This window comes from Bos mutus, chromosome 1 (assembly GCF_027580195.1).
Source record: "Bos mutus isolate GX-2022 chromosome 1, NWIPB_WYAK_1.1, whole genome shotgun sequence".
NCBI lineage: Eukaryota > Metazoa > Chordata > Mammalia > Artiodactyla > Bovidae > Bos > Bos mutus.
The window spans coordinates 142,376,455-142,662,390 of NC_091617.1; the positions used below are offsets into that span (position 1 = coordinate 142,376,455).

General features: G+C 50.2%; 5 protein-coding genes and 1 pseudogene across 8 annotated transcripts; 2 read left to right on the top strand and 4 right to left on the bottom strand.

The window, feature by feature from the left end:
* Positions 1-29,133: 29,133 nt before the first annotated feature.
* LOC102266701 (E3 ubiquitin-protein ligase RING2 pseudogene) lies at positions 29,134-32,175 on the bottom strand (annotated as a pseudogene).
* Positions 32,176-74,859: 42,684 nt separating this feature from the next.
* On the bottom strand, positions 74,860-162,946 carry HSF2BP (heat shock transcription factor 2 binding protein). Of its 3 annotated transcripts, XR_011465397.1 has the most exons (10): positions 162,809-162,946; positions 161,759-162,013; positions 160,871-161,021; positions 143,998-144,101; positions 137,502-137,651; positions 135,111-135,243; positions 126,353-126,470; positions 110,919-111,022; positions 77,518-78,858; positions 76,117-76,243 (listed from the first exon to the last, which is right to left on the bottom strand). XR_011465397.1 is itself a non-coding variant. In XM_005907577.2 (9 exons), exons 2-9 carry the CDS (start codon positions 161,792-161,794, stop codon positions 76,035-76,037), a joined length of 1,005 nt encoding a protein of 334 aa, XP_005907639.1. In that variant the 5' UTR covers positions 161,795-162,013; positions 162,809-162,946; the 3' UTR covers positions 74,860-76,034. The 3 variants fall into 3 exon arrangements, 2 of the variants coding, with proteins under 2 accessions (XP_005907639.1, XP_070232891.1); XM_005907577.2 differs by lacking the exon at positions 77,518-78,858 and having other exon boundaries at positions 74,860-76,243; XM_070376790.1 differs by lacking the exons at positions 76,117-76,243; positions 77,518-78,858 and adding an exon at positions 78,963-87,316.
* A 2-nt stretch (positions 162,947-162,948) lies between these two features.
* RRP1B (ribosomal RNA processing 1B) lies at positions 162,949-187,566 on the top strand. Its single transcript, XM_070376771.1, has 16 exons — positions 162,949-163,209; positions 171,373-171,455; positions 172,941-172,998; positions 174,193-174,278; positions 174,569-174,630; positions 174,962-175,091; positions 176,181-176,245; positions 176,695-176,876; positions 179,877-179,971; positions 180,520-180,617; positions 181,891-181,910; positions 182,500-182,631; positions 183,139-183,806; positions 185,341-185,487; positions 186,651-186,714; positions 187,304-187,566. The coding sequence occupies exons 1-16, from the start codon at positions 163,080-163,082 to the stop codon at positions 187,495-187,497; spliced, it is 2,214 nt and encodes a 737-aa protein (XP_070232872.1). The 5' UTR covers positions 162,949-163,079; the 3' UTR covers positions 187,498-187,566.
* A 28,535-nt stretch (positions 187,567-216,101) lies between these two features.
* Positions 216,102-246,740, top strand: PDXK (pyridoxal kinase). Of its 2 annotated transcripts, none has more exons than XM_070376805.1 (11): positions 216,102-216,355; positions 229,546-229,600; positions 233,147-233,251; positions 233,800-233,883; positions 234,620-234,666; positions 235,663-235,748; positions 236,812-236,857; positions 238,838-238,949; positions 239,840-239,976; positions 241,024-241,162; positions 241,410-246,740. In XM_070376805.1, exons 1-11 carry the CDS (start codon positions 216,269-216,271, stop codon positions 241,520-241,522), a joined length of 1,011 nt encoding a protein of 336 aa, XP_070232906.1. In that variant the 5' UTR covers positions 216,102-216,268; the 3' UTR covers positions 241,523-246,740. The 2 variants fall into 2 exon arrangements, with proteins under 2 accessions (XP_070232906.1, XP_070232915.1); XM_070376814.1 differs by having other exon boundaries at positions 216,106-216,355; positions 241,024-241,090.
* A 6,166-nt stretch (positions 246,741-252,906) lies between these two features.
* Positions 252,907-257,193, bottom strand: CSTB (cystatin B). Its single transcript, XM_005907578.3, has 3 exons — positions 257,004-257,193; positions 253,692-253,793; positions 252,907-253,245 (listed from the first exon to the last, which is right to left on the bottom strand). Exons 1-3 carry the CDS (start codon positions 257,076-257,078, stop codon positions 253,117-253,119), a joined length of 306 nt encoding a protein of 101 aa, XP_005907640.1. The 5' UTR covers positions 257,079-257,193; the 3' UTR covers positions 252,907-253,116.
* A 23,180-nt stretch (positions 257,194-280,373) lies between these two features.
* On the bottom strand, positions 280,374-283,907 carry LOC102287762 (cystatin-B). The gene is made up of 3 exons (XM_005907579.3): positions 283,663-283,907; positions 281,137-281,238; positions 280,374-280,713 (listed from the first exon to the last, which is right to left on the bottom strand). The coding sequence occupies exons 1-3, from the start codon at positions 283,879-283,881 to the stop codon at positions 280,585-280,587; spliced, it is 450 nt and encodes a 149-aa protein (XP_005907641.2). The 5' UTR covers positions 283,882-283,907; the 3' UTR covers positions 280,374-280,584.
* Positions 283,908-285,936: the final 2,029 nt, after the last annotated feature.

Consider the following 285,936-nt stretch of genomic DNA (forward strand, 5'->3'; position numbering starts at 1 on the left):
CCGCCGTCCACGGCACCTGGACGTCCAGAGCGCAGGCCGATGATTAGTGACGTTTGCTGTGTATCTTTCCCCTCTCTCCGGGGGCTTCAGGACCTGACTGCGTCCTCAGGGCGCTGCAACCAAATCCCCTTGATTTTCTTGGCCCTCTGCTTCCAGGAGGGGATGCTGACCAGCAGTGCTGGGGGAGGGAGTCTGGCTCCTGCAGCCGGAGGCCTTCCCCCACACCTGGCCGCTCCACAGGATGAGCCCATAGCCGGACACCCCAAGCCCCCTGGACTGGGGAGAGCGAGTCCCTAAACGTCTTTTCAGCACTGCTACCACCACCGCACCTTCACCACCACCATCACCAACACCTCACCGCCATCTCCACCGTCAGCATTAATACCACCATCACACGACCCTCAGCTCTGCAAGAGAAGCCTGGCACGTAGAAGTGCCCAGTGTTCATTTGTTTGCTCAATAGGGGTTCTCAATTCAACTTGAAAGGCTTCACAGCAAGGACTAGCTCCATTCATGGAGCTCTCAGTGGACCTGGCCCAGAGCCAAGCCCTAAGGGGCTTCAGCCCATGAAGATCTGAATGAAGAAGGAAGGGAGGAAGGGAGCAGAGAGGAAGGAGAGAGCTAGAGGCGAGGGTGGGCAGAGGAAGGAGGGAGGGAGGGAGGAAGTTCAAGGCTGCTTGGCCACCCATCCGTGACCCAGAGTGAGCCTGGGGTTGCTCAGAGCTCAACAGGAGGTCTCTGTAGTTCTGGCCTGTTAGTCCTGTTCGACTCTTTGCAACCCCATGGACTGAAGCCCACCAGACTCCTCTGTCCGTGGGATTCTCCAGGCAAGAATACTGCAGTGGGTTGCCTTGCCCTTCTCCAGGGGATCTTCCCAACCCACGAATCAAATCTGGGTCTCCTGCTTTGCAGGTGGATTTTTTACCATCTGAGCCACCAGGGAAGTCCTGAGGTAAAGAGTTCTGGCCTCTCCTTCCTTTAAAGCCAGGACCCCAGGGGCCCTTTGACCTCTGATCTATTTGAATGACAGAGAGAGACACCAGAGAAGAGAGGCCAGCTCTCCGCTCTCCCCACCTCAGCAGCAGCCTGTGTCCCCCACCACCTGTGCCCACATTGTCTCTGCAGCCCTGGCTGAAGCCACAGGGCCTTGGGCTCAGCGGAGTGGTAGAGGGGGCAGGAGCAGCCTGGGGCCTGCCTGAGGCAGGAACCCACCACTGGTCTCCAAAGAGTGCAGGAAGATGCCTCAGAACCTGGGAAGTGGGGGGCACGGGTACAGGGGTGGTCCTGCTCCACTGAGCTTCTCTGTGATTCCTGTGTCATTAGGGCTCTGCTCACCCTAAGGACCGGCCTGGGAGCCTGGGCAGGTGGGCGTCCGGAGCCTGCGGGTCAGGCTGGGGCAGCTGCCAGGCCTGGGCTGGGGTTCTAGTTTGGTCTGACAGATCACCATTTAGCTTTGTGGTGCCAAGTGTATGATTCACGAGAGAACAGGCAATGGCGGCTCCCAGAGTGGGGCCTGCAGGAGCACAGAATTCAGGGCATCCTTAGGGAACCGCCCTCAAGGTCATCAGTACCCGACAAGGACCGCTCAGCTGGCCCCCTGGAGCTGGGTGTCCGTGGCCAGCCTGGGGCAGGGCTGAGTCCAAGACCGTGCCCAGCATAGCCAGCACCATCTGGCCCACAGCAGCCCTCAGGGCAAAACTCTGCTCTTGACAACAGGGACCCAGTAGGACTGCTTCTTATTTCTTGCCTGAGGCCCCTCTTTCTGGATAAATTCATTTTTCCAAGCACGCACTCCCACACTCCTGAATATTTCTCACCCAAGCATCCCTCTAGCCAGCTTTTTGCAGCTGGAATTCCAGGGAACAGAGGGCTTACAACATGTCCTCTGAGAGGTTGTGTTTTCCCTGCACCCTGGGCAATGGGGAGCCGGCACCTTTCATGATCGGGGGGACAGAGTGACTCAGGGTCTCAGGGTATCGTCTGGCTCCCTCCTGGATCCCCAGGAGAAGGACATCAACACTTCTTTACTACCAGGTCCGTGGCGTCCTTGGACACGCTGGAACAAGCCCAGCCTCCACACACAGGAAGCCTGAGGCCCAAGGAGGTGAAGAACATGACCGCGGTCCTGTTGGCAAGGGCAGCACCTGGCCAAGGGGGTCTGTGTCACCTGCCATCCTCAGAGGGACCTAGTGTCTGCAGCTTCCGGTAATGGAGGGGCCTAATCTCTCTGGTTTACAGGAGACTCGGGGATCAAGGAGCCAGGGCAATGTCACCGCAGGGGAACAGCCAGGACATCCTGAGCTCAGGAGACTCTACTGGACAAATGAGCAGGCATCTTCAAGCAGTGAGTGATGATTCAGGGGAGGAAGGGGTGGGGGAAGGGAAGGAAACACAGCAGGAGGGGAAAGAAAAAATTCAGAGGGCTTTCCAGGTGGCTCAGTGGTGAAGAATCCACCTGCCAAGCAAGAGACAGAGGCTTGATCCCTGGGTTGGGAAGATCTCCTGGAGAAGGAAATGGCAACCCACTCCAGTATTCTTGTCTGGAGAATCCCATGGACAGAGGAGCCTGTGGGCTACAGTCCATGGGGTCTGTAGACACAACTGAGTGGCTGAGACGTGCACACACGCCAGAATCCTGTCAAGCTGTGGACCAGCTCTAAAAGATAGGTATTCTGTAGAGATACCTACTAAAGTCATTCTCTGATGAAATGAGGTCCAGGGGTTGCTTTAAAAGGATCCAGGGAGAGAAAGGAGTGAGCGGATCAGGGGAGGGGATACAGGTCACATAAAATTGCCCGTAACTCTCTTCACTCTAATGCTGTTTGAAAAGATTCATCATAGTTTTAAAAGTACAAGAAGTTGACAACGGCAAAAAGCAATCCTATCCTTCCTGGAGGCTAAACCCTCTACGGCGCTGAGCTCTAAACCAGGGCCAAAACACCCCAGGGAGATGCATGCACCCCAGGCACGTACGAGGAGACTCTGGTGATACCGACATTCCACTGCTCTGCGTCTCATCTTCCTGCAGTGTTTAAGATGCCTATGTTTTATAATGCTCAGCCGCTCAGTCGTGTCCGACTCTTTGTGACCCCCATGATCTGTAGCCTACCAGGCTCCTCTGTCCATGGGATTCTCCAGGCAAGAGTAGTGGAGTGGGTTGCTATTTCCTTCTCTAGGGGATCTTCCTGACCCACAGATTGAACCCATATCTACTGCATTGGCAGGCAGGTCCTTTACAGAGCCACCCGGGAAGCCATAGTTTATAACACCTATACTTTAGTAGCTGGTCCACGTGACGTGTAAAAATAAATGCATCTGCATATATTGGGAGTGTTTGCCCAAATACTCCTTATTGTTAAAAAATGAGATACCAGTGTCTTAGCTCCGGCCGCTGTGATAAAAACGCTGCAGACCCGGGGGTTAAACAATACATTTATGTCTCTCGGCTCTGGAGGCTGAGGGTCCACCCCCAGGGCCCTGCCAGAGCTGGCATCCCTGAGGCCTACATCCTGGCTTGCGGAAGGCTGTCCTCTTGTGTCCTCACCTGGTGGAGAGAGAAGTAAGCTCTCTCTGGAGCCCCTTCCTACAAAGGCAATGATCCCCTTCACGGGGGCTCTACCCCACGACCTCATCCCCTCCCAAACGTCCTGCCTCCCAACACCATCACATTGGGAATTGGGGTTTCAACATAAGACCTGGGGGTCACAAACATTCAGTCCATAGAGATCACAAGAACTTAGAGGCCACCATGCTAAAGAACTCACAGCAGAGCAGAACCATGGACACTGTCTGCGCTGCCCCAAGGCCATCTGAGCCCCAGGTGAGTTCAATCCCTCCGCAGCCTGACACAGCTGAGAGTCCTTGGTTCTCAGCCAGCTCTGACCCTCTGCCCACCGCCATCACTCTGGTGTTTCCCCCCAAGTCATAGTCTCTCCTGGAGCTGCTGGTGCCCCTGGGGTCCAGGTGCTGTGTCCCCAGCGAGACAGATGCCACGGTGGCATTTCCAGTTATGTTCCTTAGAAATCACCTGCCAGCAGAGAGCTGGGGACTAAAGCCCCCGACACGGCCCCCAGACAACCCCCCTAGGGAGACCTCGGGGAGATGGAGTGTCTCCAACAAAGTGATTCGGCCACACCCTACTGTCTCCACCCGCGGACAGAGCCCCAACTTGGACCGCATGCAATGTGGGCTTCTGTTAACACAGAGCCTCGGGGGAGGGGCCCGACTGTCACTTCTCCAGCACTGAACACTAAAGTATGTTAGGAATGCCAGGAATCAACCGCAAATTCCACTCCATGAGCACTTCCCTGTCATTTCTGGCCACAAATCATGAAGTCTGTGCCTGTTTAGTCTTTGGAAATGTGCAAACGCTCGAGGAACCCTGATGGGCCGGTTAACCCGAGTGTGGCCTCGGTTCCATAAACCGTCAGCTCTTTGGTGCGGTCGGCATCCGGCTCTGGGTGCAGCCAAGCTGAGGGATGAGGGATGCTGTGGTGTTTATTCACTGCAGGCCGCCTGGGTGTGCCCCCCACCCAGCATAGCAATGCCCGGCGTCCAACTTCCATCAAGTTCCAGGGTCAAGATTTTGTTTCATTCACTTCATTCTAGGCAAGAGCGCAGGGAAACCAGTTAGATAAACCCAGGGAAACCCGTGTTGCTAGGATCCTAGAACCATAGCAAACGCTCAGGACCTCACCTTACAGGGCCTGCGAGAGCTGTCAAGGGGACATCAGGCCAGCTGAGTGAAGGAACGCCACCCTTAGAGGAGGAACACAGCCCTTTTGTTTCAACCCCTGATGAAATCATCCTTAAATCTGCTCATTGTGCTCCCTGGCCTGGGGAGGAAATGGAAGGCCAAGTCAACTCTAGGGGGTCCAGGACATACCAGAGCTCTGGTTTCACTGCTCAGGGCCAGCAGCCATGCTGACCCTCAGGACGGCCCCTTAAAATGGCTAGCATTTTTTCCCTAAATCTTTTGCATTAAAAAAAAAATTAAGAGTTCCTGTGCCTGCCCTCTTAGTTCTCAAAACACTTACTTTGGGGCTGAAATCCAGGCATTCAGGCCTGGGGAATCCCCTCGCCTGAACTTGGCAGCAGAGCGAGTAAGCTGACGTCTGTACCTCCATCAGCAGGAGGAGGAAAGGGCTGAACTCCGGGGTGCCCCCACCCCGGGATCGCTCACACATGGGACACATGTACCTCATGCATGCACACCACTGATGCACACACATCACACACAGCCACTCACGTGCACACACTCGCCCACTCACACCCTAGTCTCCCCCGGCCTTCCCAACACCTGCAGCCCCGTCTCCAGGAGCCTGAATCCCTGTGCCCACCACCAGCTCCCAGGGCACAACCCTCAGGTCATGTGGCCTGCACACAATCCACACCCACCTCCCACCCACCCCAACCGCTCACCTTCCCAGCTCCTTCTGAGACAGTTGGGTATCCCCAGCTGGCAGAGCCTCCCTTGGTTCTTGGGGTCCCTGTATCTCCTGCTATAACTGCCCTGGCTCCCTGCCTCTGCCTCCCACCTTGGGGTCTCCCCTCTTTCCCCTTCACTGGGACCAGGGCTGGGGGCTTCTTGGCTCCTCATCACTGCACCAGACCACACTCCCTTCATCTTCACAAACCCAAGTGCTAATGCACATCTCTGCAGACCATACCACCTCCCTGGGACTCCCCACGGATCCCAGGGAGCCACTCACCCCTCCTCTGCACCTGCTTCTGTTGCTGTGGCCAACCAGAGCCATCTATAACCTGGGTCACCCCTCCCATGGATCTGACCATCTTTTCCGCCAGTCCCTCCTGGTGTGTGTTCTCAACCCCTCCTTTCCCAACAGAGATGCGTCAGAAAGGCCTTGGAGGCGGACAGAATCCCGAAAGACACAGTGCAAGGGGCACGATAAGGGGCTGGAGTGTGTGTGTGTGCATAGGTGTTTGTGTATGCACGCATGTCTGTGTATGTGTACGTGCCAGGCGTGTGTGCACACATGCCTTGTGCGGCGTGTGGTGCTCGGGGACACAGGAGCAAAGTGAGCAGTCTGGTCCCTCCTCCCTAATCCAGCGTCGCCTGGCCGTCCAGCCTCCCTGGATGACAGCCACCCTAGAAGAGCAAGATGTGGGTTACTGACCACACGTGGGTCTAGTTTATTAACAGCTAAAACTGGCAGGAGCACAGTGAAGCCAGGGCTCAGTCTGAAAGGACGCAGTGGTTTCCCAGGGCACTATCAGCCACATGAGGCGGGCTGCCCCCATTAGTGGGGGCAGATCACTCCCCAGGAGAGCAGGGCTGCCCCACAGGCCTGGCAGCCCCAGGTGTGGAGAGGCGTAGGTGGGAGGCCTCCAGCAGTGATGAGACCATGGAGAAAGAGCTGGAGACAGGTGAGGGGGGTTGCTGCTGAGGCCCAAGCCACCCCGGGGCCTCTGCTTGGTCGCTGAGCGGTGACAGTCCTCTGCGGTGGGGTCATCCCACACTGCCCCAGGCACTCGCTCCTGAGTGTCAGCTCCTCTGACCCCTGCTGCCTGGTTCCCAGCTGGAGAGGGGGCTTGGAGGGGGAGCAGTACCCAGAAGATGCTGGGCAGGACAAGATGGGAGGGCCCACCTGGAGCATAGCCCATCAGCAAAGGAAACAGGAGAGAGGGACAGAGGGAGCACCATGCCAGGGACAGGGGAACTGAGGGCACAGGGACATGGGGAGGCCAGCAGGCAGAGCCTGGTCCCCACTCCCTCACAGCCCTTCCCCCGCCCCACCGCTCCTCCCTCCACCCCCCAGCTTTCACTGCCTCTGTGAGCCCTTGCTTTTCTTCGTCTGTCTCCCCCAGACCCATGCTCTTCAGGGGCGCCCCTTCCCTTGATTCCATTAAAGCCAGTGTCTGGAGTTCAGGGGCCGCAGAGATAAGTGGAGTTAGAGTGAATCAGCCAACGAGGATGGACGAGAGAATCCAGGATGTGGGGTACGGAAGGCAGAAGGGCTGGCGGGGCGCCCCGGGTCAGGGTGGGATGGGTGTTGCAGGCTTATGGGTTGGGGTGTCCAGCAGACAGGCAGGGCCAGGCAGGGGTGCCCAGCAGACAGTCAGGGTCAGGCAGCGGTGCCCTGATGGTGGGACTCTTTCACTCACAGATGGGGAAACTCGGCTCCAAGGAGCCTAGACAAAAGAGAACTCATGGGCTTAGGTCCCCAGACTGTGAACAAGCATGACCACCACTGCGGGGACAGCTGGACAGGCCTGTCCATTCAGGAAGGCCACAACAATTTCTCCCGCACCTCCACCCAGCCCTCCCGCCTGCCCAGAGCCCATGATACCCGAGCCCTCCACAGAGCCCAGCTCTGCCAGGACAGCAGGCCCTCCTGATGCTGCACGGAAACCCCTACGGGCCCAGGGGCCTTTAGAGGGGTGGTTTGCACTGGTCTGAATGGAAGGGGGGCTGAGGAGCGTCTACCAGGGGCGTCCACCACCATCACCTGAGCCGGTTCCCCTGAGACAGCCCCTCCGCTCTGGGACGGGGGGACGCGTCCCCTGTCTGAGGATTCCCATCCCAAGTGAGCCTCAGCTTATTGAAGCCAGCTTTATTTACCTGCAAGTGGACTCAGTTACTGCTCTGTGCTCCTCACCTGCAAGGCCGTGGCTGTCAGAGGCCTTGACACAACAGAAGGATCTTCGGACGGGCACCTAGGAGCTACCTGGGACTTGGTCTAACTTGTTCATCTATCACCAAGGTCAAATCACCCTGGGGGCTGTGAAGACTGAGGCCTCTGAGTCAGAGGAGATTGTTAGGGAATCCGTCCTGGTCAAGCTCTCTGGGGACCCTGCTGGGTGGCCAGGCTGATCAGTGAGTGGACATTATTTGAAAACCCCTGGACTCCGAGGGAGAGGGCGACCAGGGTGGCCACTGGGCTTGTGTACTTGCTCTGGGCACACACCTGGCACACAGCAGCCTCGACCCCTCAGTGCTCATGCCCGGACCAGAGTGGACAGCGTGTGCCCAAGGCCACAGAATAGGTGTGCGCCCTGAGGACCATGCAGCATGGCGGGTTTTTCAGTTCTCACTTTGGTCTCATGTGGCCACGGTCATCGTCCACCCACGTGGCACAGCTTGTCGGGCATTTGCAAACACCAGCACAAAGTAGGAGAACTCGGTGGCTGCAAAAGCCAGGCAGGAAGGGACAGGAGAAGGGGTAGAGCAGGTGGGCGCAGCAGGGAACCGGAGCCAGGGTCCTGTCCATCCTGGAGCCTCGGTGGCCCCTTGCAGACTGGCTTCCAGGAAAGCTGGGTGTTTAGGTGACAGTCCCTCTTTTTAAACATAGGCAATTCATTTGTAGGGCTTCCCTGGTGGCTCAGATGCTAAAGAATCCACCTGCAATGCAGAAGACATGAGTTTGATCCCTGGGCTGGGAAGATCTCCTGGAAGAGGAAATGGCAACCCACTCCAGTATCCTTGCCTGGGAAATGCCATGGACAGAGGAGCTTGATGGGTTACACTCATTGCTAAGTGTTTAAAACCCTGGCGACCAGCATGTCAGGAGCCATAGCAGCGCCAGCTCTGCTCTCATCCAGCCCCTTAGCCCTGCAGATGGGAACTGAGGCAGGGAGGCGGGTGCCGTGATCACAGTCACATGGGTGCTTTCCAGCAAAGCTGGGCTGAGACCTGGCTCGAGCCCGCCCAGTTCCACCCGCATGATGACACCGGGCACCTGTGGATTCCGGGAGTCAGAACCAAGCGCTCCCTTGCCACGTGTTTCTTCTGAACTTTAGTTTTTTTCCCCTAAGAAAGTAAAGGAAACAGGGTTTCCTCCCATTGTGCTGGCAGTCGGTGTTCCTCCGAGTCTGGCTCTGCCAAGAGGAAAGTTCGAGCTGCGCCCCAGATCAAGGCTCCACAGCCTCAGAGGTTTCTCATGGATACTACATCCTCGCCACCATCTGGAGAACGTGTCTGCTGGTCAGGGGAGGACCCGGGTGGTCCTGCCAGGACTGTGCCAACTTCTGGAGCAGCAACTTGGTCCTGTGGTGACATCCACTGGGCGATGGACACGCCTGGCCTCCCTCCTCCACAGACCCACCTGGCCTCTCCTCCAGAGGCTGAACTGCAGGACCCTCTTCTGCAGCCCCCCAGCCGCACCTGCTGTTAACTGCCCACCTCCCACCTCCCTGCACACGGTGTCAGGCGCTGGCTGGTCTGTCCCGGGGCTTCACAGTGTTTCTCTGTCCACCTCCCCCTCCCACTCAGAATGCTAGCTCTGAAGGTCTGTGTGTTTCCGAGTTACACCCCAGGGTCTGCCTCTTAGCCTATAGGAGCTCAGTCTCTGAAGCCCCATCACCTCCCCCGACATCTGTTTAGTCTCCACAGTGACAGCCACATCCTCAGAGTTCCTGAGAGAAGAGCTGGCTGGAGCATGACTCTCAGGGGCCTGGGTCTCAGGGCCAGCCCCCTCTGGACCCCAACGTGCCAGACAGTACACTAAGCCATGTGGACGTGACTCATCTTCCTGAAGCTCCCTTCATATGGGAAGACTCAGGCAGGAATGGACTATTGCTGTGTAATTTATCCACAAGGTGATTAAAAGTAACACATCCCTCTGCCGCAGTAGAGGAGGAGATGGTTAGATAGCATCACCGACTCAATGAATATGAATCTGAGAAAACCCCTTGGAGATAGTAGAGGACAGAGGAGCCTGGCGTGCTGCAGCTCACGGGGTCGCAAAAAGTAGACATGACATAGAGACAGAACAATAACAACAACAACAAAACACACACAATCGAGGGCAGCCGGAACAGGCAGCCAGCTCACGGGATGACCACCAGCCACGGCACTGCCCCCACCCACGGCACTGCCCCCCACCCACCCACCCCAGTATGAAGCAAATGATGGGCTCGGCCAAACCCCACGACCTTCCAACAGCGCAGGACGGAGCCCACAGCGGGAGGTCGGCAGGAAGGATGGCTGCAGGCCCGGAGCTCCCAGACCACGAGGGGCGTGCAGGGCCAGGTGGACGCACGTGGTCATCTCTGGCCACCCCGCTGCTCTCCATCCCCTGTGGTGCTCTGGGAGGACCAGAGAGACCCCAGACTGTGGTCACCAGGGCAGCTTTGCAACTGAAGTCAAGCCCCTCGGAGCTGCCTCCAGAGCTGGTTGTGGGCACCCTGTCACAGCTGTCTGCAGGCAGCCCAGAAACTCACAAATCACCCACTGACCAATCTCTCTATTGCTGTTTACCAGCAGACAGGGGAAAGAAAACTCTAGATGTAATAATTCAAAGTACAAACGGCAGGAGACTTCCCTGGTGGTCCAGTGGCTAAGACTCCATGCTCTCAGTGCAGGGGGCTGGAGTTCCATCCCCAAATGCCACAGCTAAGAGTTCTCACGCTGCAACAAAAGATTCCACGTGTTGCTGCAACAAAAGATTCCACGTGTTGCAGCAAAGACTCTGCACAGACAAATAAATACAGAGTGTTTTTAAAAAGAAAGACTAAACCGCTTTAGAAAAATAAAACAATAAAGCACAAAAGACATGGCTTCCTTTAATTTGATTAATGTATTTCTTGCCATCAGTAGGAATGGAGGTTTTCAAATATAGGTGAAACCAGTTCTCTGAAGGATACAGACACAAGTTTTGCACACCTGAATCGAGTGATCTGAAAATATTGCACTGCTTACACCAGTCAAAATGACTTTGTACCATCAAGTGCGGGCTCTGCTCCTGGTGAAGGGAAAGCCTGCTAATCACGACAGCAGAGGCAGCAGCAGCTGCAGCTCTGGGAAGAACGCCATCCTTCTGGACGGAAGAAGCAGAAATGGGGTCCCTGTGGGCTGAAGACTGCAGGAGAAAGTCTGGAGAGGAAAGAGCTGGAGAAGAGGCTTCCTAATTCTATGTACGAAGCTGGTCCCGTCCTGGGCTCCCTGCTGAGCCCCGCTTGGAGCTGACCCATGGCCACATAGCAAAGACCTTGACAGCTGAACTGAAATGGAGACCTCAGCCCATAGGAGGTGACATGGAGCCTGTGGTCTTACCCAACTGGACTCACTGCTTGCATTAAAAAAAAAAATTTTTTCCAGAGAATTTTAATAAGACCCAGAGTCTACACAATGCAATGCAGAAAATGTCCAGGAGGCAATCCAAAATAATGCGACATCGAGGAACCACAAAATTCTCAAGAGAAAGACAATCGTTAGATGCCCCCAAGATGACCCAGAGGCTGGAATTCTCTGACAAAGACTTCAAGCACCTGTCGTAACTCTGCTCTATGTGATAAAGGAAAATACACTTAAGATGAATGGAAAGACAGAAAATCTCATTAGAGAAATAGAAACAGCCAAAAAGAACTGAGTAGAAACTGTCGAGCTGAAAGGTTAACTATCTGAAACTTCGAAAAATCACTGGATGGACTTTGATAAAAGGAAATGTTCATATATGGAGATGCAGGGAGGTGGTTCTGGCTTATCTGTGAGTTAGCTTGAACTTGGTGCTGACTAGAGCAGCCTGCTTGTGGTCTATCAAACATACGCTGTACATCTGCCTTCATTAGTAAAGAAAAAGGCACACTCTTCAGAAGTAGACTGTCCATGGTAAAAATAAAGGACTAAATGCCTCCTTCCTGGAACACCAGGGCTGGTTCTTTGATGGTAAGCCTCCTTCCCACGTGCCAAGGCCAAGCTAACTCACTGTGCACATGGTGGTCTGGTTTTTGAAACTGTGAAGGAAAGTTTCCCTGACTTGTTAGTGTTCTTTGTTCAAAGAAGACACAAACCTGTGCTGAACACTCTGCTTCTGTGGAGCAGCTTCTCAGAATACTCTGGGAAGCGGGCTTTGGGTTAGATCCCCGTTTGGCTCAAATACAATTATTGATTGTGTATTGATTGTTTTCATCCACAACTTAATAGCAGAATGGCAATGACAGGGAGGCCTGTGAATCTTAGAAGAGTTCCAACCTAAACAACAGAGAGGAAAATAAGACTGAAGAGGAAAATGAACAGAGCCTCTGGGACCTGTGAGACAGTATCTAACATGTGTGTCATTTGAGTCCCAGAGGAGAGGAGGGAAAAATGGTACGGAAAAAACATCTGAAGTAATAACAGCATGAAACGTCCCGAATTTGGGGAAAGACGTAAACGCAGTTTCCACCAGCTCAGCAAGTCCCAAAGAGGCCGAAGTCAAAGAACACCGCACCCAGACACATCACAAGGAAACTGATTTACAAAAAAGAAAAGGATAAAGAAAAAGTCTTCAGCTGAAGGAGAAATGATACATGATGTGTGGTGTGTGAAAGACTACACCATGTGTGACTCTAACACTTTGTTCTTAGTTGGTTGCTCAACCATGTCCGACTCTTTCTGACCCCATGGACTATATGTCCATGGAATTCTCCAGGCCAGAATACTGCAGTGGGTAGCCTTTCCCTTCTCTAGAGAATCTTCCCAACCCAGGGATCAAACCTAGGTCTCCCACATTCCAGGCAGATTCTTTACCAGCTGAGCCACCAGGGAAGCCCAAGAATACTGGAGTGGATAGCCTATCCCTTCTCCAGGGGATCTTCCTGACCCAGGAATTGAACCAGGGTCTCCTGCATTGCAGGCAGATTCTTTACCAACTGAGCTACCAGGGAAGCCTTGATGTGCAGGCAAACAGCAATTCAAGTGATGGCTGATTTCTCATAGAAAAGCAGAGGCCACAGAAAGACATGGAGGAAGCCTGAATGCATATTGCTAAGTGTAAGAAGACCTGAAAAGCCTACCCGACGTGTGATTCTAACACGTTGTTATCTAGTTGCTCAGTCGTATCTGACTCTGCGACCCTGTGAACTGCAGCACGCCAGGCTTCCGTGTCCTTCACTCTGTCCTGGAATTTGCTCAGACTCCTGACCATTGCCTCAGTGATGCCCTCCAACCATCTCATCCTCTGTTGCCCCTTTCTTCTCCTGCCCTCAATATTTGAAAAGCCAAAGGACAGATTTAAATGAACATGGAGAAACATTGAAGTAAGAAAGCAGGAGAAGGGGACAGAGGGACAGAGGCCAGGGGGACAAACAAAGCAAGCAGTGGAATGGAGACAAAACCCGGTCGGACTGACGGTCACGGTCAAAGTCAACGGTCTGAACTCCCAACCCAAGGTTCAGGATGACAGCCAGCGATTACTAAACACCATTCCACGGTGAGTCGGCAACCATGTTACCCAGCAAGGCAAGGAGGGAGGAGCAGGGCTGAAGGCAGGCGAGTCCTGGATCAGGGACCAGCGCTGACCCTGGGCTTAACCAGGGACCACGCGTGATGACTGAGCCTCAGCCCAGGGCTAGGACCACCATGGGCTTCCAGGACCTTGAAGACTGGTGGAGCTTCTGTTCAGAGGCCAGGGGGTCTGCTGACCACACTGCCCCGTGGTGCCCCACACCCCCAGGCGGGTTCCCTCATTCCCTGTGGAGGCAGCCTCGTGGGGCCCCATGTCCCTCCACTGTGGGGGAACAGGAGTGTGTTCTCACCCACACAGCTGGAAATCCCAGGTGGCCCAGTGAGCTGAGCAGCCCCAGAGCTCCCGTGAGTACCCCCACTCCCCATCCTGGGGTCCTCTGAGTACGTTCCTTGTCTGGCTACTTCCTGGGAAGAAAACATCCAGACTGCTTTCCAGCCTGAAAGGAAGAAGGGCTGCAGACTCCTGTCTGTGGCTGTGGACGGCATCCCTGCCCATCAGCTGGACTGTGTGCTCGAGACCAGGCCTGGGCTCCCCCAACCCCCAGGTGCTGCGCTGGGGCCGCAGGCAGAGCAGCAGCTGGGTGACCTCCCAGGGGCCCCTCCCTGCTCTAAAAAGGGACAGCGTGAGGCCAGCAGGGCAGGTGCTCCACGCCCACAGGGTCCCTAGGGAGGGCAGGAAGGGACACGGCCCCACAGGACAGGCGGCAGTTGAGAGTGGGTGAGGCCGACCAGCCGGGACAGCTGGGCCAGTGTGGACGAGCCACCCCTCTCTGTGTCGTCTGGGGCTTGTCCCGGGAAGCTGAAAGACAGGCTCGGCATCCCAAAAAAGAGGCCTGTGGCTTAGTAAGACGGAGCTATTTTTATGTATCTGCCCTCCAGGGACAGCCACAGAGGGGAGGGCCTGGGGGGCCCGGGAGCGCAGCTCAGGTCAAGGCAGGAAGGCAAAGGCCAGGGCGGCCTCCCTCCCAGCAGAGGAACCGAGAGCAAAACAGCCTCCTCACACCCCCGCCCCGCATCAGACACAGCCTCTCGGCCCCAGGGGGCCAGTGATGGAAGAGATGGGCAGGAAGGCTTTTGTGTCAGAGGCATGGGTGTGGTGGGCAGTGTGCTGCCTGAAAGGGGCCTGGTGGTGCTGGGGAGCTAATGCTGGGGATGGGGACACCCTGGAATAAGGCCTTAGGATTCTGGGGTCACCTTGGTCCCCTCTTCATCTCCTTCTTCCTCTTCTTGTCCTCTCCACTCCATCCTCAGTGCCTCCGAGCCTGAGAACAGGTCTGGGCACCCTGCCTTCCAATCCCGGCTTTGTCCAGAGCAGCTGGGGGACCAGTCGGGGGTCTGGGTGAAGCTCTGCATCCCAGGGAGGGAACCACCTGGGGCTCTCCTGAGATAAGTGGCCCAGGTGAGCTGAGTGAGGGGCAGGGGTGGGCAACCATGATCTAACTCAGCTCAGAGAGGGGTCATCAGTGTGTTTGGGGTTCAGAGGGCAACAAAGATGCTCACAGAGATGGGCCCTGGGCTGCTAGCTCTGTCCTGGACTGGGTTCCCAGGACCCCTCTCTGTGTTCCCAGCAGAGTCAGGAGTCAGGGGACCTTCCGATGTCAACTGGAGTGGGTGGAAGGGGGTCCCCCAAACACGTCTTTGTCCTGACACTTGGAACCGGAGCACATCACTTTACGTGGAAGTAGGGTCTGTGCAGGTATGACTGAGCTAAGACCCCAGGGTAGGATTATCCTGGGTGACCAGAGTGGACTCTAAATCCAGGCAAGAAGGGAGGGGCTGCCACAGACAAGAGGGGGCCTCCCTGGGGGCCCTGTCATGAGGGCAGGTGCCAGGCCTGCGGCAAGACCCAGGACACATCCAGGCCTGTCATGGGTGAGAGTGACGTCACGGAGGCCAGGGGCTGGAGGCTCAGACTCCGGATGCCACCTGCTCGGCGTGGGCCGCCAGCCTGGGAGTGGGTAGCGGCCTCCGTGCCAGTCTGTCTGTCCACCACTTTCTCCGGCAGGGCTGCTGGCCCAGACTCCCCTTCCTGTGGGACGGGGGCTTTCCAGCCCTTACTCATCACTTCCCTGGCGTTTGTCTGTCGAGGCCCCACCCACTGGCAGTGGTTCTGACTTGCCCGGGGCTTTTCATGTCTCTTCATGCCTGTTATGTAAGGAGCACTTTATGTAACCATGGGGCTGTACCATCCCAGGTCTGCGGGCCACACCAGCTCTCAAGGATACTGGCTCGAGTCCCTAACATTTGGATGGGTCCATGCAGTGGGCACCCAGCCTGCTCGTACCCCAATGCACCCCTACTTTTGCCTCCACCTTCCTCCTTCCTCTTGTAAGCAGGGAGCAAGCAGTGCTTGGCCAAAGGCAGGCCCACTCCACCCTCTGCCTGGGCAATGAGGCTTCAGGGACCCCAAAAGAGAGACGGGATGAGGCCAGATAGGGTGTTAAGGCAAAAGCAGGGGGCTGGCTAGGGCAGGTCCCCCAGAAGCAGACGTGCAGCCAGGGTTCCAGGACAGTTCACATGGGAGGTGACACCAAGAGGCCAGGAGATGAGCAGGGAAGGAAGGGAGCCACCCTGTTCCTGGGAGGGGGGCCGCCTTGACACGGGAGGGATAGGAAGAGAGGGTGCGACCAAGGGAGGCCGGGTCACACTGCACAGATTGCCAGAGCACCTTGCAGCTAGAGGCAGCGACAGAAAGACACCCCTATGTCCCCACCTCCACCTCGGGGCTCCCGGCAGAGTAACACCAGCCACACAGGATGGCAAGGCAGCGGAGCCTGGGACCCCCATCCTCGGGGGTCAGGTCTGCTCCAAGAGCCGAGCTCAGTGAGGGATCTGGGGGCGCTCAGGCCCAGCACCTCCCAGGACCCAAGAGGCTAGGATGGGAGCTGTCAGAAGGGAGACCGTGGTCAAGGCCACAGCAGGGGAGCCCCCCATGGACCCTGCGGAGACGAGAGCACTTAAGCCCGTGTAAGATGGTGGGGTCCTGGTTTCTGATCGGTGTGGGTGTCTGCAGGTGGGAGGCCCTGGCCTTGGTATCCAACCTGGTGAAGCTGCGTTGGCCCATATGCCCTCTGCTGCCTTCTGAGGTGTGTCCGGTCTGCTCCTTGCTGGCCATTCCAGAAGCCAGGGCTCTCCACTGTCTGAACACTCAGAGGCTGAGCTCCTTTCTCTTCCCAGGTAGGAAGACTCTGCAACCCTCTGGTCAGTACGTGGGGAGCTGATTTCACTCTGCAGGGATCAACTGGCAAGAAGGTCATCACCCAAATGGACAACGTTCAGTTCAGTCGCTCATTCATGTCCGACTCTTTGCGACCCCATGGACTGCTGCACACCAGGCTTTCCTGTCCATCACCAACTCCTGGAGCTTTCTCAAACTCATGTCCGTGGAGTCAGTGATACCATCCAACCATCTCATCCTCTGTCATCCCCTTCTCCTCCTGCCTTCCATCTTTCCCAGCATCAGAGTCTTTTCCAATGACTCAGTTCTTCCCATCAGGTAGCCAAAGGATTGGAGTTTCAGCTTCAGCATCAGTCCTTCCAATGAATATTCAGGACTAATCCCTTTTAGGATTGACTGGTTAGATCTCCCTACAGTCCAAGGGACTCTCAAGAGTCTTCTCCAACACCACAGTTCAAAAGCATCAATTCTTCGGCGCTCAGCTTTATTTATAGTCCAACTTTCACATCCATACATGACTACTGGAAAAAACCATAGCTTTGACTAGATGGACTTTTGTTGGCAAAGTAATGTCTCTGCTTTTTAATAAGCTATCTAGCATGGTCATAGCTTTTCTTCCAAGGAGCAATCATCTTTTAATTTCATGTCTGCAGTCACATTCTGCAGGGATTTTGAAGACCCAAAAAATAAAGTCTGTCACTGTTTCCATTATTTCTGTATCTATTTGCCATGAAGTGATGGGATCAGATACCATGATCTCAGTTTTCTGAATGTTGAGTTTTAAGCTAGCTTTTTCACTCTCCTCTTTCACTTTCAAGAGGCTCTTTAGTTTTTCTTCACTTTCTGCCGTAGGGATGGTGTCATCTGCATATCTGAGGTTATTGATATTTATCGTGGCAATCTTGATTCCAGCTTGTGCTTCATCCAGCCTAGCATATGCAGGATGTACTCTGCATAGAAGTTAAATAAGCAGGGTGACAATATACAGCCTTGACGCACTCCTTTTCCTATTTGGAACCATGGGAAAAACATATTGTTCCATGTCCAGTTCTAACTGTTGCTTTTTTTTTTTTTTTTTTATTATTATTTTTTTTTTTTTTTTACAATATTGTATTGGTTTTGCCATACATCAACATGCATCCGCCATGGGTGTACACATGTTCTCCATCCTGCCTCCCTCCCCTACCATCCCTCTGGGTCATCCCAGTGCACCAGCCCCAAGATTCCTGTATCCTGCATAGAACCTGGACTGGCGATTCGTTTCTTATATGATATTATACATGTTTTATAACTGTTGCTTCTTGACCTGCATACAGATTTCTCAAGAGGCAGGTCAGGTGGTCTGGTATCCCCATAATTTTAAGGATTTTCCACAGTTTGTTGTGATCCACACAGTCAAAGGCTTTGGCATAGTCAATAAAGCAGAAATAGATGTTTTTCTGGAAATCTCTTGCTTTTTCAATGATCCAGCGGATGTTGACAATTTGATCTCTGGTTTCTCTGCCTTTTCTAAATTCAGCTTGAACATCTGGAAGTTCTCTGTTCACGTACTGTTGAAGCGTGACTTGGAGAATTTTTAGTATTACATTGCTGGTGTGTTGGATGGGTGCAATTGTGCGGTAGTTTGAACATTCTTTGGCATTACCTTTCTTTGGGATTGGAATGAAAACTGATCTTTTCCAGTCCTGTGGCCACTGCCGAGTTTTCCAAATCTGCTGGCATATTGAGTGCAACACTTTCACAGCATCATCTTTTAGGATTTCAAATAGCTCAACTGGAATTCTGTCACCTCCACTAGCTTTGTTCATAGTGATGCTTTCTAAGGTCCACTTGACTTCACATTCCAGGATGTCTGGCTCTAGATGAGTGATCACACCTTTGTGGTTATCTGGGTCATGAAGATCTTTTTTGTACAGTTCTCCTGTGTATTCTTGCCATCTCTTCTTAATATCTTCTGCCTCTGTTAGGTCCATACAATTTCTGTCCTTTATTGGGCCCATCTTTGCATGAAATGTTCCCTTGGTATCTCTAATTTTCTTGACGAGATCTCTATCTTTGCCATTCTATTGTTTTCCTCTATTTCTTTGCATTGATCACTGAGGAAGGCTTTCTTATCTCTCCTTGCTATTCTTCGGAACGCTGCATCCAGCTGGGTATATCTTTCCTTTTCTCCTTTGCCTGTAGCTTCTCTTCTTTTCTCAGCTATTTGTAAGGCCTCCTCAGACAACTATTTTGCCTTTTTGTATTTCTTTTTCCTGGGGATGGTCTTGGTCATTGCCTCCTGTACAATGTCACAAACCTCTGTCCATAGTTCTTTGGGCACTCTGTCTATCAGATCTAATCCATTGAATCTACTTATCACTTCCACTGTATAATCATAAGGGATTTGATTTAGATCACACCACTACCAAATTCAGACTTAAATTGAAGAAAGTAGGGAAAACCACTACACCATTCAGGTATGACCTAAATCAAAGCTGTGAAAAGAAGAGAAGCAAAAAGCGAAGGAGAAAAGGAAAGATATAAACATCTGAATGCAGAGTTCCAAAGAATAGCAAGAAGAGATAAGAAAGCCTTCCTCAGTGATCAATGCAAAGAAATAGAGGAAAACAATAGAATGGAAAAGACTAGAGATCTCTTCAAGAAAATTAGAGATACCAAGGGGACATTTCATGCAAAGATGGGCTCGACAAAGGACAGAAATGGTATGGACCTAACAGAAGCAGAAGATATTAAGAAGAGATGGCAAGAATACACAGAAGAACTATACAAAAAAGATCTTCACGACCCAGATAATCACGATGGTGTGATCACTGACCTAGAGCCAGACATCCTGGAATGTGAAGTCAAGTGGGCCTTAGAAAGCATCACTATGAACAAAGCTAGTGGAGGTGATGGAATTCCAGTTGAGCTATTTCAAATCCTGAAAGATGATGCTGTGAAAGTGCTGCACTCACTGTGCCAGCAAATTTGGAAAACTCAGCAGTGGCCACAGGACTGGAAAATGTCAGTTATCATTCCAATCCCAAAGAAAGGCAATGCCAAAGAATGCTCAAATTACCGCACAATTGCACTCATCTCACACGCTAGTAAAGTAATGCTCAAAATTCTCCAAGCCAGGCTTCAGCAATATGTGAACCGTGAACTTCCTGATGTTCAAGCTGGTTTTAGAAAAGGCAGAGGAACCAGAGATCAACTTGCCAACATCCGCTGGATCATGGAAAAAGCAAGAGAGTTCCAGAAAAACATCTATGTCTGCTTTATTGGCTATGCCAAAGCCTTTGACTGTGTGGATCACAATAAACTGTGGAAAATTCTGAAAGAGATGGGAATACCAGACCACCTGACCTGCTTCTTGAGAAATCTGTATGCAGGTCAGGAAGCAACAGTTAGAACTGGACATGGAACAACAGACTGGTTCCAAATAGGAAAAGGAGTATGCCAAGGCTGTATATTATCACCCTGCTTATTTAACTTATATGCAGAGTACATCATGATAAACGCTGGACTGGAAGAAACACAAGCTGGAATCAAGATTGCCGGGAGAAATATCAATAACCTCAGATATGCAGATGACACCACCCTTATGGCAGAAAGTAAAAAGCCTCTTGATGAAGGTGAAAGAGAAGAGTGAAAAAGCTTCACTTTTTTAAGTGAATGTTAAATGTTCATTGTTAAACTTTAAAATGTTAAAGCTCAACATTCAGAAAATGAAGATCATGGCATCCAGTCCCATCACTTCATGGGAAATAGATGGGGAAACAGTGGAAACAGTGTCAGACTTTATTTTGGGGGGCTCCAAAATCACTGCAGATGGTGATTGCAGCCATGAAATTAAAAGACGCTTACTCCTTGGAAGGAAAGTTATGACCAACCTAGATACCATATTCAAAAGCAGAGACATTACTTTGCCAACAAAGGTCTGTCTAGTCAAGGCCATGGTTTTTCCTGTGGTCATGTATGGATGTGAGAGTTGGACTGTGAAGAAGGCTGAGCTCCAAAGAATTGATGCTTTTGGACTGTGGTGTTGGAGAAGACTCTTGAGAGTCCCTTGGACTGCAAGCAGATCCAACCAGTCCATTCTGAAGGAGATCAGCCCTGGGATTTCTTTGGAAGGAATGATGCTAAAGCTGAAACTCCAGTACTTTGGCCACCTCATGCAAAGAATTGACTCATTGGAAAAGACCCTGATGCTGGGAGGGATTGGGGGCAAGAGAAGAAGGGGACGACAGAGGATGAGATGGCTGGATGGCATCACTGACTGGATGGACGTGAGTCTGAGTGAACTCCGGGAGTTGGTGATGGACAGGGAGGCCTGGAGTGCTGTGATTCATGGGGTTGCGAAGAGTCGGACACGACTGAGTGACTGAACTGAACTGAGAATGGTCTAGTGGTTTTCCCTACTTTCTTAATTTAAGTCTGAATTTGGCAATAAGGTGTTCATGATCTGAGCCACAGTCAGCTCCTGGTCTTGTTTTTGCTGACTGTAAAGAGCTTCTCCATCTTCAGCTACAAAGAATATAAGCAATCTGGTTTCAGTATTGACCATCTGGTGGTATCCATGTGTAGACTCTTCTCTTGTGTTATTGGATGAGGGTGTTTGCTATGACCAGTGTGTTCTCTTGGCAAAATTCTTGAAGACCTACAAGACCTTCTAGAACTAACACCCAAAAAAGATGTCCTTTTCATTATAGGGGACTGGAATGCAAAAGTAGAAAGTCAAGAGATACCTGGTGTAACCAGCAAATTTGGCCTTAGAATTCAAAATGAAGCAAGGCAAAGGCTAACAGAATTTTGCCAAGAAATGGATGGTGAGCTGATAAGAAACCAGAGAAAGGCATCCAGCCTCTTCCTGGCAGGAAGAAGGGACAGAGCGTTGGGGTGAAAAAAAGGGAGAGTCCAAACTGGGCACCCCTCGCTGCAGGGGCCTGTCCTCCTGGCCCCTGAACAAAAACAGAAAAGCCCCCCTCCTCAGATATTCCTGCTTAAAAATACTACAGTTCAATCTAATGTTCCCATGATGGGGAAAGTGTTAGTTGCTCAGTCATATCTGACTCTTTGCGGCCCCGTGGACTGTATCCCTTCAGGCTCCTCTGTCCATGGAATTTCCTGGGGAAGACTATTGGAGTGGGTAGCCATTCCCTTGTCCAGGGTATCTTTCCAACCCAAGGATCGAACCTGGGTCTCCTGCATTCCAGGAAGATTCTTAACTGTCTGAGCCACCAGGAAAGCCCCATGAGAGGGAAAGTGTCCTAAAATGAGAAGTTTTCAGCACATGCATAGTTGCATTATCTTCATTCATCAAAACGTGGAATCCCTCCGTTTGCCCTAAGACATTAGATCTGATAACTTCTCAGTGCTGGGATGAGACTAAGAGAATACTAACATCCGTCTACATTCTGAGAGGCCCTGAAGGCAGCACCGTGACTCTGAGACCATGGCTACTGTCCCTCCCTCTGAATCACGAGTCCCTGTGCAGGAGTGGCCCTGAGTGTCCCCAAGGGTCTGATCAGGGAGGGAAGGGTCCCCACCCTCAGAGAGCCAGGCAGGCTTGTCCACACAGAACAGCATGGCCTGTTGCTCTTGTTACTATTTCTGCAGCCTGCCTCCCTGAGTTCCACTTTCTAACCTGGAGCCTGCTAACCCAGCGCTGTGGGTCCTGGCATCACCCACATCAGGCCCTTCCCTCCAGCACCCAAGGACCTCACTTGGCCCTCGGGACAGCAGCAGTGGACATAGGCACAGCTCTGGCACAGAGTCACGTGGTTGTATAGGAAACACACATGTGCTAGGGGGACACGGTCATCCAGTTGCTGGGCCAAACCCAGGCAGTATCCAAGCTCGGGGACCATTTCTCCTCCCCCACCCCCGCCCCGCCCTGTCTCCTCCCTTCTCTGTTTCTAAAAGGACCAACAGGAGAAAATGCCGTCTATGCCGCCCGGAAGCCTCTGGCCACAAACCCCCTCTTGGCTCCTGGGGTCTTCATAGAGGAGGGGCAGCTCAGAGACGGGGGTATAGGGGGTGGCAGGAATGAGCGATGGGCCTGGGGTGGGGCTGGCAGGGAGCATGGCGCCAGGGCCAGCGGCTCTGGAGTCCCTCTGGTGCCAGGCCGGCAGGACCTCAAGCATCGCCTGTCATTGCCCACAATGGTCTTGTGATGCAGGCAGGAAGCTGAACTCCGGAGATGCAGGTAATTGACCCCAACCCCGCCTTAGAAAGGACAAAACCAGAGCCCCCTCCCCCGCCCTGGCTCGACTGCCACCGCCTCTGTCAGGAATGCCCGGGGGAGCAGCAGGACAGCCTGGCTCAAGGAGTCCACAGCCTGTCCAGGGCCACACAGTGGTCAGTTGGGACCAGGCCTGAATGCCGCCCCTGACTCCCCTGAGACTCCGCTGTCGGGGGAGGACAGAGGAGAGGCAGCAGCTCCCTGAGTCCGGGCAGTGGGCACGGCCATGGGGGTGACAGAGCTTGGTCGGGGCCACCATCCCAGGTGGAGCTTCCACAGGTGAGCGAGTGAAGGCGGGGCAGGGGACGAGGCAGCTGGAGAGAGGACAAAGGCCTTGGGGCTTGGGGAGGGCACTGTGGCATCCAGGTGAGGGCTCAGAAAGGCTCCTGTCTGGGACAGGGCAGGGCTGAGCTCACCAGCCAGGCCAGGCCAGCGACCCTGTGTGGAGCAACAAGTGTGAGCTCACAGACACTTGTGTCACTGGAGCCTGCTTCCTTGCCTTTTTATTTCTGGGAGAAGCAAACCCCTCCAATTTGGGCATTGGGCAGCACGACTGTCCTGAAAGAGGAGGAGCCTCTAGTGTGTCTCGGGGATCTCAAGCAGCAGCACAGTCCTAGGCAAACTTCCTGCCTTGACCCAATGAATCCCCAGCAGACATCAGAGGCAGGACTCACAGGCCAGCATCCCAGGAGAAGAGACTCAGCATCTGACCAAAGGGAAGGGTTGTTGTATCTGCTTAAAAGCAGGAGCCAGGGAGGGCAGAGACATTACTTTGCCGACAAAGGTCTGTAGAGTCAAAGCTATGGTTTTCCCAGTAGTCATGTATGGGTGTGAGAGTTATGATGGCTTACAGTGAATGATGTCAGACTCATGATCTCCAAAGATTTAGCTTCGGGATCAGGGATCCAGGCTTGATCACTCAGGGCTCTTGTGTGGCATAAGTTTTATTACAGTGAAAAAAGACAGAGGAACCTTCTGAGATTGACATTGGAAGGGGGACAGAGAGTGCCCCCCCTCACTAGTCTTAGCAAGGCCTTATATACTTTACCAGACCCACTCCCACAACATGTGTCTTAAGATAACGAGATTAGTCAGAAGGTTCTTGTTCAGAAGGAGAAACATACCCTTGAGCAAGATACATTGTTGTTATATAATCATTAGTACAGAGCTTAAGGAAAAACATATCCTTGAGCAAGATGAGTTTTGTTGTCTCTCATTAGCTGTGGGCTTAAAGGAAATAATGTCTTATGTGACTAAGACAAAGCAGTGTAGAAAAAATGTTTGTTCTTTTCTCCTCCATGAGGGCCCTGGATTCCTTATTAACCTACCTAAGAATTAACTCTCTCAGTTAGACCATAAAGAAGGCTGAGTGCTAAAGAACTGATGCTTTCAAATTGTAGCACTGGAGAAGACTCTTGAGAGTCCCTTGGACAGCAAGGAGATCAAACCAGTCAATCCTAAAGGAAATCAACCCTGATGCTGAAGCTGGAGCTTCAATACTTTGGCCCCTGAGGTGAAGAGCTGACTCATTGGAGAAGACCCTGAGGCTGAGAAAGATTGAAGGCAGGAGGAGAAGGAGAGGATGAGATGGTTGGATGGCATCACTGGCTTGATGGACCTGAGTCTGAGCAAGCTCTGGGATATAGTGAAGGACAGGGAAGCCTGGCATGCTGCAGTCCATGGGGTGGCAAACAGTCGGACACAACTTAACAATTGAACAATGACCAGGAGGTCAGAAGAGAGAAGCTGGGGGTGGGAGCACACTCTGCCAGCCTCAGGGGGCCTGGAAGAGAGCTTGGGAGCCCCAGGCTTGAGTGGTGAGTTGGCTGGGTCCGGCCACCCTCCAGACAAGCCTCTCCACCAGGTGATGGATATGCCCGTGACTCCACATCCCTGGACCAGGGAACAGCTCTCCCTGAACATGGCTAGGAAGCCCATGGGGTCTCTGTGGATGCCCGTTGGGACCACTGATGGGATGTTCCACAGACATCACTTCTCTCTGGCCTCCCCACAAACCCACTAGGGCACCTCAGGGCATCCTGGGAAAGAGTCTGGATCAGGATATGGGAAATCGATTCTCTAAAAGTCAATTAACAAAATGACCTTAATTGACCAGTTTTCTGAAAGTCAATTCTTTAAATGAGCCATTTACCAAAATTTCAGACAGATATTTTAAACCTGGTCTGGGCAGCCGGCCACCGCTGCCCGCCAGCAGGGGTAGGAGTGGGGGCAGAAAATTCTGGCCAGATACCTTAGCCAGGGTCAAGGGCACATTCAGAAGAAAAGACAGTTGGTCAAGCTGGACCAATGCATGCTGGAAAACATGGCCACTGGAAGGAGAAACTTTTGGCGATGCCCTGGGTTCTTCACAAATAGACCACAGGGTCCGTCTGGCACTGGGCAGGTGGGTTGCAGCAAATGGATCTGGTTCTGAAGACAAGCAGAGGGGAGAAGTCAGGAGTGCGGTAGAGCCCACTGCCACTACAACCTCAGGCTGGTCCCTTGCCCTCTCTGTGCCTTGTTTTCCCCACCTGGCTGGTAGTGTGACAGCAGGGAAAGGGGCAGGGCACAACTTTTGAAAGAATGACGTAGCCCAAGGCCACAACATAAACCAATTAGAATCAAATGGGACCAAGAGGGCAGACGAGACTAGAGCTGGATCCTCAATCAGCAAGTGAAATGACACACCCAGAGGTGCCATGACAGTTCCAAGGCGCTGTCAAAAGACCGAGGAGTGCGCGGTGGCCGAAATCCTGGAAATCTCCACCCCTTCCCCAAAATAGTTGGAATGATCTTCCCACTTATTAGCATATGAAATTACCCAGCCTATAAAAACTAACCACACCACATTTCCTGGCCACAGTCGCCCTTTGCAATGGCCCACACTCTGTTAGTGGACTGCGCTTCTCTCTGAATCTGAATAAATCCACTTCTTACCTATCACTTTGTCTCTCACTGAATTCTTTCTGTGAGGAGACATCAAGAACCTGAGCTTCATTAGGCCCTGAAACCAGGAACTGTGGGTTGTGGCTGTGTTTGAGTCCCAGTTTTTCCAGTGGAGTTATGGTTTTTCCAGTGGTCATGTATGGACGTGAGAGTTGGACTATAAAGAATGCTGAGCACTGAAGAATTGATGCTTTTGAACTGTGGTGTTGGAGAAGACTCTTGAGAGTCCCTTGGACTGCAAGGAGATCCAACCAGTCCATTCTGAAGGAGATCAGCCCTGGGATTTCTTTGGAAGGACTGATGCTGAAGCTTAAACTCCAATACTTTGGCCACCTGATGCGAAGAGCTGACTTATTTGAAAAGACCCTGATGCTGGGAAAGATTGAGGGCAGGAGGAGAAGGGGACAACAGAGGATGAGATGGTTGGATGGCATCACTGACACGATGGACATGGGTTTGGGTGGACTCCGGGAGTTGGTGATGGACAGAGAGGCCTGGGATGCTGTGGTTCATGGGGTCGCAATGAGTCAGACATGACTGAGCAACTGAACTGAACTGAACTGAGTCCCAGCCACGTGGGTTCAAGTCCCAAACTGGGTTTTGACTGGGTTCTGGTCCCAGCACATGGGTGCAAGGCACAATCTGTGGTAAACAGTTTCAGCAGCAAGGATCCAAGGGACCCCAGAGCCCAGTAAGTGTCTGCAAGGTCACCGTGCACCAGGCTCCCCCTGCCTCTGCCATCAGACACTCAGGGCCACTTTTGGCTTCATTCACACGATGGCCCCTCAATGCATCGGGGCCTGCGTTCCAGGAGGAAACGACCTCTGCAGACACTCGCCTGCCTAGCCCTGGAAAAGGGGCAAGTAGAGGGGCTTCTGGATGCCCCCAGAGGTAGGTCTCTCCTTCCCGGCTTCTCCCCTGCTGTGTGGAGACACAGGGGATGTGCTAGCCACCTGTCACTAGCCGGTCACCGCTCCCTCCTGGCCCCCGTCCAGCAGGCCTTCTCTACCTCGCATCTTCCTTCCCACCCTCCTTCCCTCCCACCTTCCCTCCCTCCCTCCTCTCTTTTGGCAGATTCTCTGCTGCAGCCTCTCTTTCTGTCATTTCCAGCCCCATCCATGTCACCAAACTGCCCGGTCCACCCTCAGCCACATCCACTCTCCCAAAGCCCATCCAAGCCCTCCTAGCATCTAGTCTGATAATCAGAGAGATGAACCCGAAGAGGGTGGGGCCCTTATTCCTGGGGCAACGTCTTCCCCTGGGGCCTCCTCTGGGCTGGGGTTCCCCTGACAGTGCACATTCCCGCTGGAGACACGTGATGCTGGAGTCAAGGTCTCTCTCAGGGGTCCCCACTGTGCAAGCCAGTCATTGGCTGAACTCACAACCCACAGGGCACCCGCCTTTCCTGAGGCTTGATTAACCCTGCTGTGCACCCTTGAGCTGGTCACGAGTGTGGCGGAGCCACTGGAGCCCAGCCTTTCAACGGTGTCTCTGATTTTGACCTCGTCATTATTCCGCTGTTCACTGGCATCTCCATCAGCGCGTCCTGGAGTGTCATCAGCCTGTTTGCCTCCGCAGGGCTGATGGTCTGTTCCAAAGTCTTCTCTGAGCTCCAGCATGAACCTCCCATCCCCTCTTGATTGGATCCCCAGAGCTGGCCCTCCTTGCTCTATCCGATCGTCCTCAGGCACCCCAGCCACTGCAGGGACGGGAAGGCATTTGGATCCTGGAAGAGGAGCTCAGTTCCAAAGTCCAGCTCAGACTTTGGGTCCCACAGGCCAGTTGGTGCAGTTCGTCAGAACTCAGTCACTCACAGCCAGTGGCAAATGTGCCACCAGTGGCCACCGAACAGCCCCAGCTTCCAGTTCCACCTTCTGTTTCTACGCCTCCCCAGCCTCGCACACACCTGTGGGCTCTCCCACTTCTGCTGACGGCCCTTCTGTCTCCAACCTTGGGGTGCCCAGCTCAGCTGCCCCTTCCCTGAAGCCAGTGTCACAAGAGGTAAAGCAAACCCACACCAGGTGCCCCCAGAGCTCAGCACCACCTTCCATCTCCTCTCTCCTAGCTCTGCTGGCCTGAAAGCCCCCCTTGCCTCGGAGTCAGTCCGGGCTATCACAACTACTACTCACTTCCTATAGCCCAAGAGGCGCTAAGAGAGTCACACAATGAGTGAACTGGGGCCTCAGAGGAGGCCCCAGGGCAGGAGGTGGGGCAAGAGAGGGGGCAGGTGGCTCATCTACACCCACTGGGAGAAGATGGGAGCCCCTAACGTGGGTGAGCCATGCCTGGCACGTGGATGGGGTCCCTGCATGGTCCTGTGGAAGTGGACACGAGGATTCAGCCCTGAGTCCTGGGGCCTCAGAGCCCAGCAGGGCTGCAGGGGGGCTAAGATTGGGAGATGAGAGCCTTCAGGAGGAAGCCCTGGCAAGCCCTGTGCTCAGACAGCACGACAGTGCTCGGCACTCAGGCTCCGGGAGCCCGAGGTGCCTGCTGGAACGGGGCGGGGGTTGTCTCTGCCTGGTCAGCCAGCACCTGCCCTTTCCCCGTGCCTCCCCGGGCAGGTGGGCCCTACACAGAGACCACCTTCCCATGGGCCCTTTCTCTGCTTCGAGGTCCCCAGGCTGCACTTCCCTTGGTTCTCACCTGTCTGGGAGGAAGCCAAACCGATGGACCCACGCTGCACAGTCCCCAAGCCTCTCTGTGTCCCTGTTTTGGAGCTTTAGACATGGAGAGAGGCCTGAGCTGCCTCTTCGCTGCTGGCAGAGGGGCTGGGGCATGTCTGCTCTGCAGCGGCTCTCAGATGCCTGGAAAGCCCCGGCACAAGGTGGCACTCGGGGTTCTGCCAAGCAGATGCTGGCCCAAGGCTGGTCCCTGCATCTCCCAACATCAGACACACGGCAGAGTTGACCAGCTGCGTTGCGAGTCCTCCAGGCATAGTGCTCAAACTTTACACAGCTGGCCAGTGTCCATCCACCAGTCCTCCTCCACTCATCTTCCTTTGATGCATTTCAGGGTGAGTCTTGGCAACGCTCTTTAAGAGAGAAAACCAAAGTCTAAAAGTCTGTCTATGGGGGAGGGGTATCTGGATACGGAATGCTGTGCCATTTTTTTTTTTTTTTTTGCTTTGCTAATCATATTTATTTATTTTCAAGAGCTCATCAGTTTAAAAAAATTAAACTCATTTATTTCAAATAAGTAATACTTCCATAAGGTTCAGAAAACCAAAACAATATACAAAGGTTTACATTAAAAAGTTTTTTTGCAAAGAGCTCAACTGTATTCTTTGTTCTTATCTTTTCTACCTTATTTTTCTTGTTTTACAGATGCAGTACATTCTCAAACTTCTCTGTGAATACTACTTGGACTTTTATTTAAAACCTCCTTTAGTTCCCTGCATTAGCTCTGCTTGTTCCATTCATCTTGTGATTTCTCCTTATAAATTAGTTCCAGCCTTTCCTCTTGTGTCTAATGCTCCCTTTGCTTCCTGTTCATCTTTCTTTTTTTTCTTCCTGTCCATAAAAGTAATGACGGCACATCTTTAATATTAAGGAAAAAGGCTATAAAAAGTTCAATCTCAGAATTTGTTTTAGTAAAACCTCATTCGTGCTCCTTTGTGGGTGCATCATGAAGTTCCATGGGCTTGTTCACCTGCCAGTATTTCTCACCGACCAATTCCAAAGAGAGAGGGCCATTTAACACATCGAACTGGCCCCTGGCTGTGGCTATGTAAATGGCATATTGCTTCTTACTGGCTATATCAAGGTTCATCTGGCTTGATTCTCCTTTGCTTCAAAGTTCTTCTAAAGCTAACCTCACAGCCAGGTTGATAAGTGATCAACAGTGGCATTACCTGAGCTCTTCTTGAATCTTGTCTGTGTACGATCATCTTTTTTCCAAAAACGTGGGATGAAGCCTCAGTACTAATTCAGTTTCACTAGCAGGGTCCATTACAGAGTCAGATGTCACTTTTTCATTGCTGTTATCGAGTTCAAGCCCAGAATCATCAGATGTTTTGATCTGTTTGTTACCAGGTGCTGCTTCTAATTGCTGTACGTGGATGTTTTACTGCAGTGAGAGCTGTCTCCACTGACTTCGGCTCCACTGTAATTTTCGATCTGTTTCCCACCTCACTGTCGTCTGCTCACGGCCTGTTATCTCATTCCTTCCTTGATGCTCTGACCAAGTGCTTGCTGAGGGTTATGCTTGTTGATTCTAGCTAATGCTTTTTTCTCAATGAGCTTCATACTCACCAAGACTTGGTTAAATTTTGCTGATGAGTGCATCAAAGTTTAGGTCTGATCTTAGTGATCTCTTGGAAACTAGCTTTTCCCAACAGCTTGTTGTTGTTCAGTCGCTCAGTCGTGTCCAACTCTTTGTGACCGCATGGACTTGTGCACGCCAGGCTTCCCAATCCATCACCAACTCCCGGAGCTTGCCCAAACTCATGCCCACTGAATCAGTGATGCCATCCAACCATCTCATCCTCTGTCACCCCGTTCTCCTCCTGTCTTCAATCTTTCCCAACATCAGGGTCTTTTCCAACGAGTCAGTTCTTCTTAAATTTAAATTCAAAATAATCAGTGTGTCTCGGAGGCACATTTGGGGCCACCTCTGCCGGACCCCACAACGGGCAGAGAAAGGACCGTCAGTGACCGTCAGTGACCGTCTTGTATGGGGGAGGGGGATGTGGCCAGAAAGGGCTTCGGGGTGGGAGAGGGAGGGAGACCTCACGACCTGTCCTCTGCCCCTGTTCACACCCTTGGCAGCCGGTGGCAGTGGGGCCTCCCTGGATGACACCTTGTGTGATATGGGTGATGTCATGAGATGTCACCAGAAGGCTCTGGGTCACTCTGACCTGCTTTACATTATCCAAAGGTGGGGTAGAGTTTACAGGTAAGCGAGGGGAGAAGCCGGAGTGACTGGTGGACTTTCAGTTCAGTTCAGTTCAGTCGCTCAGTCGTGTTCGACTCTTTGTGACCTCATGGACTGCAGCACGCCAGGCCTCCCTGTCCATCACCAACTCCCAGAGTTTGCTCAAACTCATGTCCATCAAGTCGGTGATGCCATCCAACCATCTCATCCTCTGTTGTCCCCTTCTCCCCTTGCCTTCAATCTTTCCCAGCATCAGGGTCTTTTCTAATGATTCGGTTCTTCGCATCAGTTGGCCAAAGTATTGGAGCTTCAGCTTCAGCATCAGTCCTTCCAATGAATATTCAGGATTGATTCCCTCTAGGATTGACTGATTTGATCTCCTTGCCATCGAAGGGACTCTGAAAAGTCTTCTCCAATACACAATTCAAAAGAATAAATTCTTCGGTGCTCAGCCTACTTTCTGACAGGTAGTGCATTCTTTATTGCCACCTCTGAGGGCTGTGATAATGCAAACTGCAAAACACACTGATATAAATAGTCTTTTGTGTGGTGTTCTTCAACATATCCAAACAAACTGGGCACATGAATTCACTGTGTAGACTTGAGGTGAAACCACAATTTCTAAGCCATCTGTTATTGCCTCCTGAGGTGTTCATTCTAATTCATATAAGCTGTATTCCCATGTTTTGCTTAATGGCTGAGTTCCGTTTGTCTGCACAGCCCAAGATGCTGCGGCTCCTGCCCCAGCCCGGGCTCCACTAGCTGCAGCTGGAGCAAGACTCGGGTACAAGCCTCAGAGGCTGCCAGTGCTGATGCACACTAAGACGAGTCTCAGCTTCTGCAACGAAACTCTCCCGTTCATCTTTTGAAATCAGGCAACAAAGCCTCACTGGGAGCTGCGTGTATGAGCAGACCTCGTCCACCTGCAGATGTTGCTTAAACGGGATGGGAGAGGAGCTGGTTATGAATCTGGTGGAGGGTGGGGGTGGGGGAGAAGGGGCCAAACACCAAAGAAGGCCTTACTCTGAGGCTGCTGCTGCTGCTAAGTCGCCTCAGTCGTGTTCGACTCTGTGCGACCCCATAGACGGCAGCCCACCAGGCTCCCCCGTCCCTGGGATTCTCCAGGCAAGAACAATGGAGTGGGTTGCCATTTCCTTCTCCAGACTCTGAGGCAGTAACACCCAACTAGCTGTCCTCGTCCTGCCTAGATGCTTTACTCAATTTCTGTAAAGAAGAAACCTTTTTAGACTGGCAACTAAACATTTGGCTGCCAGATCATCTCCATGAAGGAGTCTGGGGTCAACGCTTCACCATATGGACCTTCAGTGGTTAGGCCTGCAAAGGAGGGATGTTGCTAAGAGAGACAGCAATGAGTGAAGACCAGCTCGGAGCAGGGAGCAGACCCCTCCCCTGTCTACACCTGCAGGCGGCAGGGAGAGCAGCTGGCGCTCCCAGGGTCAGCCCTCATCCAGGGGGTCGGAGTCCTCAGAGAAAAGCCCCAACCTCCCGCCCTTCGTCCTTGGAGGGCCTGTGCTCGGAGTGCCGGGCAGGACTGAGCCCCGACACCCTGATGAGCTCCTGCACATGGCCTTTCCCCACCTGCCCTCTCACACCCCCTGGGCCACCTCCCAGGGGTCCCATCAAGTGACCCACCTGCACCCACGTCTGCCTCCAGCTCTGCTTTCGGGGAACCCCCAGCCAAGACACATCTCATAAAATAGTTGACCAACCTGGATGGGAAAGGAACTGCGGGGAGAACGGATACATGTGTATGTTGGTCTGAGTCCCTTTGCTGTTCATCTGAAACTATCACAACATGGTTAATTGGCTATATGCCAATACAAAACAAAAAGTAAAAAAGAAAAAAAATTGACAGGCTTGGAAGCTCCCATGCCTGCGGTGACAGTGACAGCCCCGGGAGTTCACAGGGTATCAACTTCACTGCCCACTTTTCCGTCTATTCCTTCTGTTCCTTGCGAACCCTGTGTCCTGGGCATATCTGACCGACTCCAAAAGCACAACTTTAATAACAGAGACTCCTTCGATGTCTACATAAGAGAGATGAAAACGAAGATCCACTGAAAGATATGACAGAAATGTTCACGAATGTTCAGCAGCTTGACTACCAACAGCCAGGAGGCAGAAGTGACCCAAATGCCATCAGCAGGTGAGAGGGGCCAATATGTGTCCACTCACACGACGGAGAACCACTCCACCTTGAGAAGAAGTGAAGTGCTGCCTGCTGTCCTGGATGGTGCTGGAAATGTGTTGGGTGACTGACACACACGCTGGATGGTCTCTGTTACAGTAAATGTCCAGGTGACAAACCCACAGGCAGGAAGCTGCTTCGTGGTTGCTCAGAGCTGAGTGGGAACAGGAATTAGCTAAAAGGGGCAAAAGGGATATTTTGAGGTGATGGAAATATTCTAAAAGTGGGTTACCCAGATGGCTGTGAAAGTGTTAGTTGCTCAGTTGTATCCAACTCTTAGCAACCCCATGGAGGACTCCTCTGTCCATGGAATTCTCCAGTCAAGAATACTGAAGTGGGTAAACATTCCTTTCTCCAGGGGATCTTCCCGGCCCAAGGATCAAACCCAGGTCTCCTACATTGCAGGTGGATTCTTTACTGAGCCACCAGGGAAGCCCACTGATGGCTATATAATTTGGTAAATTTACTAAAAATTACCAATTAAACACATTTCAAACAAGTGAAATTTTATGTTTCTTTTTTTATTGAGGCATTAGTGATGTACAATATTATATACTTACAAGTGTGCAATAGTGATTGACATTTTTTTATAATTTTATTTATTTTTGGCTGTGCTGGGTCTTCACTGCTGCACGGGCTCTTCTCTGGCTGTGGTGAGGGGCTGCTTTCTGGGCGTGGCGCGGGGGCTTCTCACTGCAGTGGCTCCTCTTGTTGCAGAGCACAGGCTCGAGGGCGCACAGGTTCCAATAGCTGCAGCACGTGGGCTCGGTAGTTGCGGCTCATGGTCTCAGTTGCCCCGTGGCAAGTGGTATCTTCCCAGATCAGGAATTGAACCCATGCCTCCTGCATTGGCAGGTAGATTTTTTTTTTTTCACCCTGAGCCACCAGGGAAGCCTGTGATTCACAATTTGTAAAGGTTTTACTCCATATATAGTTACTATAAAATATTTGCTATACTCCTCGTGTTATACAAGATAGCCTGGTAGCTTATGCATTCCTAATAGTTTGTGCCTCTTACTCCCCTGTCTGTCTGTTGCCCCTCCCCCTGCCCTGTCCCCACGGTAACCACTGGCTTGTTCTTTGTATCTGTGAGACTGCTTCTTTTCTGTTATAGTCACTCTGTTATACTTTGTGATATTTTTTAGAATCCACATACAAGTGTCATCATAAAGCGTTTGTCTTTCTGACTTATTTTACTTAGCATAATGCCCTCCAAGTCCACCCATGGTCCTGTAAATGGCAGCATTTCATTACTTTTAATGGCTGAGTAGTATTCCATTGTGTATATGCATCACAGCTTCTTTATCTATTTGTTGTCAGTGGGCACTTAGGTTGCTTCCACATCTTGGCTATTGTGAAAAGCACTGCTATGAACATTGGGGTGCATGTGTCTTTTCTAGTTAGTTTTTTTTTTTTTTAACACAGATCAGATCAGTTGCTCAGTCATCTCCGACTCTTTGCGACCCCATGAATAGCAGTACGCCAGGCCTCCCTGTCCATCACCAACTCCCGGAGTTCACTCAGACTAACTTCCATCGAGTCAGTGATGCCATCCAGCCATCTCATCCTCTGTCGTCCCCTTCTCCTCCTGCCCCCAATCCCTCCCAGCATCAGAGTCTTTTCCAATGAGTCAACTCTTCGCATGAGGTGGCCAAAGTACTGGAGTTTCAGCTTTAGCATCATTCCTTCCAAAGAAATCCCAGGGCTGATCTCATTCAGAATGGACTGGTTGGATCTTCTTGCAGTCCAAGGGACTCTCAAGAGTCTTCTCCAACACCACAGTTCAAAAGCATCAATTCTTCGGCGCTCAGCCTTCTTCACAGTCCAACTCTCACATCCATACATGACCACAGGAAAAACCATAGCCTTGACTAGATGAACCTTTGTTGGCAAAGTAATATCTCTGCTTTTTAGTATGCTGTCTAGGTTGGTCATAACTTTCCTTCCAAGGAGTAAGCGTCTTTTAATTTCATGGCTGCAGTCACCATCTGCAGTGATTTTGGAGCCCAGAAAAGTAAACTCTGACACTGTTTCCACTGTTTCCCCATCTATTTCCCATGAAGTGATGGGACCAGATGCCATGATCTTCATTTTCGGAATGTTGAGCTTTAAGCCAACTTTTTCACTCTCCACTTTCACTTTCATCAAGAGGCTTTTGAGTTCCTCTTCACTTTCTGCCATAAGAGTGGTGTCATCTGCATATCTGAGGTTATTGATATTTCTCCCGGCAATCTTGATTCCAGCTTGTGTTTCTTCCAGTCCAGCGTTTCTCATGATGTACTCTGCATATAAGTTAAATAAACAGGGTGACAATATACAGCCTTGACGAACTCCTTTTCCTATTTGGAACCAGTCTGTTGTTCCATGTCCAGTTCTAACTGTTGCTTCCTGACCTGCATACAGATTTCTCAAGAGGCAGGTCAGGTGGTCTGGTATTCCCATCTCTTTCAGAATTTTCCACAGTTTCTTGTGATCCACACAGTCAAAGGCTTTGGCATAGTCAATAAAGCAGAAATAGATGTTTTTCTGGAACTATCTTGCTTTTTCCATGATCCAGCGGATGTTGGCAATTTGATCTCTGGTTCCTCTGCCTTTTCTAAAACCAGCTTGAACATCAGGAAGTTCACGGTTCACATATTGCTGAAGCCTGGCTTGGAGAATTTTGAGCGTTACTTTACTAGCGTGTGAGATGAGTGCAATTGTGCGGTAATTTGAGCATTCTTTGGCATTGCCTTTCTTTGGGATTGGAATGATAACTGACATTTTCCAGTCCTGTGGCCACTGCTGAGTTTTCCAAATTTGCTGGCGTATTGAGTGTAGCACTTTCACAGCATCATCTTTCAGGATTTGAAATAGCTCAACTGGAATTCCATCACCTCCCCTAGCTTTGTTCGTAGTGATGCTTTCTAAGGCCCACTTGACTTCACATTCCAGGATGTCTGGCTCTAGGTCAGTGATCACACCATTGTGATTATCTGGGTCGTGAAGATCTTTTTTGTACAGTTCTTCTGTGTATTCTTGCCATCTCTTCTTAATATCTTCTGCTTCTGTTAGGTCCATACCATTTCTGTCCTTTATCGAGCTCATCTTTGCATGAAATGTTCCTTTGGTATCTCTGATTTTCTTGAAGAGATCTCTAGTCTTTCCCATTCTGTTGTTTTCCTCTATTTCTTTGTACTGATCGCTGAAGAAGGCTTTCTTATCTCTTCTTGCTATTCTTTGGAACTCTGCATTCAGATGTTTATATCTTTCCTTTTCTCCTTTGCTTTTTGCTTCTCTTCTTTTCACAACTATTTGTAAGGCCTCCCCAGACAGCCATTTGCTTTTTTGCCTTTCTTTTCTATAGGAATGATCTTGATCCCTATCTCCTGTACAATGTCACAAACCTCATTCCATAGTTCATCAGGCACTCTATCTATCAGATCTAGGCCCTTAAATCTATTTCTCACTTCCACTGTATAATCATAAGGAATTTGATTTAGGTCATACCTGAATGGTGTAGTGGTTTTCCCTACTTTCTTCAATTTAAGTCTGAATTTGGCAATAAGGAGTTCATGGTCTGAGCCACAGTCAGCTCCTGGTCTTGTTTTTGCTGACTGTATAGAGCTTCTCCATCTTTGGCTGCAAAGAATATAATCAATCTGATTTCAGTGTTGACCATCTGGTGATGTCCATGTACAGAGTCTTCTCTTGTGTTGTTGGAAGAGGGTGTTTGTTATGACCAGTGCATTTTCTTGGCAAAACTCTATTAGTCTTTGCCCTGCTTCATTCCGTATTCCAAGGCCAAATTTGCCTATTACTCCAGGTGTTTCTTGACTTCCTACTTTTGCATTCCAGTCCCCTATAATGAAAAGGACATCTTTTTTGGGTGTTAGTTCTAAAAGGTCTTGTAGGTCTTCATAGAACCGTTCAACTTCAGCTTCTTCAGCGTTACTGGTTGGGGCATAGACTTGGATTACTGTGATATTGAATGGTTTGCCTTGGAAACAAACAGAAATCATTCTGTCGTTTTTGAGATTGCATCCAAGTACTGCATTTCGGACTCTTCTGTTGACCATGATGGCCCCTCCATTTCTTCTGAGGGATTCCTGCCTGCAGTAGTAGATATAATGGTGAGTTTTAATTCAGGTGCTGAAGCCACCCGTGGGCGCCCACCTGCTCCCTGGGGTGGCAGAGGGAGGGGCAGTGGGGCCTAGTGGGGAGCCCTTGGGGCCACAGTTACGCCCCTGTGCTCGAAGGCAGCTGGTAGGTCGTTGGCTTCCCACTGCCACCTGGGATGTGGCCTCATGGCCACGCTTTCCTCGCTGTCATTTCTGTAACTCAAACAAGAAGAACTTTAACAAGAGAAGGCAGCCTAGAGGGAGCCCCACACAGTGTCCGAGGAAAATTCTGTCTGGAGCTCCCGTGGCTCTCTGTTTGTGCAGGGAGGTGGTGTGACAGCCACACTCACAGCTGGCATCTGTGCCCCACAGGCACCCTGGATGGGCTGTGACCCCAGGGGCATGTCTGCAGAGAGGGGAGAGCAGCCCGGCTGCATTCTGCAGCCTCCCTGTGCCACCTCCTCCAAGGCCTGCAAAGTTCTCCTGCCCACCCCCAAGCCCACCCAGTGTAGGAAGCACCGAGGAGGTAGCCCCCATCCCACCCCCTCCTCAAGGCTGGACCGCTGCCTGCCAGTCACTCCCCACCACCACCACCGCCCATCACCCAGCCCCCACCTGGAGCAACCACCCCAGGGGCCAACGCCCCAACACATGGGAGGGTGGAGACGGTGATGACTGGTCCCAAAAGCACAAGGAAGAAAGAATCGTGAAGCGGGAGCTTGAGCAGCATCCTTCTATCTTCTTAATGTTATTTATCCAACTTTATATAAAAATAAAAGGAACTTTGAAAAGCAATTTTTTTTTTAGCTATTTAAGGCTTGATTCTAAGTGTAAGGAAATTCTCTCAGACTGTTAAAACTGCAATTACTGATTTTGTGTGAATGATTCTTCTAACACTTTAAACTTCTTGCACAGCAAAGCAGACAAAACACACCCAAGTATAATTATCACCAAAATTATGGCTACAGTTGCACAAAAATAGCTTCTAATCCATCGTGTTCACTTTCATTTTTGTATTTATTTCCAGACTTGTTTTTAAACCCTAACTTAGACCCCTGCTTGTTGCAAAGTCTTCCTGGAACGTGAGTAATGTTAGGTTGACACTTTCTGGGGTTGTGGAAGTCCTCCAAGACCCAAAGGAAAAGCATTACCTGCTCAATCAATATTGTGATCCTGGGATGAGCCATCCACCCATTGGTTGATTTTTTACTTTTCAAAAAATATTTATTTATGTATCTATTTCTTTGGCTGTGCAGGGTCATAGTTGCTGCACTTGTGATCAATCTTCATTGAAGCCTGTGGGATCTTTTACTTGTGGCATGCGGGATCTAAGTTCCCTGACCAGGGATCAAACCCAGGCCCCCTTGCATTGGGATCTCGGAGTCTTAGCCATTGGATGACCAGGGAAGTCCCAATTTTTGACTTTTTGTTAGGAAATTGTAAAATATTTATCAACGTTGACAGAAGAGCATAATACACATCCCAACGCCCATCACACTCACGGCCATTGTCAACACTGATCAATGATCCATGCCTCTGTCTACACCTGCCTGTCATGTGCTAAGATCCTGAGGCAGGAGTGGACCTGTGTGCGCCAAGCTTGGCTGCTGTGGGGCTCGGATCCTTGAGGGCCAGGGTGAATGCAGTCAGGACATCCCTCGGGAGGTGCTTTGAGTGTGCTATAAGCCACCAGAAGGCTCTTGGTCACCCTGACCTGCTTTACATTATCCAAAGGTGAGGTAGAGTTTACAGGTAATCGAGGGGAGAAGCCAGAGTGACTGGTGGACTTTCAGTTCAGTTCAGTCGCTCAGTCGTGTCCGATTCTTTGTGACCCCATGGACTACAGCACGCTGGGCTTCCCTGTCCATCACCAACTCCCAGAGCTTGCTCAGACTCACATCCATCAAGTTGGTGATGTCATCCATCTCATCCTCTGTTGTCCCTTTCTCCTCCTGCCTTCAATCTTTCCCAGCATCAGGGTCTTTTCTAATGAGTCAGTTCTTCACATCAGGTGGCCAAAGTATTGGAGCTTCAGCTTCAGCATCAGTCCTACCAATGAATATTCAGGACTGATTTCCTGTAAGCAAGGGGGGAGGCCGCAGTGACCCATAGAGCGTGGATTAGATCAGACACAGGGATGTAAACTCAGATGTGGCTCATGAAGATGCAGGCGGTTACGCAGAGAAATGTTCACAGATACGTGTCTGCACACGGGTCAGTGTTTCCTTGCTCAGTCAGCTCAGAGGGCCTAGAAGCAATGACCCCCCCAGCAGTGAGTAGGCTTTTCAGATGAGTCTCCAGTGAAAGGAACCAGGGCTCCTCCTGGAGAAACGGCAGAAGATAAACAAGATGAGCCTGGAGCATTTGCGGTGCCAGAAAGAAGGAACATGCTGAAAACAAACAGCAAAATCCCACACTGATCAAGATATTGGTATTGGCTCATTACTCTCACAAATGGGCCACAGTGATGCATGACATTAACAATAGGTAAGAACAGGGAACTGGCTCAGGACTGAGAAAGGATTACAACAAGGCTCTTTATTGTCACCCTGTTTATTTAACTTACATGTAGAGCACATTGTGAGAAATGCCAGGCTGGATGAGTTCCAAGCTGGAATCAAGATTAGCGGGAAAAATATCAACAACCTCAGATATGCAGATGATACTATTCTAATGGCAGAAAGTGAAGAGGAACTAAAGAATCTTGATGAGGGTGAAAAAGGAGAGTGAAAAAGCCGGCTTAAAAACTAGGATCATGGCATCCGGTCCCATCAATTCATGGCAAATAGAAGGGGAAAAGGTGGAAGCAGTGACAGATTTCCTCTTCTCGGGCTCTAAAATCACTGCAGATGGTGACTGCAGTCATGAAATTAGAAAACAATTGCTCCTTGGCAGAAAAGCTATAACAATCCTAGACAGCCCGTTAAAAAGCAAAGACATCACTTTGCATTTGTAGACAAATGTCTGTATAGTCAAGGCTATGGTCTTTCCAGTAGTCACGTATGGTTTTGAGAGCTGGACCATAAAGAAGGCAGAGTGCTGAAAAACTGATGCTTTCAAACTGTGGTGTAGGAGAAGACTCTTGAGAATCCCTTGGATGGCCAGGACATCAAACCAGTCAATCCTAAGGGAAATCAGTCCTGAATATTCATTGGAAGGACTGATACTGAAGCTGAAGCTTCAATACTTTGGCCACCTGATGCAAAGAGCTGAGGCATTGGAAAAGCCCCTAATGCTGGAAAAGATGGAAGGCAGGAGAAGAAGGGAATGACAGAGGATAAGATGGTTGGATGGCATCACAGACTCGATGGACATGAGTTTGAGCAAGCTCTGGGAGTTGGTGATGGACAAGGAAGCCTGGTGTGCTGCACGCAGTCCAGCATGGAGTCTGAAAAGTCAGACATGACTTGGCGACTGAACAACAATAGCAACAACAGGGAAAACCAGCACAGGGCAGACGGGAACCTCTACACCATCTTCACAGCTTTCGTGTAAATCTAAAATGTGAAGTCTATTTAAAACAAACGGTGGTTCTGACCGCTCTGGGCGTCAGATTGGAAACGTGGGGGAGGCGGGACTTCCACGGGCAGAGAAGCCTCAGCACCACCGTCAGGGCCTTCCTCTTGGGGTAGGGGAGGATGCGTAGATCTCGGTCCTGTGCTCCTGCTGTCTCTCCCCAGATGTCCCACACCAACAGAGCTGTGTCCCCACGTGTCACCAGAGGAGGCGGTAGTGAGCAGGCCCCTCCCAGCTCTTTGGCGCCAGCCCCAGGTGGGATGTCACGGGGCAGCACCTGGATCCTGGGCTGTCCCGGGGAGGTGGGTGGCCTCAGCTGTCCGCTGATATGACGAAGCATGCAGAGCGGGGTGCGGGGTGACCTGGGGCAGGAGCCCCTGTCACCTGGACCACAGACTGGTGGTCCAGGCTAATGGTGCACTCGAAGTCACTTTCAGGCCAGGCCACTCGGTGCTTCAGCTTTTATTTATTCTCAATGCTGCAACCCAACTTTGGGGTCTCACAGAGAAACACCAAAATATAAAGCATAGTCAAGCCCTTCCCCAGCCCTGAGCCTGCAGGCGACACTCCCCAGGCACCAGAAGTTCTGTCCCTGTCGGATATCCAGCCATAGGCCCCATCAGCCCTGGGTTCTCAGATGCTGGCAAAGACTCCAGAACACAGCAGCGGGACATGCCCACCTGCAGGCTGGGCCCCCAGGAGCATCCCAGCTTCTCTCAATCCCTGGGTCCCTGGCAGAGGAAAGCCAGCAGAGGCCCCAGCCGGGACACCTCTCTGCTCCCCAGGGTGCAGCCCCAACCTCGACATCCCAGGAGTGGCTGCTGTTGGGTCATCACCCAGCTCCCAGACTGAAACTTGACAGCCGGGTGGGAATAACCTTCCAGGCAATTGGCTTCTAGGCTTCTATGGGGTGGACTTACATCTGCTGTCACTGAGAGTGTTTGCTGTGCTCTGAGGTACTAGCTCACGAGAACACAGCATAGATGGTATTTATTTATTTGTTGGCTGTGCTGGGTCTTACCTGCGGCACAAGGGATCTTGGCTGCATCATGAGGGATCTTTTCAACGTGGTACACAGACTCTATTTTTGGGGAACGGGCTTAGTTGTTCCACAGCACGTGGGATCTTAGTTCCTCTACTAGGGATTGAACGTGCATTCCCTAAATTGGAAGGCGGATTCTTTACCACTGGTCCACCAGTTTATGTGGTAAATTACCACACACAGAAGTAATTTAAAGAGAAAACAAATTACTGAGGTGTGCTGATGGATGATCAAAAGAATTTCGCAGCTTCTGGGCTGGAAGGCAAGTCCCTCAGAGAGGCAGAGTGGGAGTCCAGTACAGCCCCAGAATTGCCAGCTCAAGCTGGGGCAGTGGGCAGGACAGAAGGCCCTTCCTCAAAACATACCCAGGGTCTACAGCCATACCACCCTGAACATGCCCGATCTCGTCTCAAAACAGACCCAGGGAGGGACTTGGGACAGGTGGCCAGCTGGCCACTGAGGGCCTGGAAGGGCAGGCCAAGAGGCCAGAGGAGGCTGCCTTGTGAACACTCAGTGGCGGCGTGCTCCTTGCAGCGAGGCCGCCCCGAGGGCAGCTGTGGACACTCCTGGCTCTCTACATGCCCTTGGAGGTGGGATGCACAGGGCTGAGGGGACACGGATGTCCAAGGTTGTGGGGTGAGGCACCCGGGGTGGGGTCCCTGAAGCAGCCTGTAAGGGCTGTCTCCCGTCTCCCCCACCACCCTCATCTTCCTCCTCCCCCCCCGTCTCCCCCCTCCCCCAACACCCCAATCTCCCCTCACCCCCAGCTACAGCAGGGTCTGCCTGGAGCTGCCTGTGACATGGGGCACGCACGTACAAGTGGCCAGGGCAGGACACTCAGGGCCCCCTGGTCCCCCCCGGCCAGAGCTGCGCCCTCACTGGCAGGAGTCCAAGTTCCAGCCTCTCCCCACCAGGCCCATTTTTTCCGTGGGGCCTGGTTCTGGTGGGAGTTGGGAGGAGGGCTCTATGGGTGTGGGGGGTGGGGGGCTCAGGGCCCAAGTGCTGCTCGTGGAACATGAGGGGCGGCCAGTGTGGCGTATGTGTACCACATCACCCAACCCGCTCGCTCACGTCCCCACCCCCGGGATATTCCTGGGGCAGGAGAGGGGGAAATAGGCTAATTCCGGAATTTCAGTGAGCGGGACCCTGGTGCCAAGATCCTTTCAAAGAGCAGGAAAGCCTCGGCCAGGGTGGGGCTTTCCTCCTGTTTCCAGGGCCTGGTGCCCGGCCACAGGCCCTACTCGTCTGGATCTTCAAAGGGACCCAGAGCTGCCCGAGTGCTGGGCACCCCATCTGGCTCCTTTGGGTCTCATGGTCTGAGGTCTGAGAGCTGGACCTCTGTTTTCACACCTGGACGACCCCAAGGCCTCCATGGGACAGGAGTCAGCGACTCTGAGCACCGAGTGGCAGTGACCTCTGTAGCCCCACCTGCATCCTGTCTGTGGCCGGCCTTGACCATCATGCCAGGTCTCCAGACCCAGAAGGTCGTGTGGCTTAAATGCCTCTTGCCCGAACCTGCCAGACTTTCCCATTGCGTTGGCCAAACCCTCCCAGAGCGCCAGCGGCCGCGTGCAAGGTTTCAACTCCATTTCACAGCTGGACCTCCCCCTAAGTGGCTGTTTTATAAGAGTCTGGCTAAACCTCAAGGATGCCGCTGAGGACAGGACTCAGGGACCCAACCAGAGGACGGAGGCCAGAGGAGGGTGGTGCGGGGAGACCAGCCCCCATCACAGCAGCTTCTCCCCTGGGGTGGGGGGCGCGCATTCTGATGAAGGACTCATGGCCATCAGGGAGGTTGGTTGGTGGCTGGCTGCCTCATCTTTGGGAAACAGCAGTGTTCTCACTGGAGCAGTTTGAAATCAATGGCATGGATGGCGGTGGCCAGACGTGGTAAACCGGGGCCTCACAAGCAGGCCAGGGGTGCTCTGTCCTTCCTTGTGGACACCGGCCTGAGCAGGGGAGTCTCCCTGCACCTCAATTGCTGCTGGGGCCTCTGAAGCCCCCCTCAACTCCCAGCATGCGTCTCTTGGCCCAGCAGGACTGTGCTCCGTGGGGATGACAAGGAGCTCGGGGTGGAATCCAGCCTCGCTCTGGACAACAGGCTGGGCCACGGCTGGATGGTGGGCAGGGGGCACCCCAGGCTTGTATCTTTCCCGACTGGAGATGTGAGGCCCACCCCTGCCCCAGCACAGCCCTGCACTCTCATGCACACATGAGAGGTGGGCCTCCCACCCCGAAGGGTAGGACTGGGGCCTCTTAAAGGCTGTGGCTGTGGGGTCCCTGCGCCAGCTCCCAGGAGTGAAGAAGGACACCCATGTCTCACAGATGTCATCCACAGAAGCCCTGGGGTGGGGGCGGGGGTGGCAGCTTCCCCTGGGCCTGACCCCTCCCCATCAGCACCCCAGTGGGAGCAGCCCCATACTCAGGAGACCTAGAGAGGCAGAAGGGGTCACCAAGAGCCTCTAACCCACAAGGGGCCCTCTGTGTGTTCAGTCTGCAAACGGTCACGGCAGGCCCCGTATCCAGGAGGGTCCCGCAACCAGGCTGGGGGTCAGGTTCTTTGTGGATGGAGGCAGGTGCTGACCATGTGCAGTCCAGAGGGGACAGGACTAATCAGGAGCCTGGGGTGGCCCTGCAGAAGACCACAGCCTGGACAGCTTGGACAGCAGAGTCATTCTCTCCCTGTCTGGAGGCCTGGAGTCTGAGGTCAGGGTGTGGGCAGGAGTGGTTCCTCCTGAGCCCGAGGCAAGTTCTCCCCTCACTTCTGGGACTTTGCTGACAATCTTTGGGGTCCTTTGGCTTGTGGGAGGATCACCCCAATCTCTGCCTTCATTTTTGCATCATGTCTTCCTGTGTGCCTTATCTGTGCCCAACTTTGTCCTCTTTATAAGGACACGGTCATAATGGACTAAGGTCTGTCCAACAGCCTCATCTTAACCTTGATCATCTGTAGAGGCTCTCTTTGCACATCAGGTCATGGACACAGCTGCTGGGGGTCAGGACTTCAGCCTTCTTTGGGGACACAATTCAATCTGTAACAAACAATAAATCTCAATATATATGTAACTTCAAGTTGCAAAGAATGCTTTGGAGGAAAATATGGAATCCCCAAACCAACCTGATTATGTTTCAAAATATTAGCCATGTACTGTGATGAGGACACTGTTCTCTGCTACTCCTCTGTGTTGTCTGCAGCTCACCTGGCTGTTCTGCCTGTTTTGGGGTCTCACGCGGGACTGGGGAGCATGAACACTGGAAGCCAGGCTGACCAGAGAGAGTAGGGGACCGGGGCCGTGACACTGAGCCCATCCTCCCCCCATGAAGAGATATTTGGTGCATTTCGTCTGTACTCAGAGCAATCAAGCAAGATGGCAGCATCGAGGCTGAGGTGGCCATGCTGATTGCTTCCCCTGCCACCTGAGAAAGCCCCTTGGTCCCTCTGACCAGTCGTGCCATAGCCCCGCCACCACCCGCCAGCCAGGCCTCGGACACTGGAGACACACGGAGCTACTGCAGAGGGCCTGGCTCCGGGATTCAGGCTCAAATGTGTCCTCCTGGCCACGGGGCCTGCCTGACCGCAGATCGTGCGTGGCCGTGTCCAGCAACTGCCCCCACCCCACCCCCTCCCGCCCTGTCCCTGGAGCTGCTCCAGGAGACCTGTCACCACATCTTCTGAAGAACCGGACCTGTGGGCCAGGGGCAGTAATTCCCAAAGGACGCTGCCAGCTTGAGGCCCCACATCCACTACCCACTAGAGAAAATGTGCTCTGAGGAGCCAGGGGAGGCAGGAGGGTCTGGAAGGGCACATGATCCCTCCCAGCCAGCCTGCAGCCTTTTAAACCAGGACAGGCGAAGAGCCGACTCATTGGAAAAGACTCTGATGCTGGGAAAGATTGAAGATAGGAGGAGAAGGCGGCAACAGATGGTTGGATGGCATCACTGACTCGATGGACATGAGTTTGAGCAAACTCTGGGAGATAGGGAAGGACAGAGAAGCCCAGCGTACTGCAGTCCAAGGGGTCACAAAGAATCAGACACGACTTAGCGAATGAACAGCACCAAGGAGAAGCCAGGGCCAAGGGGCCAGGGACCAGCTTCAGCTTGAGCCAGAAGAGGCTTTAAATTCACTTTCTGGTCCCGCGACCCTGAGCTGATTCCTCAGCCCTCGCAGCTGCTGCTGAAGGTGTGTGGCCGGCCCAGGTGACCGGCGGCCAACAGGGCTGAACAGGAACGCCTGCACCCCTGGGGCCCCTCTGTAGACCGGGACATCGTGTCCCTTTGAAACAGCACTGTACACATTTCTGGAAGTTCGGTGAATATTCTGAGAACACTCAGTGGATTCGTCTTACTTGTTAGGGGCTTTGTTGTTTGTTAAGATGCCCTGGAGAAGCAGATGGCAACCCACTCCAGTATTCTTGCCCGGAGAATCCCATGGACACAGCAGCCTAGCAGGGTGCAGTCCATGGGGTCGTGAAGAGTCAGATACGACTGAAGCGACTTAGCACGTACCCACTACATCCTAAACGGCTCTTTTGAGGTACGATTGACACACAGGAACTTGCACATATTCAAAGTGCGCAGTCTGACACGAATGCACATTGTGAACCTCTCACCACAATTGAGAGAATGAGCATCTCGGCGCCCCCACCCCCACCGTCTCCAGGCAACCACAGATCCGATGGCTGTCACTATGATGAGTCTGCATTTTCTGGAAGGTACAAGCGGAGCTGCACAGTACAGGCTCAGTCCTGCCGCATGTCACTTACTGCCTCGAGAGCCATTCACACGGTAGCATCGTCCTTCACGAGACGGGTGCCCACAGGCATGTCTCCACCCACCCCCTGGTGGACAGGGGTTCTGTTCCCAGTTTGGGGCCATTACAGACAAAGCTGCAATGACCACTCGTGTGCACGTCCTTGCATGGATGAAGGCTCTTGTTTCCTTAGGAGTGGAATGGCTGGGTTGAATGGGTGACCGTACGTTTAACTTTTAAAAAAACTTCCAGTCTGTTTTCTAAAGTGGGGGGACCTGTTCATACTCTCACCAGCAAGGACTGAGAGTTCCTGCTCATTCCCATCTCAAGGGCCCTTGGGATGGTCAGTTTTTTAAAGTCTCGGTTTTCTAATTAGGGCACAGTGGTATCTGGTTGTGGTTTTAATTTGCATTTCCCTGATGACTAATGCTGAACTTATTTGCCATTGTGTGTCTTCCTTGGTGAAATGTGTACTCACACTTCGTGCCTGTTTTTTAAATTGGGCTGTTTTCCTACTGGGGGTTATTTCAGGCAGTTCTTGGCTTTGCAAAGTTCTCTCCCAGGCTGCTGCTGGTCTTCCCAACTTGGAAGAGCAAAGCTCCTCATCTCATAAAGTCCAATTTATCCATTTTCTTTTATGGCTCATGTCAGTGTTGTATCTAAGAAATCTTTTCCTAACTCAAGGTTATAAAGATACTCTCCTATGTTCCCTACTAGAAATCTTAGTTGTAGATCATACACATAGGTCTGTGATTTCGAGTTAATGTCAGTACACGGTGAGAGGTTTGGATCCAAGTTCCACTTGTGTGTCCCTGAACACCCACTGTCCTCACACCACTTGTTGAAAAGACTATCTTTTCTCGGTTGAACTGCGTTTGCACTTTGTGGAAAATTGTCCACATTTGTGTGGACCTGTGTGCAGACCATCCATTCGTTTCCATTCATGTGCTTGTCCACTCCCAACGCCAACACCACACTGTCCTAATTGTGGTCACTTTGTAGTAAATCTTGAGATCAGGCTAGGTATGCCCTCCGCATTCATCCTTTGTTACCGGATTTGTGCTATGCTCACTTCACATTTCCCTGTGAACTTGAGAATCAGCTTCTGCAAAAACTCTGATCGGATTTAGGCTGGGGGTTGCTCTGAAAGACCACGTCGATCCGGGGAGACCTGATGTTTTAACTATACTGCATCATCTCATCTGTAAACATAATCCATATCTCCATTTATCAAATTCATCTCAATTTCCTCCAGCACTATTTTGTAATGTTCAGTCAGGGTTTGCACATTTCTTTGGTAAAGCTCTCTCCCTAAATATTTCATATTTTGATGTTACTTTTCCTTTCAATTCTGAATCGTTTGTTGCCTGTAAGTAGGATACAACCTATTTCTGCACGATAGTCATGTATTAACCTTAGATTGCCAGAAGAAATATCAATAATCTCAGATGTGCAGATGACACCACCCTTATGGCAGAAAGTGAAGAGGAACTAAAAAGCCTCTTAATGAAAGTGAAAGTGGAGAGTGAAAAAGTTGGCTTAAAGCTCAACATTCAGAAAATGAAGATCATGGCATCTGGTCCCATCACTTCATGGGAAATAGATGGGGAAACAGTGGAAACAGTGTCAGACTTTATTTTGGGGGGGCTCCAAAATCACTGTAGATGGTGATTGCAGTCATGAAAATAAAAGACACTTACTCCTTGGAAGGAAAGTTATGACCAACCTAGATACCATATTGAAAAGCAGAGACATTACTTTGCCAACAAAGGTCCGTCTAGTCAAGGCTATGGTTTTTCCAGTGGTCATGTATGGATGTGAGAGTTGGACTGTGAAGAAAGCTGAGCGCCAAAGAATTGATGCTTTTGAACTGTGGTGTTGGAGAAGACTCTTGAGAGTCCCTTGGACTGCAAGGAGGCCCAACCAGTCCATTCTAAAGGAGATCAGTCCTGGGTGTTCTTTGGAAGGAATGATGCTGAAGCTGAAACTCCAATACTTTGGCCGCTTGATACAAAGAACTGACTCTTTGGAAAAGACCCTGATGCTGGGAGGGATTGGGGGCAGGAGGAGAAGGGGACGACAGAGGATGAAATGGCTGAATGGCATCACTGACTCGATGGACGTGAGTCTGAGTGAACTCCGGGAGTTGGTGATGGACAGGGAGGCTGGTGTGCTGCGATTCATGGGGTCGCAAAGAGTCGGACGCGACTGAGCCACTGAATTGAACTGAACTGAACCTTGCTGCCCAGGTGGTTCTCATGGTAAAGAACCTGCCTGATAATGCAGGAGACATAAGAGACATGGGTTCGATCCCTGGGTCGGGAAGAAGTCCTGGAGGAGGAAATGGCAACCCACTCCAGTATTCTTGCCTGAAGAAATCCATGGACATAGGAGCCGGGCGGGATACAGCCCATGGGTCACAAAGAGTCGCAACGGCTGAGCGACTAACACTCTCACTTTCAATCCATACCCGGCAGCATGTCTCACCAGGTGTGTCGTTTCGGGGCTGCTCAGCCATAGTGCCCATCTCACCCACTGCAGTCACCGTGTGGATGCTGCAGCACGGCCCTCTCTGCTTGGGTGAGCTCTTCAGCCTCAGGCACCCTCAGGACCCTCTCTAGTCCCAGCTACCCAAGGCACAAAGTGCAGGAGGAGGGGACTACAGTCAAAGCTCTTTACGGCAAGAATGCAGCTTCCTCTCCCCGTCTGGATAGGCAAACCCCAGGCCTGATCGATTCCCCAGGCAACGTGTGGGCCACAGAGCGTGGGGCCGCCCTCACCCACCCACAGAGGAGGACATGTCATGGGCTGCAGAGCCCAGGCCTGCTCAGGCGAGCCGCAGCACTGACCATCGAGGAGAACCGCTGTGGGTGGGGAGCGAGCCGGGGCACTCGGGGAGCGCAGGCTTACCAGCAGCGCGAGGAGGAGTCTGAGGAACCTCCCAGGTCTCACCTGCCTGCCCTAGTGGCTCAGGGGCTGACCCCCAAAGTGTTCCCTGCGCCCAGTGTTCCAGAGCCCCGGTGTGGTCCCTCTGCCATGGCCAGGGGCCTCTTCTGCCATGACACTGGTGGGGCCTGGCTGGGGACCTGGGGGGACCCTTAGAACACTGAAAGGCTGCTTCCCAGGCTGCCTGAGATCGCAGCCATTCTCCCCTGCCCAGCCCCCACCCATAAACGTGACCTGAGACCCTGAGTGGTTTGGCTGTAGGCACCCCCAAACTCTCCCTCCTGCTGAGAGCCTCCTGCTGGCTGTGAAAAGTAGCCCGAATCCAGGCTGGGAGAGGGGAGCTGGGACTCCCCGCATCTAACAAGATCACGGGGCCCTGACCCCTGCTACCCGCCAGAAGCTGGCTTCTCCTGCGCCCCCCTCATCCAAACTGAGGGGGCCTGTGGGGGCCCCCACTCAGCCGAAGAACTTCCTTCCTCCTGAGAGCAGCAGAGAGATAGCATTTCAGCAATCCAGAGATGCCCTTAAAAGGCCGGGGCGTCCAGTCCAGCCGCCAGCTCCCAGGAGGGCGGGCAGGGGCCATGGGGGCGTCTTGGCGCCAACGGGGATTGCTCTAGGAGCAGGCGCCCTGGTCACCATGGCAACAGCCTCTCCTTCCATTTATAACTCCTGGCCCCACCCCCACCCCCAAGGCAGGGAGTGGAGAGCCTGCCCCACCCTCCCATTCCTGGGAGTCCGGGGGGAGGAAAGCAGATCCATGTGTTCCTGGACTGGTTTCCCAGAAAAAAAGGACATCCACACTGGCCAGTGACCACACTGCTCCGTCACTGCTGCCGATCGGGTCCCCAGGGTGAGGTCACTGGCCTCTGGTCACCCCCCTGGGGGGAGGTCACTGGTCACTGGAGAGGTTACTATCTGCTCACTCGGGGCCCGGGCGGCCGTGCTCCGAGCCTGCGCCACTCCGGGCCCCTCCAGCCCCACTGGCTTCCGGGTCTGTCCCCAGGCACCCGGTTCTCTCCCGCTTTGGGGCCTCTAACCTCATTTTGCCCACTTGTTCCACTGGTGTCCTCCCCCCATGGGAGGGGGGGGTTATTATCAAGGATTCATCCACTTGCTGTCTCCGCCCCCTTTGATTCTGCTGTGTCCTGCCTAGCCCCTGGGGTCCACCAGGGTGCCCAGCAGTAAGATGCTGAGTGGATGAGAGGGAGACGGCAGGGGCAGAGGGTCTGGGAAGTGAGGCTTCCGTGGCTCCTGGAGATGCGGCGTCAGGACTCCTGGCACCCTGTGGGAGGCACCCCCATGGGGTCAGTAGCGGCCCTAGTCTGTCCACAGAGCCAAGTGGGGCTCCCCACCTCTGCCTCCCCTCCTGCACAAACTGCCCCGTGTGCTCAGGCCCCCGACTTTCACTTGAGGCTACTTCTCTTCTATGAGGCCTCAGGCGGGGGAAACCCTGCCGCTGCCAGAGGCCCCTGCCCTGTCCTGAGGATCCCCCAGACAGTGGGCAGGACCATGAGGTCTCAATCCCCACCTGGCTCCACTGGGTGCAGCACTTGGGGCTAGCAGCCCCTACACGGCCCCTCCTGGGGGAAGCCTTGGGGGGCAGCCCCTACAAACCCACAGCCTTGCTGCTCCGGGTCCCCTGGAGCCAGAATCTCGGGGCAGGGCTTGGCCTCCTCTCACCACGGGCGACAGAGGCCTGCCGGGCTGCAGTCCTGCCCTGGATCCCAGCCAGGGTCCCTGTTCTGCCCCCTCCCAGCCCTTCCTGAGAAAAGACTATTGATCTGAGGCCAGGTCAGAGCCTGAATCTGATACTTCCCTTTTGAAACCAACAGATCAGCACAGGGTTCATGAGCCGGCATCTTCTGGAAGGCCAGGCGTCTGTCCTGGGGAACAGTTGGGCTGAAGGCGCTCAAGCTCTGGCCTGCCCGAGGCCCTGGCCAGAGCCCCATGCTGGGCTGGTTCCAGGAAGTCTGGTCCCTGCAGCTCAGGTCATCCTGGCCTGGAGTGTAGACGGAGCCTGGCCCTGGGTTGGGCTCCTGGGGAAGACGGGGAGGTGAGGGCTGGGCTGGCCTGCTCCCTGCTACCCAACCCCCTTGCTCCGCAGACTGTAGCCCGGCCTCCAGGCTTGTGTCCAGCATCAGATCTGGGCTCCCCGGGGCCTGTGCATTTCCTGAAGAAACTTCCTCAGGAAGCACAGCCTGCTCCCCCATCTCCTGTGTTCCCAGAACCGGCAGGGAGCAAAGAAGGCGGTGGGCCTTCACCGGGCAGGGGGGCGGGGCCATGTGCCTCACAAAGGACAGAGACCCCACACTAGCGCCCCCTCCCACCTCAGGGTTGAGCCAGTTGAGCCCGTTGGCCTTTGGGGACGGGGCTGCGTCAGCACTGATGCTCCCAGCTTCCCAGGTCCCCATGTGTGCTGCAGGCGAGGGGACAGCTCCACACGGAGTCGTGGTGAGGATGGAGGGCAGCCCTTGAAGGCCTCCATCCGCCTGCCTTCTGAAGATGCTCTGGACACCCAGCTACTGCCCCGCCTCGTGGTCCCTGCAGGAAAGCTCAGGCCAGAGCAGGGCGTCTACTGAGCACTCGGCAGGAAGGGAAGGGGTGGATGCTGGTGTCTGCAGGGTGCCCGTGCCCACGAGGGCAGGGGGGTGTTGTGAGAGAGGAAGGGGCCCATGGAGGCTGTGGTGAGGGGGTGGGTACCCCCCCCACCCCCCCCACCCCCCCCACCCCCACCCCCACCCCCACCACCCCCACCCCCACCACCACCCCACCGCCTACCCCATGGAGCCCAAGCCCGGCTTTTCACTGATTTCACAGGGGCAGAGCACTGTGAGCCTCCCCCGACCCCAAACACCACTGAGAGGACCAGGACCCAAAGCTCAGAACCCACCCTCACCCCTCACCCAGGAGCATTGTCACCTCACCCACACTGATGCCCAGCGGTCTACCTGTCTCTGGCTCCTTTGTGCAGCCTTGGAAGGGACCCCACCCTCTGCAGGGCCTCGGACACGTGCCCTGTCCCCTCACCCTGAGCGTATGGCTGTGGAGCTGGCATCCCTCATGCTCACCATGTCCCACCAGCTGCTCCTCCAGCGGTGCTGATGGAGCCCAAGGGTCTTACCTGATGACCTGGAGCTGGGACAGGGTCTCCACACGTGAAGGAGACCCTCCCCTCCCACATGTACTGACAGAGGCCTATGAGATGCCGGCTTGTGTCTGGCACCTGCTTTTCTGTCAGGTTCTTGATTTTTTTCTCACTGGTTCCTGGGTCTTTACACAGTGGCCTTGGCAACTGTACATGCCACAAACACCTCTCCCTCCCCCCCGAGTGCCACCCTCCTGGACATTTTCCTAAAGTTGTTTAATACACATATGTTCTTTTTTAACTTTTTATATTGAGGTATAGTTGGTTTACAAAGTGATTCAGCTACACATATACATATAGCTATTCTTTTGCAGAATCTTTCCTTGTTGGTTATTACACAGTATGGAGCAGAATTCTCTGTGCTATACACCAGGTACTTGTTGGTTCTCTACTTTATATATAATAATGAACCTGTGGTGCTAGAGAAGACTCTTGCGAGTCCCTTGGACTGCAAGGATATCATACCGGTCAATCCTAAAGGAAATAAACCCTGAATATTCATTGGAAGGACTGATGCTGAAGCTCCAATACTTTGGCCAACTGATGTGAAGAGTCGACTCAGTGGAAAAGATCCTGATGCTGGGAAAGATTGAGGGCAGGAGAAGTGGGTGACAGAGGACGAGATGGTTAGATGGCCTCACTGACTCAATGGACATGAGTTTGAGGAAAGTCAGGGAGATAGTGAAGGACAGGGAAGACTGGTGTGCTGCAGTTCATGGGGTCACAAAGAGTCAGACACAACTTAGCAACTGAATAACAAGTGTGTATACATTAATCCCAAACTAATTAACATGACTTTGCCAACAAAGGTCCATATAGTTAAAGCTATGGGTTTTCCAGTAGTCATGTATAGATGTGACAGTTGAACCATAAAGAAAGCTGAGCGTCAAAGAATGGATGCTTTTGAACTGTGGTATTAGAGAAGACTCTTGAGAGTCCCTTGGACTGCAAGATCAAACAAGTCAATCCTAAAGGAAATCAGTCCTGAACATTCATTGGAAGGACTGATGCTGAAGCTTAACTCCAATACTTTGGCCACCTGATGAGAAGAATACACTCATTGGAAAAGACCCTGAGCTGGGAAAGATTGAAGGCAGGAGGAAAAGGGGATGACAGAGGATGAGATGGTTGGATGGCATCACCGACTTGATGGACATGATTTGAGCAAGCTCCAGGAGTTGGTGATGGACAGGGAAGCCTGGTGTGCTGCAGTTGATGGGGTCACAAAGAATGTGAGTGACTGAACTGACTGAATTTATCCCTCCCCCATTTTTCTCCTTTGGTAACCATATCTGTTTTTGAGGGCTGTGAGTCTGCTTCTGTTTTGTAAATACATTCACTTACATCATATTTTGGATTCCACATCCTCCCTGGCGGCTCAGAGGTTAAAGCGTCTGCCTGCAATGCGGGAGACCTGGGTTGGGAAGATCCCCTGGAGAAGGAAATGGCAACCCACTCCAGTATTCTTGCCTGGAGAATCCCATGGATGGAGGAGCCTGGTGGGCTACAGTCCACGGGGTCGCAAAGTCGGACACAACTGAGCGACTTCACTCTCACTTTCACTTTAGATTCCACATGTAAGCGATATAATACAACATTTCTCTTTCTCTGATTTATTTCACTTGGTATAAGAATCCCTAGGTCCACCCCTGTTGTTGCAAGTGGCAATATTTCATTCTTTTTCACAGCTGAGTAATATTCCACTGTATATGTACCACATCTTTATCCATTCCTGTTGATGTACATGTAGGTTGGCTGTTTTGAATAGTGCGGCAGTGAACACAGGAGTGCATATTTATTTTCAAATTATGTTTTTCTCCAGATATATGCCCAGGAGTGGGATTGAAAGGTCATATGGTATTTCTATTTTTAGTTTTTTAAGGAGTCTCTGTACTAGACAAACATATGTTCTTAATGGATAAACTTGTTGTTGGGACTACCCATCCCCTGCCCCGTGGTCAGAGTTCTCTGACCCTGTGGATGAATCCCTCTGCTCCAGGTCTGCAAACGTTCACCAAGCAAACTTCTCCATGAGGCGACATGCTTGTCTCCTTCTGCTGGCGCAGCAGCTCTTCCTTCAAGTAGAAACTGCTCCAGAGCAGACGAGGGTCCCTGCCCCCTCGAGCTCTAAGGGACCATCCTGCCTGGTAACAACCAGACCCAGGAAAGGACGGCTGCTCGGGGTGTCTCACAAAGGGGGATAGGCCTCGAGGGATACCCCCAAACAAACAAATCAGACTAACATCAGCTCCAATCCACCAGGGTTTCCTCCTGGCTGAGCTGGGTAGAGACCCAGGAGTGGGGACCAGTGTGCACTGTGGCCTGAGGGTCTACAGGGCAGAGGGGGCATGAGGGTAGGGTCAGAGCTGACCCAGCTAGAGGGCCTTCCAGGCCAGGCTGGCCAACCGAGTCGCTGGTCGTATGGTCGGTGAGATGCAGGTGCAGCTCATGAGGACACAGGCCCTGCACTGGCCACAGAGGTCAGCTATGCAGAGGCAGGACAGCTCTACTCTATCCTCGCAGGTGTGTGGCCAGAAGGAGCACACAGCCGCAGCACGTGAGAGAACTGACCACGGAGGGGGCCCAGGAGCCCAGCCAGCCTCAGTGCGCGAGAGAACTGACCGCGGAGGGGGCCCAGGAGCCCAGCCAGCCCCAGCGCGCGAGAGAACTGACCGCGGAGGGGGCCCAGGAGCCCAGCCAGCCCCAGCGCGCGAGAGAACTGACCGCGGAGGGGGCCCAGGAGTCCAGCCAGCCCCAGCGCGCGAGAGAACTGACCATAGAGGGGGCCCAGGAGCCCAGCCAGTCTCAGTGCTCGAGAGAACTGACTGCGGAGGGGGCCCAGGAGCCCAGCCAGCCCCAGTGCGTGAGAGAACTGACCGCGCAGGGGGCCCAGGAGCCCAGCCAGCCCTGAGCCAGCACAGCCCTGAGACCTGCTCCCGGCGTCCAGCCGGGACAGCACGGCTCAGCAGAGGGACTCAGGGCTGCAGCCTCGGCTGGAGATGGAAAGGCATCAGGGATGGCGAGACGAGGGCGAGCACGGCGCAGCCCTGTTCAGAGTCACGTCCGTCCCAACAGCACAGAGTCACGTCCGTCCCAACAGCACAGAGTCACGTCCGTCCCAACAGCACAGGATGCCAGTGAGGAGGGCTCAGAGGTGCTGCCAACAGCAGAGCATGGCTGGACCCTCCACACAAACCTGGAGCATGAACAGAAGGTGCCAGAAGCTGTGGACTGGCACGCAGACGGCCACACTGTCTGGAGGTGGTGACCACGTGACACCTGACTGTGCCTGTGCTCCAGCACTGCTCACTTCCCAGGGTCCAGGGTTAGCAGAGACCCTGTGCTCACAAAGCACACCATCGGGGCATCCATGAGTCCCGAGGGAACGTGCCGTCAGGGTAACCGGCCCTTCCCTGTCCCCAGCGTCCTCCACACGAGCCATTTTTTTCAGCATTTTCATGTCGTGCTGTGGCCCAGCGTCCACATCCTCCCCTCTGCTGGACCCGCGTGGTCTGTGGACATGTCTCTTCCTGTCTTTGAGCTTCAGCCTTCCCACCTGGAAATCCAGCTGATATAGCTGCACCTCCAAGAAACGTGAGAGAGAAAAACGGGAAATGGAAACAAGCACAGTATCCCAGGTAAAGCAGTGCCCGCAGCGCCTAGAAAATGGGAGGGGCTCTGTGCGCCCCCCGATGTGTATGTTGGAGCCCTGGACCCCACACCTCAGGACAGGCCCACGTTTGGAGATGCGGTCTTTACAGAGGTGGCGGAGGGAGAATGAGGTCATGGTGGTGGTGGGGGGTGGTGTCCTGATCCCATAGAACTGGTGCCTGATTAAGAGGAGGGGGAGACCAGGACACTGGCAGGCACAGGAGGACCCCGTGAGGACACGGAGCAGACAAGCATCTATACGCCCAGCAGAGAGGCCTCTGGAGGAACAGCCCCGCCCGTACCCGGCCTCGGACTCCAGCGTCCAGCTTGGAGACAGTGTCTGTGGCTGACCGTCCCGTCGGTGGTGTTTGTCACAGCTGCCTGAGCCAGCGGAGACCTGGACACATGCACGCACTCTCCTGTGAGGCCGACTGGCAGTGTGGAAACCCCAGCCCACAGCTCCTTGCTTTGAAGCAGGCAGGCCCCCCGAGACATCCCCCTTGGCAGTGTCCTGTTCCTGCTGCTTCGGTGGGGAGGAATCCCCCTGGAGGCCACCAGCCTCTCTCTCCCCGGGCACTTGATGACCACTGTCTCCTCCCCAGCATCCAGCCAGGTGCCACCCCTCACAGCCTGGAGCCACTGGTCCCCATGGAAGTGACAGTGTCAAAGGGGGCTCCTTCCTATGAGTCTGATGTCTGACCAGCAGGGACAGATTGGCATCCACGGCTTGGGGGCCAGTGCACCTCCAAGGAGATGGGGTCAAAGTCATGCATTGGGGTGACCCGCTCAAGCACCTCGCTGCCCTGGCTTCTTCACTGGCAAAGATGGAGCTGAGGATGGCCTCCCTGAAAGGAGGCAGGTGGCATGCATCAGGCATCTCCCTGGGAAGCGGGGAGGCTGGAGGGAGTTCTCAGATCACAGGGGAGGTGTGCCACCCTCTCCCCGCAAAGAGCCCTGGCCTCTCCTCTCCTGTCACCCGCTGCCCGGCTCCCCGAGTGAGACGGTGCGAGGACCCAGGCAGGCGGATTCCACAGCCACTCACCCACTTGCACAAACTGCGTGTGCACACGTTCACACGAGTGTCAACATGCACAGCTCCTATTACGCGGGATGCGTGAGACACACTGCACACAGAAAGCCTGGAGGGACTCAGGGATCAAACACCCCGGCCCTCTGCCGGACTGGAGGTGTCCAGGGTTTAATCTGCTGCCCTGGTGCCTCCCACGTGGGGGGAGTGCACGGCCAGCCATATGTCCAGGCAGAGGGGTAGGGGACCCACCAGAGTGGGGCGGAGGCCTGTTAAAGCCTTTCTTCTTTCCCACCTGCACCCCCTCCATGCCCTCTTCTGCCCACTGACCCCCCCCACTGTGCACCAGGTGGAACCCCGCGCAGGCAGCTTTCACAGTCCAGGTTGGCAGGCATGTGCCCTGCTCCAGCACCAGGAAACCTCTCAGGGTGGCGCCGACCTCATTTCCCAGCAAAGCCAAGAACACCCGCTTTCCACCCCCACCAACACCCATCTCCCTGTGTGCTCCGGGGAGACGCTGGAGGAGAGTTCAGTTGGGAGTTTGGACAGAAACCCTACATAAGGCAGGGAGGCTGATGGTGACAGCAGTCTGGGGGGACAGTCCAAGGGAGGCAGCCCCTGCTCCCCACCCCCCCACCCCCACCCCTTCCACTGGTCGGCTGGAGCCACATTTGCAAAGGGATAGGAGAGAAGGGCTCCATCAAGCTGGATTCAGTCCACACATACATGTCTACACACACGTCCACAAGCATGCTCACATACATGCAGGCACGCACAACCCCCACCCCTGCTCAGCCCATGTTCCACCCAGACCCAGAACCAGACACTCTCAGGACCAGGGCCCTCGAGTGTGCAGGGCTCCGCTGTCCACCACTCTCCTCCCCCGCCTTCAGATCTGAACCAGGGACAGTGAGGAGAGGGGCTGGGACGAGAGCCCAGGAGTGTTGCAATAGCCCTTTGTTGCCAACTCAGATATGACGCCAGGACAGAGTAGCGTCCATGCTCTGCCCTCCTCGTGTTTCCCAAGAATGGATGTCTTGCAGGAAAGATCTGGTAACCAGCTTTCTAGGAAGTGCAGGCCTTGCTGACGTCTGTCTCCGGGAGCGGTGGGGGCCGGTGTTCACAAAAGGCAGAGCCCAGAGAGGCGGGTCCAGGGTGGTGCGATGCTGGAAGCTTCCCCCACCAGGGAGCAGGCCTGCCCCCTCCTGCCCTTGGCACCCACACTCGGATCCGTCCCCCTCCTTCTAGGACACTGCCCTCCATGCCAGCTCTTACTGCCTGCTGGCCCTGAAAGGCCTGTGTCCACACCTGCCAGCCTCCCACACAGGGCCAGGGTTGCACCACGGTCCCTTCTCACCCGTCATAGGGACAGGAAAGGTGTTCATGCCAAGAAGATTTTTGTCAAGAAAGAACACTCCCATAGGGCCCGTTCCCGTCACCCTGCAACACTGACCCGGTCAGAGCGTGTGGCCCACGGCTTCCAGGCAGCCTGTGATTTCTGGAGAAAGCTCTGGCAGGTGACCTCCCTTCCTGGCCTCCCCGCCGCCCGCCCCCGAGGAACGACTCAGCCATCCTTCTGTGTGTGTCATCCCATGGTGCGACCCTTAGGCCGGGTCCTTATCCCCACAGCCGAGCCTCCACAGACCAGCTGTGGGCCATCCATTGCACAACCGTCTCAGACATTCCAAACACAAGCCCAGCGTGTGTGTCCTCGTGTCCCGACGCCCCCAGGATGGGCTCCCCCGAGAACCGTCCTTCCAGGCTAGGCGGCCCTCACTTGAATGCAGCACCATTTGCCAGACACAGGGACCCAAGAGGACAGCCTGGTGGGGAGACGAGACACACGAGCTGGGAGACCACGCTGGCCCTGAAGGCCGTCCACGCCTGGGGACACCCTCAGCCCTCACGCCCCTCCAAGAGGCGCCCCGTCCTCTGAGCCCTTGGCAGAGCCTTGAGCACCCGCAGAGACCGGCTCAGGCAGCGCCTGTGCTCCTTCCGACCCCTAGTTCCTCCGACCACATATGCCAAGGCTCTACCACCTAACTGCCCAATTCAAGTCCCACCCGCTCTTCCTAGAAACATGACCTTGGACGCAACACCTAACCTCTCAAAACCTCAGTTTCCTTGCCTGTGAAAGAGTAACTGGCAGTTTAGTCATTGCCTGGAGGGTCTCAGGGAGGTGGCCAGGGCCCGGACTCGGCCCAGGTATTGGGGGATGTGCTGAGCTCAGGGAGTGCATCTGCCTGGGTCTGGGGGAGGCGGCCAGGGCCCGGACTCGGCCCAGGTATTGGGGCATGTGCTGAGCTCAGGGAGTGCATCTGCCTGGGTCTGACCAGCAGGGCAGCAGGGCTAGCCCAGGGCCAGAGCAGAGGCCCGGTGTGGAGGATGCCCAGCATTTTGGGGGAGTCCTCGGGGAGGAGGGGATGCAGAGATCAGGTCTCAGATGGCCTGCCTGTCTGTGCGCCTGCTGCCGCACCTCACTCCAAGTGTGAGCGCTCAAGGGTTCAGGCACACTCCAGCGCCAGCGGGCAGGACAAGGGCGTCTCCTGGACTCCCTCTGCCCCAGGACAAACAGGGCTCACGAGCAGACCCGGAATGTTTCTGAAGAAGGCTGAGGAGGGGGGCCGGGGACCAGAGGGCAGCAGCCGCACGTGCATCCCCATGGGTCATTTCTACCAGCCACTGACTGGTTCCCATGGCGGGCGGCTCACACGACAGACACTCACTCCTCACAGCTTGGGACACTGGACATCCAAGATGTGGGTTCTGGTGAGGACCTTGTCCTGGCCCAGAGATGGCCGCTTCCTTCTTGCTGTGTTCTCACCAGGGAGAAAGAGGTCATCTCTCTCTCCAAGGACACTGTCCCGTCACAAGGCAAAGGTCCCACCTCCTGATGCCATTATTTTGGGGGTCAACATGTGAATTCAGGGAGACCCAAACATTCAGACCATAGCAGCGACTAAAGCTCTGGGGCCCCCAAGGAGCTGGGGAGAACGTAACCCAGCACCATCGACCACCCCAGCCGGCAGCAGGCAGGGCACACTCAACCCTGGAGTGCTGGCCAGGCAGCCCCAGGGGCCTGTCAAGGAGCCTGGGGAGAGGGCAAAGGGCTGGCAATGGGGGCACCGCCAGCCACACCTGTGCACGGCAGTGGGAATGAAGATGAGCCAGGGTCCAGGGCTCAGAGCCGCACCCCATGACAGAGCTGCTCAGGGCCACGCGGAGGAAATCCCTGCGCTGAGAGGCTCGGATGCCAAGCTGGAAATCACCAGACCCCCAGGAGCCTGTCCCTTTGGGAGACACGAGGGCCGACAGCAGAGACACCGGACGGGCGGGCCTCTGAGGAACTGGGCAGAAGTGAGGAGTCAAGTGAATCTCAGACAAGACTCTCCACATGGCCGCGCACAGGCCGGGAGCCAGCAACGCGGCAGGGGCGTGGGTGGGCCACCCTGCTGGTCAGGCTGTGGGGTCAGGGCGTCTGTCCAGTGTCCTTGGGGTCACTGCCTGAGGACAGGCTTGCCCTGCAGGCAGCATCAGCTGCCTCTGACTGCTCGTGTGCTTGGGGCGTTCTAGAGAAACGCAGACAGGCTGCAGCAAGAGCCCAGACAAAATGCACTGGGGAGAAATGGAAGCTAGACCAAAGACACGTTCCAAATGCAAAAGTGAAAGCTGACTTGGACGCGACCCGAAGCAGCAGCGTGGCTCCAGGGCCCCACCCTTTCTGTTGTTGCTCAGTCAGAGTCCTGTCCGGCTCTTTGCGACCCCGTGGCCTACAGCACACCAGGCTTCCTGCTCCTGCACCGTTTCCCAGGGCCTGCTTAAGTTCATGCCCATTGAGTCGGTGATGCCGCCCAGCCACCTCATCCTCTGCCACCCCCTTCTCCTTTTGCTTTCAATCCCCATGGAAAACCCCATGGACAGTGTGGAAAAGCCCCTTTCTGTTAAATGGCCCCATTTGAGGGATTTTCTAAGAATGAAAAACTGTCACCTGAGGTCAAGTTTGCACTTCCCTGACCTGGTGGGCGGAGATCAGGGGGTGGAGTCGGAAGCAGAGTCCTGTGGGAGGCACTCTCTCCTCCCACACCCCCCCCCACCCCGGGTGGGGACCAGCCCAGTGCCCCTCTCCCCCCTTGTCTGCGTCTGGGCCCTAGGGGGGCTGGCCACCCACTGGGAGCCTGGGTGCCGTGGGCGGGAGCCACATGAACCAGCCGCGGGCATCATCCAGCTCTATTTCAGAGGCCACGGTCTCAGGGGATTCCACGGACGCCCTCACGAAAGAGCAGGACCCAGTGGAACTTCTGCCCGTTTGCCTTCCTGTTGAGCACACTTCTCAAGCCCCAGGAACCCAGAGCGGGGCGAGTCCCTTCACCTGCCGGGGGCTCGGGCTGCCCCCTAGCCCCCCCAGCCCAGCCTCTCTGGCTGGGGACATGGGAGCAGTGGCTCTGCCCGCCGCAATGAAGGCTGCCCCTCCCAAACAGGGCAGAGCTTGGCCCAGGCCAAAATGTTACGGGAGGGCTTGGAAGAGGAAGTGCGTGCCCAGTGGGGCAAGGGTGGCAGGTTCCCGGGAAAACAGAAGCTATCCTGCCCTCAAGGGCTGATTGTGCAAGCCCAAGGCGGGGCACTGGGGATTAACAGGCCAAGACAGCGCGTCCTGGTCACAGTCGCTGTGACTAACTGCGGGACAAACAGGAAGGCGCTCCACCTGCCAGAGCCCAGCCAGCGCTTCCTACATGACCACAGCATCAGGGGCCCTGTGTTCCTGGGCGCTGAGTCTCTCAAGCTGTGACGTCAGAAGTCAGTGGGGTGACGGTGGCATCCGACCCCAGGCGGGAGGGGCCGGCGGGCAGGCAGCTGGGCCTCAAGGCGGACCCTCGCCCCAGAGCGTTTGTCTGCCTCCAGCGGCGGGACCTGGTCTGCTCGTTTCCTGTCACTCCCACCCCTGACGACACATCAGGGCTTTTCTCCGGGCAACTTCCAGGAGCGGGATTTTTCCGGCACAGGTGGGAAGCCCAGGTTAAGAAAGGGGCTTGAGGTCTCAGGACCGAGGGGAGCAGAACAAGGAGCAGATGGGCTTCTGCCTCAGGCCGGCCTCCAGCCCTGCATACTGCTCACTCTGCTGGGTTCAAGGGGAAGTGCACACCTGACCGCAGAGAGTTTGTCCTGCAGGCTCAGGGGCCTGTCATCTGTCACCGTCGCCACCCCCTGAAGCCTGTCCCAGGGTCAGAGCACGGTACACTTGGTCCACAGCCAGAAACAGCTAACCAGGTATATACAGCCCCAGAGACACAGGTGGTCTTCACTTGCCTGGAGACCTGCAGCCACAGCCCTTCCATAAACACACAAACCCTAGGCCCCACCCAACCTGGGGTCACAGAGCAAGGGGGCAGGAGAGCAAGTGTCCAACCTGAACCCTAGTCCAGCCCCTTCGGCAGAGGCCCTGGCTCACAATGGGCTTCCTGGGCTCGGCGCTGGAAGCTCCTGACTGCAACGTCAGACAGAAAATAACAATCCCTCGGTGACAGGTCCATGCAGACAAAACATGGGTGATGGTCAGCCCCGTGATCAGTCCCCAACCAGTCTGTGCCACTGACTTGAGGCTGAGGCCATTCCCTGGAGGACAATCTCCAGGGACGCAGTCCCCAACCAGTCTGTGCCACTGACTTGAGGCTGAGGCCATTCCCTGGAGGACAATCTCCAGGGACACTGCTGCTTCTGGATTTCCACCCTTTTACATGCATCCCTCCCACTCCTGGAAAGAAATCTACACCTTGAGGTTTGGGTTTTCTTAATTTGTGGCCAAATTCCTGCCAGATTTCATGGGCTTGGAGACCAGGTGTAACAGGGTAATCAGGGCCAGGCCACCTGCTCAGCATCGCAGAAAGGAATGACAAACCCCACTCAGATACACACATGCACACATACATATAGATCGCACACCTGGATCCACACGCACACAGATACACACGCTCCCAGACAAGAACTGTGGCTGCAACCACTCATGGTCATGCCAGGGCCATCATTACTGAACTTGACCTGTATCCACATGTAGTCCAGGCAGGAAGTGCCAGGGGGGCAGGGGCACGAGGAGACTCCAAACTGGTATGCACATCGGGGGAGCGGGCCGGGGGAGCAGAGCAGCTCAGCAGCAAGAGTAGAGGCCACAGAAAAGTGGGCATCGTGGCTTCAGCTGCAGCGTCCCACCGTCTGATGCACATGTGCCCCAGAGGAGGATAAAATCCAGGGCAAGAGGACATCTGCAGCCCAGGCCTCGCCACAGAGGCCTTCAAAGGGCTGGCTATTCCTCCCCACCTGGGGAGCCAGGTGAGAACCAAGATGGCAGAAAAGCAAGGGCTGTGGCCCAGCCAGTGGTGGGTGGGGCGCAGTACAGGGGCGTCAGGCACGGCCTGGGTGTGGGCGGTGCAGGCAGGGGCTCTGCTGCTCCCCAGAGCACCTTCCTGCAGACCAGGGGGTCTGGAGGGAGAAGCCCATGGTTATGGGCCCATGTGGCAAGTGTAGAACCAAGATGCCAAACTTGCTCCCTGGCTGGCGAGGGCCTTGATCCCTCAAGAAGAGTTAATGTGCCAGGTACAATATCCAAAGGCAGCAGGTTTGGGATGTGTTGTTTATATAAGAATGTCAGGGTGACGGGTCACCTCGAAAAACAGCACTGCTGCTGAAGAGGTGAGCTCCAGGGCCACAAAAAATGCGCTTGTCATGTATTTCGTGCCAGCCCGAGGGGCTTGCTCTCTGACCCTTAAGTGATCTTCCAAGCGTCAGCTACCCTTTATTTCTCCTCTGCTGGCATTTGGTTAAAGAACAAAAAGAAAAAGCCCCAGTGCTTCCTGCCAGGGGTCACCTCTCCCTGGGCCTGCAGCCTTGCCCCTACAGCAGGAGGCAGGAAGCTAACGATCTCGTCTTGGGGCATCTGGAGCTGGCTTTCTGGCCGAGAGCAGGTGGGAGGTTCTGTCTGCTCCTGGCCTCCCCTGCCTTAGCTCTATGGATCTCAAAGAATGTTAAAGACAAGAATGTTAATCCTGCAAATCGACCTGCAAACACTGAACAGAATGTTTTTAAAATCAACACTTTTAACACTGATGATTCATCTGCGTCTCTCCCTACCTTTCTAAACGGTACCATGTGATCAGACAGCCACAGGAGCCTGTGGCATGCCAGCATGTGCTGTCTGAAAATCACATGGGGGTGGGCTGAGGGGTGACTGGTGGGCGTCTGGCCACTGTCCCCTGCCTCCCTTCTTTCCCTCCCTCTACCACCCTGTGGGCCTGCCGGTGGCACCCAGAGCATGGTGGCCAAAAAGGATGCCAGAGGGACCAAAAATGCTGGTTGCCAGAATGGTGAAGGCCGGAGAGCAGGACAAGACTCTGATCTGGAGCACAAACGACCAGACAAGGGTGGACACACGCCCTGGGAGGGGAAGTGACTGCACTGTGATTAAGGGCTACTGAAGAGGGAGGCAGGCTTGAATCGTGGCTGGACCACGTGGGCAGGCAGCACAGCTCTCTGGGCTCGTCCCCTCACCTGCAGAAAGTGGCTGTGAGCACCGGGCTGGTACAGACACAGGCCCTGATGGCCACCAGGAAACTAAATGCTCTCAAAAATGGAATGGATCTTTTTTACATTTTCAATGAAAATCAGATGTTGCTCCTGCTCCCAGGTCCCCAACAATCTGCTATCACACAAAGCGAACCCTGAAGTCATCCCGGGGGCCCGGCCTGCACTGGGTCTTCACTGTGTTGCAGGCTCTTCTTTGCAGCACATGGGCTTGCTCCAGCTGCAGTTAGTGGGGGCTTCTACTGTTGCAGAGCATGGGCCCTAGAGCACATGGGTTCAATAGTTGCAGTGCATGGGTTTAGCTGCCCTGTGGCATGCGGGACTTTAGTTTCCCAACCAGGGATGGAACCCGTGTCCCCTGCATTAGAAGGGTGAATACTTAACCACTGGATCACCAGGGAAGTCTCTCAATGCTGTCCTCAACCAGTCCCAAAACAAGTGTCCTGCCACCTGGACTCTCCTTACAGGTATTCAAGAGCAACAGTCTGCATTAAGTAATTTATTCTGAAAAGCTGGGCTGCAAATATGACTTCAATTAAAAAAACATAATAAACTAAGGCTGAGAGTCATTTTTTGAACAATTACTTTGTATGTTCTAAGACACAGATAAGTTGATTTACCTGATAAAGAATTCAAAGTAATATTAATAAAAATGCTCACTTAACACAAAAGAATGGATGAATACAGAGAACTTGGACAAATAGATAGAAAACTATAAGAAAGTAGCCAATAGAAGTCTCAAAGTTAAAGAGTAGAGTGACTGAAATGAAAAATATACTAGAGGGACCCAACAGCAGGCTAGATGAACAGAAGAAAGATCAATGGTTTAGACAGGGCAGAGGAACTCATACAAACACAGCAGCAAAAAAGACAAAAGAACTTCTAAAAGTGAAGAGGACTGAAGGTGCCCACGGGACAACCTTAAGTAGAATAACAGTCACATTATAAGGGTCCAAGAAGGAAGGGAAAGAGAGAGAAAGGGGCAGAAATCTTATTTGAAGAAATATTGGCTGAAAGATTCCCCAACCTGGGAAATAAAGCAGACATCAGATTCAGGAATCCCAGAAAGACCCAAACAAGATGAACCCAAAGAGACCCACACCAAGACACACTGTAATTAAAATGTCAAAAGTTAGAGAATCTTAACAATAGCAAGAGAAAAACAACTTCCTGTATATTATTGTTGTTGTTTAGGTCACAAAATCATGTCTGACTCTTGTGACCTCTGTCTATAGGATTCGCCAGGCAAGAATACTAGAGTGGGTTGCCATTTCCTCCTCCAGGGGATCTTCCCAACCCAGGGATCGAACCCACATCTCCTGCATTGGCAGGCAGATTCTTTGCCACTGAGCCACCTGGAAAGCTGTTTCATATTGGTTTGACAAAAAAAAAAAAAAATGGGGTTTTTCCATAAGATGTTATAAGGGAGCCACCACAAGACTTTGAGACGATTTCCTAGCAGAAACACTGCAGGCCAGAGGGACTAAAATGAAAAAAAAAACAAAAACAAAAACAAAAAAAACGTCCATCCAAGAACATGACCCAGCAAGGTTATCATTCAGAATCAAAGAAGAACCATTTCCCAGACAAGCAAAAGCTAAAAACATTTCATCATCACTAAACTGGCCCTACAAGAAAAATCAAATGGATTTCTTCAAGCTGAAAAGAAAGGGCACCAATTAGTAGCAAGAAAACATATAAAAGTAAAAATCTTATTGGGAAAGGTTAACAGGTGCTGGGAAAGACTCTTGAAAATCCCTTGGACAGCAAGGATATCATACCAGTCAATCCTAAAGGAAATCAGTCCTGAATATTCATTGGAAGGACTGATGCTGAAGCTCCAATGCTTTGGCCACCTGATGCAAAGAACCAGCTCACTGGAAAAGACCCTGAAGATGGTAAAGATTGAAGGAAAAAGGAGAAGGGGGCAGCAGAGAATGAGATGATTAGTTAGCATCATGGACTCAATAGACATGAATGAGCAAACTCTGAGAGAGTGAAAGAGAGGGGAGCCTAGCATGCTATAGTCTGTGGGGTTGCAAAGAGTCAGATATGACTTAGCGACCAAACAACTAAAAGGTTAAGTATATAATAAAGTAGATTATCACTTATAAATCTAGTACAAAGGGTAAAAGGCAAAAGTTGTAAAAAAAAAAAAAACAAAAAAAAAAAACAAAACAAAACCCTATAACTACATTTCATTAAGGGGTACACAAAATACAAAGGTATAAAATGTGACATCAAAAGCTTAAAGCATGGGCTGGAGAGTGAAAATACAGAATTTTATTTTTAAATTTTTAAAATATTTACTTATTTGGCTGTGCCAGGATCTTCAGTCTGTGTTGCAGCATGCAGGATCTTTAGTTGCAGCACGAAAACTCTTAGTTGTGGCATGTGGGATCTAGTTCCCCAACTAGGAATAGAACCTGGGCCCCTGCACTGGGAGCGTGGAGTCTTAGTCACTGGAGCACCAGGGAAGTCCCCAGAGTTTTAGAATGTGTTCAAACTTAACTTGTTATTAACTTATTATTAACTTATTAACTTATATATATTTAAGCTGTTTACATGTGAGCCTCATGGTAACCGCAAGGCAAAACCTATATAGTTCAGTTCAGTTCAGTCACTCAACCATGTAAGACTCTTTGTGACCCCATGAACTGCAGCACGCCAGGCCTCCCGGTCCATCACCAACTCCCGGAGTTGACCCAAACTCATGTCCATTGAGTCGGTGATGCCATCCAACCATCTCATCCTCTGTCGTCCCCTTCTCCTCCGGCCCTCAATCTTTCCCAGCATCAGGGTCTTTTCAAATGAGTCAGCTCTTCACATGAGGTGGCCAGATTCATTGGAGTTTCAGCTTCAACATCAGTCCTTCCAATGAACACCCAGGACTGATCTCCTTTAGGATGGACTGGTTGGATCTCGTTGCAGTCCAAGGGACTCTCAAGAGTCTTCTCCAACACCACAGTTCAAAAGCATCAATTCTTTAGCGCTCAGCTTTCTTTATAGTCCATCTCTCACATCCATACATGACCACTGGAAAAACCATAGCCTTGACTAGATGGACCTTTGTTGGCAAAGTAATGTCTCTGCTTTTGAATATGCTATCTAGGTTGGTCATAACTTTCCTTCCAAGGAGTAAGTGTCTTTTATTTTCATGACTGCAATCACCATCTACAGTGATTTTGGAGCCCCCCCAAAATAAAGTCTGACACTGTTTCTGCTGTTTCCCCATCTATTTCCCATGAAGTGATGGGACTGGATGCCATGATCTTAGTTTTCTGAATGTTGAGCTCTAAGCCAACTTTCTCACTCTCCTCTTTCACTTTCATCAAGAGGCTCTTTAGTTCTTCACTTTCTGCCATAAGGGTGGTGTTATCTGCATATCTGAGGTTATTGATATTTTTCCTGGCAATCTCGATTCCAGCTTGTGCTTCCTCCAGGCCAGGATTTCATATGAGGTACTCTGCATATAAGTTAAATAAACAGGATGACAATATACAGCCTTGACGTAATCCTCTTCCTATTTGGAACCAGTCTGTTGTTCCGTGTCCAGTTCTAACTGTTGCTTCCTGACCTGCATACAGATTTCTCAAGAGGCAGATCAGGTGGTCTGGTATTCCCATCTCTTTCAGAATTTTCCAGTTTATTCTGATCCACACAGTCAAAGGCTTTGGCATTGTCAATAAAGCAGAAATAGATGTTTCTCTGGAACTCTCTTGCTTTTTTGATGATCCAGCAGATGTTGGCAATTTGATCTCTGGTTCCTCTGCCTTTTCTAAATCCAGCTTGAACATCTGGAAGTTCACGGTTCACGTATTGCTGAAGCCTGGCTTGGAGAATTTTGAGCATTACTTTACTAGTGTGTGAGATGAGTGCAATTGTGCGGCAGTTTGAGCATTCTTTGGCATTGCCTGTCTTTGGGATTGGAATGAAAGCTGATGTTTTCCAGTCCTGTAGCCACTGCTGAGTTTTCCAAATTTGCTGGCATATTGAGTGCAGCACCTTCACAGCATCATCTTTTAGGATTTGAAATAGCTCAACTGGAATTCCATCATTTCCACTAGCTTTGTTCGTAGTGATGCTTCCTAAGGCCAGCTTGACTTCACATTCCAGGATGTCTGGCTCTAGGTGAGTGATCACACCATCGTGATTATCTGGGTCGTGAAGCTCTTTTTTGTACAGTTCTTCTGTGTATTCTTACCACCTCTTCTTAATATCTTCTGCTTCTGTTAGGTCCATACCATTTCTGTCCTTTATTGAGCCCATCTTTGCATGAAAAGTTCCCTTGGTATCTCCAATTTTCTTGAAGAGATCTCTAGTCTTTCCCATTCTATTGTTTTCCTCTATTTCTTTGCATTGATCACCGAGGAAGGCTTTCTTATCTCTCCTTGCTATTCTTTGGAATTCTGCATTCAAATGGGAATGCAGAGTTCTGTATTCTGTATATCTTTCCTTTTCTCCTTTGCTTTTTTTGCTTCTCTTCTTTTCACAGCTATTTGTAAGGCCTCCTCAGACAGCCATTTTCCTTTTTTGCATTTCTTTTTCTTGGGTATGGTCTTGCTCCCTGTCTCCTGTAAATGTCACAAACCTCCGTCCATAGTTCTTCAGGCATTCTATCTATCAGATCTAGTCCCTTAAATCTATTTCTTACTTCCATCAAATAAGGGATTTGATTTAGGTCATACCTGAATGGTCTAGTGGTTTTCCCCACTTTCTTCAATTTAAGTCTGAATTTGGCAATAAGGAGTTCATCATCTGAACCACAGTCAGCTCCCAGTCTTATAGTAGACACACCAAAAACAATGAGAAAGAAATCTAAGTATAACACTACAGAAATCATAAGGGAAGAAAGCAAGTGAAGAAAAAATTGCAGAGGAACTGCAAGACAGTTGAAAACGATGAACACAATGGCAATAAGTACGTATCTATGAATAATTATATTAAATGTAAATGGACTAGATGCTTTGATCATAAGACAGAGTGGCTGAATGGATTAAAAAAACCACTCATATCTATATGCTTCATATAAGAGACTCACCTCAGACATAAAAACACACACAAGACTGAAAGTGAAGGGATGGAAAAAAATTTTTCATGCAAATGGAAACCAAAAGAAAGTTGGGATAGCTAACTCCATCAGACAAAATGGACTTTAAAGCAAAGACTAATAAAAGACAAAATTGAGCATTAAATAATGATAAAGAGGTTGATCTAACCAAGAAGACATAACATTTGTAAACATTCATGCACCCAACATAGGTACTTAACAGACCCAAAGGGAGAAACTGATAGCAATACAAAAATAATAGAACTTTAACACCTCAATTATATCAGTAGACTGATCATCCAGACAGAACATTTATAAGCAAATTTTGGCCTTAAATGACACACTACACCATAAGGACTTAGTATATATAGAATTTTCCATTCAAAAGCAGCAGCACATTCTTCTCAAGGGCACAGGGAACATTCTCCAGGATATATCACATGCTAGGCCACCAAAAAGCCTTGGTAAATTTAAGGAGACTGAAGACATATCAAGCATCTTTTCTGACCACAATGGTATGAAGCTAGAAATCAATTACATGAAGAAAACTGAAAAAATTACAAATATGTGGTGATTAAACAACATACTCCTGGACAACCAATGAGTCAACAAATAAATCAAAGGAGAAATTAAAAAAAAAAAAATACCCTGAGACAAATGAAAATGGAAACACAACCTACCAAAATCTCTGGAATATGCTAAAAGCAGTTCTAAGAATTAAGTTCATAGTGATACAGCCCAACCTCAAGACACAATAAATACCTCAAACAATCTAACTTCACACCTGAAGGAACCAGAACAAGAACAAACAAAATCCAGAGTTAATAGAAGGAAGGAAACTGTAAAGTTCAGAATAGAAATCAATGAAATAGAGACTAAAACAGAGAAACTAAGAGCTGTTTCTGTGAAAAGATAAAATTGACAAACCTTTAGATAAGCTCACTAAGAAAAAAAGAGAGAAGGCCCAAATAAATTCAGATATGAAAAGAGAGAAATTGCAACTGATACCAAAGTAATACAAAGGATCATAAGACTATCGATGATTATATGCCAACAAATTGGACGTTAGGATTGGCCCAATTTAAAAGAAATGGATAAATTCCTAGAAACATACAATCTTCCAAGGCAGAATTATAAAGAAACAGAAAACCTGAATAGACTGATTACTAGTACAGACACTGAAGAGTAATCAGAAAAACTCCCAATGAACAAAAGTCTGGTACCAGACAGCTTCACTGGTGAATTATGCCAAACACTCAAAGAAAATCTGATACCAATCCTTCTCAAACTCTTCCAAAATCGGGGATTCCTGAAATCGGGGAATGTTCTCAAACTTATTTTACAAGGTAAGTATTACCCTGGTATCAAAACCAGACAAGGGAACGACAACAACAAAAAGAAATTACTGGCCAATATACTGAGATAGTTAGATGGCATCACCAACTCAATGCACGTGAATCTGAACAAACTCCAGGAGATAGTAGAGGACAGGGAAGCTCGGCATGCTGCAGTCCATGGGGACGCAAAGAGTCAGACATGACTTAGCAACTGAGCAACAACATTCAGCAGCCATGAAATTAAAAGACACTTGCTCCTTGGAAGGAAAGCTATGAAAAACCTAGAGAGTGTATTAAATGCAGAGACATCACTCTGCCAACAAAGATCCATATAGTCAAAGCTATGGTTTTCCAGTAGTCATGTACAGATGTGAGAGTTGAACCATAAAGAAGGCTGAGGGCCAAACAACTGATGCTTCTGAACCGTAATGCTGGAGAAGATTTTTGAGAGTTCCTTGGACAGCAAGGAAATAAAACCAGTCAATCCCAAGGGAAATGAATCCCTGAATATTCATTGGCAGGACTGATGCTAAAGCTGAGGCTACAATACTTTGGCCATCTGATACGAAAAGCCAACTCATTGGAAAAGAAGATCCTGATGCTGGGTAAGATTGAAGGCGGGGTGGCAGAACATGAGATGATTAGATAGCATCTCCTCAATGGACATAAATTTGAGCAAACTCTGAGAGACAGTGGAAGACAGAGGAGCCTGGAGTGCTACAGTCCATGGGGTCCCAAAGAGCCAGACGCAACTTAGCAACTGAACAACAATCCCTGAACACAGATGCAAAAACCCTCAACAAAACGTCAGCAAACCAAATTCAACAAGAATAAAAAGATCATACACCATGATCAAGTGAGATTTATTCTAATATGCCAAGGACAGTTCAAAATCTATGAATCAGTCAATGTGATATAAAGGGAAGTCACTCAGTCGTGTCCAACTCTTTGCAACCCCATGGACTGTAGCCCACCAGGCTCCTCCATCCATGGGATTCTCCAGGCAACAGTACTGGAGTGGGTTGCCATTTCCTTCTCCACAATGTGATATACCACATTATCAAATGGAAGAATATAAATCATATGATCATCTCAATAGGTGCATAAAAAGTATCTGAAAACAATCCAACATTTATCATAAAAACTCTCAACAAAGTGGGCCTGGACGGAACATTTGTTGTTGTTTAGTCCTTAAGTCGTGTCTGACTATTTTGCAACCCCACCAACCGTAGCCTGCCAAGCTTCTCTCCTCTGTTCATGGGATTTCGCAGCAAGAATACAGAAATGGGTTACCTTTTCTTTCTCTAGAGATCTTCCCGACCCAGGGATCAAACCCACATCTCCTACGTTGAAGGCAGATTCTTCACCTCTGAGCCACAGGGTACTTCAACACTATAAAGGCCACAAGCCCAGTTACCATCATACTTAAAGGCAAAAAAATTAAAACCTTTCCCCTTAATATTAGGAAGAAGGCTCCCACTCTTGCCACTCTTATCAACAGAGTATTGAAAGTCCTAGCCAAAGCAATCAGGTGGAAAAAGAAATAAAAGGCATCCTAATTGGAAAGGAAAAAATAAAACTATCATTATTTGCAGACAACATGATGTTATATATAGAGAAAACCCTAGACCATATGATACAACCATTTCAATTTACGTACACACCCAAAAGATTTGAAAGCAGGAACTCAAACAGATACATGTACACCAACATTCACTGCATCATTCACTACAGCCAAAGGTTAAAACAAGTGTCCATCAACAGACAAATGGGTAAACAAAACGTGTGACAAGGACATAGCGGAATATTAGGCATGATGGAAAGGAATGCAGTCCTGACACAGGCTAGAACATGGATGAACACTGCACTGCTAAGTGAAATAAGCCAGACCCAGAAGGACAGATATTTGATTCCATTTATGCAAGGTCGGAGAAGGCAGTGGCACCCCACTCCAGTACTTTTGCCTGGAAAATCTCATGGACGGAGGAGCCTTGTAGGCTGCAGTCCATGGGGTCGCTAGAGTCGGACAGACTGAGCGACTTCACTTTCACTTTTCACTTTCATGCATTGGAGAAGGAAATGGCAACCCACTCCAGTGTTCTTGCCTGGAGAATCCCAGGGTCGGGGGAGCCTGGTGGGCTGCTATCTTTGGGGTCGCACAGAGTCGGACACAACTGAAGCGACTTAGCAATAGTGATAGCGAGCGATACAAGGTACTTGAGAAGTCAAACTCAGAGAGACAGAGTAGAACAGAGGATAGACACTGGGGCTGGGAGCAGGGGAGATGGAAGATGATAAGTTACTATTCAATGGGTGCAGAGTTCCTGTCTGAGTCAATAAAAAGTTCTGGCAATAGACAGTGGAGATGGTTACATAACACTGTGAATATATTTAATACTACTGAATTCTACACTTAGAAATGGGTTAAATGGTAAATTTTATGTTCATCATCTACATTTCTGTGGTGAATTTTACAACAATTCAAAAAAACTTGAAGGACTACAAATAACAACAAAAAAGACAGTAACAGTCTTTACTGCGTAACATGCACTAGCACATTCGTTCTACATCTGGAGACAAGTTTGAATGTGCACGTTCTCAGAGCAGAGAGAGCTATGGGCCGTAAGGATAGGCCTTTCCTCCTCACCGAAGTCTGGACTTAAGAAGTATCCGGAGACTTTTCAGTGGGTCATGCACCGCACCTTCTGAGGCTGCCCTGTCCCCACAGAATGCTGCATCCTATCCCGTGTCATACACTGTCCCAGGGTCTAGGTCAGAGACCCTACGTTGGTTAGAGGCCCTTGGGAAGCTGTCTAAGCATCTACTTCTTGGAAGAAGAGCAAAACAGTGCAAACTTCAACTTCGGAACTTCTCAGAAAATCAGTACGCCTACAAAAGTACTGATCAGCCTTTCCACTTGTATTAATATCATGGCAGTACAGATACAGTGTAATGGCCACATTTACAACTTTCGTTAAAAACCCTCCTTGCTTGTGGTCTGACTACAGGCCTTGGCCGATTTCCTTCAAGTCCCAGACTTGTGATGCTATGTTTAATACTCTAATTAATTTTAAAGGCCTCTGGAACAAGTGAAAGACACGGGGCTGTAAGAGGATCTGGGATGAGACTAACTCAATATACCATTATGCTCCTCCGAATTCGTGCCACACACAGACACACTGACCTGTATCCTAACAGGACGGGCTCCTTTCTAACCTCTGAGAACACAGAGTAGACTGGATGGCAAGAGGCCTTCCAGGCTCACCGGCTGGGGGGTGGGGGAGAGATTGGAGAGGGAGTGAGGTCTGTCTGTGGGCCTGGCAGGTTTCACGCCTTTACACACTGACAGCACCAAGGAGAAGAAGTTCCTTGACGTAATAAATAGAAAAGGAATTATTTAAAGCTTAAATTTAAAAAACAGATACCATTCTACTGCTGTTGTTTCTGATTTTAAAATTCACAAGCAACCTCAGACACTGCCACATATATACTTCAGTTACTTTTTAAAATGGGTTTTCTTTATATTGCAAAGTAAAAAAAAAAATAAAGAAAAAAATAAAAATAAAATAAAATGAGTTTTCTTTAGATCTTCAGATGCAAAAAAAAAAAAAAAAAAATGAAGATTCCATGTTTTCCCCTTGACCTTCATAAGAAAAGTAGAAATATTAGAAAGGCTAGTCACTCCTTAAAATTGGCCTTAAGTACTTTTCCTGTGATATACATTCAAAATATGTATTTGACACGTTTCTTTCTGAAGGAGTTTTCGTAAGAACCCTTGCTATCTTTAGCACTTTAAAATTAGGAGGAAAAAAAAGTATCCTTCTTAATCACATTCATCTACTAATTAGCTAAACTACACGACAGTCACGGGCTTGGCCCAGTTCCATTTTTCTCTATATGCCACCGATCCCATTTTTGGCAGGAAAAAGACCCTGCATTTCTAGAGACAGCACAACTAATTACAACTAGTTTATCTCCCATTACCTTATCAAGCAAATAACCAAAATGAAAATGATACTATGCTAGAAAAAGAACAAAAACACAACGTCCTCAATTTTATTTGCCAGTCATCAGGGCCCACAGCACCACACAGCACAGATGGACCAATGTCTGCCTCCGTGAATTTTAAATTGCCTTTTACAACTTTTCTCTGCTTTTGATGAGCCAGGTTCCACAATATGTCAGCTTGTGAAATTCAAGCAACTGTGTATATATATAAGCTCCTTCATTCAGACTCAGCCATAAACTGCACAAAGCCTGTAAAATCTGCTTAAAAGGAAAATAAAGTTATTCCAAACTGCCACGCACACAGAACAGCATACACACGTGCTTGGGGCTGCCGCGGGACAGGACACTAGCCTGTGCTTTTGCAGATGCAGGGCTCCCAGAGCCCACGGGCCTGCAGCATCATCCTGATGGACACGCCACACGCTGCCGTGCTCTTAAGAGTGACAGAGGGGACTCTGCCCACATATCGCAGCACCCACGAGAAACAGACAGCACCCTCCTCTGTTCTCTGCCACAGGACCAGATGCAGTTGAGAAGGACACACACCTGTGCACATCATTTAAAGAACTTCAAGCAACTGTGTGAAGGCCTGTTCCATGATAATGTTATATGAAAAACTGGATCCCTGAGTTTATAGCCAAAGGGCCCAGAACAGTGCAAGGAGAGGTTTTCTCCAGCCACATATATGCATTGTAATATGCAACTTCCTAATACCAAGTTTATAATACTTCAGAAAACAATGGTTATAGCACATCAATGACTCTGCTGGCTTTATTTATTCAAAAACAAAAGAGGCAAAAAAATACAGAACTAAAATGTCCAATGTCATCTGAAATAATAGGTTCACCAAAAGGTTGAAAGATAAACTTGAACTGGGGGGATTAACTGTAATCATTAGAATGAATTGTTTTTCAAAAAATGTATCTTAGGAAAATGCTGACCAATGGGGTAGGTGGTTATTTAACCTCTCGCTTTCAGAGGGAGCCAAGAGGTTTCAGAGTCTCCTGGGCAGCAGGAGCCGCTCTAAGAAGGCCCTCTTCCGGCTGCAGCTGACATGGGCCTTTCTGGAAGGACAGATCCTTCCTCAGGCTCCCCTTCTGGCAAGGTTAACCAACCACCCACAAGAATTTTTACTTCCAAGAGGAAGTCCTGTAGATACATATCAATTCACACCCATCGCTAGTCATCACATCCGCATGTGTAACATGGCACACGGCTGGTGACTCTGGAGGACAAAGTGGGGACCCGGGGAGAAGATGGTGCGTGAGCACCCCTACACATCACGCTCCAGAGCACGCAGGTCCTCCAGGAGCTCCTGGGCCACAGTCTGCAGGTGGGGGTTTCGGCTCTTGGCCATAGCCAGGATGCGCTGCAGGGGCAAGGAGCTCCGGAACTCAGAGGCTGACCTGGAGAAGACTTCTGGCTCCAGCACCACAGACTGGACGAGGCGCAGCACGTGGAGACACACCTCTGCGTCGGGATCTGGGAAAGAGGCAATGGTCCAGTTAGAATAAAACCTTCCAAGGGGACCCTGGGCAGAAGCCACCCTCAGGGCCTCCTGGTCTTTGGGAACGATGGATTGGACAGTTTACTGAACTATGAACTGACCCAAAAAGGTGTCACTTCTTGACATAAAAGCTGAGCTCATGAAAGGCACATAAAAACAACATCTTCTACTTAGTAATGTTCTACCTTTGACTATTACTCACAAGCATGTAATTTTAAAATGCTGAACTAAAAATACGAGGGCTTTTCATGTAGTCTGCTGTAATCCTGTTCACTTATACGAGCACTTTCACTCCAAGTTCAGCAAACCCGAGAGACCACATACTGACGAGGCATCGCTCAGGCCACTGAGCTCCGCAAAGTCACGGCTGCAACACTCCAGCTGCCTTCTGTTTTCCACGGGAGGCTCCCTGGAGTTACAGAGCTGGCAGCCACGGACCACAGCAGGCACGCAGAAGCAGCTGGACCGAAACAAGAGCCCCAAGCAAGCTGTAACCCTGACCACCACGGATCCCCTTCTCCTCACCATGGCTCTCCAATGGGAACGTTAAACATGCCACAGACTCATTTCTTCATTAGACTGTGTAATAGGAACCAGACTCAAAATCTGTACCTCTTTCCTAGCACTACACTTTAAAAACCTTTAAGCTGTAAGTGGATTGAAGAGAGTAGACTAAACAAGCGTTCAGTGGGTACTGCCATGGAACACACACACACACACACACACACACACACACATCCCTGCCCCGAGCCCTTCTTTACTGAACAAAAGCACCGAGACACATTAAGACTGCTGTGCTGGGAGGCAGAAACCCCCCGGGGTCCAGACCATGAAATCCTTCTGTCTGAGGGGACGGGAAGGAAACTCTCTGGCACAGAAACAACCAAAGACACAATCAGAGCGGCTGCCACGGGAAGGAGGACAGGATCTCTGTGGAGGCGCCCACTCCGATGCAGGCACAAGAGGGAGCTCCCCCCACTCACCCCATGACCTGCAGTGGCCCAGCAGCCAAGGAGAGCAGTCTACAGCAGGGAGCAAAAGCACGGAAGGGGATCCCTCTGGGACACAGACCAAAGGGAAGGCCCTCAGCTGAGGGTGGAGACTGCTCTGGCCACTCAGTCCGCACCGTCAGCACAGGAAGGAGATGTTCTGAAAGCAGCAGTGCAGAGGTAACCACAGCAACAAACCCCAAGCCCAGCCCAGCCCCGACACCGCCACCCCAGCAGAATAGGACCTGTGAACACTTTACCTCATTCTCTCCTGCAGAGGCTGGCATGGAGGCCAAAGTCAGCCCATGTTTCCACACAGGCTGTGAGTTAAGGGTGGCTGTTACCTTTTTAAAGGGTTATTTTAAAAGAAAACAAACAGAAGAATAATACACAACAGAAACCACACGTGATTCTCAAAGTTCAAAATAGTTACCAGCTGGCTCATTACAGGAAAAGCCTGCTGACCTCCACTCTACTGCCCTATACACAAGGCACACCATTCAATCAGAAATTACAGTGACAAAGCAAGGGGATTAAAACTCCACTGAAGTAATAATCAACAGAACCAGACTCAGAGATAACCTAGATGTAGAAACAATTAGAAAAGGAATTTGAAATAAATATGATCAATAGATAGGAAAACACTGTTTTAGGGTTCTTGCAATATACTTGAAGCAGTACATTATTATTTAAAGATTTTAAATGCTTTAATTTAAAATCAACTCTGATTAATTAATACAATTAATAATAATTCAAGTCAATTTAGTTCACTCAGTCATGTTTGACTCTTTGGAACGCCATTGAGTCGGTGATGCCATCCAACCGTCTCATCCTCTGTCCTCCCCTTCTCCTCCTGCCCTCAGTCTTTTCTTTCCCAGCATCAGGGTCTTTTCCAATGAGTCAGTTCTTTTCCTCAGGTGGCCAAACTACTGGAACTTCAGCTTGAACATCAGTCCTTCCAATAAATATTCAAGACTGATTTCCTTTAGGATTGACTGGTTTGATCTCCTTGCAGTCCAAGAGACTCTCTCAAGAGCCTTCTCCAACATCACAGTTCAAAAGCAGCAATTTTGTGGCGTTCAGCCTTCTTTATGTTTCAACTCTCATATTCATACATGACTACTGGAAAAACCATAGCTTTGACTATACAGACCTTTGTCAGCAAAGTAATGTCTCTGCTTTTTAATATGCTGTCTAGCTTGGTCATAGCTTTTCGTCCAAGGAGTAAGCATCTTTTAATTTCATGGCCTCAGTCACTATCTGCAGTGGTTTTGGAGCCCAAGAAAAGAAAGTCTGTCACTGTTTCCATTGTTTCCCCATCTATTTGCCATGAAGTAGGATCATGAAATAGGATCAATGCCATGATCTTCATTTTTTGAATGTTGAGTTTTAAGCCAGGTTTTTCACTCTCCTCTTTCACTTCCATCAAGAGGATCTTTAGTTCCTCTTTGCTTTCTGCCATAAGGGTGGTGTCATCTACATATCTGAAGTTATTGATATTTCTCCCAGCAATCTTGATTCCAGCTTGTGCTTCATTGAGCCTGGCATTTCGCATGATGTAATCTCAATTAAAGATTGTATTATAAACCCTAGGGCAAATACTAAAAAAAAAAAACTTTTAAAATGTAAATGATAAGTGAACAGTGCAGATAGAATAGTAAATACTCAATGCAACAGCAGACAAAAAAGAGGGAAAAGAAACAACTACAAGCATTTCTGTATTTCTATATAAATTAGCTGAAAACTGTATAAATACATTGATTAAAAGACAGAAAATACACAGGATGAATTAGGAGATTGGGACTGACATATTTTGTTGTTGTTCAGTCGCTCAATCATCTCTGACTCTGTATAAAACCAATAACTAATGAGAACCTATAGCACAGGGAACTCTACTTAGTGCTCTGTGGTGACCTAAATGGAAAGGAAATCTAAAAAAGGTAGATATATGCAGATGAATAAATGATTTACTATGCTGCACAGCAGAAACTAAACATTGTAAAGCACCTATACTCCAATAAAAAATTTTTAAAAGATATAAAATGCATAAAACATCAAGACTCAATTATACATTGTCTACAAGGCACCTAAAATAAAGACACAGGTTAAAAATGAAAGAATATTAAAAAAACATGCCAGGCAAACACTAATTAAAAGAAATCTGCAAAGCCTGTATATCAGACAATGTAGACTTCAGAACAAAAAATATTACCATGTGCTTAGAAGGGTCATTGTATAATTATAAAGAGGTCAGTGGATCAAAAAGACACAGCAGACTTAATTAGATATGTACCTAACAACAGAGTTTCAAGAGAAACAAAGCAAAATATGATAGATGCTGTTGCTGTTATTCAGTTGCTAAGTTGTATCTGACTCTTTGCCACCCCATGAACCATTGCACGCCAGGCCTCTCTGTCCTTCACCATCTCCCTGAGTTTGCTCAAACTCATGTTCATTGAGTCAGTGATGCCATCAAACCATCTCATCTTCTGTTGTCCCCTTCTCCTCCTGCCCTCAGTCTTTCCCAGCATCAGGATATTTTCTAATAAGCCAGCTCTTCACATCAGGTGGCCAAAGTATTGGAGCTTCAGCATCAGTCCATCCAATGAATATTCAGGACTGATTTCCTTTAGGATTGACTGGTTTGATCTCCTTGCAGTCCAAGAGACTCTCAAGAGTCTTCTCCAGCACCATTGTTTGAAAGCATCAATTCTTTGGTGCTCAGCCTTCTTTATGGTCCAACTCTCACATCCATACATGACTACCGGAAAAACCATAGCTTTGACTATATGGACCTTTGCCGGCCAAGTGATATCTCTGCTTTTGAATACACTGTCCAGGTTTGTCATAGCTTTTCTTCCAAGCAGCAAGCGCCTTTTAATGTCATGGCTGCAATCACCATCTGCAGTGATTTTGGAGCCCAAGAAAATAAAGGGCTGTTCATTTTCACTGTTTCCCTATCTATTTGCCATGAACCAGACCACTTGATCTGCCTCTTGAGAAATTTGTATGCAGGTCAGGAAGCAACAGTTAGAACTGGACATGGAACAACAGACTGGTTCCAAATACGAAAAGGAGTACGTCAAGGCTGTATATTGTCACCCTGTTTATTTAACTTATATGCAGAGTACATCATGAGAAACGCTGGGCTGGAAGAAACACAAGCTGGAATCAAGATTGCCGGGAGAAATATCAATAACCTCAGATATGCAGTTGACACCACCCTTATGGCAGAAAGTGAAGAGGAACTAAAAAGCCTCTTGATGAAAGTGAAAGTGGAGAGTGAAAAAGCTGGCTTAAAGCTCAACATTCAGAAAACGAAGATCATGGCATCCGGTCCCACCACTTCATGGGAAATAGATGGGGAAACAGTGTCAGAGTTTACTTTTCTGGGCTTCAAAATCACTGCAGATGGTGACTGCAGCCATGAAATTAAAAGACGCTTACTCCTTGGAAGGAAAGTTATGACCAACCTAGATACCATATTCAAAAGCAGAGACATTACTTTGCCAACAAAGGTTCGTCTAGTCAAGGCTATGGTTTTTCCTGTGGTCATGTATGGATGTGAGAGTTGGACTGTGAAGAAGGCTGAGCGCCAAAGAATTGATGCTTTTGAACTGTGGTGTTGGAGAAGACTCTTGAGAGTCCCTTGGACTGCAAGAAGATCCAAACAGTCCATTCTGAAGGAGATCAGCCCTGGGATTTGTTTGGAAGAAATGATGCTAAAGCTGAAACTCCAGTACTTTGGCCACCTCATGTGAAGAGTTGGCGCGTTGGAAAGGCTCTGATGCTGGGAGGGATTGGGGGCAAGAGGAGAAGGGGACGACAGAGGATGAGATGGCTGGATGGCATCACTGACTTGATGGACATGAGTCTGAGTGAACTCCGGGAACTGGTGATGGACAGGGAGGCCTGGTGTGCTGTAGTTCATGGGGTTGCAAAGAGTCGGACATGATTGAGCGACTGATCTGATCTGATCTGATGGGATGGGATGAGATGCCATGATCTTTGCTTTTGAATGCTGAGTTTTAAGCTGGTTTTTTTCACTCTCATCTTCATCAAGAGGCTCTTCAGTTCCTCTTCCCTTTCTGCCATTAAAGTGGCATATTAGATATGATAGATAACTAATTATAAATTAATTCACAATAAGAGTTGGAAATTTAATACTTTTATTTCCATTACTGATTTTAAAAAAGGAAGAAAGAAAATCAGTGAAGATACAGAATCCCTGAACAACAATATCAACCAATTTGACCAAATACACATTCAAAAGAATTCAAAATATGTTCTGTGATCACAAAAAATTAAGTTAGAAATACAGAAATACATAATAAATAACAGAAAATATGTGAAAAAAAATCTCCAAATATTATTCAGAATTTTTTTCTAAATAATCTGTGGATCAAGAAGTCATAAGGAAAACTAGGAATTACTGTGATTGAAATGAAAATAAAACACATTATCATAATTTGTAGACAAGAGTTAAATCACTGTTTATCAGGGGAAATTATAGCACTGAATGCTTGTGTTGGACGAGAACAAAGGTCTCAAATTAATTTCCTTACCTTTCACCTTAAAAAAAAGGCGGGGGGGGACTTCCCTGGTGGTCCTGTGGTTAAGAATCTGCCTGCCAGCGCAGGGAACATAGACAGGTTCAGTCTCTGCTCTGGGAAGAATCCACACGCCACGGGACAACTAAGCCTGTGCATTGCGACTACTGAGCCCACAGGCTGCCAGCTAACAGAGCCCAAGCTCTAGAGCCCGTGCTGCCCAATGAGAGAAGCCACACAGTGAAGCCCATGAACCGCAGGACAGAGCAGCCCCTGCTCACTGCAGCTAGAGAAAGCCCACGTGCACCAACAAAGACCCAGAGCAGCCAAAAATAAATACATTTTTAAATAGAAAAGTAAAAAAATCAAACCAAAAACAAGCCAAGGGAAAGTAAAAATAAAGAACAGAAATCAAGACAAACGAGGACAAACAAAAAACTAGGGGAAAAAAAAATTAACCCCAAAGCTGACCCTGCTAAAAAGATACCTACAAAACTGAAAAAATTCTAGTCAGGCCAAACAAGGAAAGGAGGGGGAAGAAGAGACAGACACAGATTACAAGCGCTGGGAATGAAAGAGACTTCACTACAGAACCTACAGATACTAAAGAAATAATAAGGGAATATGGGCTTCCCTGGTGGCTCAGACAGTAAAGAATCTGCCTGCAATGCAGGAGACCCAGGTTCAACCCCTGGGTTGAGAAGATTCCCCTGGAGAAAAGAATGGCTATCCTCTCCAGTATTCCTGCTTGGAGAATTCCATAAGAGGAGCCTGGTGGGCTACCGTTCATGGGGTCGCAAAGAGTCGGACACGACTGAAGTGACTTAGGAGCAGCAGGAGCAAGAGGTCTGACCACAGAATCCTGTTAAATCACAAGAATGGTTAAAATACGACTTGATTGTTAATCACTCTCCATGACACTCTAATCTGCTGAATGAAACAAAACCAACAGAAGGAAACCGGTGCCTCCATCAGTGTGGCTGCAGGCAGCACGCGAGGGCGGGGGCCAGCAGCTGTCGGAGGGAACTGCCAGCTCTCCCTCCAGGGCAGGCCTGGCCGCACGGCCAGCCCAGGGCGTCTCCAGAGCATGCAGAGCAGGAGAGGGGCCGTTCTGCCGAGCTCCAGAGCTCTTACACCAGAGGCTGCTCTCCACCGAGCGGTCACCTGTGAGGGCCACCGCACCAGCAGACACGCCACCGCTGCTCAGCAGCATCCAGAACGCCTCCTGCAGCTGCCTTCAGAGCCAGTCCGGAAGCCATTCCCAAACACCAGGGTCACTGCCTGAGACACAGCAGGATGCTGACACCTGGCGTGTACCGAGTCGGGCCGCAGGCTTCCCTCCAAGCCCCTCAGCCAGGCCTTCTCCCCTCCCGGCCGGCAGGCTCTCTGACTGCTGCTCAGCTTACTCACAGTGTCTGGCTACTCGGTCTTCACAGGAGCTGGAGGACACCGCAATCTCCGGGTTCTCCTCCTCTTCGTCCTGCCTCATCATGGTCCCCCTCTCTCCCTGCTTCCCCCTCCTCCTTTTCCTCCTGCACTGAAAACGCTGGTGCGGCCCAGGCCCAGCCTCAGACCCTCTCACTCGCTGTATGGTGTCCATGGCTGCAGCCACACAGGCGTCCTCCACCATGACGGCTCACAGGGCGGCCTCCAGCCCCGGCCTCTGCGTGACTCAGCTCACAAATCCAACTGTGCCCTTCACGTCTCCCTTTGAACATGGAACAGGCCTCCCGAATTTAACATGAGAAGAATTACTGTTTCTCTCAAGTCCCCCCAACAGCACCACCAGGGACAAGATTGTTGTTTGGTCACTCGGTCATGTCTGACTCTTTGTGACCCCATGGACTGTTGAGTCCGACTATCTGTGACTCCATGGACTGTAGCCTATCAGGCTCCTCTGTCCATGGGATTTCCCAGGCAAGAATACTGGAATGGGTTGCCATTTCTTTCTCCAGGGAATCTTCCCAACCCAGGGATCAAACCCACATTTCCTGCATTGCAGGTGGCTTCTTTACCACTGAGCCACCAGGGAAGCCCAGGGACCAACTACTCAGCCTCAAACCTAAGCATCAACCTGGTTTCCCCTCCCTCATATTCCCATCCCTTCAAAATGGATCTTGAATCCAGTCATGCCAATCACCGTTACCACTCCTGCCATCCCCAGACTACCACAACCTTCTCACCCACACCCCACACCTGCCCCGTCCCCCTCGCAGCACCCAGATGGAGCCTGGAGACGGCCCTTCAGCCCAGGGCCACCCCTGCTCTGCCTGCACAGGCCACTCCAGCCCAACGGGTTCCCTGACCTCCTCTCCTGACACTCCCCCACGCCTCTCTACCACACTGGCTGCTTCACCTCCACGTCCTCACAGCTCAGGGCCACTGCACAGCCTTCCCGCACCACCCCTCATCACAGAGCTCTGATGGCTCTTCCTCCGCCTCACTCAGGTCTCCACTGCCCACAGAGAAGAACCACTTGGCCCCGGGAGCCCTCTCACCACCCAGTCTTTACTAGAAGATTTCCACCACTCTGCTGGTCATCAGGTCTCCCGAACTGAACGTAAGCTCCACGAGGGAAGAGCTTGGCCTGGTCACTTCTGAACCTCCAGTTCCCAGGACAGGACTGGCGCTCAGGGACACCTGTAAGACAGGCGCTGCTCGAGCGCTCCTGGCTGTAGCGCACCTGCCCATGGTGTCTGCCACCCTGGGGGCAGAGGAAGCCCCTCCCAACTCAGCAGTGAAGTCTGCAGAGGAGATGCCAAGCGCAGCAGTGTACTTTGTGGGAGACAAAATAAATACAGCCTCTAGTCTCTACTCTCTTACCTAGTTAGAGATTTTTTTTTCAGTAAAGTAGTTGCAGGCCATTAACAAGTAACAGATGAGAAAGTACAAACACAAGTCTGTTGGTAATATTCGTCATGACACCCTAAGGAAGGAATGATCAGTCTGGGGGGTGGGACATCTGGAAAGGTTCCCTAGAGAATGCTTTCAAGTTGGATTTTGAAGATCTGGGAACATAAAGCATCTAATCATTTATCCTATTTCTCATTTTTTCTTTCCAAAATCCAAAAACATGTTATAATGTCAACCTTTACCAATTACAGGATGTGAGGATCTTGGCTCCTTCCATCAGCTCATCTGTTTCTGGATTGCCCTCCAGCACAGACTCCTCACTGCCCTCTTTCCAAATCACTTCTCAACTTTCTCCATATTCTTAACACAATACTTCAGACAACAAATCACACACAGAGGGAAGTGGGAAAAGGTCACCTGGCCCAGCTAGGAACCTGCTCCTTTTCTAAAACACACTCGCACAGCAGATGGGTCAGCTCTGACACACACGCAGAGCCTGACTCACACCCAAATTAGTCCCACTTCAACACTCGTCAAAACACATTAAAATAAGCAGATGTCAGTAACCATAACAGAAGTATGGCCGGAAAACACAGAATTCTCAGAATGGTGTATCATCTCTTAAATGAAGGTAACACACAATTTTCACATCTCAAATTAAATGTAGGTTTAAACGATAATGACAGCATGGCCCAGGAGAGAACACACAGGCTCAGGAGGGGAGTGTGGAGTCAGAGGGCCAGGATGTGACCAAGACACAGAGTACCTTTCTAACTGTCCAGCCTTGGCCAGGAAGGACTTCTCACTCTCTCTGAGTCTTGGCCCCAGGACACACGCCCATCTCAGAGGGTTTGAGAGGCATGTGAGATAACACATATAATAAGCCCATGCTGGGTGGAGCAGGAGCCCCATAAGCGTGGCTGCTAGACTCTGACTGGCTGCCGTGCTGCCTCCAGCTGTGACGATTATACACAACTATGGCCTGTCAGGATTCAGGCCTCTTACCTAAAGGAGCTTCCAAGGGTTACCTTTTGGGTTATTTTTCTGGGAAGTTTAGCTTATGGATGGTCGATCTGAAGCAAGAGGGTTTGTGCCAGCAGCGGTGTCTGTTTCCGGAGATGATGCAGCATGGGGGGAAGCAGTGGCGGGGAAGAGAAGACGAGGCTGGGGGCTGGACGCACAGATGGCCTGCTCCCAAATGCTTCCTGAGGAGGAGCGCAGCCACACCACACACCAAGGGAAATACAAAGCTACCAAATTCACTCCTGCTGTCATTTTCTTTGTTGAAATTGTGCCCTCACACAAAGAAGAAAAAATACTAAAAGAGAAAAAAAAAAAGCAAAGGGCAGCAGTGACCCGTAGGATAACACCAAACTTGTTGTTAAGAGTCCTGGAAGGAGAGGGGTTGGAAGACATGAACACACTGTGAAGATACAACAGCCCCAAACATCCAAATGTGAGGTAAACCACAAACCTAGAGAGCTGCACCAAGGCTTGTCTTGTCTGATGCACCATGATGTCTGAACACCAGTGACAAAGAGAGACTCACAGAAGGGAAAAGAGGAAAAACCACGTGAGGCGGAGGAAAGGCCAAAAGGACAGCAGACTCCTGGTGAGAACACGTGAGGGCCAGAGGGCAGGGGCAATGTCTTTAAAGTAATGAAACTTGGAAGCCCACACCCAACAAAGTATCCTCTGAAAATCGTGGCAAATAAACACTTTGTAAGACAAACAGAAATGGAGAGAATTCTACCCCAGGCAAGCCTGCGCCCCAAGAAATGGCAGAAGTCCTTTAGGCAGGAGAATGCTACAGGTGGAAACCAGGATCCATACAAAGGAATGGGAGCACCAGCAGTGGGAATCACACACGCTTTTCTTCCTATCTTTTCAATCTCTTTACAAGGGAGTTGATTAAATCAAAAATAATAAAAATGTATTTCTAGGTTTTCAACACACATACAACAATTTTAAGAGAATGGAAGGGGGAAAAGAAGTATACTGTTAACACTACACGTGAGCAGTTGGAAGGTGGACTGTGATAAGTATATATCTTATGCACCAGAGTAACCACTATAAGAAATACTTTTTAAAAAGAAAAGTAGCTAATAAACCAGTAACGGAGATAAAATGGAATCAAACAAAACTACTAAATTCATCAAAAAAAAAGGGTGAAAACAAACAAAGAACAGATATGACAAGTAGAAAGCAAACAGCAAAATGACACTTAGTCCCAAAGAAATTAATAAATCAAATTATCTAAACATTACAATTAAAAAGCAGAGATTTTTCTAATTAATTAAAAAAATTCAAGGCCCAACTATAGGCTGTTTACAAGAAATCCACATTAAATATAAAGAAACAGGCAGGTAAAAGAATGGAAATACATTTTTTAAAACATTTTATATACATACAAGTGTATTTTATACATGTATGTTTTGCATATGTATTAAAATATACTAATACTAATCCCTGATGGCTCAGACAGTAAAGAACCCACCTGCAATGCAGGAGACCCAGGTTTGATCCCCGAGTTGGGAAGAGTCCCCAGAGAAGGGCATGGCAATCCACTCCAGTATTCCTGCTTGGAGAATTCCATAGACAGACCATGGGGTCTCTAAGAGTCGGATACGACTGAACGACTCTCCGTCAGTTAATACTAATCAAAAGAAAGATGCAGGGGCTGTAATAACCTCAAGTAAAGTAGCATTCAGAGGAAGGACTCTTACCAGGGATAAGGAAGGACATTTTGAAATAATTAAAAGAAAACTCTACCTATTAACAGGACATAACCATCACAAATGTTTACATACTGAATAAGAGAGCTTCAAAACACATGAAGTGAAAATGAACAGAACAGAAAGGAAAAATAAATCCACAGTGATGGTCAAAGATTTCAATATTCTTCTCTTGATAACTGATAGAAAAATTAAAAATCAGTATGGATATAGAAGACTAAACAACATATCAACCAACCTGAAAGTTGCTGCTGTTGTTACTAACGTTTATAGAACACACCACCCAAAAACAATAATATACGCAATCTTTTTCAAGTATGGTGGAACATTCACAAGACAGACCACACCTGGCACTAAAAGACGAGTCTCAATAAATAAAAAAGGACTGGGATCAGACATGTATGTTCTCTTACCACAGCAGAATTAAATTGCAAATCTATACCAGAAACACATATAAAAATCCCCAAATATTTGGAAATGTCAACTTAGCTTAGAACAGGCACCATACAGCACACACACTGAACAGTGTCATGTGGCGTCACAACCCCAGAGTCAGACACACCTGCCCTGCTACACCTCATCCTGCGCTCTGTCAGTCAGGCCGAACAGACTTCTGTGTATATTCAAAACTACAGGTGCCTTAGCATTCTCTTCACTGCAGATTACCCAGGGTCCTCAAGAGGCCACCAGACAGCACTACAGACCCCAGAAGGCCCAAGAGGTCCCACAGGCCACACCCCTTCCCTTCACTGCCTCTCCCTCCCATGGGCTCCCCGCTCCCACCCCGCCCCCACAGCTCCCGGGGTGCACCCTCCACCTCCACCCCAGTCCTCCCACACAGCTTCGTCCCACAGCTCTCCAGGTCTGCCTTCCCGAGGAGTCCAGGACATCTGGACGCTGGTCTAATGGCCTACTCAGAGTCTGAAAAGACCCCTGGCACAGCTCTCCTGCCCCCCCTAGGGCAGGTCTCCTGGCTACTGCCCAGCAGAGAAAGCACACGTCAGGGCTCAGCCCTCCCCACCTCACCTCCCGGGCCAGCAGCCCGCCTAGTAATCAGCAGGTGCTCAACAGCGTCTAGAGGATGGATGAGTGAATCTGCAAATGAGAGATTATGGGGGTGAATGTGCTCTCCAAGCAGGCACCTGCCACACGCCGCGTGGGGAAGCAAAGCAGGTTCTGACCGGGGTTCCCCTCCTTGCAAGCAGTGACTCCAGAAAAAAAACACTTTCTGGTGACACATTTGTGCCCAAGGTGACAGATGGAGCAAACACAACCCGCTCTACACATGGCTGTGAGAGTCAGTCCCATGTGCGGTGGGCTCGTGGCTCTGTAAACCGGCCACGTGGTGCACAGCCCAGAGGACATGGGTTCCGCAAGGACTGGTCTATAACGCTCCCCTCTCGAGTGAGGGAAATGAGGGAAACCCACACACTGAGAAGAGACAGACTAGGAACCTCAGCAAAAACATGAACAGAGAGCCAGGGACCTTGCAGTAACCTCCAGAGACCAGACCCAGGTCCCTCCTGTGCTGGACAAGAGCTGACGGAGCTCTGGTCAGGCTGCAGATGATGGCCGAACACCATGTGGGGCACAGACCGTGTGCCTGTAATGGCAGGCACCCTGGCAGACTGACGGGGGAAAAGGGGCTGGCCAGGTTCCAGCAAAGAGGCAGGGTAAGTAGAGTCTTCACACAGGACGTGGGACACACACAGGAGCCGAGTACCACTGAGGGACGGGTGACTCCAGGCTTCCTGGCTCGCCTGCCTCTACGCTCCACACATCCTTCCCCTGCTCTCATGCCCACGGTTTCAGGGCAGCTCTGAGGAGGGCAGCTGGGCTTGCGAGGTACTCAGCAATTAGGAAGAAGGTGCTCTGGACGCGGACAAAGGCATCCCACAATGGCCACCCTGAGGTCAAGTACTCCCCAAGCCCCTGCTCTATAAGCTGCTTGGGCCCAGCTGGTCTCTGAGCAGACTGCCTCTAGCCAGCCTGCCCTGGAAAACATCACAGTCACCTCACTGTGCCCCTTTAGCCGACGAATCTATGTAGCACTTTAATTCGATAAAAACCAGTCCACCGTCCTCTTATCTGGAGAAGGAAATGGCAACCCACTCCGGTGTTCTTGCCGGAGAATTCCATGGACAGAAGAGCTTAGTGGGCTCAGTCCATGGGGTCACAAAGAGTCAGATACGCCTGAGAGACTGACATACCCTCTTATCAGTCAGTCGGCTGCCCCATACCTCCCGACTCTTCCCAAGACACCAGCAAGTCGACAAGTTGGGTGTTTATCTTTGGAGCAACAGTTCTTATCATCTTTTTTAAAATTAAAGAAACCTTCTTCAAATTCTGATAGAAACTGTGAATTAATCCTCTCCAACACCCTCCCACACACACACAACCCCCCGACACACACACCCACACACACCCCCTACACGCTCACACCCCCCACACACATCCCACCATACACACACACACACCCACACCCCACACACACACACCCTTGAAGACCCCAGAGTGCGAGACTCTCCTCTGCCTCCAGGAGGAAAGCTCGCAATCTGCTGGATGGATCCTGGTTTCCCTGCTAGGAGACAAGAGGCCCCCTTGGGAAGGCCAGGAACGGGCCACACCAGAGCTGCCCAGACTCCCTTCTCTCAGGGAGCGGCTAAGGGGCTAGCCTCTTCCACAAGCCTCTTATCCTCATCCATCAGAAGGCAAACAAAATGAAAACCACAATCACAGAAAACTAACCAAACTGATCACTTGTTCCATAGCCTTGTCTAACTCAATGAAACTATGAGCCATGCTGTGCAAGGCCACCCAAGACAGACGGGTCGTGGTGGAAAGTTCTGAAAAATGTGGTCCACTGGAGAAGGGAATGGCAAACCACTTCAGCATTCTTGCCTTCAGAACCCCATGAACAGTATGAAAAGGCAAAAAGATATGACACTGAAAGATGAACTCCCCAGGTTGGGAGACTCCCAATATACTACTGGAGAAGAATGGAGAAATAACTCCAGAAAGAATGAAGCAGCTGAGCCAAAGCGGAAACACCCAGCTGGGGATGTGTCTGGTGGTGAAAGTAAAGTCCAATGCTGTAAAGAACAATATTGCATAGGAACCTGGAATGTTAGGTCCATGAATCAAGGTAAATCAGATGTGGTCAAGCGAGAGATGGCAAGAGTGAACATCAACATTTTAGCGATCAGTAAACTGTAAAATGAATGAAATTTTAGTTCACTAAAATGAATGGGAGAATTTAATTCAGATGACCGTTATATCTACTACTGTGGGCAAGAATCCCTTAGAAGAATGGAATAGTTCTCATAGTCAACCAAAGAGTACAAAATGCAGTACTTGGGTACAGCCTCAAAAATGACAGAATGATCTCTGTTCATTTCCAAGGAAAACCATTCAATATCATGGTAATCCAAGTCTATGCCCCAACCACTAATGCTGAAGAAGCTGAAGTTGAATGGTTCTATGAAAACCTATAAGACCTTCTAGAACTAACACCCCTCAAAAGATGTCCTTTTAATTATAGGAGACTGGAATGCAAAGCAGGAAGTCATGAGATACCTGGAATAACAGGCAAGTTTGCCCTTTGAGTACAAAATGAAGCAGGGCAAAGGCAAACGGAGTTTTGCCAAGAGAATGCACTGGTGATAGCAAACAACCTCTTCCAACAACACATGAGATGACTCTACACATGGACATCATCAGACGGTCAACACCAAAATCAGACTGATTATATTCTTGGCAGCCAAAGACGTAGACGCTCTATGCTATGCTATGCTAAGTCGCTTCAGTCGTGTCCGACTCTGTGTGACCCCATAGACGGCAGCCAACAGCCTTCCCTGTCCCTGGGATTCTCCAGGCAAGAACACTGGAGTGGGTTACCATTTCCTTCTCCGGTGCATGAAAGTGAAAAGTGAAAGCGAAGTCGCTCAGTCGTGTCCGACTCTTAGCGACCCCATGGACTGCAGCCTACTGGGCTCCTCCATCCATGGGATTTTCCAGGCAAGAGTACTGGAGTGGGGTGCCATTGCCTTCTCCGAGACGCTCTATACAGTCAGCAAAAACAAGACTGGAAGCTGACTATGGCTCAGATCATGAACTCCTTATTGCAAAATTCAGACTTAAATTGAAGAAAATACGGAAAACCACTAGGCTATTCAGGTGTGTGTGTGTGTGTGTGTGTGTGTGTGTGTTAGTCGCTCAGTTGTGTCCACCTCTTTGTGACCCCAGGGACTATAACCCGTCAGGCTCCTCTGTCCATGAAATTCTCCAGGCAAGAATACTAGAGTGGGTTGACATTTTCTTTTCCAGGGGACCTTCCCGACTCAGGGATCGAACCTGGGCTTCCCATACTGCAGACAAACTCTTTATAGTCTAAGCCACCAGGGAAGCCCATTCAGGTATGACCTAAATCAAATACCTTACAATTATACAGTGGAAGTGACAAATAGAGTCAAGGGATTAGATCTGATAGACAGACTGCCTAAAGCACTATGGATGGAAATTCATAACATTATACAGGACGCAGTGATCAAAAACATCCCCAAGTAAAAGAAATCCAAAGAGGCAAAATGCTTGTCTCAGGAGGGCTTACAAATAGCTGAGAAAAGAAGAGAGGCTAAAGGCAAAGGAGATAAGGAAAGATACACCCATCTGAATCTAGAGTTCCACAGAATAGCAAGGAGAGACAGGAAAGCCTTCCTAAGTGAACAGTGTAAAGAACTAGAGGAAAACAACAGAATGGGAAAGACTAGAGATCTTTTCAAGAAAATTAGAGACACCAAGGGAACATTTCATGCAGAGATGGGCATGATAAAAGACAGAAGCAGTATGGACCTAACAGAAGCAGAAGATATTAAGAAGAGGTGGCAAGAATACACAGAAGAACTATACAAAAAAGATCTTCATGACCCAGACTGGTCACCTATAGCCAGACATCCTGGAATGCGAAGTCAGGTGGGCCTTAGGAAGCATCACTATGAACAAAACTAGTGGAAGTGATGAAATTACAGTGCAGCTATTTCAAATCTTAAAAGATGATGCCGTTAACGTGCTGCACTCCATATACAAGAAAATTTGGAAAACTCAGCAGTGGCCACAGGACTGGAAAAGATCAGTTTTTATTCCAATCCCAAAGAAGGGCAATGCCAAAGAATGCTCAAACTGCTGCACAGCTGTACTCATTTCACATGCTAGCAAGGTAATGCTCAGAATCCTTCAAGCTAGGCTTCAGCAGTACGTGAACCAAGAACTTCCAGATGTACAAGTTGGATTTCGAAAAGGTAGAGGAACCAGTGGAGAAGGCAATGGCACCCTACTCCAGTACTCTTGCCTGGAAAATCCCATGGACAGAGGAGCCTGGTAGGCTGCAGTCCATGAAGTCGCTAAGAGTCGGACATGACTGAGCGACTTCACTTTCAAGCATTGGAGAAGGAAATGGCAACCCACTCCAGTGCTCTTGCCTGGAGAATCCCAGGGACAGGGGAGCCTGGTGGGCTGCTGTCTATGAGGTCACACAGAGTCAGACACGACTGAAGTGACTTAGCAGCAGCAGCAGCAGAGGAACCAGAGATCAAATTGCCAACATCTTTTGGATCATAGAAAAAGCAAGAGAATTCCAGAAAAACATCTACTTCTGCTTCATTGATTACACTGGAGCCTTTGATTGTATGGATCACAACAAACTGTGGAAAATTCTTCAAGAGATGGGAATACCAAACCACCTTACATGCCTCCTGAAAAATCGGTATGCAGATCAAGAAGCAACAGTCATAATCGGACATGGAACAACAGACTGGCTCCAAACTGGGAGAGGACTCTGTCAAGACTATATATTGTCACTCTGCTTATTTACCGTATATGCAGAGTACAACATGTGAGTACAAATGCAGAGTACAAATGCCAGGATGGATGAAGCACCAGCTGGAATCAAGACTGCCGGAAGAAATATCAATAACCTCGGATATGCAGATGAGGCCACCCTTATCGCAGAAAGCAAAGAGGAACTAAAGAGCCTCCTGATGAAGGTGAAAGAGGAGAGTGAAAAAGCTGGCTTAAAATTCAACATTCAAAAAACTAAGATTATGGCATCTAGTCCCATCAGTTGAGTTCAGTTCAGTTCAGTCGCTCAGTCGTGTCCGACTCTTTGCAACCCCATGAATCGCAGCACGCCAGGCCTCCCTGTCTATCACCAACTCCCGGAGTCCACTCAGACTCACGTCCATCGAGTCAGTGATGCCATCCAGCCATCTCGTCCTCTGTCGTCCCCTTCTCCTCCTGCCCCCAACCCCTCCCAGCATCAGAGTCTTTTCCAATGAGTCAATTCTTTGCATGAGGTGGCCAAAGTACTGGAGTTTCAGCTTTAGCATCATTCCTTCCAAAGAAATCACAGGGCTGATCTCCTTCAGAATGGACTGGTTGGATCTGCTTGCAGTCCAAGAGACTCTCAAGAGTCTTCTCCAACACCACAGTCCAAAAGCATCAATTCTTCGGCGCTCAGCCTTCTTCACAGTCCAACTCTCACATCTATTAATGACCACAGGAAAAACCTAGCCTTGACTAGATGGACCTTTGTTGACAAAGAAACCTCTCTGCTTTTGAATATGCTATCTAGGTTGGTCATAACTTTCCTTCCAAGAAGTAAGCATCTTTTAATTTCATGGCTGCAGTCACCATCTGCAGTGATTCTGGAGCCCAGAAAAATAAAGTCTGACACTGTTTCCACTGTTTCCCCATCTATTTCCCATGAAGTGATGGGACCAGATGCCATGATCTTCGTTTTCTGAATGTTGAGCTTTAAGCTAACTTTCTCACTCTCTTCTTTCACTTTCATCAAGAGGCTCTTTAGTTCCTCTGCACTTTCTGCCATAAGGGTGGTGTCACCTGCATATCTGAGGTTACTGATATTTCTCCCGGCAATCTTGATTCCAGCTTGTGCTTCTTCCAGTCCAGCATTTCTCATGATGTACTCTGCATATAAGTTAAATAAGCAGGGTGACAATATACAGTCTTGACGTACTCCTTTTCCTATTTGGAACCAGTCTGTTGTTCCATGTCCAGTTCTAACTGTTGCTTCCTGACCTGCATATAGGTTTCTCAAGAGGCAGGTCAGGTGGTCTGGTATTCCCATCTCTTTCAGAATTTTCCACAGTTTACTGTGATCCACACAGTCAAAGGCTTTGGCATAGTCAAAAATAGATGTTTTTCTGGAACTCTTTTGCTTTTTCAAAGATCCAGCGGATATTGGCAATTTGATCTCTGGTTCCTCTGCCTTTTCTAAAACCAGCTTGAACATCAGGAAGTTCATGGTTCACGTTTTGCTGAAGCCTGGCTTGGAGAATTTTGAGCATTACTTTACTAGCATGTGAGATGAGTGCAATTGTGCAGTAGTTTGAACATTCTTTGGCATTGCCTTTCTTTGGGATTGGAATGATAACTGACATTTTCCAGTCCTGTGGCCACTGCTGAGTTTTCCAAATTTGCAGGCATATTGAGTGTAGCACTTTCACAGCATCATCTTTCAGGATTTGAAATAGCTCAACTGGAATTCCATCACCTCCCCTAGCTTTGTTCGTAGTGATGCTTCCTAAGGCCCACTTGACTTCACATTCCAGGATGTCTGGCTCTAGGTCAGTGATCACATCATCATGATTATCTGGGTCATGAAGATCTTTTTTTGTACAGTTCTTCTGTGTATTCTTGCCACCTCTTCTTAATATCTTCTGCTTCTGTTAGGCCCATACCATTTCTGTCCTTTATCGAGCCCATCTTTGCATGAAATGTTCCCTTGGTATCTCTAATTTTCTTGAAGAGATCTCTAGTCTTTCCCATTCTGTTGTTTGCCTCTATTTCTTTGCATTTATCACTGAGGAAGGCTTTCTTATCTCTTCTTGCTATTCTTTGGAACTCTGCATTCAGATGCTTATATCTTTCCTTTTCTCCTTTGCTTTTCACTTCTCTTCTTTTCACAGCTCTTTGTAAGGCTTCCCCAGACAGCCATTTTGCTTTTTTGCATTTCTTTTCCATGGGGATGGTCTTGATCCCTGTCTCCTGTACAATGTCACGAACCTCATTCCATAGTTTGTCAGGCACTCTATCTATCAGATCTAGTCCCTTAAATCTATTTCTCACTTCCACTGTAAAATCATAAGGGATTGGATTTAGGTCATACCTGAATGGTCTAGTGGTTTTCCCTACTTTCTTCAATTTCAGTCTGAATTTGGTAATAAGGAGTTCATGATCTGAGCCACAGTCAGCTCTCAGTCTTGTTTTTGTTGACTGTATAGAGCTTCTCCATCTTTGGCTGCAAAGAACATAATCAATCTGATTTCAGTGTTGACCATCTGGGGATGTCCATGTATAGTCTTTTCTTGTGTTGTTGGAAGACGGTGTTTGCTATGACCAGTGCATTTTCTTGGCAAAACTCTTTTAGCCTTTGCCCTGCTTCATTCCGTATTCCAAGGCCAAATTTTCCTGTTACTCCAGGTGTTTCTCGACTTCCTACTTTTGCATTCCAGTCCCCTATAATGAAAAGGACATCTTTTTTGGGTGTTAATGTGATATTGAATGGTTTGCCTTGGAAACGAACAGAGATCATTCTGTCTTTTTTGAGATTGCATCCAAGTACTGCATTTCGGACTCTTTCGTTGACCATGATGGCTACTGCATTTCTTCTGAGGGATTCCTGCCTGCAGTAGTAGATATAATGGTCATCTGAGTTAAATTCACCCATTCCAGTCCATTTGAGTCCCATCACTTCATGGCAAATAGATGAGGAAAATGTGGAAACAGTGTCAGATTTCATTTTCTTGGGCTCCAAAATCCCTGCAGATGGTGACTGCAGCCATGAAATTAAAAGACGCTTGCTCCTTGGAAGAATAGCTATGACAAACCTAGACAGCGTATTAAAAAGCAGAGACATTACTTTGACGGCAAAGGCCATCAAAGCTATGGTCTTCCTAGCAGTCATGTATGCATGTGAGAGTTGGACCATAAAGAAGGCTGAACGCCGAAGAATTGATGCTTTTGAACTGTGGTGTTGGTGAAGACTCTTGAGAGTCCCCTGGACTACAAGGAGATCAAACCAGTCAATCCTAAAGGAAATCAACCCTGAATATTCATTGGAAGGACTAATGCTGAAGCTGAAGCGCCAGTACTTTGGCCACCTGATGAGAAGAGCTGACTCATTAGAAAAGACCCTGATTCTGGGAAAGACTGAGGGCAGGAGGAGAAGAGGACAACAGAGGATGAGATGGCTGGATGGCATCACTGACTCAATGAATATGAGTTTCAGCAAACTCCAGGAGATGGTAAAGGATGAAGGACAGGGAAGTCTGATGTGCTGCAGTCCATGGGGTCACAAAGAGTCAGATATGACTGAGCAACTGAAGAACAGAATAAGGGTCTGGGAGGACCAGCCAGAGACATACAGGATCTGGGTGTCCTGCTCTGCACTCTTCTAGGACTGAGGAGCCCTGTGCACCGGGTGGTCCAAGCACAGGAGCCACAAGAGGGCTTCCCGCCCCTTCCTCACTTCTAATGAAGTTCTCACCGTGCTTTTAAAACAGCCTGTTATTTTCTTTCTGACTTAAGAATCAGACTCAAAATGTTTGGACCTCTGGGGTTTAGCAGTTTTCAAATGCTACAGTGTTTATATCACAGTCCTAGTAGTAGGCGGTCAGCTACTGACAGAGGTCAGAGCATATGAAAACACAGTGCTTTCTCAGACCCATGAGGACCTCATCATTCAGGGTTGTGGAACCCTCCCTGTACCCTGAGAATCAGAGCAGCTTCTTTCAGAGTCTGCATTTCCATAGAGAAGCCGTGACCTTCTGTAAGGATGCCATGTTTCACCTGGGCTCTCAGACCAGCTTCAGGAATGAAGAAAACGTTGATCTCTCCAGTCGTGAGATGGGAGGAACAGAAATCCAGCTGCCATGGGACTACATGTAGAACTGACCACCTACTGCAGGTCTGACCCTTTCCAGAAGGAATCATGATAAAAATAACTCACATCTGACGAGCAATTCACCACATACAAAGTGTCTTGACATACGTTACTGCCTTTTTTACTTTAAGGAAAATCTCCTTAGGCCAAAGGGAAACCAACACTCTGCTGTCAAGCAACGTGGTGACTCAGAGGTAAAGAACCCGCCTGCCAATGCAGGAGACACAGGAGACTCGGGTTCCATCCTTGTATCGGGAAGATCCCCTGGAGGAGGAAATGGCAATGTGCTCCAGTGTTCTTGCCTGGAGAATCTCACGGACAGAGGACCCTGGCAGGCTACAGTCCATGGGGTCACAAAAAGTTGGACATGACTGAGTGAGCACACGCGCACGAGCGGCACACACAACCTGAAGAGGGAAGGGGTGCTTCTTCCCTGGCTCAGAGGAGGTGTGGGCTGTGAGGATCACGCTGCAGAGGAAGAGAACTCCTCAAAGAGCTTTCCTCCTCCTGGAGGGAGAAGAGCGGCTGAGATGAGGGCCATCTGAAGACAGGGGCCAACCCCAGTGAAAGTCAGAGGGTGTTCAAATCCTAACTCAAAAGCCCCCTCCAGAGTCCCACATGAAATCATGTGAGGAGACCAACCTCAGAAAGAGCCCCTGACCCCCTGGGCCCAGAGCTCAGCAGCTTAAATTTCTAAGTGCAGAAGCAGGGAAGCTTTTCTATGCCTCTGTGGCCATCCCCAGCACTAAACTCGCATGGAATCAATTCCGCGAAAACACCACAGCCCTAGCTGTGCAGCCTCAGAGCAACCCAGGCTTCCACGAGCCTCAGCACCTTTGTGTATAAATGTCCCTCTTTGAAGAATACACACAGCACAGTCAGCACAGGCCTCAGTCCAGGGGCTGTCACGTAGTGAGCATGCAGAGAACAAGCTGCACGCACGTGTGCTCTCCACTCTGTTCACCATGGAAGCACCGTGAGTGTGGGCTACCAGATTAAAAATAAGCCAGTCACATATATTCGACAAAATAGTACACAGAAGGCAATCTCCCACTACCATGTCTCACAGATGAAAACCCTGCCGTGGCGATGCTGAACCTTTAAAGAATGAAATCATTAAAGTCTGTCTTCCTGAGATTTAAGCACTCTGCATGGCCTTGAAAATTAAATGTGTAAGTTACTTCTTTGGCCGAGGTTTTAAATCATGCGAAGGAGAACACAGCTAACTCCATGAAACACACACACAACTTTCCCTGAACACTATTTGAAGCCAAAATAATGCTTTTAGCTATCCTGATGACATGTTCAGTTCCCAGTTTTCACTTATTCTTAATAATAATAGCTACCATTATTAAATGAGTTTGAGCAGGCTCCAGGAGTTGGTGATGGACAGGGAAGCCTAGCGTGCTGCAGTCCATGGGGTCGCAAAGAGTCGGACATGACTGAGCAAGTGAACTAAACTGACTGACCATTATGAAAAATGTGTTCAGCAGAACCATATGAAATTGCTATTTCTATATGTCCAAAATGGACAGATTTCAACAATTCTATGTGACCCAGTCCACCCCCAGGCCCAGGCACTGTGCTGGGTGCCGTGTGTCCATGGACGGACTAACTGAAGTCTTGTAGTCACTCCGAAGCAAGTGTCAGTGTCACCATTTTACAGACCAAGAGTGGACACAGAGGCTGGTCAACAAACTCACTCAGGGTCAACAGCTAACAGGTAGGATTTGCACCCCTAATCTATAACCTGCACTTCTCCACCACACACAGGGGGCTCTTCTAAATCTTCACATTTTATAAAGGAGAGAAAAGCAGGCACATTGATGCTGGCAGGATACACTTTCAAGCCAGTGCAGATGTCACCTCCCACTATCACACCTTCTTTATATGCCTTCATTCTGCACGTCCAGAAACTTGGAACTGATTTAGGAAATGTTATTGTATTCACTACACAAACGGTGAGTCAGAACACTTCAGCTAAAAATACAATACTACTCCTCAAACTGGCGTAAGCTACTAATCACACTTATGACATCTTATCAAGTCCAGACTAGAGCTGGATTCACTGGCTCAGGTACATTGTCAAAGACCTCGGTCCGCTCTTCGCCCCACCCTGCCCTCCACTGCCTCACTGTAAGGCAAATGCACTCGCTCATGCTTCAGGGCTCCATGCCTCCTTGTTCACATCCAACAAGGGGAAAGCCTCTCCACCCTCCATGGGTCTAGCCCGGCCTCATTAGCTCATGCGTCCACTTCCAAACCAGTGACTGAGGGCCATGCACTGAGTGGACTAAGCCCTGAATCCAAAACCAATCACTGACACAAGGCCAGGACTGCCATGCCTGCCTCAGACCACTAATCCCAACCCTGTCCTACACAGTACAGTCCCCTGGAAGGTGTGAAACCTCAACACCCAGGCCCACTCCCAACCAGTTACATCACAGCTTCCACAGATAGGGACCCAAAGCTGACTATCAGTGACAGGTAGGGTGCACTGAAATTAAAAGACGTTTGTTCCTTGGAAGAATAGCTATGACCAAACGACAGCATATTAAATTTAGAGCAGAGACATTACTTTGTCAACAAAGGTCCATCTAGTCAAAGCTGTGGTTTTTCCAGCAGTCACGTATGGATGTGAGAGTTGGATATGTGTCTGTGTTCTCTTTAGTTAGCAGTTCAGTCACTCAGTCGTGTCTGGCTCTTTGCGACCCCACAGACTGCAGCACGCCAGGTTTCTCTGTCCATCACCAACTCCCAGAGCTTGCTCAAACTCATGTCCATCAAGTCGGTGATGCCATCCAACCATCTCATCCTTTGTTGTCCCCTTCTTCTCCTGCCTTCAATCTTTCCCAGCATCAGGGTCTCTTCCAAGGAGTCAGTTCTTTGCATCAGATGGCCAAAGTAAGAGTTTCAGCTTCAGCATCAATTCTTCCAATGAATATTAAGGACTGATTTCCTTTAGGATTGACTGGTTTGACCTCCTTGCAGTCCAAGGGACTCTCGAGAGTCTTCTCCAACACCATAGTTCAAAAGCATCAATTCTTCGGTGCTCAGCTTTCTCTATAGTCCAACTCTCACATCCATACATGACTACTGGAAAAACCATAGCTTTGACTAGATGGACCTTTGTTGGCAAAGTAATGTCTCTGCTTTTTAACATGCTGTCTAGGTTTGTCATAGCTATTCTTCCAAGGAGCAAGCGTCTTTTAATTTCATGGCTGCAGTCACTATCGGCAGTTGGAGCCCAAGAAAATAAAGTCTATCACTGTTTCCATTGTTTCCCCATCTATTTGCCATGAAGTGATGGGACCAGATGACATGATCTTAGTTTTCTGAATGTTGAGTTTTAAGCCAACTTTTTCACTCTCCTCTTTCACTTTCATCAAGAAGCTTTTTAGTTCTTTGCTTTCTGCCATGAAGTTATTGATATTTCTTCTGGCAGTCTTGATTCAGCTTGTGCTTCATCCAGCCTGCATTTCACATGATATATTCTACATATAAGTTAAATAAGCAAGGTGATAATATACAACCTGACGTACCCCTTTCCCGATTTGGAACAGTCTGTTGTTCCATGTCCAGTTCTAACTGTTACTTCTTGACCTGCATACATATTTCTCAGGAGGCAGGTAAGGTGGTCTGGTATTCCCGTTTCTTGAAGAATGTTCCAGTTTGCTGTGATCCACACAGTCAAAGGCTCTGGCGTAGTCAATAAAGCAAAAGTAGATGTTTTTCTGGAATTCTCTTGCTTTTTCTATGATCCAAAGGATGTTGGCAATTTGATCTCTGGTTTCTCTGCCTTTTCTAAATCCAGCTTGAACATTTGGAGTTCTTTTCTTCCCCACAAAAGCCCCTGCTGGAGTTTAGGATCTCTTTCCTGATGTCATACGGTCCACAGAAGGGACATGACCTAGGGTGCTGCATAAGTCATGCACAGTGTCCAGAATGCACAGACATGACCAGATACATCACGAGAGAGAGGAGGTGGCTCCTAACCCGGCAGGTGCCTCCTAACCCAGCAGCTGCAGCTCAGGAGCTGAGCCGCCTCAGTATTGTCTGAAGCACAGTCGAATGTCCTATAAAACAGGGATGACAATCTTCAAGGGCTGTGATCTGACCCAACTGGAAGCCATGATTCTGAAGAATCCTGTATCCCTCATGGAACAGAAGCAGAGCTCTAAGGGCGCCTTCCCAGGCTAACCAGTTGAGGAGCCGTGCCTTCCATGCTGTCTCTGAGTTGCAGTCATGGTGGCTCCTGGTACTCAGGCCTTTCCCCCAGCCCTGAGAGCCAGCTCTGCTATATGACAGTCTCCACACCCCAGGCCTCTGCTTCATCATCACTCCTCTAAGAACGACTCCCACACCTATGCCTCTGGCCCATTATGTGAACCCCAAGCTTCTCATCTCCAACGATCTCTTGAATAGGTTCCTTCAGACTGTACTTTTACTGTTACTTCAAACTGAGCATACCCCACACCAAACTCATACATATATATATATATATATATATATATATAAAATTTTATTTATTTATTTTTGGCTGTGCTGGTCTTTGTTGCTGCACGGGCTTTCTCTAATTCGGCAAGCAGAGGGCTATTCTCTAGTTGGGCTGTGCAGGCTTCTCACTGCAGAGGCTTCTCTTATTGCACCCCATGGGCTCTAGGGCACGCAGGCTTCCATAGTTGCAGCTCCTGGACTCTTAGAGCACAGGTTCAATAACTGCAGTGCGTGAGATTAGTTGCTTCATGGCATGTGGGATCTTCCCAGATCAGGGATCGAATCCATGTCTCCTGCATTGGCAGGTGGATTCTTTACCACTGAGCCACCAGGAAAGTCCCCAAAGCTAATCTTTCTATATCAACTATCTCCCCTTTCTAAATCGTGACCATGAATTAATTATACTTACACTTTGATCACAGACTACAGTAATTTTCAACTGTTCTCAGCTTGCTGGATTTGACCCAGGTAAGCCAAATGTTTTCTGACATCCTTCAAGATATAAAGTAGTCATCTGACCACTCAATTCCATCAACAACTGAAAATCAAACATTTAAACTATGTTTCCTATTAAAATCGTTGTGTAAGGTCTGATTAATCAAAGAGAACAGACTCCCTGATCTCCTGTGGAAAGGTTGACTTATTTGTCCTACTGGACCTTCTGAAGGCCAAGTGTCAAGTCAATAACGTTTGAGAGATTTTTAATGCTTTTTTTTTTTTTAAAGATAAATACCACATCCATTGCACTAACAGTTTAAACACTGTGTTAATGCAAAGCATTAGGAGAAATATTAGGAGAAAGCATTGGCGAAGGAAATGGCAACCCACTCCAGTGTTCTTGCCTGGAGCATGCCAGGGACGGGGGAGCCTGATGGGCTGCCGTCTATGGGGTCACACAGAGTCGGACACGACTGAAGCGACTTAGCAGTAGCAGGAGAAATATTTAACCAACATAATAAAACACTTATATAGAAAATCTTTGTAAATAAAGACCTTAAATATTTTGCTTCTTGATCACGTGTTATCATCACAGTTCATGTAATAAAGATGTAGCTTACTAGAATCATGACTCTTGCAAGGCCACCTATTGGGCTGATAGGAATGTTGAAAACATGTAACTTAATTTTCACCAGCACCCAAACCTCTCAGACTTTCTCTGTGCATATAACCCAAATATATATTCCCAAATGTCAAGTATTCTCTATGATATAACCAAATTACAGACAGAGCTTTGCATCTTTGTGAGATGACGGACTGCTGCACACTAGCTGAAGGGCTTCCTTCATTGGCTGGAGATGTATCTTTGAGCACGTCCTGTGGATTACAGGTGCCTGGGGTTACCAGTGAGCCAAACAGGACTGCTGCCCTCTTGGAACTCTCATTCCCGTGTGGCAGACGAACAGTCAACAACAAGCGGACCAACCAGGGGACTACAAAGAATATCAGAAAGTGGATGGTGCCTCCGCAAAGGAGAACATGAAACCACAGCGAGGAGACAGGCAGAACGAAGGTATGCTGCTCTCACTGAGGGAAAACGATACTTAAACTAACTCCAGAAAAACAAGAGATGCTCCTCGCAGAAGACGTTGGAGTAGCTCAAAATCTGAGAACAAGCTAAAGAGCCAAGACTTGGGAAGGGCAGAGTGAAGCCAACTGCAAACTGGAGGACTCCCTTCTGTATCCCTGTGTCAGCACTCTGAGCTGGCTGCCATGACCGACAGGTGGCCAGGCAGGTAGCCACAGGGCAGCCCTGGGTCACACCTAATAGTTCCAGGGCCCAGACTGGGAAAAATACTCTTCTTCAGCAGCTCCAGCTAGAACACACCTAGAAGATGACTTTGGTCTGGTTCAGGTTGCATGCCCATCACTACAATCATCACTGAGGCACTGCTAGGCCCCACACTAACCAGAAAGTGAAAGTAAAAGTCACCCAGTCAGGTTCAACTCTTTGCAACCCCATGGACTATACAGTCCATGGAATTCTCCAGGCCAGAATACTGGAGTGGGTAGCATTTCCCTTCCCAACCCAGGGATCGAACCCGGGTCTCCCACATTGCAGGTGGATTCTTTACCAGCTGAGCCATAAGGGAAGTCCAAGAATACTGGAGTGGGTAGCCTATCCCTTCTCCAGCAGATCTTCCCAACCCAGGAATTGAACCAGGGTCTCCTGCATTTCAGGCAGATTCTTTACCAACTTACACTAATCAGGGTCCAGGTAAAAGGCCCACTCCAGGGAAGAAGGCAGGAGGACCATGCTGAGCAGACCCAAGCAACAGCCCCACAGACACTGAGTCAAGGCTAGCACTTCTAGCCCAAGCATGCCACAAGCTTCACTGAACTATGGTCCAAGAAGATATCCCATACAGTTCTGATCATATGAAATTGAGATCTGCTTCAAAACCCAGAAAATGATCACCTTCATAAATTTCCCACATGTGTCTGAAACAAGCCAACAGCTGGAGTCTTCTATGCATTTGGGGTGGGGGAGGGGGCAGACTGACTGTGCTTTTCAAACCATTCACATCCTTACTGGGTGTTCGTGCTTTTCCAGTTATAAAGCATGGAGTGGAGTGGGATAAAATGCCCCTGACCGTGGGTTTGTGAATCCCTTCTCATGAGTACCTCTGGGAGCCCCGCCAGGCTCCTCACTGACGGTGGGAATGGGCTCTGCTTCCTGTCCCCAGGCTCCGGGAGGACACAGGAACTAAAGGTCATCTGGATAGATGCCCTCAGAGTTAGCTCGGGTCCCCAGTAGCCTCTCCACCATCAGCTTTCACTCAGCTTTTGTGCTCTGGGTATAATTACTATTTTTCTAGCTCAGAGCAGGAGTTTAAAATGTTTTTGTTTTAACATCTCACTCGACATTTTGACTGTTTTCAGTGAGGAGAGTTGTCCAGGACCTATTCCATCACCCCCCTGCCTTCTAATCCATGGCCTGCGAGGATGGACTGTGGGGAGATCTGCAGGAGGTGACTGAAGGCCTCTAAACAAAAGACAGTGGAGGCTCACAACCACGTGGGAGTGGTGGACTGTGGTCAGCCTATGGACGTATTGTGAAGGCAGGGCCACCAGATTTCCTAACAGACTGCATGTGGGTGTCAGAGAAAAAGGAGACAAAAACCACTCCACGTCTTTACAGGCTGGAGAAACTGGAAAGAGTCAACTAAAGCCGGGAAGGCCATGGTAGAGGTTGGTGGGGAAAGGTTGGGGACTTAGTTAGCTGAGTGTGAATGGAGATGTCAAACAGTTGGATAAGTGAGCCTGGTGTTGGGGAGAGAGTCTGGACTAAAGATACAAACTGGGCAGAACTATCAATATTTACTATCACTTAGATAAACCAAATACATGCAGGACAGGAGTCCTACATGCCTTTTCAACACTGTCAACAAGAGCAGAAAAAGCAGCACGGAAAGCTAAAGGTGAGGCCTTCACGCCAGTGCACATTAACAGTTACAGAACATACGCCCATCATCCCCACTCGCTCTGTCCCATCAACTAAGTGCTAGGGTCCAAGCCAGCTCTGCGGCTTAAGAGGAATGTGAAGAATCTGCAGAAAGCCTGGGAAAAAGCCAGCCACATAGTTGAATAAAGGGAAGGAAAGTGCAACCCAGCAAAGGTTAAAGGAAATGAGATTATTTAGTCAGGGATAATAAATAGCAACTGTCCTGCACCCTGGATCAAAGAAGTCGGGAAACTTGAAAGCAACTTGCTACCTTTAGGTCAAACAAACTGAAAGGAAGTGTGCTTTCACCACGGCATAAAAGATTTAGATTATAAGTAAAAAGGGAAACACCTATTTAACACCTACCATACCAAGTGTTGGCCCGGGCCCTACTGTGTTTTAATACACACTGAGACCCTTGAGGTAGAAATCCCCATTTTGCAGATCGGAAAAGGGAGATCCTAAAAGGTAAGTTCCCAAGTAAAAGAGCTGTCATTTCCCCAGGTTTAAAGAATCCCAAAATCCATGTTCCTTAAAACATATCAAATTTCCTAACATGAAAACTGATAAATGTAGGAACTAATTACTGGAAGAAGTAATTAAATCTTTTTCTTTTACAAATTAGGAGAGATTCTTATTTTCTAGTACAATATCATACAGCAGATCTACCTAAAAGCAAAGGGGCAGAAAAAAACAGTTTTAAAATTCTTAGTCCTGAGCAGTTATGACAGTCTAGAGTTATGAAAACAGCCACACCACCACGACCAACAGTGAGAAGGACATACTGCTTCTCAGAGGATATTTCTGTTTTCTCATTCTGTAATAAAATATATATTCATCTTCCTAAAACACACACCAAATTCTGTAACAAATTTCAACTTTTAAGTTAAAGCAATTTTCAACATAATTCAGAGGACAAACATCCTGGGCCTTGTTTTTAATCTGCCTGTGGTAACAAATAACTCTAAGGACATCAAGAAGATGACCTTTGAGAAGTCTGATTAGGCTTGGGCTGTACTCACTGTGTCAAAAGAACCATCACTGTCATCATGAAAAGGAAGCCTGCCGGCGGAGACAAGAGAGACTTTAAGGCGTCTTCGCCCCATCCCCCACTGCACGGGACCCGCAGTTCAAGCAGGAACAAACCACCCTGGTCAAAGAACACCACCTCTGGTGAGTGTCTGGAACTGACAGACACTGATGGGTTGTTGGCTACCTGCTGCTGCTGCTACCTAGAGCAGCCTAAATGAAAACAAAACTCAGAAGGACTTTCACTTGGCCCTGGAACATTCCTGGAGCACCACAGGTAGAAAAGACCTTCTTTTTATAGAACAACTAGCAGAAGGTGCTGGAAGATCACTGGCTGCAAGCGAGCTTAAACAGAGACGGTGTGTGGTTTCAGGACATCACCTCTAAGGCCGAGCCACGCCAGATCTGGAGACAAGGGAAGGCGACAGGTCACTCGGAACTAAGTGTCCATCTTAGGGGCACTTCCTGCAGGGCAGAGGTCCGCAGAGTGGCTGAGAGACGGGACCTGGAGCTCAGCTGCCCAGACTCCCACCCAGGTACGACCTTGAGGAAGTCACTTCACCCCTGCATGCTTCACTTTTCCTATATACAAAACATAAATGATCATATTTACCTAATATGAGTACTTAGAGAACTAGATCTGTGAACACACATAAAGCACTTAAGCAGTAACTGGCACTCAAAGAGTACAAGGAACTCATTTAATTATCCTCTCCCTTTTCCCACCCCACCTCCAGCTGGGACCCTCTGCCTGCATGTGGCCCACACCAACCAGCCTCGACAGTGACACCCCTTCCCCTCCAAGTCCAAGGCTGACCTCTGAGTCTATGGGTTCCTTGGTTCACATTCTCAAGAGGAAAAAAGCTGTTTGGTCAGGTTTCCAGCCCTTGTGGGCAGGAGTCATCCTGCACTATAAACACGGTCCCCGCCCCCGGCCACCTCCTTCCAGCTCTGGAAGGTGTGGGGCTTCACCTGACTGGCAAGTTTATGAGCCAGCATACTGCAGTCTACCAGACGCTGGTAGGAGACACAGACACCAGTGTCCAAGACCAAGAACAGTGCTCCTCCACAGCAACAGCCACATCCAGGGGGTCGGCACAGGCCAGGGAGACCCAGCTCCACAGGGCCAGCCACACACCATGGGCTGCGGGCTCAGGGAAGCCACATCCTTTAAAGGAGGAGTAGCCCTGCCAGAGCTCTCCCCTAGAGGGAAGCATGACCTGTCCCGCATGAGAGTCAACAAGCCCACCCTTCCTTCTGTTCTCATGGTGCTCACGGCACATGCAGCCAGAAAAAAGGAGGTCAGATCCTCTACTCTCCCAGAGATATCTAAATAGATGGATGTGTATATACTATTTCACTGATTGCAAGACTCAGTATTGCTAAAATGCCAAGTCTCCCCAAGATGAACTGTCGATTCAACACAATCCTAACAAAAATACCAACAAGATTTTTTTTTTAGAAAGTGACAAGCTGATCCTCAAACTCGTATGGAAATGCAAAGGACTTTAGAAACAGTCAAGACAACTTTGAGAAATAAGAAGAAAGTTGGAGGATTTACATTACCTGACTTAGAGATTTCTTCTAAAGTATGGTACTGGCATCATGATACAAAAATAGGTCCACAAAACAGAATAATAGAGCCCGAAATTACACGCTCTCATAGAAGGTCATCAGATTTTCAGCAAAGGTCCAAACACAGCCCTGCTGAGCAGGGAAAATCTTCCAGACAAATGGAGATGGATCAGCTAGGTGGTGGCTTCATGCAAAATAGAACACACACAACTTGGAGTCCTAGCTCTCAACACATACTAACTCAAACTTATCACAGACCTAAATGTGAAATGGAGAAATGCAAAAAGATAGAAGAAAACATTTTAAAAATCCATGTGACCTTCAGTTAGGCAAAAATTTCTATACCAAGAGCATGATTCACAGAAGAAAAAGAATAATAAATTAAACATCACCAAAATTAATAACTTCTGTTCTTTAAAGATGCTATTAAGAAAATGAAAAGGCAAGCAACAGACTGGGAGAAATTATCTGCAAAGTAGATATGTGACAAAGGATTTGTATGCAAAATACGCAAAGAATCAACGTTCAATTGAAACAACTTTATTTTCTTTTAATGGGCAAAACGTGTGAACAGACATTTAATCAGAGAAGATATCAGGATGGGTGAATAAACATAGGAAGAGACGCTCAACATCATTAGTCATAACATAAATGCAAATTAGTAATGACTAAATACAAATTAGTAATAACATAAATGTAGTGATCTACAGTCATGAAATTAAAAGACGCTTGCTCCTTGGAAGAAAAGCTATGACCAACCTAGTCAGCATATTAAAAAGCAGAGACGTTACTTTGCCGACAAAGGTCTGTATAGTCAAAGCTATGGTTTTTTCAGTAGTCACATATGGATGTGAGAGGTGAACCATAAAGAAGGCTGAGTGCTGAAGAATTGATGCTTTTGAACTGTGGTGTTGGAAAAGACTCTTGAGAGTCCCTTGGACTTCAAGGAGATCAAACCAATCAATCCTAAAGAAAATCAGTCCTGAATATTCATTGGAAGGACTGATGCTGAAGCTGAAACTCCAATATTTTGGCCACCTGATGCAAAGAACTGACTCCCTGGAAAAGACCTTGATGCTGGGGAAGACTGAAGCCAGGAGGAGAAGGGGACAACAGAGGATGATGGTTAGATGGCATCACTGACTCAATGGACATGAGTTGAGCAAGCTCTGGGAGTTGGTGATGGACAGGGAAGCCTGGCATGCTGCAGTCCACAGGGTCGCAAAGAGTCGGACATGACTGAGCGACTGAACTGAGACTGAGTGAGGTCTGTCACCCACCACTTCCCCACCCCCGGAACATCTACAATTAAGCAGAACGAGCACAGAGAGCACTGACAAAGACGCACAGCCAGCGCTAACCCTCTGCTGGGGCAGGGGAGGGGTGCAGGGAGCATGTGCAGAACAGTGCCACCGGTGTGCCGTGTGTGACAGCTGGGCAACTTCATCAAAACGGGCGTGCACCTACTACACAAGCCAGACACTGTACTCCTAGGTATGTACCCAGGAGAAATGGAAGCCTATGTCCACACAGAGACACACAAGGTGCTCACGGCAGCTTTACTTATCATAAGTCCAACCTGGGGACAATCCACATGAACGTGAAGTCGCTCAGTCGTATCCAACTCTTTGCGACCCCATGGACTCTAGCCTACCAGGCTCCTCTGTCCATGGGATTTTCCAAGCAATAGGACTGGAGTGGATTGCCATTTCCTTCTCCAAGGGATCTTCCCAACCCAGGGATTGAACCCGGGTCTCCCGCATCGTAGACAGATGCTTTACCGTCTGAGCCACAAGGGAAGTCCTGTGGGACAACCCACACCTGAATAAATAAAGCAACTGCAGTTTATCCACATAACAGGATACTTATTATTTAGCAATAAAAAGGAATCAACTACTAATACACAAAACATAGATGGCTTTCTCAAAATAATTATGCTGAGTGAAAAAGAGGCAAAAAAGAACGCAAAATGCATGGTTCCATTTATATAAACCTGGAGAAATGAAAACTAACCTGTAACACAGAGAGAAGGTGAGTGATTTTAAGAAGAGGAACACAGGGGTGGGAAAGAGAGCTCCAAGGGGCAAGGGTACCTTTCAGGAGTGACAGTGATGCTCGTTATCTTGACTGTGATGATGCTTTCACCATGTACGCTGCTGCTGCTACTGCTAAGTCGCTTTAGTTGTGTAAACTTACCAACTGTTTGCCTTAAACGTGTATAGTTTATTGCATGTCAATTATACCTCAAAAAGTGTTACCAAAAAAATAAGCAGTTACTACCAACTGAAGCTCAAAAATAGAGACTGATCTGAATTACAAAAAAAAAGGGAAGTTAACTATTTTGCACACTTGAATGAAATACGTTTCTACTAAAACCATTAAAAATTATGATGAACGGATGGGGGCAAAATTTTAGGTTCAATTGGAGGTAAGGGAGAAGAGGAGAAAGAGTAAAGAAATTTTTTATTCCAAAGAAAATGAAAAACATTATATATACACATATATATTGATATGTATGTATACGTATGTGTGTATATATACACATATATATTGATATGCATGTGTATATACATACATGTACATACAGATATGCGTGTGTGTGTTTGTGTGTGTGTACATGGACTTCCAGCGCTGCAGTCTCTCAGACTTCTTTCCCCCCAACTGCTGCTTAATGACGGGATTTCTCTACACCTGGTGTTCAGAGCCACAGACAACATACATGGTGCTGTATCATTCACAAAGAAAGCAACAGGTTACTGCCACTTACTAGCTGTTTTATTAGGTAATTTTTCTCTGTGTCACAGAATCACAACTAAATTGAAAGCAACACTTCAGAATCAGAACTAGAAATAACTGAGCACACCAGGGAGTTTTCTGTAATCTAAAATCTGTTTTTTAAAAAACTGGTAACATCTTGGGATAATCTACTCTCACTTCTACTACTTTACCACTCCCTCCAGCCACAGAGGAACAGGTACACCAGCTGCACGAGGAACCTACAGGTAGACCCCCTCCTTACCACTCAGAAGCCACCACAGCAAAGGGATGAATCCTGGGCTCTCACTAATGTACTTCAAGCCTTTCAGATTGATGCTCACGTTGTACAGGGACATCAGCATTAACCTGAAATATAAAAGAGAATGGTGTTGAAATGCTGGCCCCCCAACACAGTTTCACCCTCAATGTATCTCCTGGTTCACAGGACCCTAACACATTTAGGGGAGCCCTTACACTTGAGATACCCAATTCTACTATCTGGAAGACAGGCATAGTAAGTAGAAGGTATGCAAAATAATACTTGTCTCTGTGAGGCTTCATGAAAGGGAGGAACAACAGTGCCACGTAATCCCACCTTTTATGAACTTCCATAATCAAGAGACACAAATGAGGGCACAGGAAACCTCAAAGCTGTATTTACCTTTTATGAACCTTTTATTACCAATCCTGCATTTACATACCGGCAACCCTCAATTCCTAAGTATACTGTACTCTAAAGGTTCAATTCACTGTTTAAAATTTAATCCTACCTTTCAGTCAATGAATGTTACCCATGAAGTCTGGGTGGCCGCGTCAGGCCATTCAACCCTGTTTAATCTACCATTTAGGGATGAAGAAAGACACAATCCAACCATCGCTAACAACCGACAATCCTACTGACCTGGAGTTAAACAGGGTTTTACAAGTGGTCTTGGGAACGGACCACAACTAGTAATACAGAGTCAAATAAAAACTGGAAAGCTATAGGATTGACTTCTGACAGTATTGCAGAATAGAGAGAACCCCAAAACTTCATACTGCAAAGTAGCAGAAAAGGCTATACAAATATTTTGCAAACTCTTGAAAACGAATGGGCTTGCAAGAAATGAAGGGAAACCATCTCTTACCAGGAACTGAATGAGAGCTCAAATTCAGGAAGGCCTAAAGATGGCTGATTCCAGAGACACGGAGCATCGGTGTCAGTGCCTTTGTGCAAAGGGACAGAAAGAAGAGCCTCTGACCAACACGAGACAGGGCTTCAGAGCATAGGCCGCTTCAGGAAGCCAGAAGAATGTGAACTGCCAAGTTTGGCATGAATGCATACTTTCTGTATGGCCTGAAAATCCACAAGTTGATAAGAAAGTAGACCTGGGACAGGAGCTGTTCCAGCCTCTTAAAGCAAAGGGCCCTCGACTGGGTCGCCAAAGAGTTTCCACAAACACACTGCTAACAACTGTAAGTTCCTAAAAAAAGTCACAAAAAACGTGAACAATAAGTCCTTAAAGTAACAGCACAAAGAACCAACGACAGCCAGAATTTAAAAAAAAAAAATTCTCAGACACTAAAACTATTAATTGCCAAATAGAAAACAGCTGTGTTTAACAGGTTTAAATAATTCAAAAAGAAATTTAAAACGAGATCAAGGAGTTACTGGGGATTATAAACAACAAAGGCAGCTCTAAAGAGAACCAAGCAGAATATAGAAGAAAACTTTAATAATCAAACTGTAAAACTCAAGGGTAACTGACAGCTGGGAAAGGAAAAATACTGAACAGAAAAGAAAGCTAAAGAAATGACAGCAAACAGAACGAAGCTGGGAAAGAGGAAGTCGAGAAAGGCAGGTTCCAGGACAAGGGGAGCACTAAGGCTCAAGTGCAGATCTGCCCAGGCTACGGCCAGCTCTGAACCGTCCACTGCACAAGGCAGACAGTAAGGAGCCCGGTGGAGAAGAAGAAAACCACAGATGGAGGCACAGATCTGGCTGCTGACTGCCTATGGGGAGCCAGAGTGGAGAAGTCAGGTGGAGTTAACTCGGTAGTTAGGACAAACATTGGTTCTCTTCAGAAAAAGGAATCAGAGCCCACAGCCTGCTCCCGAAGTGTCTGGAGTGTGTACAACTGAACATTTAACCCACAGACCAGCGGGCGAAGAGCGAGGCGTGTGTTCTGGATGCAAATTTATGGGGTGCCAAAAAAGCTTACTAATCAAAGTTTTTAAAATATATTGTAATGCAGCTTTTACAAGTCAAAACTATTGCAAAAATTCCATAATAAGCAATGTATCAACATTTAATATCAAGATGAGATCAGTGACAGTACTGTGCCAAGATCTAATGGAGCCTGAGGCAAAAGGAGAATCAGGGATTGCGATCGGCCCATTAAGGGATTAATTACATAAATTATGGCATATGCATACATGATGCCATGGAAATGTGTATTACAGTTTCCTGTTAAAATAGCTGGCTTCCCCACTCAACTTGGCTTGTCGAAAGCAAGCTTCATGGCTGATGGGTCTTTATAGATACACAGGCTGGTGTGGTTCCTGGGACATGACAAGCACTTGGAAAGTTCCATATGGAAACTGAACAAGCTCCACACGATCGAGAGCCTAGCAGGGCAGCACGCAAGACAGTCTGTCCTCTCCTCCTTCAGAATAGCAATGCCCAGTTCTCAAATTACCATCTTCTGCCACCTCGCAGGCCACACAATGAGCCAAAATTACAAATCTTTGCAAGTTTTCCTGACAACTTTTACACATATCCAAAATCTATACACTGGTAACTCATTTAATGAGTTATTAAGAGATGTTCAAATAATGTATTCATGAGGAAGACTGATTCAACACAGTATTTAGAATTTTCTGAGCTCTCTAATCCAGAATCTCAAGAAGAGAAATGTTCAGGTCACCAGCACAGACGGCTGGAACTCCTCAGACTCCAGTGTGTTTCCCACATTGCTTTCCGGCTAGAGCAGCAGGCTGAGTCACTGCAATGGAGATCCTACGGCCCATAGGGCCTAAAACTTTTCTATCTGGCCCTTTGGGGAAAGCTTGCCAAGCAGTGCTTTAGAGCCTAAAAAGAAAACAAGCCACTCTTTCTTCTCTAGATTTTAAAAGGCTATTAATATCTGGGTGGTGACTGAAGTGTGGGGCAAACCCCAGATAATACGTCTAGTTGAAATTCTTCCACTGACTCCGTTTAAAGTGACAAAAACACAAACTGACAACTATCTCTAAAATTTCACACTTGGTCATCATCAGCTCCATGCCAAAGAAGCTAGAATGGAGCAAACGTAACCGCCACAGCACCACGTGACCTCCTGCTACTGCCAGGCTACCTCACTGAAGACCAGACCGCTCCCAGGTCACAGCACCACTTAGTAAACAACAAACTCTGAACCACTCACTAGTTCTCATGTAAATGCTTTCTGTTCCAACGTTTCTACTCCAACCAAAAGTACTGTAAATAATCTATCAAATTTCCAACAATCAGGTCAAAAGAGACTTTCCGTTCAATTCACTCCTCTGGTTGGTATTGTTCAGCCGCTCAGTCGTGTCCGACTCTTTGCGACCCCACGGATACCAGGCCTCCCTGTCCTTCACTATCTCCTGGAATTTGCTCAAACTCACGTTCACTGAGTCAATGATACCATCTAACCATCTCGTCCTCTGTCACCCTCTTCCTTCTCTTCCCACCCTCAATCTTTCCCAGCATCAGAGTCTTTTTCAATGAGTCAGCTCTTCACATCAGGTGGCCAAAGTATTGGAGCTTCAGCTTCAGCATCAGTCCTTCCAGTGAATATTCAGGGTTGATTTCCTTTAAGATTGGCCAGTTTGATCTCCTTCCAGTCCAGGGGACTTTCAAGAGTCTTCTCCAACACCACAGTTCAAAAGCATCAGTTCTCCAGTGCTCAGCATTCTTTATGGTCCAACTCTCACATCCACACATGACTACTGGAAAAACCATAGCTTTGACTATACAGACTTTTGCTAGCAAAGTGATGTCTCTGCTTTTTAATACACTGTCTAGACTTATCATAGCTTTTCTTCCAAGGAGCAAGGGTCTTTTAATTTCATGGCTGCAGTCGCCATCCACAAGGATTTTGGAGCCCCAGAAAACAAAGTCTCTTATTGTTTCCACTGTTTTCCCATCTATTTGCCATGAAGAGATACAACCGGATGCCATGATCTTACTCTTCTGGTACTTCAGTATTAAAAGGAAATGTAGTTTCCCAAAGTACTGCAATACTGGGAGTCATTTTTCTTCCAATGACAAAAAAAATAGGCAAATTCTGTTTTTTCCCATGAACCTAAGCAGAAGATAGGTTACAAATTTCCTTGTCTCCAAAGTCTCGAGACTGAGACACATCCTCCATTGACGGCGAAAGGACTGAAGCAAGGCTGAGATAAAGGATGAGTAACCTGCACACTACAAGAGTAACTCTTCTGCAGTGAAAAGGCCCTCTCTCCATCTGAAGCAGAAGGCTCTCCCAGGAAGAGGCCCGAGAGCCCTCCAGACAGTCTGCCGTCCAAAGCTGAGTCACCAGAAGTCAAGTGATGCAACTAACTACCTTATTCTTCATTGTAAAAGAAATGGTAACCTGTAACCTGGAAGCAACAAAGAACACACCCAGGATTTCCAAAGAAACCAGCCATAAAAACAAACCAGAGGCATGACACATCAGTCACCCAAAACTGACTAAAATCTAAAGTAGCCAAATTAGCACAATCAAATAATTCTAAGGATCAAAGAGCAATAAACTTCTTAGAAAAGGCTGCATATGTTGTGTGAGAAAGAAGTAACTGGCAGAGCAATACAGACACTTCAGACTGAATGACAGATAGAAACTCATAGTTGGAGGCCCATCAGTTTTTAAAGAGGAACACAGTGACTGATTAGTTAAATGCTGGTTTGACTTGCCCTGCTTCACTCAGGTTGAGCCTAAAAATCTTGTTGCTCAGTAGCTCAGTCACGTCTGACTTTGTGACCCCACAGTCTGCAGCACGCTGGGCTTCCCTGTCCTTCACATCTCCGAGTTTGCTCAAACTCATGTCAGTGATGCCATCCAACCATCTCTTCCTCTGTTGCCCCCTTCTTCTGCCCTCAATCTTTCTCAGCATCAGGGTCTTTTCCAGTGAGTCAGCTCTTCCCATCAGGCAGCCAAAGTACTAGAGCTTCAGTTTCAGCATCAGTCCTTCCAGTGAATATTCAGTGTGGATTTCCTTTAGGTATTTTTTTACTCAAGTACCTGCAGAGTACATCATGAGAAACGCTGGGCTGGAGGAAGCACAAGCTGGAATCAAGATTGCCGGGAGAAATATCAATAACATCAGATATGCAGATGACACCACCTTATGGCAGAAAGTGAAGAAGAACTAAAAAGCCTCTTGATGAAAGTGAAAGAGGAGAGTGAAATAGTTGGCTTAAAGCTCAACATTCAGAAAACGAAGATCATGGCATCCGGTCCCATCACTTCATGGCAAATAGATGGGGAAACAGTAGAAACAGTGTCAGACTTTATTTTTCTGGGCTCCAAAATCACTGCAGATGGTGATTGCAGCCATGAAATTAAAATTACTCCTTGGAAGGAAAGTTATGACCAACCTAGATAGCTTATTAAAAAGCAGAGACATTACTTTGCCAACAAAGGTCTGTCTAGTCAAGGCTATGGTTTTTCCAGTAGTCATTTATGGATGTGAGAGTTGAACTACAAAGAAAGCTGAGTCCCGAAGAATTGATGCTTTTGAACTGTGGTGTTGGAGAAGACTCTTGAGAGTCCCTTGGACTGCAAGGAGATCCAGCCAGTCCATTCTGAAGGAGATCAGTCCTGGGTGTTCATTGGTGGGACTGATTTCGAAGCTGAAATTCCAATACTTTGGCCACCTGGTGCGAAGAGCTGACTCATTTGAAAAGACCCTGATGCTGGGAGGGATTGGGGGCAGGAGGAGAAGGGGACGACAGAGGATGAGATGGTTGGATGGCATCACCGACTCAAGGGAAATGGGTTTGGGTGGACTCTGGGAGTTGGTGATGGACAGGGAGGCCTGGCGTGCTGCGGTTCATGGGGTCACAAAGAGTCGGACACGACTGAGCGACTGAACTGAACTATGTAACATAGAAGCCACACAAAAAGAACAACATCCACCTCCCTGGTTAAAAAAGCAAATCCCCTTAGTGAACTCCATCTGAACTCGGACTTCGTAGAGGTGGGACCACTATCCTCACCTGATGTGGGAGTAAGGTGTGAATCTCCACAGACCTTGACATACGCGTGGACCCCACCAATCCTGCTCTCTGCATGTGCACCAGCAGCAGTCGACTGCTCTGATGGTCCCCATCACCACGAGAAGTTTGGTTGGGTTGATCTGAAAGGCTCAAATGCATTTTCACTGCTGTGTCCCCGCATACTGTCACAATCTGTTTATTCTCCAGCTGACAGAGGTTTCATTACTTTGCTGCTGTGTGCTGTGACGTTTCTACACACCTGTCATGGGGTTTATGGGCAGCACCTTCCCTGGAGTAGGTATGCAGAAGTGGATCATCCGTCCCAGGCACATACAGCTAACAGATTCAGCCCCGCCGTTTCATCTCCCTCCCACCCACAGAGCAGACAGGACTCATGTCCTCCCCAAAGCTCAGAATTGCCAGACTCAAGACTGTTTTCACTGAGATGGAATGAAATGGCATCTCGTCATGGTTATGATTTGCTCTGAAGCTGACGTCAAGGATCTGCTCCACATTCATGAAGTTCAGCACGTCTTCTGTGAGGAACTGACCACCTCCTCTACCCCAAAGTGCACTGTTATTTACCTTTTTCTTACTGAGAAAGCCAAATACAGGCTTGTTTTTTTTTTTTTTTAATTGACTATGCCAAAGCCTTTGACTGTGTGGATCACAATAAACTGTGGAAAATTCTGAAAGAGATGGGAATACCTGACTGTGTGGATCACAATAAACTGTGGAAAATTCTGAAAGAGATGGGAATACCAGACCACCTGATCTGCCTCTTGAGAAATTTGTATGCAGGTCAGGAAGCAACAATTAGAACTGGACATGGAACAACAGACTGGTTCCAAATAGGAAAAGGAGTTCGTCAAGGCTGTATATTGTCACCCTGTTTATTTAACTTATATGCAGAGTACATCATGAGAAATACTGGGCTGGAAGAAACGCAAACTGGAATCAAGATTGCCGGGAGAAATATCAATAACATCAGATATGCAGATGACACCACCCTTACGGCAGAAAGTGAAGAGGAACTCAAAAGCCTCTTGATGAAAGTGAAAGTGGAGAGTGAAAAAGTCAGCTTAAAGCTCAACATTCAGAAAACGAAGATCATGGCATCCGGTCCCATCACTTCATGGGAAATAGATGGGGAAACAGTGGAAACAGTGTCAGACTTTATTTTTCTGGGCTCCAAAATCACTGCAGATGGTGACTGCAGCCATGAAATTAAAAGACGCTTACTCCTTGGAAGGAAAGTTATGACCAACCTAGATAGCATATTCAAAAGCAGAGACATTACTTTGCCAACAAAGGTTCGTCTAGTCAAGGCTATGGTTTTTTCTGTGGTCACATATGAATGTGAGAGTTGGACTGTGAAGAACGCTGAGCGCCGAAGAATTGATGCTTTTGAACTGTGGTGTTGGAGAAGGCTCTTGAGAGTCCCTTGGACTGCAAGAAGATCCAACCAGTCCATTCTGAATGAGATCAGCCCTGGGATTTCTTTGGAAGGAATGATGCTAAAGCTGAAACTCCAGTACTTTGGCCACCTCATGCGAAGAGTTGACTCATTGGAAAAGACTCTGATGCTGGGAAGGATTGGGAGCAGGAGGAGAAGGGGACGACAGAGGATGAGATGGCTGGATGCCATCACTGACTTGATGGACGTGAGTCTCACTGAACTCTGGGAGTTGGTGATGGACAGGGAGGCCTGGCGTGGTGCAATTCATGGGGTCGCAAAGAGTCGGACACAACTGAGCGACTGATCTGATCTTTTTTTTTTTTAGTAAGTATTTATTTATTTTTGGCTCTGATGGGTCTTCATTACTGCACGGACTTTCCTCTAGTTGCAATGACTGGAGGCTGTTCTCTAGTTGTGGTGTGCAGGCTTCTCCATGTGGTAGCGTCTGTTGCAGGGCACAGGCTCTAGGGCACACAGGCTTCAGCAGCTGCAGCTCATGGGCTCAGTAGCTGTGGCTCCTGGGCACTCACGGGCTCAGCTGTGGCGCACAGGTTTAGTTGCTCTGGGGCACGCAGGATCTTCCCTGATCAGGATCCAACCCAAGTGTCCTGAATTGGCAAGCAAATTCTTTACCACTGAGCCACCAGGGAAGCCCTGCTTGTTTCTTTAATATACATAGAATGATCACACTTGATAGGCTAAAACCCTAAAAATGCCTTTCAAAAGAACTGAGGTTATACTCAGCATTGGTTACCAGGCTCTAATGTAGTCTCAACAAATGGTAAACATTTTGTGGCTGAAAGCTCTGCTGCCTAGAAAATAATATATATTAGTTCCAGACCCGAAATGTTGGACATAAACTTTTCAGAAGTTGGTTAACCTTTTTAATATCTGGAAATGCTGATAACGCCAAATTAAGGAGTTTGAATATATTTAAGTTTTGTCTTTAAAACATACCTTTCTTTTCAAAACATTTAACTGTTAACCAACATCATGATCAATTATTTATAATGTCCTTAATGATAACTTTTCTACCATCCCATATTACTAAAGTTTTGACTAGAAAACCATTTAGAAACCTGATCATGTTTGAAGATTTCTTTTCAATTGGCATCAAGCCACTCCTAAGTGAAGAGGTGTCAGGCCACCCGAATGCACAGTAACACATTGTATAACTTCTAACAACAAACAAGTATGACCATAACCCAGAAAGTGAGTATTTGCCTCTCATTTGCTCATTCAGCAACATTCACTGAGCACCTCTGTGTACCAGGCCTTGAGGACACAGCCTGTGCTGTCTAGAAGCTTACAGTGAACGGAAGACGATGACAAAGCACTGAACACACCCTGACGCGTGTGCTCAGAGCTCCCTCTCTAAGCTCAGTGCCCTAAACTCAGTTCTAAAATATCTCTACTGTTTTAAGACGTTTTATGGAAAAGCCTCCAGAATCACCTTCCAAGAAGTACAGTCTGCATTCTGATTATCCCAGGTCAGTTCTTTCCCATTTGGAGGCTGGGTGTCTACAGGCAAAGTCAGCCCGTCAGTCCTGACAGTGAATCGTCACTCGCTGAGGCTCCGATCTGCAGGGCTGACACAGCCACTTGGAGCTGCCCCTACTCAACAAGCAGTAGGACTGATCTGGTCACACAGCAGGGACGGGTCTTCCTGCGGTGCTCACGAGCTGGTTCTGCACCACAGGACCTGACAGACGTCCTAAGCGGGGCTTCTACCTCACTAAACTGTTGGTAACAACTGGGCAGCCCACAGCTGGGGGTATAAACCAACAGTAACTGCAAGCAGGGGGAGCAAGCACCCCATCCCCAGAGGAATTTCTCAAGCCCACTCTGCAGAGCCGCTGCCCACATGCTGTGCGCTCAGGGGCCCCTGCATGGTGAAGCATGCCGTATCAGTGACCAGTGCTGCTACAGATTAAACCTACTGCATGGAGCCGAACCCCAGGTCCGGTGGGGGGGGCGGGGAGGGTGTGCATACCTTATGGAGAACTAAGCAGTGGCTGAAGAATTATGGAGAACCCCTCTCTGCCACTGCCCTCCAGCTCACCCCCCAGGACTTCCCTCTGTCCATCTTCCTGCTCATCCCCCAGTGGCCCCCTCTCTCCAGCAGGGACTTTACCCAACCCATTCAATGACACTCTCAGCAGGTCTGGCTCCCACACTGACCCTAAGAAGCAAAGACAACAAGAGCTCAGAAAGCTTCCTATGGCTTGTGTCAACAGGACTGGTAAAATCATAATGAAGGTTGGGCAATAAGACAGTTGTGTATAAAAGACTCCGGGGAGAGTTTAAAAGGCTGGAAGTAACCCTAATTCCTGAAATCCAGATCTCCAATGTGAAACACAAAACAAGTTTTTCCAGCTGTTACTGAGCGTCAAGGAGAGTGGCAGCACCAGTGTCAGGTGACTCCAGTGGGCAAACAAGACACAACCAGGAGTCTCCGAGGGTCCACCGTGCCAGACCCAGGGCCGGCACGACGCCTGGGGGCCCCCAGCAATCCCAAGATCAGGGCACAGACTCTGCCTGTGCTGAGCACTCTGCGTGACAGGCTGATGCCCCATGGCTGGAGATGGAAGGGTAAGGTCTGATGCTGTGAGGATGGGGAAATTCCAGACACTTCACACCCTGAGGGCTGGCTGCATGAGGAAGAGGTGGGCAGGATCTGCCCCCAACCCAGTGGCTCATCACCACCTGCCAGAACTCACTTCCCCAGCCTTGACAGACAGAGCCTGGCCTCGGGCCGGCCTGGAGCTGCCCACAGTCCTATCAACTGGCCACATGGTGCAGACGCCAAAGAGGCTGATGAGGATGTAAAAATTATCAACAGAGAACACAGTCCTGGTTGGTGTAGCAAGAAGGTGTACCCTTGGAGGTACAGATGCCGAGGCTTAAACGATACAGCCAACAGCAACCCCGCCACCCTGCCATCAGCACAAGCACCTTGAAAAGCCCCAGGGCCCACTGGTGTCCAACCACCAGATGTCGTCAGAAGTTTCTAGACTTGGAGAGTTTAACAAGGGTCTTCTAAAAAAAGGCAGATAAACTGGAGCTAGTAAGAAATTAAACGGCCTGAGAGGACATAACATTGAAAGAACTCACGGAGGCCAAGTCACAACAACGTCCCATTTGCCAGCGAAGAGGGGCTCCTGGGGAGAGTCAAGTCTGTTATATGGCCACTGACCCCCAGGGTCCATGGGGACTTCAAGAGAAGCAAAAGGAACACGGTGCCATGAACCAGCCCTTCATTCCAGGAAGATGCGCCACGTCGTGGAAAAGTCAAAGCCATCCAGGTCCTAGCAGAGCTGGCCAATACGAACCCCAGGGTCCTATGGACAGTGGTCAGAGCACAGCTGGGAGAACACAGGCTGAGAAGGAGCCAGTGGGGAGGATAACTCAAAGATGCCAAAGCAAGAGACGACACCTAACTGAGCAAAGTCCCAGAGAGCGACTAAGCAAAAGGGCAGCTAGTGAAAGCCCTCCAGCCCCACAAGGCCACGTGAGAGACTGCTGGTGAGGCGGGTGAAGAGTGAGGCAGTGAGGCGGGTGAGCGCAGGCCACGCCCCTCAGGTTTCCCTGGGGAGCAGGCAGGAAGGCACCTGCTGGGACCCCCACACCTATGCTGCAGGGAAATAAAGGACAGATGAGGGCTGCAGAGGGCTCAGGACCAGGGGAGGGTGAACCAGCATGACTGTGCATCTGGAAACCTCCTCCAGCACCACGGCAACCAGGAAGGGAGCAGCTGACAGCTGGTCCAAGGTCAGCACTCAGGAGATGGTGGGGAGGGGCCTGGGGCCGCTGACAGAGGAAAGGAAACCCCAACACGCCTCACCAGCGGATCCAAGTGAGCTGGGCGGCCAACGGAGTGACTGGAGGAGAGAAAAGCAGTGCGGAGCGGGAGTCTCAGCAAGGTTTGGAGGCAAAGGGAGGAAGGAGCTGAACAGGACAGCAGTACGTGTCTGAGGACCAAGACGGAGCTGCCCACCTCATAGGCTGACAATGCACACGAGGACCAAGTCCAGGACCCTCTGCATGCTGTTGTAACAGTGAACGTGGGTCATGACATATCTGCCCAAATCCACACATGGACCACAGCTGGAGCGAACGCACACGCATATGCTATGGTCTCTGGGCAATTACGATGCATCAAAGCAGGTTCAGCCTTGGTAAAAAAAATTCTCATGAGTCATGTTGATAATTGGGAGAGCCGTGATGAGAAGGCGATGGCACCCCACTCCAGTACTTTTGAATCCCATGGACGGAGGAGCCTGGTGGGCTGCAGTCCATGGGGTCGTGAAGAGTCGGACACAACTGAGCAACTTCACTTTCACTTTTCACTTTCATGCATTGGAGAAGGAAATGACAACCCACTCCAGTGTTCTTGCCTGGAGAATCCCAGGGACGGAGGAGTCTGGTGGGCTGCCATCTATGGGGTCACACAGAGTCAGACACGCCTGAAGCGACTTAGCAGCAGCAGCAGCAGCAGCATGTGGAGCAGGGGCAGAGGTTTATGGGGAAGTTTTGTATATTCCTCTCAATCTTGTTGTGAAACTAAAAACTTGCTCTAAATAAAATTTTTTTTTAATCCCCATCTCTGGCTCTAAGGTACCCAAGCTGCTGAAAAGGAGCAGCCTTTGATCACGAAGGTGGAAAGGAAAGTAAAATCCCCAAGAAAAAGGCAAGATGCAGTCAAGTCGAGGAGAGGTCAAAAAGCAAAGGAAGTGCTTGCAGAACGAGAGGTCCTAGTTCAGAGCACTTGGGGCCGGACTTCAACAGCGATGCAGGATGTAGGTGACAGTGTGCGTATCAGGAGGCAGCTGGAGAGAACCAAGCGGGGGACCTGCTTCAGTGACCCCAAGAGGGCTCGAGGCTGACAGCTGCTCACGCTGTGCTCAGGAGTCAGAAGGAAGCCTGTCAAGTAAGCAAGCAAACGTCTCTGCAGGCAGTCCTCCCACCTCCCGCTGCAGTGGACAGGAGCCCATCAGGACGAAGAGGCAGAGGGTTCCATGCACCAGATCCAGAGAGGCAAGAAGAGACCCAGGCCCCACACCATGCCACAGAAACTGGAGGAGGGGCTTGGCTGGCCCTGCAAACACTGACCGTGTACAGACACAGAAGCAGGAGACAACAGAATGATAACAAATCATTAAGAAAAAGACAACCCAACAGAAAATGGGCAACAGGCATTCATGGAAAAAAAACTCATGCTATGAACATGTGAAGAGAGTCACACCCGCACTGGTAAGTTAAACCTAAAGACAGAAACAGAGATAACATGAGTGTTCTTTACAAGAACAGAACCATGAAGAACTGACGAGGGAGTGGGAAGACAGAGCTCTGTGCAGTGTGTGTGCAACTGTGCACTCTGGTGACCCATGGGGCAGCACTTCATAAAACTGAATGTGCGTGTCCTTTATCTCAAACACTGCACTTCTGGGAAAACTCTTCAAAGAACTCTCACACAAGTTAGCAAGGACATGTTTGCCAAAGATTTTCACTTTAACATTACATTGTAGAGTAAAACATGAAAATAACATACATGTCCATCCATAGTGAGAACATAATTCAAACGTTACATTTTCTTTGATGCAAAATACTTACAAGGGTAAGAAGATCCACATACAACTTGTAAACATACACACACCACTAGGTAAGTTACATGTCACGTTGTACTACATGTACTGCTCATGTACACACACACTTAAGTGGACCGGAGAGCTTTGCTCCAGAGAAGACCGAGTCAACACACCCGCCCTCTCGCTGTCTCTGATGCAGCTATAAACTCTGGACAGAATACAAGGAGCAGCTAGGTTAGGCCCCAGAAAAGGAAACAGAAGCAGGTGGATTGTGAAGAAGACCATAACTGTAAGAACCACCAAACCAGCAGTTCACCACTCAGCCCCCAAGCCCAAGGTGGCCCTGACCCACACAGAGCATGCCAGTAGAAGCCCAGGGCTCAGGCTTGAGGAGATGAGGGGGAGCACTGACCAGGCTGGCGGTGGGAGCCCTCGGGTAACGCAGACTCTGTGGGAAGGGAATCATCCTCACCACCCAAAGGAACTGGGATCCTCTTCACTCCAGCACTTGCCCTGGGTGTGGGCACAGTGCAGGAATGTGACACCTCAGGACACAGAGAACCAGCCTTCCAGGGGAAGGACTAAAGAGGGCTCCTGAGAACAAACAAGCACCAAGACATCATGGAGAGTTAGGAGCTCAGGAATGTGACCCCACGAGGTCGCCTATAGACTCCAGGCCTCACCCCAGCTATGCATGTGTGGATCTGATCATAAGCAGCATGTACTAGACTCTGAGAACTAAAACATCACATCATCCAGGTCTTGGACAGGGACACATGAGAGGGGCAGACCCAAGAGCACTGCCAAGGCCTCTTAAAAGTGGAACTGACGGGAGTGGTTAGGATTTGGTGGTCAGGATTCAGCACTTTCACTGCCATAGCCCAGGTTCAATCCCTGGTCAGGGAACTGTGATCCTGCAAGCCACGTTAATGTGGCTAAAACCAAAACAACAACAAAAAATGGAACTGACATGGAAGTCATAAACAGAGAAGGCTGGTCAGAACTTGTGACCTGACCCCAACCAGGCTGACTGCCTGCTGCAACAAAACATCAACATTTCCCATAAGATTTAAGCAAGACTCAGGACCTCAAAGCATAATATTCAAATGTCCAGGATACAATCCAAAAATTACTCAGCCTATAAAGAAACAGGAAAAATCCCAACTCATGTGGAACAAGAGAATCAAAACATACCAAAGCCAAGATGACACAGATATAAGAAGTATCTGACAAAGACTTAAAGAAGCTATTAAATAAAGAGCTCCAAGAAGTAAAAGCAAACACCCAAAATAAATGGTGCAGTGGCAGAATCTGAAAATGGATCAAGGTTTCCTATCCTAATCTCTGCGGCCAACACGTAACACCCTGGTCATGTTAAGCTGGGCTTCCCTGTGTCACAACAGTAAAGAACCTGCCTGCCAGTGCAGGAGACGTGGGTTCAATCCCTGGGTTGCGAAGATTCCCTGGAAAGAGAAATGGCAACCCACTCCAGTATTCTTGCCTGGGAAATCCCAAGGACAGAGGAGCCTGGCAGACTCCAAAAGAGTCAGACATGACTTAGCAACTAAACCACAACAACATCGTGTTAAGTCACCTGGTCCAGGCAGTGAGACTCAGCAGATACAACTAAGGTCACTAATCAGCTGGCTCTGAGTTAATCAAAAAGGAGTTTATTCAGCTATGCCAAATGTAAACCTATGACCCCATCGAAAGCATAGTGTTTTCTCCAGCTGGTAGGAGAAGAAGAAATAGAAGAAGTTTCAAAGTGAAGTAAGATTCAGGGAGTTGCTTTGATCTGAAGATGGGGTGGGGGTCAGGTGATAAGGAATTCAATCACCCCTGGAAGCTAAACATGGCCCCACCTGACAGCCAGCAAGGAGACAGGGACCAGACTCCTATGAACACAAGGAATTGGGTTCCTCCAGCAACCTGAATGCATGTGGAAGCAGACTCTGACCCAGAACCTCTTGAAAGAGACCCAACTGGACCATCCTTGATTGGGGCCTCGTGAGGCCCTGTTGGGATACCAAGCAAGCTCACTCAAACCTCTGACCTGCAGACCCTGAAGCAGGTGTTGTTTCAACCACTCCGTGCGTAGTAACTGGTCACACACAGGTGAAAGTGAGGCCAGGTTCTGGTCCCTGGAAGTGGGGTGCTGCCACAGCCATCACCTAGTCTAAAGTTCACCCACGACAGCATCTGGGACTCAATGATTGCCCTGAGATAGGAAGATTCCTTTTGCTTGTATTATTTTTCTAAAATAGTATCAAATAGAGAGTGCATCCCTTAATTCTCCAGGAAATTTGTTTCTTCTATTTTTTAGACCTATAGCTAAATTAACTGTGTTTGCTTGAAAAAGAGGCCCAATCAGCAAATTCTAACTCATATGTAAATAAACGTGAACTTTTCAATACTAGCCACCGTACACTTTGAGTTTGGTACACTGTCCGGGCTTCAGGTCCCCTAGAAGCTGCAGTATGGTGTCCAGGAGCACCCGACTCGAGTTAACCAGGAATTCACGGCCACTGGCTATGGCGGCTACATCTGCAACAGAAAGAGGACACAGAGCATCAAAATCATTGCTACTTCAAAACCTAGAGAAGTCTGTCCAAGACAGAGGAGTGTTGCTGTCTTTCTTCTAACATACCTAATGAACGCAGAATAGTTAGCCACAGAGCCAACAGCCAGAATAGGGTAACTGAGAAGCAGAGCAGTCGTAAGAAGGTGAGCAATGTCCACTGTGATTAGCAAAGGGCTGGGTGGTGGAACAGAGCGCTGGGTCTAAATACAGGTGCAGTCTGGCCACAGCACAGCAAGTGGACACCAGGCTCCGGAATACTGGATAAACAGCTATGAGCGGTCAGGGTCCAAACAGAAGGTCGGGGCTGGGGACTTTATCTGGGACCAAGGACACTAAAATACACCTTCCACCCTAGGAGTGAAATCCTGAGGACTTTAAAGTAGAATACCAAACTGAAATCATGAGGTCAAAAGAGACCAGGACAAAAACTGATTACAAGAAAAGTTTTTTTATAAATTGTACACACCACTGTGGGTCAGCGAGTGTCACCTTTCTTCATGCTTGAGGTCCCACAGAACCAACAAGGAAACCAGACCAAGTCATCACCCTGCCTCCCCAGGGACACTGTGGAGCTAACACTGGCTCCGTCACACTCCCAGATACCTACAAGGACACGTCAGTAATCCAGAATATTTATTTATGTGCCGGTATGATTTTTCCTTGGCTAGGTCTAACAATAAAGCATGATTCAGAGTGACTGAAATTCCTAACCCACATGAGCCGGTCTGGCTGGAGGAGACACGGGGCAGCGGCACCCGGAGGCCTCTGGCCTCACCAGATGCACTTCCAGTTAAGTGTGGTGTTCACGGGACGGTTCTGGCAAGATCCTCTACAAGTTTAAGGAACTGTTCTATTTTTCGTTTGCTAGTAACTATCAAGAATGGAGGATAAATTCTATCACTGACTTGCTCTGTCTTTGATTAACTGTTATCTAATAGCAGAATATAAATTTCATCTATGCTACCAGGCCAACCCTATGGAACCAGACACTGGACATTCCTGATCAAACGAGAATATTAAAGTCTCCTAAACCTAACAGATTTGTTCCCATTTTTGCTTGGTATTCCAGCAATTTTTGCCTCATAATTGCCTCATGCTATTTAATTTGGAATATCATTTCATGACAGCGATAACTTTACTGAAGACAGGACCCTTCACTGACAAATGTGATGTTATTTGTTCAATAAATTTGAACCTGATGCCTATATTTTCTATCACAAGAAACACTCTAGTTTTACTATAGAAATACCTTGGGGGAAATGAAGCATTGGGCATCATAAACTCAAAGTCATTCTAAGGAAGTTTTTGGAGATGACATTCTTCATATTAAGAAAGGAAACACACATTCTAGCTACATACTTCAGTAGTTTCCAGAGATGACTTGCCAACAAACCATGCCTCTGGTCTGCAGGCCTTGTGTTGTTCCTGACTTGGGTATGAGCAGCAGAACGCAACCCACCTGCTGCACAACTCTCAAGGCAAGACAGAAAGAACCTGGCAGCTTCCACCTCTGTCCCTTGTCAGCTGCTCTCGGAGCCCTGGTTGCTAGGAAAGAAATCTAACTCTTGCTGAGATGCAACTACATTCAAGTATACCATGGAGAGGCCCGAGACTCCACAAGGAGAGGAGGAGTCCTGCTCACCCCCGGCTGTGCTACCCACAGCAATGTGAGTCAGCCCAGCTGAGGTCCCAGTCAGAGCAGAGCAGCAGCAGATCCTGCCTGCCCAGTCCAGAGCAAACTGCAAGTTCTTGAGAGAAATAAATGACTGGTAGTGTTTAATGACAAGATTTGGGGGCAGTCTGTTACATAGCAACAGATAACAGAAACATCACTAATATGTCACTCAAGAAAAAAGTTAGAGCAAAACGTACATTGTACCAGAGCAAGCAACACCACCCGACAAGACGCAGCAACTTTACTGGCGCGTGAGGTCCCTTCCCACGTATCCAGTATTGTAAGGGTGAAGGCCAATCCTCCCTTTCACTAAGCACAGGTGAAGGAGCAACTATGAAGTAAAATAAATGTCAACAAAGTTCTACACTGACAGCTCCGGGAATTATCAGTCTATCTGCGATACGTGAGTTAGCCCCAGGACTGTGAAGGATTGCTGGTTTACTTTTCTGTTAAACTGCACGTTTTTTTCTCCTCTAGGTTCATTTTTCTTCAAAGTTTATAGGTACTTCTAGAAGTTACCATAGTAATTATATAATTTAAGAAATGAAACTAGTGTGAATTACATATGCTGATAAAAAATATAAAAAGTTGAGGGGTATTATGTATGATACTTTTGCTTTACCTTGTAATTATTTTGTCTTATTTTTTATAATAGGAATCATAATAAAGGTACAGACATAATAATAGTAACACAGATCAATGGTAGAAGTGAGAGTCCAGAAATAAACACTCAATTTATGATTAACTGATTTTCAAGAATTGGGATCAAGACAATTGAATGGAGACAGGATAAAAGAATTATCTTTTCAACAAATGGTGCTGGGACAACTAGATAGCCACATGCAAAGAAAAAAGACTGAACCCCTACCTTATACCATACATAAAAATTAACCCAAAATGGATCAAAGAGACAAATGTGTGAGCTAAAACTATAAAACTCTTAGAAGAAAACACGGGGTAAATCTTCATATTCTTGAATTAAACCAATGACTTCTTATATATGACAACAAAAAAGCAAGTAACTAAAGAAAAAAATACACTGTTGCTGCTGCTGCTGCTAAGTCACTTCAGTCGTGTCCGACTCTGTGGACCCCATATACGGCAGCCCACCAGGCTCCCCGTCCCTGGGATTCTCCAGGCAAGAACACTGGAGTGGGGTGCCATAAATACACTGTATATCATCAAAAAGGTACCACTTTTGTGCTTCAAAGGACACTACCAAGAAGCGAAAAGACAACTACAGAATGACAGAAAAGTTTTGTAAATAATATACCTGATAAGGGGCTGGTATCTAGAATATACAAAGAACTCTAACAACTCAATAATAAAAAGACAAATGACTTAATTTTGAAATGTGCAAAGGACTTAAATAGACATTTCTCCAAAGAAGAGACACAAATGGCCAATGAATACATGAAAAGATGCTCAACCTACTGCACTGGGTTAGATAAATTTCCACCATGGAAGAGTGTGTGTTCAGACTGTTAGGGCACCCAGTCAAAGAGAAATCAAGGGCCAGGCCTATGCTGGCAGAGCTCCGCTGCCAGCCAGGTGCTATCACCTGTTGACCCATCATGAATTAAAGAGCACCAAGCAGATCCCCCGACTTTCCAACAGCCCATCTACAAGTGTAATTCCTTTCTTTCTATTTGTTCAGATTCCTTCCCTTAACACTCAATTGCACTCTCAGGAAAGACAGACTCCAAGCACCTTCCGTTTCTCCCAATCTCTAACTGTTATTCTGGGACCATCATCACCCCTGCTCTCTGGACACAGCTCCTGCAAAGTTTAACAGATAGGCGTTTATTTTGTAAATGAAATGGATAGGCACTACAGAAGGAAAATTTTTAGAGTCCTAGAAAACTCTCCTACACACAAATTACAACCAATCTGAATATTATTTGCCCATACTATGTATGATTCAAGAAACAACCACAAAATTAACTATAATCCCAGAGCCCCTATCAGTGAAAGGTTCTATTGTTGTGTCCAACTCTTTGCAGCATACTAGGCGCTTCCCTGTCCTTTACCATCTCCCGGGTTTGCTCAAACTCATGTCCATTGAGTTGATGCCGCCATCCAACCATCTCATCCTCTGTTGTCTCCTTTTCCTCCCGTCCTCAATCTCACAGTCCTCCTCTTACATTCCATCAATCTGGAAAACTCTAAGACTGACTGTGCTTAAGTGAAAGAGGACAGTAAAAAAGCTGGCTTAAAGCTCAACATTCAGAAAATGAAGATCATGGCATCTGGTCCCATCAAATCATGGCAAATAGATGGGGAAACAGTGGAAAGAGTGGCTGATTTTATTTTTTTGGACTCCAAAATCAATGCAGATGGTGACTGCAGCCATGAAATTAAAAGATGCTTACTCCTTGGAAGGACAGTTATGACCAACCTAGACAGCATATTAAAAAGCAAAGACGTTACTTTGTCAACAAAGGTCTGTCTAGTCAAGGCTATAAGTAGTCATGTATGGATGTGAGACTTGGACTATAAAGAAAGCTGAGCATCGAAGAATTGATGCTTTGAACTGCGGTGTTGAAGACTCTTGAGAGTCCCCTGGACTGCAAGGAGATACAACCAGTCCACCCTAAAGGAGATCAGTCCTGGGTGTTCATTGGAAGGACTGATGTTGAAGCTGAAACTACAATCCTTTGGCCACCTGATGCAAAGAGCTGACTCATTTGAAAAGACACTGATGCTGGGAAAGATTGAGGGCAGGAGGAAAAGAGGACAACAGAGGATGAGATGGTTGGATGGTGTCACTGATTCAATGGACATGAGTTTGGGTCAACTCCGGGAGTTGGTGATGGATAGGGAAGCCTGGTGTGCTGTGGTTCATGGGGTCCCAAAAGAGTCAGACATGACTGAGCAACTGAACTGAACTGTCTGTGCTTATCTTTTAACTGAGCCAGCTACAAAAGGGACATGAGTTTCAAGGAAACACTCCAATTCCACAAAACAACAGCTCCTTATCTTGGTCACACTCTGTCAACTGAAGGAAGGGCATTATCTAAGGAGAGATTACAAAGTATCCCCAATTATCCAAGACAAACCACTGAAAGACGACTAAGACAATGTCTGTGATTAACTGGATATTGTAGATAACAGGTATCAAATTCTCCTGAATTAGCAAGACCTCTATATAGATAGATGACATCAAACATGTCAGATTCACGCCCAGGGGACACAGAAACCAAAACAGTTTTCAGCATGTCAAAACAGCTCTCTGCATTTACCTCTAACATCCCAGATTATCATAAACTTTCTGTGTATAAGACAGGTTAAGGCCATGATACAGGGCAGTGGTTCTCCAAGTGGCAAGGGAGCACAATTTTGCCACCAAGAGACACCTGGCAACCACTGGAGACACTCTTGGCTGTCACCCCAGGGGCTGCTCCTGGACTCTCAGGGCAGAGTGCAGGGATGTTCCTAAACCCCACAATGCAAAGAACACCCCCAAACAGAGAATTTTCTGCTGAGGCTGAGAAACATGCTCTAGGGACAGTTACTCAAGGACATGGCACACAGCAAAGGCTAACTGGCCTCAGAGGCCACCACCTGATCCCAGAGGCAAGGCCCACAGCCTCCTTTCTCAGAGCACCCGCAGTCCAGGGCTGGGGCAGACCTTCATCCTCATCTGGGGGCCTAAGCCTCTCTTTTCAGAAGACGAAGCTGGGGGTCACAGTGTAAAGAGCACAGGGCTGGTCAGCGGTGGAAGAGGAACTGGACTCTGCTCCCCTGTGTCAGTGCAAGCGCGTGAGGGCGGGAATCAGGAGGCAGAAGCACAGAGGGGCCTGGAGCAGCGCTGGTCACTGACACAAGGGCGCACTGCTATAAGCTCTGTCCAACTATTACGTCCATGACAGATGAGCTGGATCCAGTCCTGCCACAAATTATCAACAACCAAAAAAGTAACTTGGGGGAGTTCTCTGACAGTCTAATAGTTAGGATTCGGCACTCTCACTGCTGGGCCCGGGTCCTCCCTGGTTGGGGAACTAAGATGCCACAAGCTATGAGGCATGGCAAAAAAAACAAATTTTGATTCGTTAATCATTACCTAAGGGCTTCCCTGGTGGCTCAGTGGTAAAGAATCCACCTGCCAGTGCAGAAGACATGATTTCGATCCCTGGGTCAGGAAGATCCCCTGGAGAAGAAACTGGCAACCCACTCCAATATTCTTGCCTGGGAAACCCCATGGACAGAGGAGCCTGGTGGGCTACAGTCTATAGGGTCACAAAAGAGTTGGACACGACTTTGAGACTAAACAACAATCATTACCTAACACTGTTTGAATGAATAAACCCAGAATTTAGAGACAAGGAGTGCAATTATAACTTCCAAATAGTCAAAAAGTAGAAAAGGTAGTCAGAAAAATAAGTTTTCCATTTGTAAGCTAAGCAAGTTAAACTTCACAGGGTTGCGATAACAATTTGCCATCTCCTTTTAAGTTCTATATGTGTCCACTTATAAAATTGTAGAAAACCACCGCACACCCTTTGTTAAACAAGACCTTGGGTTACAATATGTTGCCACTTACCCAAAGCTCAGTAACATGCACAACACTGTGTGAGGTACTGAGCAAGCATTATAAAAATAAAGAGGAAATAAAGTCCAGAGAACTGACATCCCAGGAAGTGGACTAGCTGGGCCTAAAAATCCATACTTTGTGTTACTATTAACCTATTATGAACAACAGTGACTATGGATAAGAAAAATTCACTAATTTCACAGTTTAAACCAATCTCTGACAGCCAGCTTTTGCTTAGGACACAGTAAACTGAAAAGAGCGACACCTCCATTCTTTAAAAAGAGGCAGGTAGATAATTGAAAAATCACAACTTATCCTGAACACATCAGAGTTGAGGTTGCAGAATCAACCGACTGACAGGAAAAAATAGGAAAAGGCAGGCGCTGCAAGGAGAAATGGGAGGCCAGCACCTGCTCCCCTAGGGTGGACACTGGACACCAGACAGGCCAGCCAGGAAAATTCAGCTAAAAGGTGCAGCAAACTGCCAGACGAGCAGCTGCGTGGTGCTGATGGTGGGCGGAGGGGTGGGCTGCAAAAGGAACGGGGAGGAAGCGGGGGGACAAGAGGGAGGAAATGGAACCTTTCCATGTCTTCACTGTGGTGGTAACGTGACTGCATGCGTTTGTCAAAACTTGCAGGACTGCAACAAGGTGAAAAAAAAAGCTGTAATGGGAGCGTTTCCCACAGGTAAGTTTAAAAGACAGAGGATCTATCTGACAGCTAACCAAGGCATCTGCTGTCCTGCCTACTCCCCGTGGAACAGTCTTGGGATCTAAGACACGGAAGGCCCCGAGGCCTCAGGAGAGCAGCAGTAAACACCAACACAAGCGCATAAGCACTGCATCACGGTCATCAGCCTGTAAGTGGAATGCAATGCAGACACGCCCACTTCTGACTCTTCATGAGGGCTCCTAAGTGAGCCACTCCAGGCAGGGAAAAACAAAGCGAAGTTGAGCCTGGCTGCTGAGCAACAGGCTGACCTTGCCCACTGGCCCACGACCTCACCACTGCACACCAGCTGGCAACTGAAGCAATTCAAAATCACAATTCAGCAGAATGGAAAGTCACATACATCACAGACTTTTGGAGTCACTTGCACACAGCAGAAAATCTAATCATCAAATTTGCAAGTATTAAACATTCTGCTAAAAAAGAGACCCCAGGAATCCCTGGTGGTCCAGTGGCTAAGACTCTACACTCCCAATGCGGATGATCTAAGTTCCACCCATGATCAGGGAACTAAATCCCGCACACGGCAACTAAAGATCCCACGTGCCACCAAATAACTAAACTAAGACCTCAGGCAGCCAAATACCTAAGTATTTATTTAAAAAAGAAAAGAAGAAAAGATATCTTACAGCAATTTTAGAAGGTGGAGCAGTGCAAGCCTCAACCAGCTGAAGAGGCTATGATGAAAGTGCATGAGGCAGTCCTCCAGCAGACAAAGGCCAAATCAGGACTGGACAACACCCGGGTCTCAACATCTGCCCGTGAAGAATATCACCGGCTCTTAAGGGCTTATGAAGAAATTGTCTACATGAGATCCACTGCATTAGGATTTCAGTAGATGAGGAAAAATAACATTTCCCCTCTATTTAAGAGCAGAGAATCACCCTAAGAGGAGCATAGCATACAGCAGATGAAAGAACAATGTAAAAAAGTAAGTCATAGCACTATAACTATTTCACTGACTTCAGAACAAAGAGCCTTAATACTCACTAGTATATACCATGTTCTACTATATTAGCATTAATTATTTAGTCATTTGGCTTTATCCTTTGCAGCAGTTTTGCCATTAGAATTCTATCTAATCGTAACTATAATCTTTGGGGAAAACTCACTAAAGAGACAATTTAGATTTTTTGGAATTCTTTAATTACAATAGCACATTGATGGATGTGAGTCTGAGTGAACTCTGGGAGTTGGTGATGGACAGGGAGGCCTGGCATGCTGCAATTCATGGGGTCGCAAAGAGTCGGACACGACTGAGCGACTGAACTGAACTGAATTACAACAGCAAAACAAGAGCAAGAGCCTACCTGAAGCTCTGCTTAAGGCTTTTACTTTAGGTAGATATAAGTAAATGACGATGACGCCAAACAACAAGTAGCTAAACATACAGTTTTGACTTCTGTCAACGGACAGAACTGAGCAGAACATGCAGCGCCGTCCTGTTTCCTAAGGTGAGCTGCTCATACTCACTGATGCTTACTTATCAGAATCACTGGGTGATGCTCCACAACACACACCCAGTCCCTACCCCGTCCACTGAGTCAGCGCCTCCAGGGCAGGAGCCTATCTGAACCAGAGGTGTTCATGCGCACACACCCTAACTGTGATCACTGCTCTGGAATATATCCCGGAAAGTCACTACATTCACAGGGAATTACTCACTTGTTACGATTCCGGCCAAAGCAAAAACAAATTGATTTTCATCAGAATCCAGCTCCTTAACATCCCCATCCAGCGACTTCACAAAACTCTCCATTGTTTGACCAGTGATGTTGAAAAACTTCAAAGCTTTATCCTGAAAGTTTAGAAATGAGAACGTCACAACCTTTCAGGGCTACCAGCAGGAAAACACTTTCAAAGTGAAGGACACAGAAGACTCCAGTTTTAATTACAGAAGCAGTATTTTAAAATCTGTTCCCTCGTTAAAACTTCCTGTTGAAAAGGTCAAGAAAAAAAGAGGTTTGGGGCATGTAGAAAAATTACCTTGAAGACTGATATAGTAGTAGTAGTAGTAAAGTCGCTAAGTTGTATCCAACTCTTGGGACCCCATGGACTGCAGCCTGCCAGGCTCCTCTGTCCATGGGATTCTCCAAGCAAGAATACTGGAGCGGGTTGCTATTTCCTTCTCCAGGGGATCTTCCCGACCCAGGAATCAAAACCGGGTCTCCTGTATTGCAGGCCGGTTTTTTACCGACTGAGCTATAAGGGAAGCCCATACATATGGGAAACAGTTCAAATTTATACAGTGACAGAAGTACTTGGACAATTCACCCAAAAATATACTAGAAATAAACCAGAAAAATAGGTTATCTATTCTAGGCATGAAACCAGAGGTTTTCAAACCTTTGGCAGAAATTATTTTTCAAATAAAATCTTAAATGAAACCTCAACACATAAAAGACAGCAAACAGGCTCATCTGGCATTTAAGACTCTTTGTGACCCCATGGACTGTAGCCCACCAGGCTCTTCTGTCCATGGGATTTCCCAGGTCAGAAGACTGGAATGGGTTGCCATTTCCCTTCCAGGGGATCTTCCTGACCCAGCAATCAAATGAGGATCTCGTGCATGGAAGCCCATTTACGTCTCCATTCCTCAGCAAAAAGAGTTTCCAAGTTCACAGAGCCTTGAAAGCAGTTCCTTGGGGGAAGGAGGAAGAGGAGGCAGGGTTCTAAGAAACGGTCTGAAAACCAGAGCCTGTACAATGGCACAAGAGAACTACATGAGGTGATATAAATATCCTTACTAGATTGTGGAGATATTACACACCTCCAAAAATTAGCTGAAGAACAGTAAGTTGTACACCTACAATAAATGAATTTTATGATACATAAGTTATACCTTAAGAAAGCTCAATAAACTTTAAAATACACTTAGTCCCTCCACCATTTCTATCTCTACAACTGACGAGTAAGTACTACATTGGCCCTCCCACCAACCATGCACCCTGGGTGTTTATTTCCATTCAGGACCACACGATCCCCCAGAGTCAGAGCACAGTCTTCCTAGGCCGTCATCCTCTCGGCTGGGGAGGCCATCCTGTCACCAGTCACGCTTAGACCACACAGCTCCCCCACTTCCCATCCCCCTATTCTATCACTTGGGGGGACGGGGAAGGGGCGGCTCCGATGTCTTCCTGGCCAGTCTCCACATCCACAGCCTCACCCCCCTCCATCCTCATTCACTGTCAGGTTGAGCTGCCCAAATTCTCTTGTCACTTTTTCATTCAAACAGCCTTAAGGAATCTGTCCTGGACTGCTCCATCAACACACTAACCCCTACCCTGTGTCAGGAGACTCACACACCCTCCCTGCGTTTCACTCCAGGCCTGAGTACCCTTCCCTCCTCCTGAGCCACCCTCCTCACTTCCTGTTACTGCTGCTGTGCCAGTGAATCAAGGTTCATTTCAAATCTCTCTTCCTCTGTGAAGTTCCTTGACTTGTGTATGCACATGCTATTAACATCTATTTTACATATACATATATGATAAATGACACAAGGGCTTCCCTGGTGGTGCAATGGTAAAGCATCCGCCTGCCAATGCAAGAGACGCGGGTTCGATCCCTGGGTCAGGAAGATCCCCTGGAGAAGGAAATGACAACCCACGCCAGTATTCTTGCCTGGGAAATCCCATGGGCAGGGGAGCCTGGTGGGCTACAGTTCATGGGATTGCAAAAGAGTTGGACTCGACTCAGCAACTAAACAACAACAAAATAATATATAACATTCAGGCAATGAAATATTGTATTACCCCTGGAAATAAGGTATGTAAAAGCACTTAAAAGTCTGTTATACGTTCACAGATGTCAAGTAACGATCCTGACGTAGAGCTACCTCCACAACACCATACCGACTCTGGGACAGAAGGGAGCTCACTCCCTTCATCTGACACACCCCTGGATCCAGGTTACCTCAGGCTCTACACAGCTGGGATTCCAAAAGTACCTGACGAGCAAAGCAAAAGGGTCTAGTCTGGAGGCGCCCAAACAGAGGCGCTGTGCCTTCACGTTACACAAGCACGAGTCAAGCGTCCAGCCAGCCCGTGGCGTGCTCACCCCGCCCAGGATGGCCTTGACCACCTCCTCGCTGCTGGAGACACCCCACAGGATGGTGCAGGCCGCGGCGCCCAGCTCCGTGCAGTACTCGGCCTGCTGCAGCAGCTGCTGCTTCGCCTCGTTCAGCTGCTGGCGGAGAGCCAGTTTCTCCTGAAACCAAAACAGGATAAAATCAGAGAAATGGACAGCATTCAGCCTCAAAGCACCTGTACTGTGTTCCCCCTTTTGAAGACACTCTTAAAGAAATGAACACAGGATATAATAAACAGCAAGCGAATGAAAACTAGCCCAGGGTGAGGCACAACTCATATTTTTTTTAAATTGCAGGGGCAAAAAGAACACTCAAAAAACATGCCACTGCACTGGAGTTTATAAATACTGCCAAAGACATGAATTCAACTTCTTCTAAGTCAGATGGGAAACGCAGCATCTCAGGTCCCAGGGGCTATACCCAGGACAGCACTGCCTAGCGCACTGCTTGTTGAGAGTAGCAAGCCAACACAGCAGTTCTCTCATAGAGAAGTGTTTCTATACTTCTGTATAGAAGTATTCTATACTTCTAAGTTTCTATAAAAATGCCAGGTGACACAGTCAACACCAGGCAGGAAAGATGGGAGCAGAAGGAGGAGAGGAGAGAGGAGGAAGGGCCTCCTGGGCATGCTCTGACCCAGCAAGCCAAGCCCAGAGTCACAGGAAGATGGAGTCCAGCTTTCTCAATCTCCCACAGCCCCGAAGGAACAGCTGACGAGTCAGCCAGGGTTCTCACCAAGGCAGCCGTCCCCCTGACGTCGCCTCTGTCCACACAGGCATTCCTAAAGGTTCACCTTCGGGTGAATCTTGGCTGCTGTGGGCCTTCCCGCCACCCCCACCCCCAACCATTAATGCCAGAGTCACTCTTCCATGTTTCCTGAGGTTTCCTGACTTAGTAAGTGTTAGTCACTCAGTTGTGTCCAACTCTTTGAGACCCCATGGACTGTAGCCCACACCAGGCTCCTCTGTCCTAGGATTCTCCAGGCAAGAATGCTGGAGTGGGTTGCCAGGCCCTCTTCCAGGGGGTCTTCCCAACCCAGGGATGGAATCCAGGTCTCCCACACTGCAGGTGGATTCTTTACCAGCTGAGCCACCACATAGTCATATTTACATGAGAAAAATGGTCCCTGAGCCTAGGACACTTGCTAAAACTGCTTTATGTGATTTATTAACTCTGGGTCTTTAATATCTGCCTTCATCAGGACAGAAGCCTGGTTCCTAAATGTGCACTTCAGCCACTCAAGCTGTGGTGACATATGCAAACACTGATTCACAGCCTTTCCTTCAGAATTCCAGCTTTTCTCACAACTGAAGCAGGATGCACTGTGATTAGTCTGGTTATCTTGGCTCTTCGGTAAGATCAACAAGAACTGTTGGGAATGACCATCAGAACTGTCTTCTGTGGTCACATCTGGCAGTTGCAGGCAGATATGCCCTGACACAGGGCTGTACAAGCTGTACAATGATATCAAGAACTCAAAGAAAATAATTCCATTCACAGTAACACTCTCCTTTCATCTAGAATATATCGAGAGCACTTTATCTTTTAATTATATTTAATCAGAGGATAACGGCTTTACAACATTGTGTTGGTTTCTGCCAGACATCACCATGAATCAGCCGTAGGCACACGTGTGCCCTTCCTCCTGAGCCTCCTTCCCACCTCCCACTCTACCCCATCCCTCTAGGTTGTCACAGCACCGGGCTGAGCTCCCTGAGTCACACAGCACATTCCCACTGGCTGTCCATTCTACATGTAGCGATGTATATGTGTCCACACTGCTCTCTCCATTTGTCCCACCCTCTCCTTCCCCAACTGTGTCCAAAAGTCTGTTCTCTATGCCTGGCTCTCCACTGCTGCCCTGAAAACAGGCTCATCAGTATCATCTTTCTAGATTCCACATATATGTGTTAATATACAATATTTGTATTGTATACAATACTTTCTCTTCTCTGTATACAATACTTCTCTCTGTATAACAGGCTCTACGTTCCTCCACCTCTTTAGGACTGACTCAAATGTGTTCTTTTTTATAGCTGAGTAATATTCCACTGTATATATGTACCATAATCTCCGTATCCATTCATCTTGATGGGCATCTGGATCACTCCATGTCCTAACTGCTGTAAGTAGTGCTGCAATGAACACTGGGGTACGTGTGCTTTTTTCAATCATGGTTTCTTCAGGGTATATGCCCAGTAGTGGAATTGTTGGCTCATATGGTAGTTTTATTCCTATTTTTTAAGGCATCTCCATACTGCTCTCCATAATGGCTGTATCAGTTTACATTCCCACCAACAATGCAAGAGGGTTCCCTTTTCTCCATACCCTCTCTCCAGCATTCATTGTTTGTAGATTTTTTTGGTGATGGCCATCCTGAGGTGACATCTCATTGTAGTTTCAGTTTACATTTCTCTAATAATGGACAATGTTGAGATGAAAACACATCTTTTCATGTGCTTATTAGCCATCTAGATATCTTCTTTGGATAAGTCTTTTTAGGTCTTCTGCCCAATTTTTGATTGGGTTGTTTGTTTTTCTAGTATTGAGCTCCATGAGCTGCTTATATATTTTGGAGATTAATCTTGTCAGTTGTTTCACTTGCTATTATTTTCTTCCATTCTGAGGGTTGTCTTTTCATCTTGTTTATAGTTTCCTTTGCCATGCAAAAGCTTTAAGTTTAATTAGGTCCCCTTTGTTTATTTCTGTTCTTATTTCCACTATTCTAGGAGGTGGGTCATAGAGAATATTAGTATATATCAAGAACGCACCAAATTTAACAGTTAAAAAAAAATCCAACTAAAAAATGGGCAAAAGACACAAACAGATATTGTATGGGAAAGAATATATAGACATCAAATAAGCACATGAAGATGTTCAGCATTATTAGCCAACAGGGAAATGCAAATTAAAACTACAACACATCTATCAGAACAGCTAGAATAAAAAACAGTGAGAACACCAAATGCTAATCAGGATGTGGAGGAAGTGAATCACTCAGCACTGCTGGTGATGAAACGGTATGACCACTCTGAAAAACAGCTGGGTAATTTCTTACAAAATTGAACATGTACCTACCACGCAGCCCAGTAATTGCACTCTTGGGCATTTAGCCCAGAGAAATGGAGACATACATTCACACGAAAACCTACATACAGATGTTCATAATACCTTTATTCATAATACCCCCAAAAAATAGAAATAACCCAAATGTCCTTAAATGGGAGAATATTTAAACTGTGATATTTGTGAGGTTCATTTCTGATTGTAACTGAACTATATTATCAGTTAACTTTTGTTTAAAAACTTTCCTGAAATAATATACAATGTTTGCAACAACTTCCCGTTTATTATCGGAAAAGTAGTGACTCTTTCCTAACAGGTTAAAAACTAAATATAGATAACCAAAACTATATTTCATGACTGCAGCCATGAAAGACACTTGCTCGTTAGAAGAAAAGCTATGACAAGCCTAGACAGCATATTACAAAGCAGAGATATTACTTTGCCTACAAAGATCCATATAGTCAAAGCTATGGTTTTTCCAGCAGTCATGTACGGGTATGAGAGTTGGACAATAAAAAAAGGCTGAGCATCGAAGAATTGATGCCTTCAAACTGTGGTGTTAGAGAAGACCCGAGAGTCCCTTGGACTGCAAGGAGATCTAACCAGTCAATCCTAAAGGAAGTCAGGCCTGAATATTCATTGGAAGGACCAATGCTGAGGCTGAAACTCTAATACTTTAGCCACCTGATGCAAAAAAACTGACTCACTGGAAAAGACTCTGGTGCTGGGGAAGATTGAAGGAAGGAGGAGAAGAGGACAACAGAGGATGGGATGGTTGGATGGCATCACCAACTCGATGCCCATGAGTTTGAGCAAGCTCCGGGAGTTGGTGACGGGCAGGGAAGCCTAGCGTGCTGCAGTCCACGGGGTCACAAAGAGTCGGACACAACTGAGCTACTGAACAACAAACCAAAACTAGCAGTCTGAATTTAAGTTAATTTAGTATGAAAAGATGCCAGCCTAAGAAAACACACCGAGAATGAAGCCATAAGTAAGCCACAAACACGCAGCTCCTTGGTGGGAACACGAGGACTCCGCCCATTGTCTGTGCCAGTCCACACACACGGGGAAGCAGGGTCAGGCACTAAAATCTCAGCCAGCAGAGACATGGCGGGAAGCCACAGCTGGCTTTATAACAACAGCACAAGCCTTCCAAAGTCATTCAGAGAGATATCCCCCAACAATTCACTGGCTCTTTCTTCTTTCAAGTTCAAAGGCTGCCACTGCCAGAACTCTCCCAGCCCGCCTCCTAGATCACATCAAGACCCATCGAGGCTCCTCCATCGACTCCACTGAGGAAACACCTCAACGCGGGGCAGGAGCCAACCTGTGCTGGTCCCTGGGACTGAGTTCTGGGGGTCAGCGCACGTCTTTAGAATTCTGAGTCCACACTCTGACTTCTGGTCTTTCCTTACATGCTGGTTTGAGTGCCATCTGCATTCTCCCCATGACTTTTCCCCAGACTGAAGTCTTACTAGCAACGCTCTAATTCAGGATCCAGTCCTGCATTCTTTCCTGGTTCCTCAACTCTAAAATAAGCCTGCAGAGTCTAGCCACACGATCTGTTCAGCCCTGGGCAGAAAAGGCAGTGGCCAGCTCCCTACAGCAGGAAGAGACAAGCCCTGTCACAGAACACTCGCAGGGCCTCCCACCCATGTTAAACAGGAGGGACTATTAAACAGGAAACTTAACTGGAAATAGTTTAACCTAAAATATGCCCACATTTTAACTAAGGTCAAAGTGTCTGGGCAGAACCATGCTGCGACCTGACACTACTTCACTGCAGCCATTTGTCCTTTATTCTGGCACTTTCCCAGGGTGGCTTATTTTTAGCGTAACATCTAAAATGCCAGCAAAACATGAATTTTTTCCTATGCTTATTAATTTAAGAAACAAGAAATCTAAGATTCTGCCCAATTTAAGCTTCAGCCTTAGCAAAGATGTCCCGGCATTTCAAGGAGTACTGAATCAGTGGATTGCATTGTTCACATTTATCCAATTCCTTCTTGCCTGCAGGTCAACTTCTTTTAGACAATGAAACTTTTAGGTCCAGACAAATTAATCATGTACCCATCTTAGTCTATCATGATCTAAACCGAGTATGACTGAGCCAAAATGTCAGCTTTCGGTAAGTGACACACGACCTAACAGTTCTGAGACTGAAACTCTTTCCCTGATCCTCCCTACTTGCTTGATATTAAACTCTATCAGTCTGGAAGGATGTCATCATTGAGCAATCAAGGAGAAAAGCTACCAGGGCTCCCAGTTCTTTGACGAAAACTTCAGACGCATGGTCCTCTGGCCAAGCATCTTCGATCTCACATTGCTGGAGCACTCACTGTACCCCTGGGAGTTGCAGCTTTCTGTAAGCTTGCTTAGGCTGAATCACAAAAGAAGGCACATGCAGAAATTTCTACAGACAATCCATAAAAGAGTTTGCAGCAACGAGGAAGGCTGCAGTCTTTCAGAGTGCAATGTGATTCTGGAATGTAAGCAATGTCTCCGGGTTGAGTTCCACGCAAGTTTGTCACTTACCTGTATTCCTTAACTATGAAATCATGAATATCTGGGCTAAGGAACAGTTATTCTTGATAAATAAGCAATTAAGTGCTGTGGGGAAAAAATGAAGTCTATACAAAATCCACCAGTTTGGGGAACCCTCCACTTTGGCCACAAACACTCAGAACTCGTCCACACAAGGAGGAGGTGTGAAACAGAGCTGAGCACACGGGCGGTAGGATCTAGCCAGGCTCCAAGCATCTCTCCAGGTTCACAGCACTTGCTGACCCAGCTGTGCTGCAGAAACCAGTGAGCGGCGCGGCAGTCACAACACCTCCCAGCACACAGGTAACACGGGCAGCAGCACGCCCTGGACACTGCCACGAGTTTCTACCGTGCTGTCCAAAAATAAAAACACAATCAAGCCCCAAATTTCAGCAGAAGTGCCCAACAGCTCTAGCTTTATAGAAGAGGAAATAACTTATTCCATGAAAAGAATATGCATAGCTTTTAAGAAATATTATGTCTCCCCAAATATTAAAATGAAATGCAATTGGTTATTTCCAAAATATCAGAAGTGACCTCCTAATTACAGATGTTTCTATTTATAAATCTAACTCTAATTACAAATCATTACCTCATGATTTTTTCAGGATTATTATATTATGAATTTTAATGACATGCATTGGTCTTTTAACACAGAAATTAACAGTAATTGACTATCAAAAGGCACCAAGTAAACAGCCTCCATGTTAAATCATTGTCAAATCCAAATGATCAACTGTTTTCCAAACCATTCAGAATAAATACATTTAAAAATACAGTGTCTTGAGGCATAAGGGCTAGACTGTGGCCACAAGCATGGCGCGGGCGCTTCCCGTGGCCTGGTGAGCATTGTACCTTCTTCTCCCTCACGCTGTCCGCTTGCACAGACTCCAGGCGGGCTCTGAAGTGCTCACAGTCCATCCTCAGTTGCTCTAACTCCTGCTCCTTCCTCTCCAGATCTACAAGAGACACAAGAATACTCAGTATTTCAAGTCACTGATCTCTCCTGACCATGCATTTTGCTTAATTTTCTCTTAGGAAAGCCTGATTTCTTAGGTAGGATTACTCACATAACCAGTGTTGGGATAACCAACATTCTAACGTCCGGCTTTTTGAGTTTTTGTCACCTTTTTGCCCATAGCAGAAACCACCTTTGTTTTCTGCTTTTTTTAAAGACTTCGTTTCACCACCAGACTTGCACTCAAGGTTCTAGGAAAGTGTGTTGTTTAAAGGAGTGCAGGCAGGGCTGGGCAGCCCGACTGTCTCGTGGCACACACTCCTATGTGCTCCATAAAAAGCAGAAGGCGGTTCAGCAAGGAGATGGTGCCAGCCGGGCTGATTCACACGCTCGTCTCACCCGCTGGCAGACTGGCTCCCCGACAACAGCTGCCGCCGTTGTCAATGGAGCAGTGAGGCAACAGCCACAGAGACGAGAAGAGAAAAGGCCACAGTGAGAGGCGAGGAGGAGGGCACGCTTCCTCGCCACCGCACTCGCCCAGACAATGAGTCACATGGCCAACAAAATTCCCAAAAGACGTCCATGTTCATGAATCTGAATTCATGAATTATCAACCAGATAATCACGTTTAAATAAAAAATAGTATGCTACAGAAACACTGACATTCTGAAAGCCAAGAAAAAAGGTAACTCCAAGTTTTAAGTGCCTCCGGTGAACAATCACTGATCTCTGTTTGCCAGGGCCCAGAGCTCAGGGTGGGGGGTCTCGCCTCACTGGCACACAGCAGAGTGCTCATGGCATGCTCACTGACATCTGTGCATAGCCGCGGTCGTCAGTACGAGGCTGCATTTGGGGTTCACCTTTCTTGAATACAGGTTTTAAGTACAGAAATTTAAATGGCTCATTAGTCTGCTAATTGGTTGCCTATGAAAACAGTCTATTATTAAAGTGTTTACCATTTAAAAAACAAAAAAAGCTTTAAGTGCCTTGATCCCAAAGACTAAGATATCACGTTTCAAAGCTAACATATACCAAGACCTGAGTGGACGTGTGCTCAGAGCTACTGGTGTTAACTCACTGAAGTAGGAACACTTCGGGACATTGATTCTCAGACTTTACAGCACATCAGAATTCCCTGGGAGTGGAAATTGCTCAGTTCTGTCTGACTCTTTGCGACCCCATGGACTGCAGCCCACCAGGCTCCTCTGTCCATGGAATTTTCCAAGTAAGAATACTGGAGTAGGTTGACATTTCCAGTCACAGAGTCATGGGGTCACAGAGTCATGGGGTCACAGAGTCAGACACGACTGAGCAACTGACACTTTCATTACGTTTTACAGAGATCCTTTGCCAGAGCAGGAGATTGAGACCTAAAGCTAGATATTCAGTTAATGATTGTGAAGCCGCTGGCAAAGCTTCTCTTAAAATGAGTTTCTTAGAAACGGGTGAAGCAGCGTGGGACCCCTTCTTCTCCTTCACATCAGGTCTCTCTTCTGTCATTTCAGGATGTACCACGCGCAATATGACTTGCACTGGAAATCTTTATTTTGTCCCACTAGTCCCGGCCACCCAAGAAACCAACTATACTGAACAAGTGCTATGTTTTGAAAACTACATATCTGCGTTCTGTAACGATGTTAAACGAAAACATAAATAATTATGAATGAAATGTGAACTGCAAATGGTCGCAGACAAAAAAAATTTAAAAAAACTGAGACAAAATTATTAATAGCATAAAACTTTTTCTTTGCAGTTAACTTTTAATGTTTTCTTCTATTACTAAACTGTATATTTCTCAAACACTGTAAAGAAAATAGGAAATCACACTCCTACAAGTCTTACGTGTAAAACTATGGAGGAATTAAGACCACCCAGAAGACTCTTTACAATAACGTCATAATCTCTCACTCCACATAACTGCTAATGACCTTACTGTAGGTTAACACAACAAAAGGATGAGGTTAAACCGTCCCATTCCACCCCACAGTATTCAAAGGCTGTGTCAGGGCTGCCACCCACTCCCAGCTCTCAGGAGGAGGCTGCCACCTGGTGGCCAGACTGGAGCACTGCCGCCACCTCCTGACAAAACTCGCTTGTTCAGTTTGGCCCCTAAAGCAGGTGGGCATGCATCCTCCTATGTGCTGATAATCCCACATACTTAGAACATGTGCGACATGCCTAGGACATGGCACCTAGTGGCACTTTATAAATATTTGTCACGTAAACGAACTTTACTTCTTTACACGAAAGTGAAGTCACTCAGTCATGCCCGACTCTGCGACCCAATGGGTAGTAGCCTGCACCAAGCTCCTCTGTCCATGGGATTTTTCAAGGCAAGAGTACTGGGGTGGGTTGCCATTTCCTTCCCCAGGGAATCTTCCCAACCCAGGGATCAAAACCAGGTCTCTGACATTGTAGACAGACACTTTACCGTCTAAGCCAACAGAGTCTTCTGCTAATCCTTGAATAGAGAAAAAGCTTGGCTATTTTATGTCTCATTCTCCTACAGTTTTTTTTTTTTTTTAATCAAAGACAGAAATAATACACTAATACATACAGTGCATCATATGGTCTTCCCTGGTGGCTCAGTGGTTAAGAATTTGCCTGCCAATGCAGGAGACGAGGGTTCAAACCCTCATTTGAACCAATATTCTTGCCTGGGAAACCCCATGGACAGAGGAGCCTGGCAGGCTACAGTCCATGGGGTTGCAAAGAGTTGGACATGACTTAGAGACTAAACAACAGTACGTTATGGTCAAGACATTACCTTACCCAGTCTCAGTATTAGAACACGAAAGAGGCTGCCACCCAGCTTAGATTGGATTTCAACTGCTAAGCTTTAGCATGCAAAATGAAGGAATAAAAACCTGCTAACCCTTAACTGAGTAAAAGGATGGCCAAGACAACTGACATAGAAACAACCTAACTCACGGGCCAGTTCAACATCTATTTATCTTCAGAAACTCAGAATTCTTCTTTGATAGCTTTAATAACATGAGAATGACTATCAACTTATCCACAGGAAAGATACAAACAGGCTACAGTCCATGGGGTTGCAAAGAGTCAGACACCATGTTGTCTCATAGTAAGAGTCCATCCTTACATGAGCCAAGATCTGGATGGTGTATTAGTTCCCTAGACCTACCCTAACAAAGCCCACAGACTGGGTGGCTTAGACCAGAAATGCATCCTCAAGTTGTTCTGCAGGCTGCAGCTCAGAACTGAGGTGTCAGCAGGGACACACTTGCTCTGAAACTTGTGGAGAAAGGACCCTTCCCCGCCCCTCCCACCTGCTGGTGGTCCAGGCAGCCCCAGGTTGTGGCAGCAGAATCCCGCCTGCCTCCCCATCTCTTCACTCCACCTTCCCTCCGTGTACGCCGACCTCGGTGTCCAGCTTTCCTCTTTTAATAAGGATACCAGTCACACTGGGCTAGGACTTATTCTAAAGACCTCATTTTAACCTAATCAGCCTGTCAAAATATTTAAGTTGAAAAAGTGAAAAAATGAGAATATACTAGGATTCAAAAAAAAAAAACCCTCAGTTAAAGATTTTAAATGCATTTCTAGCCAAACAACACTTTAATTAGCTGTCCAATTTTTTAAACAAACCAAAAGGAGTAGGGGAGGAGAGCTGGAACAAGAATATGGAAGTAGCATTTTTTTTCTTCCTGCACTGCCAAAAATCTGCTGCTTTTTCTAACGTAAAGGCCACTGGAGCACTGTTTCCTAAGAAGAAGACGTGACTAATACAACTCTCTCCTGGGCTGGTGCCGCCACCGTACTTGGCGCTATCTTTTCACATCTCCACGCAGGAGCTCCTCAGTCTACCTGTGAATTTACCAAGGGACAGGATCTGACTTTATCCTGTGTATATCCCCAGGTCACCTAGCAGAGCTTAACAAATACCCAGCATACAATGAATACCTACCTGATTGAATATCAACTTAATTCTATCACCAAAAAACTAAGATCAATCTTGTTGAACTCACATGAATTCTAATAAAGTACTTCCCTAAGCAAAGAGTTAGGGACTTTTGCTTTTCATTTATTAGCATAAAGTATGTTAACAACTGGGTAGTCAGGAGTGGTTTGAAAGCAGAGAGGAACTAAAGAGCCTCTTGATGAAGGTGAAAGAGGAGAGTGAAAAAAAGCCAGCTTAAAACTCAACATTCAAAAAACTAAGACCATGGCATCCATCACTTCATGGCAAGTAGATGGGGGAAAAGTGGAAACAGTGACAGATTTTATTTTCTTGGGCTCCAAAATCACTGCAGACAGTAACTGCAGCCATGAAATTAAAAGATGCTTGCTCCTTGGAAGAAAAGCTATGACAAACCTAGACGGAATATTAAAAAGCAGAGACATCATTTTGCCAGCAAAGGTCTGTGTAGTCAAAGCTACAAGAAAGACGGTAGGTGTTGCCAGAGGGCATCAGAGGGCAGACACACTGAAACCATAATCACAGAAAACTAGCCAATCTGATCACACGGACCACAGCCTTGTCTAACTCAATGAAACTAAGCCATGCCGTGTGGGGCCACCCAAGATGGTGGGTCATGGTGGAGAGGTCTGACAGAATGTGGTCCACTGGAGAAGGGAATGGCAAACCACTTCAGTATTCTTACCTTGAGAACCCCATGAACAGTATGAAAACGCAAAATGATAGGATACTGAAAGGGGAACTCCCTGGGTCGGCAGGTGCCCAATATGCTACTGGAGATCAGTGGAGAAATAACTCCAGAAAGAATGAAGGGATGGAGCCAAAGCAAAAACAATACTCAGTTGTGGATGTGACTGGTGACAGAAGCAAGGTCCGATGCTGTAAAGAGCAATATTGCATAGGAACCTGGAATGTTAGGTCCATGAATCCAGGCAAATTGGAAGTGGTCAAACAGGAGTTTGACATTCTAGGAATCAGTGAACTAAAATGGACTGGAATGGGTGAATTTAACTCAGATGACCATTATATCTACTACTGCGGGCAGGAATCCCTCAGAAGAAATGGAGTGGCCATCATGGTCAACAAAAGAGTCCAAAATGCAGTACTTGGATGCAATCTCAAAACGACAGAATGATCTCTGTTCGGTTTCCAAGGCAAACCATTCAATATCACAGTAATCCAAGTCCATGCCCCAACCAGTAACGCTGAAGAAGCTGAAGTTGAACAGTTCTATGAAGACCTACAAGACCTTTTAGAACTAACACCCAAAAAGATGTCCTTTTCATTATAGGGGACTGGAATGCAAAAGTAGGAAGTCAAGAAACACCTCTAGTAACAGGCAAATTTGGCCTTGGAGTGCAGAATGAAGCAGGGCAAAGTCTAATAGAGTTTTGTCAAGAGAAAGCACTAGTCATAACAAACACTCCTTCCAACAACACAAGAGAAAACTCTACACATGGACATCAACAGATGGTCAACATCAAAATCAGACTGATTATATTCTTTGCAGCCAAAGATGGAGAAGCTCTATACAGTCAGCAAAAACAAGACCAGGAGCTGACTGTGGCTCAGATCATGAACTCCTTATTGCCAAATTCAGACTTAAATTGAAGTGGAGAAAACCACTAGACCATTCAGGTATGACCTAAATCAAATCCCTTATGGTTATACAGTGGAAGTGAGAAATAGATTTAAGGGCCTAGATCTGATAGATAGAGTGCCTGATGAACTATGGACTGAGGTTCATGACACTGTACAGGAGACAGAGATCAAGACCATCCCCACGGAAAACAAATGCAAAACAGCAAAATGGCTGTCTGAGGAGGCCTTACAAATAGCTGTGAAAAGAAGAGAAGGGAAAAACAAAAGAGAAAAGGAAAGATAGAAGCATCTGAACGCAGAGTTCCAAAGAATAGCAGGAAGAGATAAGAAAGGCTTCTTCAGCGATCAATGCAAAGAAATAGAGGATGGGAAAGCCTAGAGATCTCTTCAAGAAAATCAGAGATACCAAGGGAACATTTCATGCAAAAATGGGCTCAATAAAGGACAGAAATGGTATGGACCTAACAGAAGCAGAAGATATTAAGAAGAGGTGGCAAGAATACACAAAAGAACTGTACAAAAAAGAGCTTCACGACCCAGATAATCACGATGGTGTGATCACTCACCTAGAGCCAGACATCCTGGAATGTGAAGTCAAGTGGGCCTTAGAAAGCATCACTATGAACAAAGCTAGTGGAGGTGATGGAATTCCAGTTGAGCTATTTCAAATCCTGAAAGATGATGCTGTGAAAGTGCTACACTCAATATGCCAGCAAATTTGGAAAACTCAGCAGTGGCCACAGGACTGGAAAAGGTCAGTTTTCATTCCAATCCCAAAGAAAGGCAATGCCAAAGAATGCTCAAACTACTGCACAATTGCACTCATCTCACATGCTAGTAAAGTAATGCTCAAAATTCTCCAAGCCAGGCTTCAGCAATACGTGAACCGTGAACTTCCAGATGTTCAAGCTGGTTTTAAAGTAGAGGAACCAGAGATCAAATTGCCAACATCTGCTAGATCATTGAAAAAGGAAGAGATTTCCAGAAAAACATCTATTTCTGCTTTACTGACTATGCCAAAGTCTCTGACTGTGTGGATCACAATAAACTGTGGAAAATTCTGAAAGAGATGGGAATACCAGACTACCTGACCTGCCTCTTGAGAAATCTGTATGCAGGTCAGGAAGCAAGCAACAGTTAGAACTGGACATGGAACAACAGACTGGTTTCAAATAGGAAAAGGAGTACACCAAGGCTGTATATTGTCACCCTGCTTATTTAACTTATATGCAGAGTACATCATGAGAAACGCTGGGCTGGAAGAAGCACAAGCTGGAATCAACATTGCCAGGAGAAATATCAGTAACCTCAGATATGCAGATGACACCACCCTTATGGCAGAAAGTGAAGAGGAACTAAAAAGCCTCTTGATGAAAGTGAAAGAGGAGAGTGAAAAAGTTGGCTTAAAGCTCAACATTCAGAAAACTAAGATCATGGCATCCAGTCCCATCACTTTATGGCAAATAGATGGGGAAACAGTGGAAACAATGTCAGACTTTATTTTTGGGGGCTCCAAAATCACTGCAGGTGGTGACTGCAGCCATGAAATTAAAAGATGCTTACTCCTTGGAAGGAAAGTTATGACCAACCTAGGTAGTATATTGAAAAGCAGAGATATTACTTTGCCAACAAAGGTTCGTCTAGTCAAGGCTATGGTTTTTCCAGTGGTCATGTATGGATGTGAGAGTTGGACTGTGAAGAAAGCTGAGTGTCAAAGAATTGATGCTTTTGAACTGTGGTGTTGGAGAAGACTCTTGAGAGTCCCTTGGACTGCAAGGAGATACAACCAGTCCATCCTAAAGGAGATCAGTCCTGGGTGTTCATTGGAAGGACTGATGCTGAAGCTGAAACTCCAATACTTTGGCCACCTCATGTGAAGAGTTGACTCATTGGAAAAGACCCTGATGCTGGGAGGGATTGGGGGCAGGAGGAGAAGGGGACGACAGAGGACGAGATGGCTGGATGGCATCACCGACTCGATGGACATGAGTTTGAGTGAACTCCGGGAGTTGGTGATGGACAGGGAGGCTGGCGTGCTGCAGTTCATTGGGTCGCAAAGAGTCGGACACGACTGAGCGACTGAACTGAACTGATGGTTTCTCCAGTAGCCACATACAGATGTGACAATTGGACCATAAATAAGACTGATCGCTGAAGAATTAATACTTTCAAATTGTGTGGTAGAGAAGACTCTTGAGAGTCCCTTGGACTGCAAGGAGATCAAATCAGTCAACCCTAAAGGAAATCAACCCTGAATATTCCTTGGAAGGACTGATGCAGAGACTCCAATACTTTGCCACCTGATGAGAAGAGCTGACTCATTGGAAAAGACCCTGATGCTGGGAAAGACTGAGGGCAGGAGGAGAAAGGGGCAACAGAGGATGAGATGGTTGGATGGCATCACCAACTCAATGGACAAGAATCTGAGCAAGCTCTGGGAGATAGTGGAGGACAAGGGGGCCTGGCATGCTGCCGTCTATGGGGTTGCAGAGTCAGACACAACTGAGCAACTGAACAACTACACGTCTCTACCGCTTCCACCTTGGCTAGCTGTCTGCTCCTCAGCCCATAAGCCCCGAACGGTCAATTTTCTCCTTTCCCATTCCGTGTATTCTGGACAGTCCCCATGTGCCCTTCAGATCTCTCCAACCTGCTCTGGCCCAACAGGTAAGAGGCTTGAAGTCAACATCCATAGCAACCAGCCTCCCTTGCTTATGGATTCCTGTTGAATTTGGAAAGTGGGCCTCCCCCAGGAAACAAAAACAGGAGGCAGGTTGGGACATCTGCTTCCCCACCACATGGCCCCTGCCAGGTTCAAGCAGCTGAGACTGTGGCCATGCCAAGCACCCACCGTCCTGCCAACCTGCCCGCTCTCTGGGAGGCCACAGAGCCCCACTCCTCCAGGTCCTGGGCCTTTGCCTCCCAACTCCTGGTGCCCCAAACCTGGCCACCTTGGTCTGTCCTCACGATACTCTGTTTACATCTTCTGTTTCCTGCCAGGACTTGGACTTGATACATTCTGCTAATACTTCATCTGGACCACAATAAAGGAAAGTGTTAGTCACTCAGTTGTGTCTGACTCTTTACGACCCCATGGACTGTAGTTCACCAGGTTCCTCTGTCTATGGGATTCTCCAGCCAAGAATACTGGAGTGGGTTGCCATTCCCTTCTCCAGAGGATCTTCTCAACCCAGGGATTGAACCCAAGACTCCCACACTGCAGGCAGATTCTTTACCAGCTGAGCCATCAGGGAAGCGAATAATAAACTTCTGATCAAATTAAATCTCTTTTGGGGTGATTCCCGTACTGGTCCAGTGGTTAAGAGTCTGCCTTCCAATGCGACAGACTTGGGTTTGATCTCAGGTCAGGGAACGAGGATCCCACATGCTGTGGGGCAACTACTGAGCCTTGCACTGGAGCCCCCAGGACACAACGAGAGAAGCCAGCGCACTGCAACTGGAGAACCCCACGTGCCACAGTGAAGACCCAGCACAGCCAAAACAGAAAGTGGTGATGTATCATCCTGCTTTAAAAAGACATCTCTTCTTGGCACTCACTCACTAATGATTAGACTGTGCTCTAATGATTCTCTCTCTAGTTCATATTTCTCTGAGCCAGAATCATTCTACTCTGAACAGAAACAAAGGTCCCTCCTCTTATTCATATCAAGCTCCTGGGAAATTAATCTCAAAACAACCCCACAAATGCTTTAGAAATCATGGAGTGCAGTGCTTTCCAAACCCCACGGCTAAGAACCCAAGCACCTCAGGAATGCTTATGGTTCTGTAAACATTTAATTAGTATTTCCATTTTATAATATGTTTTTTCAATGTTTTATTTGGAAATAATTTCAAACTTACCAAATGTTGCATGGATTAAAATAATACAAAGAATATCCATGTACCCATTACACAGACTTACCTACAGTTAACATTTCACCACATTCACTCATCATTTGAACCATACACAAGCACATACACACTGTATTTTTCAGCCAGTTAAGGGTAAGTTACATTAGCACAATTCTTTACTTCTGAATACTTCAGGGAATATTTTCCAATAGGGATACTGTCTTAGACACCCAGTATAAACAGTTGTCAACTTCAGACAAATTAATACCTTTATCTAATCTACCATGGACATTAGAATTTTGTCATTTGACCTACGAGTGCCCTTTATAGCATTTTTTCCTTCAAGGTACAGCATCGAGTCTAGCTTCAGGTATTGCATTTAATTGTCATGTATCTTTAGAACGTCTCCATAGCCTGTATTTTCTGTATGACATCCCGAAGTATTTGTAACAATTTAAAAATCATAACAACATACATGGAAGAACTTCCATTTCCAGCCAGCACAGTGACTGAACGGATCAATCTTCCTCCAAGAACAAGTAGGAAGTAGAATCTGAACAAACCACAAAAAGCTGTTTCAAAGTGTCTGAGTCACCACACTACACAGGCCTTGAGAGCCAGGACCCTCCAGAGGAGAGGGAGCGCACTGAAGGAGCAAGCCCAGCCTTCCAGCCCCTCTTCCCCAGGCACCTGCACACTCAAAAGCAGCACAGGCAGAAGCAGCAAGGCCAGGAGGAGCTTCTCACCAGGCAGAGGGAATCGAGCACAGAGCTATGAGACAGCTGAGACCCCACAGGCACTCAGTAGCATGTAAGGGTAGAGCGGCTACAGAGGAAGGCAGTGGGGGTGGGGGGTGGGGGTGGGAGGAGGTGGGGGGTGCGATGGAGAGAGCCCAGGAGGCCACACAGAGCTACCAGCAGTCTTATGGCACTGGAGAGATCAGAACTGAAGGTCAGGGCCTCCTGGACAGAAGGACTCTGAGAAATGACTCAAGCGCTCAGTTACATCCCCTAGAAGAAGCAAAACCCTAAGAAGGAGAAAGAACTAGAAACAGGCCAGCTCAAACCAGCCGTGAACCAGCTCAATCCGACTGGGTTACAGTGATCTACTCGGACTCCATCCTGAGAGAAGCTGGGGGGAAAATCCTTGCTGGAGAAAAATATCACTTTCCAGAGGCTCAACACACTCCATTTTTAAAAACTCCATTAATCAATAATAATTAAAAAAAAAAAAATTACCAGGACCACCAAGAGGAAAAATAGACAATATAAGCAGATCAACAGGTGATTCAGAGAGTAGATTTATCAGACTCAAACTCTGAAATAACTGTGATCAGTATGTTCCAGAAGCAAGTAATGAGAGTTTCATCAGGGAGCTAGAGTAAAAACATTACCAAGTAGAAAATCAACACAAAAACTAATAAATAGTAATATCTAAAAATAATTTTAAAATAAATCATAAAACTAAGAAAGAACTGAGACTCAGACCCGTACATAAATAGCCACCATGACAAAAGACACTAGCACAGGAGGGAAAAACTGTCTTTCCGATAAAAGGCACTGGGTCAGTTTGGCACAGGCGGCTGGCAGCTATTTGTAACACAGACACAGACAGCATAGATGATACAGCACCGCCCCCACCACAGCAAGTGCTACTGCGCTGTGCTCAGAGGCAAGGTGCTGCTGTACAGATTTTAAATCATACAAAATTATTTTTTCCACTGCTAAAAAACTAGTCAAATAACTCTTCAGTATATCATGGCTGCACTCCTTTGTAGTCACTGCTGAGAGTCAATGTACAAAACAAGTTGGCTCACAGTGCTGGCATTTAAACATACTTATTTAAACAAGGAAGTTCATAAAGTTAAAACTAATGCTGCAAATTTTAAAATGTCAGCAGTGAGACTGCAGTTTACACCTGGTGTCCACATGTAAAATTAAATACTTCGGATGACTCTGACAGACCACCACTGAGATGGCAAGCTGTCCTCAAAGCCTACTGTTTAGCATCTCAAGTACAACAGAATGCATCTGGAGAGTGTTTTCTATAAGACAATGAAAGTTTCAACAGGCTGAGTGGCCTTTCCATCATCTCTCTCCAAAATGAACACCAGTCAACTAGGAAAGACAAGAAATTAGACTTTGTGACTTAATTGAGAAACATCTGATTCCAAGCTTCAAGATCAGTTTAATTGAAAACCATCCTGATGTTGCAAAGTGAGCTGTTTAAAAGCCTTCTCATTTGCAACTCACCTCTGAGATTTGTCTTTTTCTTGCTACTTAACAACCAAAATTAAAAGTGAAACTGGAGAGAATTTCCTGGCAGTCTGGTGGCAAGGACTCTGAGCTTTCACTCACCAGGAACCACAATCCGACAAGCTGCACAGTATGATCAAAAATAAAAAACCAGCAGCATGAAAATAGAAATAGGACACTGAGTACTACAACTGTCTTCCAAAATCTCTAGTAGTACACTTGTTTTCATCAAAACACCTTCACTGTACCCACTGGTTTTAAAAATAAGTGTTACGAAACTGAATTTTTCAAATAATTATGCATAAAATACAACCTCCATTTATTTTACAGGTTGAACAACCACATACTACATAAACTTTAATTTTAAAAAAGCAGGGCTCTCCCAGTTTAAAACAAATTGTTGACACCCATTGATGTGGTAGTAACTCCTTCACTGCGGGAAGAATAAGCCTGGGAGGGATGGGAGAGAAGGGGCGAGCTCACTTCCTCTGTGCACAGCAGACCCTGAGCCACAGGGGAGCCAGAAGGGCTGACCCCACCCTACCGGAGCGCGACTCTGCAGCCAGCCGCCACACCCGCAGCGAGGACTGTGCAGCTCCACAGTCATTACGTGGACAGTCAGGGCCCCCTCCACCTGAGGGAGGGCGTCCCAGGCACACCTAGGTCAAGCACGTGCCAAAGAGGACGGCACTTTCAACCCCGACGCCTGCAGCGAGGTGAGCGCTGCCACCCCCGCTGTAGACGTTTGTGAGCAGCAGCTTGCAGAGGACTCCATCCTCAGATTCCTCCTGCTGCGCTTGGCCCCCAGTTACTCTCAACCAACCACTTCCCCTCACATTCTATCACAAGGCAGAGTCCATACCCTCACATAAAGTTGAGACCTTCCTTGACTAGCAGTCTACATTAATTCTCCATCTGCCAACCAAGTCCTCAACATGTCCTACACTCAGATACAAAATCATTCCCCTGAAAATGTGCTTTTGATCACTATTTAGATATCATTTCCATGTGCTCATTTCCATCTGCCTCTCCTTTCAAACGTAAAATAATCCATCATTATTTTGTCTTCTATAAACTGCTCACATTTTCTGACATCTGCACTACCCCAACCTCTATTCCACCTGTCAAGCAGGAAAATGAGCTTAACTCTCACCCAACCCTGCTCACACCCATTTGTGACTTTCATACATGCTGCATCCTAGCCTAAAAAGTCTTCCCCTTTTCCTTCTAATGTTGCCTCTGCCCTCGATACTCATCTGTTCCCTAAAGATTCTCAGGCAATACCCTTGCCGAAGTATTCCAGCCTCTACCACCTACTTGCCTAGTCTCCCACAGGAAACTAAGTTCCTACGCGAAAGGCAGACCTGACACCCATCACGCCATCCTGAGTTCCCTGGCTGGCCTGTGCAGCCTGAGCCCATCCCAAGCATCCAAAACCCACACCTGTTCTCCAAAGAAACCTGCCCTAAAGTCAGGTGTGTGGCTTCTCCCTCCTTCTTCCCTGCCGGCACTCATTCCTATCTTCACATTGCCCTTGTCACTGGTTAAGATGGGAGGCACACAAAGCCAGGAGCTCCCCTGGACCACAGGCCAGGGAGATGGGGGATAAACACATGCTACACAGCTCCTGCTGCTGCCCTGCGATCCTTGGACAGGCTCTGAGGGACCTGTTCCTCAGAGCTCCAGCTCATGTGATTCCTCAAGGAATCAGCCAGGCTCAGAGAATATACCAACTTACACTGGAAGAGGGGGCTAAAACCATACTGTCTGATGGAAAAGTACAGCATATTGTGAGAGCATCTAACAGGAAGACAGATAACAGTTAGGCGGTTAGATAAGAAGTGAGTCTGTGTAGGAGGTTAAGTCCAATAACACAAAGCCTTTCAAGCTGTGGTACAGTGTTAAGGTTTAAGCTGGGAGAGGTTTTGGGTGGGGGTTTGATTTTTTTGGTCTTTATCTGAAGAGCAAGGAGAAACCATGATAACTGATGTAAGCAGGGGAATGACAAAATTGAACTGAATTGTCAAAAACCAATCAGGCTACAGTATTCAGAGTGGACTGGCGAGTGGCAGCGAGTGACAGCTGTTGGGAAGCAGGGATTCAGGCAAAAGGCCATGGGTGGTGGCAGTGACAGTGGAGGCAGCTGAGGAACTCTTGATGCATCCACGAGGAAAAAAGTACAAGACTCCCTGGGAGACAGGTAAGGGGTGGAAGGGGAGTGGAGAGTGAGAGGAGAGGCGGGCAGCAAGGAAGATCCTAGGTCTCTGGATGGCAGTGCCCTGGGGAGGCTGCCAAAGTCCAGTGTCCGGGGGGTGGGGGAGGGACAGCACGCGTCAGATGTGAGAAAGTAACACTGCCTCCCTCTGAGAACGTGAAAATCTGTCCTGCAATCTGCTGGGCTTGGAGAACAGACACAGAAAGCTGGCTGCCAAGTTAACAGCAAACAATATTTCTACCAAGGACATGCTGCAAGAGGAAACTGTCATGATGACCCCTCCTTCAGTGGCGGCTGGTTTGTTTTATCCTGTAAAACCCCGGACTACCAGAACTTCTGCTGTTTGGACTTATACTGGTGAGAAGGAGGAAACACACGCACTCGCCTGTGGGATGGCAGTTGCTGTGACAGGGAGCCCAGCCTGAACAGCCAGCTGGCTGCAGGGCTTCAAATAAAAGGTTCCTAGACCTCATGTTCTTCTATCTACATTTTGTAGTTTCCAAGGAAACAGGACCTGGGGCCACTGCGGTGAGACCCGGTGCTGACCCCTTCACACACAGCCTTACTCCACGTGGAGCCCATGAGAACACAGCCTCGCCGCATGCCACCTACACTCCGCCCCGTTCCAAATCCTAGAGCAACACTTGTCTCTTCCTCTGGTGGCAAGAGGCCCACGGTTCCTCTGCTGCAGTGAGTGGTCCCCCTCACCTCAACCAGCCAGTAACCTGACCTCGTCAGAACACAGGTCCTTCCTGAGGGCTGCAGGCCGATCACACTAGAATCTGAAGTGAATGTGAAACAAGTAAGAAGAAATGCCAAGTATGAGTTAGAAACAGGCCCCGACCCTGGAGAAGAGGTGAGGCTAGAGGAAAGCCTAGGAGCCACGGGCATCAAGATGGCAGCTGAAGCCACCAGTGTGCAGACTGCCCTCGGAGAGGCCATGCGGTGAGGGCAGAAGAGCCTGAGCGCCTCCACTAGCTGGACAGCTGCTGCAGAGGACGACGAACCTGCAGAGCAGACTGAGAAGACCGATGGGAAAGGAGGTGACGACACAGCTGGGGAGGCCGAGGGCCGTGAGGCAAGACCTCCTAAAGTCTGCCTGTGATCGTGTCACCACGGATGCAGTTACGGACCTTGCTTTTGTAACCACTAGTTTGATTCTGACAGAGAATTAATCTCCAAAAATTGACTTGTGCTAACCAGCTCATGAGAAGTTCCTGTGTTTTTCAGAATGCCAGTGTGTTAATCTGCAGTGAGGAGTATACCTACCCAGCGGGCTAACATCCTCAGCTGCTCGTCAGCACTCTCCTCCCTAAAGACACAGGCACACAAGATGACTGACTGCTCTTCTGAGGCTGCTGAACGCACGTGCGGTCGACAGCGACCTGGAGCTACGGTAACCAGTGATGGGGGGCATACCTGGCAACATCCCAGGCGGAAACAAAGAAGCCCTGCTGTGGACTTTATGGAAAGGACTACCTACAAAGGGCAGAGCAGGGGCCAGAGACCCGACAAGGATGGTAAGGCAGCTGGGACTGACAGCAGGCCTCCAGCTGAAAGGAGGAGAGGGGACAGTGTTCCTACAGCCTGGTGAGAGCTGGGAACGTGGAGGAGGCCCCTGGCCAAGGGTCACGGCTATGGAGGGAGCAGGAGGAAACACCCCCAACTCCTCCTGCCCATGGCTTCCTTCTCTCAGTGAGTCTTCACTGGCAACCAGCAAGGAAGTAAGAGGCACGCAATCTGCAGGAGCCCGCCTCGCGGAGCACACCACGGGCCAGGGAGGGTGCATCTGAAGACTCCTAAGGCAGAATAAACAGGCAGGGTCCCATGGGAACATAGCACTCTCGCTTCTAACTGGATGCCAGCCCCTTGACCAGATGCTCTTCCACAAACCAGAGACATGTACTGTTGAGTCCAGACAGCTTCTTGTCTGGACTAGAGCTAACGATATGATGTGGCCCCCAGACACACCTCTTCTAGAGGCTAGGTAGTGATAGCAAATGGTCAGTGTAACGGTAAGTTAGCCTTAACCACTGACAGCTGATTTAACAGTAACTCAGCCTCTGTCAGGAAAGTAACTGAATCAATCCAAAACACCCCCAAGAACTCCAACAGAGGCTTCTAGACCAATACCTGACGCAATGGCTGAGCTCAAATCTCAGAACCTGAACTGACAAGTTCTAGCAACTTAAATCGGTGCTAGAACTGAGCGGTTCCTCCACCGAGAGAGACCGTACCTCTAAACACGCCTGAATCCATGCAAGGTTGCTAAATGGCAAGATCCTTTTACAAAGAAGGATCCTTGCATAAGAGGATCTTGTATAAGATTGTATGTATGTATACAAGAAAGGACTTAATTTTTAGAACAGAGCTTTTAAATAATAAAAGTATAAAACCCTTCTGCCAAAGATAAAAGGTAAAGAGCTAGGAACAGATACTAGAAAGTTGGCAACCCTTCCTCCAACAGGAACCTACACAAGGCCAAGTTACTCATTTGTGGGCCCCTCCCCTTCTTATGGAGCTTCCCTGGTGGCTCAGATGGTAAAGCATCTGCCTGCAGTGCGGGAAACTCGGGTTCGATCCCTGGGTTGGGAAGATCTCCTGGAGAAGGAAATGGCAACCCACTCCAGTACTCTTGCCTGGAGAATCCCTCGGACAGAGGAGCCTGGTAGGCTATACAGTCCATGGGGTCGCAAAGAGTCGGACACGACTGAGCGAATGCTTTGCCTTTTGCCCCTTCTTATAAGTCTTATCTGACTCTCCCAAAGGTAATTACAAAGACTGTAACAGTATCTTAAAGTTTATTTACAATCACTTCCCAGTTTCCCAGTTATTTACATAAGGTAAACCTGCTGAAACACACTGCTGTGACCATCAGTGACTACTGAAGATGAAATATGACTCACTTTTTTCTACAATCTTTAATTTCTGGAAGGTTTCCAGTACTTCCCCATTTAGTATTCTGGGTAAGAAGTCCCGTATTTGCATCACTTCAGTTGTCAGTCGTTCAAGGTCCTTCTTTCTGACTTTAACAAATTCTTCTTTAGTTCCCATGTGCTAGAAAAACAAGCAGATCTCAAGATTACAGGTCTCCTCAGATGACTAAAACCAGCAGCCCAACTCAGCTTGCTTCCTTTTCTTTAAGGCCTCGTGTGCTCAAAATAGTTTCAAAGCACGTCTTTACCTAATGTACTGTTTTCTATGTATATTACATCCAGAGAGCTCAAGCCCCAGCTTTCACACTATGAGCCAGTTTTTTTTAAAGTGCCAACAAGGCCCTATTCCAGAACGCCAAAGAAAACGCGGGCAACTTTTTCTTAATGCTCCGGCAGCAAGCTATCAGGCGAGAAAGGCATCGGGATGGATGTGTACTGGGTGCTCCAGGCCCTTTATGGGCCGCCCTGCTTCGTACCGACCACAACCCTGGGAAACGGGGAAACAGGGAAGCCAGGTGACTCTCAAGAACCCCAGGACCGCGGACACAACCTGGATCTGAACTCGACAGCTGGGCACCAAAGGCTGACAGGTCCAACACGGCCAGGGCCTCGCGGGCGGCCAGGCCCGGCCTGGCCCGGGGGATCACAGGAGCACGCCCACCGCCCCCTGTGCGGCCCCCTGGACCCGCACACCCGAGGATTGGGACAATTTTCCAAGGCAGGGGTTGCCATCCCCTACCCAAGGCACGCTGTCTGCGGACGACGCCCAGGGCCCTCCCGAGCACACTGGACGGCACCCAGGAGCGGTGTGGGGGAGCGGGAGAGCCCACAGGCCGAGACCTGGATGCCCGCACTAACCCGACAGGTCTCTTCAGCGCCACCAGCCTCGTTCATGACTGCCGCCGCCTCCGCTCTAGCGCCTGTGCGGCGGCACGCCCTCTGACCCTCACGCCAGAAAGCGCGGGAACGCGTCCACGCCGAAAGTCAGGTACGGAGAGCCGCGAGGCTCAGGCCCCGCAGGTGTCGAAGCATTCTCGGCTGAAAGACCCAGAGTGGGTCCGCGGGATCCCGCCTTGGCTCTTCTGGCTTAACCAGACTCGTAAACTTTGTTAACTGCAAAGTACAAGGACAGTGAGACCCTCGAGTAAGTGTCCGGTGAAATAAATCGAATAGGGCCTTTCCCGTTCGGCGAGGGATGTCAGACCAAGGGGTGACAGGTTCAAGGGAACCAGCAGCCGGCCGCCTGGCTCCCGCACTCAGCTCCCAGCTCCATGAGCATAGGCCAAAGCTTTCTGACAACAGACTGCTTGGGAGGTCTGCCCTCGATCAGATCAGATCAGATCAGTCGCTCAGTCGTGTCCGACTCTTTGCGACCCCACTTAGTCCAGTCCGCTGGTACGTAACTGAAACGGCTACCGTAAGCTGGGACACATCGCCCAGTCCATTCAGCTGCCCCTCCACGTCCACTGAGTTCGCACAGTGCCCATGCGTTCAAAGGTACCAGTTACTGTACCACTAGGACTTCGTCTGTCTGAAGCCGGCCGCGAGCTGACACGGCCAAGTGCCCAGCGTGCGTGCCCTCCAGGCCCGCGGGCGGACCTCAAGATCACGCCCCCAATCCTCGCGGCTGGGACCTGGGCACCGGGGGTCGCCTGTCGCTGAGACCAGAGCGGCCCTCGAGGGGGGCTGCCCACAACATCCCGCCAAAATTCCCAAGGGCAGCCTCTCTCCCCAGCCTCCACCCCGCCCTGGCGGCCAAGGAGTCCAAAGCGATTCAAGACTCGGTGCCGCGTCTCCCGGGAAAGAGCTGCCAATCGGACCAGGATTTACTGGAGTGGGAGCAAAGATTCTAGACCACATAAAACTGGCTATCGGACTCTTCCCGGCCAACACGCAACGCCGGCTAACCTCGCCGTCAACGGCCACGAGCTTTGGCTACCGAGAGACGGCAGAGGCGGAGAGGCGCGCAGCTAACCAGGGATGCGCGGCTCAGCCGGCTGCCTAGGCAGCCGCGCTAGCTCCCAGAACGCGCTGCGAGCGGCGGCCGGCGCCTTTGTGACGCCATCAGCCCGCGCGCCGCTGCACGCGCCATAGCCTTCTGCGCAGTCGCGACCGGGGCGGCGAGGCGGCGGGCGCTCTGTGGCGGCGGGCTGCGGCGGGGGATGCTCCAACGGACACGATGGCCCCCGCCATGCAGCCGGCCGAGATCCAGTTCGCTCAGCGGCTGGCGTCCCACGAGAAGGGTATCCGGGACCGGGCGGTGAAGAAGCTGCGCCAGTACATCAGCGTGAAGACGCAGAAGGAGACAGGTGGGCGCCGGCGGTCCTCCGCGCACATGGCGGCCGGGCGTGGGAGCCCGGGGTGGGCCGTACTGAGGGGGGGGAGGTGCGGAGGGGGACGGTCGGAGGTGCGTCACAGGGGACGGGCCGGGGGAGCCGCGGGCGGAGCGGGGAGAGCGTGTGGCACCGTGTCGCACTCCCGCGTGTGCTTTTGTGTCCGCTTTCTGCTGGGTCTCGTCCAGTTCTGAGGTTGAGGGGCTGCGGCCGACAAGGTCGGGTGGTCTGTTGAAAGTCACAGTGGGTGGTGAAGCTTAGGATAGACCCGTTCTGTCCACCCCCGAGCCTGGACGCTGGATCATTATGCTCACCCGATAGATTCTGGTGCGCTCTTCTTTGAGTCACGCCTTCACTTGACTAACACGTTTAGGAGCTGGGACTGCAAAAGAGAAGTCAGAATCCCTACCCTGGAGGGAGTTGTCCCGGGAAGTCTAGGGAGGAATTTATAACTGAAACAGAGCTCTTTAAGCAAAGTAAAGGAAACGAAAACCAAGGAAAGAAAGCCATCCTCTACATGGGCCGTTGACGTTCAGCAGGTCGGAGAGGAGGCGGGCTAGCAGTGCCAGAAGGTTAGTAAGTAAAGGAGGGTGAGGGAAGGTGAAGTTGAACAAGTAGGCAGTGGCCAAGTCACACTGGGCTTTGTGATTTGGGTTTAAACAGCAGTGGGTACCGTTGAAGGATTTCATTAACTGATCTGTAAACTCCTGAAAGAATGAGCTACAGTGTGCAGTGGAGGTTTGTATGGCACTGAGATAAGTCTGGGCTTCCCTGGTGGCTCAGACGTTAAAGAATCCGCCTACAATGTGGGGGACCTGGGTTCGATCCCTGGGTCAGGAAGACCCTCCTGGAGAAAGGCATTGCAACCCACTGAAGTATTCTTGCCTGGAGAATCCCATGGACAGAGGAGCCTGGTGGGCTACAGCCCATGGAATCCCAAAGTCTCAGACTCGACTGAGCACACAAGATAAGTCTGATTTTTTTTATTGCTAGTTCTGGTACATAGAGCCTCTTTCAAAAAATTGATGTTATCTCTCCTTGTGCTGACTTCCTTAGTTAATGTTTTATTTTAAGGAGAAACCACAAAAGACTACCCAGGGGAGAGAAAGTACCGTTTCATGGGAAGTCTGCTAGAAAGACTTTGACTGTTCAGTGTCTCCCCAGCAGATGTAATTTACTCATCCCATATATGCTGGAGGTTTCTAACCCTGGTCTTCTAACCCAGACCTTTGCTGCTTTCAGCTCAGATATGCCCTTCTCACCTGTCAGTGTCCACCTGTGTGTCCTCAGACCAGAATGTCCAAAAAGTGATTCATTTTTCTTCCCACCCCCCAACCACCAAACCTCTTCTGCTGCCCCTGCTCTTTCATTTTGGATGCTAGTTCCCCTCCCCACCCAGACTCTAGCTGGCCTCCTCTCCCCGACCCTGCATCCAGTGTCCTCTGGTCTCTACTCTCCCCTGTCTGAAGCCCCACTCCCACCCCCGCCTCGTCTCATCTAGACTTCTGTGGTTGTTTGCTTCCTCGATCATCTAAACTCCAGTTGCCCCCAGTGAACCCCTGCTCTGGAACCAGTCTGGCTCATCTTCTTAAAACAGCTGGACAGGTCAGAATCCCAGGTCTGCGGACCATGGTCTGTTCTGCCTTTCTCTCCACACCTCAGCCCCTCTTCCCCATGTGACTGCTCCACACTGGTTCCTGGTGTTCAGTACACCAATTCTCACCTCTGCCTTCACATCTCCCGTTCTCTGAAAAGATCCCCACACTTCTCCAACTCTCAGCACTCAGTTCAGCATCACTCGCTCCAAAAGGCCTTCTGTCTCACCTCACCCTGCCCCACAAGGATCCCGGGATACCCTGTGTGTCTCTGTTGTGGCACTTAGCTGCCCTGCTTCTTAATTATCAGTCAGTGTATCACTGTCTCCCCAAAACACTTTAAACTTCCATCTGTTTTCCTACCTGGAAGTGGGCGCGCATCCAGACACGCAAGGGCCGGCCTGTGTACAGAACAGAAGAAGGACCAGATGCAGCGCCTACGGGTTGAGGCGACCAGACAGAGCCTGGTGTTCAAACCCCTTTGGTGAACAGGCTCGGGGTCTGAAATGTTGGGGTGGTCCCAGGGCAGGATGCCCAGGGGGCGTGCAGTGCCCGGGGTGGTCTGAGTTACTTGTCCTATGCTCCTCACAATGCAGGGAGTGTAGCAGGCCTTCAGAAAAGCGACAGTAAAGTGCACGTCTAGACAGGGGTGATGGGACAGAACGGACATAGTCCCTGCCACAGCTGTGCCTGTCGGAAGAGAAACACACTTTCGGAAATAACTTGGCCTGACGGTGGAACCTCACTGATCCAGTCAATTGTGTCTCGTCCAGGCATAAAAAAGAGAGTCTGAGGTGTCACTCTACTGTCCATTAGTAACTTGGTTTGAAAACAAATTGAAAATCTTTGTAGAGCTTAAAGCAACTAAGTGTTGCTGTACCTGCTTTAAGTGTTGATCATTCACAGCCGTGAATAACCGCAGTTTTGCTCACAAGGGCTCACTTGTCCCTATTCACTCACTCGTGTGTGTTTCGCACACCCGTGGGGTGCCCACTGCAGGTGTGCTGTTGCTGTTTGGGTCACAGCTTTTGGTGCTGGGAATGCAGCTGTGAACAGAATAAATATCTCTTCCTCTTTTTATCGGCAACTCTCAGCCTTTAGCGCTTCCCTGTGGCTCAGCTGGTGAAGAATCCACTTGCAATGCAGGAAACCTGAGTTTGATCCCTGGGTTGGAAGATCCCCTGGAGAAGGGAAAGGCTACCCATTCCAGTATTCTGGCCTGGAGAATTCCATGGATTGTATAGTCCACGGGGTCACAAAGAGTCGGACTCGACTGAGCGACTTTCACTTTCACTCGGATACGTTTTAAAATCAACGTGTGGTAGTTTGGTTGCATTTCTGCTTTCTCTTCTGCACGTAAAATAACAGTGCATTTGTGGCTCCTGGTGTCTTAGAGTCAGTGCAGTGGTGAGGGAGTGAACACATCTTCACACTGGCAGGGTTGGGGTCTCTCGACCCAGAACTTAATAGAATGGCTGGAGCTGAGGTTATTTCCACACAGACGTGGGGTCGAGTGTTATTGAAATGGCTGGAGCTGAGGTTATTTCCACACAGATGTGGGGTCGAGTGTTATTGACTGGAGCTGAGGCTGTTCCCACACGGATGTGGGTGGAGTGTTAGGGGCTCAGCAGGCTCCTGGGCTGATCTCCCCATGAGAGGAGCTGTTGGATTTTCTGTGTCCAAGTCTCACTTTGATGTTCATCTTATTCATTATGAAGTAAATAAACCTGTATTGTTGTTAGAAACGTAGTTGCATTACGTTTAAGAAGCTCAACCCCCAGAAGAGACGAATCCAGAAGCAGCTGTGGGATGAGTCTGCTTTTAAAATCAACGTTGTGACAGTTTGTGTGTGGGTGACGTACAAACGTCACACCTCGTGTGACGAGGGTACGTTGTCCTTCACCTGCAGAGCACTAAGACACATCAGATGGCGAGCATTCTGTTTGGCTTTAAGTACTTCAAAGATTGGTGCCTTGTTTTTCCCAGTTAAGTTCCTGAGTGAAGACGAAGGACTTCTATACCTGTACTGAGAACAGGTGTTTTAAAGGGAGCTGTACCTACTGGAGGAGAAGGCAATGGCACCACACTCCAGTACTGTTGCCTGGAAAATCCCATGGACAGAGGAGCCTGGTAGGCTGCAGTCTATGGGGTTGCTAAGAGTCAGACACGACTGAGGGACTTCACTTTCACTTTTCACTTTCATACATTGGAGAAGGAAATGGCAACCCACTCCAGTGTTCTTGCCTGGAGAATCCCATGAACGGAGAAGCCTGGTGGGCTGCAGTCCATGGGGTCGCACAAAGTTGGACACGACTGAAGCGACTTAGCAGCAGCAGCAGTACCTACTGGACTGTGGTGGAGGATGTGGGACAGCAATGTGTGACTGCCACACGCCTCTCACTTGTGCACTCAGTCTTGACCCCGAGTGTGAGCCTCACCTGTGTCGCAGGCCTTTCCAGGAGGGCCCAGCCGGTAAGGAGCGGCCCGGGGCCTGACCAGTGCTTTGTCTCCCTGTCCTTGGTCACTTCACGTAGGATGAAAGTCAGAACCTGTTTTCACTCCCAGCTCCCTTTCCTGCCCGCGCTCCAGGATCTGCTCTCCCGGGTCGTTCTGTGGATATCTCTTGTTTTCCCTCGCTAAGGTCTCTAGCGCATCCTCGCCAGCACAGGTGGGTTGCCTAGAGGTGCTAGCTGCCCGCCATGATCTCTGAGCAGCGGTCCACACACTGCTGTCCTGGAGAAAGCACCCGGAGAGGAACGTGCATTGTGCCCTTTTTAAGTGAACCGGCTTCTGAGCCTCGTGCACACGCAGCAGTGTGTTTCTGCGTCACACATGAGTGTTGCAAAACCATGCACAAGAAAGATGCCCCCAGACCTGGAGCAGGGGCCCTCTGGGAAGGGACTGGCTTCAGGAGGCAGTGAATAAGGACTCTCTAGTGTATGCTTTGATTGGAGAAGGCGATGGCACCCCACTCCAGTACTCTTGCCTGGAAAATCCCAGGGACGGAGGAGCCTAGTGGGCTGCAGTCCATGGGGTCACTAAGAGTCGGACACAACTGAGCGACTTCACTTTCACTTTTGACTTTTATGCACTGGAAAAGGAAATGGCAACCCTCTCCAGTGTTCTTGTCTGGAGAATCCCAGGGACGGGGGAGCCTGGTGGGCTGACGTCTATGGGGTCTCACAGGGTCGAACATGACTGAAGCGAGTTAGCAGCTGCAGTGTATGGTTTGATAGCGTGTCTGATTTTTCTTGCAGTAGAAATGTGTTCTTAATGCTTAGGGTTCTTTTTCAGTAGAAACCTGACAGAATGTCCAGGCCCCACCAGTTTTCAGGGAAGAAACCAAATCTCAGCTTTGTGCTGAGGCTCCGCTGGTGTTGCCAGAGCCCTGCTCCTCCCCAGACGGCTCTGCCCCCAGGTTCTCCCATCCTAGACAGGCTCCTGGGCATGTGGCCGGCTCCAAACTTCCGTCTTCTCTTCAGATCTCCCGGGAGAGAAGAGAGTGCTTCCTGAGACCCTCGAGAGGGGATCTTCTTTCCATTCTCACACCAGCACCCTGCCCCCGGGACTCCTGCCTTCCTCCCAGGCCCTGCCTTGAAAGGGGGCAGCTCTGGAGGGGGGCAGACAGTGAAGCTGCCGAGCGGAAACAAGGATGCCCAGTCCCAAGCTTTGTGCAGGAACTGGTGTCGTTTAAGTCCTATTTCGTCAGTGTTCTTGCCTTTCAAGTTTCATTATGATGAGTTTTCTAAACAGTTTAAAAAAAAAAAGAGGAAAGAAAACAGCCCATGATAACATTTTCATTTTGATACTCTCATGCAGTTCTTTTTTTCCCTTTTCTTTAAGGAATATTTCAAATGTGTCATTTCAAATACAAGTACTTTGCTTCAGTATTTATTAATTACCTGGCCAGGTCATTTGATCGGCCCACTTCCTCCTTCCCATGAGATTCTTGGGAAGCAAACCCCTGGTGTCTCATTGCACCTCCTGATACCTAAGTATGTACCTCTGAGATAAGGACCCTGCTAACGTAACCACATTGTCACACCTTTAGGAAATTTTTCCTTAATATGAAGTATCAATCTAGTGCATTCCCATCATTTCATACACTCTTAATGACAAATCAGAATCCACATGAGACCCACCGATTGTGTTTGGTTGTCACGTCTATAGTGACTCTTCAATTCTAACAGTTCTTATCCGGCTTTTCTTTTCCTTGCACTTATTTGTTGGAAGAACTGGGTCATTTGTCCTATGGAGACCCCCCCACTATTTGGGGTTTTGCTGACTGCATCCCATGGTCTCATTTAATCTGTTTTTCTGTCTCCTATAGTTCCTGCAAACTGGTATTAAAAGTTAACATTTGAAGCAGTGTAGGTTCAGTTTTTTGTTTTTGTGAGAATACTTACCAAGCAGTTCTGTGTTCTTCCTGCTGTGTCACGTGGGGCATCCAGTGGGCTTGGTGGTGTTGGTCTGACGCATGCACTGTGAAACCCGTCACTAGCCTTTCATCTGCTGTTTCAACGCCATTGATGACCCTGCTCAGATAGATCCATGATTCATTAGTCTGAACATGGTTGGATGTAAACACAGGAGCCCACGCCAGAGATACTGCAGTCGTGACTAAGTCAGTGTGCTCTGGTGGAACCCACCACTCACGTGTAGCTGTGTCCTCAGTGGGAAGAGCCCCAGGTATGTCTTATTTGTAACAGGCAGGTGAAGGAAAACCAGTTTGCTTAACCCCTAAACGAAAGGCACTTTAATAAGCCAGTTTCACTATCAGTTCAGTCTCTCAGTCGTGTCCAACTCTTTGCAACCCCATGAATCACAGCACACCAGGCCTCCCTGTCCATCACCATCTCCCGGAGTTCACTCAGACTCACGTCCATCGAGTCGGTGATGCCATCCAGCCATCTCATCCTCTGTCGTCCCCTTCTCCTCCTGCCCCCAATCCCTCCCAGCATCAGGGTCTTTTCCAATGAGTCAGCTCTTTGCATGAGGTGGCCAAAGTACTGGAGTTTCAGCTTTAGCATTATTCCTTCCAAAGAACACCCAGGACTGATCTCCTTTAGAATGGGACTGGTTGGATCTCCTTGCAGTCCAAGGGACCCTCAAGAGTCTTCTCCAACACCACAGTTCAAAAGCATCAATTCTTCGGCGCTCAGCTTTCTTTACAGTCCAACTCTCGCATCCATACATGACCACTGGAAAAACCATAGCCTTGACTAGACGGACCTTTGTTGGCAAAGTAATATCTCTGCTTTTCAATATGCTCTCTAGGTTGGTCATAACGTTTCTTCCAAGGAGTAAGCGTCTTTTAATTTCACTATAGTTTCTGGCAAATGAGAGCCTATCACAAAGAATCAAAATACACTGTGATGAAATTGTTGGCATGGGAAAGGTCTTTAGTAACTTGGAGATCAGTACCTTATACAGCTCTTCAGCTTCCTCCAAATGAAATAAGTAAAGCTCATTCTGTCAGAAGGGACCTCTTCATCACTCTGAACTAATCCTGTAGGGTCCTGAGATCACATTGATTCTAAATACATACTTGTTTATATTCACCGCATCTGTCCTTTGCTGCACCACAAGGTTCTTCCCAGGACCTTCTAGTGAAGGATTATAAAGATCGCTGTAATGGGCATCAGGTTTGAGGGTTCTGTCTGTCCTCTGCAGGCTTGGAGACTGCAGGAATGTGCACTTACCTGATCTCGTGAGTCCTTAGGTTACTCCACAGTCGTTTGGTGATGCCTAGGGTCGACCCACTCCAGTGTTCTTGCCTGAAGAATCCCAGGGACGGGGGAGCCTGGTGGGCTGCCATCTATGGGGTCGAACAGAGTCGGACACGACGAAAGTGACTTAGCAGCAGCAGCAGCAGCAGGGTTGACCCAGGAGGCGGGAGTCTGTGTACAACTTGTGGCTTGGCTGTAGGGGGTTCAGGTAGAAAGGCAGGCTAGAATAATAAGAACAAGGCTGACCTGGATGATGCCACTTAAAACTGCACATACCTGGTAGGTGAAAACCGTAACTGGGAAAGAAGAGGTCAAGGTCCAGCCCAGCCAAGGTCCCAAAAAAGTCATCTTTGCAGAAATATCCCAAAGCCTGGCCTGTTCCCCTGGGCCGGTTGTAAGGACTTGGGCAGACCATCTGCAGGGTTTTCGGTCTAACTTGGCCAGACCAGTGACAATGGTGGTGTTGCAGGGGTGGAGGGGGTTGCTGATTTCAGGCAGAGGACCACTTGAGGGAACTCCTAAATGACTCGTGAGCTAAATTAATTCTGTATGTGGATGACGTTTGCTTTCCTATGCTAGTCAGATCGTGAGAACACTCTCCGCCACCGCCCTGCCCCGTAGCTGACAAAACTAAAGCATTTATGTCTTTGTTTTGTAACAGCAAGAAAATGTGTGCTTCAAATAAAAAAGACATTTGCAAGTTAAAGAGTGAAAATGTGCTCAGTATTATTCTCACTGCTTCTGTGGCAGCTGTAAACTTAAGGAGGAAACGTGCAGACTCTGAAATAAGACTTTTCTGGTCTTTTGCATTCTAGGAGGTTTCAGCCAAGAAGAACTTCTAAAAATCTGGAAAGGGCTGTTCTATTGCATGTGGGTGCAGGATGAACCGCTTCTGCAGGTAACCTACAGTTCCCTGTGTCACGTTGCTGGACTCGGGGCACCAGTGAACGAGAGACCTGCCCGCTTTATGCTGTATCCACCCCTGATGTACGGAAACAGATGGATAACCATTGCTTCAAAGGTTCACTTTGCCACCACTTGTCCATAGAGAAAGGGATGCAAGCATTGAGGTGAAATCTTTTCAAAGACAAACGACACATAAATTAGATTTATTATTTCTCTGTCACAGTTTCATAGGTTCCATGGTAGGTTTTACATTATAAAGTTTCTGTTTCCTCCTTTATTATTCATGGTCAAAAATAGCATGACACTAGTCTAAGATCCTGTGAGCTACCCGGCTCTGGGCCTAGCTCTGCCACAGTTACGTGGGGTAGAGTCTTGTGCCGGGGGCAGAGTCTTTGCAGAATGAGCAGTGGTCCTGGAGCTGATGGTCTCATCACAAAGGCAGTGGAGACCTGCCCAGGTGTGCGCACTCACCTGGACCCCTGTCTGCTGAGCACACCAAGCCCTGCCTCCAGAACCATCAAAGAAAGTGGTTTAGGCTCTTGAAGAGCTCTTTCCTGATGTGTGAAAGCAGGCCTGTCTTTGTAGCAGGAGAGGGTCAGCTTTGGGGGCACTGTTTGAAGCCCCTTGATGTACAAAATGCAAGGGTAGGTTTTTACTTGTCTGGCTTTTACCTGCAGCTATTCTGCTTCCCCTGAGCCCTGTAGTGACTCACTTTGATTTCCTGCCTTTACTCCACTGAACATGTTTTGAGTAGGACAGCAGAGCAAAATATTTTTAAGTTACATTCAAAGTGACAACCAACAGCTTTAGTGGAGGAAGGAAACAGATGAATGGGAACATCACTTTCAAGTCCGGGGTTCATTTAACATGGGTGAGAAAGACTTGAGTCTAGTTGAAGGCCCCATGATAGCAGTGGGGATTATTCTTCTGTGGACACTCCCAGAGGCAGGTTTCTTCATAGACCCAGAGCCCGAGTTCTCCCCCAGACAAACTTGTGCACCTCAGTAGGATGGCTCTTCCGCTTTCTGCCGCCTTGCCCCCGCAGCCTGTCTGCCAGCAAGCCAGCAGGAGCCACATGGAGTGACAGTCCCGGTATCTCACTGCCAGTGATGCCCCCTTGTCGCAGTTGGCATCTGCGTTTCCATTATTTGGGGGGATTCGGATAGAATCTCAACCCGAGTTATATGTTGAAAGCCAGGAGTTGAGAGCTGATGTTTCTTGTGTGGGTCAGTTGAACTCACCCCAGGGATAGCGTGTGTGAGCACACAGCCTGGTTCTGAAGGCACATTGCATTGGCACAGTAGTCCGTTGAAACTGGGGATTTCATGTGTGGTGCAATCCAGGTGTTCAGATACACTCTTGTTAGTGGAGGTAACAGTGAGAATGGAGGGGATGACCCCCTCCCACAGGCCGTGATGCGGTCCTCTCATGGTTCCACATAATAACCCCGCTGTTTTTCCCCAACCCCACTTTGCAGGAGGAGCTAGCGAACACTATTTCCCAACTCATCCATGTTGTTAACAACTCAGAGGCTCGTAAGTCCTGATATTTTCGTGACTTTCAAAACCTGCTCATCAGATTTGGTAACTTGCCTAAGAAACCTACTCAATGTCGTTTCTTCTCCTTCCTTCAAAGTTTCCATTTTCCGGGGGGCTAGCGTCACATGAGCCTGGGCACCTGGAGTGTGAATGTCGGGCGACAGACCATCCCATGGGGAACCTGTGTCAGGCTTAGATACTGACAAGTGGGAGGGTGAACAAAGGCGGTGTCCTGGGGGACGTCACAGTCGGCGTCTCAGAGGTTTCAGAAGAGTCTTTAAAAAAATAGCAGTCCTCCAGGGTTTCCACGTTCTGAGTTACTTTAACGCTCTCAGAAGCTGCGTGTGACTGTGCTGGTGACCGCGGTGACCTCTGGATGCTGGTTGTCCTCCCTGGGACTAGAGCCATTTCAGGTCATCACTGGTAACAAACTGTAACCCCTCAACCAAAACGAATAAACAAAGGGAGAAATTAATTATTAATGTTTCTGAGACATTCAGCTTTGATTACTTACAGAAGCAGAGAAGGCAGAATTCACTGCTTTTGCCCAGCCCTCCTCAGAACAGAACCACCCAATGGCCTTATTAACTCTCAGTGATTCTCTGGATTTTAGCAGGCTCCCTCGTAAGGATCAAAATTCTATACATGGAATATACTGTAGCTTTTCATATATCAAGAGAGAATTGTGCAAAAGGAAGTAAAGCAAAAAACAAACCATTTTGGGATAAAAAAGTGCTGGTTTCATGGCTCAGAAGAGAAAACCAGTGTTTTGTTAAAGTTCACTCAGCTGACACTGAACATGAAAACGGAAGGCTGACTCTCTGCGTGGGTCCCCCAGGTGTCTATCAGGTGGATGGCTTAGGGCTGATTGTTAAGTGTATTTGGACAAGAAGGGCCAGTATCTGGCTCAGGACGTCTTTTGATTTTTAACAGAATCATGGCTTTACAATGGATAATGAAACACGCTCCAGAGAGCTTTCTAGTCAAACATTAAGATGTTACCACTTCTTGTTAAAATAAGCTTTTATTGAAATATAAAAAATTATCAACCATACTTAGTTACCAACCAGATTTTCTAGCTGCCCAAGAATCCTTGAGAGATCCTAGTCTGTCTCCCTCTGTGAACTTTCTTGTTCTGTGGTGACACGGCACCTTGCGAATGGAGCATTCAGAGCCTCTTATTCCCTGCAGAGCACCTGTTCATCCAAACCTTCTGGCAGACCGTGAATCGCGAGTGGCCGGGCATCGAAGGGCTCCGTCTGGACAAATACCACATGGTGAGGGTGGGGCCGCAGCCCCTTCCCTGGAGCTTGGGGATAGGGAGGCGGCTGTGCGGTGCGTTGTAAGGTGACTGGCAGGGGGCGCTAGAGGACGTGTTCAGAGGCGTCGGTTTTCTCTCTTCACCTGTCAGAGTGAGTCTGGGGCTCCTTAGTTAACTGTTTGATCTAGAAGCTGACTGTTACTGTAGGAACTTTTCACTTAGAGGATCCAGGCTGTAGCTGTTGTTCTGCTAAGCTGATGGATGTTTGTCACTTTCCCTTTTGTAACAAAAGTTATCTGTCTCTAGCTGATTCGTCTGGTCCTGAGGCAGTCCTTCGAAGTTCTGAAGCGAAATGGCTGGGAAGAAAGGTTGGTGAACCCTCTGGATTAGCATTTGGGGGCCTTAAAATTTTTAAGGCAATGGCGTGGTTTTCTAAGTGATTCAGTTAACAAGTCTGAGTCACCTGATCCATGCCTTCCACTCTGAGTACCAAGAGCCCAGCATCCTCATGCCTGAAGAACTTCAAATCCCGCAGAACTGAGCACACACAACAACACTATACTCATTTCAGTGATTGTTGAACTTCCTCCATCGTGCATTGCTTGTTTAGCAGGTGGGCACAAGAGTGTCACGTTCTCTCTGGGGATGGAGAGGATGTTGGCAGCAGGGGTTGTATAGCTGTGTGTGTTTTTCCTTTAGCCGCATCAAGCTTTTCCTCAACGTCTTGATGAAGGCGGTCCTGCATCCTGAGAGTCGGTCTCCAAATGGAGTGAAGTTACTCTTCGTCGACATTTACCTGGACGAGCTGTCCAAGGTGGGCGGGAAGGAGGTAAGAAGGGCAGGCCCCCTGCCACAGTGCGCGGGGCCAAGGTGCCCCTGAACTGGCAGGGCCTGGGCCCTGCTCTGAGTGCTCCACGGGCTGGAGGTAAAATGCTGTTGGCAGAGCCCAGGGTTACATCGGCTGCAGCAGCATGAATGGGTCAGCCTGTCCTTTGACATAGTTCTTCCTCATCTAGAAGTGTGTCCTAAACAGGCAGTGGATCGTGTGGGCAGATTTGTGCGCTAACAGTGTACATGGAAGTCTGATACCCGAGTCAAAAACAACTTCCATAGTCCACTGAAGAATTCTGTAACGCAAGGAGGTATTCATGAGGTTGTTTTTAAAAGTCAAGGGACTTCGCTGACAGTCTCGTGGTTAGAAGTTCCGCCGCAGCAGGCACTAGTTCACTTCCTGGTTGGGGAACTAAATTCCCAAAAGCTGCATTGTGTGAGATGGATAGATAGATAGCAGTACGGAGGAACTTCCCTGACTGACTGTCCAGTGGTTAGGACAGCTTCCACCTCAGGGAACGTGGGTTTAATCCCTGGTCAGGGGACTGAGATCCCGCATGCTGTGTGGCGTGGCCCAGAAAAAAAGTGGGGGGAAAAGAGGTAGACAAAGCTGCACAAACGGTATGGCCTGTTCAAGACGCAGGTCTAGAGAGGAAATAACACAGTTTTTAGCAAGCCAGTGATTATCTGAATTGGGGATGAGGAGCAGTGATTTACTCTTTTCTTTCACAAGTGTCTGCAGTGAACATGTGTTTGTTTTTTGTTTCATAATTAAAGTGTATGTTGTTTTTTAATTCCTTCACCTTGGTGTCTGGGAGTGTCCTGTCTCCGTGGAGGACGGAGTCTCTGTCAGGAATGTAGGATGGAACAGTGCCGGGTGGGGTGGGCTGTCCTCTCTGGCCACTGCGCCAATAAGATGCTTGGATGATTGGACCGTGGCCATGACTTTTAGCAGAGTGCATTTTGGGCATTGTGAGAGATGTGTGGGTCTGATTCAACCTGTCTGAAAAACACCAGTGGTTCCTTTTTCAAAGACACATCTGAAAGGCTCTTTTTTTTCCCCTCATTTTTTTTTCCTTTGTTACAGCTTTTGGCAGATCAAAATCTCAAGTTTATTGATCCATTCTGCAAGATCGCTGCCAAGACTAGGGAGTAAGTGATTCATGTGTTTCTTCTACCACTTCAGTTGGTACTTGTTTATGGGGGCTGGTGGTAAAATTGTAGGTGAAATATGATGCACGGGTCAGCCAGCACTCAGAAGCACCAAATTCTAACGCCTGTCAGCTCTGAGTCCTGGCTGGGCTCTCCCAGCTGTGTTCCCCAGGGGCTCCATGGCTCCCCCTTCCCGCACCCCTCCTGCGCCCACGTTCCTTCTGTCCCGGGTCCCACCACTCCGTCACACAGCGCTTAGCAAATGGCCCCTCGTGGCTGCAGTGCGTCGGCACAGGGTATGGCTAGAATGCAGCTCTGGTCCACGGGTCCCTGGTGGGCTGGACTGGGCGAGCAGGGGCGTGCTCTGCCTCTCGCCCACTGCGCTCCTTGAGGGAACAGAGTCCAGGCCATCCGCTAACACGCTCTCTCTGCTGTGCTTCCGCCCTCAGCCAGACTTTGGTACAGACTATAGCTAGGGGTGTTTTTGAAGTCATTGTAGATCAGTCTCCTTTTGTACCTGAAGAGACAGCCAAGGAACAGAAGACACAAGTGGGTGGCGGCGGCCTCTCAGAGGAAGAGGCGTCTGGAAACGAGATGACCTGGAGAAAAGCGGCCAGGAAAAAGAAAGCAGGTGAGAAATTTACTTGAAGGGTCTTTCTTAGGTAAAATTCACGTCACAGGAACAGTTTTCAGTGCATTCGTTGGCAGCTCACTGACCACCACCTGGAGTTCATCACCTTGAGCATCACCCACGGAGGGGAGCACGGCTTTGTTAAGACACCTGCACAGTCCGGAGCCTGGTCCCCCTGCACATACACATACACACTTTCTGCGTCTCCCAGGTCACGAGGCTTTCTTCCAGGGTTTCATCATTTCCATTGCTGCTGTTTTGGGTTTCTGTGTGTTTTTTGATGTTGCAGCTTTTAAAAAAAAATCCTAATCTGGCCTCATGCCTGTTGAAGGGTCCCTGATCGGAGACCCGATATACAGATGTGTTGGGAATGCAGTCTTGTGTCTGTAGCTCTCTTCTCTGTCTCCTCCTTCCTCCAGGATTCTTTTCCTTAGGGTGTGTAAGCACCCACCATGCATGCACCTCGCTCTCAGCACTGTTTAATGTCCATGGGACTCACATGGGGCATTTAAATTGCAGCCTCATCAGAATTTCCTGTGGTTGATAGCATCTCAGTGCCTTAAGCAGTAGGTGAAGGGCTAGTTCAGGGTGTACCCATGCCTTTGAAATGTCCTGGAGTCGTTAAAAAGGAAAGCTTTCAAAAATTAACGGCCAGGGAAAGATTTTTATAGCAAGACATAAAAACTTACAGACAACATTTTTAAAAAGCAGAGGTGTCACTTGGCTTACAGAAGTCCATATAGTCAAAGCTACAGTTTTTCCAGCCCTCATGTACGGATGGGAGAGGAGAGCCATAAAGGCTGAGCACTGGAGAACTGCTGCCTTCAAGTGGTGCTGGGGAAGACTCTTCAGAGTCTCCTGTACTGCCGAGGAGATCAAAGCAGTCAATCCCAAAGGAAATCAACCCTGAGTATTCATGGGAAGGACTGATGCTGAATCACCAATACTTTGGCCACCTGATGCAAAGAGTTGACTCACTTGGAAAAGACCCTGATGCTGGGAATGATTGAATGCACGAGGAGAAGCGGAGAGCAGCAGAGGAGGAGATGGTTGGGTGGCATCACCGACTCAATGAACATGAATTTGAGCAAACTCTCGGAGATAGTGAAGGATAGGGAAGCCTGGCGTGCTGCAGTCCAGAGGATCGCCAAGAGTTGGACACAGCTTAGTGACTGAACAATAACAAGAACCCTGTGTGGGAAGTGCCTGGTTTTTATGTTTAGACATAGACATATATAAACACGTATGTGTGTATCTGGAAGAGTGTATAAGGTGGTAGGAACTAGCCTGCATAGCAAAATTGTGCGTGATCTCTTATTTTCCTCTGTGCTTTTGTCTGTTTTTCTAAGTCTTGTTCAATGATGTTATTTTATTATTTCGTAAGGAAAGAAATCTTTAAGAAAGAAAAGACAAGATATTCTCATTTTAAATTCACCGCAGGCGACAGCATTAGCTGAACAGCCTCGAGCGCTTTTGTGTCGTCTCTGGACCCTCCTGCGCCACGTTTCTGTCTGAACCAGAGCGCCCCCTTTCCCCAAGCGCCTTCCAAGATTTCCTCCCAGGTTTTCCATCAAATGCTTGGGGGACCTGCCCAGGCTTTTGCCTGAGGCCACACCACTCAGGAGCTGAGAGTGTGCCAGAGACAGGACACTTGTGAGCGCTCGTGAGATCTCCGTAGCAATGTGCATCTGCTTCTCCATGGCTGTGATGCTCAGTTATTTAGTACATGGCGAAAGTCACGTTAGCTGTACTTGTTGGTTATCCATTTTGTTTTGTTTTTTAATAATTTATTTTTTGGCTGTGCTGGGTCTTCATTGCTGCTCAGGCTTTTCTCTAGGTGCGGCAACTGGGGCCTTCTCTCTAGTTCCGGTGACGGGCTTCTCGTTGCTGTGGCTTCTCTTGGTGCGGAGCATGGGCTCTAGGCCCAGGCTTTGGCAGGTGTGGCACGTGGGCCTAGTTGCAGCTTCCAGGCTGGAGAGCGCAGGCTCGGTGTCAGCAGTGGTAGTGCACAGGCTCAGTTGCTCCCTGGGATATGGGATCTTCCCAGGCCAGGGATCAGACCTGTGTCTCCTGCATTGGCAGGCAGATTCTTTAGCACTGAACCACCAGGGAAGCCCTATCCGTTTTAAATACAGCAGTGTGTACATGTTGATCCCGAACTCCTAACTGTCCCTTCCCCCCATTCTTCTCCCTGGCAGTTATGAGTTTTCCAAGTCTGTGAGTCTGTTTCTGATTTGTAGGCTTATCTGTGTCATTTCTTTTTAGAGCCTGCATAGAAGGGATGTTATGACATTTCTCCTCCTTTGTCTGACTGACTCACTCTGTGACAGTCTCGAAGTCCATCCATGTTGCTACAGTTGGTATTGTTGCATTTTTAATGGCTCAGTAATATTCCACTGTGTATGTATACTGTCGTCTTTAACAGTTCCTCTCTTGAGGGACACTTAGGGAAGAACAATGGGAGGAAGGAAGGAAGGACTTACTACACAGCACCAGGAACTCTGCTCAATGTTACGTGGCCACCTGGATGGGAGGGCACTTTGGGGAAGCATGGATACATGTGTATGTGTGGCTGAGTCCCTTTGCTGTCCACCTGAAACTGTCACAACATTGTCAACTGGCTGTATCCAATATAAAATAAAAACTTTTACAAAGTCGTGTTAGCATTAGGTCATTGTGTTTCCTGAGGTGGCCCCTGGGGGTCAGTGTCCTGCTGTGGAGAGTTCGCCACTGCCCCAGCTTTCCTGAAACGGGACAGACTGTCCACTCCTCCCTCTGGCTCGAGCCCCTGGCCCACAAGTTTGCTGTCCTCCTCCACTGCAGTTCATGGTGGGAGTTTTGTCTGTGAGGTAATTAAAAGGCAAAATGTATGAGGTTTGTTTTTTGTTTTTTAGCATCTGGAGGTTGAAAATACCAAAAGACACCTAACTGGACAGTGGCTCCTTTGGGGGAGCCGTGGTCATGTATCTGAGTTGTGTCTATGGATGTGTCTCTTGATAGCACTAGGCAAATGTCACCCCGGAAAAGAGGAGGGCAGCCAGCAAGGTGGACAGGACGGCAGCGGAAGTGTGGAGGACACCGGGCCGCTTCTCCAGGTTGGTAGCAGTTGTCTCTCTCTGTAGAGAGCTGCCTGACTAAAGGGGAATTAAACCACAGAGACGATTAAACCACAGGCCTAATGCATAAGGTTCTTTGTAATCTCTGGGTCACTGGTGTCACTTTTCTTATAACAAGCTTATTGGAGACAGGTTTAAATACTACGGCATTTTGAAAGATGTCAGTCTTTGTTTTGGCTTGAATAACTGAGATTTGTTGTCTTCTATTTAAGCCAGCCCGATGGTACTTTTTCAATAAACGGAATTTACTATGTTACCCATTACAAATTGAACATCTAGATTAAATTTAGAGAACAACACAGCCCTCTAAATTTTCATGAAGAAATGAAACAAACAATAGCTTCCCCCAAGAATAAGTGGAAGAAAGTTTTCGAAGGCAGTGGCTATCAGGCTCCTGGTGGGCAAGCCTTAGACACACTGTGGATGTCCTGTGGGGGGCGCTCTGGGCTGCGGGTCTCCAGTTGGCATGATTCCGGGTCAGGCGGGGCTGTACTTCCGGCAGACATGTAGTATTTCTTCTCACCTAGTTTGACTACAAGGCGGTTGCTGACCGACTCCTGGAAATGACCAACAGGAAAAACGTCCCTCCCTTCAACAGGAAACGTCTCTCCGAGCTCATCAAGAAGTAAGTGACGGGGGAGGAAGGTTTCACCTATCCATCCTCCACCTTCAAGCCCCGCCCTTCTGTTTCACTCCGAGCAGGAGCTCTCAGCCACTCACCTCAAATGCTTCTGCCCTTCACCTTGCACACACGTTCACTGGAAGGCTCCACGGAGAGGTTCTTGCCTCTCCATTTCCCCTCTGCCCATGCAGCTGCACTCACCCCCTAGCTATGTGGTAGAGATGGAGGAGGAGGTCTGTAGGTCAAGACGTGGCAGCAAGGGTCAAAGAGCAACTCAGTTACCTCCTCCCCACCTCCCCGGGAGTGTGCCGGGAGCATGGTTCTGTCACCTGTGTGACCACGAAGCCCCGCGGCTCGTTGGAACTGACGACAGGTAGCAGCTGAGCCCGATGGCGCTCTGTGAGCCGCCCTGTCCCGAGCACTTACACAGAGTATTTCACACTCAGGAGAGCCCACAAGGCAGCTTCTGGGATTGCCCCATCTGACAGATGAGGTAGGCGGGGTACAAGGATCGCCTGGGGCTGCAGCTGCCAGACCTGGGGCTGGGCTCGGCCTTTCTGCTCCCCGGCGCTGCCCCCTCCCGGCACACGCCTCCACGCTTGCTTTTGTTCTAACTTAGCACAGTCATGTAGAACAAAACACAGCTGGCCGTCTCTGCTCGCTAACAAAGAGGGACTAGAATGTAAGGAGAGGTGGAAACTTTTCCATCTCCAGTCTCACTGGGATGTGCCAGGACAAAGCCTTAGATCTTCATGTCTTGCGTGTGATACTTGAGGGCAGTTTCGTCCTTGGTTTTGCCTCACACCTCCGTCCTTCTCCACCACCCTTTCTGGAGAAGAAGGAAAGTGACTTCACAGACTCCAGGTGTCACTTACACATTAATTTCTTACCTAGCGAGTGGAAAACGACGAGGTCCTAACGTATAGCACAGAGGACTGTGTCCAATATCCTGCGGATATTCTCTCCACAATGGAGGAGAATTTGAAAAATAACTTTATGTGTATAATTGAATCACTGTGCCATCCAACAGAAATTAGCATTGTAAATCTATACTTCAATAAAAATACATTGAAAATTGGAAAAGAAAAAACATATATATTGATAATAGAACATTCAATTGTACACTTTAAATGGGTGAATTGTTTGGTATGTGAATTATATATCTCAATAAAGATTTTAAGGGAAAACATCTTACATCGTAAAAGGTTAGTGCATGTGTTTATGGGGGGCAGGAAGACGCAGTTTCTTTAGGAGCCTTTGTTGTTTTTTTTTTCAGATTCCGAGGCCTCTCTGCAGGTGAGGAAAGTCAGAAGATCGTAATTGGTGATGTTCTCAGTGAACATGGGCAACGTGGAGCCGGGCGCGTTCTTCCTGTGGGGTGGGGGGCGGGGGGGGGTTCACAGGCCGCTTCCAGCTCAGCCTTCCTGAAGGAGAAGCATCAGTCTCAGAGTCCCTCTCACTGGGATCAGTCGGCCTCCATCCCTCCCCTCCTCCCTCCCCTCCAGGCCCCCCGGGGTCGGGGAAGGGAACTGCTCCTTGGAAGCTGGGTTACATTTGAGCAGGTGGATGTGTATGCTACCCCTGCCTCTTGTGCATTTGGGGTGCGTCGAATTGGGGGGCCCCACAGACCTTGAGATGTGGAGATGGCACAGCCGAATCCTTGGGGGGTGAGCTCTAGAGGCTGTCACCCTGGGTCTACAGTCCCTGACCTCGCCTCAGCTGAGAAACTCACAGAGCGTAGTGTATAATTCCTGCATCAGCAACTTTTCAGGTTGGGGGTGGAGAAACAATAAGGGACTCAGCAGGAATCAGGGTTAAAATTACCCACATGGTGGGCAGGGCCGTGCTTGTCTCAGAAAGCTGACCAGACGTCTTTGGTGTCCAGCACGCAGTCTCTCTCGCCTCAGTTTTGCTGAGGACACCACTGCTGACGAAGATGACCAGACCCACAGTCAAGGAACACACAGGAAGAAAGGGAATAAACTTTTGGAGAAGACAGACATGGCAGGAGAGAAAGGTGAGCTGCAGAGCTCTCGGTCAGCACACGGTGGGCCAGCACGGCCCAGGGAGCGCCTTCCATGTCCACACGGGTCACTGCAGAGTGAAGCCGTCACTCTGAAGAGCTGAGATGTATAGAGAGCGTCTGTCCAGCTGTTGTTTTCTGGGGGACCGTGCTCCAGCCTCGCTGAAGCGGAAGCATAGCTGACTCCTGATGCAGGAAGAGGGTGGGGATGTGGATGTCCTAGGTGGACATTGCCCTTTGGGGCACTTGTTTTATTACCAGATATGGGCCTGAAAGTTAGTAGGGATCTAAATACTGTTTCAGATCCATTTACATCAAAATAGGCCTCAGAAAGGTTTCCAGGCATGGTTGGGGAGGGGAAGAGATGGGCAAGTGAGAAAGCTTGTTGGGTTCGAGGACACAGAGAAGGACCTGGCGGGGACTGGCAACTTGCTGTGGGTACCCCCAACCTTGGCAGGTCCCCTGGGCACCGGGCACTTGTTGACTGACTTGTGTCTCTAGGAACCACGTTCTCCCCTGCCAAGGAAGAGGAGAGCAAAGGTGGCATTCCAAAGAAAAAGAGGAAAAAGAAGAAGAAGAAGCAACTCCAGGCTGAATGCACAGGGCCCAGTGGGGAAGCCACGCGCCCAGAGCAGAATGGGAGCCAGGAGCCGGAGGCCAGTCCCAAAAGAGCCCCGGAGGCGGGTGGGGCTGACCTGGGAATTTTGGCCATGCCCTGCACCCAGGAGCAGAGCAGCTTGGAGCGGCCCTCCTTGCACAACAGGAGGAAGCGGCCCAGGAAGAGAAGCCCAAGGATCCAGGTGGAGGGCCTGGAGCCGACAGCGTCACCTCTGGAGGGGGTGGCCCCTCAAGCGGCCCCAGCCAGCGGTGCCCCGGTCTTGAAGAGGAGGCGGGAGCTAGGAGCTCTGCTGGTCAACGGCAGTGGCCCGCCTGTGCTGGCCTGGCCCCTGCCCCAGAGGGAAGGGCCCCCAGCCAACCCAGCAGACAGAAGGGACTGCCCTTCCTCCCTGCCCCTGGGCGGGAAACTGAAGAAGAAGAGTGGGGGGCCCAGCGGCCTTGACCTCTATGACTCGTGTGCTCAGAAAGCTGCCATTTTGAAAAAGAGGAAGAAAATGAAGGAGATGTCAAACTTGGTGGAGCCCAGAGGATTGAAGCTCGTCCCGGCCCTGGTAAGGCACAGGGGGGCTCCCAAGCAGGAGTGTCAGGGCCCCGCCCCCTCAGCCCCAGGGCAGGGGGCAGTCAGACCCTGGACCAGGAGCCGTCATGGCTCCTAACACCCTCTACCAAGGAGTAAATAGTGACCTGTCTTGGGGGCATCCAGTGCCTCCCCTCCCACCCCCACCCCCAGTGATCAGAGGTGTGACGGGCCCAGCATCAGGCTGGGGGATCGCCCCAGTGGCCCATGGGGCGCTCCACCTCCATGGAGTGAACAGGCAGGGTGCCCCCATCACGTGTGGAGCTCATGTTCCTCCAGCTCCTGGCCAGTCCTGGGCTCCATTGGCAAGAGAAAAAGCCCCAGACTCTTACTCCTGTTCTTTTTCACTAGAAGCTTTTCTCCCCTTGGATCTCTGGAGCAGATAGAAGCAGGAGCCGACTCTGGGTGTGCAGCTCTCACCCTCCTCCCTGTGCATGCGTGTGGCTGTGCCCATGCAGGGCAGCCGTTGTCTCCCTGGGCTGCTTCCACTCCTTGCACAGGCGGTCCTCACGGCCTGCAGGGCTGGATGCATGACCCCCCAGGCCTCCCAGAGCCAGCTTGCTGCCCTGCCTAGCATGCGTGCCCACGGCTCCTGCTTTTTGCAGCACTTCTGACCCGAGGGCCTTGTTTAGGGAGCCTGCAAGGACACGGGCACAACTGGTACCAGGCCTCACAGTGCAGGACCCCCGAGGGGTCAGTGGGAGGTCTGAGGGTGGGGGAAACATTTCAGCTGGGATCCAGGAAGTCCACTCCCACCTCAGACCTTCCCTGACACCGGAGCACCTGTGCCACCTCCCGGGCTCTGCAGCCTCTGCCCATCACCCACTGGTCATTGCTGCTCATCTTCCTTAACTGATGAGAAGTTTTCTTCTTTCCCTGGCAGCCCCTCTCGGAGACGATTGGAGGGTCTGGGGAGGTCTTCCTCCACAAGGGGCAGGGTTCTGGCCCAGGTCTGCAGCTCCAGGTTCCCTCCAGGGGAAGGTGGCAAACTTCTGAGCCAGGAACACCAGGGACTTGTGCAAACCACTGTGCGGCAGGGGCCGCCTTGGGCTTCCCTGACCCCTGAGGCTCTGGGACAGGAGCAGGTTCTGCTGTGGCCAGGTGTCAGTGTAAAGTCCCGGGGAAGGTTGTGTGCCTGCCCGTCCCAGGCCCACGGAACCTGACAGCTTCACACCTGCCCTCAGTGCAGACTCTCTGTGGGCAGTGGGATCTGTTCAGAAGTGAGACAACGAGCTACAGCTTAGCACACGGTCTCTGAAAGCCAGAAACCCTCCAACATGGGCACAGGTTTGTAGATGGGTAAAAGTAGGTTCTTGTGGCCGAGAAGACAGGAGACCCCTGGCTGTGGACACGGAGCCAGCACAGGGAGACGGGGGTTTCTGCAACGTCTGCTCCAGAAGCAAGCTGTTGAGGGGCCTGGGGTGAGCCTGTGGGTGGGTCCTCTGTTTTGTCTGCTCCCTTCCCACGCGCATGGGTGGGAGTGACCCCATCTCATCCCCCTCACACAGGGCAGTGGTGGGGCGCATGGCCCTTTGAAGAAGAAGCTGAGGACGGAGAAGGACTTCATGGCGTTCGACACTGCGTCCTCCCCGAAGCCGCTGTTCTTCAGGAAGGCCAGGGGCAGCACCGCTCCCTCACCGGGCCCCACCCTGCAGGTACTGGCCCCACACCGTTACCCCCACACAGGCTCAGCTGGAGCCCCACTGCTGCACCCTGACCCCACCGTCTGCAGCCAGCCTCTAGCCTCTGCTGCTGTCCATGGCCTACAGGCCCCCGTTCAGGGAGTCAGGCTGGCCTGAGGCAGACCAGGGGCTTGGCCAGGGAACTTGAGGTGCTGTTGTTGTACATCAGCAGGACATGGGGGTCATCCTCGAATTCATGCGTATAGGCAGTGAGAGGGAAAGTCGGAAACTCTGGAGAGCCTGGGTCTGTCGGTCTGCCCAGGACATGAGGGGAGGGTGGGAGGGGTCCCATTGGTGGCAGGGGGACGGGGCTGTTCTCAGGTCAGGAAAGCAGGGCTGGCTCTGCCGAGTGCTGCTCAGAGTGAGCAAGTCCAGGCCAGGCTGCTGGGCTGCGTCCAGTCTGCCTCCAGAAGACACGGGTCCTGGTGGAGCCATCAAGGTGGGCGTGCGTGCTTGGCTGGCCCTGCCAGGGCACCCACAGCAAGTGGACATTTAAATAGCACCCACTCGGAGACTTCCCTGGTGACCCTGTGGTTACGACTCTCGCTCTCAGTGCATGGGGCACACGTTTGATCCCTGGAGAGGGAACTAAGATCCTGCATGCCCCATGGTATATAGCCAGAAAAATTAACAAGCACCCACTTGAACCAGCAGAGTGACTACTATCTGTGTTAGTATTTATGTGTTCTTTTAAGATGGTTTGAGGATATTAGTTCAGTGACTCAAGACTTGTGCAAGCCAAGTTTCTGTCCTAAGATGTTGGTGATGTTAAAGCAAAAGTGGACAGGACTGTGGCGTTCTAAGCAGGAGCTTGTCAGGTGCTTCAGAATGCAGGACAGGTCCCCTTCGGAGGCCTGTCACAGGACGTTGGGACGCGCATGTCCGTCGCCCACAGGAGCTAGGTTCTCTTGCAGGGCGCCCAGTACTCCACTCATGAGGTGAGCTGTGGGGTCTGGACAGGTGTTCCCCGGAGGTGTCAGCCGTCCTCGCTCTGCTCTCTCTCCCCGGGACCCCGTGACGGGCGGTCCTTGCAGAGCGGGGCTGGCCTGCCAGTGCCATGCCTGGAGGCACCGTGGGTTCTGGGGACGGCTTAGCCATTGTCTTTTCACTCCTTGCCCTGCCATTTTTTCCTGTAGCCACACACAACCCCGTCCAGCTCCAAGAAGGTGACCTTTGGGTTGAACAGGAACATGACTGCAGGTGAGCCTGGGTTAGGGTTAGGTCTGTCTGTGGGTCTCTCTGTCACCGTGGCTGCCTCGGTCCAGGCACCCAGTCCAGGGTCAGGGAGGGTTGGGGGGGATTGTCTGACTGCTTTTAGTACAGGTGTGATTGTTTTGTTTCTTCAAAGGAGGAAACCAAGCATTTTAGGAGTACATAGTGAGTTTAGGTCCTGGCTGTGTTTAGGGACCACAAGGAAGGGTGTGTGTGCGCAGAGGGGAGGGACTATCTGGAAGGGACCTGAGAAACTCTGGTTTTTAGACCTAGAGAAGACAGGAGGAATCAATTGCCATGAAGGAAAGGCTCCTCCTGAAACTTTAAAACTTGGGGTTCACCAAGCATCCATGTTCCATAACTACCCCATGGCCCACCAGTGCCCCGTCCAGGTAGCCTGGGGCATTTTCCATGGAGGAGGAGAGGCATCTGAGGGCAGGAGCCTCGCTGACGGCCCCTCCTCCCGGGCTGAGGGCCCGTAGGAGCCTGCGGAGGGTGGGGCAGCACCAGTGGGGCCAGTGGGCAGATAAGAGGAGTCGTGCCCTGTTAACTGTGGCCTGGCTTTCATCCGAGGCAGAGTTCAAGAAGACAGACAAGAGCATCTTGGTCAGTCCCACGGGCCCCTCCCGAGTGGCCTTCAACCCTGAGCAGAGGCCCCTCCATGGGGTGCTGAAGACCCCCACCAGCTCGCCGGCCAGCACCCCTCTGGGCCCCAAGAAGCCGCTGACCGTCACACCAAAGAGAAGGCCAACGGCTATGGACTTCTTCTAAGATAGTCAGAGTTCTTTTAAAGACTGTTTTTGTATAGAATGTTCTATAAATTATAACGTTTAAAAGGCAGGGGCCTTTGTATTGTTTTTATAAATTCCCACGAATTGTGCGTATGGGGCTCTGGGTGAGCCTCGGCTCTGCTCCCCGGCCCTGTCTGCAGGGCTGCAGGCAGTGTTCACACGTGAGCCGTCCACTCTCCACCGCCCTGGCTGCGGGCGCTAGGCCATGCGGCTGGGGGCTTGCTGCCAGCGACCCAGCACTGCTGCTGTGCCTGGTGGTGTCCGGGGCTCAGGTTGCCTCCAGCCCCTGCGTGTGCAGCTGCGAGCGAGGCTGGTTTTCTGATGGTTTGTAGTCTTAAGAGTCTTTGTTTTTCGAAGCACGATTCCCACATTGTGTGGGTATTCAGCAGTCCTAGGTAGATGACATAGCTGCATCAGCAATGCTGTGCTTTCTCTCCACACACTCAGCGGGGTGACCCTGCGAGTAGGGCATGGGGGGCGGGAGAGGAGAGCCTCTGCCCTCAGGGCCGGCTGTTTCCTCCCTCCCTCTGCCTTGGCCTGGTCTCCTCCCTGGTTTCCTACCTCTAAGCCAGCCTAGGGGGTCCTCCCAGGCACCGCACACCCGCCCGCGTCCAGGTCCTCGTGCCAGCTCTGCGCCTTGACCCCCGCAGCTGGCAGCCCTGGGCAGCACCCCCATCCTTGACCCCCACGGCTGGCGGCCCTCAGCAGCACCCCCATCCTGAGTCCCGGCTCCTTCCTTCAGAAGCGCAGCCGCCATGGCTGGTGTGGCTTCCTGCCGGAAGGCCAAAGAAGCAGCCTTTAAGAATTGTCTGTGCTTATTTATTTGTTTGTAGCTACCTTTTTTCAGATGTTGAAGCTTGCACTTACAGATTTTTATAAAGTTCTAATTTTAGTTAATTACAGCATTCGGGGTGGAAGACACTGAGAATTCAGTCGGAAAAACAGGAACACAGCTTAGAGCAGTGCTGGCCAGGTGTTTGCTCAAGCCCTGGGAAACGGTGTCTGCCCCTTGGGCCTGGGTGATGGACGGGACGCTGATCTGAAACCTTGGAAAGCCCCTGGGCACCCCCTTCCCGGCCCCGTCATGAGCTGACAGTTCTCAGGAGGGGGCAGAATCTGGGGAAGACGTACTTTGAGGTCTCAGCTCAGGGTATCTCCACCCTCCCCAGCAGAGAACCTCGGTAGTCCCAGCCGCGACCTGGGGTGACGGGGACCCACTGGGGCTGCAGGGCTGGTGTGACTTCAGTTTCCTTGATCACGTGATCAGTATGGGCCTCTGCCAAGACCCGGGTCTGGTCAGGGGGCCCTGGTGAGGAGGAGGGACTTTGTGCTCGACTGCTGTCTAATAAAGCTGTGTCACGTCAGGCCACAAGGAAGAAGTCATCGCTGCTGTGCTGTTAAATAGTCAATGTAACGCGAGGTCTCACGCACCAGGTCACCTTGTGGTTGCATGGTTTTTTGTGTGCTGCCTTTGATATAATCTTATCGAAACCAAAACTGATCGTATGAAAAGGTTAGATTTGAACAGGCAGATATTTTTAAGTTTTTATTTAGAAAAAAAAGTCTCATTATCCTTGGTCAAATTATTTTTCTAACAGTTCTTATTTCAGCGTTAAAGATGGGTCGTGTAGCCAAATGGGCCGTCTGATCCTGCGATGCTAAGACTGGTCTTATCGAGGCATCCGGTGGCGAGAATGGCTCGTGTGTCCTCCAGTCGAGGGCAGGAGCTTTTCTCCTTCCGTGTGGTGTGTCAGCTGTCTGTCCTGAGGCCCCAGCAGAGTGTCCTGGGGGCGGGGCCCAGGCGTGACAGTGTGTCTTGGGTTCCACCTGTCTTTCTCTGAACCTGTTCTGACTCACTCCATTTTGTGGGTAAACTCGGTAGGTTTACTGCAGCTTATATTTAATGCATAAATTTGGGCTACAGTTTTTAGAAATTCTCATTCCATACGTTTAACAAGAATGTATCCATAATGAAAATGTCTTCTGAATGCCAGTTTTCTATTGGGTGCATGTCATTTTCCTTGGTAAATTGCCAGGGAGACTTGAACATCCAGAAAAGGAAATTACTTAAATCAGTGCTGGTGATCTTTCAGTATTTTGTAAAACGATCATCTTCCCTTGAACCCCACAGGATTGATCGATTTTGTACAGTTTGGTATCTCACTTTGCAAACATGTTACCTTTCGTAACTTTTACTAAAGCGAAAGCACAAAGAGAAGCATAAAAGCGGAAAGCCCTCACAGTGTGGGAAAGAACGTGAACCTGACTTTGTGTCTCAACTTGTGTGTGTGTTTTCTCTGACTTTCCTGACTCTGCTGGCAAGGCTTGTTTGTTTACAATCGTTTTGTATTCGTGTCTGCAGGGTTTGTCAGTACTCATCAAAGCCAAATCCAAAAAAAAAAAAGTGTTCTCTGCCCTCAAATGTATACTTGATCTTGACTGTCAGCCTATGTACAAATACACATCTTTGGGGACTCATATAATGCGACCGGGGTTAGCTGATGGGGTGAGGGGTAAGTGTTTGAAAACAAGTGTCTTTGGGCACCTGTCCTTCCTTCCTTTTGTGCATCCACTGCTCAGGGCCAGTGAGGGGGCAACTGCTTACAGATGCCCTTGGTGCCAGGCTTGAAGCGTCCGCTCCTTGGGCCTCGACCTGTGAGGATGGCCGGGGGTACCCCCACCAAGCTCCACCCAGAGAAATGCCTGCCACTGTCTGTTTTCCCCACACGGGCCCTCTTCTGGGGATCAGCATGGCCCACCCTGGACAAGCAGAACACATGTTCCCCAGACTCCTCACTTGTGGTTTGGACCCCAGACATGTCCACAGAGGGTCACTCAACCCATAAAATAACACCTAAACAGCAGTGAGGCCCCCCCGCCCCTCACGCGTGCTCCTTACTGGGCTCAGCAGCCAGACCTCAGGGAGCTCTGTCACGAGATGCCTGTATCCGTCCATTCCTCCAGCACCGGGGTTTGGAGTCAGGCTCTTGCTGTTGTACATGGAGCTCAGACCTCGGCTGAGGTTTCCAGGCTGCGCTTGATGATACAGTCGGGGCTCCTACCCTGCACCCTTGAGGTGAATGCAGGGTCTGAGTCCTCAGGACACCCGTGCCCGACTGTCCACCTCTGCCCACATTTTGTTCCCATCCCTTCACCCAAGTGTGGGGCACAGGGCCTGGCCTTGGCCCACACACCCCCAAGATGCTGCAGGCACCAGCGAGCAGGCCCATTCCTGAAGGTGCAGGGTTCTGTGACTCGGCCACCACAACCTAAAGGCATGCTTAAAACAGCAGTTCTCAGTGGGATTTCTGAGGTTCTTAGCATCTCTTCGCCTATAGCTCTGAGCTTGGAGCTGCCAGCCCATGCCAGTGCCCTCACTCGAAGGTTTATCAGTTTAGCTCCTTCCAGTCCCCTGGGTGCTCAGCACCCCCTCTCCCCTCTCCTGTGTGGCAGACAACAGGGCTGCACGGACCACCCTCCTTAGAAGACAGACCAGGAGTTGCCTGGTGGCCCAGTGGTAGGATTCCATAGCTGGTCGGGGAACCAGGATCCTGCAAGCTGCCGTATGGCATGGCCAAAAAAAAAAAAAAAAAACCAAGACTGCAAAATGGGTATTTTTCCCTCCAGTACTGACTGTGTTCTCCATAGCAATCACTGGTTCAGCAGATGCCGAGTACCTTCTCGGGGCCAGGCCCTGCTCTGCTGCAGCAGCAGTGAGTGAACAGACAGATAAGATGCACACCTGTGAGCTGGGCACAAGAGCTCCGTGTGGGAAAAATAAAGCCAGGAGTGGATGCATTGGGAAGATCCCCTGGAGGAGGGCATGGCAACCTACTCCATTATTCTTGCCTGGAGAATCTCTGTGGACAGAGGAGGTTGGGGGGCTACAGTCCATGGGATCACAAAGTCCGACATGACTGAGCGACTTTAGAAGATTGCTCTCCAAATTCTCAGAAGGTCTCAAAAAGTAGACCTTTTGCGTGTCTACTGAACTTGAAACGCAAAGAAATGAAAAGACAGTCTACATGCGGTTGATTATTACCTGTTGCGAAGGTTGAGTTGAAACCGAGTTTTAATTTTTAATGTTTTTCTTCATTAACCTGACTGCTAGCAAGAAGGTAACATTTGAACAGGGACAAAAGAGATGAGCATGTGAAACCATGGTTGGTGAAGAAAGTGTGACCAACAGAAGGAACAGCAGGTACAAAGGCCTCGGTTTCCCTGAGCTCCTAGCTCTCTGAATTCAGAGAGAGCTCTGAATCCCTGCCTCCTCCAGAGTATCTTCACAACCCAGGGATCGAACCCAGGTTTCCCGTATTGCAGGCAGTCTTTACCATCTCAACTACTAGGGAAGCCCAAAAGGTAACACATTTATGAATTTGGAGAGCAGTCTTCCAAAGTTGGCCAGACTCTGAATTCAGAGAGCTAGGAGCTCAGGGAAGCCACTCTCAGGACAGACCTGAGAAGCCAGTCACAATCAGCAAAGAGCTATGCAGAGTCCCTGGATATTGAGCAAAGGGCTCCGGACAAACTGAGAAGTGTTTGTTCCATACTACATACAGAACCTTGGTGAGAACAGAGACTTGGTGTTAGAGCTAGGGCGCCACCCCCACCCCCACCCCACGCCTCGAGGGCTGGCTTCATTAGGTCAGCAGTAGCCCTGCATGTCCCAGTGGTAGCCCATGTGACTTAGAGGTAAATGATCCGCCTGCTAATGCAGGAGATGCAGGAGACACAGATTTGATCCCTAGAACAGGAAGATCCCCTGCAGAAGGAAATGGCAGCCCACTCCAATATTCTTGCCTAGGTAATCCCATGGACAGAGGAGCCTCGCAGGCTGCATGCAGTCAGTGGGGTTGCAAAGAGGCAGACACACCCCACTGGCTGGGAGTGGAGGAGCTTTTCCTCCTAGATTCTGCAGTAACGTTTACCTTACCTTCCTGCTTCCACAGCTCCAGGGAGCAGGGGGAGGGTCAGGGCTGGTGTAGGTGCTCCGGGGGGGTCACACCTTCTAAAACTCAGATAGAGGGGGCTCTGCCACTCGGTGTAAAAGCCTTGGTCTCCCTCCAGCCCCAGGAGGCGTAGGAGCTACTCTGTGGAGGCTCTCTCTCCTAGCAGGCTCTGGTCCTCAGCTTCCTGGCAGGTCAACCATGATGAGTCCCCGTCAGAGACAAGGAAGCGGGGCCTGGAGACACACGTGCAGAGCAGGGGTCTCCTCCCAGTTCACTCGTCTGAAGAGCTGTGGTTCCATCCAGTCCCCCACACCACCGAGCCCCACAGCGTAGACCCCAGCCCCACTGAGTCAGCACCAGTGAGTTCAAGCTCACCGGGAGGCACTAAAAGAGCAGCATCAGCCCCGGGCCCTCGAAGCAGATCAACAAACACACTGACCTGAGTCGACCCTGGCTGCAAACCTACAAAAGCAAAGCGGTTTTCCTCAGCTCTGCATCCACCAGGTCCAGGCTGGAGAAATCCCGCCAGCGTCCTCGGCCTTCCTTTCAGCCTTTTAAGTTTCTGAGCTGCATGAGATAAAGGTCCTTTGACTGTGGCTGCCTAAGTCAGGCACTGGAGTGCTAAGTCACTTCAGTCATGTCCGACTTGTGAACCCGTGAGCTGCAGCCCCGGAGAAGGAAATGGCAACTCACTCCAGTTTTCTTGCCTGGAGAATCCCAGAAACAGAGGAGCCTAGTGGGCTGCTGTCTATGGGGTCTCACAGAGTCGGACACGACTGAAGCGACTTAGCAGCAGCAGCAGCAGAGCTGCAGCCCACGGGCTCCTCTGTCCATGGCATTCTCCAGGCAAGGATACTGGAGGGGGTTCCCATGCCCTCTTCCAGGGGAGCTTCCCGACCCAGGGATGGAACCCATGTCTCTTACGTCTCCTGCATTGGCAGGCGGGTTCCTTACCACTAGCACCGCCTGGGAGTTACACTAGAGCAGAACAAACAGCCCTACAGACATCCCGAGATCTGCTGTCTGGACTGAACTGACAATGACATTGGCTTCGGGTTTATGTTCTTTTGGACAGAATCCTCTCAGGTGATGGACAACATGACATCTTAGCCAAAGTCTCCAGCTGCTGTGCCAGAGACTGACACTGTCTGCGAGCACATCGCCGCGGTCCCCCGACCGAGGGAGATCTCCAGCATTCTCTCACACAAATCCATGACCAGGCTCCCCCTAGTTGCCCCCACACGTGCTGTTTCTAGCCAGGAAATCAGTGACCACACACGGCCTTCGCTTATTGTGTCATAAACGTTCTTACACTGCGGCATCTCCTTCCTTTTTTCTCATCACATTGCATTTGGGAAGAGTGCCTAACCTTGATCTGCAAGCCCCCGGGGGGACTGTGATTACCCTGGGGTTGGCCTAGCAGGGGTTGTGACCTTTCTGCTTGGTCTCAGGACCCCAAGGTGGGAAGACTCGCAGTCTGACACCCCTGACATTGCTGGCCAGATGAAGCCTCGAATGGATGGGCTAGCTGCTGTGACCTCCACTGTCGCCTTCCAGCTGATACAGTGCTAAGTCGCTTCAGTCGTATCCAACTCTGTGACATTGTGGACTGCAGCCCCCCAGACTCCTCTGTCCGTGGGATTCTCTAGGCAAGAATACTGAAGTGGGTTGCCATGCCCTCCTCCGGGGAGCTTCCCGACCCAGGGATTAAACCCATGTCTCTTGCATTTCCTGCATTAGCAGGCTGGTTCTCTACCACTGGGTCACCTGGGAAGCCAGCTGATACAGAGAGGTACCTTATTTTTTAACTCCAGGAAAGAGTGAGTCCCCTAACTGTGCCCAGAGCACAGACTTGTTTTCTCTGAGACCTGGGCCCCAGAGCAGCCCAGTGCGGGCACACAGTCTGGCCTGGTCCTGTCTCTCTGGGGAAGTAACCCAAGGAGTCTAGTTCTCACCTGGCCAGGTGCTGAGCCAGGCACCCAGGGGACATGGCAGACATCAACAGGGCATTATCTCCCCAAGAGGTCGTGCCTCTCACACACAGATCATCATCTGACTTGCATCTCTAAGCTGTGGACATACCTAGGACCTCAGAGGTCCGTGAATCCTGGTTTAGCACAGAGGGCGGCAGGCCTGGTCGTGGCTGGGTTGTGTAAGGAGTCGACAGAACCCTAGAATAAATTTGATTATGTTACCAACACCCCGACTGAATATCACTTTTCTGTAAATGAAACATAACCCAAGTCAAGTTTTTGTTTAAAAACACAGTGGGGGAATTCCCTGGTGGTCTAGTGGTTAGGACTCCACGTGTTCACTTCTGAGGGTCCAGGTTCAATCCCTGGTCAGGGAACTAAGATCCTATAAGCCACACAGCATGGCCAAAAAAGAGAAAAGAAGAAACAGAAACACATATAGATGCAGAGAAGTGATGAGACTTAGCTGTGTTTTCTGAACCTTCAGAGCTTGGTCTGCACACCGTGGTATAAGCCTTCTGTAGTGACCCTGCCGGGGGATCAGACAGGTGAGAGAAGGCCACCACTCCCCCAGGCAGTGCTCTCTCGCTAGAGAAAGGGCCCTGCAGAAGATGGCAAAGGGGTGGACCCTCTGTCTCCACTGGGACCACCTTTCCCTTCCTTCTCAGAGGACTAGGAGCCCGGTGGCAGGCAGTCCTGTCCTTACATGACTTACAAAATGGATTGGCCTTTCAACTGGGCACCATCGGCTCCCAATCTGGCTGAGGAGCTGACCCAAGGTCACCCTGGGAGCTTTTGTGGGATAAAAATCCATGTTTTATGGCAAGACAAGAAAAATTTAAACATAAAAGTTCTTCTCTGCCCTCTGGCCTCCTCCGTCCCCCACACTGTGCTTCCTGTTTTAGGCATCGACCAAATCTCCCCATTGGCAGGAACACCTGCTCAGCCAGGAAGAGCAACGTTCTCGAAGCATCCACAGAACAGTCCTTAAAGATCGCATCCCTTCTGGATCTGCTCAGGGGTCACGGGACCCACCGCGATGCCACTCAGACCTGAATTTTTAATCTGTCAATGATACATCCCTTGATGTGCAGCCTCTGTCTCAAAAACTGTATCTGCCTATGCCTTGACTTCTGGCTGGTGCAGCGGTCTTTAGAGATTCCTCATGTTGACTTAAAAAGATGCACAACGTGAGAGTTTGAGTTCACTTGTATTTGGGGCAAAAGAAGGGGACTGCAGCCCGGGAAACAGGGCCTCAGATAGCTCTGAGAGACTGCTCCAAAGAGGCAGGGGCGGCTAGGGTGGGGGGAGGTCAGTATATATGTGATTCTGGTGAAGAGGGAATACATGCAACCCAGCACACATCTTTCCAGAAGGTTTCTGCTAGTCACGAGGAACAGTCGTCACCATGAAGGATTTTAGAGCTCTCCTAGATATGAGGAGATCAAAGAATTGGGCTTATAAAATTGGCTCCTAAAAATATCTACCTGAGCTCTGTCCTGCCAGAGCACAGAGGGCCTCACTTCTGCTCCCCACCCTGAACTCCTCTCAGGTGATATTGAAAGTCGGCATCTGCAGCACCACGTGGTTTAATCCTTGTAGATGGCAAGTGCAATGTGTAGTTGACACTGAGATGCTCTTCCCAGGTTACAGCCCTCACATCTGGCTTGAGTAAAATTTCCCATTTCTTTCTCAGATCAGCTGATTTATTTTTTGTTAACAGGCTAGAGGAGAAGTGACAGGCAAGGGGCCTCCAGAGCGGGGGTCCCCTTCAGGGACACAAGTTTACGCACCATGGTGCCCTCTGACCCCCTCTGGGAACAGCCACCTGGAGAGGGATATCCCCATGCTGCCCACTCGGACGGGCCTGGCTGCCTGGGGGCTGGTGGGGACCGGCCCTTGCAGGGAAGTGGAGGAGCGGCTTGCTCCAGGTGGGGCCTGTGGTGGGGGGTGGACTCTGGCTGACTCAGCCCCGCCCCCTCTGCAGTTCTGACTACCTTGTCCCTTTTATGAAGCCGCTCTCGCTGAGGCCCGAGCTCAGCCCGTGGATGTGAGAGACACAGGGGCCTACGTTCTGACTCAGTTCAGCCTCGTGTTTGTCAGACGCCCGAACAGCCCTTTGTTCCCAGGACCCACGGCCTCTGCAATCGGTCCTGGCTTTAGTCACAGCCGGCTGACTAAGGCTTCAGACCGCCCATCTGGAATTCCTATCAGTACTTCCTGAGCTCAGTTTTAAGAAGAAATGTTGAAACGGACAGCTCCTGGGCTGCCGGCCTGTTTTACGGGCACCTTCCTTCTGCGCCGCTGATGCTTCTACTGCACCCAAGACCTGCACCGAGGCTCGCCCTGACCGTGACGCTGAAAAGGCAGTAGATTCTAGCTCAGACTTACTCCAGTAACTGACTTCCTGTTCATGAGAGGAGACACTGGAGCAATTCTGGAAATGCAGTTTGTTTTTAACACAGTAGAGCCGGCAACGGTTATCTTAAATGATGGGTGGGTGAAGACGTGCTGAAATCTGCCAATAAAATTGTGGCAGAGAATGGAGGTGAGACCCGACAGGACTTGGGTGTTGTGCGCGAGTTTTTCCCAAGGTGCTGGACAGACTCCCCTTCTTTGCCTTCAGAGCTGCTGACCTCCCCACCTTCTATCACAGCCCTACCTACCCTATTCTAACCACACAGCTTCCCTTCTGTTCCCCAAACATGCTCTGCTCTGTACCCACCTGGTTTATGGGGAGCCCTTGGCTAGAAAGCCTTCCCGCCCTTCCTGGCCAGTTCTGAATCCCAGGACCACATGGGAATGCACGGTGAGCTACCTGGGCACCTCCCAGCTGAGCATCCTGTGAACTGTCCAGATAGATGCATCTCAGATGACATTTGTGAGCCCCGAGAGCCCGTGGAGTTAACCTGGGCGTGTGTCCAGCATTCGGATCTTCCATTTCATCCCCTGTATTATTAACCCTATGTTGTACATTGAATTGTGTCCCCAAAATGAGGCTGAAGTCCTGACCCCAGCACCCATGTATGTGACCTGATGTGGAAACAAGGTCTTTGCCAACAATCAAGGTAAGATGAAGTTGTTAGAGTGGACCCTGCTCCATCATGGCTATGTCCTTATAAAGGGGGGACATTTGGACCCAGACAAGGCACGTGCGGAGATACCAGGTGCCGTGCAAAACGAAGGCAGTGATCAGAGTGATGCTTCTAGAAGCCAAAGAACTCCTGCAGGTTGCCCGCACAACACCAGAAGCCTGGAACAAATTCTCCCTGAGTCCTCGGAAGGAACCAGCCCTGCCCTCACCTTGAACCTGGACATCTAGCCCCCAGACTACGAGAGAAAAAATCTCTGCTGTCAGCCACCCGGCTTGTAGCACTTCGTCATAACAGCCTGCAAAACTACAGGCCTCACTTTTACAAATGAGGAGACTGAGGCAGAGGAGGTGATAGAAGCTATTAGGTGGTGTGGCTGGTTTTGAACCCAGACTATGGCATAACTGTCTGTTGGCTTTCCGTCTTAATGGAGATTTGCTGAAATGTATCAGAACAAATTGCATTGCATTTGGGATGGAGCCAAATTCAGGAGGTGAGCTTCTTAGGATCTTGTGTCTGATGGGTAGTTATTTCTGAATAAAATATCTCCCTCATCAGACCAAGGCCTCCTTATGACAAAACCTGAACACCTCCCTCCGGAAACGAACCTGCAACGTTCACATATTTTTATGCCCTGACTATAATATAAAGGAGAAATACATTTATAATTAGATCAACTTCTTTCAACACATGCACGCCTAAGTGAGGGCCAGGCGTGGGCTGACACAAAGAGCCATGAAAACAAATGATTATATGGGGCTTCCCTGGTGGTCTCGTGGTTAAGAAGCCACTTTGCAATGCAAGGAACACCAGTTCCATCCCTGATCCCGGAAGACCCCACATGCCTCGGAGCAAGTGAGCTCATACACCACAACTACTGAGCCTGTGCTCTAGAGCCCAGGAGCTAGAATTACTGAGGCCCGTGTACGCAGAGCCCACGCTCCCCCACAAGAGAAGCCACCGCAATGAGAATCTCGTGTACTGAAACAAAGAGTAGCCCCTGCTTGCCGCAAGTAGAGAAAGCCTGCGTGCAGCAACAAAGACTCAGCACAACCAAAACATAAAGACGAAGAATAATGATTACAAAACCCAGAAACATGGATGCACAGAATCGGCCACACAAGTCCCATCTGATGTTGCCATTGGAAACAGGATTTTATGAAATGGTGAGCAACTCTAGGTAAAGGTCAGAACAAAGCAAAGTGTAATCTTCTGTCAATTGGCATGGCATTTGCACTCCTGGAAAATAATGTTAACACCATGCCAAAATGTCTCCATGTTTATATTGGTCAGCTTGGGAAGCCAGAACAGAATACCACAAACAGGGTGTCTATAAACCACAAAGGCTTACATCTCACAGTTCTGGAGGCTGGATGTCTAGGGTCAGGATGCCACCACATACAGGCTCTGGGCGAGCCCCTCCTCCTGGCTTGTGGATAGTCATCCTCTCCTGGTAGAGGGAGCGGGGACAAGAGCACTAATGCCATAGGATCAGGGGCCCCGCCCTTATGATCTCACTTAATCTTACTGTCTCAGTCCAAATACAGAACACTGGGGTTTCAGCACCTCCACATATGGATCTGAGGGACACCGTTCCGTCCACAGCTGTGCTTAGGTATAAAACACATTTAGGATCTAGGCTGTGCGCACATGTGTGTGTGCTAAGTCACTTCAGCTGTGTCCAACTCTTTGCGATCCTATGGGCTGTAGCCCACCAGGCTCCTCTGTCCATGGGATTCTCCAGGCAAGAGTACTGGAGTGGGTTGCCATTTCCTTCTCCAGGGGATCTTCCTGACCCAGAGATTGAACCCAGGTCTCCCACATTGCAGGCAGATTCTTTACCAACTGAGCCACAAGGGAAGCCCAAGAATACTGGAGGGGGTAGTCTATCCCTCCTCCAGCGGATCTTCCTAACCCAGGAATCGAGTTGGGGTCTCCCTCATTGCAGGGGGATTCTTTACCGGCTAAGGCACCAGGGAAGTCCCAGGATCTAGGTTATGGTCAAAATTAAAAGTTATTTGCAGACTTGAAAGCGTGCCAGGGTCTTCTGTGTGTTTTGAGACTTCCCTTCATTTTACTAGGTGGAAGCCCCCAAGATGGGGCTGAGCACCACTGTCCACAGGAAGTCAAAGAAGACCCTCTGTTGGGGTGGCTGGGATGGGGAGGATTTTTCTAGGGGGGACCTAGGGATAGTTCCTATTTGTCCTGCCTGGGGATCACTGTGTTTCTTCACTTGATCAGTTGTTGTCTTTTGGAAGCGTCTCAGCTGTTCCCTCCTCTCCAAGTGGGACTCTTAACTCATGCGCTAGGCTTATTACTTTCCACATGCCATTTAACCTCCTCCTTTTTAAAAGCTCTATTTTCTCTGTATGCTTGGCGTGGACGTTTCTTGCTAATCTGTCCTTCAGTTCATTCATCCTACCCATGTCTAATCCCCCGACAAACCCATTGCTGAATTCATTTCAGATGTTGCCTTTTTCGCATGATTGTCAGACATAGCTGGTGGGCATTTCCTTGACACACATTTATACAAGTGTGGTATGGCAATATCCATCCAGAATCTCAGATATATGCATGCCCTCTAACCCCAAAATCTTATTGCCAGAAATTTGACATCAGATAATACTTAGGAGTATGTGCAAGGCTGTGCAGTTTGCACTCCTGGAGCTGTTCTCGTGTAGGGGCTGAGTCTACAGTTGCCATGCTGGTGAAACTTGGGTGAAGCCAGAATTGGCCTGGGAGCTCCATGAAGGCTGTCCATCCAGTGTTGGGGATGGGGGCATTAGTGCTCTGGTTGATGGCCAGAGAAATGTCTGACTTGTGTTTCCAGGTCATATTGCTCAGAAAAATTGTCTGTGGTTGTGAGAGACTGGCTGTTCATCTGTACTCCCCTTGGGCAAACGGCGGAAAGGAGAGGAGCTGAGGATCGGGGGGTGGCACCGAGCCCCACCCCAGACCACCAGCCACACCCACACCCACTGCCTTTACTATTTTTTTTAAACTGAGGTATAGTTGATTTATAATGTTAATTTCTGCTGTACAACAAAGTGATTAATACATATTCACACATTAAAAGTGAATTAGTTCTGTGTGAAAGTGAAAGTTGCTCAGTCGTGTCTGACTCTTGGTGACCCCATGGCCTATACAGTCCATGGAATTCTCCAGGCCAGAATACTGGAGTGGGTAGCTTTTCCCTTCTCCAGGGGATCTTCCCAACCCAGGGATCGAACCCAGGTCTCCTGAATTACAGGCGGATTCTTTACCAGCTGAGCCACAAGGGAAGCCCACTTGGTTTTTATATATATATATATATATATATATATATATATATATATATAACTTCTTCTTTACGGTTTATTCCAGGATATTGAATGTAGTTCTCTTGCGATACAGTAGGACCTTGTTTACCCACCCTATGTATACTAGTGTGCATCTACTAATGCCAAACTCCAAGTCCATCCCTCCCTCACCCCCTCCCACTTGGCAACCACGAATCTGTTCTCTATGTCTGTGATTCTGTTGCTGCTTCATAGATGTGTTCATTTACACCATATTTTAGATTCTACATATAAGTGATATCATGTGGTATTTGTTTTTCTCTTATTTCACTTAATATGATAATCTCTAGGTCCATCCATGTTGCTGCAAATGGTATTATTATTATTTTTTTTATGGCTGAGTAGAACCCCCCTTTGGAGAAGGCAATGGCACCCTACTCCAGTACTCTTGCCTGGAGAATCCCATGGACGGAGGAGCCTGGTGGGCTGCAGTCCACGGGGTGGCTAGGAGTCGGATACGACTAAGTGACTTCACTTTCACTTTTCACTTTCATGCATTGGAGAAGGAAATGACAACCCACTCCAGTGTTCTTGCCTGGAGAATCCCAGGGACGGGGAAGCCTGGTGGGCTGCCGTCTATGGGGTCGCACAGAGTCGGACACAACTGAAATGACTTAGCAGTACCCCTCTTCAGAGAAGGCAATGGCACCCCACTCCAGTCCTCTTGCCTGAAGAATTCCATGGACGGAGGAGCCTGGTAGGTTGCTGTCTATGGGGCCGCACAGAGTCGGACACGACTGAAGCGACTTAGAAGCAGCAGCAGCAGCACAGCACAGCATATTCCACTGGGCTTCCCTGGTGGCTCAGTGGTAGAGAACCCACCTGCCAGTGCAGGAGATGTGGGTTCAATCCCTGCTCCAGGAAGATCACCTGGGGTAGGAAATGGAAACCCACTCCAATATTCTTACCTGGAGAACCCCATGGACAGAGGAACCTGGTGGGCTACACAGTCCATGGGATCACAGAGTTGGATACAACTTAGTGACTGAACAGCAAACATTCCATTATATTTTGTGCGACATTTCCTTTACCCACTCATCTGTCAATGGACATTTAGGCTGTTTCCATGTGTTGCCTTTCCTTTTGTTAATGGGTGCTTTCACTCGCTTTTCTTTGGCTGAGCACTTGTAGTTGAACTCATGTAGCTTAAACAAAACTATTCTTGTGAAACAGTAGCAACTTAAACTTGTGAAACAGTAACAACTTAAACACCCATTAACTGAAACTAGGATGTGCTGAAGAAAAAAACTAAATATTCATCCATTCAAGTAAAATATAGTCATAAGAAATGATGATATAAAATAATTATTGATATGGAAAGATGCACACCACCAGACATGAGTTTGAGCAGGGTCCGGGAGTTGGTGATGGACAAGAAAGCCTGGCATGCAGCAGTCCATGGGGTCGCAAAGAGTTGAACACGACTGAGTGACTGAACTGAACTCATACATCAGTGAAAATGGCAGGGTATAAAATAGCAGGAGACGGACTTCCCTGGTGGTCCAGTGGCTAAGAAAATTCTGCACTCCCAGTGCTAGAGGCCCAGGTTGGATCCCTGGTCAGGGAACTGGATCCCACATGCTATAGCTAAGGATTCACATGCAGCAGCTAAATATGCCACATGCCACAACTAAGACCCGGCACAGCCAAAAATAAAGAGTAAATATTTTAAAAATAGCACAAGAGATCTGACTCTTCCACCCTCTTTTTTTTTTTTTTTGCCACACCTCAAGGCACTTGGGATTTCAGTCCCTGACCAGGGATTGAACCCAGGCCCTGGCAGTGGGAGAGCAGAGTCCTAACCACTAGTCCACCAGGGAATCCTCCGACTTCTACTCTTAAAAAAAAGGAAAAAACCCATAAAAAATCTAGATTTACATCAAAATATTATCAATGGGTCATAGAATTGCACACAATTTTTATTTGTAAGCTTGTGTTATTTTAATTCATAGAGCTTGTTTGCTTAGAATAGTTCTGACAGTAGAGAGAATTTCTCCATACTCCCTTGCACATACAGTTCAGTTCAGTTGCTCATTCGTGTCCGACTCTTTGCAACCCCATGAATCGCAGTACGCCAGGCCTCCCTGTCCATCACCAACTCCCGGAGTTCACCCAAACTCACGTGCATCGAGTTGGTGATGCCATCCAGCCATCTCATCCTCTGTCGTCTCCTTCTCCTCCTGCCCCCGATCCCTTCCAGCATCAGGGGCTTTTCCAATGAGTTAACTCTTCGCATCAGGTGGCCAAAGTATTGGAGTTTCAGCTTCAGTATCAGTGCTCCCAATGAACACCCAGGACTGGTCTCTTTAGGATGGACTGGTTGGATCTCCTTGCAGTCCAAGGGACCCTCAAGAGTCTTCTCTAGCACCACGTTCAAAAGCATCAATTCTTCGGCGCTCAGCTTTCTTCACAGTCCAACTCTCACATCCATACATGACCACTGGAAAAACCAAGGGTTCCCCTATTATTAACCTCTGGAATTAGTGTAGCACTTTGTTACAATTAATGAACCAGGGTTATAACATTGTTATTAACTAAGTTCTTGGTTTACAATAGGGTTCACTCTTGGTGTTGGACATTCAGTGGACTGCAACACATTTGTGATGATACAGTACTGATAGTCTCTTACAGGGTAGTTTCTCTGCCCTAAAACTGCCCTGTGTTCTGCCTATTCATCCCTCCCCCTTCCCACCCTTGGCCGACTTTTTCTTACTACCCTGTAGTTTTACCGTTGCCAGAACATCATTTAGTTAGAATCGTACAGTTTGTAGATTTTCAGATTGGCTCTTCCACTTAGCAACGTGCATTTAAGTTTCCTCTGTGTTTTTTTGTTTAACTTCTGAATAACAGCCCATTCTATGGACTGACCTCACTTTGTTTACCCATTCATCTACTGTGGGTGTCTTGGTTGTTCCCATTGCTGACAACTGGAATAATAATTGGAATAAAGCTGTTATGAATGTCTGTGTACAAGTTTTTGTGTGAATATAAGTTTTCCACTTCCTAGGTAAGTATCAAGGAATGCGATTACTACATTATATGGTAAAACTATGTGTAGTTTTATTAAGCTTTATTAGCCAAACTGTGTTCCAAAGTGACTATACCGTTTTAATTCCCACCAGCAATGAATGAGCTCCTATTGCTCCACACCCTCATCAGCATTTGGTATTGTCAAGGTTCCAGGCTTTAGCTGTCTTAATAGGAGATATTGTTTTCATTTGTGGTCCCTGATGATGTACAATGTTGAGAAATTTTCACATGCTTATCTTCATATCTTCTTTGGTGAGGTGTCTGTTCAGATCTTTGCTGCTGCTGCTAAGTCGTTTCAGTCGTGTCCGACTCTGTGCGACCCCAGAGACAGCAGCCCACCAGGCTCCCCCGTCCTGGGATTCTCCAGGCAAGAACACTGGAGTGGGTTGCCATTTCCTTCTCCAATGCATGAAAGTGAAAAGAGAAAGTGAAGTCGCTCAGTCGTCTCTGACTCTTAGCGACCCCATGGACTGCAGCCCGCCAGGCTCCTCCGTCCACTTTGATCCATTTTTAATTGAAGTGTTTATTTTCTTATTGAGTTTCAAAACTTCTTTGTGTATTTTGGACGCTGGTTCTTTATCAATGTTTCATAAGATGTGAAGATGTTATTTGGTGGTGGACACAACACGATGACACTCACACAAATGAAAGGCAGGGCTCTGTTGCTCAGAGCTGCACACAAGAGGCAGCTGCCCTGCAGGGCCACACAGACAATGCGCCTGAGACGTCAGTAGGCTGATGTGACCGAGGAGGGACTCGACAAACTTGAAGATATGTCAGTAGAGACCAACTCAAATGCATAGAGAAAAAGGAATGAAAGACACTGGACAGAAGAGCCAAGACCTGTAGGACGACTGTGTACATACTGTGGAAACTGTTGGTTTAGTCGTGTCCAACTCTTTCGGCCCCATGGACTGTAGTCTGCCAGGCTCCTCTGTCTATGGGATTCTCCAGAAAAGAATACTGGAGTGGGCTGCCATTTCCTCCTCTAGGGGATCATCCTGACCCAGAAATTGAATCCAGGTCTCCTGCATTGCAGGCAGATTCTTTATGGACTGAGCTATGAGGAAAGCCCATATATGGAAACACCAGGAGACGAAAGAAACAGATGAAATGACTGAAATAACGGTGGCTGGTAACTTTCTAAAATCAACAACAGACATCAAACCATAATCCAAGAAGCTAAGAGAACACCAAACAGGATAAATGCCAAAAAACCTCTATACCCAGCATATCATATTCAAACTGCAGGAGATCAAAGACAGAGAAAACCTTAAAGAGGACAGAGGAAGAAACCACCTTACCTATGGAGGCACACAAACTGGGATTACATCTGCGTGTCCTCAGAAACCACGGGAACAGGGGGGTGGAATGAAATAGTCACTGTGCTCAAAGAAAAACCACCAAAGAGATCCATATCCGGTGAAATAAACAAAACCTGGGGGCATTTGTTGCCGGTAGACCTGCCTTGCAAGAAATGTTATTTATTTATGCATGTATTTCTTTTTGGCTGTGCTGGGTCTTCCTTGCTGTGAGAGCTTTTCTCTAGTTGCAATGAGCCAGGAGCTACTCTCTGGTTGCGGTGCATCGGCTTCTCGTTGCGGTGGCTTCTCTCGTGGCACACAGGCTCTAGAGCACAGGCTCAGCAGTCGTGATCCATCGGCTTAGTTGCGCCTCAGCATGTGGGATCTTCCCAGATCAAGAATTGAACCCTTGTCTCTTGCACTGGCAGGTGGATTCTTTACCACTGAGCCACCAGGGAAGCCCAAGAAATGTTAAGGGAAGGCCCTGGGTATCAGCTCAGAAGCATTTCTGGATCTTTTCTTCCTCTTCTCACCTGAGTCAGCAAGCTGGGGGGCTGCCCTCCCTGTCAGTCAGGCAGGCACAAGAAAATAAAAGAGAAAGAAAACATTGTTTTAAAAGAATGACCTCCCCTGTGTATCTATTTTCTTCTGTATTTCTCTTTGAAGCATTCAGTTTTCTTCTTTTTGTTTTGCTTTGAATGTCATTTTCTTAAAATTTTTAAAAACCAACTTTATTCAGATTTTAAAAAATTTTATTTATTTATTTGGCTGCTGTGGGTCTTAGCTGTGGCATGCAGGATCTTCTCAGTTGCAGCATGTGGGATCTAGTTCCTTGATCAAGGATTGAACCCAGGCCCCTTGCACTGGGAGCGCAGAGTCTTAGCCATTGAACCACTGGTAAAGTCTCTAAAAACAATTATTGAAATATTCACATGATAGAGTTCACCCGTTTAAAATGCACATTTTGATAATTTTTAGTACATTCATAGAACCATGCAATCTTAGAATAACCCAATTTTAGAAATTTTTGGCATAACCCTCTGAAATCCTGTCCTTATTTGTCATCACTCCCATTCTCTGCCCAAACCCCAGCCATGAGCAACCACTCATCTGCTTGGGGTCTCTAAGGACCCGTGGATTTGCCCATTCTGGATGTTTCATAGGACTGCAGTCCCGTAGTGACAGGCATCGGTGTTGTCTGGGGAACAAAACCATCTGCTTCCTGCCTGCTCAGTCTGCTCTGAGGGGCAGCACCTGGCTGGCCCAGCTCTGTCTTGGCATGATCCTCACCCAGAGGCATGGTGGCTTGCACACAGCTGCTGAGCTCCTGGTTCCTCCTGGACGGTGCCCAGCCAAGCCTGAGAGTCCTGCTCACAGACATGTGGGTCACAGGGGCACCACCAGGTGCTGCCTGCTAATGAGGACAGCCTGCCCGGGAAGCTGTGAGGGTGCCCTGGAGAGCCAGACAGCAGGAGAGTCAGCAGAGGTCAGGGGAGGAAGGTGGAAGGCCAGCGGAGGCCAGGCTGAAGCATCCTCTGAGAGAGGCGGGAAGAAGGTGGGGAAGCCGAAGGGAGGGAGGTTGGGGATGCAGCTCCCATGATAACATCTGGGTGCCCCTCTGTCCTGGGGCCTCACAGGAGAGAGACCCTCTGGGGACTGGCTGCCCAAGAGGAGCAGGCATGACTTTGCCTGGTCCAAGCACCAGGCCACCCCAACTGGGAGCTTCTGGTTGGCATGGTGTCCTGGCCCCACTCCACCTGTCCAGCACCTAGATAAACCAGAACCCTGTTCTTAGTGAACATTATGTTTTACCACCCTTGGCTTGTCACTGTGTTTGTTTCACTAAAATCTGATGTATCAGCTCCTAGAGTAGGGAATTTGCCTTCATGCTGTTTGATAATGCATTGAGCTTGCTTGCCCATTTTTTCCTATGGTAAAATATACAAAATATAAGTTTGTCACTTGTAAGTGTTCAACTCAGTGGTATTAAATACAGTCATAATGCTGTGCAGACATCACCACGGTTCCTCTCCCTACCTCTTTTCATCTTTTGTTTTTCAGCATTTAATTTTTGGCTGCAGAGTCTCATTTGCAGCATGTGGGATCTCTTCGTTGAGGTGGGAGGGCTTTGCTCTAGGTGTGGCACACTGGCCTAGTTGCTCTACGGCATGTGGGATCTTGGTTCCCCAACCAAGGATCAAACCCAGGTCCTCTGCACTGGAAGGCAGATTCTTAATCAAGGGGTCACTAGGGAAGTCCCAATGCTTTTCACTTTGCAAACTGGAAACTCTATACCCATTAAATACTAACTCTCCATTCCCATCCACTTAGGTCCTGGCACCCACTGATCTGCTTTCTGTCTCTATGATTTTGACTAATCTCAGTACCTCATGTAAGTGGACTCACATAGTATTTGTCCTTTTGTGGCTGGTTTATATCACTGAGCATAATGTTCTCAAGGTTCATCCATGTTGTACATATCAGGATTTCCTTCCTTCTTAAGGCTGAATAACATTGCATTCCATGTATACACCACATTTAGTTTATACAGTCATGCTTTCATGGATGTTTCCACTCTTTTGTTTTTGTTTAAACACTAAGTCCTGTCTGATTCTTCACAACCCATGGACTGCAGCACACCAGGCTTCCCTGTCCATCACCATCTCCCAGAGTTGGCTCAAACTCATGGCCATAGAGTCAGTGATGCCATCCAACCTTTTCATCCTCTATTGCCCTCTTCTCCTCCTGCTCTCAATCTTTTCCAGCATCAGGGTCTTTTCTAATAAGTTGGCTCTTCACATCAGGTGGCCAAAGTATTGGAGCTTCAGCTTCAGCATCAGTCCTTCCAATGAATATTCAGGGTTGATTTCCTATAGGGTGAGCTTCCCTGGTGGCTCAGCTGGGAAAGAATCTGCCTGCAATGCAGGAGACCTGGGTTTGATCTTTGGGTTGGGAAGATTCCCTGGAGAAGAGAATGGCTACCCATTCCAGTAATCTGGCCTGGAGAATTCCATGGACTATTCATGGTGTTGCAAAGAGTCAGACATGACTGAGCGACTTTCACTTTCTTTTCCTTTAGGATTGACTAGTTTGATCTCCTTGCAGTCCAAGGGACTCTCAAGAGTCTTCTCCAGCATCAGTTCTTTGGCGCTCATCCTTCTTTATGGTCCAACTCTCACATCTGTACATGACTACTGGAAAAACCATAGCTTTGGCAATATGGACCTTTGTCGGACCTTTTCCACTTTTGGCTATTGTAAATAGTGCCGGCATGGAATATAAGTGTGCAAATACCTGTTTGAGTCTCTGCTTTTAGTTCTTTGGGGCATGTACCCAGACATGGATTTGCTGGTCATCTGGTAATCCTATGTTTAATTTTTTGAGACTTGCATTTGTTATTACCAGCTGATTGATTTACCCACCCTTCCCTCCATCTAACACCTGACTACTGCTGGCCAGGCACAGTACGGATACCAGGGTATAGGATAGCACTGGCCTCTGCCCTAATGGAGTTACAGTCTAGTGGGAAGAGCTGATTTTACTAACCAGCAGCATTTATTTGCCCCACATGTATAATCTCATGTGCTTGCATGTATGCTAAGTCGCTTCAGTCATGTCCAACTCTATGTGACCCCATGGACTGTAGCCTGCCAGGCTCCTCTGTCCGTAGGATTCTCCAGGCAAGAATACTGGAGTGGGTTGCCATTCCTTTCTCTAGAAGATCATCCCAACCCAGGGTCATCCCAACCGAGTCTCTTACGTCTCCTGTTGTATTGGCAGGCAGGCGGGTTCTTTACCTCTAGTGCCACCTGGGAAGCCAGTCAATATGTTGTGTTAGTTGGTTCAGTGGTGTCCCACTCTTTGTGACCCCATGGACTGTATCTCACCAGCCTCCTGTCCATGGGATTCTCCAGGCAAGAATACTGGAGTGAGTAGCTGTTCCCTCCCTCAGGGGATCTTCCAGACCCAGGGATCGAACCCAGGTCTCCTGCAATGCAGGCAGATTGTTTACTGTCTGAGATACCAGGGAAGCTCCGGCGAACGTGATTCCCCTGGAAATATGCCCTCGGGATGCTGTTATTACCCATGTTTTCCAGATGAGGCGCTGCTGAGCTGAGGGAGCATCTTGGCCAGCACAGTCCTTAATAAGCGCCCTTAAGTGTGTGCACCAGTAGCTCTCGTGGCCTCTCCTGCTGCATGCCCAGGTCTGGGTGAGCCCTGGGCTGAGGAGCACTGGCTCGTTTAGTGTGATTATCAGAAGCACCCAGAAGACCAATACATCTTTTTTTTAATTAATTAAATTTTATACATTCAGTTTTGGGTGTGCCCTAGCTTTCGCTACTTGCGGCGAGCAGAGGCCACTCTCTAGTTGTGGACCACCAGCTTCTGACTTTCATGGCTTCTCTGGTCATGGAGCAGGCCTCCAGGGCACTCGCGTTCAGTAGCTGTAGCACACAGGCTTAGTTGCCCTTCAGCGTGTGGAATCTTCCCAGACCAGGGATTGAACCCACGTCCTCTGCATTGGCAGGCAGTCCAGTGGTTACTGGACCACCAGGGAAGTCGCCTTATACCTGTTGATGACACATTCAAAATCATTCAAAAGCCTAAATGGGGTAACTTGGTTCAGGCATGCAGGATGGAGCCGGGTGGCCATGGTGGGTGTGGTTTCAGACACATTCCTGCATCACCAAGAACCTGTATTTTCTGAACGGGGTCAGACTTGGGGACACTGCAAACCATTTCCAAAACAGCATTTCCCAGCAGCTGCCAATGGCAACCTTGGGGTGTCAAACTCCCGCCCCCGCTTCTCAACTATATAATCCTTTCGAACCCCAACCAGTTCTTATTTAACAAGCACCCTTAGTTTCACCAGCTCCAGTCCCAGTTCTTGGCAAACAATTTTTGTAATCTTGCATTTTTTTTTTTTTTGACTTTTCTAAGTCTCCCATTGTATGGTCAGTCCCGCAGGACACAATTCAAGTGCTTCTTGAGTCTGTGTCTCCCAGGCTGCAGTCCCAACACACCCAAAGAAACGCCTCCTTATTTCAACCACGCGTCCATTCTTGGAATACTTGGTTAGCACTCTAAAAATTCAGCTTCTACAATTAGATCAATTCCTTTTAGTTGCATATATAGCTTCTATAAAACTCACCTTACACAAGTTCTTATCTAAAAATGTCTCCTGTTGGAATTCCCTGGTGGTCCAGTGGTTAGGATTCCAGGTTTCCATTGCAGGGGGCATAGATTTGGTCCCTGACCGGGGAACTAAGATCCTGCATGCCATGCAATGCACCCAGATAAAAATCTGTTTTTTGTTTTCCAGTCTTCAAGCATCCTTTAAAAAGATACTTAGTCCTGATAAGTCTGTGCTAAAAATATTAGTCACTAACAGGAGTGCCAATCACACTTTCCTAGAGTATAATTTGGCAAATATGTTAGGAATCTAATATAAACTATCTTTTTATCTGCCATTCCACTTCGAAGAATCTATGATAAGAAAGTAATCAGACAACAAGTTTCTACTGTAGAGCACAGGTGCCTATATTCAATACTCTGACAAACTATAATGGAAAATAATATGAGAAAGAATATATATACAGGTAAAGCGGGCTCTTAATTTTAGTTAAAAGATGCCTGCTCTTGGGAAGGAAACCTATGACAAACCTAGACAGCATTTTAAAAAGCAGAGACATTACTTTGCTAACAAAGGTCCATACAGTCAAAGCTATGGTTTTTTCAGCAGTTATGTATGGATGTGAGAGTTGGACCATAAAGAAAGCTGAGCACTGAAGAATCAATGCTTTCAAACTGTGCTACTGGAGAAGACTCCCGAAAGTCCCTTGGACTGCAAGGAAGTCAAACCAGTCTATCCTAAAGGAAATCAACCCTGAATATTCATTGGAAGGACTGATGCTGAAGCTGAAGCTCCAATACTTTGGCCACCTGATGCGAAGAACTGACTCACTGGAAAAGACCCTGATGCTGGGAAAGATTGAAGGCAGGAGGGGAAGGGGACGACAGAGAATGAGACGGTTGGATGGCATCACCAACTAGATGGACTTGAGTTTGAGCAAGTTCCAGGAGATGGTGAAGGACAAGGAAGACTGGCATGCTGCAGTCTATAGGGTAGCAAGGAGTTGGACATGACTTGGCAACTGCACAAGGACAAAAACAAGTCCAGTGAAATATTTTTAACACTGAGAAGCTGGAGACAGACTGACTATCAAATAATAGATGATTAAACAAATTCTTGTAACTCCATGTGATGAAAATAATGTTGTCATGAAATACCACGGAGAAATACTGGAGACAACCTTGAATGTATGAAAATACAATATAGTACATTAAATCCCAATGTTTAATGTGTCAAACATTAGTAAATTTCTTGAGCGCTGGCCATGTATCAGATACTTTCCAGGTATGGTGTAAAACCAGACAGATGGGCATAGAGTAAAGAAAGCCACACACTCTCGAGACACTGGGACTCTGACCAGTTTCTGTTTTCTTCTTAATGTTTGTAACCTCCCCCAGCTTTCCACAGCACTTATTTCTCTTACAACTAGAGACTCGGTGAATGATGTTTAAGAACCTCTGTGGGGCGCAGGGCAGGGAAAGAAAAGCAGTCTACAGTGAAGTCAAACCGCTGAGGACAGCAAGCCTTGCTTCCAGTTAGACGACAGGATGATCCAAATGCCCCACAAAAGATGGATTCAGTGAACGAGAATTCCCTCACGCTCTCTCTTCTCTTTAGTGAATCATTTGCCCCAAGAGCCCCCTTGAGGGTCTAAAATTCTTGGCTGTTGGCCCAGATTGTGAATCTGTTCTTCATCAGAGTATCACTGGAGAGAGAGGGAACGCTGGAGTGCAGGTGGGCTGGGAACAGAGGGTGAGGCTCGAGGTTATTTCTGTGGGTGGGGACGCCGAGCGGTGATGGCCCCTCACGGACATGCACTGGAAGTCAGCACACACGTCCATGAATGCTTGGCTGAAAACTCTCTGTGGCCTGCAGCTGTTTTGACCGGAGCCTCAGAGGCCATCACAAGGATCAGCTCAGTGACCCAAAGACAGCAAGGTGAGTTTCAAACCAGACAAGTGTGTTTGAGGATTAAAATGTCAATGGACACTGACAGCCCAGGAAAGAATCTAGGGCATTTTCTGGTGGCCCAAAGAGTTTATCTATTTATTTCCCTTTTTTTTTTTTTGGCTGAACTGGATCTTTCTTGTGGCATGTGGGCTTTCTCTAATTACTGCACACTGGATTAGTTGCCCCACAGCAAATGGGATCTTAGTTCCCAGAGCAGGGATCAAACCCATGTTTCCTTCATTATAACACAAACTGTTTACCACTGGACCACCAGAGAGGACCCCCAAAGTATTTTTAAGGTTCAGAAAATCTTGGCTGTTCCAAAGATTAGGGCTTCCCAGGTGGCACGCTGGTAAAGAATCCACCTGCCAATGCAGGAGACACAGGAGACTCAGGTTCAATCCTCTGGAGGAGGAAATAGCAACCCACTTCAGTATTCTTGCCTGGGAAATCCCATGGACAGAGGAGACTGGTGGGCTATAGTCCAGGGCGGGTGCAAAGACTCGGACATGACTGAGTGACTGAGCACACACACATTTCCAAGATAAAGCAAAAATAAATAACCTACTTAATTTAAAAAACAAAACAAAACTGGTAATCCAAGTTTCAGGTTTGGCTGTTGTCTCTTAAGAAAGACATTCTGGAACTGGAAACATCCCAAGCCTGTTCCTCAACAATGGAGCAACTTCTTAAGCATGGAAGGATTGCAAACTAGATTCTTCATCCATAAAAATGGCACCTGGAGTCCAGTAGTCACGAGAAAAGAGGAATTTTCCACCAACCTCTGTTTCAGCAGGGCAGGGGGACTGGGATTAGTGTCAGAGAAGAGGAAACTCATACTGAACACTCACTCATGCCAGGGGATGTCTTCAGCTGGTGACGCAGGTCAATTCGTTTGCCCTTAAACATTGTTTGAATGTCGATACTATGATTACATCTCTGCCTGAGGAAATGGGGACACTGAGTCCAAGGGTTGATCTGACTTGAAGGAGAAATGCTGTAGCCATCGGAGAAGCTGGAATCCAAACCAGACTGTGTGGCTCTGAAACCACACAATCCAGATTGGGGCTTGAACCCACTGTCCTGGGATTGGATTCACCTGGGGTTAGGATTTAACAAAGTTCAGGTTCTTTATGTCACGTCCCAGAAAGAATTCAGGGAGAGACAAAGTGAGAGGTAAGAAGTGGTTTAGTTAGAGAGATACATATTCCATACATAGCCCATCTCAAAAAGCAAGAAAGACCTTGGGAGAAAGGTCTGTGGGGTGTGAGCCATTCCAGAAGGTGAGCAGCCATGAAATATGGGTGGTTAGTTCTTCAGTACATTTCAATTCAGTCGCTTAGTCACGTCTGACTCTTTTTGACCCCATGGACTGCAGCACACCAGGCTTCCCTGTCCATCACCAACTCCCAGAGCTTGCTCAAACTCATGTCCATCGAGTCAGTGATGCCATCCAACCATCTCATCCTCTATGGTCCCCTTCTCCTCCCGCCTTCCATCTTTCCCAGCATCAGGGTCTTTTCCAATGAGTCAGTTCTTTGCATCAGGTGGCCAAAGCATTGGAGTTTCAGCTTCAGCATCAGTCCTTCCAATGAATATTCAGCACTGTTTTCCTTTAGGATGGACTGGTTTGATCTCCTTGCAGTCCAAGGAACTCTCAAGAGTCTTCTCCAACACCACAGTTCAAAAGCATCTTCAATGCTCAGCTTTCTTTACACTCCAACTCTCACATCCATACATGACTACTGGAAAAACCATAGCTTTGACTAGATGGACCTTTGTTGGCAAAATAATGTCTCTGCTTTTTAATATGCTGTCTAAGTTGGTCATAGCTTCTCTTCCAAGGAGCAAGCATCTTTTAATTTCAGGGCTGGAGGCACCATCTGCAGTGACTTTGGAGCTCAAAAAAGTAAAGTCTCTCACTATTTCCACTGTTTCCCTATCTATTTGCCATGAAGTGATGGGACCAGATGTCATGATATTAGTTTTCCGAATGTTGAGTTTTAGGCCAGCTTTTTCACTCTCTTCTTTTACTTTCATCAAGAGGCTCTTTAGTTCCTCTTCGTTTTCTGCCATAAGGGTGGTGTCATCTGCATATCTGAGATTATTGGTATTTCTCCCAGCAATCTTGATTCCAGCTTGTCATTTCGCTTGATGTACTCTTCATATAAGTTAAATAAGCAGGGTGACAATCTTTGTGCTTCGGTGTGTGGGGTCACAAAGAGTCGGACCCGACTGAATAACTGAGCTGGATTCTGTGGCGACTGAACCCTGTGCTGCTGCAGCTGCTGACCTCCCACACCCTCTGAGGGAGGTCAGGGTGGAGAGAGGCTCTCTGTGCTCCGGAGAACCTAGTGGGACAGGCCTTTAGATAGTTGGATATTTTCAGGAACAGATTTTGTGATCCCATACCTTGCATCTCCTCATATCTAGAAAGAACCGAATCCCTTCATGGTGACAGCAGCTCCTCCTGATTAGTGGAAAACTCTTGTAAAGTAAGCACTTAATTGTATTGAACTCCTTCACCAAAATCTTATACACTGACCTCTCCCACTGCCTCTATGGAGCAGTCTCTCAGAGCTATCTGAGGTGCTGTCTCCTGGGCTGCTGTCCTCATTTTGTCCCAAATAAAACTTCACTCACAACTCTCAAGTTGTGCATCTTTTTTAGTCAAAAAAACCATGGAGGAGTTGAGGGTTTTGGTTACCAGAAATGGCAACCCTCTCCAGTATTCTTGCCTGGAGAATCCCATGAATAGAGGAACTTGGCAGGCTATAGTCCATGGGGTTGCAAGAGTCAGACAGGACTTAGCAATTAAACCACCGCCACCACTCTGTTCTCCTGACTCCGCCCAGTAGTAAACCTTCCTCTGCCCCAAACTACGATAGGTTTGTTTGACCTCCCTGTGCCTGGCACACATGATCTTACTTGCCTTGGGTAACAGACTAGGCCCCCACCACATGGGTTTGCCCCTGCCAATAGGTTCTAACGGAGGACACTGCCCAGGGTCGGTGGGGTGGGCACTGGCCACGTGTCTCGGCCCAGCACACCCTGAGGAGAAGGCCAGTCATGTGTCCAAAGTGGGGGAACTGGGCCCTTGGGTCCCCAAAGTTCTCATGGTGGTGGAGGCGTCCGCCCCCCAGGCCTCTGCAGGGTAACTTGGCTGTGGATCAGGCGTGCATGCCCTAGGTAGGGGCGCCTGGTTAGCAAGGTGGGCCTGGATCCTTGGTGCTGCCAGAGGGTCGCAGGGCCCATGCGTCCTGGCGCCGGTACGCTCGGTGGCCGCAGGGGCGGTGGACCGCATACGAGTTCCGGGCCTTGCAGGGCCTGGAATTGGGGCCAGGCACTGCGCTCCACCGGGCCCTGGGGAAGGTGGTCCCGGTAACTCCCAGCCCAGTAGCCCACTTGCAGACATCCCTGTCCGTGCCCACTTCCAGGGCGCCTCGCCAGTGCCCTTCCTCCGCGGGGGCCCTTGTTTGTCGGGCTCATGGTCCTGCTGCGCCGGCAGTGTGCGGCCCCGGGGTTAGAGGCGTGGTGCAGGCCAGGGGGCGGACCTGTGTGGAGTGAATGAAGGACTCGAGGAACCGATGAATGAAGGCAGGCCGGCGCAGCCTGCTGCGCCCCACAGGGTAAAACTGAAAGTGCAAGCCGGCGTTTTGGAGGGTGGCCGCCCACGTGCCGGTAGCGCAGAGATGTGGGTGGGTTGCCCGGGCCTGGGTTGCGGTAGATGATTTGCCCCGGAGGGGCGGGAGTGGGCGGGGACAGGAGGATGCCCCGCCCCCGGCCCGCCCCGGCGCAGCGCGGGACCCGCGGGTTCCTAGCCGCGCTGAGGTCAGAGGGAGGCGGCCTGTCGTCCGAGCCGAGCGCCTGCGCCGATCCGGGCCGCGGCGGAGCGGAGCCCGAGCGTGGCCGAAGCCGAGCTGAGCGCGCGGCGGAGACGCTGACCCCCCGGCCCCGCGCCGCCGCGGCAGGCCCGGCATGGAGGAGGAGTGCCGGGTGCTCTCCATTCAGAGCCACGTCGTCCGCGGCTACGTGGGCAACCGGGCGGCCACGTTCCCGCTGCAGGTACGCTTACGTAACCCGGAGGTGTCCCCGCGTCCGGCCGTGCGGGCCAGCGAAGGGGTGGCCGCCGCCGGGCCGCGTGACCTTGGCCCGGCAGCCCGGAGGATCTGGAGCGCGGGGTTCCAGACGCGGGCGGGGTAGGCGGGCACTTTGCAGGGGCGGAGGCGGGGCCGCACTTGGACCCAGGAGGGTGGAATGGGGACCGGGTGGGGACGCTATGTTAGAATGAAGACCCCGGGCGCGTGCTGTGAGCACCCGCCAGCCCCCACCCTTTCCCACCGGCCCGACCCTGGGAAAGGGAAAATGCGGAGCAGCGGCCGGAGACCCAGCGAAGGTGGGCGCTGGGCAAGCAGGTCTCTGCACTGCTTACCTGGTGGGCGACCCGTCCCCATCCGGTCCCCGCCCCCTGCGGATCGGGAGGCTCGCGGTGAGGCCCTGGGCGGCCAGGGTGGGCTCCACCCTGCGACTGCCTGTTGAGGGGCGGTCGCCGGGAGGGGATGGGACGGAGGGGGCCTACCTGCAGGTGTTGGCTCCGGAGAAGTAAAGCCCAGAGGGCATTTCAGGCCGTGCAGGGTCTGGCTGTAGATGCAGCTTCCTACATGTGTCAGCCTTTCCCTACTAGGGTGCCCACGGGCTTCCTCCTGCTTCCCCCACCTGTGCTCCGTGAGGGGCTCACGGTCTCTCTCTGGGTTATCAGTGAGCACCACTGCTTCCTGTCTCAGCCCCAAGGTTGTGGTTGGGTAGCCCCTTGGAGGGTCAGGATGAGGCCTGGGTGCAGTGGGGTGTCAGCGTTGGGGTCACCGTCACTTCCTTGCCCTGTGGGCTAAGCAGGGGGCTGTGCGTCCGGGCTGGTGGCTCTCTTGGACCATGCACCTCTGGCCCATTGTCCTTGGGTCCTATCCTTGAACATGGAGCTAGTGTCTGGCCCCTGCTGTGCATGCTGTACGTGAGGGCCCTGTGCTGGACCCTCAAGATCACAAAGGGCCACCCAGTCACAATGGCCTGTAGGTGCCAGCTGGCTGGAGGGGCCGTGGGAAGGGTTGGAACCCTTCAGTAGAGCTTGAGGGCCGACCTGAGGCTGGCCTGCCCATCTTCCGGGGAGGAGGCAGTGGAACAAAGACTTGAGGGTGGCATGGTACAAGGGTTCAAGTCCAACTGACCTGCCTGGCCAGCTCCCTATGATCTTTGAGCACCCGTGGAGATAATGTGAGGCCCTTGGCCCTCCCATTCCCACCAGCGGGGGTGCAGACCATGGGGGCAGCCAGGGTGCACTCCAGGACTGGTCCCAAGGCCCCAGCTCTTGGTCACTGATTGCTTGGGCAGGGCCTCTATGGTGGGGCAGTGCTGGGGTTGAAAGTGCAGGATCCCTGCAGCAAGGGCAGCCGCAGAAGGTGGAACCAGGAAGTTCCCTACCAGATAGTGGTCCGCCTGCACCCTGCCTAGAGGGAGCTGCCCTTGGCAGAAGTGTGCAGAGGTGTGTAGACTCTGCTGCTTCCCTGGGCCTCTGTCTCTCCCTGTGGCTGCTCCTTTATCTTTCCTTGGGCAAGTTGTTCCTCTCATCATCTATTCCTTGATTTCTAGGCACTGACCCTAAACTTGCAGACCAACATGTCCTTTGCCAATTACTTGATGGGATGCTCCTCCAGACCACCCCCCTTGGGAAGGGCCTCTGAAGGACTGAACCTTGGTTCTCACCTGAGGTCTCCTCTCTATCCAGCATCCTTACCTGTGGTCTTGAGGGACAGACGTCGGGGGTGCTATCCCCCTTCTGTATCTCCAGGGTGGGGGTAGCACCTGTCTCTGACTTAATCCATCCCTGCACTTCCTCTTGTCTGCTTAAAGAAAAACGCACAGCAAGGGAGTTGGGAGTTTTAGTCATGGACTTACTGAGGACTGTAAGGGGGACAGTCTCTCAGGGCACTGCTCCAGAGAGGTCAGGGAGAGGCCAGTTTGTACATGAGGTTTTGGGAGCTGGGAAATACTTGCATTCAAGCTTACTTCTGGGTAAAAGATTACTGCTAATCACGAAGAACAGATATCTTAAGTTATTGATTTTAGTGGCATTCTAAGTATGGAAAGATGCAGGAATTTGAAATTCTTTCTGAGATACGCATCTAACATCTGTTTATCCAAAGCACTGAGTACCTGCTCCTGTTTTTTATATCCTGAATTCCTCAGATGGGCTGCTGTGGCTTAGACTTAACCCTTGTAAAATTGGAAGTGAGCCAGGCTCTTTTGTTATTTATTCACACTCCCCTGGAGGCTCATTCTTAAGCTGGGGACTTAAAGAGGCTGCCTTCCACCTTGAGCTCTCTAGTGCTCAGTTGCCTCATCTGTGGAATGGGCATAGAGCCTGACTCCAAGGACACAATAAGGGTGACCATCCCTGGGAAGTGCCTCAGAGGTGCTGGCTGCTGAGTGAGGTGGCCGCAGTGCCCAGGGTGCTTTTCTTAGTCCTCTCTGCAGAAAGACCAGACAGGGAGGTAGTAGGGCCAGTGGGCAGCCAAGTGTGCCTGGGGCATCTAAGGGAGGCCAGGGCCTCCATCAGGCCTGGATCACATCCTTACCTGTGTCCTTTGCCCTAATCATTTCCTCCTCCTAACGTAGCCTTGGGCGGGTGGAAAAAGCTGAGGAGGGGAAGAAAGCAGAGAGGGTGGCTCTCAAAACATGCTCCACCAAACCAAGCCCACCTTGATGGTGTGAACTATGAGAGAATTGAAAGGTTGCTGCTGAACCACGAAAGACGCCGGGATTCTTGGCCTCCGGAGGAGAAGAATTCAACCCAGGGCCAGAGACGAGGCTTGATTGCTCAGAGCTTTTTAAAGTTTTATTAAAGTATAAAAGAGATAGGAAAAGCTTCTGACATAGACATCAGAAGGGGGCAGAAAGAGTGCCCCTCACTAGTGCCAGCAATGGAGTTATATACTTCTAATTAGTTATTGGGCTTCCCTGGTGGCTCAGAGGTTAAAGCGTCTGCCTGCAACTCGGGAGACCTGGGTTCGATCCCTGGGTCAGGAAGATCCCCTGGAGAAGGAAATGGCAACCCACTCCAGTGTTCTTGCCTTAATTAGTTATTACAGTGAATCCAAAGAGTGTCTGGAGGTTGTTAAGACCTTACTAGACCCACTCCCATAATTTACATTTTAAAATAACAGGATTAGCCAGAAAGGGTGGGGGGGAGTTCCCAGAAACCGTCCTCAAGCAGGATACATTACTGTTATGCAATCCTAAGGAATGTAGAGGGAAAAAAACTGTCCTTTCCTCTTCCTTGAGAATTTCAGACCCCTCTCTCCGTGGGGACCTCCAGACTTCTTTTCAGCCTGCCTAGGAATTGACTCTCTCAGAATAATAAACTTTGTTTCAGCCACGTGAGCACTCACACGGTCCTCGTTTGAGGTCCCACTTGGGACACACAGTTAGCCCATATGAGAACAATTTCCAGAGATTTTCCGTAGCTCACTGTACACTTTCTCCCATGGCCACTTAGTGCTTCCTTGTCCAGAGTCCAGATTCCCCACAAGTTTACTCACGCTTGCTTTGGCTAGGCTGCCGAGCTCTTGTAAGGGCTACAGGAGGCTCCGTGGGGTCTTCTGTAGGCATTTTGCTCCCCACTCAACATGTGAGCACTGCAGGAGCACAGAGGGGCAGGGCATGGTGCAGGATGGGCTGCGGGTGAACAGAGCCTGGAAGTGGCCGTGCCTTGCACGATTCCAGCAGGTGTCCCCTGACTACAGAGCTGTGCCAAGTTCTGAAAATGTTCTGAATTTTGATGGATGCTGTACAGCTGGAGACGCCACAGGTGGGGTTACCCACACAGCTGACTGTGGGAAGAGAGCTTGGAAATGGCAGGAGAAGGTGGGGTCTGGCCGGGCCCCACAAATGTGGGGAGGCAAAATATGCACTTGTGCGAGGTGGAGAGGCTGCCGGTGGAGGGGTGCCCGCGTCTTGGAGAAATGGCTCAGGGGCCCCCATGCCCCCCAGACATTCTCAGCCTCATCTGCACAGTGAGAACAGTCCTGTTAGTGATGACATGGTGCCAAGCTCCCAGGTTCTGCTTGTGGTGGGGTGCAGTGTGGATCCCTGCCCAGGGACCTCCCACCATTCCCAGAGTTGTCCTGGCTAGACGTCTGCAAGCTAGATGTCTGGGCTTCAGGGCTCTGGTTCTCAAACTGCTTTTTGCCAGGTCCCCACAGGCTTCCCTGGCGGCTCAGATGGTATAGAATCTGCCTGCAATGCAGGAGACCCGGATTTGATCCCTGGGCGGGAAAGATCTCCTGAAGAAGGAAATGGCAACGCCCTCCAGTATTCTTGCCCGGAGAATCCCATGAACAGAGGAGTCTAGAGAGCTACAGTCCATGGAGTCGAAAAGAGTTGTACACGATAGAGCGACTATCACAGGCTACAGTCCAAAGGGTCAAAAAGTGTCAGATGCAACTGAGCGATCAACACTTAATACCACAGCACGCTGGTGGCGGTCTCAGGTGGGTAGCCTGCAGGCTGCTGCCTTCCCTGGGCAGAGAAAAATGGTAACACAGAAGAGAAAGGACCAGAACCTTGACTGTGGTTTTGGATTTGTTTCTGGGCTCGAGTTCATAGTCCGTTTTAGTGGCTGAGGGGCACGTGCTGCTGTGACCCGCAACAGCAGGTAGAGCTGTGGGCAGGGTGATCCTCATCGGCAGTGAGCGAGGGAAGTGAGAGGGTGGGCTCGTGCCTTCCTGTCCTGTCTCTGGAGGTGGGGACTGCAGGGCAAGGGCGTCATGCCTATGACGCTTCCAGGGCCCCTTCCCCGGGCAGACCCTGGGACCTCTCGCTGTTCTGACCTTGCTTCTAGGAAGAGAAAAGGGAAGGGGTGGATGGACCCAGTGTGGCCTCCTCCCAGCCTGGACTCTGTGGGCTGCTTTCCTCTTGGAAGTGGAAAACCTCATGTTCTTCCTGGCTGGAAGTGTACTTCTGAGCCCCCTCTGTGTAAGGGAAGACGGGCTTGTTGATCCAGCAGCTCCTCCTGTGTTTTCATAGGTCCCACCCATCCTCTTGTGGCTCAGACAGTAAAGAATCTGAAGATCCTGTGGAGAAGGGAATGGCTACCCTCCCCAGTATTCTTGCCTGGAGAATTCCATGGACAGAGGAACCTGGTGGGCTACAGTCCATGGGGTCGCAAAGAGTTGGACACGACTAAGCGACTAACACTTCCACTTCACTCCCATTGTCTAGCAGCCCCACAACCCCACTCCTGCCCTACTGCTTCCCGTTTTTTTTGGTGAAAACACAGCAGGGGTCTTCCCTGGTTGTCTAGTGCTTAAGACTCTGGGCCCCCAATGTAGGAAGCCTGGGTTTGATCCTGGTCTGGGAAGTAAGATCCTGCATGCCACGTGGTACAGTCGAAAGAGAGAAGCAAAAATACAGCAGGTACACGTAGCCTTAGGCTCTGTATGAGTTTCTGGGGGGCGGCCATAGCAGAGTACCACAAAGAGGGGCTTAGAATCGTGAATTTATTCTCCCGCAGTTCTAGAGGCCAAGAGTCTGAAGTTAGGATGTTGACTGGGCCGTGATCCCTCCCCCAGACGCTGGAGGGGAGGGTCCTTCCTGCCTCTTGCAGCTTCTAGGGGGCTCCAGGTATCCTTGGCTTGTGGCCACATCACTCCAGTCCGTGCATCTGTTGCATGGCCTGCTCCTGTGTGTCTCAAATAAGCACCTTTGTCATTGGCTGTGGGGTCTACTGACACAATCCAGGGCCATCTTGGCTTGAGATGCTTAGCTTGATTGTATCTTGCCAGACCCAGTTTCCAGTTCAGTATGTGCATGAATCCTCAGCCAGAATGTATTTCAGGGGCTGCTGTTCAATTCACTGTGAGTTAAAAGGAGCCTGTTCAGAGAGATTTAAAAGCGACCCAAATTGGGTGTTTAATTAAAGCCCCAGCATCCAAAAGCTGTCTTCTGGGAAGAATAGCACAGGCGGGAGTTGAACTGCTGCCTCAGCCGCGACTCTTGTGTCTCCCTCCAGCCGCTAGGCACTTCTCCTGCCAGCGCGGCCAGCACTTGCGATGCCAACAGGCACTCTGCTGGGCAGATGAGTCTTTCTGAGGGTGTCCAGGCAGGTGGTAGCTGGCCTCGTGCCGGATGTGTGGTGCGCGCTTCCTTCTGAGGCCGTGTTTGGATTGGCACGGTAGCCTTGGGCACGCAGGACCCGAGGGTAGCCCAGGGTGCCACCTTGAAGGACCATGCTGGGGGGTGGGGGGCACATAAATAATTCTGTGACCTTGAGAATCTGATTTGGGACCTTAGCTCAGAACCCACTTCAGTACTGTGTTGCCGAGACTACAGGCAGCCCTGGAAGGTGGGTCAGGGGTTGTCTCATTTGGGGGCCTATATAGAAACCCACCTTGTTCTCTGACTCTCCTGGCCCCTCGGTGCAGAAGCAGAGCCGAGACATCCAGCAGGGCTGGAGACGGTTTCTTGTGCAGGGACCTCAAAGCCAGGCCTGTTTGCCAGTGGACTGGCTTGGACACCCGGCAGGAAGGGGTAGGCTGGGGGGCAGCCGACTGTGCAGAGAGGCCCTGGACTGGAAACCTAGGTTCACACCCTCCCTGCCTAGTGATGGGGCCACAGGAGCTGAGCAGAGGCCGCAGAGCTGCCCAGCAAGCAAGTGTGGACGGCATACCCCGGCCTCTCCTAGAGGCTTGTGACTGGTGGTAGTGGGGACGCTTCCGGCCGTAAGCAGCTTATTTTCCACCTCTCCCCTTTAAGAACCGCCTGAGCTGTAAAGTGGCCCTGTTCAGAGGCTCTCTTGATTCATCTTAAAACACTTGGTCCTTGGAAAATCTTTACGCTTTTTCCTTAGAATTCCTTGGATAAAAAGGACCTTTTGTGTCAGGACTGAGTTTGAAAGATGCTGGAAGGATGTCACCTGCCCTTTAAAAGACGTAGTGTTTGCCATTAAGGTTTTCGTGGTGGCACATGCATTGGCAGACAGTGCCAGGGAGTCAGTGCCCAAAAGCACACCTTCTTCCTGCCCCGCCTCGGGCCCCCTGCCGCTTCCCAGAGGAGCGCACCAGGGCTGGAACCCCGTGACCTGGGACACTGTGCTCTGCTTGCTTCCCTCCGGAAGTCCCCGTCTCGCCCAGTGTGTCCCAACCCTGGAATTTAGGTGTTGCTTCAGCATTTCTCCTGCCTTTTGTATTTTCCCAAGAATCTCCAGAATTGCTCAATATCTTGATTTTGTAACCCTTTCTTAGTTTGGGGCTGAAATTTGTGTCATTCCTCTTTGTCTGTCATGTAGAAAAGCAAGAACTTAATGGTCTGTTGGGGGGGGGCGTATACCCATGTGTGCGAGTGTGTTGTGTGTATGTGTGCTCAGCTGTGGGTGTGTACATGTGGGCGCGCGTGTGCAGTTGTGTGGTGTGACGTCTGCCTCATGCTGGCATGACCACCCCTCACAGGGACCTCTCTGTAAGGGTCTGTGCTGAGAGGCCCCTGGCCTGGAAACCTGAGCAGGTGTCCGTGAGCAGGGCTGTGACCGCACACAGAGGGGCCCCCCTGGCGGTGTGGCTCATGGGCCTGGATGTCCCTGGAGCTCACCCACATGGAGCTTTTGAAATAAGAGCGGCCAGCTCTGCTCAGAGTGCTCCGGGAGAGTGCCGCCAAGGGTAGAGTAGGTGGAGTTTGTCCAGGAGAGAGGAATGTGTGGAGCCACGGCCTTGGGACAGAATCGTGGGCTCAGCCGAGGAGGGACAGCCCCTCCCGTCCCCTGACCAGAGTTGCAGCCCTGTCCCCCGTCTGTAGCTGGTGCTGCTGGGAGTTTGGGCCAAGACCGCCTCTCTCAGGGTGGTGCCCAGCTGAACCTGACCAGCGAGTGTGCGGGGCCTGGCGGCTGGGGTGGGTGCACTGCGCTGGGAGCAGGGCTGGGGCCAGGGTGAGGGGGTCCGGGGCCGGCCGCCCAGGAGACGAGGGCTCATGTGGGGCAAAGATGGCCTTGGGACTTAAGGTGAGCCGGGTGGGGGTGAGGGGGTGGCAGCGCTGTTCAAGGGACACAGGGCTGTTCCCTGTTGGAGCTCCCGTGGGAGATGAGGGGCGGGTGGTTGCGAGTTGGGCTGAGTGGTCAGGCTGACCAGGGGCGGGTGGAGAAAGGGACCCTGCAGTACCCAAGGCTGATCAGTCGGACCACAGGCACATGGCTTTCCTGTGTCCTCTCTTTGCTAATTCTGATTTCCTAGGTGAGTGACTGAAAAGGTCTTGCAAAACAGGCCTTGGTGAAGGTTTTGAAGATGGTGAAGTGAGCCCTCTCGCTGCCCAGCCCCTGACCCTCCCGTGGAGGAAGCTGGGTGGCCTGGGCTTCCTGGCTGTGTGTTCTGCGTGCTCTCGCTGTCTGTGCCTGGCTGTCAGCAGTGGTTGATGACTCAGCATCCGGGCGGAAGTAGGGATGTGGCTTTAGGCCCCCAGCACATGTAGCTGCCCTCAGGAGGGATGCTGTGCCTAACGGGTGGACTGAGGTCCACGTTGCTGGGACGTGGGGGGACTGTGTGGACGTTGTCTTTGATGTCACTGTTCTTTGTGGTGGACGCCCCTGGAGCTTCTGAATGTGCTCTTCTAGGTGGGCATGCACGCCAGCCATTGGGGTCTCCCCTGCCCTGGGGGAGAGGTGGGAAGCTGGAGCGTGGGGTTGAGGAACGGGCCCTGTCTGATGCCCGAAGGGCCTCTGTTTTGCCTGTGCATCTTGTTGGCCATCCCGGGTCTGAGACTGTGTCCCCAGCATTAGACATGCTCATGTGGTCCCGTGGAGCCAGGTTTCCTCAGCAGCTAAGTGAGCTTGAACTGGCACGACCTCGGTGGGCAGCAGACCAGCTGGACATGGAGCCTCTTGGCTGAGACTCTAGTTCTTTCTGAAGCGGAGCCCGAAGCACGGCTTTGGCCCCCAGCCTTCATTCAGAGGCCCACAGGGCGATGGACTCATCCCAGAGGGTCACAGTGGCAGGGAGCGCAAACTCCCAAACCCCCCTACAAAGCCTGGGTGCTCTAGTGGAGGCTGAGAAGACAAGGTTTCCAACAAGGTCTTGGAGCCAAGAGTCCCTGTTTCAGACTTGGGGGAGCTCACAGAGGCCCAGAGGCAGAAGGACTTTGGGGTTTCAGAGAGTGTGTGGAATTCAGTTGGTGGGATGCACAGCCTGGGGTTTGGGCCTCATTCCACGGGTAACCCTCGAAGGTTGGTGTCTGCGGGGTGCTTTGGGGAGCAGGGGAAGGACAGCACAGAGGCTCCCTGGATGGGAGCTAGGACTTGAAACAGGCCCGCTTGAGAATTCCAGCAGCACCTGCCCCTGGCTGCACTGGGCTGGGGACAGTGGGGGAGGGGGGGGTTAGGCCCGAGATGGTGCTCTCCCTGATCTCTGAAGGCCTCCCCTCCCCTCCCCTTCCCATGCTGAACTAGCCAATTCTTCCTCTTTTTTCTTAAAATGAGTCTTGTTGCTGGTAAATGGTGAAAAGCTGGCAGGGGTGGGGCAGGGCCGATTTCCCTGGTGTAATTCTGCCAGCTGACCAGCTGCCAGCCTGGGTTGGAAGACAGGCTGAGTGGCCGCTGGAGCCAAGGATGTGGCCGCAGCTGATCGGGGTGGGAGCTGGGGCAGGTACCAGACTTACTGGTGTACAGGTCACTGGAGCCAGGTGAGCTAGCTTTGTGGCTGCACGGTGGCCTTGCTCCCCACGCAGCCTGCGTGCTCAGGGCCAGCAGAGCGCTGAGAACTCTCCTTCAGGACACGTGGACATCCTCTTCCGCCTGTCAGAGAACTTTGCTTGGCTTGTTTTCAAGTGGAAATGTAGTTGATTTACGATGCTGTGCTAATTTCAGGAGTATAGCACGGTGACCCGGTTAATACATGTGTGTTCTTTTCCATGATAGTTTATTATAAGACACTGAATATAATTCCTATGTTATAGAGTAAGTCCTTGCTGTTTATCTTCTAGATGTAGTGACATGTCCGGATATTCTTAACTGATCCCTTGCCCTGCTTCCTTTCCCCATAAGTTTGTTTTCTGTGTCTGTGAGTGTGTTTCTGGTTTTGTATTATTTTTTAGTATCCATATATATGTGATATCATATAATATTTGTCTTTCTTTGTCTGACTTCACTTAGTATATAATCTCTACATCCATCCATGTTGCTGCAAATAGCATTATTTCATTCCCTGCTTATGGCTGAGTACTATTTCATTAGTATCACCAACTCTATGAACATGAATTTGAGCAAACTCTAGGAGATGGTGAAGGACAGGGAAGCCTGGCGTGCTGCAGACCATGGGGTCGCAAAGGGTCAGACAGGACTCAGTGACTGAACACCACGTCTTCCACTTGGTCACGTCGTTTGCACGTATTCTCCCAGCCCATAGATTGTCTTTTTGGTTTGTTTATGGTTTCCTTTGCTGTGGAGAAGCATTCAAGTTCGATTATGTCCCATTTGTTTGTTTTTGCCTTTATTTCTCTTAGGAAAAGAGAACTCTGCTCCTAAGGGTGCATGTGAATAGACTGGACTCCCTGGTGGCTCCACCCACACTCAGTGGGGTTGTGTAAGGGCAAGCACGGGGAGAGGGGTGAGTGCGGGGAAGTGGAGCCGGGGCTCTTTACATCTGACTGGTTTCCTTTGCTGTTACTCCTCATGCTCAGTAACTGTTTGCCCTGCATTCTTTTGTTCTCTGAAGATCATTAGTTACCGAGACCTGTTCAAGGGCAAGCGCTGTGACCAGGCCCGGGTCACAGCATGGCTTAGACCAAACGTCACGCCTGGTTCTTTCTCCAGGGCCCGCCTCCCCTGTCTGCTTACAGTCGGGACTTAAAGCTCAGGGAGACGGGATGTTTACGGCTATGCGATGGGGGTGCTGGGAGCCATGGAGAGATCACAGAGTGGATTCAGCTGCTTCCGGGGGCCCCTCCTCGTGGGTAAAGAAAACCGGGGCTGGGGAAGGTGACCAGCAGGGGCAGGACCCTCCATCTCTGGTCTCCCTCCACCCCTCCCGACCCCCGTGTCCCGTCAGAAGCCCCTAGCTGAGCACAGATGTGCCATCCAGGGTCCCAGCCCCAGATCCCAGAGCTGAGCACAGAAGCAGAGGTTTGAGTTGGAAGACGAGGTGTTAACAACAGGCACCTCCTTTCTCTGGGGTCCCCTGTTTCCCATCAGGGAGCCGGGCCCTGTGTCTTGGCTTTTTGCTGCACCTGCCCAACCCTGCACGAGGCTTTGACAGGGCCCCTCACACGAGCCTATCATGCCAACAAATAAGCTGCTGGTGTGTGAAATGGAGATGTCAGCCCGGCGCTTAGCGCTATCGTTTAAAAACAGAAAATAGCTGCTTCGCGTGTGCTGGCTCTGAAGGACTAATTATCTACGCTTCCAGAAGCAATGGAGCGAGGTATTCTGGCAGGATTTGCAGGATTTGTGTCATCGTTGCTTCAAATCTGTTTCTTTGGAGTTGATTAGAATTTAGGGATCTGAAATACCGTGAGCTCTGTCTGTCTAGGAGGCCCTGAAATCTGGCAAGAAAATTCGCAAATTGCCAGTTTTAACTTTCTAGGTTAGACTGTGGAATTTTTCCTTGATTTAAGTCCTCATAATACTGGCTTTTTAGAAAGACTTCATAAGTGTACAGCTCAATGAATTCACAAAAGGAGCATGCCTGGTAACCACAGCCCCCATGAAGAGCTGGGGTGTGGCCCACATCCACACCTGGGGACCCTCAGTCCTGCTCTGACACCCGCAGAGACAGACACTCTTGTGGCCAGAGAGCTTTGCTTGTTTGGGGACATTGAGGTGACACCCAGAAGTTGTTGGTGTTCAGGTGAAGGCAAGGGAGGAGGGTTTGGTAAATTCCTGGTGGACAGGAAGTGGGGGACAGCCAGGGACTGTCTGTCCACTGGACCAGTTATGGCAAAGGGCCTTTGTTCTCATCTTCAGTGGAGGGAGCATGCCCGAAGGTCAGGGGCCACGTCTAATGGGGGTCCCGGCAGTGGGTCCTGAGGCTCACTCTCCGCACCCTAGCCTCATCTTCCCGCCCCCCGGTCAGCGGTGGCACCTCCGCCCCCATCAGCAGTGGAGCTCAGGGACAAGCACCTGACTCCCGGGGCCCCTCACACTGTCTGCCACACTCCCCACCCTGCAGGGCACCGTCTTCTCACTTCCCTCGGTGTGGCTTCTTTGCTGGGGTTGCTGGTGGAAGTGAACCTCCCAGCTGAGACCTGGCTGGGCATAGGGAGGGAACTGGGGACCGGGGCCGGGGTGCAGAGTGAGGGGCTCGTGAGAGTGTCATGAGTGGTGTGTCTGGTGAACACGTGACTCCTCATCAGACCCTGCTTTGTGCTGCCAGCCCCAGAGCATGGGGTCTCGACTGCGTGTAGAAGAGGGGTAGGGAGAGAGGGCATAGAGAGGGGTCAGGTGAGCCCAGGAGAGGAGGAGGGAGCACGGGATCTCGACCTCCTGTAAAAAGTGGGGAGCATAGATGAGGGTCAGGCGAGTCCGGGAGAGGAGGGACCTTCTGGGCAGACAGGTGGCCCCTGCAGCCTTGTGCGGGCAGGTGCCAGGCACCAGAACCCACCCTCACCTCCCTTACCCGCTGTGTCCCCAGAGCTCTGGAGAGGCTGCTGACGCAGATGGGCGTCCAAGCCCCAGCAATGGCTGGGTGACCTGAGCTGGGGCCAGTGAGGCTGGCCCAGTGGGGTGGAGTCCCTGTTGTCTGGGGGCGGGTCTGTGGCTGCAGTTGTCTCTGGATCTTGGGCCCCAGCCGGGCGCCTTTCTCCCCAGCTGACCTGGGAGAATGCAGGGGCTACAAGCCTGGCTCCCAGGGAGGGAGTGGGAGCCCTTGGCCTCATCCCCCGATCCGATCCGTGTGGGGGCCTCAGCAGAGAGGGCCTGACTGCCCTCTTAGTGTTTGAACAGATGGATCCCGTGCTGGTCTCTGAGCATTTTCATTTGGTGGCAGTTCCAGCAGGTGGGCCATGGCCTCTGAGCCTTGGCCTTTGGGGCTGGCTGCTCCCCACGCTCCCCATCACCTTGATGCTCATCCCTGCAGTTGTGGGTGCCGAGGCTGTGCTGGGGAGACCCTCCTCCTGTTCTCCAGGTCGGAGACCCTCCTGCCTGCCCCAGGCCGTGTCAGGCACCTGCCATGTGTCAGTGCAGGCCCACCAGCTCTCTTACGCCCGCTCCTTCTCTGTCCATCTTGCAGGTTTTGGGGTTTGAGGTCGATGCAGTGAACTCTGTCCAGTTTTCAAACCACACAGGTAAGGTGTTGGTCTCAGCCATCCTGGCAGAGCTGGATGTGGGCATGGGAAGTGGTCCCTTAGATTCGGAGAGCTGCCCCCCTCATCTTACAGACAATAGAGCATGTGGGGGGTGAGTTTGCCAGCTCCACGTTTAACTCAGCTCAGCTGCTTTGGTGGCTGGACGACCCAGGTGGGTGACGTGACGTCTGGTCCCCAGTTTCCTCCTTGAGCTGAGGTTGGTGATCCAAGCACCTGCTCAGGGGGCCCCCCCACCTGGGTGACACCGTGGGCTGGAGCACTGCCACAAGCTCTTGCTTCTCTGAACATCGGTGCCAAATCGAATCTCAGAGATAGTTCTGAGTGAAGTAGAAAGGGAGAGCTTTATTGCTTTGCCAGGCAAAGGGGGACACAGTGGGCTCATACCCTCAAAACCCAGTGTCCCAACTTGGGGAAGACAGTGACAAGTTTTATGGTAAAAGAGGGAGCGATCAGATCGACATTATTCTGAGGGGTGGGTGGTGAGGTAAGTAAGAGTCAACATCATCAACCTTCAGGTCCAGCTGGTCTGGGGTCTGCATGCTTGTGGGCAGCATACCAAAGTTAATCGTTAACTTTTCCCACCTGGAGTGGCTTTCGGTATCTGCAAAAACAGCTCGGAGACATTGTTGTGTGTACTCTGGCGATGGAGAAACAGGACCTTGCCCAAGGCTGCTCTTGACTGTTTGTTTCTCCCTGGTCTCACATCCCCTCCCTTCCCTAATGTGAACAACTGCTTGAATCCGCCCACTGGAACTCGGAAGGTCATGGAGGCCGAGTGAAGGCTGTTTTCTATAATCAAAGAGATGAGGCCACCGAAAGGCCTTGTGCCGAGGAACCCCACCGGGCCCTGATGGTATTAGGAGGAGAGAAGGTTCTGGCTTTCTCTATTAAGACCCCGAGCCTCGGGGACCCCGTGTGAGTGTGTCTCTGTGTACGGGGACCCAAGGGCAGCCCGTGGGATTGCTGGCTCGGATTCATGAGGTCTCGGCCCTTGGAAAGCCCCTGAAACACCAGGCAAGGGCCCTGTGGCCTCGGATCCGCCCTGCACTGAGTTAATGGCATCAGGGGGACAAAGCCTCTCAGTTCTTAGAAATGTCACCACGTCCCTTCTTTGAAGTTACTATGAACCCAGACGGAATCTCGGAGCACAGAACGTCCCAGAAGCTCTGGCAGGTGGCCCAGCATCAGATATGCGGAAAGGTGCCTGGTTCTTGGCGGGAGTGGGTAACAGACATCAATGGAGGAGGAACTATGCTGGGTTCAGATGGAGAACATACCGCTCTCAGTAAAAAGCCTTTCCTGCCATTGCTTCCCCCAGTGTACTGGGCACAATGACATTTGGACGCGTCCCCAGAAGTTGTCAGTCCAGTGAACCTCCCCAGAGCTTATAGGTTTTACCGCCCTCTTTTTTGCTTTTTTCTTTTTGTTTTTAAAGTAAAAGAGCCAATTTGGCTTAGACTTTAAGCCTCCCCTCCAGGGCAGCCCCTGCCTGCGGCCAGCATTCTCCAGTTGCTCCTTCAGCAGGGCTTTCCTGTTACGGGCTATCCCAGCCCTTGGGCAGTGGCTGGGAGGAGCTGGACGGGGCTGGAGGTCGGTGGGTGAGGCAGGCCAGCCGTCCAGCAGGTAGAGTTCAGAGTGTGACTGTGGTTGTAATCCACTGCCAGCCTGGTGGTGTCCCCCCCTGGGGGGCGGGATCAGGTGCACAGGAAGGAGCTGGGACCCTTGGGGTCAGCCTCCGCGGTTTCTTTCATTTGTAAATTGTAAGTTGAGCGGCATGGATGGAGGACCCCAGTGCCCATCTTTCAGAAGGGTCTCCTGAGTTAGGAGAGGAGAGATAGGGCTGTGGCGGGAATTGGAGGGGTGGTGCGGAGGGCAGGCGGGGATGCGCTCTGAACATTGTGAGCCTGAACCTTCTCATCTTGTTAGGAAGTTGGCCTCCTGGGTGGGAGTGGGGGGTGTTTGAGACCCCGCAGGGGCTGACTTGCGTGTTACGGACTACAGTGTGTCCCCTCGATTCACCTGTCAAGATCCTGACTCCTGGAACCTCAAATGTGACTGTTTAGAGATGAGGCCTTTAAAGAGGTAGTTAAAGGTAAGTGGGGTCACTGGGGTGGCCCTGCTCCCATCTGACTGGTGTCCTTAGAGGAGATCAGGACACAGACACACACATGGATGACCACGTGAGGACGGAGGAGGAGCCGGCCCTGCGACACCTCGATCCTGGACTCTGGCCTCGAGGACCACAGAGGCCTGTGGTTCTTGATCATAGCAGTCCTCGGACAAGAACGCGGTACACATGCGGTGGGGTCAAGCCCCACGATGTCGGGAATTCCCTGGTGGTCCACTGGTTAGGATTTGGTGCTTTCACCGCCAGGTGTCCAGGTTCAGTCCCTGGTTTGGGAACTGAGATCCCACAAGATCTGCACAACGAGAACCACAACAAACAACCCACCCTGTCTGGAAGGATGTTCGGAAAACCACGGGTCAGGAGTGACTCTGGTTCCTCCCACCTGGACCATGGAATTCTGTGGCAGCAACACTTGTGGGGATCCAGCCAGGGCTGCCGGCTCTTAGCAGAACCAGAACCTGTGGGGACACCCTGCTGAGGGGTGGGTCACCTTGCCTCAGGACCCTCCCTGCTCCTGCCCCTCCTGGCCCGTGAATGGGGATCCACCAGAGGCCATGCTTTCCTGGAGAATAGCTGATGGGTTGTTGGGCGTTGCCCCGTGTGCTTTTTCAGAGGCTGCTCTGCGGCGGCCAGGCCCTCACCCCATGCGCACATGGAGAGCCCTGCAGCCCCTTCGCCAGGCCCACAGCCGGTCCTGTACTTGTGGTCGGTACTCAACTCTGTTGTTGCAGAAATCAGGCCTTCCGAGGCTCTACCTTATGTCTTTAGAAACCCATCCATTCATGGGGTACCTCTTGGCATTAGGGCCGCCAGGGACAAACTTGCCATGAGTGGACTTCGGGGTGTCCTTGGTGGGTGACTAGGTGAGGGCCCACTGCCTGCCTGGGTAGGGGCTTCACCTGGGTGCCTGTTGGGCCAAGAACCCAGGCTGCAGCCTCTTTCCAGTTCATGTCTGGCTCTCGGTCGGGATTTGCCCTGAGACTTGGATAGGTTTCAGCTCACCTTGGATGGGAGCGGGGCTGCGAGAAGCTCCTACCTGCCAGGGTGCCCAGGTGACTGTTCAAGCCACTTGGCCTGGATAGGGGACGCACACAGCTGAGTCTGGCAAAGCTGGGGACCGTGACGTGTGGGGCCACCCCCAGGTGCCCCACTGAAGGATGGGCAGAAATCACGCAGTCCTGCGAACCATCTGTCAGTGCAACGCAGGCAGCACAGGTGTCGTTAGGGGCTGCCGAGTGGGCCTCACTGCACTGGAAGGGCAGGGGGGTCCCCGACTCAGTGATAACAACCCCAGGATGTGCTTTGAGGGGCACCCGCCGAGTCTCTGTGCCCAGGTGACGTCATGCAGCATCGGGGCCTCACGTGGTCTGCTCTGCCCCCCACCCCACCCCCACCAGGCTACTCACACTGGAAGGGCCAAGTGCTGAACTCAGACGAGCTCCAGGAGCTGTACGACGGGCTGAAGCTGAACAGCGTGAATCAGTATGACTATGTGCTCACAGGTGAGCCCAGGGGTGTGGACGGAAACCAGGCCTGCCTCCTGCCCAGGTGGGCTGGTGGGGAGACCCAGAGCACCCCAACCCGGCTGCTCCCTCTCCTGCCACCCGCGAGGAGGGACGGTCGCGCCTCCAGGAGGAGCTCAGTGGGGCCCTCGTGACTGCCACGTCCGGGTAGTGACCTTGGGGGTCCTGGCTGTGCCGCATCTCCACACCGGGGTCCCCGTGCCCATGGCTGGGGACAGGTACAGTGTTGGGAAGAGGTCAGGGATGAAAACACTCCTGTGAGCGACGTGCTGGCCTGTGGTGTGTAATCCCACAGGTGCGTTTATTTATACGTGTGGTGAGATGTGAACATGCTTACTCTGTAAAGTGGAGGGGAGGAAGGAAAATGCTGCCCACTCACCCATGGTGTCCCCTGGGTGCCTGCAGTTGGGACGCTTGTCTTGGCGGCGGATCTGGGCTCTGCCAACCACTCTCCAGGCAGGTAGCTGTGGTGGCGCTGTGTCTCCTCTGCCGAGGTTGGGTGACAAGAGTCTCTGTCCCTCCCTAAGGCTACACACGAGACAAGTCCTTCCTGGCCATGGTGGTGGACATCGTGCAGGAGCTGAAGCAGCAGAACCCCAGGCTCGTGTATGGTAGGTGCTGGGGTGCTCTTCCTTCTGGGTGCCCCAACTCCATGTTCTGCCCCTCCCGGCACTTGGGCTCTATCGCAGCTGGGCCTCCAGGGACGAGAGCCTGAAAGGCATCTTCACCGTGAATCTGGTGTCGGTCTGGGGTGCGTGAGAGAGGCTGTGATCAGTGTCAGGTTGGGTGTGTATGTGAGACCACCCTGTCCCTGGGGGGTTAGGATGAGAGACTCCCCAGGTGGGGCCCCGACAGAAAATGTAAAATGCCAGGTAAGGAGGAAAATGAGGATGGGGGTGCTGTGTTTTCCCGTTTTATTTTTTTAAACACGTATTTATCTTTGGCAGTGCCAGGCCGGCATTGTGCCTAGGCTCTCTCGCCGCAGCACGTGGGGGCTGCTGTCGGTTGTGCTGCTCAGGCTTCTCACTGCGGCGGGCTTTCGTTGTTGTGGAGCACGGGCTGTAAGGCACCCGGGCTTCGGTAGCTGCGGTGCGTGGGCTCCCGGGCTCTGGAGCACGGGCTCTGTAGTTGTGGTGCAGAGGCTTAGTTGCTCCACAGCACATGGGATCTTCCTGGACCAGGGATTGACCGTGTCTCCTGCACTGGCAGGCAGATTCTTAACCACTGGGCCTCCAGGGAAGTGCACTTTGCCTGTTGTAGCTGCGTGTGTGGAACTTCACCAGACAAGCCTGGGGGCCCCTCTGGACAGCCACAGGTTTGCTGACGAGGTGCACTTTGTATCCACAGTGTGCGACCCCGTGATGGGAGACCAGCGCAACGGAGAAGGCGCCATGGTTAGTGCGTCCCCACGTGTTCAGGGGAGGTCAGCGGGGCTGGGCACCCGTGCCCTCTAGGTGTCTGCCTGGGCGAGATGCTGCTTGCAGACCTGAAGGCTGCCCTGTCAGGAAGGAGCAGCGGGGCTGGCAGAGGGGGTTCTGTGGAGGCCCGAGAGCAGGGGTTTTAGGGCCATGCGTCCTTGTTGTAGCTCAAGCAGCTGCAGATAATCTGCAAAAGGATGAACATGGCTGTTTTCTAATCAGATTTTAGGTGTGGGCACTTGAGCTTAAATTTGCTCGTTTTCACGTGTCACAAAATGTTGTTCAGTCGCTAAGTTGTATCCGACTCTTTGCGACCCCATGGACTACAGCACGCCAGGCTTCCCTGTCCGTCACCATCTCCTTGAGTTTGCTCAAACTCGTGTCCATTGAGTCAGTAACGCTGTCTAATCATCTCACCCTGTGCTGCCCCCTTCTTTTGCCTTCAGTCACAAAGTACTGGTATCCTTTGTCCCCCCCCCCTACTACCATTTAAAACCATAGAAGTCACTCTTAGCCCACCAATGACACACCAGCTGGCAATGGGCCTGGGCTCCGGCCCCTGACCAGGGGTAGAGTGGATGGTGTCCTCATGGAGAGGGGGTGGAGAGCTGCTGGTGGGGACCTGACCCAGATCATCAGGACGGAAGGGCTCTCCCAGCCCTGCCTTGGGGTCCCTGCAGCACGAGCCCCGCTAAGTTGTCCTGCCCCCGCCCCCATGGGTCAGCCTACCCCCTTCCCCCTAGGTCCCACCCCCACCCCCGTGGGTCAGCCTGCCCCCTTCCCCCTAGGTCCCACCCCCGCCCCCGTGGGTCAGCCTGCCCCCTTCCCCCTAGGTCCCACCCCCGCCCCCGTGGGTCAGCCTGCCCCCTTCCCCCTAGGTCCCACCCCTGCTCCCACGGGTCAGCCTGCCCCCTGCCCCCTAAGTCCCACCCCTGCTCCCACGGGTCAGCCTGCTCCCTCTTCTCCCCACAGTACGTCCCCGACGACCTCCTCCCCGTTTACAGAGAGAAGGTGGTACCCGTCGCAGACATCATCACCCCAAACCAGTTCGAGGCTGAGTAAGTCCCCTGAACCAACCTGGGGCTGTCAGGCCCCTACCCCTTGGGGAGAGTGACAGGGACCGAACCGGAGCGGCCCCAGTGTGTAGGGCAGGTCCTCCCATGTCGGGGAGCCGCCAGGCCCACCTGAGTGCCAGGGCAGGTGCTGGTCATCAGCCGCAGTGGTTAGTCTTCTCACCCCGACTCCCTGAGGTCATGCTGTCCCCCAGCCGTGTTCCCGAACAGCATGTTCCTGACCTCTTGGGGTCAGGAAGGGACAGAGGTGCCCTGAGGAGCCAAGGACACACCTGGCTGACAACGGCCTACGGGATGGAGAGCCCACAGCAGCTGATGCAGGCCGCCCCTGGAGCTTTGAAGCCCATGTCCTAAATCTCCACATGAGGTTAAAAGGACTGTGCCGACCCCTCTGCCCAGTGTCCTTGTCCAGTGGTCTTCCTTGGATGCCCAGCCCCACCACCCCCTGATGACTGGGGGAGCCAGGTGTCCAGGGAGTGACAAGTAGGCTCCCGGGCCGTGGGGCTGGCTAAGCGCTGCAGTGGGTGGGTTCCCGTAGCATCCGGCTCTGTTGGACTGTCAGCCACAGCCCCGCAGGCTCTGAGACTGCCCCTTAAAGTAGGGATGGGGCTCCTGGATTCTTGGGGACTGGGGTTCCCTGACCTGGACCAGCCGATCCTGAGGGATGGCAGCTCGCCCAGCTATCCCTGGTGGTTGGTGGCTCGTGCAAACATGGCCAACCAAGGTTACAACTGTTTGGCTGTGGACGCCAGCCGCCCTCATGGGCACTCTGCTGTGACCATGCCTGGCCACCCTTCCTCATTGTTAACGTGCAAACATCAACCGTAATCTGGGATTTCACCACCCGCTGTGACTTGTGAGTCCCTTTTAAAGCTGACTCAGAAATATGAGTCAAACCCCAGACATGGTATCCTCCTGGTCCATGATGGCTGGCAGATGCCAAGTCAGTTCCCAGTGGGCATGAGGGGTCACCAGTGCGCCAGAGCCCTGGACTCTTACAGTGGGCTCTGGGAAAGCAGTGGCTCACCTGTGCCTGTCTGTCTTCCAGGTTGCTGACTGGGAGAAAGATCCACACCCAGGAAGAAGCCTTAGAGGTAAGGAGACCTTCCAGAACCTGGCATGGAACAGATAGCCCTGCTTGTGGTGGGGTGGACAGCCACGTGCCCTCAGGCATGGGAGATGGGTGCCCTCGTGGCCAGCATCCAGCTTCCTATCAGCCAGCCAGGGACACGTTGTAAATGCTGTTTCAGCCACTTGTTGGTCATGGGCAGCCTAGTGCCTGCTGGGTCTGGATGCATGCACTGCTCATCACAGCTGTCCCCACAGGAGGGTCCAGGGCAGCCGTCCCAAAGGGCTGCAGACAGGGTGCCTTAGAACAACAGAAGTTTTGCTCTGAGGGTCCCTGAGGCCAGAGCGGTGGGCTGGCTGTGTTCTGTCTGTCCTGCAGGAGAATCCCTTCCGGCCTGTCCCCCACCCTCTGGAGGTGACTGGCAGTCCTCGCGTTCCCGGGCTTGTGGGCATCACCCCAGTCTCTGTGTGTATCTACAGGGTGTGTCCCATCCGTGTGCACATGTGAGAGTGCGTGGGGGTGTGTGCACACAACGAGGGTGAAGATTTTTTGCACAGGATGGATTTGTCCCTCGGGGGCTGGCTGGCTGGGGTTTCTGGAGTCCATACAGGAAGGAGGGGCTGGGCCTCCCTGCAGCCCTGGGTGAGATTTCATCAGAGTTCTTTTCAGCCTTCCCTCGGGACTTGCTCAGGTCCATAGGCCTCTTGCCAGGATTCCGCCTTAGGTGGGGTTACCACCCCTGGGCTGAGTGTGCAGAGCACCAGGGCCTCCAGGGCCTCATACCTTTCATGTCTGGGCCTCTTCAGAGGCTGTGCTCACTTCACAGCCCAGGAAACACACTCAAAGGATCCAGGGCCCTGGGTCAGAGCTGGTGACGGCCAGTTGTGGTCACACCTGGACCCGTGGCTGTGTGTGTGTGTTTCCCCAATAGGCAGAGGGCTCCCTGGGACAGAAGAGTGGGGTGGGAGGAGCCCCTTCGCTGCTTTGAGGGTCTTGCTCTGAGTGGCCAGGGGTGTCAGGATGACCCCATCTCACTGGCCCGCCTTGGGAACTAGAGGACATTTCTGGTACCCGGTGCAGGGGTGCTGTGTTGACGGCATGCCCCCTTGTGCTGTGATCCTGTGCGTGCCTTCAGGCTGTGTACGTGTAGTGTATGGGGAGAGTATGCGTACATTTGGGGTATGTGCATGTGTTGTGTGTCTGCGAGTATGCAGACAGGTGCATGCAGATGGATGTGCATGGGTGTGCTCTGGGTGCACACGTGTGTGTGTGTGTGGCAGAGGACTCGTCTCCCAGAGTCTGCTTGGCCAGGCCCCCACCCGCGGGCTAACCCGCGCTCCTCTGAGGCATTAGTATGGGGAAGACAGGGTGTCCATTCCTCATTAGGACACGACCCTCTGGCTGGCGGCCTCCCCTGCCGCAGGCCCTGGCTCAGTAGTGGTCGCCTCCTCCCACCTGGCACGAGCCCTGCCCGCTCCCCTCCATCCACTCTGGCTTAGCGGCACTTTGCCGCACGGTGCCCCCCAGTGCGTGTGCTGCTGGGGAGGGAGGGGGTGTGTGTCTGTTGAATGAATAAAAGATGAGTTCGAAGCTTCCCAGGATGGACGGGGTGGAATCTACTGTTGCTTGGGGGTTGCCGGGCGTGGCTCCTGCCACCCCAGAGCCCTGGTGAGGGAAGACGGGAGGGCCATGGCCTGGTGGGTTGGCTCACTCCTCCAGGGTTTGGGCACAGGTGGCGTGCAGGGTGGGGGCCAACAGGCTTGCACCCTTGGACTTGAAGTTCAGGGTGGGGGTGGGGAACTGGGATACCGCTATAACCTGGCCAAGCGGTCAGTGCTGGGCGACGGGGAGGGCATTGGGCGAGGCCAGGGTGTGGCTCACACATTCTCAGCCTCTGCCTCCCTCCCATCCAGACTCTAAGAGTCTGAAGGGTATGAGGGGGCGGTGGGGGGCAGCTCCCTGGCTGTGGCGGAGGCGTGGCTAATGCGCTCCCTGTGTCCGGCAGGTGATGGATATGCTGCACTCCATGGGCCCGGACACAGTGGTCATCACCAGTTCGGACCTGCTGTCCCCGAGGGGCAGTGACTACCTGATGGCTCTGGGGAGCCAGAGGACACGTAGGTCCCCACCCGGCGCTGTGCTCCCTCCTGCTGCAGGTCCCTTGAGGCTTCCGAGGCTGGGTTCAGTGGAAAGAAAATCCTGCCTGACTCGGCAGTGGCCAGCTTTCTTTTCCCAACACCTTTCTTCTCCCAAGACCAGATTGGAAACAGAATCAGGAGAGGTTTCTGTGAATTGGGATCCAGTGAGCGTGGGGTGCTGACCACTCTCCCAGGGTCACCACTCAGTGCTCCGTGTCCATTGCCAAGCTGGTAGCACAGTATCGGATAGCGTCCCCTCTTAGAGACTCCAGGGTCACGGGGACCAGCCAGCTGGAGCCCAGCTGCTAGGGAAACCAGGCGTCTCCCCACCCTCACCCCACCTGACCTCGGAGCTGGTCCTGGTGTTGACATCACTGGGAGTTCATCTCACACTCTGCCATGTCAGTATTTTAATTATGCGGCTGCCACAGCGTAAAACGACAGAAGCCAGGGGTCACCTCACTGGCCCAGAGAGCAGTCCCACATGCGTGGCTTTCTGTCTGTGCAAAAGGACACTTATAGATACTCATGCACACAGGCCTGCACACGCACCCCCACTTCAGCCAGTTCACGTGGTCCCTACAACTCTAGATCTCCTGCGGCTCCTGCTGCACCAGCCTGGCATGTGCTGGCCCCTCGTCTTCAGGCTGCACACTGTCCCCCCACAGGCCGCTCTGACTGTGTAGCCCTCTGGGGCCCCAGTCCCTCACTTTCTCACTTGGGATGGGCGGTCATTGGGGAGCATGGGGATCCAGGCTGGCCGAGCCCCCAACACTGTGCAGGGGAGGGCTGGCCAGTTCCCAGGCCACACTGCGGGGCCTCTGCCGGCCGAGGATCTGGGGCCCCAGATGCTGGACTCTTCCCCCCAGGGGCTCCCGACGGCTCTATGGTGACGCAGCGCATCCGCATGGAGATGCACAAGGTGGACGCGGTCTTTGTGGGCACCGGGGACCTCTTCGCTGCCATGCTCTTGGCGTGGACACACAAGCACCCCAACAACCTCAAGGTCAGTGGGGTGTAAAGGGGACAGCACGTTAAGATGCTGGAGTTGGCCGGGCCAACTCACGGGAGGTCCTGAACCCAGTGAAATCTCGGGCTTCGTGGGGACACGGGAGCTGCGGCCTCAGCAACTCAAGGTCCAAAAGCATCCCGGGAGGGAAATCCAGGGGCAGGGCATCCCAGAACGCAGTCCCTGCGGTCAGACCTGCTGGAGACCCATCTCTTCCTACGGAATGTCCCCTGTCTGTCCCTCCCCCAACTTAGTGTGTGAATGTCCGCAGTGCCCCTGTGTGCTGGCCAGGCGAGCGGTTGCAAGACTGGGTTGGTAACCTGGGGAATGGCGCCCTTGCTGCGTGCTGTGTGGTCAGGCGGAGGCGACACAACTGTGTCTTTTGACCTCCCTCTGCACTGCCCTCCTTCACTGGGGGCCTGTGTGCACCCTCCTCGGTGGTCAGCATGGCTGGGTGACCCGCTTGGTGTTGCGAAATGCGGGGTGGGACAGGGCCCTTCCCATCACCCGCAAGGCTTGGGTGAGTGCTGTGACTCCAAGCCAACATCCTTCCATTTCTCTTCCTCCTTCCTCCCTGGAGGCAGAGGGTGAGCTCAGACCTGCTTCACGGTCCACTGGAAGCCCGAGGCCTAGACCGAGGCCTCTTGGGGCCGCCCTCTGCTGAGCCTGAGTTCAGCTCAGCCCAGACCCCGCTGTCGGGGAGGGAGTCCGCTTGCCTACCGGCATTGCTGAACCCTGTCTTTAACTTGGCAAGGCCAGCACACAGGGACTCTGGCCAGCCTGGGGGCAGGAGCTCTTTCCTTGTACGTTCTCTATAACAGATGGATTCCTGAAATGCTTATTAGGCACCTACCACGTGCCAGGCAGTCCTGACGGTTGCCTGTGGTCTGTTCAGCACACAGTCCCCTCTGCTCGGCTCTCCTGGTTGGGGGAGTGTGTGATCGTGGAGCCGGCGCCCTGTTGGTGGGCTGCGTCCATTCGGGCAACATGGGGCTGGGGGCAGAGCGCCCCGTGTGGCGGGACTCAGCGTCCTCCCCCCTGCAGGTAGCCTGTGAGAAGACCGTGTCAGCCATGCACCACGTTCTGCAGCGCACCATCAAGTGTGCGAAAGGTAGACCTGGCGGGCGGGCGGGCGGGCGGCAAAGGTGTGGGGTTCTGCAGCGCACCATCAAGTGTGCGAAAGGTAGACCTGGCGGGCGGGCGGGCGGGCGGCAAAGCTGTGGGGCGGCGTCATGCAGGCCGAGGCTCCCGCTGCCCCCCTGGCCGAGGCCGTCAGCGCTGGGAGGGCAGCATGTCTGTCCCTGCAGAGATGGACACTCAGGGATGAGCGCTGGGGCTCACCCCAAAGGCAAAGGGAAGGAAGAGAGAAATTCGGAATGACTCCCCTCCCCCGCCCCGGCCCTGTCGTCAATGCTCTGCTTGTCCTGCAGCCAAGTCTGGGGAAGGAGTGAAACCCAGCCCTGCCCAGCTGGAGTTGAGGATGGTGCAGAGCAAGAAGGACATCGAGAGCCCCGAGATCGTCGTCCAGGCCACGGTGCTGTGAGAGCCGCGCGGACCCGCCTCCGTCACGCCCAGTGTTAGGTGTCTCCGTTTCCGACCTTGTGAAAAATGTCTGCCTTAGAGGTGTGACTGAAACTTGGTATTTGTTTTCTTTCGTGAGTGTCCAGCATCCACTGGTCTTAATTGTGAAAATGTGCCAGTCGTGCTTTTTAAAAATAACAAAATGATCACAGAGATTTGTAATTTGGGACCCCCAGCTCCCCTCCCCCAAGGTTCCTGGAAAACCAGCTCCGTGTTCAGGTCTCTGGGCCCTGGGCTGGCTTGGGGCACATGGCGTGTCCCCTTCCTGAGCGCGGGGCCCAGGGAGACCACAGTGTCCGCCTCTCGCAGCGAGTCGGGGTTAGTGTTCATGTCCAAAAAGTGATGTAAATGTCTTTATCCTTGCTCTGAGCTCTCCTTCTGTGTTCCCCGTTCAGAATGTTTTGCCTCTTGCTTTGCTGCAGGGCAGCCCCTGGGGGTTTCAGGGTCTCCGCTTCTGTTCTTGGTATGAACGAGTTCCCGAAGCTCGGACGCACAAACGCTGCACAGTCACTTTGGCGGGGACCTTCCCAAGACCCCGGAAATCTGCACATCTCTCGTGTTTCAGGGAGGGGGCCAGCCGTGTAACTCAGCGTCCCTAGGCACCCCCACAGGACAGAGGCTGGTGTGTGGCTGAGGGCGCCTGTGGGTCTTCAGGCTCCTTACGGTCGAGCCAGTCGGTCACATGCTGTGTACTTGCCGCCCACTGCTGGTGACAGGTGTGTCCAGAAGGCGAAGGTGGGCTCCTGCCCCGCCCCCCGCTAGTGTGTGCAACCCCACCCCCAGTTCTCTTGTCCCCCTGCCCCGGCTCCCCTGCTGCTCTGTCCCGTGCCCGCCAGGTGCCAGGAAGCAAGGCGCAGCTCCGCTCCTCCCCACCGTGGGTGGGGCGCAAGCCCTGACACCAGTCCTGTCATCCGCTGCTTGGGTGACCTCCCCGGCTCCCGCCCAGAACTTTGAGGACCCTCCCCCGGCGTGGATCCTGGCAGGGTGTCCCCATGCTCAGAGCCCACTCCCAATTCTGGGGCCTGCGGGGTTTGCATCTCTCGGAAGCCCACAGCCTGGAGGAAAGCAGGGAGACTACAGGATGTCGGGGCCCAGATGGGCATCCCTGGGGAAGCAGGCTCTCCTAGGGCAGCCCCGGCCCCACAGGCAGGACCCCTCCTGAGGCTGGGCCTGTGTCTCCAGGATGCTCACCGCCTCAGGACTGCCTTCTTCCCCGTGTTGAAGATGCCCCCGGATGAAGGCAGGCTGGTCTCCCCTGGACTCTGTGCACCCCTTCTCGTCTTTCTCCCCCACTCCGCTCATGTTCTGAATGTTGTAACTCGGGCATTAGTTCTGTGTACAGGGTCAGGGTTCTCAGCTCCCTGCAGTGACCAGTGGGTCAGTGGATCAGGGCATGTGTCCTTGTCCTGGTTCCTGGTCCCTGCAAGGCCTGCTGGCCTAGGAGGAGCAGGAAGACCTGGCGGGGGACAGCCCCTGAGTAGAGCAGCCAGGGACCCACCATAGTCCCACAGGGCTCTGGCCTTCACGAAGCCTTTCATGGAAAAGACGGTCAATGCCAACTAGAGCTCAGAGATGGCCGCACCGCCAGCCCGTGGGAAATCTTTTTTTTTTTCTTTCTTTCTGTTTCCTGTTTTTAAAAAAAAAAAACTTAGGGAGAGCACGTGTAAGATGACTTACACTTGTAAGCAAGAAACTTGATTATCTCAACGAGATGGTAAAAACCCGCCCTGAAAACATGGTGTTGGGGGTAGCAGCTTGTTTTGTGCGCACCGTGAAGTTAAAGAAAAATGCACTTGGCAAACAGTGTGCTTCTTGGTCCTGGCCCCCACTGTGGGTTTAGCTCTTAATTCTCAGTATCATACACAGAACAATCAGAACCGTTCCACCGGTAAAACCGTGAGCTCTTCTGTCTCCTTGAACCATGAAGCCACAGCTGTGAGGAAAGGCTGGGGCACTAGGAGAAGGAAACTGGGGCTCCTGGGAGTGTCTGGGGTGCTCGGGACCCACAGAGAGACCCTGACCTTCTGTGAGAACCACCTCCGACCTCCCCACGCAAGCAAAGTGCACTCTTTGTCGTGATGTTGCTGAACCTGTGTATCGCAGGCTCCTTTGCCTGGGGACCTAGTCCATCTGTCGTGACAACAGCAGAGGTCCTGGCTGTCTCTTCGGAATTTCCCATCCAGAACTTACCCGTGCCCAGCAGCAGTGGGTTCTCATACAGTTTGGGTCCAAGTTAGAATAAACCTTTTTATTTTTTTTACTTTCTATATAGTTGAGTAACAAAAAATAGTAATTTAAGATGAGAGCTATATTGGCCCTGAATGGCTTGCTTATTCCCAGGGTGTAGATTTCAAACCTTCTCCTGGAGACCTTAGAGACAGATTACAAAACATGGTCCTTCTTCTTCAGCCAGCCTTGAATCAGTGCCATGTCCTGCAGAGGTAGCCAGGCTAGCCTGTGCTGTTTTTGTGAGAAGTGTCGGCGATTGTGGAAAACAATGCTCTGTTATCCTTAAATTTGTCAGACCCAGTCTTCAGAGTGTGTTTAATTTCGCAGTGGCTGAGCCTGTCTTGGGGCTCCTGACCTTCTCATTGCTCGGACCTCCTGTTCGCTTGTCAGTTCACACCAGAGAGGAGAGGACACTGTTCTGTCTGGAGGCCCCTGGACCGCACTGTGCACACACCCTCTCGGGACCACCTGCCTGAGGCAGCGGGGCCCATATCTGTGAATCACAGTGCCTGTGACCACAGAACTGGGCTGTGCTCCATGCCAGAATAACCCGCCCTGGCTGCCCGCCTGGTCTCAGGTCTCCCTCTGAGGTGGGGAGGGGTCTGCTCAGGACCCCTCAGCACCTGCCTGGGCCAGAAGGAGGGGAGTGTGTTGAGGAGCAGAGTGGTATCTGCCCACAGGGCCGCTGCCACATGGTCCTGGCTTTCTGAGTCTGGGTGGCAGCCGTGTGGCCCTCAGACTCAGTTCTGAGATCCCAGGCCCACCCATTTCGGGTCCACACCACCTCCCGCTGCCCAGCTGGTGGGGGCTTCCCTTCTCATCACCCCGAGTAGCTGTCTGCATCCTGACTCCTGGAGAGCTGACTCCTGTGTCTACTGAGGGAGGCGGCAGGTGGATGTGCCAGGGGGCACTCAGGGACCCCTGGCCCTCAGGAAGGCGGGCCTTCTCCGTCTGGGAGCCCAGGTCTATGGCTCGAGGCCAGGAAGCCTTGAACTTGGGCCTGCTTGGTCAGGAAGCATGTCTTCTCCCCAGAAGGGTCCGCCCCCTCCTGCAGTGTTCTCCAGATCTCCCATGAGAGCCATCAGGCTGGTCCCCCACCAAGCAGGGATCGAGTGCTGCACACGTGTGGCCTTGCAGCCTTGTGCCGAGCTGCCGTGCCTGAGTCTGTGTCTGCTTCTGCAGCCATGAGCATCCTGAGCAGGAGCCTGCTTTTGTAGACAGCTCTGTTGTTTTCGGAGGGCTTCCCAGGTGGCACTAGTGGTAAAAAGCCCGCCTGCCAGTGCAGGAGATGTAAGAGACACAGGTTCGATCCCTGGGTTGGGAAGATCCCCTGGAGAAGGGCTTGGCAACTCACTCCAGTGTTCTTGCCTGGAGAATCCCATGGAGAGAGGAGCCTGGTGGGTTACAGTCCATGGGGTCGCACAGAGTCACTACTAAAGTGACTTCACACTGGTTTGAGGCCTACCTTGCTTCTGGTCTCTGCCAGCAGGGGGCAGTGAGGGCACAGATCCTGCAGCTCACCGACCATCCCACTCCCCCTCCCCCTACCCCACCCTGCCACAAGCCCCCCCACCCCATGATGCAACCCAGCTGCCACCTTTCTAGGGATGTTTCTTCAGGGGCTCTCCTGTCTGGTGATCGGAACCAGAACCGGGGTTTGTAGTCTGTTCGCTGCATGGGGAGGGGGCCCTGAGTGAGTCTGCCACATGGCCCAGGGTCCCAGTTCCTAAAACCTTGAGCTCTCCTTAGCCCCTGTCTTCCCCTGGACTCCTGCAGTTCATTCTTGGTGCAAGACGTCTTGTTCTTAATGTGCAAAGACACCGATCAAGAAACGTTGTCTTACAAGCTACATTCCTGCCTTTTACTAGAGGTCTTTGCTCACAACAGGGTGTGTTCGTTTGGTCATTTGGCAAGTGATTTTAGGTCTGGCTTAGAGAATATTTTAACTTTATATGAATGGAAAGTTCTTTTAAGAATTTTCTTTTTAACTCCTGGCAGAGTAAACAGGCGTTTTTAAAGCTCACCACTGTCAGAGCCGAGCAGAGCCCTGTGCTCAGGGAGGGGTCCCAAGCTCCAGGGTTGCAGTGAAGGACACTCCTGGCCCCTCAGCAGCCCAATTTTCTGCAGCAGGAAACACGCTTGGAAGGACATGCCATGGGCCACTCAGTCTGGCGGGGGCAGCGCAGTCCTGCGTAGAGCTGCCCTCCGCCCAAACAGAGGGGGCACACCGCCCTCGGGCCCTTTGCTCGGGCCCCCCAGACAGGGGTCTTGGTCCTCATGCAGCCAAGGATACAGAGCTGGGTCAGCGGGTTCGGGACCACTGTTGCTTTCTCACACAGCCCCCAGCTTCTGGCACAAGGAAGGTGAGTGTGGGTCACGGCCAGGATGGAGGAGGGACAGACGAAGGGAATGGATGAGCCTGGCAGCAGTGCCCCCAGTGTGCCCCAAAGAGTGAAGAGGGGATAGAGGCAATTTGTGCGTTTCTGCATAATACCTGGGACCATGTCTTGGTAATGGGAGGCGTCAGTGTTGAGGCTGGGGAGGTGGAAGTGAATTCTTACTTCACGCAGCCCCTGAAGGATAAGGCGTGTGTGGGTGGCGTGTTGAATGTTTTTGGCTTCGGAGCTGCATACTTGTAGAATTTCACTTGGGATTTCCCGTAACGGTTACAAACCTGGACCCGCAGGAGGACTGAGGCTCTGACTCAGGCCAGTTGGTGCCGACCCTGTCCTTCCAGAATCTGGGGGAAATGATACAACCTTGGGACCAGAAGGGCTCCCTGCGGTTCCGGCGACGGCTTCACTAGCCCTGTGCTCTACTTGCCAGCCCCACCTACTGTGCGCCTGTGGATGTGTTTTAAACATAAACCCCTTGCAGCGCTGTCGAGGCTGTGTCTGTCTGTTCTGGTCTTATTGACTTATGATTATCACAAATAAATATTTTCATGGTGATGCTGTTGAAGTGTGGTTTCTTTTTCCCAGAGGAGCTTCGTTCCCCTGTGGCCAGAGGTCCTATCCATCTAACCCTCTCTGTTTTTGTTTTTTTTTTAACCCTCTCTGTTTTCTCTCTGTTTTCTGCCCGGGAAGTGGGGGCAGGGCTTGTTTGGATGCTCCAGGCAGTGGGCTCCAGGCCCTTGGGCTTCCCCCGGGATTGGGCTGAGGATCAGAGACTGCAGGTCTCTTTGCTGACCCCTCCTGCCTGATTCTGAGGAGCAGCTCTGGTCACTGGCCAAGCCTCACGCTCCTTCCTGCTTCCTTCAGGTCTTGTTGGTGACAGCACTGGTCTTGTGAGCCCGGCCGGTACCTGCTCTCCCTGCCATCTACTGACACCTATGTAAATAAGTCCGAGGGTCATTTCCAGGCAGCACCAGGCTCCATCGGACGGGCAGGAAGAAGGTGGGCAAGGATACGGGGTCTTGTCTGAAACACTTCTGACTCCACCTCTCAAATCCCCTTCTACCAGCCCTGTGTGGCCCTTGAGGCTGGGACACTGATCCCGTGGCTGCTGTAACACATTTCTACCAATCGAGGGGCTTGCAGTAACGCAGATTTATCCTTTCACAGCCTGGAGGTCAGATGTTTGAAAATGGGTGGGCGGCTCTGGTTCCTTCTTGGGGATCCAGAGAGAATCTCTAACTTGCCTTTTCCATCTTTCTAGAGGGACCTGCGCCCTTTGGCTCACGGCTCCTTCTCCACCTTCAGAGCCAGCAGCATAGCCTCTTCAGTCTCCCTCACACTAACTTTCCTGCCTCCCTCTCATGGAGACCCTGTGATGACGCTGGGCCCACCTGGCTACTCCAAGACCAACTCCTCATTTTAAGACGCATCTGCAAAGTCCCTTTTGCTGTGTAGGGTACATCCATAGGATTCGGGCACTAGGGCGTGCATTGCAGGGAGCTTTCCCAGGGCTTCTGGGATCATAGCCACACAGTCTCATCCTGTCTGAAATTCTGCCTAAATTACAGCATTGAATAAATTCCCCATGAGGTGCAGACTCAGGCTGGCCCCTGCAGCAGGGTCTTAGCCAGCACAAGGCTGGCCCCAGCCCCTTCTGTCTTGTTGCTCTGCTTTCCCTGGGGTGTGGCCCTTGTGTGTGACCTTGGAGTGGGGGGAGAGGGAGGAGAGGGAGAGGAGAGAAGGCACTTTTCCCTCCCTCCATCCATCCCTCGCCCCCTTTCCTAAAAGTTTCACGGAGATCAATTCACATTTCAGTTTGCCCTCTTTGAATGAAAATTCAGGGTCTTGTTATGAAGGTAGCAACCCTGAAAAGGATGTTTAAGTTTAGCTTTGACAGCTGTCTCCCCCGGATCAATGGTGTCCTCCAAAAAGGTCCGCCAGAACCTCAGAGTGTGACATTTGGAAACACGGTCTTTGCGGATGTACTAGTTAAGGTCACACTGCAGCAGGGTGGGGCTCAATCTGGTACCTGGTGTTCTGACGAGATGCTGAGGGAAGCAGACGCATGAGGAGGCAGGCGAGTGATGCGCCTGGCAGCCCTGGAAACGGAGACTGTGGGTTGCATGGGAAGTCGATTGTTGGATAGCGTGGAAAGTTGATTGTTGTTAAGTCGCTCAGTCGTGTCTGACTCTTTGCAACCCCATGGACTGTAGCCCACCAGGCTCCTCTGTCCATGGGATTCTCCAGGCAAGAATACTGGAGTGGGTTGTAGGGGATCTTCCTGACCCAGGAACTGAATCTGCATCTCCCACATATCCTGCATTGGCAGGCAGGTTCTTTACCACTGAGCCACCTGGGAAACCCGGTGCATTGAAAGTAGGGTCCTCACAGGGGAGGAGAGGGCCTCAAAGCCTGGGATAGGGATGCCTGAAGGATGCACCTGGGATCTTGAACCCAATGCTTAATTCATCCGGATGCCCCATGCTGCAGCAGACCACTACCCTTCCTTTGCGGAAACTCAGCTCCCTCATCTGGAGAGCAAGCAACAGTCACACACCTGAGGCGGGTGCTGACGCTTGTTCCTTTCGGGTGGGCCTCCACTGCCTCCTTTGCTCCAGGCCCATCACCAGGCAGGTTTCAACCAAGTGGAGAAGGAAGCACAGCCTGGGCTGCTAGGAAGGCCCTACATGCCCTGGGAGCACAGGACCAGCTCCTGGGTGCCAGCAGACATGGGGAGCACCAGGTGGGTGGGAGTCTTGGGATGGGAGACAGGGCTGGGTGCAGTACGTTAGCTACAACAGAAGAACATCTGCTGATGCGGGCCATCTGTGACTTCAGTTGTGGGTTGAATTGTGTCCCCAGAGTGTCTATCCTAACTGCTGCCCCCCACCCCAGCCCCCTGCCCTGGCTGTGAATGCAGCCTTATTTGGAAATAGGGTCTTTGCAGATACAGTTCAGTTAAATGAGATCACCCTGGGATGGGGGCCCTAAGACCTCAGACTCAGGAAAGAAGCCCATGAGAAGACACAGGTGGGAACTGGAGAGCTGCCTCTATAAGCCAAGGTCCCAGCTCTGCTGAGAGGCTCCCTGAAACAGATTGGCCACTGGTCCAAAGCAAAGGGGTCAGGGCTGCAGCCCAGCCTCCCCACCTCACGGCCAGGTATGCGGCTCCAACCTGACCGCATCCTCCAGGGCCCCCAGGGCTAGCCCTGCCAGGTCTCCGCCCCTCTGCCCTTCAGGTCTCAGGCTTACCCCAACCCACACAATCGGCTGAGTTCCCCTCTTCCCTCCCACAGCACTCCAGTCTGGTTAGAAGCTGTGCCTCAAAAAAAAAAAAAAAAAAAAAAGAAGCTGTGCCTCTCCACCCAGGGAGGTGGCCAGACTGCTCATCCCCCAAGCTTCACCCCCTTAAATCTCTGGCTGCCCCCACCCACCCACCCATCCAAACAAAGACCTTCTGGGGCAAACACTGCCCGGGACTGCTGAGCTGGCTGCTGGTGGGTCACCCAGCAGTGCCCTGGCCTTGTCTGGGCTCCTGGGGGCATATGTTGTGTCTGAGCCCCTGGCTTGCTTCCTCTGGAAAAGCCCATCATGCCCTCACCACAGAGACCCTGTCAGGCATACCTGCTCGATGGCCAGGAGGCCACCATATCCACAGACAGCTGTGTACTGGGCGGGGCTGTAATTCGTCCTCCTCCTCTGAGTGCTCAGGGCCACGTGCAGCCTGAGGGCCTGGCCAGGCCAGCCACCAGGCAGCCCTTCCTGTGTGTGCTCCTTGATTTATCCTTAAAGGCGGCAAAGGGGGGCATCCCCACGGGGAAGAGTGAGGAGAAGGAGGGCAGACGTGGTCAGGTTCCACCAAAGGGGCCCAGCAATTCCGCTCCTCTCCACCCGCCTCGCCAGGGCAGGCACCAGGCTCCTAAGGAGCCGTGTCCTCTAGTTGGCCCTCAGGACCTCCCCCTACCCCAGTGGACCTACATGCCGGTCCCTGTGGTCACACAGAGCTTCCTGGGAGAGGAGTTCTGGGAAACCACACCAGCTGCTGCAGACTCTGGCCCTGTGGCAGCCCCTTGATCAGGCTGTGCCTGAGTCCCACCTGCTGGGACTCACCAGTTGTGACCACGCCTGCTGCAAAGGAGTCTGGGAAGTGTGGGTTTTCATGTGTCCCAATTATACAGTCCTCCTTTCCTCAGGGCAGGTGGGGAGGTCAGATCTAGGTGGGAAGCCATCAGTGTCTGGTCACCCACAACATCATAAGCTCCCTTACAGAGGGGTCCCGATTGCCCTGCTGTCCACTCTTGCCCCTGCCAGTAGGGGGTCTGGCACACAAACACTCAGCTCGGCAGAGTCCATCACGGCTGTGCCCAGACAGGACTCCTGACCAGGTTGTGCTGTGGGGGCGGTTAAGAAGCAGGAAGCTCTGAAGCCCTGGAGCCCCTCGCTTAGGGCCCCCTGGACACTCCAGCTGGATGAGACAGACGGCCACGGCCACAGCTGTCTGCAGGGCACAAGCCCCACCTGCTGGACCTCATCTGTCAGCGGAGACCCTGAGTTCCCAGGGCACTCAGAGAGCTTGTGCCCGCGGGCTGCTCTCTCTGAGCTGAGCCTGGACGGTCCCACGCTCCCCTCCACCTACCCCCAGCAGGGACACAGCCTCCACATCACACAGGGGCCGGCCACTCAGCAGTCTGGGGACCCGGGCGGCAGAACCTCCAAGCATTGCCCCAAAATTCTGGGCACAGGGGAGGAAGAAGCCCCCAAGGGCTGCTAAGAGAGGATGGGGAAGGGGGGCGAGGGGAAGGTGCCTGCCCACCCAGAGGGGCTCCTCCCTGTCTGGAGAGCTTGAGGACTGGGGTGCCGGCTGGTGGGGGTGGGGAGGGCCACTGTATCTGTGTCTCCCCAGTGCACAAACCTCAGTCTGGTCCGGGAAACAGAGGCTACTCAGGGTGGGTGCAAAGGAGGGGCCCTTTGCACGTGTGCAGAGAGGGACCGGGCAGATTCTCTTCCCGGTGGGGGACCGTTAGGGGCTGGGGCTGAGTGAGAGACTGGCTGGAGAGGATATCCTTGGATTAGGCAGGGCCCAGGTGTCCCTGGGGGTCCCTGAAGCAGGTGCTGGGGCCCAGAGAGCAGGGGTGTCCACTAGGTCAGCACCTATGGCTGGTGGGGACTCTGGGTCTGGGGGCAATGAGAGAGCACCCCCCAGCAGTCCCTGAAACCCTCTGCCACCCTGCCCAGACTGCCTCTGGTGTCCTGTTGGCATTTTTGTCAATTTCTTACCGAGGTGTGATTCACACAACATACACTTTTATTTCTCACACAACATATACTTTACCATTGTATTTATTCTTTTTATTTTATTTATTTTTTAAAGTAGCTTCCCTCTTTCTAAAAAAATTTTAACTGACTTAGTTTTGGCAGCCCTGCGTGACATGTGGGAACTTAGTTTCCTGACCAGGGATCAAACCTGTGGTCCCTACAGTATAAGTGTGGAGTCTGAGCCGGTGGACTGGCAGCAAAGTCTGTTTACCATTTGACAGTGTACACTTCAGTGTGTTTAGTGCATTCACAATGGTTTGCAACCACCACCTCTTCTAGTGTCAAAACCTTGTCACCCCCAGCACACACCTGGGGGACCCTCTGAACCCAGTGGTCACACCTGCCTCCGTCCCTGTGCTCCGTGCTCCCTGCTATGAGGTGTGGGCTGTCGGCCCTGTCCAGGCACCTACATAGCATCCCCCATCCGCCCCCCTTCACTAGAAGTTTCCAGGTGGAAACATAGCTGATCTTCAAGTCAATGTAAATATGCTCGCTGGCTTCTATTTTCCCAGACCAAGAGCTGGAGATGCAAGTTTTCTGTCCTAGAGCTCAGGATAGGGCAGGACACACACAGCTCCTGACTGAGTCTCCTTCTCCTGCTCTCACAGGTCTGTTTGCTCCCCAAGGACTGTTTACCTGCTCTGCATTCAACCCTCATGACCTGCACCTCCAATCCATCAGCAGCAGGCCTGACACACACCACCACCTGCCCCAGAGACGAAGTGGAGACAGGAAGGGGGCAGACTCTGCCCTCAGGAACAGGCTGTCCACCTGGACCCTGAGCCACACAGAACTGTCCCCAGCGTTTAGTCTTACAACGCAGGGTGCGCTTTTCTATTCTACTGCACACGAACACTCACACACGGCAAACACACCACTGGATTGACTTCACTAACGGTAGTAACCGGCTGCTGAAACCAGGAAGCCTTGAGACAGACCCAGCGCATACCCCGGGCAGTCAGTGGGTAGTTGGGGCCGGACTCGCAGGACATGGCACTCAGCGGGCCCTGCGGGTCACAGCCTCCCTGCACACATCTGTGCATCTCTATCCGAGCAGAAATGCGTGAATGTATGAGTCCATCTAGAACTAATGCTCTAGGGTCAGATTTTCTCACCCCCTCTTACTGTACACGATGGGGTGGGGGGTTCTGAGACCTGGAGACACGACACAGAGTCACCATGACAGCCTGTGGAGCTGTGGTTAGAGCACACGTTCCCAGAACCCTGGGTGTACCACCTGCCCACTGGCACCTGGGCCACACTCTCCCCTCCTCAGCTCCTCAGGGAAGGGGGCTCAGGCGGCAGGAGGCCCAGCGGGGGCTCCACCCAGGACACCTCTCACCTGCTGACACTTCTCTACTGTGATTATAGCTTCAGATGAAGAAAAAAACCCCAACAGAGACAATTTGTGAAAACAGAAAACACATGTTTATTTAAAGATAACTCAAGCTCCCCTCGAAGGAAATTTAGTTAAAATCATGGATTGAGAGAAAAAAATGAACACAGTGAAAGCAGGAAACAGAGATACCACCCCACCCCGAGGGGCACCGCGTCTGGTCTCAGACAGGTCTGCAGAGGAGAGACCCACGTGGGTGATGGACTCTGAAAATCAGGCCTAGAAGTAGGTCAGCTCGTCATGCCTGCTTTTGTTGGTCTGGTAGCTGGTCAAGGCCACGGGCTTGTTCTCGTGTGGGAGGCTTTCAAACACTCGGATGTGCACGAAGTCATCCTCGTCCACTTGAACCTGAAAGGAGAGTCCAGTGAGGGGCAGGCGGGGCCTCTGACCCCAAGTCCCCCTGCTCCACTGGACTTGGCTGGATGGTAGGAGGGTCCTGGATGCCTGGAGGCTGCGTCCCTTCATGTCCCCAGAGACTGGGCTGAGGACATTCTCACCCTCCTCCTTCAAGTGCAGGGGACACCCTAGGTGTCCAGCCAGCACCCCTCCCCCACACTCATTCCAGCAGAGCCCTTGGTCACCCGAGAGGCTAGGTCCTCTTCTCCAAGGAGGCCGCAGCACACACGTGCACACACGCACATGCACACACACATGCTTGCACACGCATGCTCATTTTGGACAGCCACCAAACCCCTGAAGCTGAGGGCTGCCGCAGGATCCTGCTGAGCACTCCTGCCCTGGGCACCTGCGAGCTCCCACTTAAGCCAGACTCTCCCAAGAGGCTGACACCCCACCTTGATCAAGTAGTTCATCCCGGCAACCACCTGGCTCCTGAATTTCACAGCCTTGAACACTGGGAACTTCTTGTTCTCCTTCTCCTCCAGCTGGGACTTCACCTGCGGAAGGGGAGAAGGGAGAGACAGGTGAGCTCACCTGTATTAGATGTCACCCCTGAACTCTCATGCCTGGGCACTGCACACTTTCTACACCTCATCTGCCCTTTACAGCTGAGCAGACATACTCAACTGTCGACTCTGATGATAAAGGACAGAAAAATGTTCTCTGTATCATTTCTCTTTTCTTTTTCAAGGATGGGAATTTTATATTTTCACCATCAAGACAATGTGTATAAGTTCACACCCTGTTTTTCTTTTTACTTAGTTCTTTTGAAAGAGTACATACATACCATTTTTCAGTTACTCTTTTAAAAGTGAAAATTAAAATATTTTAAAGAATTAAACTAAATTGAACGTTAAAGATAATTTTCCAGGGACTTCCTCAGTGGTCTAGTGGGTAAGACTCAGTGACAGCAATGCAAGGGGCCCGGGTTCGACTCCTGGTTGGTGAACTGTATCCTACACGCTGCAAAGAAGAGCTACTTGCTGCAAGTAACTACGTGGCACAGCCAAAGTAAAATAAATAAATATTTATTAAAAATTCAGTCTTCCATCTTCTGTTGTTAATGTTCAATTGCTAAGTCATGTCTGACTCTTTGTGACCCCAAGGATTGTGGCACGCCAGGCTCCTCTGTTCTCCAGTCTCCCAGAGTTTGCTCAAATTCATCTCCATTGAGTCAGTGATGCTATCTAATGATCTCACACTCTGCTGACGCCTTCTCCTCCTGCCCTCGATTTTTCCCAGCATCAGGGTCTTTTCTATGAGTCAGCTCTTCCTGGCAGGTGGCCAAAGGACTGGAGCTTCAGCTCCATTATCAGTCCTTCCAGTGAATATTCAGGGTTGATTTCCTTTAGGATTGACTGGTTTGATCTTATAGAGGTGCCTTAATTCTCTTGGGAAAAAAAAAAAGTGAAAGTGACGATGTTAATCACTCAGTGGTGTCCGACTCCTTGCGACCCCATGGAGCCTGCGTGGCTCCTCTATTCATGGAATTCTCCAGGCAAGAATACTGGAATGGGTTGTCATTTCCTTTTCCAGGGTTCTCTTAAGAATCTCAGTTTCTTCTGCAGACAGTTTTTAAAAAATACTTTTCTACTTTAAATTTTTATTTATTTTTAGTTTTTAGTTTTTAAACGTGTCATAACTCTGGGTTTTCCATTGTTAACTTTTAGTTACTTATTCTTTTTTTTTTTTTTTTTGGCTGCCTTAGGTCTTTGAGGCTGCATGCCAGCTTTCTCCAGTTCCTTTTTTTTTTTTCTCCAGTTTCAAAGAGTGGGGGCTTCTGTTGAGAGCACAGGCTCTAGGCATGGGGGCTTCAGTAGTCTTGGCTTCCTGGCTCTAGAGCTCGGGCTCGAGAATTGTGGCACTTGGGCTTACTTGCTTATCCCTATGTGGTATCATCCCGGACCAGGGATGGATCCCAGGTCCCCTGCACTGGCCTGTGGATTCTTCTCCCCTGGGCCACCAGGGTGGTCCTTTGCTGCCTTTTTAGACGGTCTCCCTAGGACTGAACTGAACTGAACTGAACTAGGATGCAGGGCCTTTGGGCAGAGGCTGTTTCTGATCTTTGGTGTCAGATGTTAATGATACCCTTGGATCAGTCAGGTTTTCTAGGGTCTTGGCCTTTAGGGAACTGAGCTTTGTTATGGAGGAAGGGAGAGCAGGTTGCTTTGTCTTGACTTTAAGATCTAATCTGGTTTCTGAGTACTCAGCAGCCACAGGCGCTCACTGCCCTGAAGTCCCCAGACCAGTTCTGGGTGTCAGAGGAGCTTGGTGAAGCCCAAGCGCCTGCTGCTTGGGGAGCCAAGGGCATCACCATTATGCATGCCAGTGAGTCACCTGGCAAGGGCCTGCAGGGAGGGGCACTCTGGTGATTGGGTCGGGGAAAGGACAGGAGGAGGGAGGGTCAGGTAGTGAGAAGGTGGGCCACCTGCTCTTCCATGAGGCTGCCACAGCTCTCAGGGTGGTCAGTGTGGGTGTGTCCCCCTGGGCCAGTGCCCACCCTTGTCTCAACACTCAGCTGTGCAGCCCTTCTTCACGGAGCTGTATGGAACTGACCCTCAGACCGTTTACCCAGCCTGGGGGTGAGTGATGCCCACAAACCCTCCCGGGGGCCTGGGATGAAATCATCTCTCTGTCTGTCTCAGGAGTGGAAGCAGGAGAGCCCTGCTCTGTGCAAGGATGGCTGGATGTGGTGGATACAGGTCTGTCTCTGGCCTCACTTCTCCTTATCTATTCAGGAAAACTTCAGTACAAAAGGCCCCCAGATGGTGCCCCTGCCCCTCACAGAGCCCACCCAGCACACAGGTGGCCACCTCGCTCCCAGGGCAGTGAGAACGGTGCACTGACAGGTGACTCTCAAGGGATGGACCCCAAGTGCAGCCCCTAAGACAGAAACCCTTGTCTCCCGAGGCGGCTTACCCTCACTCAAAGCTCATGTGGCCAGCGGGGATTCTCAGGCCTGGAGGCCCAGGAAGAGGAAGGGAGGGCTGGGCTGAGTGGCCATGGAGGGGGAGAACAGGGAACACCCTTCTGCCTGGCTCTCACTGGCTGTCCCCCAGATCCCTCAGTGTCTAAGGTCTCACAAGACTGACTCACCCCTTCCACGACTGCTGTCAGATGATCCCAAAGGTAGGATCCAGGACGCAGCAGAGCGCATGCCCTGGGATGTAGGAGGCAGCAGTGGAGCGGGGAGGGGGGCGGCGGTGGGCAATAAAGATAAGGGACCTAGGTTTCCTCTTCTCATCAGAACTCGAATACCCGCCCCAGACCCTGAACTTGTCTCCCTTGTGAGGAGGGGGGGACAGGCCCCAACCCCACATGACCCTCGGGTGCAAGAGTTTTCCTGGAAAAGGGGCTGGACCGCTGCCCAGGGTCTGATCCATGCTCTGCCTACTTGACCCAGCTACTTTCAGTTGCCAAATGTTTCACTGGAGAGCGTTTCAAACCTACACGAAAGTGCTAAAATAACAGCCTGAGTCTCGGCGGCCTGGGCCCCTGACTCACTCATGATGACCTCACCCCACGCTGTGCCCTTTGCTCTCCGTGTGCTTTTCCCCAACTGTCACCTTGCCTCCCCTCCAACTCCTCTGCCCTCTCTCTCTTCTCAAGAGAGAATGGGATGTGCTAGGGTGCAGTGCCTCTGTCCCAGAGGTGATGACTGCTGACCACCGTGGTCCCGGGACCCCTTCTGCCCGCAGCAGCCCTACCTGGTCAGCGATGGCCTGGATCTCGGCTGTGGCATCCTGAGTATCTGAGAACCCACCAAGATTTGGTGCCCACATCTCAGCAGTCGGCAGGCTGGGCGGGTGAGCTGTAGGAGCTGCTGACACTCCCAGGATGGGTGAGCTAATGGGAAACTGCCAGACTTGGAGGGATGGTCCTGTGATGCGTGGGTGGAGCCAGGAGAGGTGCCTAGGTTGAGGGACAGGGAACAGGGAGGGGAAGTCCTGGTCCCATTCAGCAACATGCTCTGACTCGGCGGGGGCGGGACTTCGGTATCTTCCTCTGGGTGGCAGAGTCACAAGGCAGGGGTGGGAGCTCCCTGCAGGATGGGCGTGGTAGTGGGGGGCAGCACCGACAGAATCTCCAGAGAGAAAGGGGTCCACTCGGGTGGGAGGATGATGGGAGTCACCTATCCTTCGGGTTCCACAGGAGTCTGGAGACACTGGAGCAGCAGACCTGAGAGCTGCCAAGGGTGGAGAGGAGAAGCTCCCGCCAGCTCAGAACCTGGAGGAGCTGGAGGAGAGGCGCAGGGGCCGCCTGGGCCTCAGTGCGACCTGCCCATGCCCCCTGGAGCCCCTCATCCCCCAGCCAGGCCCAGCGCCCCACCCGTTCTGGCCTGTCCTGTGGGCTGCTGTGCACATCATGGACATGTGACTGGTGACACAGGAAGGGCTGACGTGGGTGGACAGAAGAGCCACAGAGGATTCAGAGGCAGGGAGGCAATGACTCCAGGGCCTCCGATGGCATGGGGGTCAGACGGATGGTGTTACTTACTAGGACTTGATTCTGATGGGTGTGGGATTAGAGTAGGTTCAGCTCTTCCCCAGGCTGGGGCGGGGGCACCCTTCTGGGGTCCAAGCCTGGGCTCTTGTGTAACCCTGGGGAACCGATGATCTGAGGAGACACATGAGTGAGACACAAGGCCGAGGCCTTGGTGGGGAAGGGGGCCGGGAGGCGGGCAGCAGAGTCAGGGGAGCCCAGGAGACCCGCTCCGCCCTGTGGTCAGCCCAGCCTCGGGTTGGGTATTGGTGGGCTTAGCTTTCCAGGTCATCTTCAGTCAGTCATCTTTCTTGTGCCCAGGTGTGGTCTGAGGCCCTTCCTGGTGGCGCACACATCTCTCAGGCAAGATGGTTTCCAGCGGGAGTGTTTCTGGGAGGTTGGCAGAACATAGTATAGGCTGGCCTCACCCACCTCCTTCTGGCCCCCCAGAAGTCTCCAGTTAGATTTTGGCAGTAGCTTCTCAGTAACGCACACCTTACAGGGAACTCCTATTTTGAGACAACTCAGGCAAGTGCTTATTACTGTGTTTTTACCAGCGGGGCGTAGGTGGGGGGAAGGTTTCAGGCAATGTTTCTCTAAAAATTCTGTCCCCTCCTCCTGCCCTGAGACACTTCAGACTTGAGATAATTCTTGCGTAATCAGAGTGGAAATCAGATTGATTATATTCTTTGCAGCCAAAGATGGAGAAGCCCTATACAGTCAGCAAAAACAATTCCGGGAGCTGACTGTGACTCAGATCATGAACTCCTTATTGCAAAATTCAGACTTAAATTGAAGAAAGGAGGGACACCTCTAAACCATTCTGGTATGACCTAAATCAAATCCCTTATGATTATACAGTAGAAGTGACAAATAGATTCAAGGGATTATATCTGAAAGACAGAGTTCCTGAAGAACAATGGATGAGGTCTGTAACATTGTACAGGATGCTGTGATCAAAACCATCTCCAAGAAAAAGAAATGCAAAAAGGCAAAACTGTTGTCTGAGGAGGCCTTACAAATAGCCGATAAAAGAAGAGAAGTGAATGACAAAGGAGAAAAGAAAGATATATCCATCTGAACGCAGAATTCCAAAGAATAGCAGGGACAGATAAGAAAGCATTCCTAAGTGATTAGTGCAAAGAAATAGAGGAAAACAATAGAATGAGAAAGACGAGATCTCTTCAAGAAAATCAGAGATACCAAGGGAACGTTTCATGCAAAGATGGGCCCAATGAAAGACAGAAATGATATGGACCATACAGAAGCAGAAGACATTAAGAAGAGGTGGCAAGAATACCACAGAAGAAGTATACAAAAAAGATCTTAATGACCCAGATAACCACAATGATGTGATCACCTAAAGCCAGACATCCAAGAGTGTGAAGCCAAGTGGGCCTCCGGAAGCATCCTGACAAATAAAGCTAGTGGAGGTGATGGAATTCCAGTTGACTTATTTCAAATCCTCAAAGATGAGGCTGTGAACGTGCTGCACTCAGTTCAGTTCAGTCTCTCGGTCGTGTCCAACTCTTTGTGACCCCATGAATCACAGCACGCCAGGCCTTCCTGTCCATCACCAACTCCCGGAGTTCACTCAAACTCACGTCCATCGAGTCAGTGATGCCATCCAGCCATCTCATCCTCTGTCATCCCCTTCTCCTCCTGCCCCCAATCCCTCCCAGCATCAGAGTCTTTTCCAATGAGTCAACTCTTCTCATGAGGTAGCCAAAGTACTGGAGCTTCAGCTTCAGCATCATTCCCTCCAAAGAACACCCAGGTCTGATCTCCTTCAGAATGGACTAGTTGGATCTCCTTGTACTCAATATGCCAGCAAATTTGGAAAACTTAGCAGTGGTCACAGGACTGGGAAAGATCAGGTTTTATTCCAATCCCAAAGAAAGGCAATGCTAAAGAATGATCAAACTACTGCAGAGTTGCATTCATCTCACATGCTAGCAAAGCAATGCTCAAAATTCTCCAAGCTAGGCTTCAACAGTACATGAACCAAGAACACCCAGATGTTCAAGCTGGATTTAGAAAAGGCAGAGGAGCCAGAGATCAAATTGCCAACATCCATTGGATCATAGAAAAAGCAAGAGAATTCCTGAAAAACATCTACTTCTGCTTCATTGACTACACTAAAGTCTTTGACTGTGTGGATCAGAACAAACTGTGGAAAACTCTTCAAGAGGTGGGAATACCAGACCACTTTACCTGCTTTCTGAGAAATCTGTATGCAGATCAAGAAGCAACAGTTCAAACCAGACATGGAACAATGGACTGGTTCCAAACGTCAAGGCTGTATATTGTCACCCTGCTTATTTAACTTATATGCAGAGTACATCATGTGAAATGCTGGGCTGGAAGAAGCACAAGCTGGAATCAAGATTGCTGGGAGAAATATCAATAACCTCAGCTATGATAATGGCACCACCCTTATGGCAGAAAGCAAAGAGGAACTAAAGGAGAGTGAAAAATCTGCCTTAAAAGTCAGCATTCAGAAAACAAAGATCATGGCATACGGTTCCATCACTTCATGGCAAATAGATGGGGAAACAATGGAAACAGTGACAGACTTTCTTTCCCTGGTCTCCAAAATCACTGCAGATGGTGACTGCAGCCATGAAATTAAAAGACACTTGCCCCTTGGAAGAAAAGCTATGACCAACCCAGACAGCATGTTAAAGAGCAGAGACATTACTTTGCCAACAAAAGTCTGTCTAGTCAAAACTATGGTTTTTCTAGTAGTCATATGTGGATGTGAGAGCTGGACGTTAAAGACAGCTTACCACCAGAGAACTGATGCTTTTGAACTATGGTGTTGGAGAAGACTCATTTTGTTCTCCAAGGCCAAAGTTACCTGTTTCCCCAGGAATCTCTTGACTTTGCACTTTTGCATTCCAATCCCCAAAGATGAATAGAACATCTGTTTTACGTGTTAGTTCTAGGAGGTCTTCTAGGTCTTCATAGAACTGATCAAGGTGTCCAATCAGCTAATGGGGAAGAGCAGAGGAGGAGTATTAAGCCCCAGAAAGAATGAAGCAGCTGGGCCAAAGCAGAAATGACGCTCAGTTGCAGATTGTCTGGTCATGAAAGTAAAATCCGATTCTGCATAGAACAGTATTGCATAGGAACCTGGAATGTTAGTACCACGAGTCAAGGTAAATTGGACATGTTCAAGCAGGAGATGGGAAGAATAAACATCAACATCTTAGGAATCGGTGAGCTAAAATGGACTGCAATGGTTGAATTTAATTCAGATGACCATTACATCTACTACTGTGGGCAAGAATCCCATTGAAGAAACAGAGTAGCCCTCATAGTCAGCAAAAGAGTCCAAAATGCAGTACTTGAGTGTAGCCTCAAAATTGACAGAATGATCTCAGTTCATTTCCAAGGCAAACCATTGAATATCACAGTAATCCAGGTCTATACCTCTACCACCAATGCCGAAGGTCTTCATAGAACCGTTCAACTTCAGCTTCTTCAGCATTGCTGGTTGGGGCATAGACTTGGATTACTGTGATATTGAATGGTTTGCCTTGGAAACGAACAGAGATCATTCTGTTGTTTTTGAGATTGCATCCAAAAAGCATTTCGGACTCTTTTGTTGACCATGATGGCCACTCCATTTCTTCTGAGGGATTCTTGCCCACAGTAGTAGATATAATGGTCATCTGAGTTAAATTCACCCATTCCAGTCCATTTTAGTTCGCTGATTCCTAGAATGTCAACATTCACTCTTGCCATCTCTTGTTTGACCACTTCCAATTTGCCTTGATTCATGGACCTGACATTCCAGGTTCCTATGCAATATTGCTCTTTACAGCATCGGACCTTGCTTCTGTCACCAGTCACATCCACAGCTGGGTATTGTTTTTGCTTTGGCTCCATCCCTTCATTCTTTCTGGAGTTATTTCTCCACTGATCTCCAGTAGCATATTGGGCACCTACTGACCTGGGGAGTTCCTCTTTCAGTATCCTATCATTTTGCCTTTTCATACTGTTCATACTTGTTTCAACAGTATGAAACAAGAATACTGAAGTGGTTTGCCATGCCCTTCTCCAGTGGACCACATTCTGTCAGATCTCTCCACCATGACCTGCCCGTCTTGGGTTGCCCCATGGGCATGGCTTAGTTTCATTGAGTTAGACAAGGCTGTGGTCCTAGTGTGATTAGATTGACTAGTTTTCTGTGAGTATGGTTTCAGTGTGTCTGCCCTCTGATGCCCTCTGGCAACCCCTACCATCTTACTTGGGTTTCTCTTACCTTGGGCATGGGGTATCTCTTCACGGCTACTTCAGCAAAGTGCAGCCACTGCTCCTTACCTTGGAAGAGGGGTATCTCCTCAGAATGCAAAAGTAGGAAGTCAAGAAACACCTGGAATAACAGGCAAATTTGGCCTTGGAATACGGAATGAAGCAGGGCAAAGACTAATAGAGTTTTGCCAAGAAAATGCACTGGTCATAGCAAACACCCTCTTCCAACAACACAAGAGAAGACTCTACACATGGACATCATCAGATGGTCAACACTGAAATCAGATTGATTATATTCTTTGCAGCCAAAGATGGAGAAATCTATACAGTCAGCAAAAACAAGACCGGGAGCTGACTGTGGCTCAGATCATGAACTCCTTATTGCCAAATTCAGACTTAAATCGAAGAAAGTAGGGGAAACCACTAGATCCTTCAGGTATGACCTAAATCAAATCCCTTATGATTATACAGTGGAAGTGAGAAATAGATATAAGGGACTAGATCTGATAGATAGAGTGCCTGATGAACTATGGAATGAGGTTCGTGACACTGTACAGGAGACAGGGATCAAGACCATCCCCATGGAAAAGAAATGCGAAAAAGCAAAATGGCTGTCTGGGGAGACCTTACAGATAGCTGAGAAAAGAAGAGAAGCCAAAATCAAAGGAGAAAAGGAAAGATATAAGCATCTGAATGCAGAGTTCCAAAGAATAGCAAGAAGAGATAAGAAAGCCTTCCTCAGCGATCAATGCAAAGTAACAGAGGAAAACAACAGAATGGGAAAGACTAGAGATCTCTTCAAGAAAATTAGAGATACCAAGGGAACATTTCATGCAAAGATGGGCTTGATTAAGGACAGAAATGGTATGGACCTAACAGAAGCAGAAGATATTAAGAAGAGGTGGCAAGAATACACAGAAGAACTGTCCAAAAAAGATCTTCATGACCCAGATAATCACGATGGTATGATCACTGACCTAGAGCCAGACATCCTGGAATGTGAAGTCAAGTGGGCCTTAGAAAGCATCACTACAAACAAAGCTAGTGGAGGTGATAGAATTCCAGTTGAGCTATTTCAAATCCTGAAAGATGATGCTGTGAAAGTGCTGCACTCAATATGCAGCAAATTTGGAAAACTCAGTAGTGGCCACAGGACTGGAAAATGTCAGTTTTCATTCCAATCCCAAAGAAAGGCAATGCCAAAGAATGCTCAAACTACTGCACAATTGCACTCATCTCACACGCTAGTAAAGTAATGTTCAAAATTCTCCAAGCCAGGCTTCAGCAATACGTGAACCATGAATTTCCTGATGTTCAAGCTGGTTTTAGAAAAAGCAGAGGAACCAGAGATCAAATTGCCAACATCTGCTGGATCATGGAAAAAGCAAGAGAGTTCCAGAAAAACATCTATTTCTGCTTTATTGACTATGCCAAAGCCTTTGACTGTGTGGATCACAATAAACTGTGGGAAATTCTGAAAGAGATGGGAATACCAGACCACTTGACCTGCGTCTTGAAGAAATCTGTATGCAGGCAGGAAGCAACAGTTAGAACTGGACATGGAACAACAGACTGGTTCCAAATAGGAAAAGGAGTACGTCAAGGCTGTATATTGTCACCCTGCTTATTTAACTTCTATGCAGAGTACATCATGAGAAACGCTGGACTGGAAGAAGCACAAGCTGGAATCAAGATTGCCAGGAGAAATATCAATAACCTCAGATAGGCAGATGACACCACCCTTATGGCAGAAAGTGAAGAGGAACTCAAAAGCCTCTTGATGAAAGTGAAAGAGGAGAGTGAAAAAGTTGGCTTAAAGCTCAACATTCAGAAAACGAAGATCATGGCATCTGGTCCCATCACTTCATGGCAAATAGATGGGGAAACAGTGGAAACAGTGTCAGACTTTATTTTTCTGGGCTCCAAAATCACTGCAGATGGTGACTGCAGCCATGAAATTAAAAGATACTTACTCCTTGGAAGGAAAGTTATGACCAACCTAGATAGCATGTTCAAAAACAGAGACATTACTTTGCCAACAAAGGTCTGTCTAGTCTAAGGCTATGGATTTTCCTGTGGTCATGTATGGATGTGAGAGTTGGACTGTGAAGAAGGCTGAGTGCCAAAGAATTGATGCTTTTGAACTGTGGTATTGGAGAAGACTCTTGAGAGTCCCTTGGACTGCAAGGAGATCCAACCAGTCCATTCTGAAGGAGATCAGCCCTGGGTGTTCCTTGGCAGGAATGATGCTAAAGCTGAAACTCCAGTACTTTGGCCACCTCATGTGAAGAGTTGACTCATTGGAAAAGACCCTGATGCTGGGAGGGATCGGGGGCAGGAGGAGAAGGGGACGACAGAGGATGAGATGGCTGGATGGCATCACTGACTCGATGGACGTGAGTCTGAGTGAACTCCGGGAGTTGGTGATGGACAGGGAGGCCTGGTGTGCTGCGATTCATGGGGTCACAAAGAGTCGGACACAACTGAGCGACTGGACTGAACTGAACTGAACTGATGAAGACCTAGAAGACCTCCCAAAACTAACACCTAAAACAGATGTTTTATTCATCTTTAGGGCTTGGAATGCAGAAGTGGAAAGTCAAGAGATACCTGGAGTAACAGGCAAGTTTGACCTTGGGGAAAAAAATGAGGCATGGCAAAGGCTAACTGAATTCTGCCAAGAGAATGTAATGATCATAGCAAATACACTTTTTCAACAGCACAAGAGATGACTTTCCACATGGACATCACCAAGTAGTCAATACCAAAATCAAGTTGATTACATTCTTTGTAGCCCAAGATGGAGAACAGTCAGCAAAAACAAGACCTGAAACTGTCTGTGGCTCAGACCAGCAGCTTCTCACAGCAAAATTCATGCTTATACTAAGGGGAATGAAAGGTTGTTGCTGAACCACGAAAGACACCAGGATTCTTGGCCTCCGGAGGAGAGGAATTCAATCCGGGGCCAGAGACGAGGCTTGGTCGCTCAGAGCTTTTGTGTAATAAAGTTTTATTAAAGTATAAAAGGGATAGAGAAAGCTTCTGACATAGACATCAAAAGGGGGCAGAAAGAGTGCCCGCCTGCTAGTCTTTAGCTGGATGTTATATAGTTACTGAAAGTGAAAGTGAAGTCTCTCAGTCGTGTCCAACTCTTTGCAACCCCATGGACTGTAGCCTATCAGGCTCCTCCGTCCATGGGATTTTCCAGGCAAGAGTGCTGGAGTGGATTGCCATTTACTTCTCCAGGGGATCTTCCTGACCCAGGAATTGAACCCGAGTCTCCCGCATGCAGGCAGATGCTTTACCGTCTGAGCCACCTAGCAGTCTGTTTATGAAAGAAAGAAATGTCTCAAAACTCAGAGAATGGCACCAGGCCCCTCATCCACACGATGCATTTTCAGATAATCTTGGCACCAAGTGAGTCATCTCAGGCCATAAAAGGATTGACTGGAATCTTTAAGAAAGCAGATTACTATACAAATAGTTTCGTTTACATAGATTAGGAGAACAATGTATGAAGATAACATACTGGTTTGTCAAGTCAGTTCTGAGCCTAAATTTGAGCTCTCAGGCAGAACTGACTTGAAGACAGAGTCTAGGGTAAATGTATAGTACATTAGCATAGCTTAAGACAAACATTTCCATAGGAAAATGTGTTGGTTAGCTCAAGATTTGAGAAAAGTTAAGTTCAGGTGGAACCAGGTGTCATTATGGCAACACAGTGTTTTAAGAGAAACCTCTTTTTAAATTTGTATAGAGAAGGGGATAAAATATAACACTAGTTTGTTTCCTCCTGCCACTTAAGAGAGAGGAGAAAAAAATTTCTGACACTTGCAGCCTATATCCTCTGTTTGGAGACCCCTGGCCTTCTTGCCTGTTACTCTCTCAGGAGTAAGTGGGGAGTGGGGCATAAGGGGAAAGTGGGGAAAACCTCTAGGCCAGCCAGGTATGACTAAATCAAACTCCCTATGAATATGCAGTGGAGGTGACAAATAGACTCAAAGGATTAGATCCAGTAAAGATTGTGACTGAAGAACTACGTACAGAGGTCCATAATATTGTACAGGAGGAAGCGAACAAAACCATCCCAGAGAAAAAGAAATGTGTTAGGTAGTTCGAATAGGAAACAGGAGTCCAAAATGGTGGTGGCTAAAAGACAAGGAAGGGAAAAGCCCACAAAATAGGACAAAGGAAGGTCCGAGGACTGGAGTGAGGACCTCAGGTAGAACAAACAGCACTCCTGGCTAGCCCAATTTACATAGGACAGGCCCAGGGAGGGTGAGGAAAAACATATAAAAAGAGGAGCCAAAGGGTCAGGTCTGTCTTTTTTTCCCACGGGCACACTCTGTCTTTATGTCTCTCTCTCTTCGTGTCTTTGGGTTGGCATGCCCTCACCCCTTGAGGATGTATTTTCTTGCTATTTTCTAAATAAAACTGAGCTGTAACACGGAGCTGTAACACTGATCTGTCTAAGAGCTATAATAAGGTCTGTTTGAGACCCGAGAGCTATAACACTATCTATCCAAGAGCTGTGAGGTGCCAGGGGTTTTAATGTCCCTCGCTTCAAATTTTTGTTGAGACAAGACAGAACCGAGGAGACTACATTTGCCTGACATCTATGGTGCCGTGACTCGGATTTAACCTGGCTGAAACAACCTCGGTGCGGCCCCACAAGGAGGAGGCCAAGCACAACAGGAGCCCAACTCTGTGAAGCTCCCACAGTAGAAGCAGAACACCAAGAAAACCCAGCTCAGGGGAAGTGACAAGAAGCCCAGTGTGCTAGAAACCGGGACAGCGAAAAACGAACTCAGCAGAAAGCTCACGCGGCTCAGTCTCAGATTCCAGAAGACCTCCGGTTAAGATAGGAGGTCCTTGCTCCCATGACTGGAGGGACATATGCCTAACGAAATCTTAATTCCTTTACAATCTTTTGTTTCTTGTTTCCTCAAACCCCCCGGGAACAGGCGGGCAGCAGTGGGTGCAATTGAGGGACTCTGGAGAGGCTACTCCTCAGTGTGTCCCGAAGGCTCCACTATCTGCTGAGCCCCAGTAGCTGTTGCCCAAGCCAGTGGGGGTTCTTCTGTCCTTAATCTTCTTTGTGCCAAGGATCAAGACAATGAAAACTGTGAGCACAGGTCAGGTATTTAGCAGATTTTCATAGCAGGCTGTGAAGGGGATTCCTTGGCATGTTTTTCCTACTGCTTTTTCCTACTGCTTTTTCCTCCTGTCCTTCAGCTGTCTCTCCCGGGCCTCGAGCCTGACCAAAACCCATGAAGCTCAGGCTCTGACGTCTCATTGCAAAAATTCAGTGAGAGACAAAGCGATAGGTAAGAGGTGGATTTGTTAGGATTCAGAGAGAAACACACTCTGCAGGGTATGGGCATTTGCAGAGGGCAAGGGCTCTCAGGCCAAGGAATGAGGCCTGGCTAGGTTTTGTGAGCAGGGTGAATTCATATGCTAATGAGAGGATCATCCCAACCATTGGGAATCACCCACTCCTCTGTCTTTTGACCCTGCCTTGGAGCTGTCCTGCCACCTCTGGGTGTGTCTTTTGGCTTACAGATTGGGGATTAATGTTTCCTTGAATTTGACTTGTCATCTTGGACCCAACTGATTTTATTTGGTTTACGTTATGCTGTGCTAAATTCTTCAACAGATGGGAATTCCAGACCACCTGACATTCCTCTTGAGAAACCTGTATGCAGGTCAGGAAGCAACAGTTAGAACTGGACATGGAACAACAGACTGGTTCCAAATAGGAAAAGGAGTACGTCAAGGTTGTATATTGTCACTCTGCTTATTTAACTTCTATGCAGAGTACATCATGAGAAACACTGGGCTGGAGGAAGCACAAGCTGGAATCAAGATTGCCAGGAGAAATATCAATAACCTCAGATATGCAGATGACACCACCCTTATGGCAGAAAGTGAAGAGGAACTAAAAAGCCTCTTGATGAAAGTGAAAGAGGAGAGTGAAAAAGTTGGCTTAAAGCTCAACAGTCAGAAAATGAAGATCATGGCATCTCGTCCCATCACTTCATGGGAAATAGATGGGGAAACAGTGGAAACAGTGTCAGACTTTATTTTTTTGGGCTCCAGAATCACTGCAGATGGTGACTGCAGCCATGAAATTAAAAGATGCTTACTCCTTGCAAGGAAAGTTATGACCAACCTAGATAGCATATTCAAAAACAGAGACATTACTTTGCCAACAAAGGTCTGTCTAGTCAAGGCTATGGTTTTTCCTGTGGTCATGTATGGATGTGAGAGTTGGACTGTGAAGAAAGCTGAGTGCCAAAGAATTGATGCTTTTGAACTGTGGTATTGGAGAAGACTCCTGAGAGTCCCCTGGACAGCATGGAGATCCAACCAGTCCATTCTGAAGGAGATCAGCCCTGGGTGTTCCTTGGAAGGAATGATGCTAAAGCTGAAACTCCAGTAGTTTGGGCACCTCACGCGAAGAATTGACTCATTGGAAAAGACTCTGATGCTGGGAGGGATTGTGGGCAAAAGAAACGGGGACGACAGAGGATGAGATGGCTGGATGGCATCACTGACTCGATGGACGTGAGTCTGAGTGAACTCCGGGAGTTGGTGATGGACAGGGAGGCCTGGCATGCTGCAGTCCATGGGGTGGCAAAGAGTCGGACATGACTGAGCAACTGAACTGAACTGAACTGATGCTGTGCTATGTCATTCTTTCAATGGTTGTGCTCTGCCCCCTTCCCTCCTGTTTCATGCTCCTTTCCTGAGCCCTGTCCGGGTCCATAATGTTGCCTCTACAATCTTCTGGAGGGACAATCAGAAAATAGATGGCCCTTGGGAGGCAAATACTGTATAATATCCAGCCCCTCTAGATATTCAGGCCTTCATCTTCCATGTTTCCTACAACATGTGCAACATCAGCATCTCTCAGTGGACCCGCTAGGGCGGGCGACAGGCACACAGTGCCTGCTAAAAGTCCAACAGCTGGCATCCTTTCAAAGACAACTGGGCTTCCAGGGATAATGTTTGCCACTTTGGGAGTTAGCCCCACAAGCCGTTTGGGCCCAAACCCTTACCACCCTTCTCCTAAAGTTACAAACATACCCCTGGATCAAATCTCCACTCCACTGTTATGGAACATCTGGTTTGTTGCCTCTTAACAATTTTGTTCTTAAGCCAATTACTAACTCCTACAATCAGGACCCTGCCCGCTTGTAGGCTCCACCCGGTCTATTATTAAAATACCTTAATGCCCCTAACAGGGCCAGATAACCAACTCCTTTGTCATTACTTCTAAAGCGGGTCTATGACAACAAAATGCTTACCATCGGAGACACCCTAACCTGCTCTTATGGAGGATACGGGAAGAAATCAATGACTTAAATCCCTTAGAGCAGTAAGAGGATAAGGCTATGACTATTACAGTGTTTCCCAGTCTCAAGGCACAGGCTTGGATTGCTTTACATCGGGGTATATATTCCCTCCGGCAGTGAACAAACTGGCAATGAGTTAAAATTACAACCCCTTAATCCTACCTAGCACTGCTCATGCTGGAGACCTTGGGGATGCCCAACTTCAGTCCGGGGGTCCCAGGAGGTCAACCTGCCTTGACCTGACTAGGGATCTGGTCCTTGAAAAGTTGTAACACTTCAACCTGTTTGGGAATCCGCCAGTCCAGGGACCCAAGAGGTCGTCACGCCTCAACCTGCCCAGGGACCGGAATTCTCGGGAGGCCGACCTGCCTTGACCTGCCTGGGGATTCTATCTGCAGGAGGCTGTCACACCTCAGCCTGCGGGGATCTGCACTCTGACCCGGGGACGCCTGGCTCTCAGGTTGCAACAGTCCTGGGTAGTATAAGCTTCAGAAAGACTCACCCCTAAGGAAGTCCACCCATGGAAACTGAAGGAGGCCTATTAGTTTTTTCTTTTTCTTTTCCTCCCTGTCATGACTGTCTTTCAGATGGGAAATAACCAATCCACTTCCCAGCAGACGCCCTTGAGATGCATCCTTGATAACTGGAAGCCGTTCGATCCTCTAACTCTAAGGAGAAGTCGCTTAAAATTCTTTTGTGCCACTGCGTGGCCACAGTATCCACTGAGGGACCAAGAACACTGGCCTGAGGATAAGAATTTAAATTACAATACCATCCTGCAACTAGAAGTATTCTGCAAAAGACAAGGGAAATGGACAGAGATGCCCTATGTCCAAATTTTCTTCCAACTAAGAGATATGAAGGAATTCTGTCTTAAGTATGGGATTGTTGTATGCACTAAAAGTGAGCCTGCTAGACAAATGGTGTTAGGCACAGGCAACCAAGAGAAGGAAACCCGAGTGAGGGCTCACCTCCCATGCCCCCAAAGAGACTGGAGCCTCCCACAGCTCCTGAGTTGCCTAGTGCTCCTTCCTCGTACCCAAACGTGCCCCCATATCCGGGAGCACCCCCTCCACAAAAGCTAGCTTGAGTATGTCCCTTAGTTGAAACTGGAAGAGAATTCGGACCAATCCGGGTCCGTAAGCCCTTCTCCCTCTTAGAACTAAGACAGATCAAACAAGACGTGGAAAGCTATACAAATGACCCAGGCAAATATATTGATACATTCCAGCATATTACCTTGGCCTTTGACTTGACATGGAAGGACATTATGGTTATATTTAGTCAAACTTTATCTGACCCTGAGCATACTATGGTCTTAAAGGAAGCTCAAAGGTATGCAATGGGCCTTCACATGTCAAGTGACAAATACCCAGCAGGGAAAACTACAGTCCCCTCCTCCGATCCTAACTGGAATTATAATGACCCTGAACACATCTGGGAAAGGGATCATTTTCTAATATGTGTGAAGGCAGGACTGAAAGCAGCCTAGCAAAAAGTAATCAGCTATGCCCAGGTCACAGCAGTAACTCAGGAGCCCGATGAGAACTCCATTGCCTTTCTGAAAAGGCTAAAAGAGGCCCTCCAAAAGTTTACCAATCTGGACTTAGACTCTTACGTGGGACAGGTGATTTTAAAGGACAAATTCCTGTCCCAATGTGCATCAGATATCAGAATTAAGTTACAACAGCTACAGCAGCGGGACCCTGCTTCCTCTTTAGATGAGATGGTCCAGACAGCCACCAATACCTGTTATAACAGAGAACAGGAGAAGGAGGCCAAGGCCCAGGAGAGGGAGAGAAGGAGAGACCAGGCATGCCCAGATGCTAGCCACCCTCCAGGGAAGCCCTATGGCAAACCCCAAGTCCCTGAAGGATAAGGCACTAGGCAAAAGCCTAATCTGTAGACAGGTGGGGCATCGGGCCAAAGAGTATCCAAACCTGACAAGTCTCCTCAAATGGCTTGCTACAAATGCCATCAACTGGGACATTGGGTGGCACTCTGCCCTCAGGACCCAAGAGCCTCAAGGTCAAGCACCAAGCCTTCCCTCACGATGGTTCGAGAAGATTGAAGCAGCCTGCTCCAGCCAGCCCGCCTGTCACAGATAACCATCACGGGGCTGGAGCCAAGGGTGCAACTGGATGTGGCAGGTAGGTCTGAGAATTTCTTGGTTGACACGGGGGCTACCTAGTCTGTCCTGACCTCCTACTCTGGAGCCTTCTCCCAAACCTGTACCATTTTGGGTGCTACAGGAAAAACAACTACTAAAAGATTCACCCAAGCACTTCTTTGTTGCTGGGATGGACAAATATTTTCCCACCAGTTTCTGGTGGTCTCCGAGTGTCCTACTCCCTTACTGGGAAGAGATATACTCACTAAACTGGGGACCACGCTTGTGACGGGAAGCTTTTCAGCCCCTAGAGCCCTACAGCTTCTGGTTACTACTTAAGAACCCATTACACCCTCTCCAATAGAGAGGGACCAAAAACTATGGGAGGACAAAATTAACCCCCAGGTGTGGGACCAGAGGACTCTTGGACGAGCCCACCAAGCTGAACTGGCCATCATTGTCCTGCGAGATCCCACTCGGTTTCCCAACCGGAAACAATATCCCCTCAAGAGAGAGGCTCAGGAGGGACTACAGACTTTAGTAAACAAATTCCTTGCTTGTGGACTATTGGTCCCCACAATTCGCCATATAACACCCCAATCCTCTCAGTAAAGAAAAAGGATGGAACCTGGTAAATGGCCCAAGATCTCCGGATCATAAATGAAGCTGTTCAGTTCAGTTAGTTCAGTCGTGTCTGACTCTTTGCGATTCATGAACCGCAGCACGCCAGGCCTCCCTGTCCATCACCAACTCCCAGAGTTCACTCAAACCCATGTCCATTGAGTCGGTGATGCCATCCAACCGTCTCATCCTCTGTCGTCCCCTTCTCCTCCTGCCCTCAATCTTTCCCAGCATTAGGGTCTTTTCCAATGAGTCAGCTCTGCGCATCAGGTGGCCAAAGGATTGGAGTTTCAGCTTCAACATCAGTCCTTCCAATGAACACCCAGGACTGATCTCCTTTAGGATGGACTGGTTGGATCTCCTTGCAGTCCAAGGGACTCTCAAGAGACTTCTCCAACACCACAGTTCAAAAACATCAATTCTTCAATTCTCAGCTTTCTTTATAGTCCAACTCTCACATCCATACATGACCACTGGAAAAACCACAGCCTTGACTAGATGGACCTTTGTTGGCAAAGTAACGTCTCTGCTTTTGAATATGCTGTCTAGGTTGGTCATAACTTACCTTCCAAGGAGTAAGCGTCTTTTAATTTCATGGCTACAATCAGCATCTGCAGTGATTTTGGAGCCCAGAAAAATAAAGTCAGCCACTGTTTCTACTGTTTCCCCATCTATTTGCCATGAAGTGATGGGACCGGATGCCATGATGTTAGTTTTCTGAATGTTGAGCTTTAAACCAACTTTTTCACTCTCCTCTTTCACTTTCATCAAGAGCTGTAGTCCCCCTCCATCCCACAGTACCCAATCCCTATGTAATCTTGGGAGAAATCCCACCCAGTGCCAAGTGGTTTACAGTCTTGGATTTCAAGGATGCATTTTTTTGCATACCACTGGCTAAAGAATTCCAATATCTTTTTGCCTTTGAGTGGGAGGCCCCAGGAGAAAAACACCAACAGATGACTTGGACAGTATTACCTCAGGGGTTCAGAGATAGCCCCCACCTATTTGGACAGGCCCTTAGCCGGGATCTCCTAGATCTGGACATGGGACCTAATGGGAAAATATTACAATAAGTAGATGACCTACTAATTTGCTCTCCAGATGAGAAAAATGCCCAACATGCAATTCAGGTTCTAAAATTTTTGGCAGAAGGGGGATACAAAGTCTCCCGTGCTAAGGCGCATATGGTTGAGACAAAAGTCACTTACCTGGGAGTTCAGATTACACACGGGTCCAGGAGGCTGTCCTCTGATCGGGTACGAGGAGTCCTCCAGTTGCCCTCCCCCACAACTCAGAAACAATTGCAAGCTTTCCTGGAACTAACTTGGTATTGTAGAATCTGGATACCCAACTATGGTCTGATTGCCCAGCCCCTATATGAAAGCTTAAAAGGACAGGATGATTCAATCTCACTGATGTGGGGAACTTCTCAAAAGAAGGCAGAAAGCGAAAGAAAGAAAGTGAAGTCGCTCAGTCATGTCCAACTCTTTGCGACCCAGTGGACTGTAGCCTACCAGGCTCCTCTATCCATGGGATTCTCCAGGCAAGAATACTAGAGTGGGTTGCCATTTCCTTCTCCAGCGGGTCTTCCCAACACAGGGATTGAACCCAGGTCTCCCACAATGGAGGCAGACACTTTAACCTCTGAGCCACCAGGGAAACCCTGGCAGCAGAGGCTACACTAAAACAGGCCTGAACTCAGGCACCTGCCTTGAGGTTGCCAGACCCACAAAACACATTCCAACTTTATGTCCATGAAAGAGAGGGAATAGCCTTGGGAGTGTTAACTCAAAGGTTGGGATCTGAGCCCCAGCTTGTAGCTTACTTATCCAAGAGGCTCGACCCAACAGCCCAAGGCTGGCCTCCCTGCCTTTGAAATCTTGCAGCTATCGCAGTCCTGATAGAAGATGCTTTAAAACTCTCCTCTGGGGGCAAACTAACTATTTTTACCAACCCCCAAGTAAAACAACTCCTAGATGGGAGAGGCCATTTAGGGATGTCTGATCAAAAAAAATCCTCAGATATCAAGCAGTGCTTATGGAAAATTCAGGCCTCAATATATCCCCTTGTGAGGTTCTTAATCCAGCCACCTTCCTGCCTACCCCTGAGGGCTCTCTCCCCTTTCACTCTTGCCTAGAAACCTTGGACCACTGGACAAAACCCCGAGAGGGATTGTCGGAAGATCCTCTGACCAATCCTGAGGAAATCTGGTACACTGATGGAATCAGCTTTGTCTTGGATGGAAAAAGAAGAGCCGGGTATGCAGTAGTCTCCAATTTTGAGACCAGAGGCTAAGCCTCTGCCACCAGGTACTTCAGCCCAATTAGCTGAGCTCATAGCCCTGACTCGAGCTTTAGAGCTGGGAAAAGGAAAAAGAATAACCATTTACACTCACTCCAGATGCCTTTCTGGTGCTACATGCACATGCGGCTGTTTGGAAAGAAAGGGGCCACTTGACCACCCGAGGGTCCCCAATCAAATATGGTGATCAGATTCTTCGACTCTTGGAGGCAGTCCATCTGCCCACTGCAGTTTCAGTCTCCCACTGTAAAGGACACCAAAAAGGGAACACGGAAGTGGCACGAGGGAACCAAGCAGCTGATCAGGCAGCTAGGAGAGCAGCATTACAGAACCATGACCTAATAGAGATTGCCACCTTAGTTCCACAGACTAATTTGCCAGAAACTCCTTCATATACTGAAGGTGAGACTCTTAAAGCTAAGAGTGAGGGCTTTCAAGAAGATCATATGGGGTGGTTGCAAAAGGAGGGAATCCTTTTTCTGCCTGGAAACTTCCAATGGAAGTTGGTTAACTCCTTACATGCCACCACTCATTTAGGGGGAAAATAGGCCTCCAAATGACTATAAGGCAAGTGGTCTCCTCTTGTCCCACTTGCCAATTAAACAACCCCTAGGAGCTCAAAGACCCCAGCTGGCCCAGCCTGTCCAACAATGTGGAACATACCCAGGAGAGGACTGGCAGATGGACTTCACCCAGATGCCAATTTCTCAAGGGTATAAATACCTATTAGTCATGATAGATACATTCACAGGATGGATTGAAGGCTTTCCCACTCGGACTGAGAAGGCTGAAGAGGTGGTAAAAACACGGCTTCATGAAATCATTCTGAGGTTTGGTCTGCCCAGGTCATTACAAAGTGACAATGGGACATCATTTACTTCCAAGGTCATCCAAGGGGTCTCGAAAGCATTGGGCATTACTTATTATCTCCATTGTGCCTGGAGGCCTCAGTCTTCAGGAAAAGTAGAAAGAGCCAACCAATTCTTAAGATCAGTGATAAAAAAGATAACCCAGGAGACCTCCCTGGGATGGAAGGAGGTTTTACCAATAGCTCTCCTCTGCACCCATATTTCCCCTAAGGAACAGGTTGGTCTTAGTCCTTATGTGATGCTATATGGGAGACCTTTTGTTTATGTCAATGACCTCTTCCTAGATCCAGAGGCTCAGACCCTCCAATCTTATATCATGGCCATTGGGCAATTCCAACAGGATATACGCTTGTGGGGTATGAACCAGGACCCAAAAGATCCTAAGGAGTCACCACTATATGCTCCAGGGACTCAAGTCCTAATTAAAGCCTGAAAAGATGGGTCCCTAAAGGCTCAACTTCAGCCCACATGGAAGAGCCCCTACCCTGAAAAACTTCTGCCCCCACAGCAGTCAAGGTGCCAGGACATGACTCCTGGATTCACTACTCACGAGTCAAGCCGTGGAAGAAAACAGAAGAGGACACTCAGTACACCTGTGAGCCTCTGGGGGATCTCAGATGCCTATTCAGGACTGCAAATGAGTGCCGTTCTAATGGACACCCTAACTCTAATGAAACGAATCAATGAAGCAAACGAATCTAATGAATCAAACAAATAATTCTAATGAAACAAACACCATCATTCTAATGAAACGAAATCTAGTTTCTGGAGAGAAGATTTCTCAGGACAGTTCTAAAGCGCCAACACATCTTGGTAGAGATTGTACTCCAAAACAGACAGAAGATAGATCTTCTGATCCCTGAACAGGGAGGAACTTGAGCCATCCTGGCGACGGGAATTTGGAATTGGCTAATGCCCCTACTAGGCCTTGTTATGCCATATTGATGCTGCTTATGATTGTTCCATATATTATCAATTGTCAACCTGTTTTGTCTCTGCCCAGGTCAACAAGCTATAACATGTGGTGCCAGTTCAACAAAGATATATAAAACTACAGCCGACCACGGAAAATATCACTCACCCTTAGATGGACACTGCTATAAGGACTCTGAGGCTTGAGACCAGCAAGAGGGGAGGCCCAATGCCCCTCGCCATCCCAGTTCAGCAGGAAGTAGCCGGAAAGACCTCGACGCACCTGTTCCCAGAGAATTGGGCCTCCTATCTCTTGAGGGGGAGTGTTAGGTAGTTAGAATAGGAAACAGGAGTCCAAAATGGCAGTGGCTAAAAGGCAAGGAAGGGAAAAGCCCGCAAAAATAGCAGAAAGGAAGGTCAAAGGAAGGTTTGAGGACTGGAGTGAGGACCTCAGGTAGAACAAACAGCACTACTGGCTAGCCTAATTTACACAGGGCAGGCCCAGGGGGAGGGAAAAACCTATAAAAAGACAAGCCAAAGGGCCAGGTCTCTGTCTTTTTCCCACGAACACACTCTCTCTCTTTCTCTCTCCTTTCTCTTCTCGTCTTTGGGCCAGGACGCCCTCACGCCTTGAGGATGTATTTTCCTGCTATTTTCTAAATAAAACTGAGCTGTAACATGGAGCTGTAACACTGATCTGTCTAAGAGCTATAACACAGTCTGTCCAGGAGCTGTGATGCGCCAAGGGCTTTAATGTCCATCGCTTCAAATTTTTGTTGAGATGAGACAGAACCGAGGAGACTACACTCGCCTGACAAAATGCAAGAAGGCAAAGTGGTGATCTGAAGAGGCTTTATAAATAGCTAAAGAAAGAAGAGAAGCAAAAATCAAGGGAGAAATGCAGAACTCTAAAGAATAGCAGGGAGATACAAGATGGTCTTTTTCAATGAACAGTGTATGTAAATAGAGCAAAACAACAGGAGGGGAAAGACTAGAAATCTCTTCAGGAAAATGGAAAATATCAAGGGAATATTTTGCCCAAAGATCGACATTATAAAGGACATATCTCTTAGACACTGAAGAGATCAAGAAGAGATGGAGCCCATCATGAGAAATGCTGAGCTGGATGAGTTGCAAGCTAAATCAAGATAGGAGGGAGAAACATCAACAACCTCAGAAATGTGGATGATACTACTCTAATGGCAGACAGCAAAGAGGAACTAAAGAACCTCTTGATGAGCGTTAAGGAGGAGAGTGAAAGAGCCAGCTTCAAACTAAATATTAAGAAAACTAAGATCATGGCATCTGGCCCCATCACTTTATGGCAAATAAGAGGGTCAAAAGGTGGAAGTAGTGACAGATTTCCTCTTCTTGGGCTCCAAAATGTGGACAGTGATGGCAGCCATGAAATCAGAAGATGATTGCTTCCTGGCAGGAGAGCTATGACAAACCGAGACGGTGTGTTGAAAAGCAGACGTTACTCTGCCAACAATGGTCCATATAGTCAAGGTTATGGCCTTCCCAGTGATCACACACGGTTTTGAGAACTGGACCATAAAGAAGGCAGAGAGCCATAGAATTGATGCCTTCAAACTGTGGCGCCGTAGAAGACTCCCTTGGACAGGGAAGAGATAAAAACTAGACAATGTTAAGGGAAATCAACCCTGAATACTCACTGGAAGGACTGATGCTGAAACGGAAGCTCTACTACTTTGGACACATGCTGCAAACAGGCGACTCACTGGAAAAGTCTCTGCTGCTGGGAAAGAATGAAGGCAGAAGGAGAAGGGGGCATCAGAGGATGAGATGGTTGGATGGTTATCACCGATGTAATAGACATGAACTTGGGCGAACTTTAGGAGATGGTATAAGGGGCAGGGAAGCCTGGCATACAGCAGCCCATGGGGTTGCAAAGAGCTGGACAGGACTGAGCCACCGAATGACAACGTGGCATCTGTGATACAACTCCGGAATGTGAACCAGGCACCGAGTCTGTGACTCCATCTGATCGTTAACTGCGTGCTTTCTTACTTGGATGGCGGGTGTGGGGGTGTGCTCCAAGGTTCTGCTCTATCCTGACTCCCGTTTTCTCTTATACTCCTCAGTCCTGAGGAGGAACAGGTGCAGAACACCAAAAGGAATAAAGTTTCAGATAGAGAGATTAATCATCAACTTAACAGAGGAACCCACAGGAGAGGAAGAACCCCCTTAGGGCTGCTGAGAGAGGATGAGTCGGGCGAGGGGAAGATGCCACCCACCCAGCACACCAGCTCCACTGCTGATGGGTCTCCTGGGACAGCCAGCACAAAGTCTCACACACTGGGGGTGTAAGGCAACAGAAATATCCTTACTCCCGGTTCTGGAGGCCAGAGACCCAAGTCAAGGTGTCAGCAGGGCCACGCTCCCTCCCAGGCTCAGCAGGAAGCCCCCCCCATCTCTTCCTGCCCTGTGGGGGTCCTCGGCTCATAGAGACAGCTCTCCATCCCCCCTCTGTCTTCACCTGGCCTACTTTCCTAGGCTTGGTTATCTCCAGATCTCTCAGCAAATGCCTTCCAAACCAGAGTCAAGTTTATGACCACAAAGGCCAGAGAGCAGCGGTGTGCACCGAGCCAGCACCCATGGCTGAAGGGGACACTGGGTCTAGGGACAGTGACAGGGCTCCCCCCTGCAGTCCCCCAAACCCTCTGCCACCCTGCCCCAAACTGCCTCTGGTGTCCTGTCTGCATCTGAGTCAATTTTCAACTGAGGTTAAATTCTTACAACATACACTTTGCTGTTTCATTTATTCTTTTATTCTATTTATTTTTTGAAGTAGGTTTCCTTTTTTTTAAAAATAGATTAGTTTTGGCAGCCCTGTGTGACATGTGGGAACTTAGTTCTCTGACCAGGGATCAAACCTGTGGTCCCTACAGTAGAAGTGTGTAGTCTGACCTGTGGACTGGCAGGCAAGTCTGCTTACCATGACAATGTGCACTTCACTGGTGTTCAGTGTATTCACAGTGGTGTGCAACCACCTCTTCTAGTGTCAAAACCTTGTCACCCCCAGCACACACCTGGGGGACCCTCTGTCTGAACCTGGTGATCAGAACTGCTTCTGTCCCTGTGCTCCATGTTCCCTGCTATGAGACGCTCCCTGCTATGACGTGGGCTTTCGGCCTTGTCCAGGCACCTACATAGCATCCCCTATTCCCACCTTTCACTCGAAGTTTCTAGGTGGAAATACAGCTGATTTCAAGTCAATGTAAATGTGCTCCCTGGCTTCTGTTTCACCAAACCAAGAGCCCAAGATGCAAGTTTTCTGTCCTAGAGCTCAGGATAGGGCAGGACACACACAGCTCCTGAGTCTCCTTCTCCTGCTCTCACGGGTCTGTTTGCTCCCCAAGGACTGTTTACCTGCTCTGCATTCAGCCCTCATGACCTGCACCTCCGATCCATCAGCAGCAGGCCTGACACACAACACCACCTGCCCCAGAGACGAAGTGGAGACAGGAAGGGGGCAGACTCTGCCCTCAGGAACAGGCTGTCCACCTGGACCCTGAGCCACACAGAACTGTCCCCAGCGTTTAGTCTTACAACGCAGGGTGCACTTTTCCATTCTACTGCACACGAATACACACACACGGCAAACACACCACTGGATTGACTTCACTAACGGTAGTAACCGGCTGCTGAAACCAGGAAGCCTTGAGACAGACCTAGCGCATACCCCGGGCAGTCAGTGGGTAGTTGGGGCCGGACTCGCAGGACATGGCACTCAGCGGGCCCTGCGGGTCACAGCCTCCCTGCACACATCTGTGCATCTCTACCCGAGCAGAAATGCGTGAATGTATCTGAGTCCATCTAGAACTAATGCTCTAGGGTCAGATTTTCTCACCCCCTCTTACTGTACACGATGGGGTGGGGGGTTCTGAGACCTGGAGACACGACACAGAGTCACCATGACAGCCTGTGGAGCTGTGGTTAGAGCACACGTTCCCAGAACCCTGGGTGTACCACCTGCCCACTGCCACCTGGGCCACCCTCTCCCCTCCTCGGCTCCTCAGGGAAGGGGGCTCAGGCGGCAGGAGGCCCAGCGGGGGCTCCACCCAGGACACCTCTCACCTGCTGACACTTCTCTACTGTGATTATAGCTTCAGATGAAGAAAAAAACCCCAACAGAGACAATTTGTGAAAACAGAAAACACATGTTTATTTAAAGATAACACAAGCCCCCCTCGAAAGAAATTTAGTTAAAATCATGGATTGGGAGAAAAAAATGAACACAGCGAAAGCAGGGAACAGAGACACCACCCCACCCCGAGGGACACCGCGTCTGGTCCCAGACAGGTCTGCAGAGGAGAGACCCACATGGGCAATGGACTCTGCAAAATCGGGCCTAGAAGTAGGTCAGCTCGTCGTGCCTGCCTTTGTTGGTCTGGTAGCTGGTCAAGGCCACGGGCTTGTTCTCATGCGGGAGGCTTTCAAACACTCGGATGTGCACGAAGTCGTCCTCGTCCACTTGAACCTGAAAGGAGAGTCCAGTGAGGAGCAGGTGGGGCCTCTGACCCCAAGTCCCCCTGCTCCACTGGACTTGGCTGGATGGTCAGGAGGGTCCTGGATGCCTGGAGGCTGCGTCCCTTCATGTCCCCAGAGACTGGGCTGAGGACACTCCCATCTTCCTCCTTCAAGTACAGGGGGTGCCCAGCCAGCACCCCTCACCCACACTTACTCCAGCAGAGCCCTGCGGGCCTCAAGAGGCTTGGTCCTCTCCTCCAAGGCAGCCGCAGGACACACGTGTACACACATGCCTGCACACACATGCTCATTTTAGACAGCCACCAACTCCCTGAAGCTGAGGGCTCCCACAGGACCCTGCTGAGCACTCCTGCCCTGGACACCTGTGAGCTCCCACTTCAGGCTCAACCTTCCTTTGAGGGGGACACCCCACCTTGATGAAGTAGTTCTTCCCAGCAACCAACTGGCTTTTGAACTCCAGAGCCTTGAACACTGGGAACTTCTTGTTCTCCTTCTCCTCCAGCTGGGACTTGACCTGGGGAAGGGGAGAAGGGAGAGACAGGTAAGCTCACCTGTATTAGAGGTTACAGCTGAACTCTAAGGCCCACATTCTACATACTTTCTAGAGCACATTTGTTCTTTACAGCTGAGCAGACATTAAAATGTTTGCCCTGATTTCAAGTACAGAAAAGTTTTTTAATTCTGCTGAGGTTTCAATGGTAATCATTTGCCTGTATCATTAGCCCTTTCTTTTCCAGACACAGATAGTTTCTATTCTCATGGTTACAACAGTGTATATGAGTTCGTACCTTACCATTTTCACTCAAATCTTCATTTGACAGAGTATGTAGTTTTTAATTACTTTGAAAGCTAAAACATTTTAAAATGTTAAAATTTAATATTAAATTTAATCTTCCATCTTATTGACGTGCCTTAATTCTCTTACGTAATCCCAATTTCTTCTGTGACAAAATATGCAGCAGATAAAGCACTTTTCTAGGAAAAAAAATGCTTTGCTGCATCTTTAGATGGTCTCTCTAGGTTGCAGGGCCTTTGGGCAGAGACTGTTTTGTGATCTTTGGTGTCAGATCTTTACTCTCAGATCAGTCATGTTTTCCAGGGTCTTGGCCTTTGGGGAACTGAGAATTTTTAAGGAAGAAGGGGAGAGCAGGTTGTTTTGTCTTGACTTGAAAACCTAAGCTAGTTTCCGAGTGCTCAGGCTGCTGTCTGGACCACTGGCAGCCACAGGAGCTTGCTGACTGCGCTGGAATCCTCAGACCAGTTGTGGGGCTCGGAGGAGTTCAGTTAAGACCAGGAGTGTGCTGCTCGGACAGCCGAGAGGATCACCATCATAAATGCCAGTGAGTCACTTGACAAAGGCCTTCAGGGAGGGGCCCTCCCTGTGAATGAAGTGGAGGAAAGGATCAGAGGGAGGGTCAGGTAGTGAGAATCTGGCCACCTGCTCCCTCCGAGTTTGCCAGGGCCCTCAGGTGATCAGCTGGGTGTGTCCCCCTGGGCCAGTGCCCACCTTTGACTGAACACTCACCTGTGTAGCCCCTGTTCCTGCTAGGTGTGCAGGGAATTGACCCTCAGACAGTTTACCTGACCAGGGAGGGCCAAGTGACACCCACAGACCCTCCTGGGGGTCTGGGATGGAATCACCTGTTTCAGGAGTGGAGGCAGGAGAACCCCACCCTGTGCAAGGACTGGGGAGAAGCCCAGGTGGAGGTGGTGGAGCAGCGGAGGTGGAGGCCTGCAGGACGGCAGGTCACTGACACAGCTCCGACCAGGAGAAAGATGAGCTGGACTGGAGCCAAGGAAAGCTCAGAAGGCCCCGGGTCACTAGGAAGCTGTCAGTTGCCAGACCAGAGTGACTAGGTGTGCAGAGGGCCAGGGAGGGCCCTAGGATAGGACTGGATGTGGTGGGTACAGGTCTGTCTCTGGCCTCACTTCTCCTCACCTGTTGATGAAAACTTCAGAACAGAAGGTGACCGGATGGTGCCCCTGCCCCTCACAGAGCCCACCCAGCACACGGGCGGCCTCCTTGTTCCCAGGGGCAGTGAGGACGGTCCACTCTCAAGGGCTGGACCCCAAATGCAGGCCATAGTGACAGAGACTCTCGTCTCCCGAGGGAACTCACACTCATTCAAAGCTCAGGTGACCAGCAGGAATTCTCCAGCCTGGAGACCCAAGAAAAGGCTGAGAGGGCTGGGCTCTCTGAGTGGCCACAGGGGAAAAGCTAGGAATCTCCTCCTGTCTGGCTCTCCTGGGAGTCCCAGCAAATTCCTACTTTTCACAGTCTCAGGAGACTGACTCAGCCCCTTCCTTTACCACAGTCAGATGGTCCCAACCACAGGAGAGGAACAGGGCTGAGCTCATGGCCGACGTTTAGGAAGAAGCAGCCAGGAAGGAAGGTTAAAGGACAAAAGCTTGTCTTCAGTCTCTTCTTCTTATCAGAACTCGAGCCTCCTGGGCCCTACTTGTGATGACAGGCAGGACAGGCCCAGCTCGTCCCACCCCAACCTGATCCTCCGGTGTAAGTGTTTTTCTGGAAGCAGGGCTGGACAGCTGACCAGGGTCTGAACCGGGCTCTGCCTCCTCGACCCAGCTACTTCCTGTTTCTAAACTTTTTATTGGAGACCACTCCAAATACAAAAAGGGCTACACTCAGTCCAGCCCGAGTCTCGGACGCCTGGGACCCGGACCCCAGATTCACGCATGGGGACCTCACCCCGCCTGCCGTATCCTTTGCTCTTTAAGTGCTATTCTCTGTCACCTCGCGCCCCCTAACCCAGTGGACACCTCCGCACCAGAGAGCTTCGCAGGCAGGGAGGTGCATCCGCTTGCGTCCAACCCGACTCAGGGAGGGATGCGCTCGGGCGCAGAGCCTCCGTCCCAGCGGGGATGCCTGCGGACGCCCCCGGCCCCCAGTACCCCAACCGCCCCACAAAGCCCGAACCTTGTCGGCGATGGCCTGGGTCTCGGCTGTGGCCGGCTGCGTGGCGGAAGTCCCTCCGCACATCATCTTGGCGGCAAGCGGGGCGGGAGCGTGCGGACACCGGGCGGCGGTCACGCGGGAGCGGCAGTCACGCGGAAGCAGCGGACACTCGCCGGAGGAGCGGACACTCGCGGGAGTGGTCGAGCGGAGTCGAGCGCCCAGACCTGGCGCGGCGGTCATGTGCCATGCGGGCGAAACCACAGCGCGCGGCGGGTGGGGGGGGGGCGGGGACCGGGACCGGAAATGGGTGCGGGGCGTCCCGGAAGGGAGTGGAGCGCGGGCCGTCCTGGTCAGTGCGGACTGAGGAGGACGGGAGCACGGCCGCAGCCCGGGACCCCCGTTGGGTACCGTCTCGGGACCAAGGGTCGTGTGCTGTAGGGCTGTTCCCCCTCCCGGGGTTTGGTGTCGTCCTCCCGGGCGGCGGAGTCAGAAGGTGTGGGCGGGGGCGCGGTCTGCAGGGTCCGGGGAGAGGGGTGGTCCCCGCCCCGCGGGGCTGTGCGCTGAGCTGTGCGTCTTGTCTAGGTTTCTGCGTCCCGAGCTGGGCAGGACGCGGAGTGGAGGTGGTCCAGCCTGCCCCCTTCCGGCGTCCCGGGCCACTCAGGGCCCCCAGACCCTCTCTCCTGTGTTGGCGTCCAGGTGCCCACACTGCAGACAGGATGACAGTGATGGGTCTTGAAATGAGAGGTGTTTGGGTTCGCAGAGTAGGGGGGAGCTGGCCCTGAAAGCTGCCCAGGGCCGGGGGGAATAGAATCCCCTGCCCGGCGACCCTCATCCCTAGGCCTGGCTCAGCGCCCTGCCTGTGCTGGTCTGCTGTGCACACCATGGGCGTGTGACCCGAGGACAGGGTGAAGGGCTGACATGGACGGACAGAAGAAGCACAAAGGAGTCCAGTGGCTGCGAGGTGATGACTCCCAGGGCCTCAGGCCCGGGTGGGGGTCATGGGGAGGGCGTTAGTAAAGGGTTTGGTTCTGGCCCTTAGCCTTAGGATTTAGAGTATGTGTAATATCCAGAAAAGAAAGGGTCCCTGTCTTTTTGGGGCAGGGTGGGGCTGTGCTGGGAGTTGTCTGGACAGGACTGGCCTATCAGAAAGGTCCAGCTGCCCCTCAGTGGGCGCTGGGCCTCTGCCACCCCTGGGGGCTGACTCTGCAGGTGCAGGACAGCCCTGCCTCATGGGGGCCCAGCGTGGAGCCTCAGTAGGAGTGGCTGGTGAACAGGTGTGTGGGGAGAGGAGCCTCACTGGGAAGTGCCAGGGCAGAGCCTGGTCTGTAAATTCAGGGAAGCATGGGAGGTCAGGTGAGGTTGAGCCCTGGGGAGGTAGGAAGGAGAAACTGACACCCAGCAAAGGCCCAAGCTCAGAGAGCTGCACTTTGACAGCAGGAGCTGCAGCAAAGCAAGGGAGGGGGAGACAGCCTCAGGTCCACCCTCCTCGGTCTGAGTGAGCAATTTTTCCTTTCTGTTGTGCTGCAGACCCCCCTGTAGAATAGACAGGGCAAGAGGAGTGGGAAGTGTTGAAAGTGTTAAAGAGTTAGAAAAAACGGTTTCTAAAAAGACTGACAAAAAAGGCCTAATCTTTTGATAGCTAAAAGCAAAATCTTTTACTATACTTAATTTTCTGACACGGGTAACACTGAATCAAATGAAAGACAGCTCTTTATAGGAGTAATTTTACAGTTATTAAGTAAAAGAGGAATCAAAGTTAAAAAATCTACCATTCAATCATTTTTTACATTTGTACAAGACCACTGCCCTTGGTTTCTACAACAGGGCACTGTTAACCTAGATATCTGGGAAAAAGTAGGGAAACAGCTAAGAGCTTATTGTGTTCAGCACGGCTTGGAGAAAATCCCTACTTACACCCTTCCTCTGTGGAATATGATTAGAGATGCTTTAGATCCAGCTCATGAATTTAAAAAGGTACCTACCTGTTAAAGAGAAAAGTAAAGTTGGAAAAGTACCTGTTAAACAAAAAAGCGAATCTACCTGTTATAAAGAAAAGTGAAAATGAAGAGGCTATACCTAGCTATTGGCAGCTAAACGAATGGCTAGCCACTATGACTGCCAATGAACATGTAAAAGATAGGGATGAAAGGAAAGATCAGACCTCCCCTCAAGATGAGAAAGATTTAGAGGAAACAGCAGCTCGATGCCATTCTGATGAGGATTGGTCTTTTTTAGCTAAAGATGCTCCTAAAAGTTTAAGAAAAACATCCCTAATCAGACCATCCGCTCCTAGGA

Coding starts and splice junctions, on each gene's coding strand:
- CSTB (XM_005907578.3), bottom strand. CDS start 257,078: ATGTGGGCACCAAATCTTGGTGGGTTCTCAGATACTCAGGATGCCACA. Junction 253,794..257,003: donor TCCAGGCCATCGCTGACCAG/GTAGGGCTGCTG, acceptor CCCCTTCCGCAG/GTGAAGTCCCAGCTGGAGGA. Junction 253,246..253,691: donor GGATGAACTACTTGATCAAG/GTGGGGTGTCAG, acceptor CTCTCCTTTCAG/GTTCAAGTGGACGAGGATGA.
- RRP1B (XM_070376771.1), top strand. CDS start 163,080: ATGGCCCCCGCCATGCAGCCGGCCGAGATCCAGTTCGCTCAGCGGCTG. Junction 174,631..174,961: donor CGAAATGGCTGGGAAGAAAG/GTTGGTGAACCC, acceptor TTTTTCCTTTAG/CCGCATCAAGCTTTTCCTCA. Junction 182,632..183,138: donor AGACATGGCAGGAGAGAAAG/GTGAGCTGCAGA, acceptor TTGTGTCTCTAG/GAACCACGTTCTCCCCTGCC.
- LOC102287762 (XM_005907579.3), bottom strand. CDS start 283,881: ATGACCGCCGCGCCAGGTCTGGGCGCTCGACTCCGCTCGACCACTCCC. Junction 281,239..283,662: donor CCCAGGCCATCGCCGACAAG/GTTCGGGCTTTG, acceptor CCCCTTCCCCAG/GTCAAGTCCCAGCTGGAGGA. Junction 280,714..281,136: donor GGAAGAACTACTTCATCAAG/GTGGGGTGTCCC, acceptor CTCTCCTTTCAG/GTTCAAGTGGACGAGGACGA.
- PDXK (XM_070376805.1), top strand. CDS start 216,269: ATGGAGGAGGAGTGCCGGGTGCTCTCCATTCAGAGCCACGTCGTCCGC. Junction 216,356..229,545: donor CGGCCACGTTCCCGCTGCAG/GTACGCTTACGT, acceptor TCCATCTTGCAG/GTTTTGGGGTTTGAGGTCGA. Junction 238,950..239,839: donor TCTGGGGAGCCAGAGGACAC/GTAGGTCCCCAC, acceptor TCTTCCCCCCAG/GGGCTCCCGACGGCTCTATG.
- HSF2BP (XM_005907577.2), bottom strand. CDS start 161,794: ATGAACGAGGCTGGTGGCGCTGAAGAGACCTGTCGG. Junction 135,244..137,501: donor TCAAGGCCATCCTGGGCGGG/GTGAGCACGCCA, acceptor CTAAACTTTCAG/GATAAAGCTTTGAAGTTTTT. Junction 111,023..126,352: donor CAGTGTACCAAACTCAAAGT/GTACGGTGGCTA, acceptor TTTATATTTCAG/GTTAATGCTGATGTCCCTGT.